The sequence below is a fragment of the Eucyclogobius newberryi genome, unplaced genomic scaffold (assembly GCF_026437365.1).
Source record: "Eucyclogobius newberryi isolate DKJ021-1_F unplaced genomic scaffold, fEucNew1.0.hap1 SCAF_8, whole genome shotgun sequence".
In the NCBI taxonomy this organism is placed as follows: domain Eukaryota; kingdom Metazoa; phylum Chordata; class Actinopteri; order Gobiiformes; family Gobiidae; genus Eucyclogobius; species Eucyclogobius newberryi.
The window spans coordinates 9635169-9923526 of record NW_027316500.1 but is presented as its reverse complement, the minus strand read 5'-3'; the positions used below and the strand labels follow the sequence as shown (position 1 = coordinate 9923526).

The following is a 288358-nucleotide window of genomic DNA, read 5'->3' as shown; positions in this document are numbered from 1 at the left end:
GTTGGGTTATCCGGGTTACGAGTCAAACAAAACCCAAACAGAACCGTGCAATCAGATTTGGTTATTTAACAGCATGTGAAACGAACGAGCTCATTGGCCGTCGATCACTTAGAACAAACTGCTCTTTGTGATTCTGCAGAAATCCACAATGTTTTACCGGCACTGTGATATTTTTTTTCTCGTAAGCAGCCCGTATTTGTTTTGATACAGATTAAAACACGCGTGTCCCTGATTGGCAAATCTGCTTGTCAATCGCCACTCAACTGAACTCGTGGAGAGGAAAACAGCGACCAGACCGATATCGCGTTTTATCAGAGTTACAGGACTGAACTTAGCTTACTTAGCCTACATACTTATAACGCACACGGCTTTGATTGGATCGTAATCCCAGCGTTTTACAATGCACCGACGCACAGTAATACAACTTTTCCCCGCCTGACGTAGACATAAAAGTCACAAGATGCGGCTCATGACTCAATACAGTGTAGGAGCCTGCAGTTGTAAAACATTAAACAATGGCTCTATTCTGAAGCGATGAAGAGAAAGGGTCGCGTCGGGTCAAATCCGTAGAACCGGTAGCAACGCATTAGAGATCAGATGGAAGAGACGCCTGCTACAAATTCTGCCTTGTCGTACTAAATGTGCGCAGCAAGGTCACAAAATACAAAACCACACCGGAAAATTGAAGGGAGCGGGGGGTTTTTGCACAAGAGTGGAACCAGCGGCGATGGAGCAAAAGTGAATCATGCACAAAATATAGTCTTCTTCCAGTCCATGCCAAAAAATGCATCAGTGCTCAGAACTACGAATGATAAATGGAGGAGCGGGAGAAGTAAACACTCTCAGTTTCCACAGCGATAAATCACTGGGTTTGGAGCTGATGCAAAAATATGGCCCCTCCATCATGCAGGCTTTAGCGTGTTGACGTTTATTAGAAATATTCAGGGGGAAAGGGACAAACGAGGTAAACGCTGGCCGTGGTATTCCGGAGATTTAAACCCACTTTTAAACTACGCAAGTATTCTCTAACGGCAACAAACGAGGAAAGGAAAACGCTACAGTCCAGCCGTGTCCAGTCTAGTCGTAAGAAAAGATTTTAAAAAGGTCAAATGTTTTCTGTCTTTTGTCACAGAAAGGACTCTTTGCTGAAGAGTCTTGACATTAGCCATAGTTTAAGTTAGAGTGCACTATGTACCGTATTTTCCGGACTATAAGTCGCTTATAGTTTTTCATAGTTTTTATACTTATATCTATATACTTATACTCCGGAGCGACTCATGTGTGATACTATTGGTTATTTTCACATTGAAACTTACGTTTTTTTGGCTGGTGGGACTTATACTACGGTAACTTTTCTCAGGGTGGTACGTTTGGCTGGAATGTTCCACTGTATGGTATTGAACAGCTCTATTTAATTGGAAAAACAGGTCAGCTCTGGGTAGAGGCGAGCCGACTCACAGTAAGAATGCATGTTTTTCAAGATATTATTAACAGTAACAACACCTTAACTGGATAAATTCTAGACTAATAAGTTTAATATCATACTGTGGAACATTCTAGGCATCTCCATGGAGACAAGCAGGTTGTGTGCCTTTAATGCAAGTTTTAGTATGTCACCGTTTAATAAAGCAATTGTCAATCATACAAATTAAAAGCAAAATATGTGAAAAAGCAGAGAACGTACAGAAGAAGCGAGAAATTCTGAAATGACAGATGATATTGTACAATAGGTTTGGTTGTGCGTTACGGCTGCCTGGGTTAATGGGAGTCAAACAGAGCGGGGAAGCCGGTTAGAGTGAAGTGATGTGTTAAAAGCTTTTGAGTGGATCCAAAATGAAATCTGTGTGAAGTAGAGAAAATTATACTCTTTCAAAAAAAAAAAAAAAAAAGGTTACTCAAGATGAAATGATTCCTAGGTGAAAATAATGCGTCTTGAATAGATTGCTGTACACATTTTACGCTTTGATAAATCATAAAACGAGATGAAAATACATCGGCAATTTTAGTTGAAATGCTGCAATTTGCAAAGTTTGGCAAAGCTTGGACTGAAAATGAACGTGAGAAGAAGCAGCGAGAAGAAAATGAACAAAATGCATAATATACATGATAAAACAAGAAAGAAAAGACAAGAAAATGAAATAAACGTAGACTCAAGTTTCCGAATCCAGACTTGGAATGGCCACGGTTAAACAGTGACTTTGACAGCATCAGAGAGAAAGAGAAAGAGGGAAGGAAAGTGTGCGTTTACGCCTGTTAAATGGACGTGGTGTGGACCTACCCTCTTCCTGGCGGGACATGTCCTCTGGGTTACTCTCGCTGTCTGCGTCGTAGCCCTCCTCCTCCCCGGGGGGCTTCACGCCACAGCTCTGCACCTCATCCACCTCTTCGGACAGATCCCCCGCCGGGACCACCCCTTCTGCCAGCACCTGCAACTTCTGATGCAAAACAACAAACTTAGACACATTAGCTAACCATAAAAAAGGTTTTACAAGATACAGTTTACTCACTCATATCTGGGTTAAACAAAACGAAAAAGACGAGGTCCGACCACTAATACGGCGAAGCAATTGCCGACTAAATGTTTTCAAGTAAGAGGGGGGGGGGGTTTTGATCATAAGACGTTTCTCAGCTGACTCGCGCTCACACGGGCAGTTCCTTGATGTGTGGAGCCGACTCAGCCACTGCTACACGTAAGGAAACAACTTCAGACAAGCTCAAAGTAAACGGTAAAAAAGCCACTAGTGCTACAATACTACACCCTTTTCAAACATTTCGACACTCAACAGAACAGGGTGTAGTTTTAAAGTGCAATACACAGTGAACATCGCACTCTACAGGACTCGTGGAGAAAAGGATAAGCCGCTGGGAAATAGGTAAATCTATTATATAAAAGCTAAATCCTCAGTTGCAAGAACAGGATTAGAAGGACAGGCATTATAAGACTTGAATGGACAACATAATAATGAGAGAGCAGTCACGTCACCAACTAATTTAGTGGAAAATTGAGTGAATACAGCCAATAAGATAATGTATGGAAATAGCTTATCGACTTCTCTCAGAGCAATGTCAATAATCTCCTAATGAATGTACGGCTACATGTATTATTTACATTGTGACGAGTGAGTTTCAGGTCATTTTGAAAAAGGCATACGGCAGGTCGAGGTGCTAAAAGGTTTAAGCACATCTGCGGTAAAGGTTGCAATTGTCCATTTTGTGATCATTCATTTGAAAACTGACACTGAACTAAACTAAATGTTTTCAGGAATGTGCCAAAATGTATCTGTTAAAGTCTTGGCTGAAGTTCAAGTGTTGCATAAAATATGAACGGACCATCAAATCGACCACAAAAGGGCAAAAACGTTATACTCTTTCTAAGGTAATTCTTAATAGTTTTTTGTATCTCGCAAAAAGAACAAATCTAATATTATCGGCTTCTAAATGTGACAACACAGATTACATAACATCAAGCCTGCACTTAAATGTCTAAAAAGAACATCTGACAAATAGAAAAATATCAAAGAAACTGTTACGTTAGAAGAACTAGGCCACAGTAAAAAATGACTTCAACAATAGCTCATAATAAAAGTAGGACAGGTCCAGGGGTCTACTACACCTACAACAAAACTGCTCTTTTCTTTTCATTGTAGTGGGCATCATCAGTCGATACAAAAGCCACAAGACAAAGCAGCTGCAGCCAGCGCTCTGAGTGTGCATGTAGGAGGTGTGCGGGCTCTGGCAGCTCTAAAGAAAGCCTATCATTATTTACCTCTGCTGCTATTCTGTCAGGCAGATAATGGCTCCTTAGCAACCAAGTACGCGCAACTGTAATTGGAAAAAGCGTTCATTTCTTTGTGTTGGTTGTGTCTAGATAAACAGAACTTCTCATTTTGTCAGGCAATAGATATAAAAGGGAAGACTTAACACTGGCAACAATGTCTCTGTAATCAATAAACAAAGGAAGATTGGTGTGAAATGGGGCTATTATGAAGATTATTGATTTAAATATTGATTTGTTGTAAGCCATAGGGATCGCAGAACAGTCCTTGTGTCAACCCCAAACACAGACAATTTGAAAGAGTGGTATATGTGAACGAACAGGTCTTACCTTCTCTGGTTTCTCCTCGGGTGGGTCTGGGCAGGACGAGACCTCGGCTAAAGCGACCCTCAGGAGGGAGTTGAACAGTGGGATGGCGAGGTCAGAGTTGACCACTCCTGAACGGGCCAACTGGTCCCTCACCTCAGACAGAGTTTCTTCAACAGACTGAAGCTGTAGACAGATACAGAAATACATTATTACAGTATAATAATACAAATAATAATAACTGTATGTTTGTGATATAACAAATAATATGGTGTGTATTTAGCCAATGGACAGTAAGTGTTGAAAAATAAATATACTAGATCTACAAATTCTACATTCTAAATGAGGACTTTGGTGGCCACAGACTAAATGTGTGTACAATATTTTCTGTGCCGTGTAAATATGTATATTAATGCAAAACATAATATGAAGAGCCGCAGAACAGTGTAAAAGTGTAAAGCAGGGCAAATTACTTTCAAAATTGCAATCTCGCTTGACCTTAAAACTACTGAATCTGAAATAAAACTCCAACAGAAACAATAGATGGCTATGTTTGGAATGTAAGCCATCACAAAGAAATGGACGTCACTTTCAAGGACTGGACATTCATTATAAACTGAAAAATATTAGATTTACCAGACAGTGGTATAAATGGGATACAAATGACAACATATCCCAGATGGTAATAGTGAAATAATTTAGCTACACTTTTAATCCATAAAATATAAAATAAAAATACTACTTATACATTGAAAACATGTTTAAAGAATAAATGACATGGGCCTACCTGCAGTGACAGCTCAGGCTCAACTCTTTGCAGGGCTGTGTTAGCGCTGTGCAGACAAATGGCTAACAGCGCCTCGAGAAGACGAATGCTCTGAAGTTGCCACTCTTCCTCCAGTTTTTTGGCTGGGTCTTTTGCCTTGGCCTCAGAGTGCAGTGGGCTGGGGACGTCTCCCTCCTCCTGCTGCTGCCCCAGTACAGGATTAGGAGCAGTGGACTCTGGACTACCTTTACTCTTCCCATCCCGCTTCTTTTTGGCTTTCCCATCTTTGGTCTTGCAGGAGAGTTTCTGGATAACCATAGCCATGAGGCGCAGGCAAATGTCCAGCCCTCCTAATCTGAAAAACTGTCTTTGGAACAAGGGACTGGTTAAGTAGATCCATCTGCACACGGACCACACATCGGCAGCCCTTCGAACCTGCTCCTTGGATGGAAGAGCCACACTATCTGGGCTCAGGTAAGGAAGTCTGCCCCCTAGTGGTTCACTAGCAGTACTATCATATCCAGACGTGTCCTCTGAATCATTGGCTGAATCTCTATCTGAATCGGCTTCCTTGCTTACACATAAAAAGGCTAAACAAAGGAACAGGTTGATAACATGAAGGTGTGTCTCTGCACGGCTACGTCCCGGGCCGCGTCCTTGTCCGCTTCGGTTTTTGTGACTGGGGTAAGCTTCTTTTAGACCTTCATAAAATTTACTGAGACTTTGTGGACCCTCGCCAGCCCCGCGGGAGCCCAGCTCTTCGGCCAAAGCGAAAACAGCCTCTCGTTCCTCTGCATCAGCGTTCTCCAGCTCCTGAAGCACTCCCTCGGCCTGTTTGTGCCCGATACCAATAATCAGAGTCTCGAACACTTTCAGAGCCAAAGATCGGGTTTGGTCCAAGTAAACCAACTCAGTCACCTGGTTCAGACCGTTGCAGCTGACGAATAGGTCTCGGATCACCCTGTTTGAAAAAGAATGATGAAATAATTGATATAGCATTTTATGAAATAGAAACAAACCAGAGTAATGCAATTATTTAAATAGGGGATTTGGGCGATTTGGGCGAAAAAACACAAAATGTCTTTTTTACCATTATGTGGTGTGGTGGTATTTATGGTGCTACAATAAACTGGATTATATTATTTAAATCCCAATTATAAATTCTTTATAATTATAAAGATTAACTATAAATGATAGAATATAGTATTTGCTTTTTTACAGGTTGTGATGAGCAAATGTTTAAGAGGATTATGTCGGTGTAATCCCTCATTCGTCCAGGCGTGTTCCATTGTAGAAAAAGCTTCAGATTCATGTGCAGTTACTGTGAAATTCATGTGCAATCTATGTGCTGTCGTGACACATATTCATGTGCAATTACTGTCGGGATCACATGCAATGGTATTTATTTATTTATTTGTCTATGGGAGTTTTTATTTATTTATAGGAGATCTTCTACTGAAAGTGTTTTTCAGACTTCCTATAAGTGATCTGTTCTTCTGTATCTACCTCTGTATCTACCTGCGTTGCACCAATGAAATTTCCCCATGTGGGACAATAAAGGAATATCTTATCTTATCTTATCTTAGATGTAGTCATCTGAAATTAGACATTTCGACTCTCATCCAAGAGTCATTGACAATGACTCTTGGATGAGAGTCGAAATGTCTAATTTTTCTAACTGAGTCCAGATGACTACATCTGAAGCTTTTTCTACAGGTTTAAGAGGATTATATGAAACAGCATTTTCAAAATAAAAAGGACACGTTTAATAATAATAATGAAATCATAAAAATAAAACATGCCAGTAAACTGAACTACACTACACATTGTACAGTGCCTTACAGTCATATCATGTGTATTTTATGAATTTAATATAGCAATACATTTGAAAGGCTAAAGTGAAACAGTTCAAGCAAGTATTTGTTTTAAATAACCTAAAGAAGCAAATATTGACTTTTTCTCTTCTGAAAACATCATTGTAAGATCAGCCGGCAGCAGAGAAAACACTGAACCACTGAATAGAGACCAGACAACCACAGCTCCAAAACAACCATCCTCTTTCTAATGTGATATGATAGGGCCAGTAAGGATTGTGACTTACATAATCAGTTCAGGGGCCCCATTCGCCGTCCTCGGCTGTAATCAATTATTGACTGGCATTAATTAGCAATGAGCTGCAGAGCTCTAATGACAGCGAACCTGTCCAAGGTGAATTTACTGTAAGTAGATATCTACATCACAGAGTTTTAATGAGTTTGGATTTCGCAAGTTTGGGTTATGTAAGAAGGGTGACTCAGGATGGGATTTTTAAAAATGTTTTAATTGAATAGAATTGTAATGATCAGTCTCTCTCAGAGCATTATTGTATTAATAACTCTTTTAGTCATAATGAATAGAGTTGTACTGGCTGTCTCACATTAGACTGCACTAAGCAATTGACATTCAAATCAACATTTTCTCTCTGTTGGACTATGTTGTCAAATTTCTCACCTGGACTTGAGGAGGGTGGGCAGAGTCTGCAGATACACCAGCAGCACCTCGATGGGCAGGCAGTGGGTGTGGTAGGTGCAGACCTGGGTGCAGACCGTGGACACGCCTAGCTGCTGTGCGTGGTGTGCAAGCTCCACTCCTCTCTGCAGCACTGGGTTAAAGATGTGAGTGTACAGCTGCCACTGCACAATGGCGTTGCCACGCAGAGTCAGATGACACACGTGGCCAGCGACCTGCTGGCTGAGTGTCCAGTCCTCTCCAAACACAAGCTCCTGATAGGCCTGTAGTGCGTCCCACTTCCACAGCATGTCTTCTGTGCCTCCACCACTGGGCAGAATCCCCTGAGAGCGGTAACATAGCCCACTGGACACAGTGTGCTCCCCCTGCTGGAGGGTTTCCTCCAGCCCGGGCAGCTGGCTGCTGTCCAGAGTGCAGATGTTACAGGAGGCCAGTTTGGCCTTCTCCGAGGGCTGCCCCCCTCCCAGCTGGTCCAGGATGAGCCGCCCCAGTACGCTCAGGACATGGGACTGGTAATTGTGCAGACCTGGGGTTTTGAAGGCATGGAGCAGGGGTCCGACCACTGACCGAGGGTCCATACAGCAACAGATACCCACTGCCTGGACCCCGGCCAGCACCTGTAGAACAGCCGGCCCACTCGGGGAGAGCCGCTGTAGCAGCCGCAGACACTGATGAGCACAAGCAGCCAAACAGCAGCAGCGCTCTGGGTACCTTCCAGTGTCCACCTCACCGTCTTTCCCCTCCCCGTCCTCCTCAAAGGGGTTACGTCTGGCCCCTTGCTTGAAGGCAGAAACCGGCAGACCCGACAAGTCTCTGTGGTGATGCAGGAAATGGGAATACTCGCAACGGCGGTGGCGTCTCCGGGCACACACGGACTGATGGAGCTGCTCGGACTTGGCCTTCTTCACGGCACTAATGATCTTAAAAACACCGGCGATGAGTCCCCGTAGACGCTCTGCCGCCTCTCCTCCGATCTCAGAATCCCGGGCCCGACACAGGCCCTCCAGACGCAGCACTGTGGCCTCAAACAGCTCCAGGCCGCGGTGCTGCACAAACTCATGGATAAGCTCCAGAGCCTGGCTGAAGAAGAAGGGGTTTGGTGTGGAAGCTTGCAGACAGCCAAGCAGGACCTGCAGGACCCCCTCCAAAAGCTCAGGCAGGAGCAGCGCCCTGTGGCGATACCGGGAGAAGGAGAAGTCATCCTGGACTTCCTGGAGGGTCTTTTTGGGCCGAGGGGCAAACGGGTTGGTCTGTCGATCTAAACAGCTCCTGATTTTAAGTGTGGCTCGCAGCAGGTCGGTGAGGCTGCGGCGCAGGCTGTCGGGGAGTGTCTCGCTCTGACTCACGTCGACAGACATCAGGTGGAGGATGGTGCGCAGGAGCATCCTCTGCACCAGAGCTATGGGCTCCTCTGTCCAGCCTCCGGCCAGCTCCTCTGCCCCCGCTCCCACCATGCCCGCAGGACCACAGCACTCCCCGAACTCAGTCAGGATCTCAGTCAGAGTGGGCACTACGCTGATCGCCAGGCCAGGGTTGTGATTGATGCTCATGTCAAACTTGCACACCTTCTCCAGAAGGGACAACAGCACGTGGCATAGGTCAAACGGCGAGTTCTCCATTCGGTTGAAAATGGAAATGGCCGCTGGGTCTGTGAGCGTTTCGGTGTCCGTCTGGGACCCGGTGGTTCGGGGATGGTGGTATGGGGAGCTCATATTTTCGGTGATGGTGCTTGCGTTGGATGTTGTGGTGTGTGTTTGAGGCTCAGATCTGTGATGCTGACAGCTGACTCTTAAATTGGCTCCATGGGGCCTCCTGCTGCGCACACCTCCTGGTCCTGGGACAGCCCTGTCTTCATTGTTGGCTTCTGAATCGGACGTTGACACCTGGGATTTGCGAGCATCTTTTACAGAGTATCTTTGGGCTGTCCTGCGTGAGCGCCGGGACTTCCATGTGCCACTGGATAGTCGTGGTCTCCTCCCCTGGGTCTGTTCATCCGTCCCAGCCTTCTGTCCCGCTCTGAGAGGTACGGCCTTTACCTCCCAGTTTAGGAACACCTCCAGTAATGACGGCAGGGTGAAATCTGTCAAAAATAAATAAAATGTTTATGCTTACAAAAGGTCAATTAAAATCAATCTTGAATTTTGAAACACTTTTCACAGGAGGAATCTGTGTCAGGTGCACTTCATTGGTTGCTAAGACTTTCTCAGTTCGGAAGAATTAATAAAGTAAAAATGTCTAGGGTCTATGTTAGAAAAGATAACGCTAATGTACTAAATACCAGTGTCATTATGAGGTCACAAGGCTCTGCAACAACCAAAGCTGTCAAATACAGGTTTAGACAGGATTCATCTGGATCCCATTAAGCCAGCATTACTAGTTCTAGACAATGAAATCACTAAAATGCATGCATTTTCCGCACAATTTGCTCCAATTCTTAAAACTTTTTCCATTAAAAAATAAATAAATAAATAACAATTTAATTGTAGAGCTGCAACTAACAACTAACCAACAAAGTGATCATGAAGTGATTAGTTCTTATTAGTCGACTAGTCAACTAATTAACCAGTATTTCTAGGGTATACATGTTTAACCAATGTAAGTTTGATGAAAACCAGAAATAGTTTTATTCTTTTTTGACATTTTTATTTGATAATGCTGCAGTCCTTATTATAAAAGGTACAGTATTTTGGCATGTATTTTAAAGTCTTTACAAACTATTTAACAGTTGTTAATGATTATCAAAATATAATTATTATATTGATTATTCTAATTGTCGAAAGATGTCAAAACAATGCATAACCAAGTCCAAGGCAATAAAAGGACTTATTCACACAAAGACAGAAGTTTTCTTATATAGAGGATTATAAGGACAGGAACATTCCACAATAAAGACAATAAAAGATTGTGATTTGAAATGCTTCATTCACAATTATTGTGAATGAAGCATTTCAAATCACAATCTTTAGTTACAAAGTAGTCACACGGCTCCACACACCTTGAGGTACGACACACATTAGTAATATCTGTAAAAGCACTAACCTGGGGCTTTTTCCTCCTGAACTGGGATCTTCCAGACCAGTGGCAGCAGTGACAGCAGCAGAGTGAGCAGCTCCTCCCGACAGGTCAACTCCTAAGAGAAAGAAGGACAAGTGCAGAGAGTTGGGAAGTTAAAAGGGGGTGAGGAAGTGAGAGAGGAAGGGAGACACAGAGAGAAAGAGAGAGAATGTACAGTACAACCAAGACGTGGTGTGATCACAGCTCGATGCCATTCCAAGTCAATCCCACTAACACAATCCCACTATAACACTACTTTAAACAAGGCATATTATTATTTTTATCTGGTATATATTTATATGCACGAAGAATCCTAAATGATAAAGTTTTGCTCATTTTATACACATTATGGATCTAAAATCAATGTGTAATGCGACGCAATTCCTATGTGTGTAAAGGTTTTCAAAAAAAGAAATACAAGAGTGAAATACTGGATGTGCATCAGAAAAAAGGCTTTGGACTTTTTTTTTTTTTTTTTTTATTCTTTTTGCAGTAATACGCCTCCCTTGATGTATCTTTGGGCTAATAAAGTATTTCCCCTGATGTAAAAATCTTATCTTATCTTAAAAGTGTTTATGTTTTATTTATGTTTAAATTTTGTATATTGGCTCAGAATGCAGACCAAATCTACACAAGGAGTTTCCTAAACCAACGACTAGAAAAAGTTTGCAGCAACCCAAAAGTGCCCTCGACGATGTCCTCTACAGCAAAATAGAATGTTTTGGTCAACAGTCTGGGCAACACAGATTAGAAACAGAAGGGAAAGTTGCACAAAAAGCCGGTTGGAGTTTGAGATGAAACTACTAAAACATGTTCCGAAATGATCCACCAAACTACTTGAGCAGCAGCTTTGAATTAAGTATAATATTTATGCACTGCCCTTCTCTCCCAAGACTTTAATTGACTTTAACAAATCATTTGAAACAGCATAAAACCTAATTGGGAGTACAAGCAAAAGAGAAAAGGCTGAGAAAACAAATGAGAATGCCAAGTCTGATCCACAGTGAGTACAGGGTAGCTTTAGCCTCTGTGTACATTGGTTATGTAAGAAAAGAAAATACTAGGATAAAGTGTTGTTGATGTTTTGATGATGCCATAGTTTTGTTTAAAAATGTCATTAAATATGTCCATGCATTAAAAAAGCCACAATCCAGAAAAATTAACAGTTCGGTTCCATCTTTGGCAATCAAACAATACAAATCGGCAGTTTTATTTGCAAACTTGCCCCGTCATCTACTGAAAATGTCCACATATATCATCCATGTACAGTAAGTCTGCCACTAGCGTCCACTACACATGAGCCACCATTTGGAGCTTACGTCTGAAATGTTTTTCTGTTGGAGTTTCTGATGAAGAGCCAGAACAGTGTCAGTGTGCAATGTGGCGTGTGTTTGACAGCCACACTTCCCAGACTTTGAGGATCTCGAGTCTATTCAGAGCATTCCTCACCACAGAGAGAACCAGCACCTCACCGTGCTAATTAAAAGCAATCAACGTCCAGCAACAAGTGTGAATTAAAACATATTGACTGCAGGAATTAGCAACTGCGATCCAAGTTAGCCCTTTAAAATAGATTGTGTAACGTATAGAGTTGTCACAATAACATGTTGATCCATGCCAACTGCAGAGGGCCACGCACAGAGTCAGTTTTATTCCATTTTGAGACAAATGTGGACATGTTTTTTGTAATCCTTAGTTAGTCCTTATTTAGACTTACCTTATCCATGGTATCTTATTATTTTAGCCCGATTTTGTCTCATTTAAGAGCGATTGTCCGGGTTTAAATCTGGTGATAATCGAAAGCTAAATTTTATCTTATGTGATACTTGGGGTTAAAAATTTGAGAACCACCAATAGATGCCACAACTACCAGAAAATCAATAAACCATCATATATTATGAACATTTGAGACCACGGAATCACTGTAACCCACTGATATTCACAGGTTGGTGGGACATTTACCAAGTTTGCCAACAATTTTTTATTTATTTTTTTAATAAGAAAAAGTCACTGGGATAGGCTCCAGTCACCCGCAACCCCTAACGGGAAAAAGCTGTAGAAAATGAATGAATGAAGATGTTACTTCTGGAAATAGTTTAAGCTTCATACTTTTCTACAACTAGAGAAATAAGTATAGCTATAATCCTTTAGTTAGTCAATTAATGGGTCGATGATGTCTTAGTCGACAAACATTTTTATTAGTAAACTAGATCAAAAGGATTTATATGGGACAACAGCAAAAAGTAAAAGATAAAGAGAGATTTTGGAGTGGATCATGAGTTTAATCTAATTTGTATAATTATTCATTATCTACCTCTTGTTCCCGTTAGGGGGTCGTGGGTGACAGGAGTCTATCCCAGTGACTTTGGGCCTAACTTGTATATTTCTAATTAAAAAAAGACACTGTTGACTAGTACCTTTGTGTATAAACAGTTGTTTCTGCATAAACTCCTGTGCAGTTGTAGCCTTTTGAGTACAGTTTGGGTCAGATACATGAAGATATTTCACTGTTTTGAGAGCTTTTGCCAAACTTTTGCATTTTTTGGTTATTTTTCTACTGGCCTCTGATGAAATTTAGATTTAGAAAATAAAAAAGGTAAGTTACATGTGCATTTATTTTATAATAGGATTTTACTAGGACAAGCTATTGCTTCTGAAGAACCAGAACCATTGAATATTACTTTATTATAGTTCTCAAATTAGAAATTATGAAATTTCTGCAAGTTAATTACACCAGAAATATTCAAATATCAAGAAGCGTGAACATAAAATAAATCATAGGCATTTGATGTGTAAAACAATTGTACAAACAAGCTTCATGTGGTTCAATCTAAAGCTGTGCAAAGCAAATTAGCTTTTATGCAATATCTCCACTTTCTTTCACAAAAGATGACAACTATCTAGTAGGAAATAAATTGGCTGCCGAAAATATACCGCCACAAAAGAAATGAGTGGACCACTGACGCATTATGTATGATAAATTGCAGTAGACGATTAATTGCTCACATTTGAGCAGATTAAACATAATTAATTTTATTCAGTAATTGGTTACTGTAAAAATAGAGACTTAAAAACGGCATAACCACATTAATTATGAGTTTACAGATTATAAACTCCCCATGTGCTTTGTATCTGCGGTGCAGTTTATCCATGACTTGTTCCCACTGTTGCATAATACAAATATAATTTTGCACAACAATAATATTGTTGTGCAAAATTATGGGATCAATACTGAACGTAGCGAGAGGTCTGGACTCTCGGCACGTCGGGGGGGGGAGTGGAGCAGCTGTCAGAGCCTGGTGCCTTTTACACAATACGGCCTCTGTCTGCAGCACGAGCGCACTAACTGTCACGCATGTGTCGCTGTACAAATGTGGAGCTCGACCCGGGTTTACGTTGAGCAAACTGTAAAATAACATAGATGTGTTTTTTTGTAGTGATAAATTAAAAGATAAATGACGTACTTTAACAAACAGCAGCATATCAAGCCCATTTTATTATTGACCTGCTGCTAATTGACAAAGTAGTCAGTGGTAAGAAGTACAGAGGTGTGAATTTTATTGTACTGTATTGTGAAGCATGATGGGTGGCTAAGCTCCGTTAGTCAAGCCCAAAGTCTGGATTTCCTGTCTCACAAAGGTGGCAAACAGCATCATTAGAGCACCATAACCTGGTCCAGAGTTAGAGCTTGGATTAGATCTATCGCTCTTAAACAACTTTTTGATATTGATAGTGCTATATGGTTCTATGCTGCAATAAACTCTTCAAAATAAAATAACTCAAAAAGGCACATGTTTACCAGAGGGGGGCACTGTTATGCACAGCTCCTCAGTCCTTTACATCGCTTTCTTTGGTCTGAGAAAAAGTGATAGTCCCGTTTCAAAAGTTTACATTTCGCCGTAAATAGAGTGGCGGATCACGACATGGGAAAACTCCACTTCCTGGTTTGTTCGCGCACTGGCGGCAGTAACTTTGCCACGGATCCGGAATAAAAACGTCTCCAATACTTTAGAGAGTCAGTCTTATCACCGGTTTAATCTCTCAGAGTTCAGATGGGTGTGAGTGAAGGGTGGGTTAGCAAACAAACACTGTTACGGACTTACGAGGAAACAAAGAAAAGGGGATATGAGGTAAGAGAAGTTTGGTTTTGTTCTAACTGAGGAGCAAAACGTGCTAAAGAGGTTTAAGATAAGATAATAGTCAAATGATGTTACATACAATATGGCTCAATCTACAAAAATCGTTTTTTTGTGTGGTTCTAGTAGTTTTTAAAAGTTACAATTTAACAATCAGCGGTTCAGTAGAAGTGTACGAAACTAGTGAAATGAGCTCTCTTTTCCTGTGAGCGCGCACAGAGGCTGAAGGTCAAACTTTGGCTGTACAAATTCTGCCTCTAACCTCCTTCGTGGCACTTGTTACTTCTGATGTGAGGTTCAGGTTTAGAGAAGCCTGCGCTCTGAATTAAATCGTGGCAGACCCTTCTGAACTGTGGCGTTTGACAATGAGAAACTAGAACACAGTCAGTCTGGGGCCTTTTTAGCGGCTACAAATTAAAGCGCTCACAAAGGATTCAAGGGTGTAACGGAAAGCAAAACAAGCATTCAGCTCAGAGTAAATATCTCCAGTTACGAAACAACAAGGTGCTGGAGACAGAACAACAAAAAGTAAACGGTTACAATGAAGCACTTAAATCGTTAGTCGGTATCTACAGTATTTGAGTAATGGATATGCTAATTATTCTACTCCTTGCTCAAAATGTTCTTGTACTTCAAAAAACTAAAATAAAAAGTTTCCCATCAGGGCAAAGAAAAAGGTACCGACAATAAATATTGAGCCCCAAAAATATTATTCACCCAAAATGTATTGAATAATAAGCCAATATAGTAATTATTGTGACAGACCTCGTTAGGTTTACCATGGATAAATGAACAATGTGAAAAAAGTATATTTGCATTGTTTAGATCCCATATGTCTGAACCGTATTGCCAATATCATGCTTTTGATTAAACCGTGTCCTCTGAGCAAACACTGTGTGCAATTTCCTTTTGATGGCAGAGATTAGGCCCAGCTGAGGTCAGAGAGGCTGATGGGAAACTGTTACAACAGGCTGCACTGAATATATTGAAACGCTATTGTAAACTAGTCAACAGTGAGCGAGTGCGTGCGTAAACATGAACAATATGGTGCTCAGGGCTGTGCAATGGGTGAATGTGTTTGCTAGTGTCATGTGTGAGGAAGCAGACTTGCTTTTTAATTAATACAAGTCATTTTACATCAATTTTGCGATTTAAATTGTCCAAAATATTACTTAATTACTGATGGGCATCGTAGAGCAGACAAAAGCACAATAAGGCTTAACAAAAAGTCCAAGATTCAAAAATAGAAGCTGTCAATACACAGGAATAGAAGTATCTCTGCAGAAATCGTTTGTCAAATAATACTAACATTTGTATGACAGTGCAAGAATAAGGAGAAGCAAAAACATAATTGGTTTGGCCGATTTCATGTCTTGCTTGTGAGATAAATGAACTATTTGTGGGCAACTGCGATCTCGTCGACTAAATTCAAACACTGCGGTCTCTTTACACAGGTAAGTTTTCCGACTGACCTGGTCAATGATGGAGTCCAGAGTGCTGAGCAGCAGGAAGCCCCGCCCTCGGACCAGGTACTCCCCCAGAGCGAACATGTGGCTCTCCTCCTCATCCTCGTCCCGGGCCTCTGCTCTTTGGGCCACGGCGCTGCACAGCTGATGCACATCGGTCAGGAACTCCCTCGCCAGCGTGTTACTGGCCCCACTCATGTCTGAGCTGGAAGAGTTAAAACAGGAGAGGTCAAAAAGTGGAACGCTACTAATTAGATCAGTACAGTATTATGATGACATTATATTTGGAATAAACCTAATTTTCCATCCGGTCATGTGGTTTGGAGGTCAGACTTGGGGAATACGTTTGACCGTTTGTGTCAACTGGCATTGATTAAAAGTCGTGTCTTGTTTACGTTCATGACAGCCATATCTAAATATCTTTTAAAAAGAAACATTTATTCCAAACAAAGGTGTTATTATTTCTTGTCTATACCATCCAATCCTATATCATACTGTACAGGAATATTGTGGAGAGGATTAGACATTTATTTTTTTTGAGATATGCAAAATTAGAATATAGTATATTCTCTTATGAAACATCTAGTGCAATCTTCCAAACAAGTATATAAAGTGAAATTGCTGCACTTTTATGGTTTATTTGATCGTCCATTCACATTCTGCAATACTTGAATCCCAACAACATTAGCAACATTAGCACATTTTAGTACATTCTTGATGCATTCCGAGATAGTGATTCTCAAACAGTGGTCGCCTTTTTTTTTCTTATGGTTTTTACTTCATAAAACATTTAAGGTGCATTTTGTGTATTTAAATTGCCAATACATACTTATACTGAATGCCTAGTGTAGCAGCCGCAAAAACACACAGTAAAGACGTGGTGGAAGAGCATGAACATCTTACAATGTTGAGGAAGTAGTGGAAATAATTATTCTTAAGCAGCAGCAACTAAACAAACATCCCTTTAGCGACTGAACAAAAAAAGTCTTCAATCCAGTTTGTAGTTTGTTAGCAGAAAGTCAACATGCCTTCCCTTCCACGCATGTGTTCATCCTCCAAGAGCTCACGGGAGGACGTAAACTCAAATCTTATACACCTGTGGCATTTAGTCTCATTTTGCAGTAGTAAGAATATTTTAGCCCAAATGTAAACTAAAACTAGCAGATATTATAATCAATTTGGTCAATAAAACCCTCTAACATTGGTAAGAATCTTCCATCCGCATGTCAAATGGTTTGGGACTCAATGAAAGCTAAACTAACTCATTTGTCTCTAGCATAATTCTTACTTCGTCTGCATTTGTCACATTAAAAAACTGCATTGTCAGTCAACTAAAGCATCTTCACAGTATTATAAACTTAGGAAATCCCGAGTAAGCTCAGCAAATCACCAATCGTCCACAGTTCTCTCGCCGTTAAATCACCATCGGCTGACACAATAGCCGTCCACAAGCTGTGGGTTTACAAACACATCTTTAGCTCACCAAACGTCTCTAATCCTGAAGGTTTTGCTCCCGTCATGTCGAGTATATTTTGGGTTAAACTTCAGCTCAGCCGGCTCTGACCGCATACCTCCTTGCACGATGGCTGACTGAATTTTCTGTTCTGCAGCACAAATTCCATTAAATTGGAATTTCAAATGGAAGCCTTCCAGATTTGCAGCAGATCAGCGTATCACATGAAAGCACATGATGTCACATGGTGAAGGGGACAGGCCTCCGAAAGGCGGCCAAACCTAAGAATAAAGTCTAAAGAATAAAGTCTGAAGAAATTGTGGGCTTTGAGCTCCTGTGTTTCTGAAGAATGAAGTATAAAGAATAAAGTCTGGCGGTAATGCAACGCTTGCATACCAGTCTGGCGGTAATGCAACACTCGGATGCCAACCGCCATAAAACAACAACAACAACAACAACAACGGACTACGACAAAGTCTGAGGAATAAAGTCTGGCGGTAATGCAACAATTGGATGCCAACCGCCATAAAACAACAACAACAACAAACCCTCGCTGACCTGTAGAGGACCTTGATGCGCACAGGCTAAATGACCACTGTAATGAAAGATTAGAAAGGAAAGAACAACATATATAAGAAAGAATACAGAGACAAACAAACAGCCATTCAATGCAAATAAGGCATTACAATGAATGTTCAGATCCATTGTTTTGGAGTCCTGTAATACCAATTGGCTCGAGCCATTCCATGGAAAGTCTTTGTTCTTGCCAGGTTTCTTATTATTATTCTTTCATGGTCATTTTGCCACAACTCGGGCATTTTTGACCCCCTGAACATTGATGAATGTCACACATGGGACATAGACTCGATCGGCTCGGCCCGAACTCGAATAAAATGGAGGTTGCGAGAACGCCCGTCACAACAGTGCCAACTAGTTCAAAAAAGAAAAAACATGACACTCTTAATCTTTGGCCTAGGCACATGAAACTTGGGACAGTGATAGAGCTACCTTTGACCTCTGACCTTTGAAGAGTAAAACGCACCTGGCAGCATTGCTCTATGATAAACAGGAAGTCCTGGGTTTTTTGTCCGATCGAGCTCAAAACAACAATTTTTGCGTCTAAAGACATTGAAATTTCATTAAAAAATGTTTTTTAATATATATTCCCTACAGTCTTCGCGTAACACGCCCTCAAAAAAGGCTTAATTTACTGTTTTTTTCAAGGACAAGTCACGCCTATTGGAATTGATCTACGGAGCTCATATTTCACTCACTAATGCGTTTTTATGATCTGAATGGAAATAATACCATGTAACAAATTGACTCTATAGCGCCCCCTACCCATTGTGTGAAAAACTCAACATTGTCTGATTTGTTTTAAACTCATGGATTATATTCTACTCGAGACGCCATGAAAAAAAACACACTGCAGATATTGTGTATTCTCACAATTGGCCAGCAGGAGCGCAATTAATGCCTTCACTTCCTCTTCCTCTTTTATTTTGATGGAACATTTCCTCTCGTGCCGTGGTCTTAGCATTAGAGTTAGCATCAGCATTAGCGGCAGGTGTCTGTATCTAGGTGACGGAGGTACAGGGAGGAGGGGTCTAAAGAATAAAGTCTAAAGAATAAAGTCTAAAGAACAAAGTCTAAAGAATAAAGTATAAGACGATGCAGTGTTGGGGCAATTGTGATCAAAATATGGTCGCGCGGGAAGGCGGTCGAGCGGGTGGCGAGAGCCATCATCGCCGCTACCGCGGCTTTAAGTACATTTGAAGCTCTAAATTAAATCAAAACCAACATAAAGGTGAAGACAATAACAGTGATGATTTTATCCAATCCTTTTCACTTATTATGGATTCACTGGGTTATCTGAGCCTTTGTGAAGGCTATTGTTTAAATTGTGAAGGCTATTGTTAAGATAAGATAAGATAAGATATTCCTTTATTGTCCCACATGGGGAAATTTCATTGATGCAACGCAGGAAGATACAGAGGTAGATACAGAAGAAAATAACAGATCACTTATAGGAAGTCTGAAAAACACTTTCAGTAGAAGATCTCCTATAAACAAAAACTCCCATAGACAAAACCTCCCATTTTCCAACAAGGGATGGAGGGGAAAAATAATAAAGATAAAAATAAATAAATAAATACCATTGCATGTGATCACGACAGTAATTGCACATGAATATGTGTCATGACATGAATTGCACATGAATTGCACTGTAATTACACATGAATCATGACAGTAATTGCACAGTAGGACTAACAGTGTTTGTTATAAAGTCTGACAGCAGCAGGAAGGAAAGACCTGCGAAACCTCTCCTTCACACAGCGAGGGTGGATCAGTCTCTGTTAATGTGGGGAAGATATTTTAAAAGCCCAATAAAATAAGTGTGGAATTTGAAGGGCAAAATATTAAATATAACTAATTACTGTAAATTGATCAATGGAAATAATAAAATATTCTCAACATAACAGAACAGAAATAGTCTAATATGACAATTATATTATTGCATTTAGTTTCAGTCTTGATTCAATTATCTAATATTACAATGTTTGAAGTGAGTTAGAATGAAAAAGATGGCAAAAACAAAAATCAGAAAGAAAATAATACAATCCAATCAAAAAGAAAATAATATGATTATGAGGCTGTTATGTAAGGAAAAGTGTAGTATATAGTCACACTCTGTGGTTAATGTCATGGTCAGTCAAGTGAGGGCAGATTATTCAAGTCACTGTTTGAAGACATTTTCAGATGCTATCCAAGTGCATTCCTGTTCCCATAACAGCACGTGTTCATAAAGCAGTAGAGCCTGTACCTGATGTTGTACCATGAGAGAAGAACGGGTTTCAGAAGGCACTGCAAGCCCCGTCCACTTAGTCTCTTCACTCACTCAGAACCATGACCACTCAGTTCTCATCCCTCACTCAGAACCATGACCACTCAGTTCTCATCCCTCACTCAGAACCATGACCACTCAGTTCTCATCCAACAACGTCTCTGATTGGATACATTTATCGCTCTGACCTTTGCTTCCTCATAACTCACATTCAACGATTGACTGGCATTCAGTCTTTTATTTCAGAAACAGTTCTATTTAGAATGTTGACCTTATTCTAGAGACATTACCACAGACGCCACCGTCATATGATTTGCATAAGGCTACCGATCATGACTACAAAGACATTTTCAAGCCACTCAAAGTGTAACCTTTCAAGCTGTATTGAGTTTTCAAACTCGCAAGAATCCATCTTAAACAACTCCAGTCCACACAACGTTTCGTGCAAACCAGAAAGTGTATATTTTCTGATAAAAAAACATTTTATTAAAAGGCGGTATGGACGATTTTTCGGCGATTTGAGAACGCAGGTGGAAGTGCGCATGCGCACTCCCCCGTGCGGACTGATACAACACACACGTGCGTTTGTTTATTAGCGCAACGGAGCGCATCGCATCGCTCGTCTCCCGTAGATTTCTGTCCACTTCTGCGTCAGCTCGAACTGTCTTTCTCTGTCTTCATTTTGCCCCGTACACTGAGGGAACTATATTATGATAGATCCATGCGCTTAGGCACGCGGAAACGTGGGGACGAGCCTGACGCGGCTGCAGGTGAGCGGTAGGTGCGTTTTATGATTGATACGTGGCAGGACAAATGATTTATCCACGCCACAAGGAAATATGATAAAAAATTTGCTGAAAAAAATCGTCCATACCACCTTTAATAATTGCCAACAACTTAGAAGGGATTTTAAAAAACAGCGTTATACATTAATTTAGCATTTAACTTGGCTGCTGTGATGTGTCCCTTCTCTTTCCGAGCCGTATTCGTGGGAGTCATTCCAGAGTGATATCACACACACATCCATCAAGCCATAATTGTATTTAACCAGGTAAAAACCCATTGAGATCAAAACCTCTTTTTCAAGGGTGACCTGGGTAGACCTCTCATCAATCCTCATTAGTGCTGTAATACACTGCTTGGTCCAAAAAAAAAAAGTCACCACCTGGATTTAACAAAGCAAATACTCCAAGTACAAGCCTCCTATTGGTTAATTACTGCATGAGCAATTATCTCTCTGGAAACACGTTATTTAAAAATAATGAAGTCGGATGACAACCTGAATCTACTCAATGACCAGGTTATTCCATCAACAGATTTTTTCTTCCCAAATGGCACGGGCATATTCCAAGATGACAATGCTAGGATTCATTGGGCTTGAATTGTGGACGTGTGGGTTCAGGAGCGTGAGCATGGAGTCCAGACCTGAACCCCATTGAGAATGTTGGGATGAGCTGGAGAAGGATTTGACTCTCCCATGATCAATGATGAATAGATGGAAAGAAGTCTTGTGACATTGCAGAAGTTCATCGAAACGATGCCACAGCGGATGCGGGCTGTAATCAAAGCTAAAAGGCGGAAATACTAGAGTGTGTGAACTTATATTTTTGGTGGTGACTTTATCAGTTCCAGGTAGTGTAGAATTCATGCTTAAGCTGAAGTGCTAACACAAACGAAATGTGGGTTTGTAGTGGTCAGAGGTAAAAGTGGATGAGTAATAAAAGGTGAATAATGTAGGAGTAAACATTAGTAAAAGAAAGGTTTGGCCCTTAAAATATCGAATTAATAGTTAATCAGATCAGGCGTTGCCGACCATTTTTTCCTTTCAGTCATTAAAAAGGTTGCTCTATAGTAAACTAGTTATATGTATTAAGTTGGATGACCTACCTTAATAAATAGCAATGCACTTCACCAACTAATCCGACCATTATTGAAGAGAGTAAAACCAAAATTCCAGCAAAAATGACAGGAGAGGCCCATTACGTTGTTTTAATACAGAATGCATGTTTTTCTGTTTGGACAAAAGTGTTTTTTCCTTCAAACATTTTTCACTGAAGCCGTCCAAACTTATCAGCACTCAGCCGAAAACAGCCATATTTCATGAATACTAATGTGGCCAAGTCCAGGTGGAGTGTGCATGCATTACTTAAACAGCTCTGGGTACAAACAAGAAGCTCGGGAGGTGCTAATGTCCCTAAACTTTACTTCATCAGTATGGAAATCTATGCAGCCCGGCTTTCCAAACTCTAATGCAGCGAGATTGCATAATATGAGAAAGCTTTTGCTCCAGAAGACCCTTAAAAAGAAAGGAATTACACTGACGAGTAAGTAATGCGGAAAGTAGTTTTGGTCAAAGGTTGCTAATGTGTTTCTCTTTTTTTTTCCCTGAATCAATTAAATCCCTTTTTGGTCACATAAAAGGCCAACAAAAGCACAGAAACACATCGTTTAGATTTTCAAAGTTAGTAGTGTTTTCTAGTGTTTTTATTTCTTTAAAAATCAACTTTTAACCACAATATCCTCGTTCCCCTTCTTGTTGTAAAAAAAAAAAAAGGGATTTGTGCATGAAAACAGGAAATACGCGTGTAGTGTTCAACCCGAAATCAGCCAACTTGTTTCTTTTGTGATTTAAAATGTCCAAAACACAAAATGATGATCCAGAGGTCATAGATTGTACCAATATAGTAGACAAAAGCATAACAACATGGATGTAATTAGGTGTTCAGTGGATTTCTTGTTATGTCCCAAACAAAGACTGATACTAATAAACTGTTTGAAATTAAATCAAACTTCAACGTACCAGAATTTCAGAGCATCTTTGGTGTGGTTGGGGATATGCTGGACATAGTGGAAAAGGCAAAGGAAGTTCTCCAGACTTTGAAGAGTGACCTGAGAGAGAAAGGAGAAAACATTTAGATTACTAATACAAAACCCCTCAAAATGGATTAAAATAAATATCTCCCAAAAAACATCACATGACAAAACATCATCCAAAGGGGAAACAATGTTAGGAATTTCCAGTAAACCTCGGTAATTGTTGGACGCTACAATGATTTAGTTAGTGATGTAACTAACTGCATTAGTTTGTGAAGCCGTTAGTGAGATTTACTGGAACAGAAAAAGTGCTAATTGTGTAGAGTTGCCCGATATGACGACTATACCACATATCTCAGTGATGAAAAAACCTGACTTGTCATCTTATTATGTCTTTAATACAAACTAAATTAAAAATCCAATAATATTCTAATGTTGTTGTTTTTTTGTGTGTTTTTTACAGATATCTAACCTCTATGTTATTGTTAAAATGGCTTACATTTAATTTGAATGAATCATAAAAGTGCAAAAATATCTTTACAGCATAACATAACGATACCTCATTTTGCAGTATTTTTTTTTACTATAAACGATATACCCGTATTTTCCGGACTATAAGTCGCACATTTTTTCATAGTTGTGGCCCGGGTGCGACTGATACTTATGTGATATTATTTGTTATTTTCACACTTGCAACCGCATTTCATACTCAAGTGCAACTTATATGTTTTTTTCTTCTCTATTATGCATTTTTTGGCTGGTGCGACTTATACTTCGGTGAGACTTATAGTCCGGAAAATACGGTACTCCAGATTTAAATATTCCATGCCTTGCCATCCTTTTTAGCCAAAATGTTTTCCCTTCAGTCATTAAAAGGTTGCTCTATAGTAAACTAGTTAAATGTATTAAGTTGGATGCCCTACCTTAATAAATAGTAATGTACTTCTGCAACTAATCCGACCATTATTGAGGTTAGCAACACCAAAATTCCAGCAAAAATGACAAGAGAGGCCGATTACGTTGTTTTAATACAGAATGCATGTTTTTCTGTTGGACAAGTGTTTTTTCCTTCAAAAATTTTTCACTGAAGCCGTCCAAACTTATCAGCACTCAGCCGAAAACAGCCATATTTACTTATAGTCGGTACGGTACTCCGGATTTAAATATTCCACACCTTCAAAACAACAGTCGTGATAATATCTAAATGTTGCTATACAGCCTGTGTTGATTGCAGATTGTATTACTTATCCAATGTGGCCGCACTGCAAAGTCAAATTGTAAGTGTTTAAACCGCAGACGCAGACGACACCTCCTTCACAAACGCCCACCTGACACCTTTAACTGCACAACTGATTCAGGGGAGTGTGTTAAGAACAGACTTGTGCCATCGTAATCCTGCACCATCAAACCACAATCCACCCAGGTCTGAGCCGCCGCTAATCTGACACCACCCCCTCGTTCATTTGGGTCTGATCCCAGAAGGAGGCGACAGCGCTGAATGTCCGGGTCACTCACAATAAAGCCGACCGGAAAAGAACAGAGATGCAGACTATTGATTAAAAGCTATAAGCAACAGTCCAGTTCATCGATCACAAGAACAGCAGGATTTAATTTCTTTCAAATCTAGTAGAACCCCAAAACATCGAGCCACACATTCAAACAATTACATCAAGACAGGTTGTTTAAACATTCAACATTCATCAAATTACATAAGAAGTAGAACATGAAAGATTAGTGGAGAAACATCTAAAAAGCTATTCCAATAAATTAAGTCTTACTGAATGATTTGTACCTTCTCCATCATTAACAAAAGCCAATACCAATAATCTAAAAAAATCTAAATAATAGTAATACTCAGAGTGTAAAATTAAAATCACTGCTTTTGCCATAATACAATATATAGCTTCAAAAGGACCCCAAAATATTAGACTACCGTATTTTCTGGACTATAAGTTTCATAGTTTTGGCCGGGGTGCGACTTATACTTATATTTACACTTGTATAAGTTGCTCTGGAGTATAAGTATATGTGATATTATTTGTTATTTTCACACTTACACATCATTTCATACTCCAGTGCAATTTTCTTTCTTCTCTATTGTGCATTTTATAGTCCAGTGCAACTTCTACTCCAGTGCGACTTCTACTCGCGACTTCTACTCCAGTGCGACTTCTACTCCAGTGCGACTTCTACTCCAGTGCGACTTCTACTCCAGTGCGACTTCTACTCCAGTGCGACTTCTACTCCAGTGCGACTTCTACTCCAGTGCGACTTCTACTCCGGAAAATACGGTATATTAAAAGCTCGCAGCTTCTTTTAATCAGAACGATCACAAGAACTTCCATGTATTATGTGCGCTGCCCTGGAAATGACACAGTAGGGCTGATTCACTCTCAAATGCAGCTGTAGGCTCACTGCCCACTCCTCCTGTTCGTCGGTCGCAGTAATGCCGAGTGAGTGACCGGTAGATTTCACCAAGCAATCTAAAACTATGAAGAGCGCATGAATCATGAAAATAAAAGTTGTTTTTAAAAACATCACGATATGCAAATCATGTAACAGTTATGTGACACAAGTTGTTTATGTTTGTCTAATCTTTCAAGTTTGCCCTGCACCAACTCAACTTCCTTCCTGTGTCACAACAGCAACAATGTCTCGTCTGCACAGCTTTACACAAACTGCTTATTTTATAAACAGGAAAACCAGTGTTTTTGCCATTACAAGCATTGATTATAGATAGTTTTAGTATTTACTGTGTGGCGATTTGACCAGACTCACCGTGGTCAGGAGGAGGGAGCAGAGAGGATCATGAGTAGGTGGGTGGGTGGAGAGGGCAGACAGGGGCGTACACTGGGGGGCTGGACAACAACATCACATAAGAGACAAGGAAAAGGTAGAAAAACAAAAGGAATGAATCATGACAAACACGAGATAGGAAGATATACATAAAAGGAAAAAAGAGAGATGAAAATAAAAGGTAAAGGTATACTACTCTTCTGGAGGAAGGGCCGCCACCTTATTTCAGCAATAAAGATGACTAAATAAAGATCAATAAGGATCACGCTCTACCCGTCTCCTCCTCCCTCTATCCTCCTCCTTCAAGCTTGTTCGTTCCGTGGTTTTACGTTTGGCTTGCGCAGAGCTGCCATTTTGCCCCAACAAGCCGTCATCGGTGGGATCCCTTGCTCTGCCCCGTGTAAACATAAAACAACTGAACTCGCACTAGTGTGGACCCCACACTAGAACGCAGGCGTAAGTACGCATGCGCCCTCCCCCGTGCGGACGGATACAACACACACGTGCGTTTGTTTATTAGCGCAACGGAGCGCATCGCATCTCTCGTCTCCCGTAGATTTCTGTCCACTTCTGCGTCAGCTCGAACTGTCTTTCTCCGTCTTCATTTTGCCCCGTACACTGAGGGAACTATATTATGATAGATCCATGCGGTTAGGCACGCGGAAACGTGGGGACGAGCCTGACGCGGCTGCAGGTGAGCGATAGGTGCGTTTTATGATTGATACGTGGCAGGACAAATGATTTATCCACGCCACGAGGAAATATGATAAAAAATGTGCTGAAAAAAATTGTCCATTCCACCTTTAAGCCCTAAAAAAAAAAACATTCCAGGCAAAGCATCTGGAGACAAACAGGAAGTGGAACCCTGTCAGAAAGGGACAAAGTGCACCTTTAACACAATGAAAACAGTCACAGGTTGTTTTATAAGAAAACAAGTATGAGTGGACAGGAAAGTCAATGCATCATTGTTGATGGAACAGTTTTTAAACTTAATCTTTTTAAGTGACTGGTTTTGAGTGCACCTGTTATGTTTGACGGAGGAAAAAGGCGGCTTCATGATAACACTAATTTCCCGGCAATTCAGATGCATTTTCCCCCTATTCCAGTTTTAATCCAACATTATGATGCACTCAGCACAAAGCGGCCGGGGCGAACACTGCCAATACTGATTAGAGCGACTTGGGAGGCAAATCAATGCTCCACAAAGCAACCAAAAGCCAATTTGTAACTAAATAAAGAGATGGCCTTTCCATCACAGTGATTAAGACGTTTATCCAGTCATTCTGGTTTAACTTGTAGATCAGTGCTTCTCAAAGTTTTCAATCAAAATAACATCTGCCAATTTTGGCTTTCAAAGTTGACCAAGACTGAATCTAGTCTATAATGGAATTAAAATAGGCCTAAACATGGAATGAAATGTAAACAAGGTATAATCTATATACAGTTTCTCAAATAGAATGCAGATGACTCTGGATACCAAAATATAAAAAAATAGTAGTGCAGATACCCCAGCTTTGGAATCACAGGTCAGAAAATGTCAAGAAAAGTAATTTTATGTTAAGAGAAAAATGCAAATTGAGCATTTTGGTACGTTATCTTCATTCCAACAGTGAAATTTAAGCAGCAAGAATCAAAGAGAATTTATAGCATGAAGACTTTGTACTAACTTCATCGAAAGGGTTAAATAAGTCATACTTTTGCAGATACAGGAAGAAAGCAGCTCCATAAAAGGCCCATCTTTGCTATATCGGAACAGAGAAGTTAAAGTGTGATGTTGTGTTTATTTAAATCAGCTTAAAAACAGAGGAAACGTTTGGTTTTGTTCTTTTGACACCCAACACATATTTAAATCGTATCAGTGTTGTGCCCCATGTTGAGATAAGTATCGAAAAATGAGAAAACTATTGTTGCTAGGATGTCACGATAGGAAATTGTAGCGTTACGATTATTGTGAGTAAAAGACATCACAATTTAACGATTATTGAGACTGCGACTAATCAACAGTGAAATCTTTCATTTTCTTTTTCATTCCCCAACATGTTACTGTTCAAGTTTGTGACCGGCTTTACAAAATTGAAAACTTTCTTTAAGATTGTATAAAGTTACAAAACAAAAGTTACATGTGGCAAAAAAATATATTCAGGGTCTATTTCTTGGACGAAAGATAAACTAAAAATACATAATTCTGGTTCTTAAAATAGTCACAATAATTATTTTTTGGTTCTTACGAATGATCTTGACATCCCTAATAGCATTTCTAGTTTTAACTCTGAAAATGTCGTTTCAAGAGGTTTGGATAGCGTGAATGATTGAGTCTGGTCAATAAGAAATACCACCTCAGACCAACAGAACACAACTCTTACACCATTATATTCTACAACATGAACAATCGGTTACTGTTACAAATGCAATACTCATGATATTGTCCCCAAATATGTACTGGAGATCATTGATGTCCCGTTTCTGGCCTAGTTGTCCAATAAATACTAAATATACCACATGGTTTCAGCGTCTGCCTCCATCATGGCTGTCATGAGTTGGCGAGTCATGGGAGTGTGCGAGCCTGAGTTACTCTCGCTGGCTCTTTTGGAGCTCTTTCTGGGCGACTGGGTAAAGCAGGACTTGTGATGCCGTCCTCGTGAGAGAGAAGACTTGGAGAAGTAGTTATGCAATGTTATTTTCCAGTAAGAGTTGCCCACTGATCTAATTTGGCATTTGGGTGATGAGAGTCATGATGTTTCGCATTTCCTCAAAAACTACACAATTTCATTGGAACGACTATCTTGTTACTTCCGTAGTCTTGCACGCTGCTTTGACTTTGAATGTGCGTGTCCCTCTACTACCCGTGAGCCCTGCCCACAGATAAGCAACAGTAACCAAAATATTGTGATCTCTTATCATCACAAGTGTCACAGTAATATCGGGGGCTGTAACAGTATATTGATTGACAAGAAGCTCCTTTGTTTACACGCATACACACACAAAAAAAACCCAAAACACACACAAGGAACTTCATTAAACCATGATCATTTGCAACAATTCAGTGCACTTGTCAAGGTATTTTTTATATAGAAAATAGAAATTCTTCAACTCTTTTTGCAACTCCACAATATTAATTATGAGTATATCGTGAAAATATCATGAATGAGATTTGTATCGTTACATCCCCATCACTGAAAGAAATCCGGCAGTCGTTTGCACGTAGTTCTCATCCAAACATCATCTCTCATTAGATGAGACCATCTGTCCTTGAAGGTTGCTTCCTTTTACGGACATGTTTTCATCCTTTGACACTCATTAATTTATTAACTGAAGTATTGAGAGAAAAAAAATAGAAAAAAAGATCATGGTAAGACGTGTGAATTGTTGCAGCACTGATTGCATTCATTTTCATTCTTTTGTAAGAGCCCATCATCAGCTGATATTTAATTCAACTCCTGTTTGATATCAAATAAATGTGAATTTATTTGATATCACACGCGCACGCGCGCGCGCGCACGCACACGCACGCGCACGCGCACACGCACACGCACACGCACACACACACATCAGGAAACCTTAAAAAAGAAAAGAAATCGATTCAAATTGCATTTATTGTGCATTTTTAATTAGTTGCTGCCAATTTTGATGACAAACCAAATATTTTAGAAACTCTAAACTAACTCCTAATTTAAAAACAAAATTGTCCCACTTTAACTTTTATCTTTAAGTAGGGTGAATTCAGGTAAAGACTTTACAAATTCTGCGTTTGTATAAACAGGTTTGTGTCTGTAAGCTAATGCTAAGTTTTATTAACATGTAAAAATATAAAATAAACAACAAACAAAACAAAAACATTAAAAGAGACTAGGAAACTGTTATTAAATGTAGATATCTTTGTGGACTGTGTAAAAAGGACAAATCTTGACATAATCTCCAAATTCTTGACCAATAAATCAGTATGAAAGTAAAATCATAGTAACGGCTGTAAGTGACTCACTGAACACTGACCTTTGCGGACACAGGATTACACAGCAGGAAGTGAAAATATCTCACTTACAATGACTCTCCTACGTGAAAAACCACATTCTACTGTAGCGATGAGAACAAACACAAGACGACAATATTTGATACGGACGAGACCTTCTACCGTTTGTAGAAAAAGAGCTGGTTTGAGAGCGTGTCAGAAGTGGAAAGGCCAGAGACGGAGCAGCGATGGCAGAGTGAGTCACAGAAATGAATAATTCAACCGTTGAGCCAAGAGTCTGTAACCGCCACAGCAAGGAGCGGCTCGGGCTAAAGATTAGGCAAGGCAAGGCAAGGCAAGTTTATTTGTAGAGCACATTTCATACACAAGGCAATTCAAAGTGCTTCACACGGCAGGAAAAATGCATTCAAATCACAAAGAAATTACAGAAATACAATCAAAATTAACTAAATTAAAAATTATCAATCCAACTGATTTTCTAAACTAATAAAATCACAAACAAAAGAAGAGTGCAAAGAAAAAATCCTTTCCAGTCATATGCGCAGCTAAACAAAACTGTTTTTAGCTTAGATTTGAACATAGTCAGAGTAGAAGCCTGTCTCACATCTTCAGGAAGACTGTTCCAGATTTTAGCTGCATAAAACTGAAACGCAGATTCCCCATGTTTAGTCCCGACTCTGGGCACCAGCAGGAGGCCGGTCCCTGAGGTCCTCAGAGTCCGAGATGGTTCATATGGCACTAACATATCCAAGATGTACTTTGGTGCTAGGCCATGGAGAGACTTGTATACAAGCAGAGCTGCTTTAAAGTCTCTTCTCTGAGCCACAGGGAGCCAGTGCAGAGACCTGAGAACAGGACTAATGTGCTCATACTTCCTGGTTCTGGTCAGGACCCGAGCAGCAGCGTTCTGGATGTACTGCAGCTGTTTTACAGCTCGTTTGGAGAGGCCAGTGAGCAGGCCGTTACAGTAGTCTAATCTACTGGAGACAAACGCGTAGATAAGTCTCTCTAAATCTGGTTTTGACAGTATATTTTTGATTTTGGCAATATTTTTTAGATGGTAAAAAGCTGCTGATGTTATTGATTTGACGTGGCTATTAAAGTTCAAGTCTGAGTCCATTATTACCCCCAGATTTCTAATTTGGTTTGTAGGTTTTAGAGCGAGACTCTGGAGGTGACTGCTAACACTTTCTCTTTGTTTCTGTGGGCCAAAAACGATTATTTCAGTCTTGTCTGAGTTCAGCTGGAGAAAGTTGTTTTGCATCCACAAACTGATCTGTTGGATGCAGTGACAGAGTGAATCTACTGGTCCATAGTCACCTGCCGATAGTGAAACATAGATCTGAGTGTCGTCTGCATAATTGTGATAAACACATTTTCACTGCGTATCAACTGACCCAACGGCAGCATGTAGAGGTTGAACAGAAGGGGACCCAGGACTGACCCTTGGGGCACTCCACAGGTCAGGGTCATGTGGTCTGCGACACAGCTACCAATTTCAACAAAGTACTTCCTGTCTTCCAGATAGGACCTTAACCAGTTTAGGGCAGTGCCAGTGATGCCCACCCAGTCCTCTAGTCTCTGTAAGAGGATCCCATGATCAACAGTGTCACAAGCAGCTCTCAGATCTAACAGAATTAAGACTGAGGCTTTGCCCGTGTCAGTGTTCAGGCGGATGTCATTTGTCACCTTGACAAGAGCAGTCTCAGTGCTGTGATGAGGTCTAAAACCTGACTGAAAAACATCAAATGAGTTGTTTATTAAGAGGAAATCTGTGAGCTGTTGGTAAACAACCTTTTCAAGGACTTTGCCCCAAAATGGTAGATTAGAGATGGGCCGGTAATGACTCAGTCCTGCGGCATCAAGACTGCTCTTCTTTAGGAGAGGCTTTATGACCGCAGTTTTCAAAGACATTGGGAATGTTCCAGATTGAAGCGACATGTTAACTATGTGAGTGAATGGTGCTAACAAACTGTTCAGCACAGATTTTAGAAATTTGGTGGGTAACACATCGAGGCAGCATGTAGATGAACTCAGACTGGTGATGATCTCATGGACAGTTTTGTCAGTTACTGGTGCAAAGTGAGTTAGCTCTAAGTGTCTTGGTGGTTTTAGGGTATTTTTTTGCATTGTGGGATTTATAGCATTTTTAATGCCCTGAACTTTGTCATTAAAGAATAATGCAAACTCATTACACTTGGATGTGGAAATGAGTTCTAACGGCAGCTGAGCTGGAGGGTTTGTTAATCTGTTTACTGTGGCAAACAGGACACGCGAGTTGTTACTGCAGCTTCCAATTATTTCAGAAAAATATCTTTCCCTAGTTCTACATAAGATTAGGTTGTACATGTTCAGCTTTTCTTTGTAAATCTCTTTTTGAACCTGGAGTTTTGACTTGCGCCATTTCCGTTCGGCCCTGCGGCACTCCCTTTTCTGTGCCCTGACCGAATCATCATTTCTCCACGGCGCCTTCTGCTTATTTTTAACCATTTTAGCCTTTATAGGGGCGATGGTGTCCAGAACATTCAAAACACTAGATGTAACAGAGTTCAACATATCATTTACATTAGAACATGAGACATTTTCAAAGTTGATCATTTCCATAAACAGTGCACCTGTGCCATCACTTATGTGTCTCCTCTGAACAACTGCAGGACCAACCGGAGGTTTGGGAGAAACAGACAGGTCAAAGAAGACACAGAAATGATCAGACAGAGCAACATCGATCACATTAACATTTGAAATATTTACCCCCTTTGTAATTATGAGATCTAGAGTGTGTCCTTTGCTGTGGGTGGGGCCTCTCACATGCTGAGTAAGACTGAAGGTTTCAAGGACAGCATCAAGCTCTTTAGCGTTTCTGTCACAAATATTATCAACATGCACATTGAAATCACCTGTAATGACCAAACCATCAAAGTCTGTGCATATGACTGAAAGCATCTCAGTAAAATCATCAATAAAACTTTGGCAGTGCTGGGGAGGCTTGTATAAAACAATGAAGAGAATGGATGGAGACCGTTTTAGCTCCATTTTAAAAGGATACATACTCAAATGATGAAAACACCCCAAAAGACAACCTGCGGGTAATTATTTCATCTCTAAAGACAGCACAGACTCCACCCCCTTTTTTGTTTTCTCGTGTTTCAGATTCAAACTTAAAGTTGGGTGGAGCAGATTCTATCAGAACTACATTTCCTGTGTTTTTGTCAAGCCATGTTTCAGTTAAAAACATAAAATCAAGATTATAAGAAGAAATAAAATTATTAATTAAGAGAGATTTGTTACATAAGGATCTGACATTTAGCACAGCAAGTTTCAGACTAGTTTCAGTGGGACTGGGCTTTATCTTTTCACAGGGAATATGAATCACATGTCTCAGATTGGGCCTGACTCGCATTTTGTTTTTCCATCTCTGTGATGATGTGACTACAGAAATAGCACTAGGGGGGGCTCTTTTTACATAGGGCCCCGGGTTGGTTTGATTTTTAATGTGACAATAAGTCCCGGCAACTCTGAGACCCAGTGCATCCTAGCTATGGGAGATACCAGGTGAAAGGCGAGGTTGGATGGGTGGTGGGGCTTTTGTAGCCAAGGAGAGTTTGGGACCAGGTGAGAGGCGAGGGGGGATGGGTGGTGGGGCTTTTGTTGGTGTAGTCGGTACTGACATAGCCCTTGCTATATTGGGCGTGAGTGGAGCCATCTTAATGCCTGATTTGATCAGACTTTCAAAATGGCTGGGAAGGCCCATGGGTGAGAGTGGAGATGAGAAGGAGAATGATGAATCTTTAGTGGGAGTAGATGTTGCAGGGGGAACCCAGGGCTGGTGTGAAGGCAGGGGCGATGACAGGGATGTTGTTGGGCTTGTCACAGATGGGTCCAAGGCCTTTGAAGATTGTTCCTTTGCTGGAGGCGGTGGAGGTGAATGCGGAGCAGCTGGAGCTGAATCCTTTGCTGGTGGTGGTGGAGCAGCTGCTGATGAATCCTTTGGTGGAGGCCGAGGTTGTGGTGCTTTTGATGTTGAAACATTGGCTCGGTCTCTGGCTGATGGAGCAGGAATTCTTCTCTCATTCCTCTCTTCTCTAACTATCTGCTCAGGACCCTGTCCAGGCCCCGTCCAATGCCTCAGAGCGTGGAGCAGGTTCTCTGTCAGCACCCTCACTCCACCTCTGCATAGGTGTTGGCCATTTCTCTTAAACAGGTCCTCTCGTTTCCAGAATAGATAGAAGTTCTCAATGTAGTGTAGTCCTCTCGGGGAACACTCTTTGGACAGCCATGTGTTCAGCTGAAGAAGCCGGCTAAACTTGTTTATCCTCCTGTCGATGTTTGGAAGAGGTCCACTTATGAATGTTTTGATTTCCATTTTATCAAGCACGTGGAATAACTTCAAGAAGTCTTTTTTCAAAACTTCAGTCTGTTCCCGCCGCATGTCCACTGCACCCACGTGCACAATCAGCTGTTTAGCTCCTCCATGCTTAGCCATAATATTTGGAAGGAGTGACGTTATCTCAGAAACAGTGGCGCTTGGAAAAGAATGTGTGTTTATCTTTTCATGCGTCACGTGACTTATCGCGCCGTCCCCAACTAAAACAATCTTCGTGACCTTGGCTCCTGGCACAGATCCTCCTCGCTGTATTTTGGCCACGTCATCTTTCCTTTTTTCATTTAATTCCATCTCTGAAAGTGGTAAAAATCTGTTGATGAGCTGTATTTTAGGCGACTTCACGTTATCTTTGTATCGTTTAGGCTTTGCTCCAAGTTTGTTCCAAGAAACAGCCTGGTCTTTCTGGTTTTTAGACAGTTTTGGAAACGACACAGAGTCACTGCGGTTTAGGTTGAAAGTAGCAGTTTTTCCTTGTAAAAAGTGTGCTCTTCTTACCGTCGGTTGACACAGGAATGGTATCGTGAAGAACTTTTTCAGATTCCAAAACAAATATCCGTGTTTTCAGCTCATTAATTTCTTGTTGATATTTCCGACAGCGTTCACAGTCTTTCTCCCTTCTTCTCCCGGACATGTCGCTGGCGTCAGATATGTCGTTAAAACTGGAAAAATGTTCTTAAAATCCTTGGTTTACTTGAAAAAGTCTAAATAGCAAGCGGAGCGAGCAAAAAAGCGTGTGCACTCTTCGGAAGCAGAGGAAGACTTGCATTTAATTAAGAGCTCAAACTAAAAACACACACACACACACACAAAAAGAGTGCCATCAAGAAGCAAAAAAAGTCAAATAAGAAGTGAATAAAGCATAAACAGAAGTGAGAAATAAATGATCTCATGGACTGGTGTTTCCAACTATAGTAGACAAAAGTGTCTAAAAGTGATGCAACGATGCTCAAATCCTGTCTTATTCAAGCAAAAATGTAAAACAAGAGTAGAAAGACAAAATATATGCATTCTCTGTTTAAACTTGACATCAGCAAAAACTTTTAAGAGGCTGTGACAATCATTTTGGCAAATAAAAAATGTAAAAAGTGCATCCATCGCGCCATCTTTTTGAGCTATTCCTTACATGCACCTTACTATATTCAGTGGAAAACTAACACCTTAATATGATTACAAGGATTTCCATAATCAGATCTGCATCGTGCAAAACCACTGAAAGAACCGTTTGCATGTGTGTGAGCGGGAAGGAAACCTGACATTTAAAAGGCAAGTGCGAGTAAGTGAAACCACAAGTGCGGTTACATACGAATACTGAAAAGCTAAATCTGAAGCGTTTCACCATCTTTGCCTATAATTACACATTTTGTAGCGAGCAAGTGTAGCAATTCACAGCGACAAAAAAATCAACCAAGCTTTATTTCATTATAGATCCATGCAAACACAAGATATTATTCAGACAGACTATTGTAGAAAAACATAAGTCTTTTAAATTAAATCTATGTTTCAAATAAAGTCAAAAATGCACTTTACATTTAGGTTTTCTGGATGTTGAAATCACGATTGCATGTACTTGAGTGAAAGTGAATTAAGGATTTTGCTTTTGTTTAGTCGTGGTGTGAAAAATCGCGATGCTTCTTATCGCAATAATCGTGACAAAAGAACTCATTAGCAGACGGGGAGCCGTGCAGCAGATTAAAGCCTTCCGCCGCATCGCCCACGTCGCAATAGTCATCGCCGCGACAATCGTTTCCACTGCGCTTCTCTGCGGAATCTGATCCGGACACATTCAATTTAATAGCTGTCAATTAATATAACAGAGTTTATAAAAATGCATTTTTGTTGCTACAATCATAAACATTGCAATTTTGGGCATGAATGTGAGAAAAGATGTTACTAGCCTACTTTAACTTTAGTAAATAATAAAAATGTAATAATATTAGCACGTGTTTACGATATTCTCTCAAAGTTGAACAGATTGCAGATATTTTTACAAAGTTGTCGTTTGTTTTCTAGCGCTGAGTAATTGTTTCAGATTACATTCATTTCACAGATATTCATGCGCCACATTTTCCTTTATCCTCGACAGGTTTAAGGATTCTGGGTTTTACTAAAGAAGGAACTCGTGACACAAACGCATTTCGAGTCCACCCCAAGCCACATAAAACAAACATTTCTCTACTTACAATCGCAGCAAGTACAAGACAAGTTTCCTCAAGCTGTAACAACAGTCAAACGTGAAGTGAGTCCAAACACGACTCGAGCCTTTTGAAACATCCTGTTGGCGCAGAGTGAAACTGAAACACCCACAGACACGGTCACATGTCCATGGCACATTTCCAGGTAAACTTTGTGATAAATGGACCAAGGTAATAACGGCTGGACGGGCTGCAAACGACAAAGTGCACGGGTCAAGACGTGCCAGTGGTTTGGTGAATCATTTAATATGGAAGAATGTGTAACAGAACGCTCGACAACACATTGTGTAATCTCTATGTTGGATTGCAAAAGGCACGCAATCAACTTGAACTTTAATTACAGTGCGATACGCTTTTTATTCAAAATCTGTTTCTTTTCTTGTGTTAAATGTTGCTGTTCTTCTGAAACCCATGGATATTTGACTCGGAAATGAGGAGAGAGACATTCAGCAATTAGTTGGAGCTGTAAATAGAGCTCGTGCAGCGTGCAGAACCCCTGGACCACCTCGCAGCGCTTAAAATCAGTTACCTTGTCCAGCTTGTTCTTTGTGTGTATTTTTATTTTTTCTCATCTGTTGTTGCTGTTGTTTTTTTTTTGTTCTATATGCTAATAAAAAAATAATTTAAAAAAATGAATTAAAAATAAATGTTACGGTCCATTCATATTTTGTTCACATTCCTGCTGCATTGTGAAAATATCGTTTCAACATTATTAAAATTGACATAATACAAAAGAATATAGAGATATTCATTTTTGTCAACATCACTCACCTCCGACTGCTGAATATACAGTTGACCATTTAAGAGTGAAGCATTGTAGCTCAACTTTAAGGAACTTAAGGCCAATTTAAGGAAGCTTTAATATGCAAAAGGTCACCTGAGGTCACCTAACTTCATGTTTCATATCCTTCTCTTCCATGTGCAACTAGCAGAATTATAAATAATCTTTTCACAGTCTCAATAGAAACAGGAAACTTGAAAATACTCAATAACAACACATCTTAACAGCGCCCTACTGACCTGGGCGGCATAAAGCGTTTCCCTGTTGCCCTCATTTGACCCCAAAGAGCCAGAAACACAACAAAAGTGTTCAGTACGACAACAACGCAGAGCAATTCCAGTAAAAAGGGGAAGAAGAAACACACTCGTCTTCTATTACGGATACTCTTGATTACTCCATTGTCAAAACGGCAGGAAAATAACTCTACTGTAGAAGATGGAGTGTGCAGGTGCAAAGAATAAAGCCCGAGTGGTGCAGAGGAGATGGAGGCTGCAGCTCTGCCTTCACACCTTTGCTGTGAAACTTGAAAGATGAGTGCAAAAGGAAGGCGTCTTTTGCCTCCGGCGGCGGCTGGTGTGATCACAGGGAAGGCTCCAGATCTGGCAACATGCAAGAAGACCTAATGAATCCCACCACTTTGGAACGAGCGCGAGGCGTTTAGAGACATCCAAACGCAAACGGATACAGTTTTACACAATTGTTAAAAAGTAGCTTGAAGGAAAGAAATGTTTTTTAAAAAAAGAAAAATCACTCAAAGACCAATTTTTTTTCCCATAGGCTTTTTGCAGCAACCCCCCACTTAAAAAACGCACAATCTGTATTACAAATGTATCTTAAACTATTTGAAATGAGTATGAACACATGTGTAGAGTGAAAAAACAAATGGTTGTAATTCATTAGCAGAAGAAAAAAAAATCACAAGAACAATAACAGGGTGATAACTGTGGAATAGGGATGTCAAAATTAACCGGTTAATCGAGATAATTGCAATTATTTATTCATGTCAAATCACAATTGTAAAGATGTCAAATAACTGTCGACGTTGTAATGGTAAAAATTGTGATATAAATCCAATTTGTACTTCAAATTCAACTTCAAAATTCAACTAAAAACGTGTCCTTATTCATTCAGGTACGTTTTATTCCATAGATCCAAGTCATTATAGAGAAATGGCATATAGTGATAGCATATAATTATAGTGAATGAAAGTAAACAAGCGATTTCTCAATTTTTAGTAACGTGTCAATAGTCGTGAATAAATGTGATGCAATAAACTGGACCAAATTAAATATCATCGATTTATAAGTAAGTACAAGCAAACTGGAAAACAGCTGAATTCCTAGCTACAAAACGAAACCTTGAGAAAAGCTGAAACCCGTTTATTTGAGTGGAGAGAGAGGGGGATTTTTTTTTCTTTCTTATAAGCTCGCAGGCTCTGATCCTAATCCAAGTCTCGTGATCGGGCAGCTGTTATATCAGACGCTGAGGAGGGAGAGGAGATTTCATGAACACCGCCACTTATTTGTTTGGCTACACCCACGGCCTCGCTACAGCTCTGACGCAACCGTTAGAATGACATTTGCGGTAGGTTTAAGGGTGGCGTGAAAGCAAACCGTGCAACGTATTTACTCTCATCGATCCACCGGGTGTGCTCCCGCTGCTGCCGAAATGGATATTTAATTATGTGTTAAGTGTGTATCGATTAATCTGCTCCGGCGCTTTGCAGTGAATTCAAAGCGTCCCGTTTGTGTCATTATAGTCCAAGGTAAACTGGCTGTGGTTGTGTCGGCGTCCCTGTGCTAACAAGTACAAACACGCACTCGATGGCTATTCTGATGCAGTTTATCCGGCCAGACAAACACTGAAGCCAATGCAACAAAGAAAAAGCACTTAACAAACATCATCGACCACTTACAATAGCATGTAACCAATGACATTTTACCATCTGTCGGTGCAACTGAAAGACAAAATGCCATCGTTTTCCCCTCGCTTCACAAATAACATGCAATGGTTTCAATTAGGACTGCAAGATTAGATGTCATGTAATTGAAATCGCTGCAATTATTCAAGTAACATATTTTTCTTCAGCAAACAACTACTGTATTTTCTGGACTATAAGTTGCACTGGAGTATAAGTCGCACCAGCCAAAAAATGCATAATAGAGAAGAAAAAAACATATACATATATAGTCGCACTGGAGTATGAAATGCAGTTGCAAGTGTGAAAATAACAAATAATTTCATATATAAGTCACTCCAGAGTATAAGTATTAATAGAAGTATAAGTTGCACCGCAGCCAAAACTATGAAAAAAGGTGCAACTTATAGTCTGGAAAATACGGTAATTCTCTTGTGTCCTATTATCTGTCAAATCTGTCAGTTCTTTTGTTTAAAGCTCTGCACATAAAAGTTCCTAAATGCATGGAATTCTTGTATTAGTTAATCAGTAACCATTTCAGTTTTCTCTCAATTGTTATCGCTCCTGGACGCGTTTATACTGTGACCTGCGAACTGAATTCAAATCTGATACGTAATTAGATTTTGTTTCCCCCCAAATTGTGCAGCTTTAGTTTAAGACAATCATTCAATGCCAACGTAGAATATTGCGCGTTCTCGGCTCGGAGCTATTCATTTCTTGTCCCGTCTCGTCTCATTTGTCGACATCACATCGTATCGCGTGACAAATCCCCGCAGACAGCTTCATCATACGGCCTCTTCTTCAGCGCGACACCCTTGTAAACAATGAAACATGAGCAGCAGCATCGATATGAGCGGACTGAAGATGCCAGACAAATTCTGTAGCGTTACCTTACCGTTCATTAATATTGTAACGCAATGATTAATAGACAAATACAGAGAACCAGCAACAGCTTTTAAATCCTTTCCCTCTTTGAATCCACATATTAAAACTACTTTCATGTCCTGTCCTGTGGCTGTATTCAACCACCATTGGCACACGGAAAATGTGATTGTCAGCACATGTCTTTTAACAGATTAAAACTCCACAAACAGACTACGGTAATGATGGCCAGTGGGGCTTTGTGGTCCGGTGAAGGTAAAGGACTCACAGCAAGGGGGGGTCATAAAGGTCGTCACGTGCACAGTCAGGCCCACTTGGAGTAATTACATTGTTTTTTTTAATCCAACATTGTGTGCAAAACATTATCTAGCCATTGATTGATTTGACACGTCATATTCTTACAATAAAAAGCCTGCAATAGTTGAACAACAAGCTGGACAATAATTTACTCTTTGTACAATCGTGAACATTTTTATCTGACTAAAAAGGACTGCTTGTAGATTAAGAAGAAGGTTGAACAATCAATTACATTTCTGCTGCTAACGTTATATGAAACTGTCAAAATATGGATCACAAGTGCCGCCAGAAGAAGACGTAGACGTATCTCAATTGTCAGTAATTGCATTGTTGTTTTTGTGTCAGTATTTACCATTTTATATCACTTTTATCATGTCATAGAAACATCTTAACACTGTTTCTTCTTAATGCACCATCTCTTTTACACAACCTTGATAGAGACAGACATATTCAGACACATATATGGCTATTGATGGCTGATGATTGCATTTTTAGGAGATGTTGTGTTTGACAAACACTCGATTGATATAGTGTTTATTTTCATGCATCTATTTATCTAAAATGTTTATTCTAAGTAGTGCGTTTGGTTTTGCTTAGGAACATGTTTTCTATTGCACCTGATCTTTTCTCTTTGAGATCAACCTCATCTGTGCAGGCCCTTGTTTCATATAAATACAAAACAAATCATTGTACAAAGTTTATTCTGCTTGTATCTGTATTTGTGCATCGTTTAATCCGACAAATATCTGGCCATATTGCTACTTTACTTATTTAGCATTGTATAACCACTTGTTTTGTCCTCATTGACATTATTATTTTTTGCAATATGTGAGTGACTGTGTCCAGGTGTCTTGTGGATTAATAAAGTTTGTCCAAGTGTAAATCCAAGTCTGTGCAAATCTGACAAAAAGTATGCTGCTTTATTACTGCTCAATGTTTTATGTTGCACCGAATCACCAAAGCAAGTTCCTATGTTTATGAATTTTGTTCATCATTCCCTGATTCTGATTCTGACCAAAACACAGATTGTCCTCGCATGTTTGGGACTTGATTTCCCAAAGCCCAGAGTTAGAAAACAACTCCATCCCTCCCTCCATCCTACCTGCAGGTCAGCTCCTTGGAGTCTGCAGTCCATGTACTTTTCCCAGGCGTAAGACAGGTCTGTTTGCAGAAGGCTGGCCATGTCCCCCTCTCCGTCTCCCCGGCCACAACACCTCCCGGGCCGCTGAGGAAACCAGAAACGAGGCAATACTTTGTGTCGGTCTTCTCCTCTATCCTCCCAGGGGCCCGAACAGCACCAAACGCGGCCACGTCTGGTCCATAGCAGCTCTCTCCCGACTGTGCGCGCGCGGCGGCTGTAGCACTTTTATTGCGGTTTGTTTAATGTTTTGTCTTTTTACGACTTCTCCCTGCGCAGAAACGACAAAGGATCAATGGTCAGCGAAAGCAGACAAGTTGCGAAACCCGCGGACGCTGTGGTCATCTCGGTCGGAGTTTCATACGAGCCGGAATGTGATCGGAAACTTAACATAGCCGCGGCTGACAGATGCGTGCTGCGTAACAGCACCGAAGCACATCCGGTTTAGACACAAATTAAGAGGTTTTACCGTTTAAACATCGATATAGATTACTCCTTTACTTTGTACTGTCTGTAGACTATAACACGACTTATCGAGCCTGGTATTTGCGTTAAAACATTACATTACTGCAGTTACATTACATTACTACTTCTTGATTGCTGATCCGGATAAGCAAAAGCCACCAGTTTTCTTTACAAAATTCAGTTGTTTCGCTTAAACAATTAGTACATTTGAAAGCTTAATTATGCGTCAGAATCATCACATTAAACCAGTTCGGTTTCGTTGACATGTCCATTTTTACTTTGGAAAAACTGCGGATGTTGTGCTGGCGCGTCTGCGAAGCGACTTAGACGGCGCGATTGTTGCCCGTTGACCGTTTTCATCCAATATGATGAGTGGCAATCTCGTTTTAAAGCGAATATAAGCGTTGTCGTTATTGTCTTTTGAGCAAGATTAAGCCGGCAAAAGAAACGCCGCAAAACTCCGCCACCACGAGCACAAAATAATTATTCCCAAAGCAGATGCAGGGAGAGCATCATCAGGCGGCTGTCAACGTTGGAATACGCCGACAAGAAGAACCCGCATTGTCCACGCAAATGCAAAGGCAATAAAGCGAGCAGTGTCGCCGGAGTAATTTATATTATCTCAACAAAATAAGAGCGCGGAGTAGGCGTAAAACATACCTGTATTTGTCTTGAATTAAAGCGGCTAAAATGTGTTAGCCTTCGCGCAACAGCAGCAGTTTTTTTTTTTTTGTTTTACGTATTTTGCCCTGAACCTTGACTGCCAGGCGCACTTAGCCCCGCCCCTTTCACTGCAAGCGCTAAACAAGTGACCAAAATGAGAACGAGAGTCACGGGACACAATACAGTGCGGCTTTATTCATTTCTCCAGATTTGACATCATATTTTTGTGGCCGATTTTGCACGTAAATCCATCGATCACTGGCAACAATATAGTAATATAGCGTGTGTTTATGTACCGACAAATGGATGGCTGATGGAAACTGGTGATCGTTTGCGTGGTTTTCGATAGCCGCTTATATTTGTGCAGACTATTGCGTATTAAACACACAGTGGGGTGGGTTTACATTACAGGGAGCTCATGAATGCGCCAGTGACGTACTTAGGTGTCTCCCTTTTCCATGCGGCGTTTGCACTGCGCCTGGTCCCGGTAATATGGAAAAACAGAAACGTCATCTACCTGTGATGTTTAAACCATTAGATGACCCAGCACAAGACTAAACAATATATAACTTAAAGGCGGTATGGACGATTTTTCGGCGATTTGAGAACGCAGGCGGAAGTACGCATGCGCCCTCCCCGTGCGGACTGATACGACACACACGTGCGTTTGTTTATTAACGCAACGGATCGCATCGCATCTCTCGTCTCCCGTAGATTTCTGTCCACTTCTGCGTCAGCTCGAACTGTCTTTCTCCGTCTTCATTTTGCCCCGTACACTGAGGGAACTATATTATGATAGATCCATGCGCTTAGGCAAGCGGAAACGTGGGGAAGAGCCTGACGCGGCTGCAGGTGAGCGATAGGTGCGTTTTATGATTGATACGTGGCAGGACAAATGATTTATCCACGCCACGAGGAAATATGATAAAAAATTTGCTGAAAAAAAATCGTCCATTCCACCTTTAAGCCTAAGAAAATATGAAATTGTGAACATGTGTGCCTATGGTAAGCTTGTGCAACCCCTATAGCCTATTAATATGAGCCATAGGATAAAGTCACCACTTGATGTATAACAGACATAATTCATTATCAATAATTTACTCACGTCATGGCCAGTCAGCGTTCTTTAGGCTTCAAAACGGTGGTGGTGCTTTAGCGCCATCTAGTGTTTCCTCACAACCATTTGATGCAGTGTGGTTTGTATACACAAGGGGGCGCACTGGTCTGCGTGGCAAGAGGCAATAAAACACACACACAGGCAAGATATTTGAACAGATCCATGCCTACAACCTACAACGTCATTCATGTATTTCCTCAAAGTCTTCAAAACATATAGTAAAGATAGAGTGTGAAATGTGGTACTGTTTTGTATATGTTCATTTGTAGATAAGATAACCTTTATTTGTCCCACAATGGGGAAATTTCAGTGTTGCAATACAGAGTAGGTACAGGAATATAATAATGAAAAACAGATAACTTATTAAAAAACACTCTTGTAGAAAAACTCTTATACTCTTTATAAAAATAATAACACTCTTATTTACAGCTGTTATATAGACGGATGATTGACATTATGTCACATGATTGCGCAGATGATTTATGAATATCCAGTAATGTAAAGTCATTTTGATTTGCCAGTTAATTATGCATGTCCAGGAAATGTGCTTTGAGTTTCATTTAGAAGAAATGGGATGGGACTCATTTAGTGGTTTTGGTTTGATTGATTGATTGATTGATTAGTTGAAAGTTGTCCATTGACGAAAACAACAAAAAATGTCTAAAAAGATTGTTCTCTATACTTTCAAGTAGTAATAATTTCTGCATAAGACTCAAATTTCTCTATATAACCGAAAAGAGATAAGAGATTTGCCAGGTCATTTAATAAGATAGAATGCATTCTTAACGAAGTATGATGTGCCAAAAACAGACAAACTTGTTAGAAAAATGTTTATTCAGTTGCTGTCCCGCATGTAACCCAACCAACTGGCCTTATCCAGACACATTCATCGCTTCCACAGTATAAACTTTATTTTAATTCGGACATGCCACCCACAGTGTAACACAGATGACACGAGATGATGTCATATACATAGATGTAATAATTTCACATTACTTTACTTATCCCTTGAGCTTTATTCTCAGTTCATGTGCACCAGGAGACAGTAAACATAATAGTGTTTTTATTTACAATACTAAAAATGTGAAGGCAATAATTAAGGAACAGGCACCATAAAAAATACAAGGCACGGTAACTTCCAATTCGTGTTTTCTGTGGTATTTTCAGCAGCTATAGTTTATTAATGCTGAGTGGCTCCTAATTTGTGGTAACACGTCCAAACAGTGTAAATCTCATTTCTTTTAGTAGCCGTCCCTCTCGATGCAGCCCACTCCCACCGCGTTGTCGGGACATTTACAGGAGCGGCCGTTTGGCGTCGCTAAACACAGATGAGTGCAGCCGCCGTTGTTCACGCCGCAGTAGTTTTGCCCTGGAACAGATAGAGTAACGTGTCAAAAAAAATATATAAATAAATAAAAATAATAATAATAGCCCTCTCTACTCTAATATATAATGTAGTCATTGATGGTTTTTCATTCATTTTCTGCCGCTTTTTCCCATTAGGGGTCATAGGTGACTGGAGCCTATCCCAGTGACTTTGGGCTTTAGGCGGGGTTGATGTTGTTGTTGTTTTTTCAGTTCATTGGGAATAGACAAAGAACAAAAGGACTACTTGTTGCTCAAATACAATACACATACAGTACATACATACATACATACATACATACATACATACACACATACATACAACACACACACACACACATACATACATACATACATACATACATACACACATACATACAACACACACACACACACACATACATACATACATACATACATACATACACACATACATACAACACACACACACACACACATACATACATACATACATACATACATACACACATACATACAACACATACATACATACATACATACACACTTACATACAACACACACACACACACACACACACATACATACATACCATTTGAGGGATTTGAGTCCCCCGGCTCCGGCCCCGCCCCCCGGCCGGCGCCGTACCGCGTTTACACAAAGGAGGAACTCATGAAACTGCGGAGAACAGTCGTCTTACCCGGAGATCGTCACGTTATCCCGGCGGACATCCTAAGGAAAAAGCAACGAGGCAGACGGGCTGGACGTAAACTCTGAGAGAAGAGAGGGACAAACAGGAAGTCGGTTCCCGCCGTAGTCATGGGTAACGTGAGGTCCCTTCAAAATAAAATGACGGAAATAGCGAGCCTCATGCGGTCCCAGAGGATTTATAGGGACAGCAGCGTCTTGATTTTCACAGAGACCTGGTTAACAGCAGAAATGCCAGACTCTATTGTTGGACAATTTTCATCTGCTGCGGGCGGACAGAATGAAAGAATGCTTGAAGAAAAGAGGTGGAGGTCTGGCGGTGTATGTGAACACGAGCTGGTCCAAACCCGAACACTGCACAGTGAGGGAGCAGCTATGTAACAAGGATATTGAAATATTGGCTATTGGCATGAGGCCATATTATCTGCCCCGGGAGTTCTCACATGTGATTTTGATCGCAGTCTATGTGGCCCCGTCTGCCAATGCTGAAAATGCTTGTGAAGCACTGCTCTCCTGCACTTGTAGGCTGCAAACACAGCATCCACAGGCTCTCTTCCTCATCTCTGGTGACTTTAACCACGCTTCTCCCTCTTCTGTTCTACCAACATACACCCAGTATGTTACCTGCCCCACCAGGAACAATAGAACATTGGACTTGTTTTTTGCCAACACCAAGGAGGCTTATTCTTCTTCCCCCCTCCCTCCCCTGGGCAGCTCAGACCACAACCTTGTACATCTGAGGCCTGTGTATGAACCCATCGTGCGCAGGCAGCCTGTGGTGTCCCGTGAGGTGAGGATGTGGTCTGCTGAGAGCGAGGAGGCTCTGAGGGACTGCTTCAGCACCACTGTCTGGACTGAGCTTTATGACCCACATGGGGAGGACATCAACACCATCACAGAGTGCATCACGGACTACATCAACTTCTGTTTTGAGAACATTGTTCCCTCCCGGACTGTGCGGTGTTTTCCAAACAACAAGCCATGGATTAACCGTGAACTGAAGGCTCTGCTGAAGGAGAAGAAGAGAGCCTTCAGGTCAGGGAACATGGAGGAGCTGAGGACTGTGCAGAAGGAGCTGAGGAGGAAGATCAGGCAGGCTGAGGCTGGCTACAAGAGGAGGATGGAGGAGCAGCTGCAGCAGAAGAACATTCAGGGAGTGTGGAGGAGCCTGAAAACCATCTCGGGCTTCAAAATCCCCCCTGCCCAGACAGAGGGGGATCTACAGTGGGTGAATGATTTAAATGCTCACTTCTTGAGGTTTGATCGGTCACCCGCCCCTCCCCCTGCACGGCTGCATGCTCCCTCTTCCACAGCTGGACAATGCCCTGCATCTGTTCCTCTTCGCTTATCTGCCCCGGACCATCAGCTCCCCACTTCGCCTGGACTCACCCATCCCCCCAGCACACGGTCCCCCTGCCAACCACTGACTGTCACAGCAGCACAGGTGAGGAGTGAGCTGAAGAGGATTAAAGTGAGGAAGGCAGCAGGACCTGATGGCATCAGCCCCAGGCTCCTTAAGTCCTGCGCAGATGAACTGTGTGGAGTTATGGAGCATGTCTTCAACATGAGCCTGAAGCTGAGGGTGGTACCACAGGTCTGGAAGACCTCCTGTCTGGTACCTGTGCCTAAGACACCGCGCCCCAAAGACCTCAACAGCTTCAGGCCAGTGGCTCTCACGTCCCACCTGATGAAGACACTGGAGCGGCTAGTCCTGGACCACCTCCGCTCCACCGTGAGCTCAGCCATGGACCCGCTGCAGTTTGCATATCGGCCTGGCATCGGAGTGGAGGACGCCGTCATCTCCCTGCTGCACCGCTCTCTCTCTCACCTGGAAAAGCCTGGCAGCTCTGTGAGTATTCTGTTCTTCGATCTTTCCAGCGCCTTCAACACCATCCAGCCGCTGCTCCTGAGGGACAAGCTGGAGACGGCTGGTGTGGAGTATGACCTGGCAGACTGGATCCTGGACTACCTCACAGACCGACCCCAGTTTGTGAGAGCCCGGAACTGTGTGTCTGACACTCGGACCTGCAGTGTGGGGGCGCCCCAGGGCACTGTCCTCGCGCCCTTTCTCTTCACCCTTTACACTGCAGACTTCAGACATGACACGGACAGCTGTGTCCTGCAGAAGTTCTCTGACGACTCTGCCATCATCGGACTCATCACGGACGACGATGACGCGGAGTACAGAGGACTGGCGCAGGACTTTGTGGACTGGTGTCAGCGGAACCACCTCCTCATCAACGCGGGGAAGACCAAGGAGATGGTGGTGGATTTCCGCAGACGCCACCCCACTGCCCCCTCACCAGTGAACATCCAGGGACGGGACATTGAGAGAGTGGACTCATACAAGTACCTGGGTGTTCATCTGAACCACAAACTGGACTGGACTCATAACACAGACGCACTGTACAGGAAGAGCCAGAGTCGGCTCTACCTCCTGAGGAGACTCAGGTCTTTTGGAGTGACAGGGCCACTCCTGAAGACCTTCTACGACTCTGTGGTGGCATCAGCCCTCCTGTATGGTGTGGCCTGCTGGAGCAGCAGCATCACAGAGAGGGAGAGGAAGAAGCTGGACAGAGTCATCAAGAAGTCCAGCTCCGTCCTGGGCTGTGCTCTGGACTCGGTGCAGGAGGTGGGGGACAGGAGGGTCCTGGCTAGATTCACTGTGCTGGACCATGGTCCAGCACAGGGGGTGACACTCATGGTCCACTATGCTGGACCATGAGTGTCACCCCCTGCAGGACACTCTCTCCGCTCTGGAGAGCAGCTTCAGTGAGAGACTGATCCACCCTCGCTGTGTGAAGGAAAGGTTCCGTAGGTCTTTCCTTCCTGCTGCTGTCAGACTTTATAACAAAAACTGTTAGTACTGAACACTCGCAATACTGACCTAACCATGTGCAATTCTGTCATATGTGCAATTGCTGTTGGAATTCATGTGCAATTACTATGAAATTCATGTGCAATCTATGTGCTGTCGTGACACATATTCATGTGCAATTACTGTCGTGATCACATGCAATGGTATTTATTTATTTATTTATTTGTCTATGGGAGTTTTTATTTATTTATAGGAGATCTTCTACTGAAAGTGTTTTTCAGACTTCCTATAAGTGATCTGTTCTTCTGTATCTACCTCTGTATCTACCTGCGTTGCACCAATGAAATTTCCCCATGTGGGACAATAAAGGAATATCTTACATACATACATACATACATACATACAACACACACACACACATACACACATACATACACACACACATACATACAACACACACACACACATACATACATACATACAGTACATACACGTATACATGCATACAATACAGATTACATTATAATTAAGACTTGTATCAGATATTTGCTGCATCCTCCAATAATACTTCAGAGGTTAATTTGGTCTTCTTTGGCCTCCTTAATCCAACATATTTTATGTTTATTGTCGGCCATCACAGTTTGGACAGAGCACAAACGCTGCATGAGGCCATTGAGCTCATAGATTCATTAAAATAGTATCTGGATAAGGGTATTGCTGGCTTAAACAGTTGAGAGTTGGACTAGTGGTTAAAAGAACATTTATTTGATGATCCCTCCCAATACTTCATTATATGGTCATTGCATTTAATACCCAATCTGACTTTGTGTCCAAGTTAGATTTAAACAGCATGAAATCAAGTGTAATGAAGACTATTATTAGAGCTTTAGAGCCAGTTAAGAGCACAGCACAGCGCTACATATTGGCCTGACCACAAGGGAGCAGCAGCAGACTCATTTCAGTTGAAGAGCACAAGGTTAAATGTTGTCACTTGGACTTTAACGTTTTTTTCAATGTTTGAGAAGGATCACAGCAAGAGACAATTAAAAGTAAGAGACTATTAAAAAAAAGAAGCGGAACCTTTCAGCACATAAAAGGTTTCGGTTACTTCTCGATCATTTAAGTGCCATTATGAGAAGCTTAAAGCACCAAGGCATGTAAACTAAGACAACAGATATCTAACTCCAGCTGTTGAGGCTCTCTCCCACCGCCACAAATTCCCACAGTTCAGCCTTATCTAAACGGGAGGCTGACGTCTTGAGGCTGCTGGTAACATCGCTCACATTTTAGAAGTGGAATTCCTCTGGTAAGAAGAATAATAATGTGATTTCTCTGGACGGCCAAACTGCTTCACAGAGGTCACCACACCATGTCTGCTCTTTTACGGCTCGGTGCAGAGGAGTAATAAGAGGATAATAAGTCTAACTCGGAGCGATGGCCTCCAAAGGCACAAGGGTCAAGCTATTTGGAAGGAGAGCTTTCAAGTGAAGCTGTGCAGTATTTCTACACAAACAAGGACATAGAGAGTAGAATATGTCTTTTGTATTCCAATCTTGGGAACAAATCCATGTAAAACTGTGGTGTATTCATATATAGCTTTAATGATAAGTATCTAATAACAATGCTTATAAATCCATAGTCTTGTGGATATTAAGCAGTATTTTGTGGGTGGCCTACCTCATATACAGTGGAAATTGTCTTTTTGGTTATTCTTATAAAATACCATCTTATTGCTGTTGAGAAAAGTGTGTCTGATAATTTCTCAGACTACAATTGGACAACTGTAGTAGTCATGTGATAGTCATGGATTTCAAATATTTCGCCTGCTTCAATAAAGATAGATTCAAAAGGAAAGTGTGTAAATGTAGAGATAGAGACATGTGACACAATATGAGACATGTGACACAATATGAGACATGTGACACAATATGAGACATGTGGTACAATATGAGACATGTGACACAATATGAGACATGTGGTACAATATGAAACATGTGACACAATATGAGACATGTGACACAATATGAGACATGTGACACAATATGAGACATGTGGTACAATATGAAACATGTGACACAATATGAGACATGTGACACAATATGAGACATGTGGTACAATATGAGACATGTGACACAATATGAGACATGTGACACAATATGAGACATGTGGTACAATATGAAACATGTGACACAATATGAGACATGTGACACAATATGAGACATGTGACACAATATGAGACACGTGGCACAATATGAGACATGTGACACAATATGAGACATGTGACACAATATGAGACATGTGGTACAATATGAAACATGTGACACAATATGAAACATGTGACACAATATGAAACATGTGGCACAATATGAGACATGTGACACAATATGAGACATGTGACACAATATGAGACATGTGACACAATATGAGACACGTGACACAATATGAGACACGTGGCACAATATGAGACACGTGGCACAATATGAGACACGTGGCACAATATGAGACACGTGACACAATATGAGACATGTGACACAATATGAGACACGTGACACAATATGAGACATGTGACACAATATGAAACATGTGACACAATATGAGACATGTGACACAATATGAGACATGTGGTACAATATGAGACACGTGACACAATATGAGACACGTGGCACAATATGAGACATGTGGTACAATATGAGACACGTAAAACAATATGAGACATGTGGCACAATATGTAATCGCAGCATCTGGTTAAGGATGAATACATTTGGTGGATTTTAGAAGAAAACGTGTTACTTAATGCTGAATGTGTTCCTGAGCTGTTGTGGGTTTCAAAAGGGCATTTGTGTTTACCTTGTAGACACTGTGAGTAGGCTGCGGCTACACCATACAGCTTGGCCTTTTTCTGAGGCTGGAACTCGTCTGATTCTTTGCCAGAATAACGATCCACAGCCACCAGCGCGTCCCTGTTATAAACAAAGAAAATACGTTGAGAAACCCTGGGACTGTCCCAAGATGGAAATCCGACTTCCTGTTTCTCTGTGAAATGGCTAAACCTTTCAAACGTTTCACACAAACAAACGACTAAATGTTCAGCTTTGTTCAACCCTCAATAACACATGTTTACTGAGAAGATTTGGGTATAAATGAGATGTAAAACAGAACTAAAAGTGGATTAAACCATGTCAGGACTAAACAAGGAATAAATCTAAAGTAAAACAGGATAAAGACCTCAACACTTTAAAAAAAACACAATTAAAAAGACCTGAATCAGGATTTTTTCCCAAACCCAGACTAAATTATGACTAAACCCAGACTAAACAGGACTGTACAAAGACAAAACCATGATTAAACCCAAACTAGACCAAGAATAATTAATTTATTGTTCTTTTACTTGGGGCCAGTCGGAAAATACAAGAACACAGTAAATATACATGTCTCTAAAACTCAGAAATCCCAAAGGCATTTTAAGCTCGAAGAAGAAAGCGTATCCTGCCCTTGTCTTGAATTAAGATATAAATCAAATGCTTTTTAAACTAACATAAACCAAGACTGAACCCAGACTAAACAAGGGCTACACCAAGACTACACCAAGATTAAAAAAGACTAAACCAAGATTAAACCAAGGCAAAATCCGGACAAAAACAAAACTAAACTAAAATGAAACCAAGACTAAACCAGGACTACTGTGCATAAGATGAATCAAGCACTAAACAGATCACTCATCTCTGTCTATAACACGGGTAAAGTGTCTTTAAAAGTTTGTAATGCTTCTGTTTACTTTCAGAAGAATGTGAACAATAAAAGACAGATAGATAGATTTTCAAAAACAGCAACACCAAAATAACACTCAAACTAGACACTAAAAACAAAACACACACAAAGAGAATCAAAATTGACCTTTCTTGAATATTATTTTTAAATATTTAACATTTTTCTTTATCAGAAAGAGTAGTAAAGACTGAAGAAACTACCAAAAAATATACTTAAACTGTATAACAAAAAAGCTGTGTTTTCATTATTATCATTGTGGAATAAAACTATATAGAGTATTATCCTGAGCATCAGAATCATGCTTGATATTTCATTAAACTCTAATCCACACTGGCACATATTGAGTATAGGAGTTAGTGGTAGTTGTTCCTCCCCCACTGCGCTTCCTCTCCAGACCTGGTAAGATCAGAGAGGCCCAGGTCACTGCTGAGAAATTGCAAGCAGCTGCCAGTTTTTAAGATGCTTCCCTCCAACTCTTTGTATACGCTCCTAAATAGACACCACGCCCTTCCCCTACTCGGGGCAGTTGTAAAAAAAAAAAAAAACACACAAATTCAGCTCTACATGAAAGTGCAAGGGATGTCAACGCGTGTCAGAGGTGGAGTGAGCCGCCATATTTAAAATGTCAGTGGCTATTTGACTTTTGGCCTCGCATTGCGTCGTCCCCACTGCGCGAGCCTGACGCGTAAATCCCCAGTAACGTCGTGTACTTGGGTGAAAAGTACTATGGAACATGTTTACTCCAGCCAGCTTTACTGCGTTAAAAGAGTTTTGATTTGCTTGGATTTATGGTAATAGGAATTTCCCTTTGAACATATAAAATGAAACATGAAATTACATTTTTGAGTGTTTTTTGTTTTTTTTCCACCCGTTTTGTTAGTTTTGCTTGTGCTTTTATTTTACTCCCTCTTCTGTTGTTGTTATTTTGTTGTTTAGTGTCTGTTGTTCTATGTTCTGATGAAAAATTAAATAGTAAAAATAAATACAGGAAGTAGAGCTGAGTTCTAAAACAGAATCCCTCTGTGATGTCATCAATATGCGACGTGACACTGACAACATTTTCTGACAGTTTAAACGATTATTCAACACAATAAAGTTGTTGTTTGTCAAAGCTTTAAATAAAAGAAATAACCTTTAAATAACTACACAATGAAACTAGTGATATCTTTGTTGTTGATAGAGTTGTTTTCTCATTTACAAAAGGAGGTGAGGTGCATTTTTCATCCTTATTTGCTGAAGGCAGACAGAGTGGAACCAGGGGCAGTGTTGGCTGATAAAATAACCACCAAACATGACAGACGAGTGACTCAAAGTGCCAATTGTAACGCCAGAAAATCACTACGTATACACAAAATGTCTGGTTGAAATTGCTGCCCCAATTACGCACAAAAATGTGACAAGTCGACCACTAAAATAATTGTTCATCATTATGCGGACTAAAAAGTGCCAAAAGACGTTTTAGAGCAGAGTCTAAAGTTGTCTTCAGGTTGAGGGCCAAATTCTGAAGTATATATAACAGATTGGTGCATTTTTCATGCCTTTGACAGAGAGACTTAAACAAGGTCTGTATCACAAAGCTGTGGAATGTTACTGCGGTTAAGGTGGTAGAAATACTTCAATTTGTAATAAAAATGACAGCAAAGTATATGATAATCTGGGCAAATGAAGCAGGAAAAAATCTGAGGGCCACATTGGGTTCCGCGCCATAATTTGGGAAAAACAATCACTTAATCCAATGGTAAAAAAAAAGAATACAATATTTGTGAAATGTTCAGTTACTCGTGACATTTAGCTGATTGAAAATGCATTCTTAAAACCAATCATCACGACTAGCTGACTACAAATACTTCCAAAAGAAGCGTCAGAACGGTCATACCTCCTCCAGTCAGTATAGTAGACGTTTGTCCCAAAAGACACCATCCCAAACGGGTATTGAACGCCCTCCAGGATCTGTCTGCGGTCGCCTCGTCCAGGATCCATGCACTCCAGTTTGTGCGTGCCTGGAGGGGGAACATCATGTCCGGGTTAGACACTGCAGACATCATCTCACCAGCGACACATCCGTCTGAAACGTCCCGTACCTGCGTCGGCCCAACACAACTGAGCGCTCTGGGAGTCGTACGTGAGGCCGTTGGGTAAACCCAGGTCGTCCTTCACCAGCACGCGCCGGTTTGAGCCGTCCATGTACGAGCTCTCGATTTTCGGCGCGTCTCGGTTCCAGTCGGCCCAATACAGATAACTGGAGGGACGAAACAAGAAACAACTGGATTCATAAAGAGTTTAAGACTTTAAATCATCACTCTACTGCACATAAACGCAGTCATAGTCACTTATTGTTCATAGTTTTGTAGCCTTATGGGTTTTTTACTCTACTAAACTGCATTTTATTGTTTGTTTTTTTACTGTTGTTATTCTAATTTCACTTTCAAATAAATATTTTTTTGCATATTTTACATTTTTATTCTACTTCTATTGTTGGATTTTCCGTTGCAAGACTAAAAAGTACACCATTGTGGGACAAATAAAGGATTCTCTTCTTACTCTGGAGCCTCATTGGAATATTATGTTTAATAATTGTTATTAAATGATTTTGTGTGGTCAATGCCAGTCAAGTGATGAGAGAATTGGGACCATTGTCATTGTAAGTATGTTAAATACGGTAACCATTCAGAAAATAAAATATCTATCTTTTGAATGGCGAAAAGTCCTCAAAATGGGGCCTATAGAATGGGGACGCTTTAAAATTAAGTTCCTTCGTAAAATATACCGTATAAAGCGCCAGTTATTTATCCACGCACTTATTGGGCATTTGTAGATAACTTGTATTACCTTATAAATGTTAATAATTCTGTAACCAAAAACATGTGTTAATAATCAAAATGGAAAGCTGTTTATTAAACTATTTCCATAACCAAGTGATAAGCTTGTAAATCTCTTATAAACGAATAACTAGAGCTTATTAACGCCTAATGAATAATTAACAAAGAAACCTTATTTTTGAAAGCGTTACCAAATATGACAATTAAAATAGTAAAAAAGAAAGAAAACTCTTCACATTTTGCTGGCATCTTGCTCCACAGTGAAAGTGGTTCCTTAAAATGATGAGGTATAAAAGGACGTCCCACATTCAGACATTTGAAGACCACTCTCTCAAAGGGTCTCTTGTCCAGCACTAAAACACTCTCTCGTCTGTTGAGTTAAATTTAGCACACACCCGTTGGGAGGGTCAGCGATGATGGCTCGGGGGTTGACCAGGTCAGTGGCTATGATGACCTTTCGCTGCGCTCCGTCCAGAGACGCCACCTCAATGCGGTCCTTCACAGAGTCTGTCCAAAACATGTTCCGGCCCAAGTGGTCGATGGCGATGCCCTCTGGACTGTCAATGTCTGAGGGGAGACCACACTTTGTTTATTGAACATGCATTGGTGTTTGATCAAGTTTTGTCAAAAAATATTGTCATGTGTCCTTCAAGAAAATACATTTTAATCAATCTATTCCCTTTCTTTCTTCATCAAATCAATTAACTGAACTCATTTAATGTAGTCTACACCCTTTTCCCATTCTCTTTATCTGTATTCATCTCTTTTCTTGTGAAGCACTGTGCGACTTCCTTGTGCTTGGCTTAGTGTTTTTCTACTGTTTCATTTCATTTTTTTTTTTTTTACTAATAATGATTTATACACTATATATATACTAATAATGAAAAGTCGTGTACAAGTTCAAAAAATACATGAAAGTGGTCTAATAAGTCTTAGCTCATCAAAAATACAAAATTATAAAGACATAAAACATGCACAATAAGCAACTATCTCCATCTTATGTAAGTCTTACGAGCTGGGCATTAAAACATGCTTTAGAGAGAGTTATTTCCCATGACTAGAAGAGACTATGGAGGTTTCCCAATGGCTAAAAACAGCCTGGACTATAGACCCTTAAAACACTTGAAACAAAAACATTCTAAATTCCTAAAGTGAAGTGAAACATTGTGATTTCAATGAAGAAACTGTGATTTGTCTCAGAATATCACAAAATATGAACAATCAAGACACAAACCTTGTCTTGGTTGGAGCCTGGTTTAAACACATTTACTATAGTATTTTACATTGTCTGTTTATGATTATTATAGACACTTTGCATGTTTTTAATTTTATCTGCAGATATTTTACATATTTTACCCCACACTATATTTTTTGTGAAGCTCAAACACAATTTTGACTCTGATTGTTTCCAACTCATTGACATTTCTACACTGGGAATTCAAGCTTTTGTTATAAAGACCTAAACCTATATTTGTTTTTTTTATCTGATGTCAGTTGATGGTTGAAAGTGTGCTACGGTTCATTTAATTTTGCCTCCAGTTGCCTTAATTTAATAATTCTGATGACATTTTAAAGGGTCTACTGTACACATTGACAATACAAAATCACACTTTGCTGCTCATTGTATCGTAATAAACATACAAAAGTAACAATGTTGATCAAAAAGTTATGGTTAAAGCTTAAAAAAAAGGCGAACGTGAGATTCACACTAAAGTAATTTAAATAATAACCTCATACGTCCCACTGCAGTCTCGACAACATCCATGGGAATCACTGCATTTGAAAAAACAACTGAATGATCAAAGGGAAATGGTTAATTTACCTGATCTAATGACCAGCGTCGGCTCTCCGCCCTGGATACTGGCCCTGCTGATGGACGGAGACGTGATTTCCGTCCAGTAAACCATTTTGTCCACGCAGTCGTAGGCCACGCCGATGACGACCTTCTCCTGTTCAGAGGGAAACCACAGGCAAACTTTGAAGTCAACTCTGCTCGGGCCAAACAGTGGTCAAGGAGTAAAACAAGAAGCACGTGTGTTTTCCGGGACATTAATCCCAGCGCAGCCTCACACGGAGCGGCGTGACATGCAGATTGTAATTCCTTTTGCGAGCTCGGGACGACTGATGTTGGTAATTAGCATGAATGTCGACTGGAATGAGTCGCAGATGGGGAAAAGGCAAAGAGAGAACCAGCGTCACAACAAACAGACTGGACAAGCCTCAAAGTCCAAGCAGAATGTAGCGACGAGTGATGTGACCTGTGCGACCGGATCTGATCTTGTGCACGGAACGTTAAGAAGAGCAGAGAAGGACATTACTCAAGTGAGAGTACTGATAAAAACACGATGATTCAAGTAGAAGTACAAAGTAGTGAGCCAAGAAATATCCAGGTAAGAGTAAAAATAAGTGTTTTCGGAACCTCAAGTAAGAGTAACTGTAAGAGCAGAGGTGGAAAGAGTACTGAATATTTGTACTCAAGTAAAAGAAGAGTTACATGATTAAACATGAACTCAATTCAATCAAAGTACTGCTTGGATAACTGTAAAAGTATGCAAGAAAAAATGAGCTACTAGATACTTTTTCAAATGGTTCAGAATAATTTTAGATCTGTCTTTTTTGTGCAAAACCTGATTAATAAAATAGTTTAAAGCTGAAATAAGTAGTTTTTAATCAATCTGCTTATTCATTGAGCTCTGACCAATCAGAACAGGCGTGCTTTGGGACGATTGGGACTTGTGCTGTACTCACTGCTTATAGTGATTTTAAATGTTACTAATTACAACTACATGGCTCAAATGTAATTAGTCAACAGCTGATTTATACATTGAAGTTGATCTAAATAGAAGGACAAAACAATTAATAATGCTCATTTTCATTCACAAAAATATATACCACAAAAAAGAGAAAAACAAAATCATCATCTTTTTTATCAACATAAACATTGTCCCTTAACAAAAAACTGTTACACTGGCAAATATTACTCAAGTAGGAGTTAACATATGGGGTCTGACAACAACTCAAGATAGTCAAAAGTTATTCAGGTAAATGTACTAAAGTAAATGTAACAGATGAGTACTACACACCTCTGCTTTTGAATGAAAATGGCTTGAACCAAAAACTTGTGAAATTATATTTTTCTTGGTTTTATATGCAGTCAAACTTTGTACAAAAGTATTAAGCATATAAGCAGTTGTCTGTTTTGATTGTGGCACTACATTTGGTTTAAATTACACATTATGCACAGTCAAAGGGTAAACATTGTCCCAGCTCAAGTTTGGACAAGTTAAATGCAATCTTGGTCTAAGCCTCAGTGATCAGTTCTGTGATAACATGAGATAAACAGCTGACATCTTTTGGACAGCTCTTTGAAACAAACAGATCCAAAAGCATGTCCAAACACTAGTAGCTTTGAATTCCAGATGTTGTTTTCTCCCTGCGTCACAGCCGCATGACTAAACTGATGTTTATTGTGTGTTATGGCTGGGAGCTTCTTTTGTTTACTCCATAAAATACAAATACACTAAAAACTTGGTTGGTGGTATCTGCAGAGCGCCATTCATCTCCATCTCAAAGCCACAATCCATTCATTTGAAGACAGTGAGGTCTTTTAAGCAGGGAGAAGAGGTGATTTGCAGTGAAGGAGATAGAGAACTCTTTAAACAGAAATGGTGGTTTAAGGTTTAATTTCCAGGTTGTTTACTACAGTGTCCTTTCTCGTTGCCACGTGAGACGACACGACAGTCATGTGCTCATCAGGTGCTTCACAGTGGTGAGGGACTGTGATGGCCCATAACAGGGCTGGAAGGTTACAAAACAAGGGTTAGTTTCAGGTGAAACTAAGGCAGGGTAAACAAACAGAGCAATAAAGCAGGTGAGTTTCAGAAAACTCCTCCCTGAAGGCGGGGCTTAGTTGACCTTGCCAGCAAGATGAATCCTCCCGATTTCACAAACTCCATCTTGATCTTGTTAGGCTCCCGCTGATCTGTTTGCGATCCACACTAGTGATTTAACGGGCCAATCACATGGCATCTAGGGCCCGCAGGCAGGACTGGAACCAATCACAGAGCAGCACTGTGGTTTGGGCGGAAGTCAAGGCAACCAAACCAAAACAAACATGGCGACACGAACGGCTGTACTTCTGCCTATTTTGTTTTTCAAAATCGTACACAAAATGGCCCTTTGTACATTTGAGGATGAGAAAAGGCACTGTGCTTTTCTGAACACTGGATTTAACACAATTAAGAATGTTCTGCTTCTTCCGTTATGGTGACACTTTTAGATAATGTCGAGTTTCTCAGACCAGTTCCTCAGATTGATAATGACCTTGGATGGACCCAAAATGAAGCAAAACAAAAAGAACAAAGCGAGACGAGGTTGGAAATATACTGAAATATGGATAATGTTGCAACTTGTTAAAACGATTAAAAATGACCATAAAAAGAGACAGAAACCTCCCAAAGAAGCAATAGTTTGAACCTTTTGTGGTTCATTTTCACCGTGATACTTGAACCTCAACCAAAACATTTGCAGGTACGTTTCAGTACATTTCTGATGCACTTTTATTGAGATCATGTAAAAAAGATTCAGCCCGGACATTTTACACACAACACTCTGCTCTGTCTTGTCACAAGTACTTTACATACTTCACATTTTTAGTCTCTGACATTTATACTGTACATACAATAAGCATGCAGTGCAGAAACATTCCTAGTTCAAATGGATTTCACACTCACAGGCAGATGGAGCAGAGTCTTGGCCTCGTCTTTCTTCATGTTGTATCCGTCCAGTGGGACGTGCTCGATGCGGCCGCTCTGGGCGTACAACAGGTGCGTCCCAGGAGGCAGCGGGTGCACGTCAGGGCGAGGAGTGGGTCCGACAGGGGGGCCATGGTCATTACCTGCCAGGGAAAGAGCATTGTCAAGCAAATTGTACTTTTACAACATTTATGTTTAGATTAGGAAACATTTGCACTCAATAATTAATTATAAAAATAAGCACAAAATATAAAACATATGCACATATAACTACAGTATTTACCTCTAGTCACTATTATGCAGTTAATTAATAAGTACTGAAATAGTATAATGGAAATACTTAGCAAGATGTCTATGATGATGAAGTTGAAGATAGAACTAAGATAAAAACTTATAATTTACCTTAAATACTAAGAGAGTTTGATGACAAATTGATACAGTCATTAAACAAATTGATAACAGATAAATAACAATAATTTTCTGTTGTGATTTTAAAGAGGTATGAGGTGGGCAGTGCCAGAAAAATTGTATACTAATATTTTAGGAAGAAAGGTCAAGTGGTGGATAATGTGGACAAAAACACATTTCACAATTTTCTTAGAACCAAGCTCATGATGTTTAGATTTTCTCACACTCCAAACCAAACGGAGGCCGACCAATAGGCGGAACTGGAACAGAAAAGCACTGTATCGAGCTGCAGTGACGTCTCGGTGCAGATCATCACAGTGAAACACTTGCAGCGGTCGCAGTATACGTTGTACTCACACGTGGGTCTGTCTCCCGGCTCCGTGCGCGTCCCTGGGATCTCGCGGCCGCTCTTGTCCACACACCAGCACTCCCCGACGCTGTGGTGGCACTGCATGGGCGTGTAACCTCCACTCTGATCACAGGTCGGGATGTACTGACCCACCGGAGGGCGCGGACCCCGGGGACTGTGGTGAATGCTGTCTCTGTGGAGCTCGCAAGGCATCTTCTGCCTCTCTGGAAAGGAAAGAACATCATAAAACACGACCTGTGCACTGTGTAATGGCCCTTGAACTATAAAACGTACAAAACCATGGTCGGTGAGAATTCTAATGCCAACTGGAGTGCGTTATTTTTGTATAAGCGCACAGGTACTTAGTTCATCTCTGTTCTATGCTGGTCTGAACTCAAAACAAATACACCTTTTAGGACGTCAATGACTGACCATGTCCTAAAATGTACACCGTATCCCAGAATATTACAGTAACGACAACAATCAAGTGATAAAAGCAATGAGAGGGCTAAAATCAGCCAAAATGCAGGTCTTTTTAAGTTATCGATTTATTAACCTGGCCATTGTTTTTACATTCCCAGTTTATAAAGCAATATTTGGGAGTGAATGTTTGCTTTTTTTTGCATTAGCTCCGTGTAGACGTCTGCAACATGAACAAAACGGTGCATTAATATCTGCTTTGATAGTGCAGGAGCAGCTTTGCACACAGCAGTCGACAGGAGAGAGCACATTGCAGATAATTTCACGACATTCTACAGGCCAGTAGTATTCAACACAGATGGGGGAAACTAAATTGACTATTGTTAAAAGGATTGTGAAGGAAATCATTTGTGTTTTGAATATTTCAAGGCAAAATACAATGGGGAAAAGTGTCTCTTGTGCTCTGTCTCTCTCACTGGGGTCGGACTATGGCATCATCACATTCTAAAATCTAAAAACAAACAAGATGAAATAACACAAGAACTCTCACTGTCGGGTGTTTATCTTTCACCAAACACACCCGGGCTCTGAGTTTTCAAGTAGGAATTCTGTGTTTGATTAGATTAGAGTTCTTTATTGGATCCCAGAGGGAGGTAAAAGGTTGTTCCACTTAAAATTTACAAGTCGGAACTCAGAAGATCCAAGCTCAACATGTCAAAGTAGCCTCAGGTCATCAGTACTAGAGAGAGAAAAACATTTGTTCTTTCTAGCTTTTAACAACTCAACATGGCCCATAAAAAAGTCATAAAAATGTATGCAATGTCGTGTGAACTGTAAATAATCATTATTACCATGTGAATGTAGCCGAGTAGTTCATGCTAACAACAAAGAACTTAGATGTGTTTTTCTGCTTTAAATTAGCCACTCAAAAAGCTTGACACACACACTCAACTCAATATGTGATGGTATATAATATGTGATGGTATATAATATGTGATGGTATATAATATGTGATGGTATATAATATGTGATGGTATATAATATGTGATGGTACATAGGTATATAATATGTGATGGTATATAATATGTGATGGTATATAATATGTGATGGTACATAGGTATATAATATGTGATGGTATATAATATGTGATGGTATATAATATGTGATGGTATATAATATGTGATGGTACATAGGTATATAATATGTGATGGTATATAATATGTGATGGTATATAATGGTATATAATACGTGATGGTGTATAAACGCTTAAGTATCATTCATGTAGTTATTTCCTCAGATCATGTTCACGACAAAACATGCATGTGGTTTCATGTTTTCTGCTTTACATTAGCTCCTCATGAAGGGCGACAAATTCCTGTCGCTTTGGGGAATTAAACGAGGAACAGACTTCAGCTGGAAATACTACAGACTCTACTAAAGGGCTCATTCTCAACACAAATGTGAGGGGGAAACGCACACAAAAAAAAAAGTCACACAAATGCCACGGTTTATATACGAGAAAAACTGTCCTGGCTGACTATTACAGAATATAATAATAATAATGATGACGACAACAAGAGTCAATTTTGACAGTAGCATATTGACATCGTTAAGAAGTGTTCTCTAATACAAAAAATAAATGATGAAGAGGACCTATAAATAAAAATTGGACTATAATCTAAATTATGTCTATATGTTAAATAAACAATTTAAAGCAATAACAGCCAAATCATATGAATCGAATAATAATAATAATACAAATATACAAGTTATCTAAATCAAAATGTGTTGTATACCGTGTTTTTATTGTTTCTTGTTTAAGATAGAAATAATATGATACAATTTATTTATTTTTGCTTATTTTTTGATTGTTTTTTGCTCATTTAAAGTACATGCATAATGTTGTACAATTGAAATGAACGATGAAGAATATAGATCTATTAATAGATCTTTCATCTATAAATATGACAGTTCTATTGTAACCGGGAAAGGAAAATGTTTTCTGTAGAATAAGGTTCACTCTGTGACTTTTCTGGTGGAGGCTCTGCTTGTCCTCATGGAGAAGTTTGCCTGGGATGTTCCATAGTGTGGCATTAATCTTGTCTTTATCCATTAAGACAAGCAGGCGAGGCCACCGGGCCAATTTACAGGTCGGATCTTTGTAAGAGGCGTTCATGGTCAGAATGTATGTATTTTAAGGAATTTTTGAACAACTTGTATTTGAATGAATACAATACGGAGTTGCAAGTTTAATGCCGTACTGTGGAACATTCCAGTCAAAGAAATCTCAAGAAAGACAAGCAGGTGTCTGATCCTCCACCAGAAACATACATCGTACATCTTTAAAACACATTTTCATTTACTTCTTTCAGTTTGGATATGTACAGTGTGTATATTTGTAAATACTAGACCAGGGCAGTGAGGTTGAACACTTCAGACAGTCCAAGATAGTTTCAATGTGAACTTTTATGGATGGATTATGGAGGATTTCCCCGTCTGTGTCGTGAACTTCACCTGGAGAGCACTGGAAGCCGTCTCCGTAGTAACCGGGGTGGCACTCGCAGGAGAAGAAGCCCTGCGTGTTGTAGCAGCCGGCGTCTGAGTGGCACCTGCCGAGCTGACACTCATCCACATCTGCACAGGCCAGAAAAGAGGAGGAATCATCATCTGTTACTTTCAAAACTGCAAACTGTAGATAATCTAGATAAAATATGATTAATTGATGAGCCTAAGGTAGAACATGGATGGATGGATGAGCCTAAGTTATTGAATTAAAAAATAGTTTATCTTGATTTGAGTAGATTTGTGATTGATTGTGTATTTTTTACTCTTCTGAGCGACAGCTATGAACTGAATTGCCCTTTTGGGAAAAATAAAGTTATATGATTCTGATACTGATCTAAATTATGATACTTCGGCGGAGCAATTAATCACATTTTGATCAAGATTGCGATTCATTTATTTTAAGCATTTTGGTTTGAAGTTTGCGGTTCAGACTGTGGAAATTATGGAAGAAAAATGTGAACGTTTTTTGTGTTCAATGGCACTCACCTGTCTTTTTTACCCAGCACTAAGATCTTATAAAGCTCTGATGCATTGAATCATAAGGATTCACAACGTAACAATCATTTGGCATTTGTCTTTGTGAAGAAACAGGTAAAATAATAAAAATGGGACCTAGTATTTTGTAGACAAAGATTTTAATAGGCATTGATCCAGAAAAAAATGTGGTTGTCCTCCAGTCCTCAAACATGACAGGCCCGAAGAACAGATTTAGAACAGGTCTTTTAGATAGAGAGGCAGCATGGGACGTAAACCATGAATGAGTGTAACTGAGCTGCTAAAAGTAAACCCTGGACTTTTACAGACCCACAGCTTCCATCTGCTTTTCATGTTGCCTCTTCCATCTCTGCAGGAGTGTTACGTAACTCACCTCCCCCATCCCAAACACATGCTTTTAACATTAGAGCCATAGGAGTCCATGTTACGGCTTCAAAGTTGAGCATAAATGTGGGCCTGTCTTTGTCATGAATGGCCACATTATGGGAAATTGTTCAAAGGAATTCAAAGGGCTCAGACATGATAATATGTCACTTACAACAGATTTTTACTCTTCAACACTTGAGTCAACACTTGAGCACCATGAGACATATTTGCCCTTACAAATCAATCCCAATATTCTTTAACAACATTGATAATACCTGTGGTTACTGAGGGCTGATAAATTGCACTTCACTTCAGTGTTTCAGTGGATCATACAATGCAACATAAAAATCAAATCCCGCCTCTGACAGTTTTCTACATGTCCTCCCTTCTCTCTCATCACACTTTTCACACTTTTCTCTCCTGACTAATAAAGCCTACAACAACAAAAGGCAACAACATCTAAAAAAAAAAGAAAAAAGAATATGCTCCCCTTATGGTCAGATACTGATAAACATCAACAGAATTCATGCAGCAGACTGATAATGTTTTTGCAGCAGCATATTTTTAACAAAACAGCAGCTGCAGCGAACATTTTGTGACAACTGCTGTTATTGTCCTAAATAACAGACCAGCTGCCTGTCGGTTTCATCAAACAAATCTCTTGAGGCTGTTTACTAAGTTTGTGCTTTAGATACTAATTTTGGAGCAGAGTTCTTTCATTCGCACCCTGCATGAGAAAAGATTTGATTATGCCTCACCTTCGCAGGTTGTACCATCTCCCACAAACCCCTCTCGACAGGAGCAGATGTAGGCGGAGCCTCCGGTGTAGGTGCACTCGGCCCGCTCCGAAATATCACAGGTGCTACTGCCATCTTCACAGGGGTTCACGGGACGAGCCACCTCTGGAAGAAGAGGCACAAGGACATTACTACATGATAACTACTTTAATGATCCCCCTTAGGAGAAATTCAGGTGTAACAAACACAGATGGATTTTATACAGCAGCTATTTCTCCTTTTTATACAATATCATGAAATTGGGGTGAAGAGTAGGGAGGATTCTCAGCCAGAGTGCTAAAGAGAAAGAGAAAAGTGCTACTGCTTAGGTCACTATTGATTGCATAATGTGCACTATGTTTACATCATATAGACGTTTGTGTAGACGCTCAGTTGTCCAGGTAAGTTTCATGACAAAAGAAAATGTCAGTGTGTCAACTGGACAAAAGTTTTAAGAGTGAAGATGTTTCTCCACTCCAATCCAGAGAACTGCTTTATACCAGTCTGAAGGGAGGAGCTAACTACACTGAAACTAACACAACGTTGTTTACAGTAAGGCTACCCCAATTAAATTGTCTGTTTGCTGTAACCCGACCCAAGATTTTTCAAGTGGGTCGGACGGTAGGCAAATTCTCATTTTTTTTACTTTGAAGGCCAAAAAAAAGATCAAATTTTTTTGACTCGGAGTGACCACCAGGGGTCAGGCTTCAACAGTCCAGCGGTCAGGCTTCAACAGTCCAGGGGTCAGGCTTCAACAGTCCAGGGGTCAGGCTTCAACAGTCAATGACGGAAAACGTCTCTATCAACCCGATCAGGAGACTAAATCTCACGATTTTAAGACATTTCAATCGACCTTTTGTACGCCGCTATCCTTTATTTTGGTAGCAAAGGCGAGTGGGGGGAACATGCGGGGGACACGGGCGCCGCCATGTTTGTTGTGATGGTGCTGCTGGGCGTGTTCCAATCCCAGAATGCATTGCGCAAGTCAAATTTAAATCAAGTCACACTGTGATAGAGAGTGACATGTACTATGGCCGATTAGTGGCGCCGACGGAAACCAACCAACTTGTAAAAGGCAATATATTTTCCGTTTTGCGCGTTGTTTGGTTTCAGAAGTATGTGGAGGACCGAAAATGAAATTGCAAATGCGCTGAAGTTTTTTCAACAAAACGCTGATACATTTTTTTCAGTCGGCTAGTTTCATAACGGGTCGGTCGGGTTACGGCAAACAGACATATTATTTTGCTCAGCCTAAGAAGTATCGTTTTGTACATTACGTCTACCGGTACCTAATAAAGCATGAACAAAGAATTAATTCATACTTAACAAATAGTTAATTAAGGATGATTCAGGCTTAGTGACTATTTAACTAATACTCTAATCCTAATTCCTAACCCTAATGTTGATTAAGTAGTTGCTAAGCCTGAATCAAGCGTGATAAACTATATGTTCATTACGATTTAAGTCTTTGTTCATGCTTTGTTGAGGCAAATTAAGATAATATAATATAATATAGTATAATATAGTATAATAAATAAACCACGTGTGAATAAACCAGTGCAGTAAAAAGTCCGCAGTAGCAAAAGAAAACCATGTCTAAGCACTGGTATCTCCCTGGAGACCGATCCCATGACCAGGCTCTTGTTGTGAGCAGAGCCGCTTCAATATCACATGTTTAATTATAAAATCTTGGTCTACTGAGTCCATTTCATCTTTGTAATGTCTGACTTTGAGTGTTGGAGTAACAGATTTAGGCTTCACTCACCCACACATGTTCTCCCGTCGCTGGCAAACTGATATCCATCGTCGCACTCGCAGCGGAAAGTCCCAGGCTGATTGTTGCAGATGGCGTGGGCCCCGCAGACGAGAGGAGACTCCACGCACTCATCGATGTCTGTAAAGCCAGAACAAACACACTTGTCATTTGCAAACAGGTTTCCTAATTGTCAAAGCTGTCGAGGGAAAAACATTCTAACCAAAAATCGTGACATTTGGTAAACTTTTGGTAGAATATACTGATATACGACACTGATCTGATTCAAATTAGAATATTGAGAATATTGTCCATAATAAAACACAATACTTACTTGTACATCAATCAAGACATTAACATTTTAACACAATTTGATGGAAAATATTAACAGATTATCGTTATTGTTACGATTTAAATGTTTGTCGTTATCGCCCATCTTTTATCTAACCAACGATTATACAAAAGTAAGAGCATCGTTTTATCTAAATAATCCCACTCAAATAGTAAATAGTCTGTTGTGAGAGAGGTAAAGGCTGTAAGATACATCAGAAACAAGTCAAAATTGCAATTTGAAAAGTCTCAAGCCACAAAAAAAGCAAAAAAGACACAATTTCCTTCGCAAACAACAAATGATCCGTCTAATCCGATAGTTTAGATCTCTACATTCTTGGATCAGTTTAAAGTTCAGATTTCAGTCTTCTCTCGAACGTTCATACTCCTTGATGAGTTTTAAAATGTCACAACAGAAACCGTAAATGTGATGCTTCTCAGATAAATCGCAATTGGTTATCGAAAATCGTTCAGCCATAATAAAAAGAGGTCCATGAAGTATTAAATGAGACAAACCCCTCTTGAAGTCAGTACGACATAAATCTTCACTATCGGCCGTGCAAAGATCAAAAGAGACTTTGATTAAATTGACTAATTACAAACTGATATGATCTTGTCTTTGAGCCTTTGAGGTTTTCCTGTCTGCTCTGTAACGCAGAAGAGGCTCGACCACACAAATGCACAGGCAGGACTGGGGCATCGTTTGTTTATCATGTGGGACTCCTTTATGCTAATTGCTAAGATTGCCCAGTTCCCGAGGAAGGAAGACTTTAAAGGAATGAGTTAATGAAACCCCAAATAGGCGTGGGAAACTAGAGGAGGTGGAGAGCCCAAAGTGGAATTGCATCTTAGAAAGTTGAGATTGAGGTACAAAAAAAGTTGACATGCAAATAAAAAAATTATGAAAAATGAAAACATACAAACAAGAGGAACTAGCATTTACCATGATTTTGGTGTAATTAGCCAAACAAATCCAAAAATACGACAACAAAATCAGAAATATGTCTTATTTCTGGTGTTTTTAAGCAGTGATTAATAACAAAATGTATAAAAGTTTTACTGTACCATAGGGAAAAAAAGCCAACTTAAAGGAGCACTTTGTAACATTTCTGGTGCAGGATCTGTAATGTCTCACGGTGTTGCTACAAATCATGTTTTCACCGTTAATTGAAGTAATGTAAGATACCGTATTTTCTGGACTATAAGTCCAAAAAAATGCATAATAGAGAAGGAAAAAACATGTATAAGTTGCACTGGAGTATGAAATGCGGTTGCAAGTGTGAAAATAACAAATAATATCACATATAAGTCGCTCCGGAGTATAAGTATAAATATATAAGTATAAATATAAGTATAAGGCGCACCCCGGCCAAAACTATGAAAAAAGGTGCGACTTATAGTCTGGAAAATACAAGGAAAAAACGATTTCATTGTCATTTATCGCGTAACATTTCAGGCAAGGCATTAACATCTCCATGGAGACAAGTAGGTGGCAGACCCTCCACCAGAAACAGTGCACGTTCACGGCAGAACACACACTTCCTGATTTGTTTTCACAGCTGTCTGTCTGTCTTTTCATTCCTACCGTAACACAACCGTCCATCGCCGTTGAATCCAGCCGCACATTCACAGGTGAACTCGTTTCCTGTCCCTGGTCGACACACTGCGTTGTTGTCACAGCGATGTCTCCCGGTGAAGCAGGGATTCTCCTCTGGCTCTCCACCTGAAGCAGAAGTTGAGTATAAATTAACCAAACAGTCAAACTAGAGAATGCTAGTTATACAAATGTAAACGCCTGTAAACTGTGTAAATAGCATTGGTCAGTCATACACTTTTAATAACCTTGATAAAGCATGAGCAAAGTCTTAACACATAATGAACAAATACTTCATTAGGCTAAGGAAAATTAAGGTGTAATTCTTATAAAGTGCTACAAGTTCACACAAAAATGTAACGCAAATAATCCACTGTAAAATGCCAAATAAATACAAATCATGAAAAGAAAAAGATCTATATTTTGAAGGTTCTGGCTCTGTGGGTTATAAGTCTGCAGACTCTGGTGAATGTTGTAGGTGAGTGGTTCTGTGAATGTAAGATGTTGTCGTATTGTTATTGGCCTGTGCTCATTGGGATTAATGTCTTAAAATATAACTAGTTCCTTAATACAAGCTAGACACAAATGTGATCAACGCAATTGCAGCTGGAGCAAGCCGAGAATAAATGTTACAAACGTTAACTTTTAGGTGCCTTGAGGATATATATATATATATATATATATATATATATATATATATATATTTTAATGTCATTGTCTGAAAATAGAGAAAAATCCCTCCAAAATCCAACTTTTGTGAAAGCTGTAGATGCCCTGCCCGCTTTGATTACACAAAAGATACATAGCGTAGAGATAATTGCTTCATAAATATGACCTTTGGCAACATCTTTGTCCTTATAATTTGCCACAGTGATGATGACCTGGCTCTTTTCCCGTCTCCTCTTACTCAGGATGTTACACTGCAGTGATAGACTCTGCGAAGGAAGTGCACTAACCCAAACAGGAAGTCGTATAAATAACCCGCGACCTCACCGTTGACGTCGCCGATCTTGTTGCTCATGGCGAATCTCGTGAGTTTGTTGTTGGTGTCGTACATGACAAAGATCTGCTCCACCCTCAGCATCTGCGTGGATTTGACGTCCTTCATGGGGTCTCCCTGTTGGCAGCTCTGGAAGGTGATGGTCTGACGCCACTGGTACGTCTTGGTCTCCGCCGTCCCATCGGGGTGGGTCACCTTGTAGTCCCGGGTCCTGGAGGATGTAATCACTGAGAGGAAACCAAACAGGGATTTTGGCAGAATTAGCTAAAAATAAATAAAACAGTACTAATTATCCCTACATGCACAGTTTACTTTAGTTAACATGCATTATCTACAATATTAAACGTTGTAAGGGGTTACTAAGTGAATTACATGCACAGTATAGATATTTTGTTTTGGTTTTTTTGCAAATGAAGAAGACAAAAAACAAACTTTGCAAAGATTGTAAGAAATAATTAAATAATCAGCTGTTGTATTTTTTTTTTTTTTTTTACTGTGCGCATGTTTTCTAATATGGTTTTCAAACTACAAATGGCAAATAAACTAAACTAACTAACTGTTATCCTGCCTGTTAGTCTGCAGGTGGGTGAGGGAGCTCTGTTACTGAGCACAGAGCTGCATCAAACAGAGAAACACTAAACTAACACTAAACAACATATTGTCACATGAATGAGAATACAATGCATTTTTTTCACGTCGTCCAGCTTTAGTCCTCAAGCATGATCTAATATGCATGATGACCAGTTTTGTATATTGTAGTACGATGTGTCTTTAACTAATCTTTAACTTAAAGAATCTGTTTTTATTTAGAGGCAAATCTATTAAAGTTTTGTCGTCTATAGGATCGTAATTTCCAAATTACTTTATTCATAGTTTAGTCTCATTTAGACCAGGTTAGCCCTAAATGTTTTGACCTGTTAAAGTCCAGGTTTACAACTGGTGATACTATGAAAGCCAAATATCTTCTTAGTGTTGGAGAACCAGTATAATGCCTGCGTTTTAACCAGATCAGTCTTTAGGTTGTTAACTATATGTTCTGGTAACATCGTTGAGGCTTAATAACCAATGTTTATTAACAAAAGAAAAGACTAATTCTATTGCAATGATTAATAGAATTTGCAGTTCAGTCACACAAAACCCAGAACAACAACCACAGAGCAAAAAAACAAAAACAGGGGAAAAAAGTACATGCAGCACAAAACAACCTATGACCAATGAAATATTATGAAATAAAACTAAGGCACATCTTGTCCAGCAGCGTACAAGTACTGTGCTTTTCCATTTAACCAGATTTGAGGGTGACACTACAAGATATTGTGACTCCATCGGCTTAATTAAGGGGACTTTTTCATTCATTTTCCCTGTGTTTTGCATGTCTGATTCACTTTGGTTTTATATCCTTCCAATCACACAATGCTCTTCATTTCCTCGGCTTAGGACTGGCAGAAAGGCTACAAAAATGTATTGTTTGAATAGAAATGTGTCTTACGGTTGTTGCTGTACTGGTAGATCTCAGAGTAGGGCTCGACCTGCACCGTGGCTCCGGCTGGGATCTCCGGGATGCGCCCGTCTAGATGGGTGCTGACCTCCAGGTGGTCATGCTCGTCGATGCCTTTGAACTCTTGTCGGATGGTCAGGCGCTCGTTCCCGGGGAGAAAGGTCACCTCGGCCTGACGCGTGAACTCCCCACCTACAGCAAACACACAAGGAGAGCGTCAAGAAGACTGACAAAGATCCTCATATCATTCATTTTGTTTTACGGAAATATTCCTCTCTTTTTTACACGATTCATCCAAAAGATAGTAATGATCATCTTTGAGTCAATACTGCAATTGTATTCATATTTTGATCATCCTAATTGTTATCTGGGCCATAAAGACTCTAAAACAGATACCAAAAGACCTTTTCATGACAAAGGTAATGGTATTATTAAATCCAAATGTCAAAAACAATAAACAATTTCTGATTTGTATCTTTATTTAGTTGCATATTATATAAAAAGTATCAATGTACAATAGAAATAACTGTTTGACTGGTCGACTAATCAAAAAATGATCAATGACTAGTCGACTACTAAATTAATTGTCAGCTGCAGCCCAATAAAGTATGAAATATGGCACAAATTAAACTGAGATTTGAATTTTTATTACCGTACACATTAGATCTGTTTCAGTTAATCTACCATAAAACATGTTGTTTATGTTGATGTTTTTATGAGACTTGCTTCATTAATCAATAGGTTTTCCTACACCATTGCTCAGTAAAATATTTCCTTCCAGCCAACATTGTAAAACACAAAGACAATAGAGAAACTGTTAAGACCCCGGCACTGGCTAAACTCTCAGTCCGAGGGGAGTCCAGCTGCAGCTGCTCCACACTTGAGCGGAAAAATGTGCAAAAAATCTCACCAACAATCCCAAAGCCGTTCATGAAGCCAGGCTGCTCCAGAGCGAACGCCCAGCCGATAACCCCTCCTAGGGCGGAGAGAGGCATGAGCGAGGGCCCGATGGATTTTGGGATGTCACTGATGGCGACGTAGGAGCGGCCATCGTTCACCACCACATACGAGTGCAGGTCATTATTGCTGAACTGAACTGGCGTCTGAGATCTGCCCACGTAGACGTTACCGTTCATTTTACCATTCATTCTCTGAGGCTTCCCTGTGGAAAAACAAAACAGTTTACAGAGTCAGATTAAAGGTTAATTGCAAAATTATCCATATATCACGTCTTTGCTTTTACATTCTTTTAAGATTAAAGACAATTTGTATCTTTTTTAATCATTGGTGTTGCTAAGGCATATAGTTTGCATCATTAAATAATTTGCAAATTGGCACGACATGATACTTCTTGTTTGTGCTCCTTTGAGGATAAGTTTGATGACATTAAATATCAAGATTGAAAATTTTTACACAAATGGCACTGGTGAAGAAAAATGCCTTGTTATGTAATAGAAATATGTTGTTAATATGACAACTGTACACACACACACACACCCACACATACAAAAAAACATGTATGTGTATTTGTGCATAATGTTGAGTGCAGCTTTACCTTCTGCCACACATTGAATGCCGTTGCCATAGAATCCGGGTCGACAGTGGCAGCAGTATCCTCCAGCATAGTCTCTACAGTCAGCAAACTGTGAGCATTTATCCCTGTTGTTCGCACATAATCCGAGGTTGTACGAAAACACTACAGAACAAACACAAAGCAAGTTTATCATCAGTATTTTGTTTTATCAAATGTTATTAATCAAATTATAATGAAACGATTTGCATAAATTAGAGTAATAAATTGGTTAAGATGTATTTGTAACAGCACATTAAGAAAATTAAGTAGGTGGAGACAGAAAGAAAGAGCATGCAATCAAAAAGTACACTACATATGTGAAAAAAGAACAAATATTCATAGGACCTACCGCCTTTAGCTTTGACTACAGCACACATTCACAGTGGCATAGTTTCAATAAGCTTCTGCAATATTAAAACATTAATTGTTTGAATTATTTTTCACTATTTGATCTTGTAACAATGGGAGAGAGTGACCACTGCGCAGGCCACAAACCATGACCACGGGATTTGTCTTTCACATGGTTGTTTGAAACCATGTGAAACCACAACTTTTTTTTGGGACAGGAAATATATATCCAGTGTTTCCCTTTTTTCTCTCCCTTTTTTATCCCGTTAGAAGAAAATATGATGACCCCTTGTCTAAGTAAAACAAATTGAACATAATAAAACAAAAACATAACTTTGCTTTTCTAAAAAGGAAAATTATTACATTATTACATTTGCTATCTGTAGATCATATTTCATGCAAAATGTAATGTAAAGTGCTTTACAGAACAAGTAAAGATGCATTAAATAACAACACAAACAAAAACGTTCAAAAAAGTAATCAATATAAATTTTACTTCAGAGTGCAATTTTATCCTTTTTGTCTTGTCCGTCAATCTAAAAAAAAATATTCTAATGACATACCAATATTCTGAAATTGCATACTAATTCAATAGAATAAAATACAATATGTTTTGCCTGTGATTTCTGGAAAATAGTGTTATATAAAGACAAAACCATGTGTACAAATGTATGTGTTACAATCTTACCGTCCACATTGATGTCTGAGTCGTCCACCACCACCACCTCTGGGTTCTCGGGTTGGTATATGACCGGGTTGATTGGGTATTGCGCCCCGTCTGTCTCGTATGGGGGGTACTCCAGCTTCTGCCCGCCCGCTCTGTCGTCCTCTGGGGCCTCTGTGGGCAGCTCAGTCACTTCTCCTGGAGCCACGTTTGTGAAGTAAGGGAAAGTACCAATCTCAAAAACATGCACTCCACGCATGCCAGAGTTGGTTTCCCTGAAAGGAAAGGGAAAAAGTATCAACACAGCATTGGGAAAATAGTATACCATAGCAATTTTATTTCATTGTCTTCCTGGATTCTGGTTTGGTACAAAATAATAAAACATAATCCGTGTAGCAAGCAACTTTATGTTTCATCACCATCAGTTGTAACACCAACAATTGTTTGAAACGGTCTATTATACTGGGTAAACGGTTTAAAGGACAAAGCGAACAAAAGGGGAGACCAAGCACAACCCTGCCTCATGTCTAACAGTGTTTTCAAAAGCCAAATGATAATAATGTGAAGAAAAGAAAAACAACTTTGCGACATATTTTTAAAACTGTAATATGTGTTTTTCAGTCTTTCTTTAAATGTTTTTATAATAATAATTTAATAGTAGAAAAAGCTTCAGTTGTAGTCATCTGGACTCAGTTAGAAAAAATAGACGTTTCGACTCTCATCCAAGAGTCATTGTCAATAAAAGAATTTAGGTCGAGAACTCCGATATTTATACTATTCTGTGGAAAGTCCAGCCCATTGGGAGGAGCCTTCCTGAAGAGGAAAGAGTTGTTTGTTACAACAGAAACTTACCCTCTACTGAGCTAGACTATTCAACCCTTTAATGGGCTATTAGTCTCCCCTTTGTCTTTGTGAGACCCTGGCTCAACCACCCTGAGTACCTGATTAACATCTAAATGTCCTGGTACTGGTCCTCTACCTCTCCAGGGGTTCAGGATCCCATTGTAGACTACAGGAAGATTGAACCTTAGACCTCCGTTTTCTGTTTAAAGAAGGTTTTTCTTTTTTTTAACAAAAATAGCTTCCTTGACTCCTCTTTCAAACCATCTTTTCTCCCTGCTTAAAATCTTCACCTCACCGTCTTCAAACGAGTGATTAGAGGCTTCAAGATGGAGATGCACGGCGCTCTGAGGTCCTGAACTTGTATTTCTTCTGTGCTGATAGAGCCTCTTGTGTAGAGGCTGTTTCGTCTCACCTATGTAACGTTCTTTACAGCTTTCTTCACTGCATTGGATCGAATAAACTACATTGCTCTGTTTTTGAGTCGGCAACTTGTCCTTTGGGTGAACCAGTTTTTGTCTTAAAGTGTTTCCTGGTTTAAAATAAACAGGGACTTCGTGTTGTCTAAAAATTCTCTGCAGTTTTTCCGACAGGCCAGAGACATGAGGCCTGTCGAATATATATCGGAGTTCTCGACCTAAATTCTTTTATTGACAATGACTCTTGGATGAGAGTCGAAACGTCTATTTTTTCTAACTGAGTCCAGATGACTACAACTGAAGCTTTTTCTACTATGGAACACGCCTGGACGAATGAGGGATTACACCGACAATAATAATTTAAGAAAAAAAATAAAAACAAATAGAACAAGACACGGAGTGAAAGACAAAAGGGGACTGACTTCTATGGACATAATATTGATCTTATTCCGCCCCGCCCACTTTTCCCTCTTTTCCCACGTGATCGGTCACTTCCGGTCAAGCAGGAACCCCATTGGTTTGAATGGAGATAGAGGGAAAAGTCTCGCCTCTAAAACATGCTGTAAAGTAGATTGATTTTTGTAAAATGTCGAATGTTCATGTGACCAACAAGTCAACAGTGCACCGATTCCCTGGGCGGGCTGAAAACGGCTTTGTAGTCTTATTTTCTCTGGCGGTCAGTGGCCCTATGTGAACTAATAGAATAGATCCATGATGGCGGCGCCCAGACGAGCTTCTGGAATAAGGTGAATAGCAACTTTCAGAAACTGATAAAGCATCAACTAAAGGAGGGGGAATGAAAGAAAACCAAACTGTCTAAAGAGTTCTTTGTACAAGAAAAGATTGGCAAAAATGTCATGGCCGTTGCTGTAATACAAAGACTCAACAAGCAGCAGATCATACAAAATACCAAGTCTACAGTTAATTGTAGATTGCTAACATAAAGGATGATTATATTGACTATTTTCTATTCTTCAGAGACTTACTCGGCCAGAGCTCTGACAGATTCCTCCTCATCAGTCGTGATGCGGTAGTACGGCCCCTGACTCGAGAACAGGAAACCTCGTACGAGACCCTTGCTGAAGCCCGCATGCATCACCACAGTTCGGTCCTTGGCTGGTGTTGAAGCGAACTGTATCCCATCTCGGGCATAAAGGACGATGGCATAGGTCGCTGTCTCCAGGGAGGCGAGGGCAATCTGAAACGTGTTTCTCTGTCAAGTAAAACAACAAACAACAATCATCAAAATGGGCAAAAATGTGCTGAGATGTTCAAAACATTGCACAAACTTGAAAATACATGAAGAAATACAACATTTGCAAAGTTTGCTTTCTTTGAATCAAATCATCTCTTTGAAACGTTGCGAGTTGTCCTACTAAAGACAAAGTACTGATGAACTAAATATGAACTGAATTATTAGGCAACAAGATCCAAAAAACAATAAGTGATACAAGGGCTGCACAATACATCACAAAAGTATGACATCACACTATATTGGCTAACGCAATATTCAATATCACAACAAAATTGAAATAGCACAATAACACCAAGGCATCTGAGAGACATGTCTAGTTTTCTAAATTAAACTGTGTTTTTTAAATAAAAAGGACAGCTTTTATGTATTATTTACAAATTCTTCAATAACCATGGAGTAAATTTTTATTTTGCCAGTTATTTTTTTCAGTGTCACTGTTTGACAAGTAAATTAAGGCATTTACATTTTATTTTCAATATAACTGAAATTACTATGTCGCAAAGTATGTTTGAACGTCTCAATTATATTTAAACCACAGTATTTAACATATTTTCCAATATTGTGCAGCCATGAGTAATACTAAGGTGGTACTAAAAACAAAACTCTAACAACCACATGGCAACAGCTTCATATGCAAGATTTAGGTAATACTATGTGGATAGTGTTAGATTAAAGGACAAATATGATGCATTATTTGCATCATTATTAACCTTTAAACAGGCTCTTAAGTACCTTTAGTTTAGCATCTCATGTTTTAGATTTGAAAAAAATTCTAAATTCATCTAAATTGCATCTGTATCTCTGCTGTTTCCCACGGGACTAACTGAGTTTTGGCACCATCTACTGCCTGCAGAGTAAATTACACAGGTTAATAATAAAAGAGGGGAGAAATGCACTGTCTGGGGAGGAAACTGAAATAATATTGTGAATGCAAATGTATACAATTTTAATATATAGTGGAAAAATGCTACAAAATAGGCTGATTAACATGAAGATTTTTTTTAGATCAATTTTACAGACATTTCACATAAAACTCAACTAACACATTTGAGATATGTTTAAACACATTTCAGCTGCTTTGACATAATATTGTCTCACCATTGCTATCGGGAAAGTAAAAAATAAATATTGAAAACCCCAAACCCACCCCAAATTTAAAGTTTACCTTCTTGATGCCATCTCCTCTGCTGTGCTGCTCTTGTGTTGCCACGTCGACCCATGTGACCACCACAGTGTGGGTGGGAGTAACTTCATCGTCGTCTGGAAGAGCCCTGTTGATGTGCTCCGCCGCTTGCCTCAGAAGTGCAGGACTGTCATCTTGACGGAAGAAGACTTTGCCCACTCCATCGCTGGTGTCCAGGTCTCCTTGTAGAGCCGCTATCATGCCGAAGCTGGGGGGCATTCTGCCGAGATACGTCGACTCACTGGTGGGCTCTGCTGTGGCCACAAAGCCATTGGTGTTGATCTGGAAATAACACACCAAATAACATAGCATTTAGCTTCTTTTCCATGTCGTCTTGTTTAGTATTAAATCAATTCAACAAAAATCACGCACTGGATAAAACCATTCCAAGAATTATGGGCGCACATTTAACAAATTGCAACAGAACATGTATGCTATGTCACATACAACACAAAAGTACTTATTGTTTATTGACCTTTATTTAACCAGGACTGTTCACACTTCTCACATTCAAATTGGGTCTAAACCTGGACTAGAACAGGATGTTTACGTCAGGATTAAACTGGGCTCAAACTGGGACCAAATGAATAAAAATGTGAGACTCTATTTCTATAGTCTCCACACTAGGCTGCAAGATGAATCGCAATCAAATCGAAATCACTAAATGGAGGCATTTAGTAAATTGCAAAGACTGCAGTTTTTAAAACATCATTTTCTCCACAAACGACAAAATATCCTGTCTTATATAACCGCTAACCCTACAGAATTATTTTAAAAGTTAATTCTCCTGGTTTATAATGTGAACTTTGAACAGAATTATGTTATTGAAATTGCAAATCAGATAGAAATACTCAGTAAATTACAATTTGATGTTTTTTTCCCAAACCATGCAGCCCCTCTCCACACCAGTGTTGTCACAATATAAACATGTCAAACTCAATTTCAATACTAAGGAATAAGCTGGATAAACAATAACAATTTTGAAAACTCGAACATCTCAATGATAATACAAAAACACCCTTTTTTTCAACAATAGAACACAAAATATGTGATTCTTTATGTTGCCATGTATCTCTAATAAAGCTCTAAAACTGTTCAGGAAAAGTTACATTTTGTCTTGTTTAATAGATTTTTTGATGATGCTTTAAAATAAAGTTCCTTGGGAAACTATTTATAATGCGTTAATAAGCACTAGTTATTTTTTATAAGTACTTGTAGGTATTTATAAGCATTTATCACTTGGTTGCGGAAAATAGTTGTAGAATCCTCAAGCTCTTACAAACATTTGGTACATGGTTTAATAACACACGTGTTTTTAATGGCTTTCTAATATTATAAAGGTATTATAAGCCATCTACAAACGCTAGCAAATTACTTGTGAGTGAATAAACTGCTTACAGATGCTACAGAGCACAGAGGAGAAAATGTTGATCAAGAGGGAGAGACATTCAGAAAATTGATGGAGCCTGGAAAGGATCTCACAGTGTCTATCATGAGCTGCAAATAAACCCCTTGGTCACCTTGCAGCACAAACTTACAACAGACAAAAATAATAATTCATTGACAGCCACGTCAAATCAATAACATTAGCAGCTTTTTACCATTTAAATAGCATTGCCAAAATCAAAAGAATAGTGTCTAAACCAGATTTAGAGAGACTTATCCATGCGTTTGTCTCCAGTAGATTAGACTGTAACGGCCTGCTCACTGGCCTCTCCAAACGAGCTGTAAAACAGCTGCAGTACATCCAGAACGCTGCTGCTCGGGTCCTGACCAGAACCAGGAAGTATGAGCACATTAGTCCTGTTCTCAGGTCTCTGCACTGGCTCCTGTGGCTCAGAGAATAGACTTTAAAGCAGCTCTGCTTGTGTACAAGTCTCTCCATGGCCTAGCACCAAAGTACATCTCGCACATGTTAGTGCCATATGAACCATCTCGGACTCTGAGGACCTCAGGGACCGGCCTCCTGCTGGTGCTAGAGTCAGGACTAAACATGGACCGGCCTCCTGCTGGTGCCAGAGTCAGGACTAAACATGGACCGGCCTCCTGCTGGTGCCAGAGTCAGGACTAAACATGGACCGGCCTCCTGCTGGTGCCAGAGTCAGGACTAAACATGGACCGGCCTCCTGCTGGTGCCAGAGTCAGGACTAAACATGGAGCGGCCTCCTGCTGGTGCCAGAGTCAGGACTAAACATGGACTGGCCTCCTGCTGGTGCCAAAGTCAGGACTAAACATGGACCGGCCTCCTGCTGGTGCCAGAGTCAGGACTAAACATGGACCGGCCTCCTGCTGGTGCCAGAGTCAGGACTAAACATGGGGAATCTGAGTTTCAGTTTTATGCAGCTAAAATCTTCGTCTTCCTGAAGATGTGAGACAGGCTTCTACTCTGACAATGTTCAAATCTAAGCTAAAAACAGTTTTGTTGATTTCTGTCATGTCTTTGTGATTTTAATATATTTTTTCCCTGTTGTGTGAAGCACTTTGAATTGCCTTGTGTATGAATTGTGCTCTTGCCTTGCCTTAGTTTATTCTAGGGATCTGCTGGGAGCTTCGTTTGTGTCCACAAGCTCTAAAAATATCTAGTTTTAGGCTCATGACAACAGAGAAAGATAGAACTACTCCAAAGACGATGGCGCCGGTAGATAAGAGGTTTACTGTAGTTTTTTCTCAGACTGATCATTTGTTGCCGCTGTAAACAACTAAAACACACAAATAAGATGTTTTCATGTGAGGTCACACATTCTACAGGTAAATGCGACATGCAGAAAGAATGTGCTGGTTCTGCCTCTAAATCATTTGAAAATATGGATAATGGAGAGTTTTTGTTTTTTTAATCTACAAATTAGAGAAGTATTGATGTCTAATAGATCATATTTCCACAGTGATTTGCATACAATAATTGTCGTTTGGAGCAATTTGACATTTTTGTTTTGATGGCAATTGTTTAGAGTATTGTTTATGTTCATAAAAGGTAAAGACAATTCTACTACTAAACTGTAATAAATATCAATACTGTCCAATATGAATATGAAAAAAATAACTGTGATGCATTTTTTTGTCATATAAAACTCCTTAATTGTTAGGTGTAACTAAAGGTTCATGTCTATATGACTCTATTTCTATTTAATTCCAAACGGGAAAGACCAAAATATGACTGAACAATCTGCAAATGAATGCTACAGATCAATATAATGATGTAGGATCTTGTGACATCAGCAAACCACTGAGATAGGAGCTATCTCTGGTCTGACCCACTCAAGTCCTTGTTCACACTCGTAAGACAAATGAATCAAAGGTCTGTCATGTTCCACAAAACCCTAATAGACATACAAGATGGCAGTTAACACAGCCTACACACTCCTGCTTCACGGTGGACATATGCTGGGCTCATAAAGCAGGAACGTAGTGTGCACGTCAAAAACACACACACCAGGGACTCCCTCACTTCCTGCAAACAAGAACACTATTCCTGGCCTGAACCACTCCATTTCCTGTCCTGTCCATGCAGCCCCGGAGAAATCACTAATCAAAATCACAGAAGCAAATAAAGAACAGAGCTATGAGGGAGATGAAATCCTGGATTATTAATTTTCCTTAGAAGAGGTTTTGAGACCAAGGACGTGCATAATGAATCACAGAGTGGAGGAGGCTGCAGACCTCCTCATGACTCAATGTTTTGTCTCAGCCTTATGTGGGTTGGAAAGCTCTGTTTCCCTGCAGGGCTCAGACAGTTCAGGTGTGGAGTCTGTCTCAGTGAATGTAGCTCAGGGCCAAACTGAAGATGACATCAGTCATTAAAAAACAATGGAAAAGCCCCAAGAGAAATGACAGTGTTGACATTTCTTCCACTGATGTCACTTGTTAATATAAATAATAAGATTTGTTCTGTAGAGACATAAACATTTCATGGTGCAGTCACACGTATTTACTTTAACATAGATCTTTACTACTGTGACCTTTAAATAGACCAAGACATCAGCTTTTAGTGTAAACTAAGTTTTTGAATATAATATTTTCAGATGGGATCATAACAAGATGGAGCTTATGAAAGCAATAGCAAGAGTTTGAATCCATTCAAGATAAGCATCAGCCCACAGACCACAGTGTTATTTTACATAGACCCACCGTGGATGTTCTTGGAAGGATTGCAAAAATAACTTTCCTCAAGAATTTTTCTTTTTGATAATCTCCAGTAAGAATCCCGGACACACCGGCCTGTGATAAGTCCATCAAAACAGTCAAAAACATTCATTTTCAACAGTCAACGGCACCAAAACCACATCTTCTTTCCCACGAGTAGAGAAATGCTGGGAGCTGTTCAACAAGAAACTATTATATTTCCGTTCTGAATTCTGTGCCAGGTTCGCGTGCGCAATTGCGCAAAATCAATGGAAATGAGGCAACTACAAAGTGACGGTTTAAACAGTAGCAAATGACCACTCACTGTTTATTACTTACAAATATGCTGTTGTAGGAGCTATCATAAAACAGCACAGGCTTGTCCAGCTGAAGTCGGTGCGTCTTGTCGGTTCCAGGCTCCAGGACCTGGTCCCCTGCGCTTTGGCCAAAAGGGAAAAAGTCTGCTCGTTTTACGCACTGAACGTTCGCCACAAACCCGACCACAGTGGCACAAAGCAGCAAGCCTCGCTCTTTCCAGCCCATTGTTCCGATAGTTTCCCGTCTCAGGGGCAGCTCAGCGGCCCGTTCTAGCTCCGTCCAGGGCAGAAGAGGCGCGCTCAGGCTGCAACTGAAGTTCAGTCAGAGATGAGGAACTTTGGGCGGAGTTGAGCCTGAGCTTCATAAACTGAAGAGAGAGAGCTGCTTCAACAAGGCTCCAACTCAACCAGCAGTGAAGTGCTGTGTCTCCATATGTCTCTACACTGCCTCAAGGGGAATCTAAAATGAAAACCACGTGTTGTATCTTTCAGCTTATCTAAAAACAAACAAACACTAAACTCCACAAAGAGTTATTTTATCAAAATAATACATTTGACATGAGATAATTTGTTGACACTAGGCTATGATGCAGTGTTGCCCTGCACAGATGGTGGATCATAGGTAAATACAGACAGTTTGGGAAGTCCCACTTCAATGCCCTGTGCCCTGAGCACTGCCCTGTGCACTGCCCTGTGCCCTGAGCATTGCCCTGTGCACTGCCCTGAGCACTGCCCTGTGCCCTGAGCATTGCCCTGTGCACTGCCCTGAGCACTGCCCTGTGCCCTGAGCATTGCCCTGTGCACTGCCCTGTGCACTGCCCTGAGCACTGCCCTGAGCACTGCCCCTGTGCACTGCCCTGTGCACTGCCCCTGTGCACTGCCCTGTGCACTGCCCCTGTGCATTGCCCTGTGCACTGCCCTGTGCACTGCCCTGTGCACTGCCCTGAGCACTGCCCTGTGCACTGCCGCTGTGCACAGCCCTGTGCACTGCCCCTGTGCACTGCCCTGTGCACTGCCCTGTGCACTGCCCCTGAGCACTGCCCCTGAGCACTGCCCTGAGCACTGCCCTGAGCACTGCCCTGAGCACTGCCCTGTGCACTGCCCTGTGCACTGCCCCTGAGCACTGCCCCTGAGCACTGCCCTGTGCACTGCCCTGAGCACTGCCCTGTGCACTGCCCTGTGCACTGCCCTGTGCACTGCCCTGAGCACTGCCCTGAGCACTGCCCCTGAGCACTGCCCTGTGCACTGCCCTGAGCACTGCCCTGTGCACTGCCCTGAGCACTGCCCTGAGCACTGCCCCTGAGCACTGCCCTGTGCACTGCCCTGAGCACTGCCCTGTGCACTGCCCTGAGCACTGCCCTGAGCACTGCCCCTGAGCACTGCCCTGTGCACTGCCCTGAGCACTGCCCTGTGCACTGCCCTGAGCACTGCCCTGAGCACTGCCCTGAGCACTGCCCTGAGCACTGCCCTGTGCACTGCCCTGAGCACTGCCCTGTGCACTGCCCTGTGCACTGCCCTGAGCACTGCCCTGTGCACTGCCCTGAGCACTGCCCCTGAACACTGCCCTGAGCACTGCCCTGTGCACTGCCCTGTGCACTGCCCCTGAGCACTGCCCTGTGCACTGCCCTGTGCACTGCCCTGAGCACTGCCCTGTGCACTGCCCTGTGCACTGCCCTGAGCACTGCCCCTGAACACTGCCCTGTGCACTGCCCTGTGCACTGCCCTGAGCACTGCCCTGGGACACTTGGACATGGTCCAAACAGAGACTCAGCGCGAGGACATCAGCGCACGGGCCACTTACCGGCAACAGAGCCTCGCGGCCCATCTGAAACATTACGTAAAGGACAATATCACTGCGCAGTGGACCATGCACTCATTATTGGAGGTATGCCGCAATGATCAGACCCGCTCCTGCTGGGATAATTAGAGGCACTGGTTTGTGGCGCTTAAAGCGTTTCAACAAACACCCAGTCATCCTCACGCGGGTCAGCTGATGTGGCCAACTTATAATCACCATAATACACAAGAACCACTTAACATTTTCTGCATAGTCTATAGTACTTCAACAACATCCTGGGAAAAGCTCAACATTCAGAAAGCAAGAAAACAACCAAACAGATCGTCCAGATACATAATATAAGCCTGTTTGATTGATGATTTAAATCATCATCTGTGAACCTGCTGTCAGAGTGAACCCCGCTTAACAATTCAACTCAACTATTGTTTGCTATCAAAATCTATCAGACACATAGATTGCAATACTGATCTAAAACAACTTAATAAAATAAACTGGTCTGCTGACTTCCGGTTCAAATCTGATAGCAGAGGGGAAACCATTAAAACATCTTTAAATCATTTTAAAGGTAGTGTCATATTACATTTTCAAACTCGATTTCAATAGGTAGAAAGCTAGTAAAGCTCAAGATCCTTCTTAAACTCTGTCAATGTGATTTAAAAATAATAATAATAACAATCTTAGTATCAATATTGTTCAAATAAGTAACTGTTTTGATGAAGTTTAAATATCTGATTTTCTATACTTTCGACAGCCCTACTTAAAAGTAAATTATGCATAATTAGTCTTAAAAAAAGACAGAGGATTCCCTGCACCAGCGGTCCCCTGTCCAGGGTGCACCCTGCCCAAGGCCCAAAGTCACTGGGTCACGGGAACCCAGTGACTTTGGGAAAATAAAATATTTTCTACATATACATCCAAGATATTTCTGTAGCCACTGCTGCCCTGGGGCAGGCTGACACATTTGTGCCACTCCCATCACCACCATTCACTCACTTGCGCTGGGCGGGTTAAGTGCGTTGCTCAGTTGCACTAGACTAGAGCCAATGCTGCCCCCCTGTGGCCACTGGTGTTCACTGAATTCTCCCATCCAGCGAGATCCACCAGATATATAACTAAAACAGAATTGTGTAAATCTGATTATAAACATCGTTATTCTGTAGGTGCCACTTCCCAGACTATTTCCAGAAAGATTTACCCATTATATAATTCAAAAAATATATAATTTTCCTTACAATAATGTTTTGATGAGGTTCAGAATTTATGTAGCTAATGTTATATATTTGCTTTACCTACAAATATGTGGTGTAAAAGTAAAATATTAGGTGCATTCATGTTTAGTTGCTCCTCGTCTGCAATTTAGGAAGGATTTGAAAACCCTTCTAAAACAGATCTTTTGCTGTTGTTTTGCTGCTGCATGAATAAGTAACATTAGTGAAGCTACAACAGAGTTGATTTTATTTAGAAGAAATCCATATATCTTTATTACACAGTATTTCACACAGTAAGTATTTTTATTATGAATTGAAAGGCACGTTTTGTCATTAAACTAATCTGTTAGGACATTATATACTTTTTCTTTATTTTTAATTTCTGACGGAAAAGTCTTCCAGCTTTGTTCACATACTTAACATTATATTATTTAATATTAACATTATATTATTTTATATATATATATATATATATATATATATATATATATATAAACTCCAAGTTTAAAGTTTTATTCAGAACTATAGTGAAAGTGAAGACACGGGAGGACCTGTGCCCAATGTTAACATAAAGTCATACAATATGTTGTAAAAGTGAGGAAAATCTGCTCACAAAGCAGCTAAAAGGTGATATTATGTGGGCTTTTTGTGCACAATCTTCATCATTATATTGGCTGGCTGAGCAAAATAATGTTGCGATTCAATCATAATGGCTTGAGCTTATAAGCAGACGTCCTATAGTGCATATATTCAGTACGTAGTGTTCCAAGATTTTCTTTCTTCTGTTGTGGTTCAAGGCTGTTTTGTACTCCTTGCCAACCATTTTACTTATTTACATTCAGTTCTGTAGGTAGAGTTTGGATGTACTATAGGCACGAGTGTATGTTGTGCCGATTGGGAATGTCAGGATATCCAATGTTTGTGTTCCGATTACTGTGAGGACAAACATAACACTCTTCAAATGATTTACCTTGTCCATAAAACCATGTCAAATCCATGATCTATGCATTCGTTCCCATTGTCTATTAAATTATCCTTCCTCTAGTGCAAGGTTATTCAACATAAGGCCCGGGGGCCAAATCAGGCCCTCCAAGCAATTTAATCCGGCCCCAAAAAAATCTTCCAAATATCAACTAATAAAAACAAACAAACAACCATCCTGTTTACTTGTTTAAATTTGGGTTGCACAAGATTAGACCTGGTTTGGTCTTGGGTTTAGTCCTTGTCTGATTCTGGGTCAGTCCTAGTCTAGTCTTCAGTTCTGGGTGAGCAGTTTTGCAAATCACTGTTGGTAAAGTATTTTGTATGTTATGTTTAAGTTGAATGGACCTGCTGTAGTGTGTGGCCATCTGAATTAAGTCAAACTTTCTGAAGTATGTAGTAAAAGTAATGTGTCACATATTTAAAAACATGTAGCGCCAATTCAATTAAAATGACTTATGTTGCTTCTAAAAAAAACATTTAACCCCATAATACACAATTATGGACTGACAATCTCGACCACCTTCAGATTTCTCTGCAATGGAAAGCAATAGTTCAGAATCCAGTGTGATTAGTCCTATACATTTAACTGTGGAATGGAAATTAATTAACCCTTTTACAACTTGCAACAGCAATATTTTTGACTGTATATCTCTCTTCCCCAACTCACTGTTGCATTACATTGTTTGTATTTTTTCATGAATAAACTCAAATCTATATTGTGACCTGCTATTGTATGGCTGCTATAGGTAACAGTTGTGAAATTACATCAACGCATAGACATATTTCACATTTGCTGCTCATGTCCAACCAGGAAGTAACATTAGAAACTACTTTTGTTTTATTAAGTTTAAAACATTCAGAAAATAAACAACTTCCTCTCCCAGTGAGATGGAGTTGAAAGGTGTAAAATATGAGGCAAGTTTTACCCCGGTCAAAGTTGGAGCAGCGCATAGTCGTCCTCTGACCCTCGTCCTGAGAACCTGCCCCTGTCCCACCAAACAAAAACAACCCAATGGACCTACTTTTGGATCATGGGGGCGTCTTGAAAGGGCTGAGGGAAAACCTTATGTTGAGCGTAAATTGTCTTTGGGAGCACTTGGATTAATTTACATGGAAAACTATGGAGGGACTAAATATTTAGTTTGGTCTAAATGTATTATTTACTTATTATAGGGGAGTCAGTGTGATGACCTCAGTCACATTCTTAATCTCATCAACTATAACAGGTCTTTATATTCTGTGGGTTTATCTAAATCTAATCAGGGCTGGAGCTGGATTAGACCAACTAAAACACGACTAAACCAAGACAAAACTAAACCTAAACCAGGGGCAGGACAAAAGCAGGACTAACCCAGGACTAAACCAGGGCTAAAACAGGACTGAACCAAGACTAAAACCATGACTAAACCAGGACTAACCCAAGACTAAACCAGGGCTAAATCAGGATTGAACCAAGACTAAAACCAGGACTAAACCAGGACTAAACCAGGACTAAACCGGGACTAAATCAGGACTAAAACAGGACTGAACCAAGACTAAAACCATGACTAAACCAGGACTAACCCAAGACTAAATCAGGACTAAACCAGGAAAGAAACAGGCCTAAAACAGGACGGAATCAAGACTTACCCAGGACTAAACTAGGACTAAAACAAGACTGAACCAGGATTGAACCAGTTAAAAACAACTGTCCCTGTTCAATAAAGCAAATAAATATAAAAAAATAAATAAACCAGAAATAAACCAAGACTGAATCAAGACTAAACCCAGACTGATTCATCCAGGACTAAACCTACAAGTAATCCTAATAAGTAAGTAAAATGCATTTGTATAGCACCGTTCACAGTCAGTGATATGTATATCACTTAATCCTTACAAGGGTTGTAGTATTTATTTATGTATTCATTCTGCATAAGAGTGTGGTCTTTGGAAGTATTTATTGATATCTAACATGTCTTACTTTTATTGGTGTAGTTTGAAGCCACATTTTTGTATCATATTTTGTCACAGTTTTAGACCACACCACACCACACACGTGAAGCCGCTGTGTGGGAACAGCCCCATGCAGGGTTAAAGGTACAGCCGAGTGCGTCAGCTGATGCGTAACGTCACGTAAGGAGCGTGAGGAGATGGGCGGGAGCCGGCTTCGCTCTGCCTCCGTGCGTCTGCGGCACCGGCGCAGCTTCCTGACCGCCGTGGCACTACCTCTCCCGCGGCCTCTGTCCTCCGTCCCGCCACCCGCTCTCCCCTCATCACCACCACCAACAACACCACCACCGCCGATCATGCGCGTCTCCTCTTCCTCCTCCTCCGTCTCTCCGCGGCAGACCGGGCCCGCGCCGAGCCAGGACGTCCGCCGCGACCGCCCCGCGCTCTCCTGACAGCCTCCGCTCATCTTGACACAGCCATATTTTTCCGCTTCCTTTTTTGTTATTTTCCATTCTTTTTTTTTTGGCACAGACAGATCTACGCCCGGTGCGGGGATCTGTCACGCGCAGGCCCCGGCTCTTCTCCACCCGCCGCCGCCGCCGCGCTCTCTCCCCGGCAGAGCTCGCCATGGAGCAGGGCCTGGTGCTGGAGGAGCAGGAGGCGCGCGGCCCGTCGTCACTGATGGGTGATGTGCCGCGCGCGCTGCCCACCCTGAGCCCCGCGGTGCCCCCCTACGTGACTCTGGGCCTCACCGTGGTCTACACCGCCTTCTACTCGCTGCTCTTCGTCTTCGTCTACGCGCAGCTCTGGCTCGTGCTCAGATACAGACACAAGCGGCTGAGTTACCAGACCGTGTTCCTGTTCCTGTGCCTGCTCTGGTCGGCTCTGCGCACCGTCCTCTTCTCATTCTACTTCAGGAACTTTGTGACGGCCAACACTTTGGGGCCCTTCCCCTTCTGGCTGCTCTACTGCTTCCCCGTGTGCCTGCAGTTCTTCACTCTCAGCCTCATGAATCTGTATTTTGCAAAGGTAAGTTACATCATCTCTACTGTACTATATACTATATACTATACTCTATATGTGAGGACACATTAGATCTATAGGGTATTTGTCTTATTATGTCATGGCTGAACCACAGGATGAATGTGAGTCGTTAATATTGGCAGATACAGTTCAAATGAATGGTAAATATAAGAATATATCAGTGATCTGAAGGAGGTAAAGGGAGTTACTATTATTATTAGTTATTATAAGTCGAATAAAAAGATTCTATGGACACGCGGACTTAGAAAACACTCATGTCGGTTGTGGTATATGTTATTTTTTGTGTGTTTTATTGTTTCGGTTTATTTGTAATTTGTACACGTTGTATTTCAGAGTGCTTTTAGAGAACAGGGATATATGCACCAGGGACATTTGTTTAGGTTATGTGTATTTGCAGTGATTATAAGGCATCAAACATATACTTTAGAACATGCGCACACACAAAATTGGACACAGACTAAAGTTAATAGGTCTAACTGCAAATCCTGGCTGTCACACGTTTGGCACAAGATTAATTAATGAGTAATTCAGATACAAAGGGCAAATTTAAGATTAAAAATGAGCTTAATTTAAGTTAATCCAGAAAGCGTGGTTGTTACATAAGCATAATGTCTTCTTGGATTGAACATTTATTGACTCCATGTAGGGATCTCACCATTATCAGGTTTATTGATGAGCATGATTATTGGTATTTAGGTCACAACATAATCGTAAGAACCAAAAAATTATATTTGTGACGATTTTAGAACAAAAATTACATATTTTAAGTTCAATTTAAAGTCCAAAAACAAACCTAAAATGTGAATAACCTTTTTAATCTGGCTGTTTTTCTCACATTTACTTTCAGGAAGTTTAATTTCCTAAAGCAGGTCACAAACTTGAGGAACAGTAACATGTTAGACCAGGGGAATGAAAGAAAATGAAAGATTTCACATTTTGTTGTTTTTACTCACAATAATCGAAACACTAAAATATGATATCGTGACATCCCTAACCGCATGTATGTAGTGTTTCCAAATATATATATACTGCTCCTGACCTGAAGCAAATGGTACTTTATCACATCGAAGTCCAGATTTAATGATATTGTTATAGTTAAATATACTGTATACTGGTGTAATTACCTCGTTACCCCATCGACACAAACCTTACATTAACATTGTGCGATACTGGTGCATGTTATGGCTTATGATGTTAAACTATTCCACGTAGTACAAGTACATTTGCTTTCAATATCAATACATCTGTGGCTCTTCACACGTCACATATGTCAACTTCAACTTTGCAGGAAGATAACGCGGGTTTAGGCTCCAGAAAGTGCAAAAGGCCTTAAAGTGCCTCCTACAGGTCGGACGACTCGTGTTGACCAGTTAAAATGTAGTTAAGATGAGTATATTTAGAATTTTGCTGAAAATTATAAACATGTTATCACAGAATAGCATTTTTTTTAGGTTTATAATTTCACTTCCTGTTTGACATCATGACATCACAAGAGGAAATTACCCAGCAAACACTGGGCAAAAACTCATCTAATGTCACAATTTGTTTTATTGGACTAACAAAAATGTATGAGAGCGACGTTTAGAGAAAAGGTTGTTTCTTTTGTGTCAATTATGCATAAACTTTGGATGAATGAGTCCCGAGTGTGATGTCACTTCCTGTCATTTTCTATGTTTTCTCCACAAATACCTACTTGATTGGTGTGAAACTATAATTTATATGTACAACAGGTATAAATACAGCAAATAAAGTCAAAATTGGAAAATCGTAAAAACCTGTCACACGCACTTTAAAGTACATCAAGAGCCTTTTCTACAGTATCAGTATTAGTCTAATGTTGAAAAAATGCCTGATTTTTTTTCAGTCCAAGTCAAATTGGGAACTTTACTTCTTGGAATCAGCCTCAGCAACATGATACTTATCAGATATATTGTTATTGGCTGAAATAAATCCATATTGGACCATCCGGACCATTAAAAGCACTAATATTTCCATTTGTCTGTGATGGCTGCACTGAAACGCTCAAACGGAGCAAAGGATTATGTGTTCAGAAGTAAGTGAATACATGCACCGGAAATTGTACTGGAAATTGGTGTCGTTTAGGACAGTTACTTTTCTAAAATCAGAGGATACAATTTAGGCTTCAAACGTCACTGAACGAGTAAAAAAAATAGAAAAATACAGCTCTTAAAGTGAGTGCATGTGCAATTCACTCCTCAACGTTGTGATAAAGGGCAGAAATAAACATGCAACAGAAACAATAATCATGTTTTTACTCTATAGTATAAACTCAAAGTATTTTGCGTATTCAGAACACAGTACACACATTTCACTGCAGTATTCTCCCCATCACTGATTATGTAATACCCTCTGCTTTATCCATGAGCTTGTAACGCAATGTATTTAATATTACTGTGATCGTTTTTTAAATAATGCATACAATATTATAGTTTTAGCTCATTCAAAGTACTTTATCTCTACAATAAAACCAAACTGAAGAATATGAAGCCAAAAAGAATAGATTAAAATGATTATGTTGATAGCTAATGTATGAATACACATTGGGCCGTGTCAGTTCTTATTGTTATTTTGCTTTGAATTAACCCGATACATCGAGGTAAAAGTACATTTGCAACATATTCTGTTCTCTCTAAAGTAAATGGTCGAAAAGGGACGTCCGCATCATGAATGAAAAGGTATGAAAATAACAGCGCTTCCAGTCCGTGCTCTGCTTTGACGTGATGATTCATTCTTTCAGAGGCTTGCATAACACAAATATCAAATAATAGCACCGCCGCGCGTTACCTAGGGACTATTTTTAGCCTCTCGTCCTGCACATACGTATATCATTTCATTTCCGCCGTTTGAAAGGCTCACAGTTGAAAAGTGTTTGATGTTTCCGGTGCATTTTTTACAGAAGTGAAAAAGTGAGCACCGAGTTGTGACGGTTTATGTCAAAGCGGTTTGTTTTTGTCTTGCAGGTGGTTTTCAAGGCGAAGTCGAAGTATTCTCCAGAGCTTTTGAGATACAGGTAATGTACTGTGCCTTAGCCGCCTGGGAAGTGTTAAAAAAGTGTTGCAGATTAAGCTTTAACGACAACTATGAGTCGACTTCTTACTGTTTGAAAGTAAAAAATATTACCGTATTGTCCGCACGAAAAGGCACACTGAATTATAAAGAGCACTGATGGTTTTTGAGAAAATTAAAGGATTTTAAATGTGCTTTATAGTATGGAAAGTACGGTAATTAGTGCCCCTCCAGTTTATGTTTATGTATTCTAAGTATTGATTAAGAGATTTATGTTGAAACAGCATTTATATAAATCGATACACAAACCAAAAGAAACCTATACAATAATAATAGAAAATAAATAATGGAGGAGGATTTAATACTTTTGTCCTACAGTTGATGACGATGAGCTTAAGTAATAAAAAAAAAAAAAAGAAAAAAAAAAAAAGTAAATTGCTGGAATTGTTTTTGCTGAAATAATCATGGAAAAATAATTACAAAAAATAAAAAATAGATAGATAAATAAATAAATAAACAAAACAATAAAATTATGAAAAGCTTAATAAGTTAGTTGTATACTGTCTATTATGAGTCAGGGAAGTGACTTATTTGAAAAAATTACGGAAAAAAAAGGAGTTCCTCAATTTCGGGTTTCAGAATGATGAGAGAATTGTTGCCGTAGCAATGAACAATAAACAAAAACAAAATATTGCATCAGATCAAAATGTTGCGTATAATGGAGCGCTGCAACCCATGAACAGTGCAAAGAAAAGGTTTTACACATAAATATGATTCCTTCAAACATTAATCAAAGTTGATATTGTAATTACTGTGACTGGCCAGTTGTGACGTAGAGTTAAAACCAAACTTTACGGGGACCGGACGGGGAGAGAGCGTGGGAAACTTTAGACACATCATCATAGTTTGAAGGTATAAAGAAAAGGACGGAAATGAGTGATGATTGGCTACGTTTACGCTACGTTTACAAGTCCAGTAAAAATCTGATGAATGAAATCAGACGTGAGAATAATCAGATAACCCAATATTAGATCAGATTTGTCATGTTTGTTTTCAGAAATCTGACCTAGTAACAATTAATTTAGAGTAACTGTTGTATTTGAAGGAAAAACACAGTGAATTTTAAGATAATCTTCACAATTTTAACATTTTCTCTTTACCACATTAGTTTAGTTTAGTTTTTTTGCTTCGTTTTCCTTGTCACATAATCGCAGACGCTGATGCACATTGTCTTCCCGCAGGTTGCCTCTGTACCTGACGTTCCTCTTCATCAGTCTGGTGTTTCTGGTGGTGAATTTGGCGTGCGCGCTGCTGGTGAGGATGTCCTCCGCCGACGCGCACACGGTGGTCCTGGTCCGGGTCGCCATCAACGACTCGCTCTTTGTGCTCTGCGCCATTTCCCTCGCCGTGTGTCTTTACAAGATCGCCAAAATGTCCCTGGCCAACATCTACCTGGAATCCAAGGTGGGCCACGGAATAGCAGTTCTTAATGTGGTCAAATAAACTCTGTTAAATGTCATGTTTTTGTGTTTTTGAGCAGGGGACATCAGTGTGTCAGGTGACGGCCATAGGAGCCATTGTCATCCTCTTGTACGCGTCCAGAGCCTGCTATAATCTGGTGGTTTTAGGACTTTCAAACAAGAAAATCAACTCTTTTGACTATGACTGGTACAACGTGTCGGATCAGGTAAAACCCAAACTAAAACCTCAAATGAAAATATTCTACTCAAATGCACCAATTGGGTATAACGTCACTGCCGTGTGGCTTAAGATGCATTATTAAACTACCGGTGTTAATGTTTGTCTTATGTTTGTCTGACAGGCTTTTCCAATTTTCTAATTTTGACTTTACTTGGCTTTAGTTTTACATTAATTTAATAGGCATTTGTGGAGAAAATGTTGAAAAATCTGTAGAAAATGACAGGAAGTAACATCACACTAGAGACACTCATTCCAGTGTATGCATAATTTACACAAAGAAACAACTTATTTGACTCTCTAAACATTAATTCAACAAAATAAAGGTTCACTCGTCTGATTTATTGTCAAAATTTGTCAAATAAACATTTGCCCAGTGTTTGCTGGGTAATTTCCTAGTGTGATGCAATTACAAACAGGAAGTGAAATTATAAGCCTAAAAAAATGTGTTATTCTGTGATAAGATAAATATATTTCAAATTTTGCTAAATATTATACAACTTTTAACTGCATTTTAGTTCAATGAGTGAGTCTGAGGCACTTTAAGTTGAAAAAAGGGCAGAGAACATAGATTCTTTCTGCTCCTTTTCATTCATGTTTTGTACTCTTATTCTGTATGTCACTAATTATGTGTTTTTATACGTTATGGAAGAAAAACATGATCAATTATTGGTCAAAAATAATAATAACCAATTGATCACAAAGGCCTGTAAATATAAAATGTTACTGAATTTGATCCCGTGACTGTATTTACAGACTAAATACGTTTTTCATCAAATACATTCAATTTACACATCATCACTACTTAGTCTGAGTCCTAAAACCTCTTCTCTCAGCACACATGACTTGTTCGGAGTTAAAAATTAATCATTTAACTAGTTTCAGCCTTATTATAATTCCTCCAACTCAAAATATTCACAGCCGGATGTTTCCCACTCACAAACAGACGCCACATTAAAGAGTTTACCCATTCATCAGTCAGTAATAGTAGTGTTATGCCCGATTTCACGTTTATGCTCTACTTATACTCGCATACTGTCTTCTCCACAGGCGGATTTGCAGTCCACACTCGGAGACACCGGATACGTGGTCTTTGGGGTGATCCTGTTTGTTTGGGAGCTGCTGCCCACGTCTCTCGTGGTCTTCTTCTTCAGAGTTCGCAAGCCCACTCTAGACCGGGTGAGCTGGCGTTTGCATCATCACCTCCGGTTGTCAAGCGCGTGTGAAACAGGAATCGACACCGTTAGGAGTGATTAAAATGGCTGGAAAATGTTGGTTGTTTTTAAATCTTACATTTTGTCGGCATTATATAGATATGTAGATTATTATAACTGATTACCAGAATTATTCAACAAGAAAATAGTGGTGTAATGTAGCTTTATTTCATTTATTTGTATTTCATTTGTATTTATTTGTATTTATTTGTATTTATTTTAATATTTTTATTTGTTTTATTTTATTTGCTTTATTTTTATTTATTTATTTTAGCATATAAAATACATTATCACAAAGAAGGAATGAAAAGGATCAGAAAGAAGAGCCATCTTTTCAACACAATAAATAAATAAAAAATACATTGCAAACAGATCGGGTCCTTTAGCTCAACAACCTCATTTTCTTTTTCATACTTGTTTAGTATGAAAAGTTTCCTGTCTTTCTTAAATGCAGTTGATTCTTTGATTTCTTTGTCAAGAAGAACTTTGTTCCTTTTAGATGACTCTGTTCCGTTTAGATGACTCTGTTCCGTTTAGATGACTCTGTTCCGATTAGATGACTCTGTTCCTTTTAGATGACTCTGTTCGTTTAGACGACTCTGTTCCTTTTAGATGACTCTGTTCCGTTTAGATGACTCTGTTCCGTTTAGATGACTCTGTTCCGTTTAGATGACTCTGTTCCTTTTAGATGACTCTGTTCCGTTTAGATGACTCTGTTCCGTTTAGATGACTCTGTTCCGTTTAGATGACTCTGTTCCGTTTAGATGACTCTGTTCCGTTTAGATGACTCTGTTCCGTTTAGATGACTCTGTTCCGTTTAGATGACTCTGTTCCGTTTAGATGACTCTGTTCCTTTTAGATGACTCTGTTCCGTTTAGATGACTCTGTTCCGTTTAGATGACTCTGTTCCTTTTAGATGACTCTGTTCCTTTTAGATGACTCTGTTCCGTTTAGATGACTCTGTTCCTTTTAGATGACTCTGTTCCGTTTAGATGACTCTGTTCCGTTTAGATGACTCTGTTCCTTTTAGATGACTCTGTTCCGTTTAGATGACTCTGTTCCGTTTAGATGACTCTGTTCCGTTTAGATGACTCTGTTCCGTTTAGATGACTCTGTTCCTTTTAGATGACTCTGTTCCGTTTAGATGACTGTTCCTTTTAGATGACTCTGTTCCGTTTAGATGACTCTGTTCCGTTTAGATGACTCTGTTCCGTTTAGATGACTCTGTTCCTTTTAGATGACTCTGTTCCTTTTAGATGACTCTGTTCGTTTAGATGACTCTGTTCCGTTTAGATGACTCTGTTCCGTTTAGATGACTCTGTTCCGTTTAGATGACTCTGTTCGTTTAGATGACTCTGTTCCGTTTAGATGACTCTGTTCCTTTTAGATGACTCTGTTCCGTTTAGATGACTGTTCCTTTTAGATGACTCTGTTCCGTTTAGATGACTCTGTTCCGTTTAGATGACTCTGTTCCGTTTAGATGACTCTGTTCCTTTTAGATGACTCTGTTCCTTTTAGATGACTCTGTTCGTTTAGATGACTCTGTTCCGTTTAGATGACTCTGTTCCGTTTAGATGACTCTGTTCCGTTTAGATGACTCTGTTCCGTTTAGATGACTCTGTTCCGTTTAGATGACTCTGTTCGTTTAGATGACTCTGTTCGTTTAGATGACTCTGTTCCGTTTAGATGACTCTGTTCCGTTTAGATGACTCTGTTCCTTTTAGATGACTCTGTTCCGTTTAGATGACTCTGTTCCGTTTAGATGACTCTGTTCCGTTTAGATGACTCTGTTCCGTTTAGATGACTCTGTTCCGTTTAGATGACTCTGTTCCTTTTAGATGACTCTGTTCCGTTTAGATGACTGTTCCTTACTCTGTTCCGTTTAGATGACTCTGTTCCTTTTAGATGACTCTGTTCCGTTTAGATGACTCTGTTCGTTTAGATGACTCTGTTCCGTTTAGATGACTCTGTTCCGTTTAGATGACTCTGTTCCGTTTAGATGACTCTGTTCCTTTTAGATGACTCTGTTCCGTTTAGATGACTCTGTTCCGTTTAGATGACTCTGTTCCTTTTAGATGACTCTGTTCCGTTTAGATGACTCTGTTCCGTTTAGATGACTCTGTTCGTTTAGATGACTCTGTTCCGTTTAGATGACTCTGTTCCTTTTAGATGACTCTGTTCCGTTTAGATGACTGTTCCTTTTAGATGACTCTGTTCCGTTTAGATGACTCTGTTCCGTTTAGATGACTCTGTTCCGTTTAGATGACTCTGTTCCTTTTAGATGACTCTGTTCCTTTTAGATGACTCTGTTCGTTTAGATGACTCTGTTCCGTTTAGATGACTCTGTTCCGTTTAGATGACTCTGTTCCGTTTAGATGACTCTGTTCCGTTTAGATGACTCTGTTCCGTTTAGATGACTCTGTTCGTTTAGATGACTCTGTTCGTTTAGATGACTCTGTTCCGTTTAGATGACTCTGTTCCGTTTAGATGACTCTGTTCCTTTTAGATGACTCTGTTCCGTTTAGATGACTCTGTTCCGTTTAGATGACTCTGTTCCGTTTAGATGACTCTGTTCCGTTTAGATGACTCTGTTCCGTTTAGATGACTCTGTTCCTTTTAGATGACTCTGTTCCGTTTAGATGACTCTGTTCCGTTTAGATGACTCTGTTCCGTTTAGATGACTCTGTTCCGTTTAGATGACTCTGTTCGTTTAGATGACTCTGTTCCGTTTAGATGACTCTGTTCCGTTTAGATGACTCTGTTCCGTTTAGATGACTCTGTTCCTTTTAGATGACTCTGTTCCGTTTAGATGACTCTGTTCCGTTTAGATGACTCTGTTCCGTTTAGATGACTCTGTTCCTTTTAGATGACTCTGTTCCGTTTAGATGACTCTGTTCCGTTTAGATGACTCTGTTCCGTTTAGATGACTCTGTTCCGTTTAGATGACTCTGTTCCGTTTAGATGACTCTGTTCCTTTTAGATGACTCTGTTCCGTTTAGATGACTCTGTTCCGTTTAGATGACTCTGTTCCGTTTAGATGACTCTGTTCCGTTTAGATGACTCTGTTCGTTTAGATGACTCTGTTCCGTTTAGATGACTCTGTTCCGTTTAGATGACTCTGTTCCGTTTAGATGACTCTGTTCCTTTTAGATGACTCTGTTCCGTTTAGATGACTCTGTTCCGTTTAGATGACTCTGTTCCGTTTAGATGACTCTGTTCCGTTTAGATGACTCTGTTCGTTTAGATGACTCTGTTCCGTTTAGATGACTCTGTTCCGTTTAGATGACTCTGTTCCGTTTAGATGACTCTGTTCCTTTTAGATGACTCTGTTCCGTTTAGATGACTCTGTTCCGTTTAGATGACTCTGTTCCTTTTAGATGACTCTGTTCCGTTTAGATGACTCTGTTCCGTTTAGATGACTCTGTTCCGTTTAGATGACTCTGTTCCGTTTAGATTACAGTGACTTCCTTGAATGTTTACGGGTTCATTTTTGTGATTTGCTTTATACATTACTTTGAGAATACTTTACTTTCATGCATTTTCAGTACTTTAAGTTGAACAAATAATGGGTTTGATGGATCTCTAATTCGGATAGTGATTTATTTTCTGTCAAATAAATAGTGGTTGTATAAAATGTTGAACAAGTGACCCCCAAATGTGCAATAGTATCTTTACAATGCATGTGTTTCTTTTCATTTTCTTCTACAATGAACGGTCTAGTCTTGCGCGTCTGTGTGAAGTTGTTTGTAGTATTGGTCTCGTCACACATCACGCTGTAGATCTTTGGTTGGTTTTAACGGTTTGTGTTTTGCGCTCGTTTTCCAGAGTGGCACAGGGCTTCCGAGTCACGTCTTTTCCACGCGCTCGTATTTCTTCGACAACCCTCGACGCTACGACAGCGACGACGACTTGGCCTGGAGCGTCATGCCTCAGAACATACAGGCCAGGTACAGAACATACACGCAAGAAAACACTTTTCAGACTTCATCTTTACACAGGGGCAGAACTGAAATATCTAAATAAAACAATTACCTTCTTTTCCGGACTATAAGTCATAGTTTTGGCCAGGGTGCGACTTATACTTGTCCTCCGGACTGACTTATTTGTGATATTATTTGTTATTTTCACTCTTGCAACCTTAAATCATACTCCAGATCAATTTATATATGTTTTTTTCTTCTCTATTATGCATTTTTTGGCTGGTGCAACTTATAGTCCGGAAAATATGGTAATCCTTGAGAAAAGCAGCTGTACTAAACAATCTATAAACCAGCACCAATATTAAGGGCGAATAATGTACAAATATTAAAGTTCATAATGTGTTTGTAGCTATAAAGTTTGTGTTTTATGATGGTTTGTGATTAGAAAAATAAAAAAAGCTTCTTTATATAAATTTGAATGTACAATGACAATGTATAATGTAATTTTCAGCTGCTTTGCCTGAAATGTTTCACAGTCGGGCATTTAACATGTCTATTTTAGTTTGATCTATGAAAATACTAGAACATATAGACATAGAAATGAGTGGTTCAAAAATGCCTCAGGGCTTTCAGAAAAGAGGAAGGTGGTGATCTGTGTTCAGAAAGAAGAGAATTAAACAAGTTTTAAGGAAGTTTGTGGGGAAAAAAAGTGTGATTCATGTGTATGTAACCTTTAGTAAGAATTGTGTAGATGTAAAGTTTTATTATAAATGCGACTCCTGAGCTGTGACTTGGTCTAATGGAGTTATCTGCTGGTCTCCCACGGTGACAATAACAAACATTAATGCACATTTAACACAATGTTCAAAGTAAGAATTTGCATATCTAATCTAATGGTCCAGTACAGTGTTTCTCAAACTGTGGTACGTCACAGTTAAAGTATTTGTTTATTTAGAGATTAATCTGAATGCTTTTGTCCTCCTTTGTATTAATCATTATTTGAGACTAACTTATCCATGCTTTTATCTCAAAGACTTTAATTTAGTCTAACTTTAGCCACGTTTAGTGCTAATTTAGCCCTGATAACGTCCGGCTTTTGATCTGGTGGTACTGGAAAAGCCAAATAACATCTTCGGTGGTTCTTTGTGTGAAAAGATTGAAAGAACCACAAGTCTGAAATGATAATCTGTCTGACTGTAACACTTGACTGACAGTTTGTTCCTCCTCAGTCTGGTGTCCGACAGTTACGAGTGGGGGAGCCAGAGCAGTGGGATCGCAGCTTACATCGGGGCGGACGACTCCTACCACCTTCCTCCTTCACTCGAGGAGCTCAGCCATTACTGACAGAACCGCAGGGTGACTTTGCACAGTGGCACTTCCTGATTGGCTCAGACTGAGGCACATGGGCACAACTCGCCCCAAAACTGTTACATTCACAACCGTTTAGAGGACTTTCTTTTGCCAGTATAAAAAGGTCCATGAATAGGACGTTGATTTGCACACTCCTTGTTGTATTTGTGTATGTATATATATATATATATATATAATGATTTTGCTTTTAAACTTGTCATTGTATAGTTCATATTGAATATCTAATATATTTCCTGACCTTTTGAAATATGTACTGTACCATTACAATTTTATGTATAGTCAATGTACACGTGTCTTTGATACAATTGTGTTGTATTATAAAGGAGCTAGTCACATTAAAAAATAATCTGTTAAAATTTTGCCATTAGCACATTTGTTGCTAATCCACCGATTTGACAAGTGACGTTTGATTTGAGATTTAGAAATAATTTCACCCGTGTCGTTATAAAAGTGTATTTTATGGATAGATGCAATACTCAATAGAATGAATGTAAACAACTGATCCACTGAACTGACATTGTGCACTTCAAAAATATTGTTAAAATATTTCTTACTTTCAATAAATAAAGATCTATATTTGGTTGACACCAGGTAAAACTGTCTCCTTAATGTTTCTAAAGCAGAAATATAAACAGTAATGTGTGCTTATGTCCAGCAGGGGGCAGCAGTACATTGTGTTGGTGAAAATACTGTAAAGGAATGGTCGTGTCTACACAAGTTGGCTCAAGATTTTGGAAACATTAAAAACAAGATGAATAAGACTCCGATTGCAAAAAGAATATTTCTACAGGATAAGTTAGTTTTGAATTGATATTTGTATATCTTTGATTAGGAATGGCAATATTACCAGCTGTCCCTCTTTTGCTTGTCATTTTATCTAAATAGTGGGATACATATGGAAAGTAAATATTTCAGTAAAAATTAAAGGGTTTGTAACACGATCTAATGCTATTCCAAACTTAAAGGACAAACATTGAAAATCATATCGTTTTATAGCAATATTTATAAGCCTGAACTTACCATGTCCTTCCCACTTCTACTTCCATCTAATAGTGCTGCCTGGTACATTTTTACACAAATAACAGAACACACCGTTTTATGTCAGAAATTGTGTGGTTTATTTGAGATCATTCCTTGTTATTTCAAACTCAAGCGCATTTTGCCAAACATTAGCTTTAAAACAGCTGATTCCGTGTGAAAAACATAACACTGTAAGCATATGCAGAACACTGTACCTTTAAGGAATAAACTGCAACAAGCAAAGATGCAACAGAAATGAAAATGTGTTTGAGTTTCTTTGACGTCTGATTTTTTTGAAGGTGTTGGCTGTAACGTAAAAGCTGTGTAAAAGACACACAATCCCTTTCAGTAAATTGTTGTCGTGACATTCAAGGTCTGCTGAGAATGAACAGAAATTGTGGCGTTTTTTGTTTTTTGTCCATAAACACCGGCCTGTTCAACCTTTCACTCAACGCAAAAGATCTGTCAAGTGTAAAGAGCACACAGTCACACGCGCACATGCTCTCCAGAGGCCACTTTCTTCACACGGAGCACTTAATGGCTGATTTAAGGAGGATCTGGTCGGGCCTCCTACTAGCTGGCATCTGAGGATTTGTCAAGTTCCACTTTAACACCTTTCTCACCTGCAGCTGCCACAAAAACAAAGGCATTGTTGTTATTGTTAAAATATAAATACAAAATAGCCCATTATATATTTTACATTATAGTACTTTTATATTTGTGATGTTGAATGTCAGATTTCCATTTCAGTTTTTGAATTTGATCATTGATTAGAGCTGAAGTCTATTGTCCAACAGTAAATGACCATTATTTCACAGATAAACATCAGTAAAAATCATAATTTGTGAGGTTTTTGGGGAACAAACTGCAAATGTAAATCAATGAAAAATAAGAAATAATAAAAATGTATGTCATGTTTTCCAAATTGTATTAATTATCTGTTTGTTTTACTTGAATCCAGCCTCATTTAATAAAAAAAAAATGAATGGGAATATATTAATTGTCTTACCAGTTAAATACTTTACTTTAGCTCTGGCTCGCTCGTCTGCATCAAAATACCACACGGTGATGGCATACCTGAAGACGAAACAGAAAGTACATTCATCTGTTAGTGTCATAAAGGACAGATGTCACAGACGAACACAGCAGGACACAGACGGGCACAGATGTCACATGACGTCCCAGTGGGCCACAGACACAGGAGGACACAGACCTGGTGGCGTAGGCGGGTTGGACTTCGTGTGGATTTCGTCGGTCGGACCAGAACAGCAGCAGTCGGTCAAATTTGGGCTCTATGTCAGCAAACTGGGCTTTTCCTTCAGGGAAGATTCGGAGCAGACCGCCGTGTTCCTGTACGAGAAAACAACAGATTCAGGACAGAGCAAAAGCTGAATGAGGAGAAGCAGCTCGATCATGTTTGGAGTTAAAAATCTTACAGAAAAGAAATAATGATGCATTCATCTTGTATTACACTTTTCAGGAGACTCACAAGTCGCTTTACATGTGTTTTTATGCATAATTCATTCACTTCACACTTGCCCTGGGGCAGACTGACAGAAGTGAGGCTGCCAATGGTCTCCCATCCAAGAACTAACCAGGCCCATCCCTGCTTAGCTTCCAGGAGAGAAGCTTGGCATTGACAAGAGAGTATCAATTACCAATAAGAATAAACATGTTGGTATGATATTTGACTGTGACCTTTATTGCATCAGGGACCTGTGAAGAAGTGACACAGGACTAATTAACTGATTATGGACTGAAAGTGTGTCGAGCCTGAGAGACTTGTACATTGTTCATGTAATATGTGTTCTATAAGTATTTGTGTTTTGTTTATGGCACGTCCTCTTCATATGTAAATGCTGCTGACTCTGTTCCAGTCCAAATCTCTACTTGGACAATAAACAAAAACCTGAACCTGAAATCTGATCTAAATTGCGGTACATATTCTTCTTACTGCAGAGTCAGGTATCGATAAACATCCAGTTGTATCATTGGCCTAAACATTCCTCTCAGCGCAGCCTGATGAGGTCTGAAGGATCCCTCTGGACAGCATTTAATTTGGATGAAATATTAATGCTCCTGAAACGTTCCTCCTGCTTTTGTTACGCGTCTCGCTTAAAACAGGCAGACGAGATGAAGCGCTCCAACGGCTTCGATTCCTCCAAATGTACAATCGACTCGAAGCGCGACAGATGTGCGCTGCTTCGCTTTGTTCAATTATTAGCTTCAGAGGGCGACAATGCGGGGAGGAAGAAGGCTTGTCCTGCTGCAGGGGCGGCGAGGGAAGCCTGTGATAGGAAGCCGCAGCGGGGGACGGCCTTCCTGTGCCTGGATAGGAAGAATAACCTACAGGAAAACTGCTGCCGCGGGATAAAGAGGCTGGAGAGTGGAAAAGCAGATTGGCTCAAAGTGTGGCGGGTCAAACTCTAACGCGGCTGATACGGGAGGGCTCGCTTCACACGCAACGGGGCCGCCGTTCACACCCCCTCAGAGTGCTGAAGGACAAGGCCGGGCCAGGCGGAGGGGAATGCCGTGAGATAGGCCACAATAGAGCATTGTTTGGACAGATTACGTTCAGGTGCTAAAGGGCTCAAATGCAGATGTGCCGCTCTGGTTAAGGGCCAATAGTTCTGTAATTACCGGATCTATTCACACGAAACGCAACGTTCAAAGTCTTTTGAGGCGGCCGGACCAGAGACACGGTTTTGACTCGGTTTATGGTTCATATTTCTATCATTACGAGGTCAGCTGACACGACAACATGTTTTAGGTTGAATGTTGATTTTGGTTTTGTTTTGGGCTGGTTTGTTTGTTCGGTGGTAGAACACTAGTTGCCCGGCCAGAATTGACCACACACTTTTATGTAAGGTCTGAATCTAAGATATAAAAGAAAAGTGATAGATTTCTTTCTACGTGTTACAAAGATGGTGCACATCATGGTCTGGTTCAAATCCAAGAACCTCCTGCATTCTTACAACGAGAAAGCTGAAACAGTGCAGCCAAAACACTGAATAACCTTTCAGTTATTGGGTCGATTATATCCTGGAACAAAGATTTAGCCTTAGTATAAAGTTCAATGCACCTAAACACTATTAAAACTAAACATTATTGCTGTTTTGTCGAAAACTGTGAAACAGGAGAGATGAGAAGATTAAAAAAAAAGTATTGTGGACAAATTTAGCATCAGCAACTGTGACATAAAAGAAACCGTGACATTGAACAAACAATAAATATGAATCTTACAATCTTTCTTGGTAAAACAGTAGTAAATAACAGTAAAATAATTCCCCAAATCACCACACACTTCATAATTGACCGTGTCCATGCCGACTTCCGTTTTTGTGAGCAAAAAAAAAAAAAAAACGCCTGACAGAGTGCACACATTTGATCTAAAACATACAGTAAAATCACATAAAAAGATATATTTGTCTTCCATGAATCCCTGCACTCGTGGTACATTTGTTTGCAGAAATGATAACATTACAGATGATGGTTTGAGTGCTTTGGCCGTCAGTGTATGTAGTATTTGTATATTTATCCAAACACCATATCAAAATAAAACCAATATTTCTATGTACAAATTTGAGAAGGAAGGTCACTGTATTTTCTAAAGTGTTTCCAAGGCAACAGCCATCTGTCAAACCAATAAACCGCTCTGTTTAACAAAAGAGACAACCAATTGTTATTTTTAAGAGCTGAAAAGTGTTGTGTTTATCCCCCATCGAGCACATTCAAACTCTTAGGATGGAGTATATAATAGTAATAGTAGTTGTACTTCTTTAACCCGAGCGTGGGACAAACATTGAGCTCTACACGAGACACTAAAGACATAGACTTACGACTGTTAATTACCGTATTTTCTAGACTATAAGTTGCACCGGAGTATAAGTCGCACCAGCCAAAAAAAATGCATAATAGAGAAGAAAAAACATATATAAGTTGCACTGGAGTATGAAATGCGGTTGCAAATGTGAAAATAACAAATAAAATCACATATAAGTCGCTCCGGAGTATAAGTATATAAGTTGCACAAAAACTATGAAAAAAGGTACGACTTATAATCCGGAAAATACGGTACAATGTTATGTTCATTCACAAGTATGCCTGTCACAATCAAAACTAACAACTTGTTCAATAACTACAGGATAAAGAATATTATTTTATAGTCTAATAATGAATATATCGCTGACTCGTTAGTGGATCGCTGTAGCAACTTAAAAATGTGTTATTGACACAGTATGTATGTAATTCTTGCTTTGTACAGTCATAAAACATCTCTCATTTGGCATGTTTTGTGTACTTTTATGAGTAATTAGTTCATCATTATCTCAATTGATTAGCTGTGATTAATCGATTAACTTGTATCAGCTCGAAGTATAGTAGTGATAGAATAAAAATCCATAATTGAGATCTAAATGTAATTGTAGTAGAAATAGTAGTAGAAATAGTAATGTAATAGTAGTAGAAATAGTAGTAGTAATAGTAGTAGTAGCAATAGTAGTAGAAATAGTAGTAGAGATAGTAATGTAATAGTAGTAGAAATAGTAGTAGTAATAGTAGTAGTAGCAATAGTAGTAGAAATAGTAGTAGAGATAGTAGTAGAAATGGTAGTAGTAGTTTGGGTTGGGCCTTGGTAAAGACAATGTTTGTGTTACATTATGTTATTGCCAATGATAATATCTGTTTTATAAACATATGAAGTCTTGGAATCATGAACATAAAAGTTGCAAAACCAGACGCCCACACATTTCCGATGGCACGAGTTTGGTTTAAGGAAAGAAGAGAGCAAGATGAATCAGCAATGTCTTTACTGTGAGAAACTACACTGTAAAGTTACAGGTTGAGTCACAACAAGATCAAGGTTTGATTCAGATTTCCTTCTTTTTTTAGCTTTATATTTTGTTGCCCGTAGGCTTTATTGACAGGAAAGTACAGAGTGAAATGGGGAAGAGAGAAGGGAGGACATGCAGTAAAATGTCAAGGTCGAGATTCAAACTCACGACACTGCGACGGCTCTCGACCACCGGCAGCACTGAATCAGAAACCATTTTCATCCGAATAGATGTTTTTACAATTAAAGTATGTATCTGTAACATGGCACAACAGAATCACGTACTGTCCCTTTAAATATTACCAATATTGAATATTGACTGAAGACAAATCCATGACTACTACTGCATATTGTGATTTTTCTCTACTGCATCATGAACGGGGTCAGGAGTCAAAGAAAACAGACTTAGAAACGGGCTAAAATGTGATGTGCTGGAACCGACACAACAAACTGTCAGACTGAACACAACAAACTGTCAGACTGAACCCAACAGAAATTTCACTTAACGTTCAGCCCTCATTTGTGACAATTACGCAACAGGTTAAGGACCTGTCAGAGCCAATCGAAGTGACTTATGGCCGCGGGATCGAGTTGTACGAGACACAGTTGCATTCAGAGATCCATCATGTCGGCAGCGCCCGAGCCAGACAGGAGCAGATGAAATGACACACGAAGAACCAAGAAACCTCAAAGTGTCATGCCCTGTGCGTGACTGCTCTCTCCTCAAACACATCAACACCAGATGATGATGCAGATAAATACCAAAAAAGTTATGTCAACTGAGCTGTAAAAACTAATAAATTAATCACTGAATCACAACAAAAGAATAAATAAAAATGAGCAGCTCATCACAAGATTAGATCACAATTTGATACTAAGAAGCCAAGATTCACATTACAGTGTTCTCGCTGAGGGCTTTTGGCATGGCGGCCCGCCATGCTGCCGCCGCCGGCACCCGCCATGCTGCCGCCGCCGGCACCCGCCATGCTGCCGCCGCCGGCACCCGCCATGCTGCCGCCGGGTGCCGCCGCCGGCACCCGCCATGCTGCCGCCGCCGGCACCCGCCATGAGGCCGCCGCCGGCACCCGCCATGCTGCCGCCGCCGGCACCCGCCATGAGGCCGCCGCCGGCACCCGCCATGCTGCCGCCGCCGGCACCCGCCATGAGGCCGCCGCCGGCACCCGCCATGAGGCCGCCGCCGGCACCCGCCATGCTGCCGCCGCCGGCACCCGCCATGAGGCCGCCGCCGGCACCCGCCATGAGGCCGCCGCCGGCACCCGCCATGAGGCCGCCGCCGGCACCCGCCATGCTGCCGCCGCCGGCACCCGCCATGAGGCCGCCGCCGGCACCCGCCATGAGGCCGCCGCCGGCACCCGCCATGAGGCCGCCGCCGGCACCCGCCATGAGGCCGCCGCCGGCACCCGCCATGCTGCCGCCACCGCCGGCACCCGCCATGCTGCCGCCACCGCCGGCACCCGCCATGCTGCCGCCACCGCCGGCACCCGCCATGCTGCCGCCACCGCCGGCACCCGCCATGCTGCCGCCACCGCCGGCACCTGCCATGCTGCCGCCACCCGCCATGCTGCCGCCACCACCGGCACCCGCCATGCTGCCGCCACCGCCGGCACCCGCCATGCTGCCGCCACCGCCGGCACCCGCCATGCTGCCGCCACCGCCGGCACCCGCCATGCTGCCGCCACCGCCGGCACCCGCCATGCTGCCGCCGCCGGCACCCGCCATGCTGCCGCCGCCGGCACCCGCCATGCTGCCGCCGCCGGCACCCGCCATGAGGCCGCCGCCGGCACCCGCCATGCTGCCGCCGCCGGCACCCGCCATGCTGCCGCCGGGTGCCGCCGCCGGCACCCGCCATGCTGCCGCCGCCGGCACCCGCCATGAGGCCGCCGCCGGCACCCGCCATGCTGCCGCCGCCGGCACCCGCCATGAGGCCGCCGCCGGCACCCGCCATGCTGCCGCCGCCGGCACCCGCCATGAGGCCGCCGCCGGCACCCGCCATGAGGCCGCCGCCGGCACCCGCCATGAGGCCGCCGCCGGCACCCGCCATGCTGCCGCCGCCGGCACCCGCCATGAGGCCGCCGCCGGCACCCGCCATGAGGCCGCCGCCGGCACCCGCCATGAGGCCGCCGCCGGCACCCGCCATGCTGCCGCCACCGCCGGCACCCGCCATGCTGCCGCCACCGCCGGCACCCGCCATGCTGCCGCCACCGCCGGCACCCGCCATGCTGCCGCCACCGCCGGCACCTGCCATGCTGCCGCCACCCGCCATGCTGCCGCCACCACCGGCACCCGCCATGCTGCCGCCACCGCCGGCACCCGCCATGCTGCCGCCACCGCCGGCACCCGCCATGCTGCCGCCACCGCCGGCACCCGCCATGCTGCCGCCACCGCCGGCACCCGCCATGCTGCCGCCGCCGGCACCCGCCATGCTGCCGCCGCCGGCACCCGCCATGAGGCCGCCGCCGGCACCCGCCATGCTGCCGCCACCGGCACCCGCCATGCTGCCGCCGCCGCCGGCACCCGCATGCCGCCGGCACCCGCCATGCTGCCGCCGCCGCCGGCGCCCGCCATGCTGCTGCCGCCGCCGGCGCCCGCCATGCTGCAGCCGCCGGCACCCGCCATGCTGCCGCTGCCGGCACCCGCCATGCAGCCATCACCGGCACCCGCCATGCAGCCATCACCGGCACCCGCCATGCACCCGCCATGCTGCCGCCATGCTGCCGCCATGCTGCCGCGTGCCGGCGGGCAGCCCCGAGCACCGCGCGGGCAGTGGGCAGCCCCGAGCGGGCAGTGGGCAGCGCCGAGCGGGCAGTGGGAAGCCCCGAGCGCCGCGATACGCCGCTCCTAAGTGGCGGAGTGCGATCATATTGTCTTTCCATATCGAGAGACATTTTTTGGTGTCCTACTGCCATCCTCAAACCTCAGCCCGACGAGAACACTGCATTATTATTCTTATAAAGCTTTTGTTGCATCTGGCATTTTTACATTTCAATCATTAAAGGGGCTTTCAATGGTCAAATTAGGGTTTTCTATGATCAAAAGTATCAAAATTGATACCAAAACTAGCATCGAAACTACATATTCATCGTCAACACTAACATTTCCTAACTTTCCGGGAACAATCTCATGATGACCTTGAGCTTTATCAGAACTAGTATGAGACAACATGGCAACACAAAGACACAAAGTACTTTAAGTTTGTTTTGAAACTGGAAATTCTTGAGTGTTTTTGTCATTATCAAGCCCATTGTTTAGTACTGAAATTGCGACAACTGAAAATCCAAACCAAGTGTAAAGAGTTCAGCCATTTCCGCTAGTCTCACTAAACATGGCCTTGGAAATGAGAGCGTTACGTGCTTGAAGGTGATCCTCTCTATTCCTTTAATTTTCATCACAAGTACACACCCTAAGGCGTGACTGCATCCATAGCTCACGGACTCGGCACAATTTATTCAAAAACTTCCCACAACACATTTTCGGGACGTTTTTCTCACCTCCAAATGACATCTAATTTACCCGGCTGAAATGTAACGCACTGCTGCAAACTCAGCAGATAACTCAATCAATCTGAAAAAAACCCTCTTGCCCCGTGCAGCCCCCGTATCCAGGCAACGGCATTCTGGAATCGTCAAACCGCCGAGGAGCCGCATCGACGACGCAGCCTCAACACGCTTCGTTTAAAAGACTCAAAAGTGGTCACCGTGGACGCCGCGCAGCACGCCAAGGAGGGAAGGACATAACGGACGTGCTGCTTGACGCTGGACAAACTGCTGCGCTGAATAACGGCGATGTGAGGGCGTTGCAGAGTGAATAATGCAGGGGAAAGTTACCTAACTTGCGGATAAAAGGCGAGCAAGTGAAAGTAGGGCACGTAGAGAAGCTGGTGGCGGTAAACGAGGGGCAGTTTGATGAGCGCGTTCCGACGTTGCTGCGGTGATGATGGCGTTGCATAAAACATATCTGCTGCCTGAGCTTGGACTATTTAAGGGATTAAAATAGGCAAATAAAATGAGTTCACGTTTCAAGTGAATTTATCTTGTGATTCTTTGTGGTGGCGCTACACATAAAATGGCAAAAGAAAGACTGTTTTTGCATCAACCTGTTCTGGATGAAGGGAATCATTCCATATATATGTTAAAAACACAAACCACAAACTGAACTAACTTTGCTATTTACAACACTAAGAACAAATGCAGCTTGGTCACTAGGCCACATGCACAGTACGTGATTAGTGTTTTTGGCGTTCTTTGACCTGCTGCAGTGCCCTGTGCCACATGTTGTTAAAACTGTGCATTGAAATACATCCAATTTAATGAAATTAATTACAGAAATATTCAGACTAAAAATAATACAGCTGAGTAGGGGTAAAACAATAGAGTAATTTGATTACAAATGAGCTTCAATTATAATTTTATTGCCTCAATGATCTGTGTAATTTACATATTTCAATCATGTGGATCTGTGGCGCATGGAGCGGCTGTGGCTCTTGTTTCACACAGAGCTCGTTTCCGCGCAGACCTGCAGCAATTAAAGCAGAACAGACTCAGCAGAGAGCGGCTGGTTTTAAACTTACGAGTGTGACTGGGAAGTGGAGTTTTGTTGTGAGAAAGAGGACCACGAGTGTGAAACGTTAAGTCTGCGATGACGAGACAAGACACAGAGGCTAAAGTGAAGGTTTAACGGAGCTAAAGCTGCAGAATGACTCGACCTCAGTGAAGAATCATCACAACAGCTGCAGAGTTACAGCTCAAACACAACACAAGGTGAACCATCTCTGACCTCACGGACCAAAGTCATGTGACAAATGCAAATGTATTCATACTGTAACTGTTTACGACACAGTCTGCTGACAAGTTCATCAGTCATTTATATACTGTATATTCTAACAATTAAATCAATGTTGTTTGTTTCCTTGTTCTTCAGTTCTCTTTCCACGGCTTCAACACTCAATATTAAAGTATCTGAAATGTGGCAGATGCACTAAACCTGAACATTTGAACTTGTGAAGTGAAATGTTGAGACAAACTTAAGTGAAATAAAGAATAAAATGTGTTATTTTAAGCAGAAACTCCTCATTTATTATCAGTTTATTACTGTACCAGTAACAACCGGTATAACGTTTATTAAAAAATGATTTCAATTCCATTTGAAAAAATGGTTTACAGTAGGTAAAAAATTTATAGATTACTTGATTAATCGAAGAAGTCTCTACAGCGGAGTCTTTTATTTCGCACAGGGCAGGAGCAGAGCAGACATGAGGCAGACACAGGTAAATCAGCTCACACAGACATCAGGGGACAGTGGTGACTGCAGAGTCTCATTCTCTGAGTGTTAAGCTGTAAAATGGTGTGTGTTTATTACAATCTGACTCGTATTCAGAGAAATGAGTCAATGCACATGTCTAGCAGAGACTGCAGTCCACCTTTTAGAACACAACCTGTGGGACACCCACAGCTGAAGCACAATAACCGTGCACTCGAGCAGGTGAAGGCCGTTCAATCCAAGCCTGAAAAACACGCCGTCCTCCAGTGCCATTGCTCGTAATGTTTCTCGTTAACAAGCAGACTTCCAAACACACGGAGCATCAATTAAGCTTTTAAGCAAGTTAAGATTGTGCTTTGCCAGAACAGTGTTCCCAGATGAACTGGGGCTCTGCTCTACTGTGAACACCGACAGAGCTGCTGCAAAGCAGCGCAGTGTGATCCGCGGCATCGCGGAATTGTGACGTGGAAAAAAATTTAATATAATTCTGGGAAACATTGAAAAAAACAAAATGATAATATTGTGAAAAATAAAATGCTTTTTAGTTGAATGAATTCAAAAGGAACACAAAAACCAGCATTGATTTAGAACAGAGGACATTCCATGAGAACAACTGCAGTGTTTAGACATGTAACTAAAACTTATTCTCATTCATTCATAATGAACAAATGGTTTATTGAGAATTATTCAGGCTTAGTAACTACTTAAATGATAACAAATGCCTAACCCTAAATAATTCTTAACAATTTGTTCATTACGACTTAAGTTTCATTAGGGCTATTGTAAGTGTAGTTATTTGAAAACATATGACTCCACATACCTTGACATCCCAGTCTTTGTTTAGGTAGTATATGCAGGTGACGCAGCGCCCGTCACCGTTGGGATTGTCCACATGACGAACATATCCTGTGCCGTTTCCCGGGTAACATGCAACCATCGCCTGGAAAAATAAACATATTAAAAAACGATTATTTACACAGCTACAGACACTTAACCTGGCACTGCACACAGAAAAACAATATTCACAATCAGATGCAATTAACATAGCAAAGATACTTCTGAATGTATGTCTTTATGTATTGAATTTGAACAAACTTAGTGTCTTGCTTCTTTGGTTTTGCTTCACACATGGATACCCGAAGCTGGTAAACAAACAAACACAAAAATGCTTATTGCAATAAAAGATAATACATTGATATAGCTGATATTTCTACCATACCTAAATCAATTATTCTGGTAGTTAAACAGAATCATACTGCTGTGTGCTGTCAGCATCTAATTACAGAACGTTTTAACCTCCACAAAGCAGGAAGTGCCCTTCCTAAATATAATCTGGTTCTGCTTTTCACATTTTAAGACCATAAAAATCTGGTGCAGCACTTTTACACAAGAGGCTGTTGATCCTAGAAGGACGATACTGGTCATTATAATGTCCATGGCTTGAAAAAGTGTTCGTGCCCCTGGACCTTTTCCACATTTTGTCATGTCACGACCACATACTTATTTAAATTGTATTGAGCAACACAATGTGGCACACAATTGTGAAGTGGAAAGAAAAGTGTACATGATTTATGATGCTAAATTTAACTTGCAGCATGCAAAAGTATTCAACCTCTTTTCTCTGAGTGCAACCAATTTGAGTCAGAAGTTTCTTGATGATTGCTGAAAGATTGAATGTTGACCTAATGTATAAATAAGAGTCCTTCTCATAAAAAGATTTCCCAAGCTTTGAACATCTCACAAAGCTGTTCAATCCATCATCCGGAACTAGAAAGAGAATGGCACATGTACAAACCTACCAAGACATGGCCGTCCACCAAAACATACATCTGAAGAAGCAGAGCTGTGATCAGAGAGCCGAGAGGCCCATGGTCACTCTGAAGGTGACCACAGCTCAGGTGGACAGGGAATCTGTCCACAGCACAACTATTAAACGTGCACGACACAAATGTGGCCTTTATATAAGAGGGGCAAGAAGAAGCCATTGCTGAAAAACAGCCATAAGAAGTCCTGTTTGCACTTTACCAGAAGCCGTGTGGAGGACAGAGCAAACATGTGGATGAAATTGCTCTGGGGTCTAATCAGACCAACATTAAAAGTTTCGGCATAAAAGCTAAACACTGTGGTGGAAAACTAACATGGCACATGACTCTAAACACCCGGTGAGCAGGGACGGGGAAACTGCTCAGAGTAAAGAGTGAAGAGTGATGGAGCCAAATACAGGGCCATCTTGGAATAAAACCTGTTGGCGTCAGCAAAGACTTAAACATTCAGCAGAACATCAAACCTAAACATAAAGCCAGAGCTACAATGCAATAGTTTCAAACTAAACATATTCATGTGTTGCAAAAGCTCAATCGAAAATCTGTGGCAAGATCTTAAAACTGCTGTTCACAAATGCTCTTGAGCTTGAGCTGTTTTGCAAAGAAGAATGGGCAAAAATGTCTGTAGATGAGCAACGCTGGTAGAAAACATACACCAAAAAGACTGAGCTGTAATTGCAGAGAAAGACCGAATACTTTGGCACGCTGCAGTTTTTTTCAAATCTGTAAATCTTGTATAATTTTCCTTCCACTTCACAATTGTGTAGCACTTTGTGTGTCGAGTTACAGATACAATTGCAAGCCACTGTAAAAAAGATTACTGATAAATTAACAAAATATTTTTACAAAGTGCATTGCACTGCATAGTATGAACCTTGTCTCAAGTCATTGTACAAGTCCCAAGCCTTTATAAAAGACAAGTTTGGGATATCTTAAGTTTAATCACATTAAAAATAGAAATGAAAAATCTGGTTCTTGTGAAAGGAATATTGTTGTTGATATGATCATTACCATGTACTAAAATGTGTCACACAAAAAGTGAATGGGCCATTAAATGAACAAAAAAGTGTACTTTTAAAAACTTAATAAGCACTTCTTCCTATCATTTTTAATAGTTTTATTTATAGATGATATGCTTGATATAATTTTGTATACCAACAAAATCAAATTTAAATATTATACATTTTCCCTCCCGTCTCTGATGGAAAGTAGTGCTTAAAAGGAGCCTGAAACTGTTCTTTCTAGTCCAGAACACATTTGTGTCCAGAACACATTTGTGTCCCCTGATGTTGCTGCAGAAGAGGATTTTGGCACAACCACAGAGCATTGCCTTCCTCTCACCTGCACCGTGAGCGATAAAGCTGCTCACAACACAGCTGCCCCATTATAAACGTTAAACAAGGAAATAAACTATAGATATTGCTCCGCGCAACCACTTCCCATCACCCTTTCTTTAAGACCTGCATGATCCTCCGGTGCGTTGGCACCGACCAGACCCCTATGCGCTCCTGTAAACCTCCTGAGTAAACAGCTCGCCGATCCCCCCGGAGGATGGGAGGCACAAGTGGGGACAAGCACAGCGCCTCCAGGACTCACACAGACACCCGAGACACTGAGAAAATATCACAAGTTGTATCAACTAAACACTTGCATCTGCTTGTGACAAATGAGTTCAAGCCCTCATTTAAGCTGTGATATTGCAAACAAAGAGGCAGCAGCGTCAAGATAATCTAGCAACGTTATTGAAAACTTTACATTGAGAATTGCAACCTGTCCTCAACCCGAACCAAGTACAAATGTGTCGACTGTATTTTTCAGTTGCAGCGATACAGAAAAAATACACATCATGATATCAAATGTGTGTGTCACGATTATTGTAGAGAAAAATAACACAATATAATTTATTATTCAGTTACTGACAAAGTGAATTCCTGACCTATAGTTTTTGAATGATAAAATAAATAATTTTTTAGACTATAGATTTAATTAAAGACTTAATTTTGCTTCATAAATTGTCATAATCATTATAACTATAACGATAAATACTGTGACCTGAATATTCACGATTATTATTTAATCAAAATAATCTTGATTGCTGATTTTATTCTATTTGATTAAAAATCCAATCATTTGATTTTCTTTTTCATTAAGTCAGACTAAAATATGCTTCATTTCATCAGAAATAATCAAAGCCAAAAATGCATTGAAACGTCACACATTTATAATATTATTTTATAGTAAACTATAATTTATAATTTAACATTTTCAAACACAAACACAGTGTAATTTGTAAGTAATCATATGCATCTGTGCATTTTGGTCTGTATAGAAACGTTGATCTTAATTTGACAATATCTGCATTACTCATAATACATGAATGCCTTTGTATTGTATAGTACTTTTCCAGATGCTACTTACTCACTATTAGGGTTGCCACTAACAATTATTTTAACTTAGTTTTAGTCAACAATTATTTTTTCCATCGTACATTGAGATCATTGAGATTTTTGTCAAATATTCTATTAATATTATATGGACCACAACAGAAACGTGCAAGTATGGAGTGGCTTTGTTCATGTCTTGGGAGTGACTGGACAGTTTAATCTCCCTCTTCAGTAAGAAAAAGTTAGAATACTTCTGTAAGCCACTGTCACTAGTCCTGTCACAATAACACTTTTGAGGAGACACATACATGGAAAATAACCTTAAAGCTGGATAATGCCAGTAAACTTTTTCCAAATATATAACATAATACATAAGAATGAAACAATAAATAAGAATGAAACACTAAATAAATAAGAATTAAACACTGGTACTTTAATCAGTAGCTATAATCAATCAAATATGTTACTTATTCAACCCTCTAATGCAAATATCTTATGGTTCTACAAAAGAAAAAGCAAAATCTCCAATAGTGAAGAGAAAAAGAGTACAAAATTGAGCCCTAAAAAAAACTATTCCAGCTTTCATACATTGAACGATGCGTCACTTCAGTAACTATTGTGACAGTTCTTCCATTACCATACGTTCATCGTCATTTCAGCCCTATTATTGCAAACTTAAACCCTGTGGATGACATTTCCATATTCCCTGTCATGTTTTGCCGTTACGTTGGCATCGCGTGCCTGGTTTTTGGTTTGTGCCAACGCCTGCACGAGAATATGACGTCCGAGACTTCTTTTCCTCTATCTGACCGTGGCAGCTTGCGTCAGTCCACATTGTGTTGGCGATGCAGGTTACCACTGGAATGCACTTCAAAGCTGAAAACAACCAATATATGACAAGAGAGGAGCGGGTGGGGAAGAGCCTCCGAGGTGGGAAGTGGCGCTGGGACCGTGACGCACAGTTCGACAAAGGGGGTGTCGCCTAGGAACAGGGCGAAAATAGAAGAAAATCGAAGCAAGTAAAGGAGTCGAAGCTTGTGAGCGGCATGTGCGCTGACAAAGAGCTTCCTGTAGTGTATTTAGAGGGGCAAAAGAGAGAGAGGGAGAGGGAGGGGCGGGGCAGCATGTAGGAGTGAACTGCGGTAAACTTTGACTCCTGGCCTTCCTCCAGAGGGAGCAGTGTTTTAATGGTCGTGCTACGTGCAGAGCGTGAGGGAAGGTCTGATCCTCTGTCCCCCCCACCCTCCTTCCCTCACGCCAACTGCTGCTGCCGAGGCCAAACACAGAGCGTGCAACTACGCTGGTGTAAAGCCTGAACTCATTATAAACAATAATATATGTGTTTGTTCTGAGTATTGTGAGTTATGAGAGTATTCAGGAAGCGAGTAGAGAGCGATTGATATGGGTTTTGTCTCGTTCGATGCGATACAGATCCAGATAAACCCATGGCTAAAAAGATAGTTTTCCATATGGTGTAATTTTTATTCACTACAAAGTCACACATATCCCTGTTTTACCACATACCTAGTAATGTAATCCTGTTTTGTGCAGTACCTACTTTGCAATAAAACATAAACAACATCAACTTCAGTGAGCTTTTTGTTAGTGTTTCCTCACCATTTGGTTTTCTCGATTCCTGCATATTTAAATAATCCTGTCTTGTCCTACATTTGAGACTCGAGTGCTCAGAAAATGCTGATGTCATTTCAATACCAAATACTTTGACACATAATAATAAAACAAAAATAATTATGGACGGTGGACAACATGGTCATATAGATCAAACGTTTCAAAAGTGTGGAAATAATAGAACTATAGCTGCAACAATTCTGCAGGATTTAAATTTGAATATGGTTAAGACTATGAAAACTACGGCTGTTGGATGTCTAAAATAGCTACATTCAAAAAGCCACAGCAGTGTACTGAACGACTGGCATGCAAATGATGGTAATAATATGCTTTGGCATTTCTGAGTCGACAGCGGTGCCATTTGAACCAGAACACATCAGACGAGGTTAGTTACACCATCATATATAGAGTTTAGGTAAACTATCAAATGTTAATGACAAGGTTTAATTCTACACCAACATTAGCAATGAGTAATGTAGCAATCCAAATATGAACAACGAAAACATGAATAGTTTAAACAGGAGTGCATAAAGTGAAAACACCCCAGCACAGACGTTCACAGAGTATCGTGATTTCAATATACTGAGATTCACAATATACTGCAATTCCATATTAATGTGTATTGCCATAATAAAGGATACATTTTTATTCCTCGCTCTTGTATGTATTGTCAATTTACAAAAGGACATGATTGAAATTAGTCATTTTACTTCCACCAGATTTTTCTAAATCTTTTAAAACGCCTGTAATGACAAAACAAAAAAACTCCTTTACCAGCATAAATCAACAATTTGAACATGCAACAATTTGGTCAATCTTTTTCCAATTCTAAAGGCAATAAATTGAAACACCCTGCCCTAGTTTAGTTCTAGTTAAAGAATAACACCTTTTCCACAATCACTATCCTGCACACATAAGTTACGTTCACACTGCTGGTCTTTATGCTCAATTCAGATGTTTTCCCCTTAAATCAAATTTGTTTCACATTGCAAATAAAAAAAACTGTGTGAACCATCAGCCCTGAAGAATCTGATGTGAAGAAGAAAAGGACAAAACCAGGAGTTGTGCTGATCAATGACTATAATGAGGAAGCACAATTTGTCAATACAAGCAATAGTCATCTACATTTTTGTCTTCAATAAGCAAATGTTGATATTTTGTCTTTGTCAAACTTTAAAGAACCAATTCAGCTTAAAACTTAAACTTTTTGTTTGCTCTTTCTAGCTTTGTTCTGGTTGTCTGGCGTTTGAAAGTTGAAGTTAAGGTTACTTTAAAAGATACCCATGTAATTTGACGCAGTAATTTCATCACTTGATCGACCTTTTGCCCTTTGACCTTTGCACTTATGTGAACTGGCTTTTCTGGGCCAACAGTTCTTCCTCATTCCTTTGGCCTTCGTTAGCGGCTGACCGAGTGGCGCTGCCGCTGTGTGTTCGACTGCATTCCTCCAACACGACTTCTGAGGCCATTTACACAGAAGGAGGATCCAGCTATTGTCGAGTCAAGGAGAGGTCAGAGTCAGGAAGTTTTCAGTTTGGCCCCCACCACAGAAGAGCCGGGGGTGGGGCTTCACATTATAAACAACGGAGAGCGAGTGAGGACAACAGTGTTTTGATCTACAGGGAAGTTACCAGGGATTTGACAGTTCTCTGGACAGCGTGGTGTAGTGACATTTTCCAGTGGATGTAAATAGAGCAGCTCAAAAGAATGACAAGAAAAAAACAATGGAGTAAAGGAAATAGAGTGGACTAGGGCTGCAAACAACTATCCTTATCTTATGATATATAAAACCCTGCTAACTCTGTAGTTGTATTAACGATTCATATTTCAGTCTAATCTCAAATGTTAAAGCTCCTTGACGTGAACTTTGAACAGATATAAATGATAATGCTGGTCAATAATGTTTATATATTTTGGCAACATTTTTGAGCCTTCAACTGAAGACGTTTAAAATAAGCTAAATCAATTACTTCTGCCAAAAAATACATATAGCTTTTGTTACAAGGAGACGTGAAGTTACAGAGCTTCCAGTAACTCATTTCAAAAATACAACTGTAACTCGTTTAGAAAGAGGACGCAGCATTACAGTTGTCATCTCTAATCATCAATGATCGTCTTGAGTCTGAAGTCAATCCTCTGCAACTGAAAGCCTGTGGTTTGGAACAGGCTTCATACATTGGAAGATTTATTTTATTTTAAAACAAAGTATTGTTTCGTTTTAAAGGGCACACATTATGCATTATTTGTATTGTTAATGGCCTTTCAACATGCTCTTTACTATCTTTGTTATGCCATTTCATATGTTAGAACATAAAATAATGCATCTACTGAAAGTCCTTCCCTTAGTTGCACTTCCCTCTACATTAGTAAGAGAAGTTCCTTAATTATGAATGGAGTTAGAACTCATCTACTGGCAGCAAAAGGGAGTTACAAAGCTTGCCCCGGCCGGCATGCTAATGCTAATACAGATACACAGTTGTAATCAATTCAATTTCATAGCAGAAATGCTCTGAACAAGTCTGACAATGAATTATGTTATGTTATAACATACACATGCATCATCTGCCTTTATATATAGTATGTGATATGTATATACATATGTATATGATATACTGTGAGAGGCCTGTAGTCCCTCTCCTGTGTTATTGTGTTATGGCGCTGGTACAAAGCAGTTTTGCTGAAATATATTTTCTCCAAATTCTGGTTCATCTGTCAGTCAATCTGCTTTCTCCCTCTCCAAAGCTCCATGTGCTTCAGGTCAAAAACAATGGTACTGAGCATGCGCGGTTCATTCAAATCACACTGTATCAATGTGAAAGGTATGATATGGCCCCGCCCTAGTCCAGATATAGGCTTGGCTTGGTCCTGTTCTAGTCCAGGATTAGTTTCAAACTTAGTCCTTGTTTAATCCCAGTTTTGATGTGGTTTATGGGCAAGTGTGAACGCACCTAAGACTAAGGAATCCTGTTCTTCTACTGCTAAAAAAGTACCACTTTTGCCAGTTGTCTCATTGTTACGGTTTATGTGGGAAAGCCTCCTCCTGCCATTGTGTTGAAGACTGTTATCTCCGTCCCATCAGGCATGTACTATTGTTTATTTTTCTCAGTCTCACAGAAGGCCTCAGACATGTGCAAGTCAAGCTCAAATAAATCAGGCTCAGACTAGATCATGCCTGACAAGAAGCGGCAGCATATCTGATCAAAGTGACACGCGCTCAGCACTTACTGTAAACTATGTTGGATCTCTGAACCCATCTCAAGCAACATTCACACATAAACTTACTACTACAATATCGCACTGTCTCAAAGCCACATCCAGCCACTGCTTTGAATATTACACTAACATGAGGTCAATTTTTGAATGCTCCACTTCATACAGAGAAAAAGAAACAAAGAAAAAGAGCCTCGCACTGTGGGCTGAGAATCACAGTGTTCCTCACGATTCGATATCTCCATTTGTGATACATGCAGAAATCAGTATTGCACATGATATTCTGAGCTATGCCACTATATTCAAAGAATTGAATACATTTTAACAGCAGTATTTCTTAAACCACTGCACAAACGTAACACTTCAATAGTCAAATCGGTGACCATGTCAAATACTAATAATATTGCAGAAACAAATTTCCTTTAAACAAGTAACAAAAGTGAAGTAATTATAGTTATTAGTCTGTCAAAACAAAATACTATATGGAGTAGAATGATTGTCCAGATGAATGCATTTATATAATTTTGATATTATTCCTCTTGAAAGTTCTGGCTTATATGCCTTAAAATATTTAAGAGTTATAAATGGTCATTGCTTTGTTTAATTACTTTGTTATCCAAGTTCTGTATGTTTTGTTATACATTTTCCTTGCTATGAATATATATTTTTTAGACCCAGAAAACATGATCCAATGTGTATGTTTTAGCTGAAACATAAACAAATATAAAAGCATAAATCTACCACAAAGACAATTACAATATGTTCTTTAGATGGGGCAATGGAGTTGGGTCCGATACTCATTGATTCCATGTTAGTCTGAATGTAAGCAGATAGAAAACCTCAAGAATGGATTCCTTCTTGATCGAGAGCGTCCACTCAAAGTGATTCAAAAGTGTGCGTCCTGAAGAGTGTGGACTGTGGGAACCAGTGACCAGGGGCCTCTTCTCGGGCCGGTCCTGTTCAGTCAGCGGGATAGAGCTGTGGCCTCCAGAGGAAATCCCTGTTAGAGCCAATGACCCAGTTATTTCTTTTCTTCTTTACTGTGTCCCGTGAACAATAGGGGGCATATAGGATCCAGCCGCTTCCCTTCACCCTCAATATGCTGCGTGCTTTAGAGGAAATGCAAGCGCTAGATGTAAAATGCAAAGATCTGCAAATGGAGAGTCAGAAGTTTGCTTCCGTCTGCTGTTGGAGAAATGATGAGTCAAGCTGGGGGGACACTACACAACTTTTCTAGTTGCGAGAGATTTAGTTCCCTAGGGCCAAAAGCTGTGCCTCAGGAGCAGCCCAGAGGCAAGGCCGATGAGAGGTGCAGGGCTCTGGGTGAGCATGTGTGTGGCTGGTTTACCCCCAAACCCAGCAGTGAGAGGCAGAGCGTGATCACAGTCTGAGGCTGCTCCTCGCTGGCTCAGCTGGGCTCATAACGGCCCTGACTCGCTGTGAAAAGTGCTGCTTCCCTTTTCACTTGGAGAACTGACTGGTGGACACTGTCACGCTGCTTGGGCAACATTTGCATGTTGTTGTTCATGGGATTTGTGTGGATTATTTTTCTTACAGCATTCACAAGTGCAATATAAATGTGAACATTTAACCATTTAACATGTTAGACGTATGGGAATGAAAGAAAATTAAAAGATGTCACAGTTGACATGTGCGATTCACAATCTCAGTTCATTAATTAATCATTAGAATGGCAGACCAACCAATCTGTGCCATCAGCCCCTCCAACCATCATCACTCACTCCCTCACACACCAGAGCGGGCCATGTGGGTGAAGTGTCTTGCCCAAGTAACCGCAATATTGCAATACACATGCATACTGTCACTTATGCCTGCTGTTATTTTTGGTTGCTATCATTCAAGATTTTATTTATTTTTCCAAAAACATAAAACTTGGCCTTTAGTAACGATTTCATGAACATTTCTTCCTCCAAAGTCGGACCTCTGCTCTAAACCACATGTTTTGACTGACAGAGACACTGACTCGATCTTGATCTGTCGATCTTTTGATTAATTGCTCAGCCCTAGTGCTGAGTCATGCACAGTTACAGTAATGGAAATGGTTTCACCACGGCAGCCCTACTAAGAACACGACAACAGAAGCTCCCATCCGAGTTCTAACCAGGCCCCGTCTTGCCTTTCATGAATAATTTATCCATGAAATCAAATTTATTCAGGGTAATATTTACATTAGCAAGTCTATGCCCTTGGGGAGTGGAGGAGAACAATCTGGACCAGCAGGATCTGGGGATTGACAGACTCCTGATGCAAACGCCTCTAATGATGAAATACATTATTATTTTAATACATGATTTTTAAGTAAATTAACAGAGGTAAGGGCTGGTCGATATGGAAAATACAAACAATCAATTTATTTCTCCGTAGTAATCATCCAAAGAGCTAAAGTCTGGACGTCCAAAACGACCGCTTTACTGAGGATTTACTTTAGACTTCTCCATTAAAAACTCCCAAGCTAATTACTGACAACTTGAAATGATTGGCTCTCAATTCAGTTCAAATGTGATTAAAAGCACAGCCCTTGGAAAGCGTTCCACCTCAGCAGTGCAGAGCGTTTGGTTGCAGTAGTTTCTGGGTCTGACTCAGCGCCTCCACCCACAGCGCCTCCACCCACAGCCACAGTAAATGAGATCAGAGTTTAGAGGATGAGCCGCTGAAACCTCCCGGTGCCAAAGGACTTTCATAACAGCCGCAGCAGCACTGTTCGACTGCACGGGTCGATATGAAAGGCCAGGCAATCGAAATGTATTCTGTAAAGTTTACCGTTTTAAGAATCTTCCCTCACAATAATACTAAACTGCCCAAGCAGATCAGTCTGAACTTTATTATTAAGAGGTCGTTGTTAGACGTCTTTCCATGCCAAACGTTATTGTGTAAATTCAATGTGTGCATTACTGGGGCACATAGATGTAGGTCTGGTTTTCATAGGTTTTTGATCAAATCCAACCAGTTTTGCCTCTGACTTGTATCAGTGTCTCTCAGATTTTAAAAAGTAAACAGCCATGACATACACATCTGTTTATAGCTTAAGAAGGTTTGAGATGCAAATCTTTCATCAAATCCTAACTCAAAACTGTTGACTGTAAATATGCCACAGAACGTGACATAGAATGTTATACAATTAGAATGTGACACAAGTGATGTGAATAAACTAGAGCATCTGGATCGATGATAAACTCTTTCAACAAACACGTACAAGAGGTGACAAATAATCTTAAAACAGATTGTCATTCTTTTTTAGAAATGGAATGTATTTTCCTCTTAATTGTAGAACACAGTTAATCCAGGCTAGAGAGATAGATATAGATACACACAGAGACACAGACAGACAGAGACACAGAGAGACAGAGACACAGAGAGACAGAGACAGACAGACAGAGAGACAGAGAGACAGACAGACAGAGAGACAGACAGACAGAGAGAGAGACAGACAGACAGACAGAGAGACAGAGAGACAGAGAGACAGAGAGACAGAGAGACAGAGAGACAGACAGACAGACAGACAGACAGAGACAGACACACAGACACACAGACACACAGACACACAGACACACAGACACACAGACACACAGACACACAGACACACAGACACTCTTATTTATATTCTATAATAGAATCATTGGATGCAAGAAGAGAACAGCATTGAAATTGTGTTTGTTCATAAGGCTTTTGTTGGCAAGTTTGTTGCACCTCTGATCAAGTTGTCACCACTCAAGGTCTCAGGACAGTTTTTGTCTTACAGACACATCGTTTTAACACAGAGACAAGAAAAAAGGCGTTCACTTTCCTATGGAACAAAACACAGAGTGTTTAAATTGAATCATTTTATAGCACTGGTCAAGGACTACCCGCAGTGCTGGTGCACTTATATAACCATCTCATTGTGTATGTGCAAGTACGTTTTTATGTAGTTCTTAATTTTATGGAATGTTTTATTGGAGTTTCATTTGTATATCCTGTGTTTGTTTGTTTAAAACAGTGTTGTGTTTTAACAGTACCCATGATAAAGAACTTGTCATTGAGTCTTCACTGTATAAATAAATAAAAAGAATGAAAAAGCGAGCCCCTTTCTCAAGGCTCCACTTGGACTTGGGCCAGGAGCTGCTCTGACCGTCACAGCGTAGTAAACACACAGATAAACACAAGCCCTCACACCCAAATGCATGAAGCCTTTTCACTGCTTCAGGTGAACCTTTGGCCACAAAACTCAAATAACTGAATAAATGCAAGATGTTTAATGCCATACTGTGAAACATTCCAGGTAAAGCAATAATACCTTTACATTACCTCCAATCTTGGAACTATATACCAAATTAGGGCTGCAGCTATTGATTATTTTAGTAATCGATTAATCTATCGATTGTTCTTCAATTAATTTTTTGTACAATCCGTAAACTATTTAAAAGCATAATTAAATCGTTTTTTTAAATAAAAGTTATAGTTCATTGTAATAAACAAATAACAAATTGAGTTTCTGCCTAAAAAAACACATTTTATTCTTAATTTCACATAAGTTTGTCCCCAAAACAGCAACATTTCACTTCACCAGTCCAAGTGTTCTGTTTGAACATAAAGAATATATAAAGAAAATATATAAAGCGCTAATAAACTTGTCACCAGACTGTAACAGTATGAATATATTTGCGTTTCTGTCACATAACTTAAAATAAGACATTAGTTTGCAAAACATTGTGTGTGTTCGACAGTGATGCTGGTGTTTGGAGCTGTGGCTCTACATTTTGTCACTTTACGGCGTTGGCTCCGTGTCATCGCAGACTTTTTGTTTCACATCAGATTATTATAACACGGTCGTGCTCCTCCTGCTGTTTCCATAGATGTATTTGCCGTTTCAAGGCGCCGCAGAGGAGCGTGTGGCATGTTTGAAACGTACGAGTGTGACAGGGAAGCAGAGTGTGGAGCAGAGTGTGGAGCGAGTGTGGAGCGAGTGTGGAGCGAGTGTGGAGCGAGTGTGGAGCGAGTGTGGAGCGAGTGTGGAGCGAGTGTGGAGCGAGTGTGGAGCGAGTCTGGAGCGAGTGTGGAGCGAGTCTGGAGCGAGTCTGGAGCGAGTCTGGAGCGAGTCTGGAGCGAGTCTGGAGCGAGTCTGGAGCGAGTCTGGAGCGAGTCTGGAGCGAGTCTGGAGCGAGTGTGGAGCGAGTGTGGAGCGAGTGTGGAGCGAGTGTGGAGCGAGTCTGGAGCGAGTGTGGAGCGAGTCTGGAGCGAGTCTGGAGCGAGTCTGGAGCGAGTCTGGAGCGAGTCTGGAGCGAGTCTGGAGCGAGTCTGGAGCGAGTGTGGAGCGAGTGTGGAGCGAGTGTGGAGCGAGTCTGGAGCGAGTCTGGAGCGAGTGTGGAGCGAGTGTGGAGCGAGTGTGGAGCGAGTGTGGAGCGAGTGTGGAGCAGACTGTGGAGCAGACTGTGGAGCAGACTGTGGAGCAGACTGTGGAGCAGACTGTGGAGCAGACTGTGGAGCGAGTGTGGAGCGAGTGTGGAGCGAGTGTGGAGCGAGTGTGGAGCAGACTGTGGAGCGAGTCTGGAGCGAGTGTGGAGCGAGTGTGGAGCGAGTGTGGAGCGAGTGTGGAGCAGACTGTGAAGCGAGTGTGGAGCGAGTGTGGAGCGAGTGTGGAGCGAGTGTGGAGCGAGTGTGGCGCGAGTGTGGAGCAGACTGTGGAGCAGACTGTGGAGCAGACTGTGGAGCAGACTGTGGAGCAGACTGTGGAGCAGACTGTGGAGCAGAGCAGCAGACTGTGGAGCAGACTGTGGAGCGAGTCTGGAGCGAGTGTGGAGCGAGTGTGGAGCGAGTGTGGAGCAGACTGTGGAGCGAGTCTGGAGCAGAGTGTGGAGCAGAGTGTGGAGCAGAGTGTGGAGCAGAGTGTGGAGCGAGGGTGGAGCGAGTGTGGAGCGAGTGTGGAGCGAGTGTGGAGCGAGTGTGGAGCGAGTGTGGAGCAGAGTGTGGAGCAGAGTGTGGAGCGAGTGTGGAGCGAGTGTGGAGCGAGTGTGGAGCAGAGTGTGGAGCGAGTGTGGAGCGAGTGTGGAGCGAGTGTGGAGCGAGTGTGGAGCGAGTGTGGAGCAGAGAGTGGAGCGAGTGTGGAGCGAGTGTGGAGCGAGTGTGGAGCGAGTGTGGAGCGAGTGTGGAGCGAGTGTGGAGCGAGTGTGGAGCAGAGAGTGGAGCGAGTGTGGAGCGAGTGTGGAGCGAGTGTGGAGCGAGTGTGGAGCGAGTGTGGAGCGAGTGTGGAGCGAGTGTGGAGCGAGTGTGGAGCGAGTGTGGAGCGAGTGTGGAGCAGAGAGTGGAGCGAGTGTGGAGCGAGTGTGGAGCGAGTGTGGAGCAGAGAGTGGAGCGAGTGTGGAGCAGAGAGTGGAGCGAGTGTGGAGCGAGTGTGGAGCGAGTGTGGAGCAGAGTGTGGAGCAAGTGTGGAGCAAGTGTGGAGCAAGTGTGGAGCAGAGTGTGGAGCAGAGTGTGGAGCGAGTGTGGAGCGAGTGTGGAGCGAGTGTGGAACAGAGAGTGGAGCAGAGTGTGGAGCGAGTGTGGAGCGAGTGTGGAGCGAGTGTGGAGCGAGTGTGGAACAGAGAGTGGAGCGAGTGTGGAGCGAGTGTGGAGCAGAGTGTGGAGCGAGTGTGGAACAGAGAGTGGAGCGAGTGTGGAGCAGAGTGTGGAGCAGAGAGTGGAGCAGAGTGTGGAGCGAGTGTGGAGCGAGTGTGGAGCGAGTGTGGAGCGAGTGTGGAGCGAGTGTGGAGCGAGTGTGGAGCGAGTGTGGAGCGAGTGTGGAGCGAGTGTGGAGCGAGTGTGGAGCGGGGGTTCGAGGTGGCGCGGTGAGGACGCGGAGGCTGGAGCGGGCGGCGCGCGGAACCTGCTCTTTTACACAACAAAACTCTTCCCGGTCGCAGCTATAATAGATCCATGAGTCACACTCGTGAGTTTAAAACACGCCGCTCTCTCTGTTGTGCTTCAGCTGCTTCAGGAAGAAGCTCCGTGGGAAACAAAAGCGCCACAAGTCGTTCCGTGTGCTCCGCGCGCCACAGATTCACGTGTTTTTAATAAAATATGTAAATTAAACGAAGCATCGAATCAATAAAATGATAATCGAGGCTTTTTTGTAATCGAATTATTCGATTAGCACGAATAATCGTTGCAGCCCTAAACCAAATCATTAAAACACAAATTGCATTTTCTAGTATAGAAATGCATTAATGCCTCTAAGAAGAACACATTAATTAATTACTAATTTTACTTAACTAAAAACATCAACAACACCCAAATAAATAATTAACTTAATGCCTAATGGATACGTCTCACAAAAAGGTCTTAAAAGGTACACAATGTAATCCATCTGGCTAAAAACATCAATTACTTAATGGCTCATTTCTCATTCAAATACAGCAGAATGTTGCCGTGTATAATTTAGCCTCATGGAGTCGTTACATGAAGAGGATTCTGAGCGAGAGTAAAGTTATATTGGCGAGCTTTAATCCAGTATCTTGGGTCAATTCATAACCACCGTCAGATTTATGACCGACCTCTGACATGTGTTTCCAGAGCAGTAAACAACTGGCCTTATTGTTAAGTGTTTGATGGCAGAACAATATGACGGAAGGAGCTTGGCATGCGAGGTGCAGGCCTCAAACAGTATTGATACTCCGTATCAATACTGAGTCACAGTATCGATATTTTCGAAGAAATGGCCTGTAAGCTTTAAATAAGGTGGAATAGTACCTTTGATCTGCTGTTTGGGCCACGCTCCTCTGGGCCGAGGCAAGAAGCAGCTGTGGACCTGATCAGAAGCTGATCTGTGCAGAAGATGCTGCTGCAGCATGTTCAGACCATGTTAATTGTTTGGCAAGAAACATGCAATACTTTACTAGAATGTGTTCCTTATATTCCTATTTGGATCAGTTGGTTGGATGTATGAAGTTATTAGACCAGAATGGATTTATAAATAAGTGCTTTGTGGATAAACATGATATTTCATACATTTTCTTATTCAGAGTAAAAACATGACCCATTTTTCCAAAATGTATCGGGATACATATCGTAATGAGGGAATTATATCGGAATATACATGTATCGGGATACGTATCGTATCGCGAGGGTCTTGGCAGTACCCAGCACTACCGCCTATAGCTCACCGTCCAATGACCGGCCCCGTCCCGGCATCACATGACCTCCTCCAGCCTGCTGCTTACTCTATAGAGCTTTAGGATTTAGGTCAATGGACAACTTCCTCATAAGCCTCATTCCCTAATTTTGCGATTGACTGCTAATATGTGAGCCCACATGTGAAGTAGGGATGTCAAAATTATTAAGTTAACAGATAATCGTTATTACTCAGGTCACAATATATATATAATCGTAAGAACCCAAAAAACATTTGTGACGAGTTCAGAAGCAAAATTATAATTATTCTTTTTTTCTCCAATCTATTGTCAAAAGAATTTACCTAAATGTAAATACCGTACTTTTCTGACTTTTTCCCACACTCTGAACCTTGCGGTCGTTACAACCGTGCGTCTAATTGATCGATTTTACAGGCCAATGGCCACCGGGGGCAAACTAGCAAAAAGAGCAAGTGTTTGACACACTGTAGAAGAAGACGTCAAGAACAGGCGCTATATTTATGTGTAAATATCTCATGTTACAACGTGGGCACCTGCGGTTTACTGACAATATTATTGGCTGATGGAAATAAGGGTGTCACAATGTCTAATTTCTGCATTATGATTCATGTGAGCAGAAACATCACAATAAAACGATCAATACTGACACATTTGATTTTCTTTCATTCCAATACATTACTGTCCCGATACTATGTGACCAGCTTCATGAACTCAAGCTTTCTGAATGCAAAAGTAGAGTTCTACATTTAGGTGTACTTTTTGGGTCCAGATTGAATAGAAATGACATAACCTTGCTTCTAAAACAGTCATGTTTAATAACGAATAATAGTTTTTAGTTCTTACGATTGTATTGTGCTCTGAATAATCACGATAATCGATTAACCAACTAATCTTAACCAGCATTTTGGTAGGTGTAAATAAAATGTAGTTTAGATGCATCAGTTATTATAATATGAAATGTAAAAAGAAACCGGACAATGACAAACTAGAGCTAGTCTCAAAACTAGAACTCATTTCAACAAGAATGGATACTGAACAGAACATCCCACATGAACTTTCCTAAACTCCATTGGTGTTGCACAGGCATCCGTTGCCCAACACACGGCTCTAACTGGGCTTGACACTTCAATCCCCCGGTGACTACGTCCAAATGTTTGACTTCTATAACAAGCGACGCAATGTCGGCTAAACACTTATCGAGTTACGCGAAAGGACAGCACGACGTTTTGAACAGGACTTATGTAAAGCTCAGGCATGAACGTTTATAAGGCCACATTATGAACGACTGCTGCTGACATGACACACACTGACACTGCACAGACAGGTCAAAGGTCAGAGGTCCACAGAAGGTAGTGTTTCTGAACACGCAGTTCATTTGAAAACAACTACTTTGGGCCAATGGCAGTAACATTTAACCCCCAACAGTGTAAAACAGGAGTGACTAAATGAGAAGAAATCATCATCGAGCTTGAATAAACTGAAGAATCAAAGTCATGTCTAAACCTGAGCCGAACACACATCAAACACAAACTTAACTTCAGATCAAAGGGATCCACAGTTTGTATTTTTAGCATCTTTCGAAATGCATGAAGAATTTACAATAATATCCAATTTAACTGTTATAATTATGACAAGAAACACAGATATTCACAATTATTGTATAACTTAACTAGGAAATACTCTTTTATTCACACTGTTAGGCTCTAGTGATTGATCAACGTTATGAAATTAAACTTTATTTTAAGTTTATAAGACATAAGGCCAGATAGTGTAGATTGAAATGACAATATCATGGTTATTATTTTGTCCTTCATTACGTGAATGTTCCTTCATTACGTACACGCTCCAAACATTTCTTCTACCATGTGTACGATGATAAATAAAAATAAAATTCAGTAAACGATCTAGCAAAAATATGTGATTTTTCTGACAAGAATTGCGATTAGATTTGTGTTCAAAGTTTACATTTAAACGCGAACAACTGAAATAGCCTCATGAATAGACAAAACTATTAAAAGAATCGCATGCATTTCAGAGCATATTTGCTCAGATATGAACTATAGCTGGCAGTTTTTATGCAGAATTAGATATTTTTGTGGAGAAAATGATGGCCCCTCAAAACTGGCATCATTCGCGATTTGCCAAGTGCGTCCGTTCAAATAGCGATTTCGGTTTGATTACGATAGACTACTGTTGGGGCTGTCACACAGGGGTCTAACAGCCGAACGTTATAGTAAATACACGCCTTTATGTAACGCTTCAAAGCCGTCACAAAGCAGAAACAAACACGTGCGGCTGCCTGCGACTTTCCACGATGTTATCAAGTGAAAACGGGGAAACGGAGACAATGACATTAAGTAACTATTTGGGCAAAACGCTTTTCCTCTATCTCTCCCGACGCGGAGCCGCTCTGCATTGTCTCAAGAGCCTTTGAGCTATTGATACTCGGCCGGAAGTCCACTTTTGTACAAGTCACGCTGGCCCGGGCCTGGTCGGCGGCCAGCGTGTTTTGCCAAGCACATGGAGGGCAGTAGGTGAGGAAGTCAAAGTTCTGCAGGAGGGTTTAGCGTAGCACAGTGGGCAGCTGCGTCCACCCAGCACCGGGCTAAAAATAGCGTCACAACTGCTAAGCATGCAAAGTCATTTTGAGCAGCGCTTCACTAGGCCACGCCGCCGGCTTCATTCACAAAACTGCATCGTGCGTTTGGCTAGGGTGAGGTATTTAGGAAACATTTTGACTTGTTTGAGCGTAAGCAAAGTTTTCAGGACACAAAACGAGATAAACGAAGATGAGGAAGTCGCTGAAAAAGAAGAAAATTCCAGAACTACTGCTCAGTATGACTAGATAACTGTTTACTGACGCTTGGAGGATGTTTTCTGTAGAGTTTGAGAGTACTAAATATCATGCAAATTCAAAGGGAATAGCAATTATGTGCTTTAGACAAGATATGAGACTAAATAAATAGCAGAAAAAATCAAATTACAGCAAAATGACCTATGGAGGGAGCGAATAACTGTATTTTACTCAAATAATTCACCATGTACAATGCAAGTACATTATCATTTCTAGTTTTCCATTTGTTGTAGCAGTAGATCTATGCTGTAGGAACAGTTACAGGTCCAATCCGTGCAACTATAGACTAAGACATATCTGTTGACAGTTTTATGAATATAGTTTGCAAATATAAAAAAGGGTTCGCCTGCAGCAAACCAAAATATGCACTTTGTTTGGCAATATTTCAGTTGAAAACACAAGGCCCCTCCCGTCCTGGGTCAGCATCTCAGCATGAGGTCACCGGATCCAGTTAGAAGTTACAGGTCACACGCGACGCTGCAGCCGAAAGAAAGTGCAACTCTGCTCAGCTGGACAATAAATAAAAAGGAACAAGTAATAACTCGCCATCTGTGCCTTAAAATAAATCCACCTTTGCCCTCCACGGAAACCTCAAAGAATGAGAAAACAGCGGCCCACGGTTCCCCCCCCCCCCCCCCCCCCCCCCCCCCAAGTTCACACTCAACCACACGAGTCACGGCAAAATGTCAACTGAAACTTGAATCGATTCAAGTTTCAGTTCAATTTGCTTCTCCATTGTCAAAAAACAAGAGCGACGATAAATTAATTTGAAAATAAATTATGCTTTTTGTATGTCATCATAAAACCTAAAAATGGCTGTTAAAAAAAAAAAAAATCTAAAATAAATAAAAAGGGACATCATACTAAATAAAATGATTTAAATAGGTTTTCCCAGTGCTAAATAACTCTATGTAGCAAAATATATGTGAGATGATGTGTAATAATGGATACTTGGTCTATTTAAAAAAATTACTGGTGATTGAGCTTTTCCATCTTAAACATGTAGTTAACATCTCCACTAAGGTCAAGACATTTTAGATTTAAGTCGATCCACTGTCCATAAAATATGACACTAATTCTGTAATGGAGACCAAGCCCATGTATTCTGGACACCACCTGACAACAACACAAAGTGCATGAATGTTTTAGCGCATTTTTGATGGCTTTACGGCTATGAAAAGTTATTTAGTTTTTGAGAATATCGTAATTTAGTAATGGAATAATGAATATATGGACAATATGTAGCCGCTAAAACATGACATTTGCTGAGAGAGAAGAGGTTTAGGACTTGGACGGAGCAAGAATTACAATAAAATAACGGACATTTGTTTGTTAATGGAGTGTTTTTGATGAGAAAACCATTTTGTCTGTGAATATATGTTAGGCCGTTCTAAAGCAGCATCACTTAAAGGCGTAATGGACAATTTTTCGCTGATTTGAGAACTCAGGCGGAAGTGAGCACTCCCCCGTGCGGACTGACACAACACCCGCATGTGTTTATTAGGGAAGAAAAATGAGACTCAGATTTGGGCCAAAAAATCGTCCATTACGCCTTTAAGCTTCACAGGTCAAAATTTGTTTTAAAAAAAAAGTTATATTCTTGGGCCTGTTACGATTCAAACAACAAATCGATTCATCTAAATAAAAATAAACTGTTTTTTGTAGCTGGAGATAGATTGTAATCAACACATCATCCAACATTGGTAAAATAAAAAAAGAGGTCGTAAAATTTGTCAATATTGCTTGATGTGGAATTAATACTTATTATACTTAAAGTTCTTGTGCGTCTATTGACAATATATGAAAATACACTCGTTGTTAAGATATGAAACCATTCACATTAGGTTTGATCCTATATTGAATATAAGCCGCAAAGACTTCATTCCAGGGTCATTTATCGTGGTAAAGTCTACCTAAAAGAATAAATAACATCGATAATACGATTTATCTGGGCGATTCCTGTCAAGATTAAACCAATCACAGCGTCACGTGTTTGCGGTGGTTAAACCCAAACGACCATGAAACCAGCGACCTTAAACGACCTTCGACCTCTGCCTTGACGCTTAAATAAAGTTACAGATATTTCAGTCTGGTGACAAACTGGTCTTTTAACTTTAGTTTCAGCGGGAGGAATGGGTTGGAAGCAGAAGCGAGTCACGGCTACAGGCGCTGCCATTCGCTACACAACACTAAAGCTGCATTGTTTTGGGTCACAACGTTGTATGCAAATGTGGTTCGGACACAAACTGGAACAAACACTTTAAAGAATTTCACAATTGTTCCGACACATATTTTACGACAGCCCAAATCGGGACTGATCTACAACTAAACCCGGGAAGGAAGGAAGGAGGATCAAACCGGTACGATGAGAAATAATTAAACGCAAAAGAACATGATCAGAGCACCAAAAGACAGGTCTGTACCAGTTTGAGCTCATTAATCACTGAAATCCTCCAACAGTCACTATTTATTGCAGTTTTTATGGCCTCTTTTCGTCAAAATAGAAACTGCATCAACTAAAATCTACAGCAAACTGCAAAATATACAAGTCATGGGTTGCAGAGTTAGTCACCACAAGTGCAAAATGAAAGAACATGATTTCAATTATTGTCTGTTCAGTTGACGTTGTTATTGAAAATATAATAAAATCGACCTGTTTGGAACGATGCGTGTCGACCAAAACAATGATTCTTGTTGTACACTGAGATTTGTCAATATTTCCAACTAAATAAAAGCAATATGTTGACCTATTTATGAAAAAAATCTAATTGTCGACTCTTTTTTTGACATTTTGATTTCATAATGCTGCAGTTTTTGTTCTAAAAGCTTTTTTTCATGTGTTTTACAGTCTGTACTAGTCAAGACGAAAAATATCAATATATGATTATGAATGCTTTAATAGTCAATAAGTCACAATTATTCTGATTAAATTGCAGCCCTAATATGTAGTATATAGAATACATAGATCATTGGCACAACTAGTATCAAGATTAACTTAGTAATTCACCCTAAAAGTAACTAGCAGAGGTAGAAAACCATATCTCTCATGACTCAGTTTGATTATGATTCAGTTGCTCATGCCTCAGATTAAACACAAAGCATTTTACAATATTTACACTCCCTCGTAAATGCATTTTATTATCTGTACAATGTGTATTGAGCGCTCCAATGAAAAGAGAGGTTCTTGATCTTATTTGGGTTCATGTCGGCCAGAAATTACCGACACATGACTGAAAATGTGTTTATCGCTGGGTATTTTTCTAAAAAGTAGGGGTTGTTTGAAGTTCCCCTCTAAATAAAAGCACTGCACAATAAATTGCAAAAGTATTGATATTGCAATATTGGCTGGCGTGAACTTATATGGCAAAAAGCAAAATATTGCAATGACACAAAAGGTCCTCAAGCTGACGAAAATTAACTGTTTTTAATGAAAATGTGTGATTTTAAATGAAAAAGGCTCATTTTAAAAAATATTCATTACCCACCAAAGTCCTGAATAGCTTTGATTTAATCTCTGGTTCGTCAATTAAGAAGGGCTGCATTAACAAATAAATTAGCCAGCAATTCGTTTTTTGATTATTTCTATAGTACACTGAGACTTTTAAAATACATAAACTAAATAAAGATTGAATAACGGTCACTGAAGGCTTCTAGACAACAAATACAATTAAAAGTATTGATTGTTGTTATTCCTCTTAGTCATTATTAAATCAAAATGTCAACGGGATTTATTATGAACTAAACTGCTCTTTAGACGTGCTTCTACAGTCAGCATACACAATTTAGATTATTTTAAGTGTCACAATTATTACGATTAATCACTGCATATCACTAATTGGCATATCTACATTAAAATTAAACTAGTTAATGACCTGGTCGGCGTTAACAAACTGATCCACCCATCCATCCATTCATTCAATCATTCCCTGTCCTTTGCACGCTGCACTCACGCGGGACCCGTTCACCTTTGTTCACCACCGTCGTGTCGAATCAGGCGAACGCGAATACAAGCGGTGTGGTGCGTAAAGTGGTCGCTAGTTAGTTTGGCGTGTCGGACCCTCGCGGGCAGGTGCGCCCGCCAACTACGGAGCCCGCGAGACGATTTCGGCCACACTTTTCGGGGACACAATCGGCCGCGACACTTACTTTCGTCCTTCCGTTTATCTTGTAGTTTCCCAGTTGGCCGTTACAGTGTCTGACGAGTTCGTCCATGCGGCTCATGAGAAAGCGGATCTTCTCGCAGCCGGGTTCCCTCCCCTCAATCCACGTGATTTTATCCCCACGAATATCTTTGGTGGAGTCGCTCTTTTGACTCACCAGCTGGCCGTCCGTGAACTTGCCGGTGTCGTGCAGCGCCTTGACATTGTCCAGGATGCCGTGTCCGGTATCCACGCCTAAAAAGTTGTCCACGACGCACATGCCGTGCTTGTCCATGCACGGGACGATGTAGTCCAGCGCGAGCTTCTTCAGGGACGAGCTGGTCTGACCGTTAGGCGTGCCGGTGCTGTTCTGCCGGTGTTCCGCGCTGTCCGCGTCGGCGGGCAGAGACGCGTTGTCCCCGTCCGCCTGCTCCGTCTCCGTGTCCTCCTCCTCCTGCTGCTGCGTCTTGTTCAGTCCGTTCCCGTCCAGGGTCCTCCCGTCCCCGTCGTCCCCGTCGTCCCCGTCCTCCTCCTCCTCCTCCGCCGCCGCCTGACGCAGCGCCTGCTCGGCTTGCTTCTGCTGCGCCTTGTCCGCCTCCTTGCATTTGAGCTTGTGTTCCTTCCAGTGTTGTTTCTGGTGCTCCTTGCTGCAGTAGAAGGAGTTCCGGCACCTTCCACACTTGAGCAGGTTCTCCATTTTCCCACAAAGTTCACAGTACTGTTTGTCCCGCTCCAGGTCGCTCTGCTGCTGCTGCTGCCGATCCATGTTGCCCGTAATTCCGCCGCGCCGTCACCGACAACTTTGGAGACGTCTGTTGTGTCACGCCGCAGCGAGCGAAACGCAAAAGTCTGACTCAAAGCAAGGCCATTTTAAGAGGCGCTCTCCCGCTTCATATCTTGTACCAGAGAAGGAACTCCCCGACGAGCGGCGTAGACCGAGCATGTTGGGCCGGGCCGAGCTCTTTTGGAGGCATTTTTCGTTGCTAGCTGTTTCTCTGCGCGTGAAGCATGGCGCCTGTAGCACTGAAGTGAGCGGCTCGACTGTGGCCAACCGGCGGCCCGCCCCGAGCTGACGTCACGCACAAGACTCGCCCAGTGCGCCGCGTTCAGGGAACACGCGTACAAAGGAGGACTGAGAGGGCACAGGCGAGCCCTTCAGGAGTGTTCGCGTGTGGGGCTGATGAATCGAATTTAGACAACCACAAAAGTAATGATTTGATTATTATAAATGGACTATACAGACTCAAAGACCCATGCCAAAATACTGTTTATAATAAAAGTCAGCAGTGTTATTAAATCAAACTGAAAAAATAAGCATCTGATTCAGTGGTGGCTGGTGGTACAAATTATAGGGGGGGCTATTTGACATGACCGTGTTTTTGTTTTTTTAAATGTCCAAAATTGAAATTTTTAACATTGACTGTATGGATACATGTCTTAAATACACATTAACAACTGAATTAATTAAGTAAACACGCTTTATTTCCACTCCAAAAGAGCAAATCAAAAATCTCAGTGATACTGTCACTTATAGTGCAGAGTAGCAATTACTACATTAAGAGGAAATAAAACACAAAAAATACAAAAAGTGGCATTAGTTACCCTGACCTACATGTGTAACAGTTTACATTTTTATATTTAATCATCAAATACATTATTGCTTTATGGAAAGTTGTCATTTATGACTTTCTTTCATAGGTTTTCTAATAACAAAAACATATTTTTATCAATAGAAGTTAAGCTATACTTAATGCTTAGCGTTAGCCTTATGCAAGTAATAAACTAAAAAAAAACTGCGTGTTTGTTGTCATGGTAACAGAGCACGGAGTTTGACAGACACATGTGGCTCGGATTGATACGAAATCAGCCACTTTCAACACAAATAAATCCAGCAAACAGTCGAGCAGCTCATTCTGAGTCGTTTTGGACGTACCTTTTGTCACAGACTCTGTAGATGCAGTTTTAAGACGTAAACCAAGCCCCTGGAAGCCAAGATGGCCGCCATTGAAGCCTATGGAGCTGCTCATTGGCGCATGGTTCCAAAAAAGTTTTTTAGTTCCGCATTACTTCCTGAATACTGTCTCATTTACGCCCACTTTTGTGACGTCATCGCCGTAAGGCTTTTGCGTCGGGAGCGCGCACGTCACAGCAGCGTGAAAGACTGAGAACAGTCAACACGGACTTTTGGAATAATTCGCCTTGAAATAGTGTTTACTTAACGTATAATGATGGATTGTTATATCCATCTATAAATATACATGTATCATGTTGTAAAGGTCTGATTTTTAAGAGAATTATAAAGAAGTGTTAGGATAAAAAGTCCGGTTTAATGACAATTTAGAGGTGTAATAACGTCCTCATCATTTTCTGAAGTTTTTGGTTTGGGTATTAATTTTGTTATTAACTTTACAGTTATTAATTTGCATAACATAATTGGGCCAATATGCATTTTTTTTAATCAGATGAGAAGAAATATAAAATATAATCATCGATTCTGTTACATAATTGAGTTAAGCAGTATTTAATTATATTCAGTTTCCTTTTGTGTCGTTTTTGTATCATGTCAATCTTTAATAAATACAAACCACATTTGTTTATTCATGTATTTAATAAGAATAATGAACATGAATGAACTTGTTCAACAAATGCAAATCTGATTATAACTACAAATGATAAATTGATTTTAGCCAGTTTTAGTTGAGTTTTAAAGCTCCAATGAGTTTTAAAGCTACAATGTGGGAGTCCCTTATTAAGGAGTTTGAGTCTGTGCACTGTTCATTATTATCATCATCATTAATAGAATCAGAAAAGGTTTATTGCAATTGTCAAAGAACAGAATTCACAAACAGTGGAACTTGCTTTGGTGATTCAGTGCAACATAAAATATTAACAATGATAAAACAACCTGTATAAGTCAAATAGAACATACTGAATAAGATAAAATATTCCTTTATTGTCCACACATGAGGAAATTTTGTTGTTGCAACACAGTAGATACAGAGGAAAAGGACAGAAAACTTATAGGAAGTTTAAAAAACACTCTTAATAGATCGATCTTAATAGAAGAACTCTTATAAACAAAAACTATAGACAGAACCTCTCATACCTTAATAAGGAATGGAGGGGGAAAATAAAGATAAAGATAAAATAAAAACAGCGTAAGACAAAATAATACTAATAATAATGGTAAACTAAACACTCTTTTTACATCAGTTATATGCACATGAATGTGACGTTATTGCGTTAAATACTGAATATCTCAGTATTTAACAAGACTTTGTTTTCATGGCTACGCAGTCTTCTGTACTTCAGTAACTGCACCGTTCAGCTCCATCGTATGACTGAGACAAACAGAACATGTCACAGTTTTAGATTATACAAGTCACATAACATACACTTCATATGTTTTAGATTATACAAGTCATATAACATACACTTCACATGTTTAGATTATACAAGTCATATAACATACACTTCACATGTTTAGATTATACAAGTCATATAACATACACTTCACATGTTTTAGATTATACAAGTCATATAACATACACTTCACATGTTTAGATTATACAAGTCACATAACATACACTTCATATGTTTTTGATTATAGAAGTCACATAACATACACTTCATATGTTTTAGATTATACAAGTCACATAACATACACTTCATATGTTTTAGATTATACAAGTCACATAACATACACTTCATATGTTTTAGATTATACAAGTTACATAACATACACTTCATATGTTTTAGATTATACAAGTCATATAACATACACTTCATATGTTTTAGATTATACAAGTCACATAGCATACACTTCACATGTTTTAGATTATACAAGTCACATAACATACACTTCATATGTATTAGATTATACAAGTCACATAACATACACTTCATATGTTTTAGATTATACAAGTCACATAACATACACTTCACATGTTTTAGATTATACAAGTCACATAACATACACTTCATATGTTTTAGATTATACAAGTCACATAACATACACTTCATATGTTTTAGATTATACAAGTCACATAACATACACTTCATATGTTTTAGATTATACAAGTCACATAACATACACTTCATATGTTTTAGATTATACAAGTCATATAACATACACTTCATATGTTTTAGATTATACAAGTCACATAGCATACACTTCACATGTTTTAGATTATACAAGTCACATAACATACACTTCATATGTATTAGATTATACAAGTCACATAACATACACTTCATATGTTTTAGATTATACAAGTCACATAACATACACTTCATATGTTTTAGATTATACAAGTCATATAACATACACTTCATATGTTTTAGATTATACAAGTCACATAACATACACTTCACATGTTTAGATTATACAAGTCACATAACATACACTTCATATGTTTTAGATTATACAAGTCACATAACATACACTTCATATGTTTTAGATTATACAAGTCACATAACATACACTTCATATGTATTAGATTTATACAAGTCATAGAACATACACTTCACATGTTTGTCCTGAAGCTGCTTCACATACACATGTGACACAGGAGTGTCGCTTTTGAAGAACAATTATCATTTAGTTTTTTTTGGTCATAACAAAACAGACATTTTATAAATTCAAAGTACTGATTCGAGGCACAAGTTATTATCAAAATACCTTTTGCTTTGGAGTCGTCAGGAGTTTACTTGAGATCACTCTGTGTCTGCAGTGACCTGCAGTGACCTGTAGAGCTCTGGTCAGCACAGACAGACTAAACTCACTGGTCAGCACTCTGAAGATGAGAAAGATACTCATTAGAACATTGATATATTATGCATATTTAACGGAGTTAAATGGAATATGTTATTGACAGATTTACATTTCGCTCTGTAACACAAAAGTTCCTCTTTTCACATTAATTTTTAAAGCTGGAACCAAAAGTAATTTACTTATGCATAAGTTTAAACCTTAAAAGTTAGAACATAACTGACATGTTTGCTAAATCTCTACATATTCCATGGAAGTAAATCCATGACATTCCTATATAAAACAAGCGTGTGCTTTGCTGTTTAAACACAGCACACGTCATTATGAAATGGGTAATAAAACCTTAAATGTAGTCTCAGCCCCTGTAAGTACACCACTGTCACTTTTACATACGTTTACATTTGTATGTGTAAGATATGACACATTTCAGCAGGTTATATTTGAATTATTGGAATTTTTTTATAGCACATAATACAAACATCACTTTATTTCCCTTCTCTCTAGTTTTCCTTGATCTGTGCTTAACCTTTTGTCTCTTAGAACATTTAGTAGGAGAAATAATGAGTTATTTATTTGCAGAAGCGCGAGCCATCACGACGTGTTGTTGCATCTTTGTGTAGCTAAACTTTAGCTTACGTTAGCTCGTGTTAACTTGTGTTAACTTGTGTTAACTGTGTAATTGTTGTTTTACACTTCATATGGAACGATGTGTGAAACGTGAGGAATGACATACAAACACAACTTACGTGTATCGTGCTCTTGTCTCGTGACTTTCTTCTGCTTGTGTTTAGTTTCCGTCACATGTTCTTCTGAGGCTCATTCATGAGGGTCACGTGCGCGCTCGGTGCGCGTACACCGTTCACCGGACGGTTAAAAAAATATTTTTTAAGTATTTTAGAAACAGTAGAAAAAGCTTCAGTTGTAGTCATCTGGACTCAGTTTGAAAAAGTAGACGTTTCGACTCTCATCCAAGAGTCATTGTCAATAACAGAATTTGACTCTTGGATGAGAGTCGAAACGTCTACTTTTTCAAACTGAGTCCAGATGACTACAACTGAAGCTTTTTCTACTATGGAACACGCCTGGACGAATGAGGGATTACACCGACATATTTTAGAAACAGTTAAAGAGTGAAATTCCTTCTATTTTATTTTTAGACTAAAAACAATTTAGCATGTTTGGTAATTTTAGAGGCCGAACTCCTGAAATGGTCCGACAAAAAGGCTGCATTCTACGGAGTGGCCACTACTCAATTTGGAGCTAGAGGCAGAGGGGGCGTACCCTATCCAGATATTATAATAGATCCATGACGTAAACACGGAAAACACGGCGTGTGTGGCACTTCCGCGTAGGCGCGCGCACATGTCCGTGTCTCTAGCGTAAAAAGCGTAGCTCCATGGCGTAAACACTACGTTCAAAAGGGCGCTTTCTGGAGCGCCCCAAAGTCGCTATTTTCCTATGGAGAAAACCATAGTGACGTAGTCACTTTTGATTGTGATTTGATTGGCTAAAAATCCCCATTGATTTTCTATGGGGATCTGGGGCGCTTTTCAAACCGCCCCACGGCTACGTAGAAAAGTGACGCAGACTGCGCCAGGCAGCAGTGCACGGCGCGCAAACAAAGTATTATTTTACACATTTACACGAATAAGAATATAAGATATTTCTGAATATATTATATTGTTTTTAGACACCAAAAAATGTAGTTAGCAGATTGACAGGGGGGGCGGCGCCCCAGCGCCCTTAATGGACCAGCCGCTACAATTTTCACCAAGAAGAGAGCGTTGACAAAATAGGTTGACCACCTCAATTTCTAGCAAACATGGGACAAGTTGTGCAGAGTGGTGGGACACGGTGGGACACGGTGGGACATGGTGGGACACGGTGGGACACGGTGGGACAGATGTCATGAATATAAGCTTAATGCATTTAAGCTGTTAATGCATATGCATATATTATTTTTATTCATCCAAAACAGACATGAGCAATTGCTCATAATAACAATTTTACAACTCAAAACATATTCCTGTGTGGAATATTTATTTGATCGTGTTTAGGATGTACATTTCCCTTTTGAATTCAAATCATGCATCAATGAAAAAGTGGGATAGTCTCTCAATAAGTGTGCCGAGGGACTGGGGCCTACATGACTGAGCAGGACAATCAAAAGATGGAGGTGGTCCAAAGCCTAGCCCTTGTGATTTAAAATATCTAAATGTGCTATTAAATAGGTGACAGACTTTTATTTATCTGACTTGCTGACTACTAGAATAATCATGAGTTGCAGTTGCAGACAGGCAACATACCATAAGATGATAACATCATCCAGTTAAATCACTCAAAACAAAGGTGTAACTATGTGAATGGTCTTTAGTTGATGAAGTCTGCTGCGGGCCCACGTTTTGATTGCCCCGGACAACTATCTCAGTCTGCTTTTAGCTGGTCTGGGAGACACAGGTCAAACAAACAAACACAGGCTTCTGGCAAATGGTAATAAACAAGTCAGTCAACTCAACAGCCCCATAAATAGTAATCTTGAAATAGAGATGTACTGAAATGTCCCTTAGTTTGTCGTGTGAATTGTGAAGAGGTGGAGAGCGTGTGGAATTGTCTTGGCAATTCTTATTTATGGCATGGATACCAGAAGAATCCAAACTACAAACTACTACAAATGGACTTTTGCCATCATTATTACCCATTGACAGCAGATTGCATCAACAAGATTGTTAAATTGTAAATTGTATTGTTCTTGCAGGCTTTGAATAAATACACTACATGCAAAATAAAGACTTGTGTGCATGTTTATAGTTTACAACATCAGTGTAAACCCTGAGCCTCCCCTTGAGTGGATCAGAGCAATTTTCTGTAATTATTGTGGATCTAAGAAATGCTCTTGTGATAAGTGCATTCAGAGGCCGGCACAATTCAGCTGCACCAGGCAAAATGGTGTTCTTTGTTATAGTTACAGTGTGAAAACTATACTTTCTGAGCAATTGTCAGTAATTTTTTTAAATGTTCTTGTGGTTCAGAATGAATTTTGATTACATTCACGTATTCAAAACCAAATACAAAAAGCTATTCTGTGCTTATTTCTTCTAACAATAATATAACTGTATAAAATGATGGACATCTTGCTCAGTGAAGGGGCAAACTTGTGAATTTTAAGCTCATAAATAATAACAGCAATAACATTATTTTTATCAGTCATAATGCACGGACAGAGATTGGAATAGCAATAAATCTTAACATACAACCCTGAAATCCTGAACACCCAAAAAGTCTTGATTTCCTTGCGAGAAAAATAAATAAATAAATACACACAGTTCATGTGATATCAATGAAACAGTGGGTCATTCTCTGAATAAGTGTGACCTAAATGGTTTGGCAGAACAACAAAAAGAGGAATCTACAGCTCCTTTAATTTGTGCAATGTACGTTTTTCTTTTCTTTTTTTCCTTTTTGTTATCAGTTTTCCGAGTTTAATTGGAGTCCGTGAACGCAACCTTCTCCAACACGGTTTGCTCCAATTCCTGACTGACTCGCATTTGTGGAATTCCTCACACACAACAAAAGCATATTTTACTATAATACTTCAAGCACATGTAAGGCCTGGTCAACAGTCAGCCCAATCCGTTCAACGGCACTGACAAGGCGTGTGACATTAAACCCACACGTTTGCACACACAGACTGTCCCGGGCCGCATGATGCAAAAGCAGTGACCCATCGGTGTGAAAATAAACAGTTTGTGACGGACAGAGGTTGAGTGTGCGGCGCAGAGGCAGTGCACAGCGCGAGTTGGCACCAGTTATATGGCACGTACGCACAGTCTGCAGGAGTCCCGTGAGGAGGGGGCCTGGACGCACGCCAGTAATCCGAGAGAGAAAGGCCGCACTGTAACGCGATTTAATAACCACAAATAACACCTGATAAACTCATCTGAGGGGGACTGTTGGCTGACGTGTGCTTAAATTGGAAAAAAAGCAGGAATAATTACAGATTTGTTCAATTCTAGGCGTAAAACAGTTCTGTTTAGCTGTATGAGTGGACGTATTTTTATCTGCACTGTCCTGTATATAATGTATACTGAGTATTTATGTTTTTATTTGTTTGTTTCTATTATGTCTCTTTAATGCATATTTTCTTGGTCTGTTGAGCACTTCGAATTTATAAAACTTGCCTTGCAAGGAAGAACCAGCACCATTGCCATTGAAATGTACAATTGTGACTTCTGGATCAAGGCGGCGCTTAGAGCTGAAGCACCCACACCACTGCTGCAATACGTGGTTTTAAAATCAGCGTTTGACCCACCTCATCCCAAAGAGGAACTCTGGCAACACTACGGGACCAAACCAAACAAAGCTAACAAAGTTAACATGGCTAGCAAATCTAAGGCGGAGAACCGCAGTCCCTCCCTGCCGGAGAAACGGGCTCCCGCCGGCCCAGATGAAGATTCTCACGACTTCTTTGCATCGGAAGGGGGAGAGAAAATAACTAATAATCTGTTATTGCTCAAGATATCCGAAATAAGATGCAAAATGCAGCATGATATGGAGTCTCTCGCCCGGCCGTATCTGCTGCAGTGGCCGCTGAGCTGAAAGCGGCGGGAGTAAGCGGAGCACGCATGGATGAAGTTGAGCAGCGTGTTTCAGATCATGCGGAGGCAGTCACTCCACTGATTACCTTGAGGGTAAATGGGAAAGAGAGGGTCACTTTGTTCTGATTGATGAAGAGTGGGAAAGTTGTGTCTTGTTTCTTTATGGGAAAGAATCAATCTAAAAGCGATGTGCCCACCCCGGAGACACCTGTCACGCTGGCAATGTCAAGTAAATATAGAGAAATTCTTTACAATTCTAAAACTATTATTTAGACACAATTACAACATGAACATGAACATGTAAATAATTCCGCTCGACACAATAGCCCACACGCAGCCACATAGCAAGTGCCTGTGGAGAAGGTCTGAACAAACGCTGGTCAGAGTGTCAGTCGCCATTAAGACCACTGCAAAGTCCAGGAAGAGCCTTGTGCACCTACCCACTGATCAAGAGCCAGTTTTAACACTAAAAGCTTTGGTTGAGTTTTGTCTGTGACAATTAGTTTAGCGAAAGCTAAATCTAGGGAGGGGGCAGATGAGACTGGGTCTATTGTTAAAGATGCAAAAGCACCACACATAAGGCGGAGGCGCCGACGAGAGAATCATCATAAAAGATACATATGCTCAGCACAGACGTGTGCAGAGGCTGAAGGACGGTCAAACATGGGAAAAAAAATCTATCTAAAAGCGATGTGCTCATCCTGGAGAAACCTGTCACACTGGCAATGTCACATAAATATGGGAAAGAGTGTCTGGGGTGTCTGCACAGTTTGGTCCAATAGATTTGGTTCTCCATCTGGCGGATCGCTAAGCACAGACCAAATGTATGATTCATGTCAGCAAAATTGTTAAATTCAATTAATAGAAATTAAGGTTTTGTGATTTCTGCCATGTCTTTATGATTTTAATGTATCTTTTTTCCTATTGCATGAAGCACTTTGTGTACAAATTGTGCTCTTCAAATAAACTTGCCTTGCCTTGAGGGCTGTGCTGAATATATCAATATTGTGATGGACTTCTTGGCAATACGTGTATCAATACAGAGATGCGTATCGTGATACGCTAAAAACAACATAAAGTTATTCGAAATTGCCAACATGAACTGACTTAATTGTAGGACAGTTCTATTCTGATATTGAGGACATTGTGAACATGAAATTCTAATGCATTTTGTTAGTCTACTAAATTAAAACACGATTTTAGTAAACTGTTAACACCAGTTTTAAAGGATATCATGTATCAGGACGTGTATCGTATCAAGTTCGCTGTATTGGGATTCGTATAGTGGACCCTGTGCTGGGATACGTGGTGTATAATGAGGTACTAGGCAATACCCAGCCCTACCTATTTGTCAAAGTGCCCATTACTCACAGGGAAATGCAAACAGTTGGAGAGGATGTGGCAGCAGGAGGCAAATCATTATCATGTGCTTTGGGACTTTCCTGTAAAGCAGATCATTCTAAATATTGGGCTGAGATCAACAATGCCTTACAGACAGTTCACCATTCCAATGGATTTCAGAACTATGTATTTGGGCCTCAGAACGACGACCGAGGACTGGACCAACATTATAACGGACATTCATTAAATGGAAACAAATTACATTTGAACTCAAACTGAAAATGTAGAAATTTGACAGACAAAGTTTTTTCTTTGTGTACTCTAGGCCCTGGTTTTATTTTTTCATTTATTTGTTGGGTGTCTGCTGCTTTTATTTTGTTCTTGTTTCTCTTTCTCTGGGTTAGTTTCTTTAATTTAAAACATAAAAATATAAACACAAAACACACATAAAAAAATAAATATACAATTGTAATATATTTAATGTTTAGTTTAAAATCTTTAATCACTATGGCAACAGATCGAGATTCTCATGATTCTGAATGGATGAACAAAAATACATGAGTAGTCCATTTAGTCTAAACACATTTAGTAAAAAGCCTATAGTTATTGTTCATCGTATCAAAGTGGGAATAAGCCATATTTATTACTCATTGCATTTTAAGATGGTCATAAATAAATAATAATTCAAATATGATATCTAAATTGCGGATTGTTCATTTGGACTACACATCCCAAACGCACTGCGCACAGTTACGCACTAGACATGCGCGAAGGACCCCGAAAGCTGCCCGTGTGATTGCCTGTTAATACTACAACATGAAGGAAACCGAAGCATCCATCCACATGTGTTTTATTTAATCAGTGTGATGAGAAAAGTCAGGTTTTACCACGGTAAATAGCAGAAAAGCAACAGTTTTCACAAGAGGCTCATGTGTTTAGCCTTGACTTTAAGTTTAGTGATTCCATCTGTTCGTGCCGTGGACTCTCAGATTCACTCGGGCTCTTCAGTTCAACTCGACTTTTCGGCATGAATAAACGAGACGGTGGGTCATACATCACATGAGAGAAAGCCTTTTGATTTTATAATACTGTTTCTTTGTAAATAGAAAAGTGCACATTCTGTCTTCAATACATCGCGCCTCATTTGTGTTACCTAAGTGCATGTAATCTCTCGTTCTGTTTATTTCTGTATCTGAACATGCATTCGAATGGAAAACGTACAGATTATGATTCCCTTTAGTCCAGACATTCATTTGTGTTTGTTTTGTCAGGTGAAGGCTGCAGTAAACAGGCTGACGCCAGTGTCAACCTGTCCTCTCCCATCATTGCTGCTTTTAAAGGTAAAAGGGCCTTCTCCATAACAATAGCCTCTTTTGCAATGGACTTCACATTAAACTTATTAATTTGTGTCCAATTCTTAGTTTTCCAGCAGGAACTTGATACCAAACATGACAAATATGAGCGGCTTGTCAAGATCAGTCGAGACGTCACCATTGAGAGCAAAAGGACCATTTTCCTTCTACACAGAGTAACCAGGTATGCTTTATTTTCAACCAATTAAAGGCACTAAAGGAACACTATGTAACTCAAAACAAAGGTCAGCAAAGGTCAAATCCTCCAGCTCAGGCCCAAACCCAGCTCTAGATGATGGGACCCTGACATGCACAGGACACATTTCATGGTGTGGCACAAAACAGAGCCATAAACCTTTCTGGAGGGTCAGCCACCTGCTTTCCATGGAGATGCTGTTGCTTTGCCTGGAATGTGCCACAGTCTGGCATTAGTCCTATTGTCTCCTTTGAGATCAGCAGGTTAAGTTACAGATTGACACTGAAGAGGAAACTATCACTGTAAGAATTGTAGAAAAAGATTCAGTTGTAGTCATCTGGACTCAGTTTTAGAAAAAACTAAACTTTTCGACTCTCATCCAAGAGTCATTGTCAATTTGTGAATTTAGACCGGGCACTCAGAAATTTATTCTATTCTGTGGTAAGCCCTGCTGAAGTTGTTTGGAACACTCCTGGACGAATGAGGGACTACACCGACAGTCCACTCGAAGAATTAGAATTATTATTTTTGGGGATTTTTGTTGTCATTGAATAAATGCTAGACACATTTAAAGCCATACTGTGGAGCACTCCAGGCACAGCAATAATGGAGACAAACAGGTGGCGGACCCTCACCAGAAATGTTACATAGTGCACCTTTAAAATCAACCAGTTGAAGTGCTTTGAGATTAAATATTACAAATATAACTCAATAAAATGACATTCACATTGCTCAAACAAAGTCATTTCCATAATAGTGTGGAGTGGACCTTTTTAATAGTTTCAGCAATTAAACGGTTCCTTGGGTTTGAGATACTCGGACCTGCTCCTTCTGTCCGAGGATGTCATTAGTTTTGTGATTAATGTGCTCATAATACTGCCATTATAATGCATATCCAAACAGACTCGTATCTAAACACCTTGAATGATGCCGTCTATTTTAAACTACAGACCAACATGTCAAAGCTGTTTTAACACTCACGTAATGCTGTTATGTCAGTGTCCCCGATACTGAGGCGATTCTCAATGAAGCTGATGCTAAACTGGACTTGGTGAGGCAGAAGATTGGCCTCATTGCCGACGAGCTGCGAGGAGAGGATATCTACCAGTTCCACCGAGCCATCACGCCCGGTAAGAGGCTCATTCATGCCCTTTTTTGTGTAAACATCAACATGCTCCATTGTCATGACTCATTAGGATATGACTCATGTTTATACAACGGGAGGATCAAATCTAGTCTCCTGCATAGAACTGAAATATTAAGTGAAATCAAATTGAAATTGAGGTTTTATTTGGCACCAAGAGCAAATCGTAAAGGCTTCAGCTCTTTAGATAATACAAGATCCTCTATAGACTTAATAGATATCCACTCTCTATGGCGTTTTATTACGTGTAGACCTAGTTTACCCCTGTAGTTTGGACCTCTACTGACCTACTTTGAAATGCCTGTGATTCTGATTTATTTATGAGTTCCAGCTGTTAATATTTCAGCGTTCTCGTAAATGTTAACACTCCTGGACTTGTTAATATAAACTAGGGTTGCCACTACGATTCAATCATTAAAGTGTTTATCTATCTTCAGCTTCATCAGAGCTATAATAGAGCCACAAAAGGTAACACAAAGATGGTATGTTCTCTGATTTGTGTTGACAATTACAGTTTATTGTCTAAAAAGAAAAATCATGTTTTACAAATTGAAATAAATGACCAATCATTTACTCTCGCTTTCATACTTGGCAATGTGGTTAAGTGTCTTGCCTAAGGACACGACAGAACCTCCAACCTCTGAGTATCAAATATCAAACCTATTTCTTAGTATCAAAATCGAGTTTTAAGTCTTAGTCTCCTGCATAGAATTGAAATATTAAGTGAACTCAAATGGAAATTGAGGTTTTATTTGGCACCAAGAGCAAATCGTAAAGGCTCTTTAGGTAATACAAGATCCTCTATAGACTTATAAATATCTACTCTCTAAAGGGTTTTATTATGTGTGGACCTGGTTTACCCCTGTAGTTTGGACCTCTACTGACCTACTTTGAACTGCCTGTGATTCTGATTTATTTATGAGTTCCAGCTGTTAATATTTCAGCGTTCTCGTAAATGCTAATACTCCTGGACTTGTTAATATGAACTAGAGTTGCTACTACAATTTCCATCGGGGGCAGTAAAGTGTTTATCCATCTGTCTTGAGCTTCATCAGAGCTATAATAGGGCCACAAAAGGTAACAAAAGGATAGTATGTACTCTGGCCCCGCCCTGATGGTAAACTCTAACCTGCCCTTATTGTGATGACTAACGGTAAATTGAATATGACTCATGTTTTACACAAAAGCTCGGTCGGATCTAATTTCCCGAAATAGTTTGCATAAGCCCCTCAATTTCCAAGCGACTCAAAGGCATTTGCATTTTCGTGATCGGACACGCGCTGCTGTAATTTATTATTCGTCCTGTCATTTCTGCGGCGGGTGACTGACGCTGACGTTAGCGGTTTCCATAGTGATACTAATACCTCCATCGGAAAAGAGAATAAGAGCCTCAGTGCGGAGGCTGAAAATGCACATTCTCCACACGGTTGAAACGCTGACGTCGGCCTAAAGGAACAAATCGGTGTTATTGTGTAATAGTTAGTTTTTCAAGTTTATAGATTAATTGTAGTAGATATAGAAGGTCATTTTTCCCAACCAGACCCGAGTAGTCTCTTCTTAAGTAAACATTTTCTTTCTTTCATGCTCTAATATAATCAAGTCTGAAGTGATTCCGAGGGCAAGCGGCGTGTGCAGTTTAGTGAATCTGTTCTCTTATGAAACATTTCCAGCACTTGACATTGTCAGTAAAGGTTTGTATTATTATTCACAACAAACCATGTGGAAGTTGTAAAAGGTAAACAAAAAGCAGAACACACTATCTGTTGTCAAAGTTGGGGACGTCGTGATAAAGCATTTTTGTATTTTGATTTGAGAGAGGAAAAGCTTCACGATGGAACAATTATTCACGATCATTAAGACATAACTAAATAAAAGTGAAATCCTTAGTATTTTAATATTCCAACATTTTAAGATAAGATGAGATAAGCCTTTATTTGTCCCGCAATGGGGAAATTCCAGTGTTGCAACACAAGTAGGTACAGAAGATAATTTATAGAAAACTCTAAAAAACAACACTCTTAATAGAAAAGCTCTTATAAAAACATTCTTCTTTACAGCAGTTATATGGACGGAGAATATGGCACCAATATGATTGACATTATGTCAGAGTATTGCACATTTACTGTTCCAAATTCCAATACAATGTGACCAGCTTTATGAACTCAAACTGTCTGAATGCAAAAGTAAAGTCGGTATAAAAAGCCACATCAAAAACACTTTACATTTAAGTGAACTTTTTTGGAGCACAGATTGAATTTAAATGACTTTGTCAATTAACTGCATAATCTTGACATCTCTAGTCAAAATACTTTTGAACACCATGTTTAGGATTAGCTTGACTGACTATCTAGTTTCCTTGTAAATTTTAACGTTCCAAAAAAATCCCACAAAAAAGAAAAATCCACATCTGCTTTTGTTAGAATAAAAATAACATTTATTTAGAATTGTTTACAAAGGAAGACTTACAGTTATTCATTTAGCAAACAAATATAAAGAAATATTTGTTTTGTTTTAATTCTGGCCAAATAAAAATACAAATTATTTAGATAAGTTTATAAAAGAAGTGGCTACTAAGCTTTGTTTTCTTCCAGAACAGGGCGATTTCCCATAGCTCCACTGGCACCGAGCCGCCACGTTTAGCTCTCGTATGACGTATTATAAGCTGGTGAAAGCCTTCTTCCATTTATCTTGATTCCGTAAAGATCGTACGACACAGCAGTTCTGATATGGCCCGAGCCTCGATAGTCACACCCTCCTGATTACTCTTACTTTCCCACAAGCACCAGCACCAGTTTTTGTCCGCTCAGTCAAAACGTCTGCGAGTTTGGAGGAAAAACACATCACCCCGAGCGAACAGAATGCCGTTATCTACGCGCTCAGGGAAGTCATTTTTAGATTGTGGCCACTTTGGAAATCGGCGCCGCATCCTTGGCGACGTGGCCAGTGGCAGTTCCCACCAATTTAACGTTTCACTTTTTAATCATCTTTATTAGATCGGGGGTTTTTTCTTGTGGATGACGCCGGGACGAGACGTGTCCAGCAGTAAATGGCACTGCGTTTTTTTATGCCAGCTCGGTCATAGGTTTTCCTGTGTTTTTTTTTTATGCCAGCTCGGTCATAGGTTTTCCTGTGTTTTTTTTATGCCAGCTCGGTCATAAGTTTCGTTGGGCTGAATCAGGAGGTACAGTAACTGAGGCTGATAACAGACCTGTAGTGATAAGCTCTTGTAGCGAGGACATGGTAGAGACGACACAAGTGCAGCAGACGCAGAGGGTTCACCTGACCTGCAACTCCATGCACCCGGCAGTGGTCAAATATTAACAGTTTTGCTCCACTTTTGTGCCAGTGATTATCATGAAAGTGACAAAAGTACATATAGGACTGTGAGAGTAATGTATAATGTAAGATTTTAGTATGGTTTTGTGATGATTCAGTCGTTATTCACAGTTCTTGACAGGCATAAGGACCAAACAGTGAAGCAGTGAAGTTCTTGATTTCCTTTTTCCATTCACATTGTTTTTAATAGATTACAATTCCTTGAGTATGTGACCAGGTTTATGATGTCAATTTCCGAATTATAAAGTTAATGTGAGCTAAACAGAGAAATGGCTTTGGTGCACTTTACTTTATTAAAGAGTATGGATTGTATTAAAATGTATTATTAATCTATTATTTTCAGATCTTTAAATAATATGTCAGAAGTTTGCAAACATTGATCAGGCCCAGTGGGATTATTTTCAGGAAAGAAATGAGGTGAAATTGAATAGTATTTGAATAAAATGTTCTCTGAATTCTTTTGGGATAATTTAAGACATCAAAATTATGATAGCAATAATACACTACTGTACAGCAAACATTTACTTACCCAGTACCCGAGACAAGAGTGTGAGACAAAGCTTAGGGGGATTTCAGACAAAAAAGGTCGTGAATGCCAGGAATGAGCAATTACTTTCTTTTGTAGTAGCAATATTTTGTCTAAACTACAACAACCATCCAAATGTAGCGTTGTGCAAGTTGTACTCTGTGGCCATGAGATGCATTTTTACTTTATATCTTTATCTAGAGTCTCATGTAGATACTATTACACAAAGTGTTTTAGAAATGCTTTAACTAGAAGAAATAGTATGAAGCCGTATGATTACAAGGGAAACGTAGTTTATAGGAAGCTTGTCAAATTCCTATCAATACTATCTTGAGCGGGATAAAAAATGTCTCAAAAGTAGTTCATTTTTGGCACGGTTTTGACTGTACAGTTATATAATGCTGAGGTGCTGAGTTGTTACTGCATTGTGTGGAGAAGCATAAGAACGCGTTTACAATGAGCTGTACATCGCAGAGGGCTGAGGTAAGAGCGCTATTGTTACCATGTGGTAAATGATGCACGGAGCCTCTGACAGTAAACCGAGGAACTGGACTCCTCCTGCATCAAAGCCTGCTGGGTAATGTTTATGCGACTTCCTGTCTGTTCAAACTGTCTCCGCCACGTTCATCGCAGACGCTTTGACAAGAAAACAATGTCCATTTCCACTACAAAATATATCAAACTTCTTTTGCTTAAAATGACTGTTTTCTAAAAAGGGGAACTACATAGACCATGATCCTTTGCCCCATTTCAGCGCAGACAACACAACGCTTACACAACTGCACTTTTACATCTCAAGTCTTCGGATTGGGACATTAATGATTCACTCAAGTCTGGTTGAGGCATTTTAAAAGGAAAAGGCATGTTTACATCATCATATCCCTAATATAAAAGTACTTCTACTGTATTTTCCGGACTATAAGTCGCACCTGAGTATAAGTCGCACCAGCCAAAAAATGCATAATAGAGAAGGAAAAAAAAACACAGGAGTCACACTGGAGTATGAAATGCGGTTTCAAGTGTGAAAATAACAAATAATATCACATATAAGTCACTCCGGAGTACAAGTATAGAAGTATAAATATGAGTACAAGTCGCACCCCGGCCAAAACTATGAAAAAAGGTGCGACTAATGGTCCGAAAAATACGGAATATACTTTTTCCGAACGTTTCAGTTAATGTGTGAACAAATATCAAAATGTGTGTTGTTAAAAAAAAGAAGTTTCAAATGTTACGCAGGAAATACTCATACTATTGTTAAAATCTGCAGTTATTCGATGGTGAAAATGGCAATCGGGAAAACCATTTGACCAAAAACAACTCTCCAAAGTTTTCGTTTTGGTGCCGTTTGAGGAGCGTTCACTCCCGCACACATCACAATCAAACCCAGAACTTAACCTGGACTAGACCGGGACTCAAAAAAAAAAAGAACCAAACCAAGTCTCGAGCAGGATTAAGCGTGAGTGCAGCCTCTTCTCTCTCTCTCTCTGCGCTCGCCTGGAGGAGATAGGAGCCGCTTTGAAGCCCCCCCAAAGTAAACTTCAGACACAAAGTCTTCCGTCCTGTGATTATTTGATTGTTGTTTACTCTGGGCCAGCAAACAAGAGCGGGGTCATCCGAGCCCAGCGAACGGAGACCGCGGCAGGAAACGTGTCTGATTTGAACCATTATCTTTATCTGGAATCTATCCTCACCTCAGATACCATGTAGTGCTTTACACATAGTGCGTGCTACGCTCTTTATTTAAGGAAATGTCGTGTGTCTTTCATTGTTTTGCGGGGAAAATGGGGAAAACACGCAGACGGAGAGGCCGCCCGACATTCTTGCTCAGTAACAATGAGCTGTGTGTGATTTTCATTTAACCTGTGAGGGCGCGGTTTGTTTTTGTCGCAGGTGTCCAGGAGTACGTGGAGGCCGTGTCATTCCAGCACTTCATCCGCCATCGCAGCCTCATCAGCCTCGAGGAGATCAACGCCCGGCTGGTCTTCGCCAGGACGGAGAAAGCGGATCCAGCGGTAACAAAACTGTACCAGAGACGTTTATACAGCTGTTCTAATGAAACGTGACCGCTGATATTCATTAAAACTACATCGTATCGTGTAATCCAGCTTAATGTCATGTTTCAAACTTATTCATTTTCCTCTTTTGTTCATTGGAGAGTAGTGCTGTCGTCTTCACATGCTTGAAAACTATCTTCTCGTGTTTATTATGGACATTTTTATTATGTTTTCAAAGATGTAGTACGGAGACGATAGCAACTCAAAATGACCAGATTTATAAGTGTAAATGGTTCAAGTTCTTCTAAGATCGAAACCTCACTTACTCAATATTGTGCAATCCAAATATTTATTAAACAAAAACACTAACGAATAATTACACTTTAAATGGTCTTCAAGCTTAAACAAAGGCTTAACTCATAATAAACACATAAAGAATTATTTGGGCTTACTTATTTCATACCCTGACTCTTTAAGTAGTTACCAAACCTATTTGTTTATTATGAATTAAGTCTTTGTTAACGCTTCATGAAGGCTAATTAAGGTGTAGTTATGATAAAGCAGTCCCCAAATGTGTTATATTTGTGTGGTAGAGGGGAAAAAAACACAATTTTGACAGATTAACTTTTATATTTGTATATAAAATTGCTGTTTAAAACCCATGCAAGAGTTATAAAAGTTCGGATAAAGAAATGTACTGTTATTGTGGATGAATTATACAAAGCGATACAAAACAATCTAACTAAATAATTCTTTACATTGTTTTTTGTCTCTGCTCTGTCTTTTCCGGTGCACCACAAAAGGCTCCGGCTGAAGCCCCGCCCGGCACATACGTCCTGACCTTCCAGGTGACGCCCTCGGATTACCTGCTGGGCGTGGCCGACCTCACGGGCGAGCTCATGCGCCTGTGCATCAGCAGCGTGGGGAACGGGGACATCGACACGCCCTTTCAGCTCAGCCAGTTCCTGCGGCAAATCCACGACGGCTTCTCCTACATCGGCAACACGGGGCCCTACGAAGTGTCCAAGAAGCTGCACACGCTAAGACAGAGCCTGGGCAAAGTGGAGGACGCCTGCTACGCCCTGCGGGTCCGAGGCTCCGAGATCCCCAAACACATGCTGGCAGACGTGTTCACCACCAGAAACGCCATCATGGACCCAGAGGAAGGCGTGGTTTAGCCCCTTTGTGCTCGCTCACGCCCGGTTTTGTCACGGTTTTATTGACGGCGATGGAAGGTGTGATTTTCTGTGGCGTCGATCCTGATTTCTCATCATTCTGAAACTCACGGATCGAGCTCTTCATCATTCGGTGTGAAAAGTCAATTTGTTTCAGTAGTTTTAAGGTGCAGCTTTTTTTGCTTTTGCCTCCGTGAACGTTATATCAGATCACTCCGTCGTTTCTGTGTGGTCAGGTGGCCGTGATTGACAGGTGGAGTAGCCAATCGGAGACCAGCGCGGTCCGTCCATATCAAAACAGATATTACTGCATACGAGGAAAAAGAAAGGCAAAAAACGCACACAGGGACTTAAAAACATCAGAGTTTAATTTTGTTCTAAATGACAGACGACCTATGTGTTTGTTTGTTTCACGGAAATAAAAGCATCTGATTGGACACAGAGTTTGTTCTGGATCCTAGGCAAGCGACGTTCCGAAATACCAATCAAAATATTCCACAACATTTTTTAAAAAGTGATTAAATAAACACTCCAGGAAGAAATGTCGGTAGTTACTGAGTGCAAATGTATTAAATGTGCACCTAACAACTCTAATTCCATAACAGAACCCACAACTGTAGTGGTTTTGAGTATAATATATTGCTACTAAATGGATCTTATCTCTTTAGACAGACATTTCTGTGCAAAGAGTCAATGTTTAAAGTCCTGGTTTAGGCCCGTCACACATATTTTAAATTTCAGATCTCAAATGGTAAGCATAATTATATCTGATTATGTGCTCAAGTCGATACTTTAAACTGCTGAAACATTGACTTCTAACTCATCGTAATGACGCAGGGCTGTTTGCTAATGACCTTTCCCGTGTTTGTATTGTGTTCGGGATGCTGTTTGACCTTCTTACGCCTTGGTGAGTTCTGGTGTTGACTCTCGGACAGACCAGTGTTACTGTAAAGCGCTGTGTTTTTCCTTTTTGATGAATATCTCTGTGACTTCAGTTGTTTTGCATGAATAAAGTTCCCGTGCCAAATCCCCCACGCTCGCCCCGTCTTTGATAAGTGCGTGTGTTTGTTTTGTTTCGCAGCAAAGGCCCCGCCCCCCCGCCTGCCACGTTCCATCACACGCAGAAAATCGTTTGTGCCCATGTGTGGGTGCCCGTTCTCTTGAAATGATGCGGGAAATAATGATGTGGGTTCGCTTCCTGGTCCTGATTGTTTGCTGAATGTCTCTACACTCTCTTTTCCACTGCTGTCCAGTTTAATGCAGCATTCAGGCCAGAAAATAAACTATCACACTACTAAATTATAAACTAAAATACCACTAAGGTACAAATAAAGTGAAGCTCAATCTTGTTCAAAGCAGGACTAAATTGTGACTGAACCAGAGCTAAACATTGTTAACTCGGGCAAAACCAGATGAAAACCTGGACTGAAGTGTGCATTTAAATTTAACCCTCAAAACAAACCAACTATTATGTACAAAATATAAGAACTTTTCATGCATGTCGCGATGTTTAGATCCAGGGAGAAGAGCCTCAGCTGCCGTGGACAGAGAACAGGAACAGTTAATCATGATCTGGGAAAGAAACTGGTCGTGTGAATCATTCTATACTGCCATGGCAACGCTAAATACAAATGACCAAGACAACTTAACATATTATTTTACCTCCGTGCTTTTTAGGGACTATGATTTCTTAAGAATAATATGTTTATTGCATTTCTTTGCTATATTTGTGAAATGATTATGGATTAGCTTTAGCCATGTTATTATTACAATCCCATTTAATACATCAAAATATTTTTATTTTATTCATTTGTTTGACTTTGGATGTAAACTGGTCTAATGATTGTTCCAGTATCTGCTCTTGATTTGTAATATACCTGCATATTATAAGCAGTCAAAATATTTCACTGAATTTCCAGGCTATTTTGTGTGCACACTGACCTCTAGTGGTTAACATGAGCATCACGGGAACAACTAACAGTCTATTTTAGTGTTTTTTAACTGCTGTAGATTAATTGTGGACTTTTACCCCTTAAGACATTGCTGCAGGTCTATTTTCTAAAATGATTAACTGTTTATCTAAGGCACACTACAGATTAAAACAACGTGAGTGGACCTAGCATCATAAACAACACAAGACTGACATCTAGCGGTAGAAATAGTAAACGCATCGTGCCACAATTCTTTTTCAAAAATAAACAAGCTGCATGTGAAAATAATGAAATATAATATAGGAGGACAGACGCACAACATATTTTCTTTTTCACTTGAACAACTTTGAAAACCATAAAACTATACGCTAAACTTCACAATCCATTCCGTATGATTACACATAATTTGAGTTTGTTCATCTGACAAGTATTTTTTAAGGGAGTATATTGACCAAAAATGGACTTGTGTAGACGTACATCATTTCCAGATCCACCATGAGAATAAACAAAACGCATAAACCAAAGAAAAGCCTGTTTTATCACGCTATCTCTGTCTGCACTGCAAACAAACATGCGCAAACAAGTGTGCGCAGTCAGAGATAGTGGTCAAGTCAATCTGATTCCTCTGGATAATAAACACTTCTCATTGCGAGCAGGTGATGGACAAGTCCGTGCTCCACATCTTGTCAGCCTCCAGAGGGCTCCAACTGTAAACTCTCCAAAACTGGGAGGAGAAAAATCAGGCTATTTCATCATCACTGCAAAAAAAAAAAAAAAGTAATGTTTTGTGATTTGAAATGGCATCAACTTTCACACGCAAAGACTAATGTTTTACAGTCGTCCTTTAGTAGCATTTTTGTCTACACTAGTTCTGTTTTGATGGTGAGATTGTCTGTAGGACTCAAATTCCTGAACACGTAGGAGCCTCGGATCTCACGTCGGGGCGCGCGCCACTTACGCACGACGCAGCGGAGAGGCGCACCGGATAACGGACTATGCACGCGGCGGGCGCATCGATCAACAGATTTGAAACAGATTTGAAACAGATTCTTTCACGCGTGGAGAGAGGCCAGCCCTCTGTGCAGCCGTGTGACCGCGCTCTGCTTTTATGACCACCGCGCGTGACTTATTAGTTCTCGTTTGCGCTCCATCGGTCCAGACGCGCGCAACTGGGACAGCGCGGCTCAGGAAATGTTTATGGGAGACAAAGCCGGGTAAACTCAAAAGTACATGAGATAATAGGGAATGAGCTGGATCTTTCTTTTTCTTTTTCTTTTTTTTTAATCCCACGACAGAAATGAGATTTGGGTCCGTTTTCATGTGTAACGTCAGTGGTCCGTGCGCCTTTTTTGACGTTTCGGACTAATCCAGCCGCTCGTGGGAAGATGTTCGCTGGACTTATGGGCTTGGATTGTCACGGTAGCTCCCTCCTTCACCGCTGCGAGGTCAAAGAAGGTAAGAACAGCCAAAAACAACTCATAATAATGTCGTTTAGGCTCGTTACAGTCGGTTAAGTGGTCGTGAGGGATGTTTTGGTGCGTTTTGTGCGTGGCAGGAGCGTCTGTTTTGGCAAGAAGTTGGCCACAAGTCTCTTTTTTTTCTCCACATCTGCACACTATCCAAGCTGTCAGTCCCTCTGTAAGTCTTAAAGAAACAGTGGGTAAAGTCTGAACATCATGCAAACAGCTGTGAACTACTGTAACAGGACATTGTAACTGGCAAAGCTGCTCAAATGTGCACTTTGGGGTTGTGGCTGAAAAGTAAGAAGAACATGGAGTTATTATAATGCCCTTACAGTACTTTTCAAATGTTGTCCAGTTTTGAACATTACTGATAGTCCTTGTAAATAGGCGTACAGAATAAAACACATGCATTTTAACAGTACAATACAATATTACAATGGTTGAAATACGGTCTTGACTTGGCTGAAAACCTTCATGTTGAACCTTAATACTTCATAATGTTCAGTGCTTAACATGACAACACACCGTAACCTCTTTTCTGGCAGGATCAGCTGTCGCACATTTATTCTGCACAAGTGGTGTGGAAAATGGATGAGAATTAAATCGGTCTCTATGGATTTCCAGAGTGCGTCCCTTTCAGACCGTGACCCCCGTGTGATGGGACAGGAAGCTGCTTTTTCAGGCCACATTTTTGAGGCTGATGTCACTGTTTCTAAAAGGTTTTCCACAGGACAATATTGATCTTTTATCGTAATGGGATAACGTGGAAACATCAGGATTAATTGTTTATGATATTACTGGCTAATCCGGCAACTCTTAGTGTTTGCTGACAGTTAAACACACATCACATTAACGTTATAACTAAACCAGGACTAGAAGAGGGCCACACCAAGTCTACATCTGGTCTCAAACTGGGTGATTTCCTGTAAGCGCTGTGGGAATGTGCCATAAAACCACAATAAATGGATATTAACACAATAGAAAAAGGCATTTTGAGATAGAAATTACTCAAGTTAATGCACTGACACTAGATTTTTATCAAGTGTTTTCTCTTCTTTTCTCTTTTATTTTAGCGTTGGGAGTATGCGTGTGTTTGTTGTATGATTTAAGAAGAGAACTGTTAAAGTGAATTGCTTCAACCCTTGTTAATACCACACAATACACAAATTCAAACAATGACAGTAATTAAAACAGTCAGATCTTCATCCTGAAACACAAACACTTCACTCTGCACAAAATGTACCCAGTTTTACATATTAAACGAACATTAAAAGAGACATATTATGTATTTAATCATGTTGTAATGGCTTTCCCTCATCATTATCTTATTGTATTTTGAGTGGTTCATGCGTGTTTGTATCGGGTCTACAAAAGGGTCAAATGCAACCTCATGTAAAATGTTTGCCCCTCATTATTATTAGAAGCAGATTAAATAAAGACATTTAATGAAAAGTATTGTCTTTACACTGCTTTGGAACTCGGATACGCCCTCAGTCAGTCTGGTCCGGCGCTGGTTTTGGGATAAGTTATCGATTTAAGCTTTAATTCCTTTTCCTATTATTGTTAGTGAGTTTTAGTATCTGCAGAGTCTCCACCGTCAATGTTTAAGCTGCTCTTGACATAACAAAGAAAGAAAAATAAATCTACTGAAGGGAATGAGTGTCTAATGTGTCACTTCCTGTGTACAATTGTATCACGATATTCCAAACGTCATATAACAACTCACTGTTCTGTACTGACAATTGCGTATGACAGGTTTTTCCAATTTTCAAATGTTGACTTTATTTGGTGTATTTATACCTGTTGTACATATAAATTATAACTTTACACCAATCAAGTAGGTATTTGTGGAGAAAATGTTTAAACGTCTGTAGAAAAGGACACAGGAAGTGACATCACACTAGGACACTCATTCCAGACACAGTTTGTGCATAATTTACACAAAGAAACAACTTTTTTGACTCTCTAAACAAAATAAAGATACTCTTATACATTATTCACTAGATGTGTTTTTGCCCAGTGTTTGCTGGGTAATTTCCCAATGTGATGTCATCAATTAAAACAGGAAGTGAAATGATAAACTTAAAATATTTGTGTATTCTGTGTTTTAACAAAATCCTAAATACATTTATCTTAACTGCATGAGTAGTCCAACCTGTCATAGGCACTTTAAGTTCTATTATTGGATTGTTTTAGCTCAATCTGGCAGTTTAGACTTAATAAAATGTAAACAAGCTTACAGATAAAGCATGTCTACAACAAAGACAGGAAGCCTTGTTCTAGCACATGCCCTCCTCAAAATATTTAATGACGTTTCCTGTCCGAGAAGCCTATATCGATCCGTCCTTCGCTGTGCAGTTACTTTCCCTTCCTCTTTTGTCACGCTGTGGTCATGAGCAGTGAGTCGCTGGCCGCACATCTGTCCACTGCTGCTGCTGCACTCAGGGCATCGCCGTGTGTGTTTGTGCCCGACGCAGCAGAAAAAAAAAACATGTTCCTCAACTGCAACTGTGTTTTTATGAGATCCTCCACATTCCTCAGCTCTCAGGCTTAAGCACTCCAATCACATCCCACCAATGAGATTCAGTGTTTGACCTACGGGCTCTGTCCAGGGCCTCTTTAATCTCCAAAGGTAAATAATCCAGCCTCCTCGGAGCAAGACGTTACTTTCCTCCCAGACATGTAAAGCTCACGGTCTTTCCTTTGTCTATAGTGCAATGAGAAGGTGTGGGAAAACCAGTGGAACTCTGCTCTGCTGCAGTTGAACGATAACGAGGATCCTGAAACGATAAAGCTAATTATCTTGAGGGGGAAAACAGGGTCTCCACTTTTTACCCTTGTGCAATATTGTTGGTAAAATAATAAAGGTTTTTAAGCAATGATTAATCAACTAACTGTGACTAGTAAACTACATAAAATATAGTCGTATTTGTTATTTGGAGTCTAAAAAACATGTGAAAAGACCATTTTATATCAAAGACAGTGGCAATATTCAATCAAAATGTAAAAAAAGAATAAGGAATTTCTCATTTTCATCAATAATACACTTAATTGCATAAGTATTCTAATCTAGAAGCCTTCAGTCACCATATTTCTAAGCTGTATTTGGTTGATAATGTATTTAAAAAGTCCCAATGTACAATAGAAATAATAATACTTAAATAAATAACTAGATTTGAGTAAGCAAGAAGGCTACAAATTAGATTCAATGTTACAGTATTTATCCTTATAAATCTGTTTCATCTTATTAAGCACTTGTTTTACTTTACTGAAATGAAAATGATAATACTCAATACTGCAAACATAATACACTTAATTCTAACTCCAGATGATTTTTTTTGCTGTGAAATATCATAAGAAGGAATAGATTTGCCTTTCTGTTTATCTACACTTTGCAATTTATCGTGTTTTTTCACTTTACTTATGCCACAGCGCATGTGAATAGCCATTCTTAAAAAAAAACAATCACAAAATACAGAAAATAAAGTGTGTGTTTTATGCCTTTTGTCTCATGCCCTCTCGATATCACAATATATCTACAACTGGGTCTTCTCATGATAGGATTCTGCTCACATTTGTAGAATATCCCTCCATTTAAAAGGCTTGGACTACAAATAAAGAGAAAAGCCACCAAAAAATCCATCATATCTATTACATTCTTGCATAATAAAGTCAAATGCAATAAGACAATTTCCCCCAAAGGACAAAAAAAATCACAAATACACTATAAATATTTGTGTGACATGATTTATTCCCTGTTTCCTGTCAATCTTTTTTAGCTCAGAACCGTGCAGGAAGTAGAACCTTTCACAGCGTTTGGAGTGCTTCAGCCGTGATGTAGATGCCTAAAGTCCACGCAAACACACACACAATGGATCTCGAGGCGTGTCCTTCCCTTTCCCCCCCGCGCAGACCCTCTCGGTGCAGTCGCAGAGATCGAGTGTTGGGCCTTTCTCTTTCACCTCTTTCACTCTCAAGAGCGCTCTATTATGACACGGCCGCGCAGCAGATGGCAAGTGCCGGCGTTGCCCGTAGATGGTGTCTCGCGTTTCTTGAGGTCGCTGCAGCTCGCCGGACACGTCTGCGCAGAGACAAGCTAATGGGAGGAAAGTGTAACACAAGACGGGTGCCGGGGGTCTCGATAGACGTTCACTCGGGGCCGTTCTCGTGCACTCGGATGCTCGGATGTGGACAAATGCTATTAACGAAAGGACGGGAAGATGCAAAAGTGTGCAGAATGTTGATCCACAGCTATAGGAGGCACTGTCAGGAGTTAAAATACCATATTTTGCGGAGTATAAGTCGCACTGGAGTATAAGTCGCACCAGCCAAACATGCATAATAGAGAAGTACAGAGGTATTGGTTGTAAATGGGAGGATAAATGAGGACTTTTTGGAAGTGGCTTGAATTTCTTAGCGTATTTTCACGTTGAAGTAGGTGCATCACAATGTCAAATTTTAGTGTTGATTATTGTGAGAAGACTCGACACAATGACGACAAACCGAAATTTTTAAAAATATATAATTTATATTTATACATTTTTATATCACTGTTCGAATATTGTTTGTAGACCGTTTTGAATGTAAATATAATGTGACTTTATTTAACTTTTGGTTCAACTTTTTTAAGTAGTTGTAGTTGAAATGTTTTTTTTTTTAAAGTAGTTTTTTGCATCCCAAAAACTCACAATTATGATTTTTAAAAAAGTTGTTATATCAAAGTGAGATACATAATCCTGGTGATCAATTAACCAAATGATCGTGACACACCTATTGTCACCGTCACTTGAAAGCATCATAACGACAGCACAAAACACCTATAATACTGTATACAAGTTCCTGAAGGGTGTACAATATGACATTCAAGCATGAACTATAATGATGAATGTGAGACTGAGGTGGTTCCACATTACACTTTATATTGTTCCCAGGTATAACTTATACAACTACTTATATAACTTATACTGTCATTTCTTAGTTTATTAATGTCTTGCACTTTAAAACAACGTGTTTAAGGATTGTGTTTTTCCTGTTTATTTATTCTTGAGAACTGTCTGTCTACTTTTTCTCAGATCAGACAAATCCTCTGTTTAATGTTCTCAATTTACATTCACTACGCAGTCAAATGTTACACAATGATCCCATGAGGCTGGAGCTCTAGACTCTGAAAATGCTCGTAATAAGAGCTGCCGTGGTCTTAATGGGCTTCATCTCCACAGAATTCAATGCTCTTTTAATTGACGTGTGTCTTCCTGTCTCGTCACATGGTCCAGGGAGGTCAAATGGGCGGAGCTAGAGTCTGCAGCAGTAGCTTTGTTTACAGCATATGGTTATAATCACAGCCAAGGCAGAAACAATCCATAAATCAGATGAGATATGATTCAAAACACATTCCTGGTATATTTAGAGACTTGAGTAAATTAAATTAGGTTTAAACTCTTCAATAAACTTTATTAAAGGTGCACTATGTCACTTGTCAGGTGGTAAGTGAATAAATGTATCTTGTATTTATTCAATTATTCAGGTTTTCAATATTTAAAAACAAACTAAAATAAAACATGCCAGATTAGGTTAATTAAAGCCCTACGTAACATACATTCTGTGTTGCTTAGCCTGGTTGCGCCATCTGCTTGTCTCCATGGAGATAGATGAGTTTAATATCGTGCTGTGGAACATTCCAGTCAAAGCAGTCAATCTCTGGAATTTCAGAGGTAAAAACAAAACACACAGAAATAAAAGGCAAATAGAATAGTAGAAAATATCTATTAACAATATTGTTTTATTTTCCTGCTCTCGTTGTGTGTATCTAACACAATTATAGCAGTAGCCAAACTCCTTTTGAAATGAACAGTGTCAGAGTCAGGAAGTAGCGTCCATAGCTCCGGTTTAATGTCTTTCCAAAAACAGAGTAAAACTGTAAAACAGAAAATAAGTACCTTAGCATGAGGTAAAACAGGAAACACAGTGAGGCAGACACCACCATGCAAATTGACAGTCATCGACAAATGTAACGTTTCTGACAATCATCTAACACCAATAACGCATGTAAATGAATCATTATCAAGCATAGAAACTGAACTTACAGACAGTGATGTCAAAGGCATGAACAATATGATGGATGGCAGTGGATAAGCTGTGTTACATGTGTTTGCAATGAGCGAAAACAAAATGGCCGACTTCCGGTGTAAACTTCCGGTCTCAAACTAAGCCTTCAAAATAAAAGACGGAGAAAAGCACTAAAACCAATCTTTAGCAAAACAATTACATAGAACGTAATAAGGGCAAAACACTCCCCGCCTGGTATCTGTATAGATGCCATATAATAAACCAACTAAACATTCAGTCCTTTGATTTTAGAAGAAGAACGACTTCTGTTATGGGCCGAAGGAACGTCTTCGCTAATCCATTTTTTGCTGTCTTGAGCTCGATCTTGCGGACTTTCCCCATCACGTCCAGGAAAGGTTTTTGACACTGGTGCCATCCTTTACAGCCAGTGGTGTCTTTGTTTGCAGACTTGAAAGAATGAGCCACATGAATGAGGGTTGCAACTGCTCTTTGTAGGGACTTCCAGGAAGAGAATCTTTCAAATCTCTTAGGAATGAGTGGCGTCTCACTGTGGCTGGTTATGCAGCTTGTCACCTGTGGTCTGATGTCCACATCTGAGTCGGGCTCGACCAGCTCGAAGGTTTGTTGCGGGTCACTTACTGGTTGTGGCTTGTATAAGAATGCTGGGCCTGTGAACCAGTTAGTTTTGGTGAGGAGAGAGGCTTGGACAGATCTGGATGCGTGGTCGGCCGGGTTATGCTCCGTGGGCACGTACCGCCACTGCTTTGGCTCCGTGGACTGCCGAATTCTCTGGACCCTGTTGTGGACATACACATAGAAACGTTTGGACTGGTTATGTATATATCCCAACACCACTTTACTGTCGCAATAGTAGGTGACTGCATCCAGAGGGAGGTCTATCTCTTCAATGATGCGTTCTGCCATTTCCACGGCCAGCACTGCTGCGCAGAGTTCCAGTCTGGGTATGGTGGGCTCGTTTGCGGGAGCAAGTCTGGCTTTCCCTAAGATAAAACCCACATGAACTTTGCCATCTTCATCTGTGGTTTTGAGATATGCCACCGCACCAATAGCTTTTGTAGAGGCGTCGGAGAAGATGCATATTTCTTTTTGCTTGGCTTTGGATGGAGAGGTAGTGGTGTAAGCACGAGGAATGTGGAGATGTTGGAGTTCCTGTAGCGAATCTCTCCATGTTTGCCACACATTGTGTTTGTCTTGAGGAAGTGGGGCATCCCATTCAGTTCCGTCAATTGTCAGTTCTCTTAACAGAGATTTTCCTTGAATGGTTATAGGGGCAACAAACCCAAGTGGGTCGAAAAGACTGTTTATGGTGGAGAGGACTCCTCGACGTGTAAATGGTTTGTCGCTGATGGAGACTTGAAAAGGTAAAAGTATCCACTTTGACTTCCCAGCTCAAACCAAGGCTTCGCTGTGCAGAGACTGTTTCTCCATCTAGGTAGAGGTCTTTGACGTCTTTGGCGTGATCTCCCGTGGGAAACGCTTGTAAGACTTCAATGCTGTTTGACGTGATCTTGTGAAGTCTCAAGTTTGACTCTGAGAGGGAAGCTTGGGTTTTCTGCAACAGATTGATAGCTTCTTGCTCAGTGGGTGTAGAGACAAGTCCGTCGTCTACGTAGAACTCACGCTCCACAAAGTGCTTGGTGTCCGTCCCGTACTGCTGTTCTCCGTTCTGTGCAGCTCTCCTGAGGCAGTATGTGGCCACTGCAGGAGAGGGACTGTTGCCAAATACATGGACCCTCATCCTATACTCGACAATGTCTTTGCTGGGGTCGTTACCTCGGTACCAGAGGAAACGTAAGTAGTCTCTGTGGTCTTCTCTTACAACAAAACAGTGAAACATCTGTTCGATGTCTGCCATGACAGCTACTCTTTCTCTTCTGAAACGAATGAGGACTCCCAAAAGGCTGTTGTTTAAGTCCGGTCCAGTGAGCAGGACGTTGTTGAGGGAGATACCATTGCATTGCGCGCTGGAGTCAAATACAACTCTAATTTGTTCGGGTTTTCTGGGGTGATAGACTCCGAACGATGGCAGGTACCAGCACTCGCTTCCTTCTGGCAGTGGAGGTGCTGGCTCGGCGTGGTTGTTGTCGAATACCTTTTGCATGAAGGCAACAAACTGTTCTTTCATCTTTGGCTTACGCTCTAGCGTGCGTTGCAGTGAAGAGAGACGCATCACGGCTTGGTCTCGGTTGTTAGGCAATGGCGGTCTGGGAGACTTGAAAGGGAGAGGAGCGACCCAACTGTTGGACTCGTCCTGAAAAACTTGTTCATCCATTACTTTGAGAAACTGTCCGTCTTCTATGGAAAAGGCACGTTTGTAATCATTGACAGTTCTTGCAAAGACGGTGAGGCCAAGAGTGTCACTGTCCATTGTAGTGTTGCAACCGTGTGAGAGTCCATTGGCTAGACTGGGGCTGATTGCTTGTTTGAGATGGACATGGCTCATGCATGGCCGGAAAAGGGTGGGTCTACCATCTTCCATTATATTTGTTTTGTAGTTGTGGACTGTGGGCTTATGGACCTTTCCCAAACACACGTCACCAACTAATACCCATCCAAGATCAAGTCTCTGTGCAAAGGGTGTGTCCCCGGGGCCATTAATCTGCTGTCTCACCTTGTGGGCACGGAGAACGTCGCGGCCAAGGAGAAGAAGGATCTGGGCGTCATTGTCTAGGACTGGTATTTCTTTGGCAAGATCCTTGAGATGAGGGTGGTGGAGAGCAGCCTCAGGTGTGGGTATTTCCTCACGATTGTCTGGCAAGTCATCACATTCGATTAGTTCTGGAAGTGAGAGGCTAATGCCACCTTTAACTGCTTCAATCTGGAACCCAGTAGCTCTTCTGCCAGAGGTCGTAGTGAGACCAGCACACGTTTTTAGGGTGTAAGGGTGCGTGTCCGCTTTGATCTTGAACACATCAAAAAACTGTGACCTGGCTAGACATTTGTTGCTCTGATCATCGAGCATTGCATACATTTTCACGGCCTCTTGTGGATGCTCGTTTTGGTAGACTTTGACGAGACAGATCTTTGAGCAGGATTTTGACTTGAGATGGTCACCACAGACCTTAGTGCAATAGGGGCTGACAACAGGAGTTGCTACAGAATCCTCCTTGTCTTGCTCCCCGCCGTCATCATGTGAGGGATTTGAGCCTTTAGTTGCCCATTTAGGTGGACCGGGATGGAGAGCTGTTATATGACTTTCGCTGTCACATTCATCACAATTCAGTGTAACTTTGCAGTCGCGGGCAAGATGAGAAGTTGATGAACAACATCTGAAACAGATACCTTGTTCCTTTAAGTAAGCTTTTCTTCCTTCAAGAGTCTTTAATCTGAAGCCACGGCACTTTCTTAAGGGGTGAGGCTTATTATGGATAGGGCACTGCTTGGTTACATCACATTTTGATGCTGCTTCGTTTGGATTTGTGTCATTAGTGACCTGGGTCTTATGTGCTGAGATTGTAGTTCTGGGATTTGTATGCTTTGGAATTGTGCGTTCTGTTTGAACGTTGTTTCCTGAATGTGAAAAGCTGGGATCGTTTCTTGTTTTAGCTTGGTAGCAGATGAAAGAGGTGAAATAGGAGAATGGGGGGTAACTGACCTGATAAGCCTCTTTGTACCTTGATCCCTGAGCGAGCCACTTTTCTTGCAGGTTGTATGGCAACTTCTCCACAATAGGTTTTATGCCACGGGCAGTGTCCAAGTATGCCAAGCCTGACAAGTACCCGTCTTCTTTAGCAGAGAGTAGTTCACTTAAAAGATCTCCCAGTTCTCGCAACTTGTGATTGTCCTTATTTGAGATTTTTGGAAAGTTGTCAAGGTTTTTGAAAAGTGCATCTTCTATGACCTCTGGAGCGCCATAACAATCATCAAGTCTCTCCCATGCTGTTTTCAACGCGGCCTCTGGGTTAGCTATGTTGACTGCTCTCCTTCACTTGTTCACTTGCTGTTAGATCCAAGTCTCTGATTGTGTTAGAGAAGGAGGACTTCCATGCTCTGTATGTTTCTGGACGGTCGTCAAAGTGTGAAAGGCCAGTGCTGATGAGCTCTTTGCGTGCCAGGTACTTCGCCATGTCCATTATAACTGAAGACTCTGGAAGAGTTGTTTGAGAAGTGTCAGCATACTTTTGGAAGTTTAACTTGGGCTTAAACTTGTTGTGCCCTGATTCTTCCCTCATTAGAAAAGGACCTTGAGTGTTTAGCGGGACATTAGAGTGAGAGGTGTATGGTATCTGGGGAGCAGGAGTTGAAACTAGCCTCTGTTGAGTTTGTGGCGGAACAGGCCAGGAGTCCTTCAGCACGTACGGTGTTGGAGGTTTGCGGTGAGGCTCAATAGACTGCTCTGACGGGTCTGAAAGGTAGACAAATTCAGTGGGCTTGTCAAGACGAGCATTTTGATCCTTTATGTAGTCGCTGACACGTTCTTGTGTGTTTTGAACAGGAACAGGGGAAACTCTTCTGCTGCGGGCTTCCTCGTCCTCTAGCTCTGCTGCTGCTTCCAATACTTGTGCCTGGGCGTCAGCAGCTGCAGCCTCTCTTTCATAATTTAGAGCTTCAAGGTTGGCTTCGAGTTTAGCCTTTTCAACTTTCATACTTTTCTCTCTCTCTGCGTATACTACACGTGCGCGGGCTGCTTCCGCTATGGCTCTCGCTTTTGCTGCTGCAGCGCTTACAGATGATCTGCCAGAGCTGGAGCTTTTGTGGCTTCTAATTGATCCATCTTGGAAAGACTTTGTTTTAGTGTCTTTGGGCCTAGTATCTTGGGTAGGTTCTTTGGTGCCCCCTTGATGTGCTTCATCCATGCTGCCGTATTGTTGTAAGCCAGCGTAATGTCTTTTTACTTTCCTGCTCTCGTTGTGTGTATCTAACACAATTATAGCAGTAGCCAAACTCCTTTTGAAATGAACAGTGTCAGAGTCAGGAAGTAGCGTCCATAGCTCCGGTTTAATGTCTTTCCAAAAACAGAGTAAAACTGTAAAACAGAAAATAAGTACCTTAGCATGAGGTAAAACAGGAAACACAGCGAGGCAGACACCACCATGCAAATTGACAGTCATCGACAAATGTAACGTTTCTGACAATCATCTAACACCAATAACGCATGTAAATGAATCATTATCAAGCATAGAAACTGAACTTACAGACAGTGATGTCAAAGGCATGAACAATATGATGGATGGCAGTGGATAAGCCGTGTTACATGTGTTTGCAATGAGCGAAAACAAAATGGCCGACTTCCGGTGTAAACTTCCGGTCTCAAACTAAGCCTTCAAAATAAAAGACGGAGAAAAGCACTAAAACCAATCTTTAGCAAAACAATTACATAGAACGTAATAAGGGCAAAACATTTATCATTATTATTAAGCTCCCCAGGTGTAACGTGCATATGACATGTTATAATGTCCTAGTTTGACTTTATTTGGTGGAATGAAACCGTCCGTAAATATAAATGATAGTTTTATAACAATCGAGTGTCGGTTCATTAGCAAGGACCAGGCCACAACAATGGAACATGAGAGAATGTTTATTGATAATAGTGATGATGGAGCGATGATGATTATCAGGTAATCAGCCCGGCGGAATCAGAACACCCCCCTCCATAGATGGTGATGTGTTAAGGTGATAGAGACATGCGGTGGGAGGGTGGGGTCGAGAGAGTAGAGACAACAAGAGATAGGGCTTCTGGGTAATTAGAGGTGTGGTTAAAGAGTGGAGAAGTGGTTCCGGGAGGAGGAGAAGGTTGAGGCGTGCTCCACCTCCAGAACCTCAGTCAATGATGAACAATCATTAACTACATTTTGAGAGAAAAAGGTGAAAAGCATGTGAAAAATGTGATTTTGGGAAACACACACAAGATTTTCTGATCCTTTAAACTTTAACGCTGTTCTCATATATTTGTAGTTGTCTAATAATAATGGTTGCTAGAGAACAGATTTACAACCACTACGTACAATTTTAAACCTAAAAAATTTCCAGACTGGTATAAACCTGTAAAAGTTTTAGCACCCACCACGCTGCCGCCGGCACCCGCCATGCCCAAAATATGCCGCCATGCACCGGCGGGCACCCGCCATGCTGAAAAGATACCGGCAGGTATTAAGATAACCGTGCGGGCGGGCATTTTAGGGTGCAGCTGCGCTCCCTCGGGTGCTGCGGGCGCCGTGGTGCTGTTCGCTTGCGCCGAGCGGGCGGCGATCGTAGAGCGCAATGTGGCTGAGCGAGAGCCACGCGGCCGAGCGGGCGCCGAGCGGCTGAGCAGGCATCAAGTGCAATCCAAGTGTGATCATATTGACTTATATCGAGGGCATATCGGACATTTTTCAAGCACTTTTTGCTAGCGCCTAAGGCCATCCTCAAACCTCAGCCCAGCGAGAACACTGAATGAGCAGTTCAACGTGTCATATCTGTTGAGGAAATATAATAAGTGGACTAAAGTCATGTTTAGTCTTTCTACAGTACCATGCTATACTTTGTTTACTGCTCAGGACTTTGACATTGCCCTGGTAAATGGCCTCACTGTCCCAGTACAAAGGTCGTGGACAGTGGTCCCATTGAGTGTGTGTGCGGTTAGAGCAGCTGGGCACAAAGAGACCCTTGATTCCTCACATTGGAGCCTCCTCCGCCCTCAGGCCTACACTTTATCTGTGCTGAAGGCCTGAAGCTGCAGCAGGTGCACCAGGACGCACACCAGGACGCTCCCAACACACCAGGACGCTCCCAACACACCAGGACGCCCCCAACACACCAGGACGCCCCCACCAACACACCAGGACGCCCCCAACACACCAGGACGCTCCCAACACACCAGGACGCCCCCAACACACCAGGACGCCCCCAACACACCAGGACGCCCCCAACACACCAGGACGCTCCCAACACACCAGGACGCCCCCAACACACCAGGACGCCCCCAACACACCAGGACGCCCCCAACACACCAGGACGCTCCCAACACACCAGGACGCCCCCAACACACCAGGACGCTCCCAACACACCAGGACGCTCCCAACACACCAGGACGCCCCCAACACACCAGGACGCTCCCAACAACACACCAGGACGCTCCCACCAACACACCAGGACGCCCCCAACACACCAGGACGCCCCCAACACAACAGGACGCTCCCACCAACACACCAGGACGCTCCCAACACACCAGGACGCCCCCAACACACCAGGACGCTCCCAACAACACACCAGGACGCTCCCACCAACACACCAGGACGCCCCCAACACACCAGGACGCCCCCAACACAACAGGACGCTCCCACCAACACACCAGGACGCTCCCAACACACCAGGACGCCCCCAACACACCAGGACGCCCCCACCAACACACCAGGACGCCCCCAACACACCAGGACGCTCCCAACACACCAGGACGCCCCCACCAACACACCAGGACGCCCCCAACACACCAGGACGCCCCCAACACACCAGGACGCTCCCACCAACACACCAACACACCAGGACGCTCCCAACACACCAGGACGCCCCCAACACACCAGGACGCTCCCACCAACACACCAGGACGCCCCCACCAACACACCAGGACGCTCCCAACACACCAGGACGCCCCCACCAACACACCAGGACCCCCCCAACACACCGGGACGCCCCCACCAACACACCAGGACGCCCCCAACACACCAGGACGCTCCCACCAACACACCAACACACCAGGACGCTCCCAACACACCAGGACGCTCCCACCAACACACCAGGACGCTCCCAACACACCAGGACGCTCCCAACACACCAGGACGCTCCCACCAACACACCAGGACGCTCCCACCAACACACCAGGACGCCCCCAACACACCAGGACGCTCCCACCAACACACCAACACACCAGGACGCCCCCAACACACCAGGACGCTCCCAACACACCAGGACGCCCCCAACACACCAGGACGCTCCCACCAACACACCAACACACCAGGACGCTCCCAACACACCAGGACGCCCCCACCAACACACCAGGACGCCCCCACCAACACACCAGGACGCTCCCAACACACCAGGACGCCCCCACCAACACACCAGGACGCTCCCACCAACACACCAACACACCAGGACGCTCCCAACACACCAGGACGCCCCCACCAACACACCAGGACGCCCCCACCAACACACCAGGACGCTCCCAACACACCAGGACGCCCCCACCAACACACCAGGACGCTCCCAACACACCAGGACGCCCCCACCAACACACCAGGACGCCCCCAACACACCAGGACGCCCCCAACACACCAGGACGCCCCCACCAACACACCAGGACGCCCCCAACACACCAGGACGCTCCCAACACACCAGGACGCCCCCAACACACCAGGACGCTACCAACACACCAGGACGCCCCCAACACACCAGGACGCCCCCAACACACCAGGACGCCCCCAACACACCAGGACGCTCCCAACACACCAGGACGCCCCCAACACACCAGGACGCTCCCAACACACCAGGACGCTCCCAACACACCAGGACGCCCCCAACACACCAGGACGCCCCCAACACACCAGGACGCTCCCAACGACACACCAGGACGCTCCCACCAACACACCAGGACGCCCCCAACACACCAGGAAGCCCCCAACACACCAGGACGCTCCCACCAACACACCAGGACGCTCCCAACACACCAGGACGCCCCCAACACACCAGGACGCCCCCACCAACACACCAGGACGCCCCCAACACACCAGGACGCTCCCAACACACCAGGACGCCCCCACCAACACACCAGGACGCCCCCAACACACCAGGACGCCCCCACCAACACACCAGGACGCCCCCAACACACCAGGACGCTCCCACCAACACACCAACACACCAGGACGCTCCCAACACACCAGGACGCCCCCACCAACACACCAGGACGCCCCCACCAACACACCAGGACGCTCCCAACACACCAGGACGCCCCCACCAACACACCAGGACCCCCCCAACACACCGGGACGCCCCCACCAACACACCAGGACGCCCCCAACACACCAGGACGCTCCCACCAACACACCAACACACCAGGACGCTCCCAACACACCAGGACGCTCCCACCAACACACCAACACACCAGGACGCTCCCAACACACCAGGACGCTCCCACCAACACACCAACACACCAGGACGCTCCCACCAACACACCAGGACGCTCCCAACACACCAGGACGCTCCCAACACACCAGGACGCTCCCAACACACCAGGACGCTCCCACCAACACACCAGGACGCTCCCACCAACACACCAGGACGCCCCCAACACACCAGGACGCTCCCACCAACACACCAACACACCAGGACGCCCCCAACACACCAGGACGCTCCCAACACACCAGGACGCCCCCAACACACCAGGACGCTCCCACCAACACACCAACACACCAGGACGTTCCCAACACACCAGGACGCCCCCACCAACACACCAGGACGCCCCCAACACACCAGGACGCCCCCAACACACCAGGACGCTCCCACCAACACACCAGGACGCCCCCACCAACACACCAGGACGCCCCCAACACACCAGGACGCCCCCAACACACCAGGACGCCCCCAACACACCAGGACGCCCCCAACACACCAGGACGCCCCCACCAACACACCAGGACGCCCCCACCAACACACCAGGACGCTCCCAACACACCAGGACGCCCCCACCAACACACCAGGACGCCCCCACCAACACACCAGGACGCTCCCAACACACCAGGACGCTCCCAACACACCAGGAAGCCCCCACCAACACACCAGGACGCCCCCAACACACCAGGACGCTCCCAACACACCAGGACGCTCCCAACACACCAGGACGCCCCCAACACACCAGGACGCTCCCAACACACCAGGACGCCCCCAGCACACCAGGACGCCCCCAACACACCAGGACGCTCCCAACACACCAGGACGCTCCCAACACACCAGGACGCTCCCAACACACCAGGACGCCCCCAACACACCAGGACGCCCCCAACACACCAGGACGCCCCCAACACACCAGGACGCTCCCAACACACCAGGACGCTCCCAACACACCAGGACGCTCCCAACACACCAGGACGCCCCCAACACACCAGGACGCCCCCAACACACCAGGACGCCCCCAACACACCAGGACGCTCCCAACACACCAGGACGCTCCCAACACACCAGGACGCCCCCAACACACCAGGACGCTCCCAACACACCGGGCTTTGGCATTCTGTACCTCACATTATCTCACCACGTTGTTTGATTATCGATTACTGGGGGCGATGTGATAAAAACGATAATTGAGATTATGATTATTTTGTCTTCATTGATTGACATTTCAAGCGATTAACATTTCAACAAAATATAACATCCTTTGAAACTCATTATGCTTCATGCAACATCAAATAACAGCCTAGTTTATGAAGCCGTCTCAGTTAAAATATGCACCTTTTCAAACCAACACAACCCAATCTGTTTTTTGTATTTGCCCCTCCTCCGTTTGGGGCGTGTCTTGACTCCACATGACAGCGAGGCTCTGGTATTTCCCACAGCTGGAGCAAACCCATGGGAAAATTCTCAAACCGCTGCTCCAGTTGTTTTTCATTCATTTAGCTTCATGTTAGCTTTAGCCGCAGTCAAACCAATGAAGCGTCGATGAGGAAATCGTGTTTCTTCTTGTATCGTTCTTATGTAAATGGGTTTCCCAGTGTCCACTTGCCTCCAGTCAGTTGTTTAAAACTCATTATTCTTTTTTGTTTTTTAGACAGTTTGCTCTCTCAACATAAAAGCTGAAAACCTAACAACAACAGCATTCTTGCTCAGGAAGAAATACATTTGCAGTTTTGTGAAGTCATTTTCTCCCACAAACATTACACACACCAAACTTCACAAACTTGTCCTCATACGGATCCAAGTAGGGTTTGTTAATATCTAATTCTAAGCCTGATCTATTCAAGTTTAAGATTTTTTTTGGCAAACATTATGAGTAAAATCTAGTTTAGTCAAATACTAAATAAAATATCCAAAATGTTTAAATATTTTTGTACCTAATATGTTGACAAACTGAAGCAAGACATTTAATCCTGCTCTAACAAAAAAAAAGAAGCTTTTTGTGTCCCAGAACTGGTCAATTATTTTTTTATTTAACATTTTTAACAATTTTCTCAAATTAAATGACTTATGAAACCATCACGTGATAGAAGAAGTTTCACGGGGATATCTCTAAATCCTGTTCACCTGCAGTGTCTCTCCTTAAGCTTGTTCTTGGTCGTCCTCCTGGCTTAATGATTAATCCTTTTATCTACAGGCGGCAGGGCATCTGGGTCAATTGGCAGCGCCAGTCGGAAAAGGCATAAGCGACCTGGATACGCGAGAGGAGAGCGACAATCGAACTGCAGCAGCCACGATGAGGAGGACGGTGTGGAGGACGAGGAGGACGAGGAGGAGGAAGGGTGTGGCGCCTTGAGGAACGGGAAGTCCGGACGTCACCCCAGCAACGCCGGCGACGCAGCACATACCAAGAACTCAGTGACTAATCACGACTTGCACAAAAAGACAACAAGTTCCACCATCTCTACACATCCCACTATGAAATGCACCAGCACTTTAGATCACATGAAGTCTTCCGTTTGGAAATCTGATGTTAAGACGATGCAAAAAGCGCCGTCTTTACCGACTTCTTTCAATTCCAGTTTCAGTTTTATCCAGCAGTCACTCAATTGTAGCCAAGATTTTGACACAACACCCGAACCACTAAACGACACCAGCTCTGACCTTGCGTCGTTGTCATTAGACCAATCGTTGGAGAAGGATGAGCATAAGTTTTGGAGCGGGGGTTTGTGGAGCGCCAGGGAGGCGACCGAGCCCGGCCTGCCCGATATGGACGCTCGCTCGGTGGACACGGAGATCACGTCGTCCCTGTCCGTGGATTCGGACACGGCCTCGGCCTCCTCGGTCACCTCCGGGTATGAGAGCGCCACTCCGGCCTCCACGGAGCAGGGCTGGGAGAGGCTGCTGAGGAAGTATGACCCCGTGCTGCAAGAGTGTCTGCAGAACAACCGCACTCACACCAAGGTGGGGTTGAAAGATACGTTTTCCTTTTTAAAAATGTCTTGAACTACCTACCGTATTTTCTGCACCGGAGTATAAGTCGCACCAGCCAAAAAAATGCATAATAGAGAAGAAGAAAACATATATAAGTCGCACTGGAGTATGAAATGCGGTGGCAAGTGTGAAAATAACAAATAATATCACTTATACTTATTCTCCTTATAAGTATAAAGTATAAATATAAATATAAGTCGCACCCCAGCCAAAACTATGAAAAAAGATGCGACTTATAGTCCAGAAAATACGGTATATAAAAGTAATGTCTTGCACTGACTAATGCAAGGGATCATGGTCTATGTAGTTCTGTTTTTTTAAGCTGTTGCTGCAAAACAGTGACTTTAAGCAAAGCAGCTTGTAATTTCATTATTGTGACAACTCACAATATTTTACAGTATTACAACATCTCGGTCATTGTTACATCACTACGGTAACAGAGTCGCCGCGGCTAAATGTACGTTCAATGTTCTTCTTGAGTAGATTCTTTATACACCATTTTCAAGCCTTCTGTAGTGAGAACGTGTCTGAACCAAAAGTACACATTTTTAGTCGTCTTTGCACGCTCGAGTCAAGTTAGAACAAACAAATGGAGATTGGAACATAAAGCACAAAACAAAACATTCCAAAGATATGCTCAAATAATGCATTAGACACAGAGCCACATTATCCACTTGGCCACCGGGCAAAACATTCTATGGCAGTTACTTCCCTCAGAGTTTCAAACCTCTGGGAGTCTTAGTGTTGAGCGAAATGATCAAACTGGCCAGGAGCTGTTCTTCCTGATAAGTCATGATGTTACATTCTAATTTCATGCTAATTTATATGTGGTTTCAAGAACTTTCAGTACAGCACATGATCGCTAATGCTCTTTACGTCTAGTTTCAATAGTTTATCTGTCTAAAATGTTATTCCCTTGTTTGCCGTGTACAGATTTAAACATTTTCCGCACACTTTGCACAGACGTAATGCTGACTGGCTCTCACCTCTGGTCCTTTGCTCTCTGTGCTGTCTGTGGTCAGTGTTTAAACTGCCGTGCCCTCTGGACTCTGCTCTTTTTCTCTGTGTCTGTCTCAGATCGAGTCCATGACGTTGAAGCTGCAGAGGCTGCAGCAGAAGGCCATTCTGGAGGACGACTACGACGCAGGTGAACCTAAACATCCATTATCTTTACACAACGCGTCTTTGGAAAGGTTTTGAGCGAGTGTTTTCTTGCATTGTGTAACTTGTAGCAGCAGGAGGACGCTTGAACTTGCTATATATTGTCTCTCTCTCTAAAATGAGTTGCATTCACACAAAAAAATCTTTCCTGACGCGCAGATGCCGTAAGAATTCAGACAAAGCATCACACTCTCAGGTTTTTTACATTATTGCTCGGGATGTCACGATATAGAGTTTGATTGTTTTACGATTATTGTGAGAAAAAAACATCATGATTTAACGATTATTCACGATTATTGAGACTGTGACTAAACAACAGTGACATTTTTCATATTCTTTCATTCCCGTGGTCTGACATGTTACTGTTCCTCAAGTTTGTGACCAGCTTTTTGAAATGTTACACTCTGAAAGACAAAATAAAGTTAAATTTGACAAAACAGCCAGTTAAAAAAAAAGTTGTTTACATTCAAGTCCAGATAGATTGAACTGAAACGACTTAATTTTGCTTCTAAAATGATTTATCACGATTATTATGTTTTGGTTCTCACGATTATACTGTGACCTGGATAATCACGGTTATCCCTATTGTCAGATCTTTTTCATGACAAAAGCATTAAAATGCAAAAGGTTATTTAAACAATAAAATGTACATCGGCAACCTGAGAGAACGACGCTCTGTTTGAAACCACAGCTGCCAGAGCACCTACTGACAGAAACTGTGGCTGCAAAACTGTGCTCAAGGACACAATGACAGAAGGCATTGGTCATACTTTTGGGGTCAGACCGTCCAGTTGTGTCAGGACCACTCCTCTGCCACGAGACCCCACACACAAAGCAAGTATGTGCCAACTGTAGAGATTTCACCACCAACCTCTGGGTTATTGAGCAAACGTTTTTAGGTCACTGGCCTCGTCGCTGTGGTCAGTCCGGGTTCACTAGTTCGCCCAAACCGCCATCTTTCAATTGTACGTGGAAATGGGAAACGTTTCCAGTTGATTTATCAGATTTTCTTCTTTCTAACGTTAACTGTATTAGCCCCAGATGTTTGATGAAGCACGTGAAGAAACCAGGCCACGGATGCATTAGAAAATGTGAGGCTTTTTGACAGTAAAACATACTATGCAGATTCAAAAGGACATTTTTCATTAGATAAAATGTGAGATTTATTTTGAAAGAGGAAATATTAAAGTGCTTTGACCCATTTTATGCACCTTGTGACTGAAATACAAGGGTGCATCTGCTGTCTCTGTCCAGTCTGGGTCAGAATTCGTCGTACAGTATGTTGGGCTTTCTGTTTTTCTATTGATAATGGGAAAACCAGGGTATTTCCAGTTGTGTCTAACTTCTAGGAAAGCTGCTACACTTAATTCAATCAAAGGTCAATGTTTCTGCCCTGTTGTGAGCTGGTATCTTGATGAAATACATTGACTTAGGCTTATAGCCTGACATGATTTTGCACAGCTGGAATTAAAATGTTGGGCTGAATAGAAAAATAATCACTTGCTTATCATTGACAAGACTTGTTTTGGGATGAAAAAGCATAGTCTAAATGATAATCACTGGATGCATTCATTAAATCTATCATAAAACCCGTGTATTAGTTGTATTACCATGTCTGAATCTTGAGTTTAATGTATTGTTGTTGCAGCGGAGAGGTTTGGGAAGAAGCTGGAGGAGTTGTGCCGGGAGAGAGGCGCCCTGAGGCTGGGTTTACCGTCCCGTCAGCCCGCGGTGGCTCAGTTCCTCCAGCGGCTCAGTTTGGCGGTGAACAGCGCCCTCCAGAGGACAGACGGCGCAGCACAGCACAGGTCAGTTTTACGCCTTTAGGAGCATAATATCCATCTCTTTCAATTCCTGCTTTATTTGAAGTTATTAAACAATATCTATGTGCATTTATTGTTCCCCAAATTATTATTTTTATTATTTTTTTACGTAAAATTATTAATCTCTTTGTACAATTTATTTGATAACGGTACTATATCTAAAAACCTTAAATAAACTGTGAATTTAATCAAATAATAATGACTATAAAAAATAATTGTATTTGTATTTTGATCATCATACTTTTTATCTGGACTATACAAACTCATTTCAACATTCACACAAAGACAGAAGCATTATTAGATAAAAGTAAAAAATAATAATAACGTTTCTGATGTTCCTCAATAATACACTATATCTGTAAATATTCTCTATCTAGAAGCCTTCAGTCATCATATTTGAACATTTATTTGGTTGCTAATGTATTTAAAAGTCTCAGTAAATAATAATTTGACTAGTTGACTTCTAAAATAATTGTTAGTTGAAGCCCTAATGCTGAATACTGCCATTACAGTTGACGCAATCATCTCTTTTATTTGTCACTATGTTTATCTGTTTTCCTCTTGAGAGCGTATATTCAGACCCACAAAGAACATCTTGAACTTAACAACAAGAGCTGCATTCACTTTGAGACGCAGAACATGTCCTACTGTCCTTAATCACATTATGATCCATGAAGGACATTTATTCACATGCTCTCATAATAATAATGTACAATGCATGATAACAACCAGGAGTTTGTATTTGTTTTCAAGCCTTTATGTGAAATGGTTTGTCAAAGTGACTAAATATAACTCTGCTCAGTGCTGAGTCAAACAAAGAAAAACAATGGTTGACCGGGTGATTTGTCTGGGAAAAAAGTCATAAAGTCATTAACAACAGGATCAAAATGTGTGAGTCTCTTGCACACATCGATGGAGTCACAACATTTGCATCATTAATAGTAGAGAATAACCTTGTATTTCTTATCTTGTCTAATATTTGTGCTTATAATCACATTAAAATTAGTGTTTGACAAAGACAGAAACTGTAAATAGAAATGTCCAGGACACTTTGTTGTCACGATACTAAAATTTACACTCAATTTTGATACTTTGGAAACCCTTAATACGGAATTCCAATTTCAATACCACATACAATACAGTAGAATGTTATAATTATAAAAAACTGTAGTAGTTTCTCAAATATTCTCCTAAATTCTAGTTTGAGTTCATCCTTCTCTGATGAAGGACTGTGCCTGAAATGTCACGTGGTGTGCGTTTAATAATGTCTTTTTGGATCCGTTTGTAAATACAAAATTAACTAAAATAAAATAAAAATTAGTAGAAGACATGATGAATTTCACCAGTGAGTGTCTTTTTGGAGCTAAAAAGTTTGTGTGTCATTTTTGATCCTGCAGACTTAATTATCATGGATGTGTCTTTCTTCTAGAACTATTCAGGAAAGGTCCAAATTTACATTAAATATTGTGTTTTTATTCTAGCTTTAGTATTGATTAACTGGTATTGAACCCAACATACCGTATGTTTGTATCAACTAAACATGGTGAACATTCTCAAAGGATTTGTTACACATTTGAACACTAATTGGAGCATAAACCTTTTGGAGAAGAACAAATCATTTACAGCCCTGATAAATATATATTAGAACATTGCAGATTGTTTTTAAATGACTATCTCGAACATTATTTAAAGGGATACAACAAAATCATTCTTTACAGCAGAGTTATACTGTAGATTATCGTGAACTCTTAATAAGTGATTTTATCTGTAATTGTTCCCAGGGAGAATACAGAGTCAGAACGAGCCGAGCAGAGCGACTCGTCCCAGGGTCACGTGCATCGCAGAGATCGGCTAATCCAGGAAAAACGGCTGGTGGAGGTAAACATCATCAGAATCATATGATAAATGCTCAGTACATCATTTAGAGATGCTACATTTATACATGATGATATAGTCCTGCAGCAGCTTCAGTTTTGTACTAAATATTCACAAATAATGTCTCAAATAGTTAAAAAGTGAAGGATTGTGAGAAAAAAATGCATAAAAGTAGAGGGTCCACCGCCTTTTTGTATGTTTTTTAAATCATTTTTGAGATCTAAGAACAATTGATGATAGATATGTTTGATACCATGTAGTGGAACTTTCCAGGCAAAGCAATAGCATCTTATGGGAGTCAAGCTGACCAGAAAAGTTGCGACGTTTTGGTCCTAAATTGAGCCCATTTCAATCCTGATGTGGACTTGGTTTGGTCCTGTTCTAGTCCTGGTCTGGTCAAGGTTTGGTTTTTGGTTTAGTCCTGATTTTGTCCCTCTTTAGATGTGGTGAATTTGCAAGTGTGAACGCATCATTAATCATTCAAACTGATGACAAATCCAAATATAAAAGTATCTCGAGTCCAAACATAACCGGTGATAATCAACTGTTTCTAGGTGGAGATGGCTGAGCTGCAGCAGAGGTTGTCGGAGCTGGACCTGAGGAGGAAGCGTCTGGAGGAGCAGATCCAGGACCAGGACCAGGACCAGGACCGGGAGGATCTGGAGTCTTCAGTCCTAAAGACCTACAGCGCTCCACAGCTCCAAGACCTGAACCAGACCCTGCAGGACCTGCTCTCGTCCCAGGACAGGAGTGTGATCTCTGTGTCTCCTCCGCCCTCAGTGCTCCGGTCAGTCACAGAGGCACAGGTGTTATAACTATGTCGCATTACAGCAGAATTAACGATGTCCCTGAATATATCATGTATATCATCTTTTATTAAAAAAAATATGTGAATAAATTAGATTTAACTGTAATCAAGAATGTAAAATATACAAACATAGGAATTAAAACAAATTATCCTCCACTCACATGGCTTTACCTTTTGCAGTGCAGTCATTGGCCTGATGGAGGTGCTCATGAGCTGTTCCTTTATGCTTCAGGAGCTCTTCTTTGACTGGCAGTGTTGGGAGTTAACTGAATACATGTATTACAAATATGTATTCAGAAACTGTATTTCTGTGCAGTAAAAACAATTTTCCCATCACTGTTGACTGATATTTGAAATGATTGTCAAAGGATCTAAACATGAACAATCTATTTAAACTAAAATAATAATAAATTAAGAAGTCTATTAACAAACACAGACATGAATTGATTTAAAATATAAAAAATGTACAGTACTATCACCGTTCTGCTGTAGTTTCAACAATAAAATCCAGGTGAAACTAAATCGTGATTAATATTTGTTTTGCTACATAAAAAAAAAAGAAATCACACTTACTATTAGGCTTTTGTGCATTGTTGTTATATTTCCAAATCTGACACATGGCAATGGAATCACAACACGTTCAGGTCTGTGTATATTATGAATCCACCTCTCTAATTTAAACCACCTTCCCATCTGCAGCTGCCACATTATTGCTGTTGTAATTACGCTGTGATGATCCATTTGGCTTTTTCTGATTTGGAGAGACGTCCCGCTCCCCTCTGGCTCCGCCGCTCTCGCACCTGCACAAACCCGACCTGAATTTGAATGCCTTTCTCCCCGACGCTCCAGCGATTTACTCTGCATCAGAAGTTAATAGCCCGCGATCGTTAGGAAAAGACGCGTGAATTGTGCCTCATCGCCGCCTCCGTGCCGTGACCCGAGCGCTGCAGGAATGATTTGATACCCGACGCAGGCTCACCTCCGCTGCAAAGGGCTGATTTCTGCTCATTCTGATTGAAGTGTCGACCTCAGAAGAGCAGTTTGTGTTGATTATAGCTCTTGCCATTTCACGCTGATGTTGAGGTCTGACTTCCCTGAACGTGTAGGATGATAAAGAGCAACAGGGACTTGGATTTAAACATGTCTAAGAACAATATAGAGTTCAATATAGATGCTCAAACACTCTCTTCCTATTGGTCAGCATCTGTCCTGCTCAGAGGTTGAAAAATATGTAGAAAAAAATGATAATATGGAACGGTATGGCTGTTTTGGAGATATGAAACGTCGCTAAAAAAGATGCAAAAAGAGCTGGAATAAAAAAAGGACAGAAACTTGCAGTGGAATCTTCCAAACGATGGTATGAAGTGAAATAAATGCACTTTTATTTAACAGTCTGCTCACCTTTTTGTTGTCGTTGCGATGTTTAAACCTCAACCAAGACATTTAGAGGCTTGTTTTAGCTCATTTCTGATAGATTGCCATAATGTTGTCGGAATATTGTCATTGGGATAAGCCTAAAATAATTGCGGTATACATTTCTGTCAGTATCACCCATGTCTAGACTTTTCAAACCGATCAGAGTGAAATCTGACCTGTCAGAAGCAGGCAGCTTTCAGGCACGTTTGGACTGACTCTGGTTCACTATTTGGCACAGTTATTTTTAATGGCGGAGTGCAATTCCAAGCTCTGGACATTGGCAATTTGTAAATAACTAGTTACAGGAACGCTTTTGAGCCGGTGTCACGTTCGGCAGGAGCAAAATGTGTGAAATGTATTCTTTATAAATAACATACAATTGTAACTGATTTATACTTTGTCGTCAAATTGCCAGTCTCAGCATGTCACAAAAAAATAAATAAAGTTTTAGTGCCATAATCCTCATTATAGCAGTATTCCTTGTTCCAAACGTCATTGCTGTTCGACACTCTCTGTTACTAAAGCAATCACAAGTTTCCTTCTGAGCTTTTGTCCAAAAACATGTTTTTTTGCGTCGTGGGGCCAAACAGGGCCAAGTTGAAAAGAACCTTGATAAGAATGGACAAATTTTGACATTGGAACTATTATTTTGAACTTTTTTTGCCTTAATTTTCTTTTTCTTTGGATGCCTTCTCTTCTTTATGTCATATTTAGTTTATTTCTTTGTATTTTGATCTCTCTGGTCTTGTCCTGTTTGTTTTTGTTGTCTTATGTTTTACAAATCGAATAGAAGAATAAGAAAATGTACACATAATTATGGAGGACGACCAGAGTCCAGGTGACACGTCTCTTGAGTTTGAACATCCATCTTCAACAGCGCTGCTCCCTTTGGCTGTTAGAATACTGTGCAGCTCTTGTTTGATTTCCATGAACCATCAGCTTGACTAACGGCCGAAAAGGTCAGACTGATATTTCAGATGTGGAACGATGCGAGCGCCTCAAGGTGACTGTTAATTATGCACCGAGGACAATGGATTTGATGTTTCTTTTTGTCCGTCTGATGATTCATTTGTGTAAACGCTGTGATCTTATTGGCTGGAGCTGTTTGGATGTTGACATGTTGTAATCGGCCTCATTGTGACGATCTGACGTTCACCCTTTGTTTGTCAATTGAGTGACACGGGAAGATGACGTGTCTTTTACAAGCTGGGCATGTTTGTGAAATCCCAGTCGTGGTGTTGTTAGAGTGAACACTAGTATGACCTTTACCTTTCAGTCTGAAATGGCAAAATGACTTCTGAGTTCTCTTTGCTTTACATTAAATACATCTCTAAGCTATGGAAGCCTGTTTTTGCCAGTAAATAAAAATATAAACCACCCAGGAAGTGATGATTTTGAGTCTAAATGAAATTATTTTGAGTTTATATGACAATATTTTGAGTTTAAAAGTTATAATTGCGAGTTTAAAAGTCATAATTGTGAGTTTTAAAGTCATAATTGCGAGTTTTAAAGTCACAATTGAGTTTAAAAGTCATGATTTTGAGTTTAAAAGGTATAATTTCAAGTTTAAAGTCATAATCTTTAGTTGAAAATTCATAATCGTGAGTTTAAAAGAGCTCAGATCAAACAGCTACACTATGGGTCAGTAAATTGGACAACTCTACCAACAATGTTAATGTTGATGATGGGATTTGACCTGCTAATGATTGAAGAATGAGGCACTAATACTATACCTAAACCAAGCTACTGTTTTAACTCATAATTATGATTTTCAAACTTGGAATTATGACTTTTAAACTCAAAATTATGTCGGCCTGTGGGGCTGTTGTTTTTTATTTATTGGCAGAAATGGTCTTCCACACTAAACCCAGTGTAAGAATGACAAATATTTACACAATTTAGCTGCGTTATCCTTTGTTTGCTAGTTCAAATATATTTCCGTACAAACAGCAGCGTAATGTACTGTACTGTAGCCCTGCACGTACCATAAGAAGGCTGAAACTAAATGATTTCTACATTGTATTACACATTTGGGTGCAAAAATAGCAAAGGATTGAATGGATGGATGCTAAAGGCCAACAATCACAGCCTGCTAACTGTAATAAGCATTTTCATCCCACCATAATTTGAATTTCTGCTTCTTTTTAGACTTCAAGAGCAAGAACAGGTGCTGAATCTGTCCATCAAAGAGGCGACAGCAAAAGTAAGTTTCATTGTATTCCATTTCCACTCATGAATCCCCTTTGACATGGGTGGCTGCACATAATATAACGAATATCCAATGACTTCTAAATCTAAATTGTGGCGAGTGCAACATGTGCCAGCTGCGTGTCTGTGTATTAAATATGCATAGAGCCATTAACATCTTTTAATTGCCTCCTTATTGGACTGTAATGATAATGAATGTGTTATTTAGCATTACATATTAAGGTGGATTCCCAGTGTGTGTCCTCTTTGGGCCTTTTGTGTGGGTTTTATATTCTTCCTACGTTAGATCGGTGCTTTTCATACCTCTGTATAGAAACCTTCCCTGAGGTTACGTCTTGCATCTCAAAGTAATCTCTCACACTCTCTTTACATATAAGTATGTGGCTGGAGGCAGGCTGTGTCCCACGTAATCCAAGAAGTTGCACTACAAATATAGTGAAATGCAGAAATGTCCTCTTAAAAGTGGCTTTATTTGAAACATAGTGAGTTATTTTACAAAACGTACAATGCTCTTAACATGACATTAACTCAGTACAAAGAGGACATGACGTGATGACACTCTTTCACTTATGGGTTTACAGTGAAATAGTTTTTCATTCATTTTCTACCGCTTGTTCCTGTTCGGGGTCGCGGGTGACTGGAGCCTATCCCAGTGTCTTTGGGCCTTAGGCGGGGCACATTCTGTACAGTGGCCACCTCTTCACAGAAAATTTGACTCAGAAACTGTATTTCTGTGCAGTAAAATCAATTTTCAAATCACTGTTGACCTGATATTTGAAATGATTGTCAAAGGATCTAAACATGGACAATCTATTTAAACTGAAATAATAATAATGTAAGAAGTCTATTAACAAACACAGACATGAATTGATTTAAAATACAAAAAATGTACAGTACTATCACCGTTCTGCTGTGGTTTCAACAATAAAATCCAGGTGAAACCAAATCGTGATTAATATTTTGTTTTGCTACATAAAAACGAAATCACACTTACTATTAGACTTTTTTAATGACATTCTGCGCATTGTTGTTATATTTCCAAATCTGACACATGGCAATGGAATCACAACACCTTCAGGTCTGTGTATATTATGAATCCACCTCTCTAATTTAAACCACCTTCCCATCTGCAGCTGCCACATTATTGCTGTTGTAATTACGCTGTGATGATCCATTTGGCTTTTTCTGATTTGGAGAGACGTCCCAGTGACTTTGGGCCTTAGGGGGGGCACACTCTGGACAGGAGCCACCTCTTCACAGGGTTAACACAGAAACCTGGACACACAGATAAACATTCACTCTCACATTCACTCACTAGGGCCAATTTAGAGTTGCCATTTTTGTCAGACACATGCATGTCTTTGGACGGTGGGAGGAAGCCACGGTAACACAGGGAGAACATGCAGACTCCACCCATATCAGCCCCAAAATATGTGTTGTATCAGTTGCTCTGGTTTCTGAACAATTGGTATCAACCTTGAAAATAAAACTTGGCAGTCGATCAATAATCAGGAATTATCGTTAAATCGCGATGTTCTTTACAAAACACTAACATTCAGTGACATCCATATGTGAGACACAGTTGTGATTATGCGTAAAAAATATATAATAGATACTACATTTCAAGCCACTTTGAATTTTTGTCACACTTTTTCAATGAAACCTGCAGTTTTCTTGCTGCCACACTCGATGTAGTAATATGCAAGTGAAAAGTCGCTCCCTGGAAAGTCAGACAAAAACTTTCCTTTTGCCTTGAGAGTTGCACTAAACCATGTCATCTTTGAGAGAAAAACGCCTCCACATTTCACCCCCACTCTGAGCTCCTCAATGCAGTGAGGTGGATTATGGGAAATGTATGTTTTAGCTCAAAGTGAGTATCTCTAAAGGGCAGAGCGGGAGACATATTTGACTTTATCTGAACACATCAAATCCACAGAGAGCAGAGAAAGGGCGCAGTGGTTCTTACCCATCAGCCCCACGACATTTAAAGGTTTTTATTTTCACATTCCTGACGTTAAAATGGTGTCCTTCATGGGGACTTTCTCTAAAGGTTGTGGAGCAGAAAGACGCTGATGGGATTTCAGTGAATTCAAGACTTTATGAGCAGTAGATTAAGACTTCTTATTGGGTTTTCAAAAGTCACACCGGTTGCACCTGGATAAAATACAAACGAACAAAGTATAGAAAGAAGGAAATAATGTAAGAAATAAAGAAGTGAAATACAAAGAAGCCGTAAATGTTTTGAAATAATCTAGATCTGCATATCGACGTCTCGCTCTTGACTCTAAAGACTCACAACCGAAGCTAATTCACTAGCAAGAACCACGACCCCAGCTACGATGCAAAGTGTTTATTGGCGTTATTATTACGAGAAACATGAATAACACGAATGTACAGAAATGGAGGCCGTTTTGGGGGTTCTGGCGATGAGGGCTGTAGGCTCCCGGGCCTCAATACCCCCATCCAGGAGATAAATTAGAACAATAAATAGGAGAGAGTCGATGGGAGGGGCACAAAGTCACGAACGCTGATGTGTGTGACCTGGAGGACCTGCAGGAAGGGGCGTGAAAGGGGTGTGGTCCTGCTCCCAAACTTAAGATAACAAACTTATCTTCATTTGTGTAAATCAGGACTAAACCTTGATGGAGGTTAGAGGTAACAGAGTCGAGACGAGAGGATGTGGTCCAAAGAAAAGCCATTTAGAACCGAGAAATGTGTGCAGAGCCTTTAATACTGACCTCCGACCTCATCGCTCTCTCGTTTCACGTCCGTTTTCAGGTGGTGATGAGTCAGAGGTTGGGCAGCAGTCTGAGGAGGAAAGTCAGCGAGACCGAGACACAGCTCCTGGCGCTGCACGAAGCCAAACTGGCCGCTATCTCAGGTTAGCGCGCTCACAACCGCAAACTGCACGGACACGTTCAAGTTTAGGCATAGTTTAAGTCACTGCCACTCGTGATAATGAACTTACTTTGTCAATTTATGTTCTATGTATGCTGCACGTGAGGTACAGTATATAGTTTATTCTCAGGATATTCAGTTGTATTTCACCCATCTGAAGTTCCATTTACTCACATTTTGATATTATAGTGGGGATTAGGGTGGTAAAAAATAAATTGATACACAGATTATCTATATTAAAACTAATGTATTCTATAGATTCATATTCCTTTCAGTATGTGTATTGATACTGGGAAATAAAATACATCAACATGTCAAATAGATTATTGTGTTGTCAGACAACAGAATAATATTCAAGAAGCTATTACTTATTTTGGGTTGAAAATATCATTATTTTCAATTAAAGAAAAGGAGTTTCTCATTGTCACTGTGGTATCAAAATCAGTATCAGAAATAGAAATGGAAATTTTAGTTTTGTGACAACACCAGAACAAAAACAAGTATTTGAGACGGTCACAATATTCAGGTGAAATGGTATCATTGGTATTGTGCTGTCATATTTCAGAAATAAATACAACAGTTGATTTGGCTGTGTGCTATGGGTACTTAGAGTACTACGGGTACTATGGGTACTATAAGTACTATAAGTCAATGCACTTCTTGACAGTCGTGAAACTGCCTCATATTTCAGACTTTATGTTGTGTTTATCAATTACATCCAAACTGTGATTTCTCCTCATTTATTCACCTCATTTTCTGGATACTGTCATTAGCCGGTCTTAATTACTGTGCTAATGATTGAGCGCTCGTTAACGTGTGCTGGGCTCTAATGTGGTCTTGTGGTGATCAGGTAATGACTCAAGCAGTGCCAAATCTCTGAATGTGCCAGGACTATATACCGGGACCAAACTCGGACTAAAACAAATAAAAAACAGGACTTTTAATAATCCAGATATAAACCTAAAGCTGAGCAAAATAAAACAAATCTTACCTTGTTTATAAGTTTAATGTTAGAAAATGGAATTAAATCATAATTTAATGCTGTATATACGGTAATAAACTAGGACTAAATAATTTAAACATTTGGAAATTTGAACCAAATCTTCTCCTAACCAGGACAAAAAACAACTAAACCAGGAGTAACTAAGGTCTAAACTAGATCTAGAACTAAACTAGAACTGTGCCGAGTCTGAACTATAAATAAAGTGGACTTTAACGTCAAACTCCAAATGATATTCAGATTTTGGCAGCATCAGTTTTGTGTTCTGATCCGTACTGCATATTATCTTGTCTTGTTGTCGGTCCAGACTTTTTATTGCTATAATGTGCAGCATTTTGGAAACGTTATAAAATGTGCTGTACAAATAAGTTGGATTGGAACGGGCCAGTAAGTAATCCGGGACTCAATCAGATCCAAGCCAGGGCGGAGCCTGCGCTCGCTGGCCTCATGTGTGCTGTGTATCTTTGTGGTGATTCATGTATTGACCTTGGCAGTACCAACGATCTTAACAGAGACTAAACCAGACTAAACCAGGCCTGTGTGCTGTGGGGGTCTAATGTTTACTTGTGGAGATTGGCTTCAGCAGTGCTAAACAATGAAAAAGGCTCTAAAGTAGGATTAAACTAGGACTAAAGCAGGACTCATGTGTGCTGGGGTCTAATGCAATGGAACCGCCTAAGGAAAGATGTACCACCAGATCTAAATCAAGCCTATTACAGGACTATTATTGGACAATTCCAGGTCTAAAATAGGTCTAAAATAGGACGACGCCAATGCTACAGTATTGTTAACCAAGGACTAACCCAGAAGAGGAAGAAAATGTGGTAAAATAGGCTCTAAATCCACCTTTCACCAAGCGATCAAACCAGTACTTCACCAGGCATCATTTGTGTCATTGTGGCGATCCAGGTAATGACTTCGGCAGTGCTAAAGAGCTGAAGGCGGAGATGAAGGCGGTGAACCAGGAGCGCGAGCGGCTGGAGGTTCTGACCCGCCGCCTGCAGAGCCTGAGCTCCAGCAGCAGTGAAGAGCTGAGCCGCCTGAAGGAGCAGAGAGGGCGGCTGAGGCAGGAGCGGGAGAACCGACAGGCCCAGCACGGTGAGTCACAGGAGACATGAGGCTGGACACACATTTATATGACTACAGGGGAATACAAGGCAAGGAAAATGGGGTGTAGTTATAAAATGTTCATGTTTTGTTCAGTTTGTGTGCTTTTATTCAAGATTTTGTGTCTCTTTTTATCCAACACATGGGTTCCTAATGCTTTTTGCCTTATTTGTAAGCTTTGTCTCACTCTGAGTGCACCACAACTCTGGAACTATACAAATAAGTCTGCTTACTATAGTAGTATTGCTAATTATTACTATTATTTCTTGTTTTACTGATGAGGGCGGGAATGATTAATCGACTAATTGTGTCTAGTTGACTATAAAAAACATTTGTAATTGTATTTTTATTGGGTTATTTGGACTATACTGACTACACAATAGACAGCTACATTATTAAATCATTGTGTGAAGAAATTAATAAACAATTTCTTAATTTACCTCAATAATACACTTTATTTTTTAGTCAATGATCTCTATCTAGAAGCCTAGAAATAATCACCTGTTGACTACTAAAATCATCATTAGTTGCACTGTTTAACAACATTGGTGTCTAAAATCCTCCAAAATGTTCTTAAGGATGTAAAATGTACTACAAAGAACTTGTGGTACTTGGAATGAAGGTAAAACTACTACATTTTATTCCAAGTACCACTGGATCATCTAACAGCACGACATAAAAAGGAGGTAAATAATAATACATAATACAACAAAACGATGGTAGGTGTTGGAGCTAAACTGTGATGTCTGACACAGAGAAGTATTGGAAACAAGTTTGTCATCATAAAGTAAATGTACGTGAGTAAATTAGTGCTATCCAGCTCTAGACGTATACAAGTTCTGTTGTTGCAAGTCAATGTATCTACCAACATTTCTATTTTCTATTATATTCTGTGTTTAATAGAGAGAGAAATGAAACCATTCACTGCATAGATTTTCCTTTAGCTCTGGTGAGATGAAGCAAATCATTATGTCCACTCTTGCCCCCCCATGTAAGATAAGATAAGATATTCCTTTATTGTCCCACATGGGGAAATTTCATTGGTGCAACGCAGGTAGATACAGAGGTAGATACAGAAGAACAGATCACTTATAGGAAGTCTGAAAAACACTTTCAGTAGAAGATCTCCTATAAATAAATAAAAACTCCCATAGACAAATAAATAAATAAATACCATTGCATGTGATCCCGACGGTAATTGCACATGAATATGTGTCATAGATTGCACATGAATTCCAACAGCAATTGCACATACGACAGAATTGCACATCAGTATTAGGTTAGGTCAGTATTGCGACGGGATAACGTGACGATCTCCGGGTAAGACATGTCCCCCATGTCTCTGTGAAATGAATGGACTGATGACACAAAGACGCTTTCAGTAAATGTATTTCATTTTAGATTCATTGATAACCTGTCACCTTAATAACGGCTACAATCCAGATATATCATAATGGCTTTGATTTAGGCTTGTATTGGAATGGGGCGCTGTAGCTGTGGTGATTGGTCAGATTCGAAGTACACATAGTATGAAGAAATACGGCTGTGACAAAACACAATTTTCATACTAAAGAACAAGCTTGATACATATTTCAATACTGCAATGATTTTAAGATAAAACAATGTGTATTTTCTATAAAATGACCGTGACACTAGTTGATTCAGACTAATTTACTGGACATTCACACTTTTCCTGCTTTGGTGCTGGTTTGAGCCCAGTTTACTCCAATTTATTAAGTGTTGTACTGTGTGTGTGAACGTACCTTAAAACTATTCAGTACAGGTCCAAGTCTGTCCTTTGTGATTTGTTTCAGTATCGATACTTGCTCAAATGAGTCTGATCTAGTTTCGACGTTAGTTCTATGCAGATTATTGTCTGGTTATCCATATTTCTGATTAACTCAGTGTTTCCTGCAAATGAAAGAGAGTGGCCCCTAATCCTCTAAAAGCAATGGACATTAACACAACAAAGTCACACATGTCTATTGCCCTAAACTTAAAAAAAGTAATTATATTAAAAAACCTGCTTAATATGGGTATTAATTTACTTTTATACTCCACAAATATATGCGAAGAATGATTCTGAAATGAGTTGCACCAAAGTAATCTGAACAATATGAGAAACACTGCAAACTTATGAAATACCGCATAAGACAAACTAACTACTACTGCTGCCATTACCATTTTGCAACGTGTTTAATCAACTTGCTGATGCATTATTTTGAATACAGTGACGGTTCAGCAGCTCTGAGAATAATTCCCTTTTTCGAAAACCTTCCAAACAAAAACATGAATTCAAATGTGCTACTTCCGTGTGAGCGCAGCATAGTTCCCCTTGAATGCACCTCTAAAACAATAACATCCAAGTGTGACTGCTTAAAAGTCTTTGAATCCTCACTCTGGGACGACACATCAATGGACACCGAGGTTTTTGTGTTTTTTTTACCCCGTGAATGAAAGGGAGATGATCCGCTGTCAGTGGGGAGAGCCTTCAAACGCCACGCCAGCAGGATTGGCACTTGTTAACAGGAGGAGGGGGAAGCGTCTCGGGGAGAGGGTGGGGTGGTGTGTCTGCTCAGGGAGAAATGAGCTTCAGTCTGTGTGAAGTAGCCAATTACCTCCGAGCGCTGACGGCAAACATGATGTCGCCCATCGCACACAACTGACAAGTAAATGGACACATCGTAATGGGAATGTAAAGATGCTTTTCACAGACGATAATGATGATGGAGTCGAATTGATACATCACAATCGCATTTGTTTCGGCCAACTTTGGCTTGAACGTGTTGTAACATGACTATAGTTTTGTGGAAAGTGCCATTTGATTCTTCACGTATGTTGAAGGAGGAAAATGAACAATATTTAATGTGTTTTTTTGTAGCTGTGCACACAAAAAACACCTCCTCACCACCAACATATTCAATATAGACAAATTTACCAATATTTTACAAAATTTTTCACATGTTTTGATTGTGCTGTCCACAGTCTTTGCATTGTCTAGTCTTGTGGCTTGTAAAATAAGTAACACTCATCTTTGTATAGAGAAAACAAACAAAATGTAATGGGAAGTTCAGTTCAAGATAAACGGTGTTTCCCTGGGTTTAAAATTAATTAAGATTTTAATTTAAATTGTACTTTGCAGGACAATTTACATCCTTAAGAATGTATTTGTTGGATGATTTGGACATCGACGTGATAAAAACAAGAAAATATAATAGAAATAATTGATAATATATCCGTAAAAAGATTCAGACTTACTAAAGAATCACTAAGTTTAAGCTCAGGGAGTAAATGTTGTGATCCAAAAACATGCAAACAATAAAACCTGTCCAGCCCAGACTTTCCCTGCACAAATCTCGCTCACAATCTAGAAAAGACATTGCAGTCGCCCACAGTGCCCCCGACAGGCTGTTTACAGGCCAAAGTTCTCCATATTTTCTCCATGATGCTTTTTCATCTCTTATCAGTTCACGCCGGCTGCAGAGGCTTCTAGCACTTGTGCAATTACAGAAAAGGTTTGTAGTTAGACCCCAGGGCTTCCCGTAGTAGAAAATGTCAAAAGCAGCACCACAGTGAATAAGACATAGCTTGGTGTAAGTGGAGACTTTGTATAAAATGTCATTGTTATGTCAAATAGTACCAATAGTGAATGGATGTGAGGGTGAATACATGTCTGTATGTAAAAAAAACACATAGAAAGTAACCGGTACAGGACTATAACCTGCTTTAAATAGACAGATAGACAAAGAATATCACATTAATCTGAATCCCTGCTCTACAAGTAACACTCTGCTGCACACGACACCTTCACTGAAGCAGATCATTAAGCCACGTGCTCATTATTAGTGTCTTCTTTTGTCTTAGTTTCACACGGTACTCTCCATTGCCACTAGAGGGCAGCCTTTCATTACCACAGCCAGGCTTTTTGTTACCACCAGGATACACAGGTTGTAAGGCAATTCTTTCATTGTGTTGTTTATAAGTGGGATAGAAAAAAGACATCTGTGAAAATGCATTCTTTACATTACAGTGAATCATTGTATTGAAATTGTTGATTTATTTTGGGAATAGGTAAACAGTAGAAATACAACGTCCCCTTTTAAATGAAATGTTAATCGAAAGCTAGACAACAGACACTGTGCAGAGACGGTTATGACAAAACTGCTTTGTTTCTATGTCAAGGAAAGGAATTTATGACTAGTGCAATTTGACACAGGATTTATTTTGTAGCGTGGCAGTTGTAAGCAGATGGTTAACACAATCACAACGTGCCAAGTGGATGTTTCTATTCTGTGCATTGTGTCGTGTAAGCTTAATGAGACAGAGCCTAATTGCTTTTGGAAGCTTTTGTTGTATTCTCAAAGTAACTGAGGTGTTTGGAGATTTAGAAAACAATAACATCCGGCATTTCTCCTCAAATATATCCGGACTAGGGGAGTCAAAATGATGTACTAATCAATACGAAAACTACACAGTATCGAAACTAGACACTAATTTGAAGTGTCAATGCTAGAAATTCACACATGATTTTTTGTTGAAAATTGCAGTATTTGTGTGTGTTTTTTCTCCTTTCTGTTGTTGTTATTGCTGCTGTTGTTGTGGTGTTGTTTTTGTTATATTTATGTTGAGAAAATTGCAGTATATTGTCTTAAAGAAGTAGTATTTTTCTTTAAATATATCAATGCTATTCCTTAGTATGGTAGTAATCTCTTCAGTGGTAAAGCAACTTGTTTCACTACTGACCTAACTAACCCAGACCCTATTGCTCCAGAGTAAAAATAAAAGCAATAATTTAAAAAAATCCTCAGAATAGACAGAGTTCCCAATATGTAAAGCCATTTCCTCCAGTACTTTAATCAGCGGACGAAGACATAGCTGCCTTCACTCTGGGAGAACTACAAGCAGGTGGCTAACACGCTAAGATATGCCGTTATATTTGCCAAGTGAATAACGACTTTTACGCTTCGCTCGAACAGTCCAGTGGGCGTGTCCAATATGGCAGCACATTGTGAAGCTGACACCATACTAGGGACTCATTATATTGTCATCCCATTTGGTAATAATGGCCTGGCACACGCTCACTGGAAACCGATAGGCCACAAACACCACATTACCGTTCCTTCAGCCGGAGGGGGTTACAAATTACTGTCTAGTGCAAAGTGAAGTCTCTCATCTTTACGGCTTTTGGGGCTTTTGTAGTATATGATTATGACGCTGTTTGGTGTCGATGTGAAAACCAGAAGAGCAAACGCTTATGCCTTTACAAAGCCCTATTATTTTAACTGCGTATGGTAATTTGCCATCGAAAATCCATTGACATACAACATTGTGCAGCTGCTGGTACTATTATCACAGCGACTGCGTACTTTTACTACCACTTATTCACATATTCGTTCTCCCGCTTCTACGAGCTACTACTGAAGCTCGTAAAAGGATTGGGAATTTTATTTATTAGAAGTCGTAGTAATCTGTCGTTTGTCCAGAAGTGCAGAGAAAAGCTTCAGAGGTCGTCATCTGGACAATGTTTTTAACTATATTTACTTTGAAAATATAATAATTCACCCATTAACAGTGTCAGATGTTGTCTGTCACTAAACGATTATTTAAGACGTTGACTTTTTTTTTTTGATTGGTCGACTAATCAAACGATCATTTCTCTTTTTGTACATTGAGACTTTTTATACTATACATTTACAACCATATAAAGGATAAAATATGGTGACTAAGACCTTTGAGATACAGAATATTCACTAATAAAGTGTTTTCTTGGTGAAAAAACTACATTTTTAATTCTTTTTTGACATTTCCAATTAATAATGCAGATGTATTTGTGTTAAAAAAGGTCTTTAGTCATGTGTTTAAAGTATGATAGTCCAGATAACGATTACGATTATCAAAATAGGGCAACGATATTTCTTTTAAATTGTCAACTACTCACGATTAGTGGAATAACAGCCCTAGTGTCAGATGGATACTTAGACTGCGTTTGCTCTTGAACTCTGAGATATTTAAGTTCAAGTCTTGGTCCGGGCACAGATACAGATACAGTATTTACTCATTGTCTTTCTTTTAGTTCAAGTCCCATACCAAATCCTGCACGTTGAGTTTTTGCAGCACGCGTTGCTTGTTGCGCGTTTCATCCTGGTGCTCTTCCTGGCACAGGGGGGAGTTTTTTGGCCAGGAACCATTAGGCCCCTAATTGCCAGTGGCTTGAGTGCTGATGAATACCACAGCCATTACAACCAGCGCGTTGGTCCCCTGCCGGGAGTATAATTTTGCCCCCAAGAGAGATCTCGAGGATACTAAATATAAATAATTGAAAGGATAGATAAGATGAGTAAATGACCCACGAGCAGCGTGCGCTTTATTCATCTTATATTTCACCGTAATATACACTTAAACACAATGATTGGTATGGTAAGGTAAATAAAGCATGATAAAAGCAGCGTGTGAGATTGGAATGCACAATATTGTTTCTGATATGGGTTTCTTTCGTTTTTAAAAGGCAATTTCCTGTCAATCTTGCCAATAAATCCGAGCCATCGCTTTGGATTTGATGAAATACATATCTGAATGGTTGGAGTATGGCAGATTATTTTAGCAAGAGGTATTTTTAGAAAGCACAAACTACAACCAAGGAAACCATTTTTGCTCTTGACAATTAAGGGTTTATGCAGCTTAAATTGGTATTTTTTGGATTGAAAACGAATCCCGTCCATCTTTTTTCCCCAAGACACAGTTTCTTTTGTTAACAGACGAACCAAACGAACCTTAGCTGAAACTCCTTGGCAGATGTAATTATACCTTTGTGTTCAATTCACATAAGTAAGTCCAAAACTTGTCAGCATCCACGCAGGCTTCAATTTACATAGCTCCACAGCACAACACGCTCAGCTTTGTCTTTTAATGGACCGCCGCTTCCATCTCCGGTCCCATTGCCGGGATTTTCGGGAAGCTGGCCAGGCCACGAAGCCGGAGTGCACATCAAAATGCCTGTCAACGCATCTCATTAAAACCAGTGCAATTCCCTGTTAACGCGGCACCAATAGTGAATACAGTGAACCGGCGGACTCGTATGTTTTATTCATGTTTCTGCCTCTTTTCTTTGGTGCTTTTGTGGAGACTGTGATCGGACGTTTGACAGCTCCTCTTCTGCTCGAGAGTTGAGTGATTGAGAGGCGTGCGGTGGTTAAGTGGACCCGGGAGAGCGCCCCCTCCTGGTTTTCGTCCCGTGAAGTTTTGGCGTGGTGCACACTGTGGCGGTGATTTAACGCGCCGTGTCGGTCTGTTGTCAGTGCCGTGATAGCGCATGTATACCCACGAGGATTGGTCTGAAAACAAAGGGAATTGATCGTGGGTGTGGCACAATCAATCTCATTTGAATCTAGATTGAGATTTGGTCATTTCTAATTGTCAATGATCAGTTTGGTCCATTTTAATTGAGAGGTCCACAGCCAATTCTGTCAGAAAATTGACCATTTTTTGTGTTTTGGTTAAAAGTGTGTTTTTTTATGTTCAGGAAATTAGTTTTGGGGCTGATTTTATTGATTTTTATTTAGACAAATCAAATCAAATAGTGACTGATCAATGTGCTTGTAACAGCCAAAAGTGGACACGGTTTAAAAGTTGATTTCTGATAATTCTGTGATGACAAATACTTTTACTTGTTTCCAAAGAAGTACTCACAGGCGCACTATGTAACCTTTTTGTTGGAGGATCTACCGCCTGCTCGTCTCCACGGAGATGTTTGGCAACGCAATGAACAAAACTGTAGTGAGAGTGTCCATGACTATCTTTGAATGTTTTCTTTTTTCTGAATCTAAAGTAAACTGAAGTACTATTGCGTCTACATTTTCTATACAATCTTCTACTGTTAAAGCTACTGCAACATATGCAATTACTGTTACGGCTATTTCAGTTCGGACAAATACAAAAGGAGAAATGAATGCGTTGTTGGGGCAAATGAATGCTTTAGGAAGATAATAACATTGCTTTGGCACTTAGACCATTGTCATTAGCAGTGCTGAGCTGGATTTGAGATAAAACTCTTCCCCCAGGGCCTAGATACTGGCGGGGCTGAAACCAAAAACGTCTAAAAAAGCAAAAAAATGTCCAATTGTTCTGACTTGGATGACCCCTCACCCCATTCTGGATGAGCCATCGTCTTTTCCTCTGTCTTGAGTGGACTCTTCAGGCTTGAACTCTATCTGCAAACGCTGGACACATCTACAGCCTGCCCGTCCTTTTCTTCACTGTGGGTCTCCTCAAGGTTTCGCCTTTCCCCTGAGTTTTTCCTTGTTGAGAAGAAGAGTCTAATACATCCATTTGCTTATTTCTTGTGAATATTGGTTGATCCACTCGCCTGTTTCATTGTTCGATTTTCTTACTTTCTGTTGGTTTAAATAACAATTCTGTCAATCCCTGTGATGCGACAGTTGTTGATTGATTTTGAGCTCTACGAAATAAATTCAGTCCTGTGCAAAGGTGGCGCTGGGGTGGAGGAGTGAGTGGAGCAGCTGACCGAAGCAGCACGTGCAGAGTTTAAAGCCTGTCGGCAGAGCGCTGATAGGCCGACGCTGAGCCGACAGGGGCGAGGCGGAGCAGCGGCTTGAGCAGGGGGCGATGAGCAATGAGCGAGGATAAGCTGAGCCGACTTCTGAAGCTCGTGAAGGTGAAGTTTGTCTCGAGGTCTGAACTTTCTCTACAGCTCCACTTCTACTCTGATGACTACTACAAATGCTGCTTTTATGCAACTCCATTACCACTGCTGTGACCACAAAAACACTGCTGCTAGACCTTTATTTCACCTACTAATTCTCACAAGACAGATTTCTCGGGCAGACAGTGAAGACCTCTACTTTGAATTAAATTAGGTTACATATCTGGTTATTTCTCGATTCGTCTCTCTTTCAAATGGTTTACTTGCCGGCATTGATGTTCATATGTTTTATGGTGGAAAAACACACTTTTGAGAGAAGCGTGAAGCCTAATGACGTTCTTTCGTAACCCTTTTGCTTTTTGTGATGCCCATTATAAACAGAAAATTGGGTAAAACTAGTCCAGTGTGGTAGAAAAAATGTTAAGAGCTTGTTAAAGAGCTTAAAAAAACCACACACACATTTGGGTTTCTCTTTGTCGGTCCTCACCGCGCTAATAGGACACAACTCAGTGCCTGTGGGCGAAACACGGCTGTTTGCTATTCAGTTTGTTAACACGATGTCGGAATAAGGTGAAGGTAAAAAATAAAGAAAAGAAATGCATGGACCTGGGGTGACCTTAGGTGGCAAATTTGCTAATGGCCAGAGCACATTTGAACAGAACTCCAGTAGAATACATTTTGTTTTGCTTGTTGTCTCTGTGGTGAGTAATAAATGCATTTTTATTACGTATTAAGTTGACAAGCTGATAGATTGCCATAGATACAGTTGCTTGATGCCCACTAGCAGAAGAGCAGGTCTGTCACCCACTGGTCAAGAGCAAATGCCAACATAAGGAGACATGGAGAAGAATAAAGCGGTCCAACGGAACAAATTAGTACAAATAACCAAAGCTGACGAGGCTCGATTGTGATTTAAACCAGTGAGATTGTTGTGGTGGAGTTAGTTGTGCTCTGTGGGGAGATTGAATGGTCCTAGGGCTAAACTGGTCCAGTATGGTCCAGCAGAGACGTACTGTGCTGGACCATGAGCGTCGCCCCCTGCAGGAGGCTCCGTCTGCCCTGGAGAGCAGCTTCAGTGATAGATTGAGCCACCCTCGCCGTGTGAAGCAGAGGTTTCACGGGTTTGTCTCTCCTGCTGCTGTCAGACCGTACAATGAGCACTGTTAGCCCTGAACACGTGTCATTCTTCACCTGTTACAATCATCATGTTGATAATCTCTGGTGTAATCCTTCACCTGTCACATATTCTATCCATATGCTGCACTGTACTCATCCACACTCATGGACACTTGTCCTTTTTGCTCTAGGTGCACATGCTGTTAGATTTAAGTCTATTTTAATGTTATCAATCTTGTTTTTATTGCATGTTTCTATTATGCTGTTCTTGAACTGTGGGTTGCAACACTGGAATTTGCCCATGGTGGAACAAATAAAGGTTGTATTTTATATTTAAAAACACATAATTAACAGGAAATGTCCTAAAAGAGGAAAGAAGTTGGATTGTTTTAACCCACGCCAACGACTCCCACTATGACTCATTGTCAACTTTATCTGGGGCAAACTGACACCAGACATTTACATAGTGTATCTTTAAAGTGTTGATCCATAAATATACATTCATTATACATCATTAACAAGCCTTTGAGCTTTAAGATCTTGCTAATTGAAAGCGAATTAGCTTCATCACCGACTTATTACAGCAAAAAGCAGCTACATCTGTGTGATTGTTTGTACTGTCAAACTAATTGGCGGCGTTGTCATGCTAACACAGCGGTGGTTGCACTTTTGAAAAGATGAAACCCATACGATAAAGGCAGTGAGAAATAGTGTGTCTATGTAAATGAGATAAAGGTTGTGATTAATGCGTTTTAGTCAGCGCGGCAGGTAGCACAAACTCACTGTCAGCACATGCTAAATCCTCTATGCATAACTATATATATGCTTAATGGAAGGAGAGAGAGAGAGAGATGGGCCGCTATCTCCCCTCACTTACCCAGCATGCTTTGAGGCTGGGCGATCGCAGAGCCGAACACGTAGCTGGCACGGCGGAACATATTGTCGAGATACGCACCGGGGATCAACAAAAGAAATAATTTGAGAGAAACCGCTCGAATTGACTAAATGTGCGCATGACTGGCTGCACACGTACAGCTTTTAAGTGCTGAAACGCTCTGACTGAAACGTTACAAAGCTTGACAACTGATTTTAAACCTCAACAGTCCATTTCAGAAGAAATCCAAAGTTTTTAGATGTTGGCAGCAGTGTTTATGGTGGTGTGATGATGATTTAAATTAAGTTTGAGAGATTGATTGTTGACTCTCTAAACAGGTAAAACAACTACGCTTTTAATATCCTCAATAAAGCATGAACAAACACTGAATAAATAGTACATTAAGCATGATTCAGACACAATTAATGCTCTAACTCTAACACTTAACTCACAACCTTAATTAAGTCGTTTTGAAGCCTGAATCATTTTTAGTCCTTTGTTCATGTGGTATAAAATAACTTACTCCTAATTGTACTGACAAAGTGCTGCTGTGACTTTTAGTTCATGCGTAAATGCTCCAGAATCCAATCCCTTTCTCACAATTGTACAAAATATTCAACACTACTGTTGCACATTCACATTTATTATTGTTATTTTTATTATTATTTTATTCTTTGCCCATTAACGACTTCAAACTCAATCCAAATCAAACAGTTTCGTGGTGGGTTCTAAAACTTAAAGGAGCACTATGTAAGCTTTCTGGTGAGTATGCAGCTGGCTTTGGACATACAAATCCAGGTTTTATTTAATATCTGGTGTTTTTATTGCAACATTCTTACTGTCTCCATGGAGATAGATAAGTTAAATGCCACACTATGGAACATGACAGGCAAAAGGTTTATATCCACCAGAAACGTTTCGCAGTGTATTTATTAAACCATGTAAACCATGCAAACTCAGAGGAAAGAGCAGGATTTGTTGTACAGAATATTAAATACATATTTATATTACCTCTTCATCTGTCAAGGCTACACTTAAGTGTCTTACAACCCTTTAATTAGATTTGGCACTGGTTTAACACACTGGTATCAATGTCTTCATGGATCCTATTGTTTTGGTTCTTTTTCCACATCAATTGCTTACCACAGGCTTCACCCCAGCGTGACTCTCCTCCTTATGGCCTTTTTAGTGGTCATTCATGCACTAGGCCAGCTCCAGTCGCCCCCCCCGCCGCAGTGCAGGAAGCAGTAATACCGCCATCTCCGAGTCTGGGCTGCACTCAGGAGGAGGTCCAGGAGCTCGCTGCCTGTCGCTTTGAATAAAACTGAGATTATTTTCATCTGTCACGCCCAGAGCCTCGCGCTTCGTTTTGCCCACAGTTGGCATGGCGACAGCGTGGCAAACAGCATCTCCTCCAATTTCAACATGATTTGACCGAGCTTAGTGCCGTCATAATAACACTGTATCTGGCATATCCTGGTTTAGCCCTGTTTGGACTTGGTTTAGTCCTGGTTTAACCCAGTTTTAGTCCTGGTTTAACCCAGTTTTGGTCCTGGTTTAATCCAGTTTTAGTCCTGGTTTTACCCAGTTTTGGTCCTGGTTTAATCCAGTTTTAGTCCTGGTTTAATCCAGTTTTAGTCCTGGTTTAACCCAGTTTTAGTCCTGGTTTTACCCAGTTTTGGTCCTGGTTTAATCCAGTTTTAGTCCTGGTTTAATCCAGTTTTGGTCCTGGTTTAACCCAGTTTTAGTCCTGGTTTAACCCAGTTTTGGTCCTGGTTTAACCCAGTTTTAGTCCTAGTCTAACCCAGTTTTAGTCCTGGTTTAACCCAGTTTTGGTCCTGGTTTAACCAAGTTTTTGTCCTGGTTTAACCCAGTTTTTGTCCTCGTCTAACCCAGTTTTAGTCCTGGTTTAACCCAGTTTTGGTCCTGGTTTAACCCAGTTTTAGTCCTGGTTTAACCCAGTTTTGGTCCTGGTTTAACCCAGTTTTTGTCCTGGTCTAACCCAGTTTTAGTCCTGGTTTAACACAGTTTTAGTCCTGGTTTAACACATTTTTAGCCCTGGTTTAACACCGTTTTAGTCCTGGTTTAACCCATTTTTAGCCCTGGTTTAACACCGTTTTAGTCCTGATTTAACCCATTTTCAGCCCTGGTTTAACAACGTTTTAGTCCTGGTTCAACACAGTTTTAGTCCTGGTTTAACACAGTTTTAGTCCTGGTTCAACCCATTTTTAGTCCTGGTTTAACACAGTTTTAGTCCTGTTTTTTATATGGTTTTCTTTAGATTATGCTAATCTTTATCAATTACAATTTAGTCCTGATTTTGAATTTGCTCCAGTGAGAAGTGGACCTCTAGTTAGTTTAGAGTTAGATTGGACTTAATTTAGTCTTGGTTTAGTTCTAGACCTGTTTTTGATATGGATTTGTTTAGATCATGAAAAGTATTATATTGATACCGTCTTTGTAAACCGTGCAACAATGATGGGTCAGATCCAGATATCTGTTTACCAGTCATTTTGATCAGTTCGTATAATTAGTTTGGCCCTTTTTAAAACTAGATTTAGTTGGGGTTTATTCATGGTCTGGATGAGTATTAGTTCTGTGTTCACACGTGGATTTAGTTGTCCTTTTCTTGTCATTGTTTAGTCCTAATATAGGCCAGGTTATGTTTTGGGCTTTGTCCTGGTTTAGTCACGTGATGTAGTGAATGTGCAAGTGTGAACGCTTGATTAGAAATTCAGTTCTAGCTTGCTCCAGTTTAGTATTTTAGTCCTGGTTTAGCTCTAAATTAGTTCTAGTTTGCTATGATTTGGCACTATTTGTACATCATTGTCTTCTGCATTGATGGGAATGGGTCGCCCCTCGTTTCAAACAATTAGCAATAGCAATGAAGTCATATTTGAATTGATCATACTTCATAAAGATTCTACAGCCTTTCCCCTTTACAACTGTATATTCTCCTCAATCTGCCTCTTCTTTGTCATCCCACATCTGCAAATACTGCCAAGCCGTAATGCCCCCTATGTATTATTCAATGACTATTCCCAGGCAGGCTGCTTAACATGAATGAACGTTGACAGGGGAGGATCTGTCAGGTAAGAGAGGATCTCACATAGCAATTAGAGACTGTCTGTTTCTTACAGATCCGCGATAGCTTCTTCTGCCTTGTATTCGCTTTCATCGAGCGGATTTAGCGACTTTGAAGCAGAAACGGTTCTCACGAAGGATTTCTCTCTCTCCCACTGACACAAATGCAATCGCCATAAATAACCGTCACCTTGATTCTTCCTCCGTCGAGACAGATAAAAGTGTGAGAGCGAGCGAGCGAGCTATCTTTTACTTCTGTGCCACTGTGTGAGCTGCTGGGGAGTACTGACGATATGGGTCTAGTTGTTGTGACCTCACTCTCGCTGAATATTTGACACTTTCATGCCACGATACCAGATTTACACTTTGCACCATCAAAACTGGGACTAAACCCGGAGATAAACCTGAGCCAGATGAGGACTAAACCAGCGCAGGACCAAAACAAGTGTACATCGGGACTGAACTGGGCTTAAATCACGTCCATCAGCAGGTTAACTGTGTCTAACTCCTTATTGTTCCATATTAAGTTGCTGGGTTAAGTTATAAGATAAGATAAGATAAGATAAGATAATCCTTTATTGTCCACACATGGGGAAATTTTGGTGTTACAACGCAGTAGATACAGAGGGAAAGGACAGATAACTTAAAAAAAAAAAAACACTCTTAATGAAGGCAAGGCAAGGCAAGGCAAGTTTATTTGTAGAGCACATTTCATTCACAAGGCAATTCAAAGTGCTTCACACAGCAGGAAAAATGCATTAAAATCACAAAGAAATTACAGAAACAGAAATACAATAAAATTAACTAAATTAAAAATTATCAATCCAACTGATTTTCTAAACTAATAAAATCACAAACAAAAAAGAAGAGTGCAAAGAAAAAATCCTTTCAGTCATATGCGCAGCTAAACAAAACTGTTTTTAGCTTAGATTTGAACATTGTCAGAGTAGAAGCCTGTCTCACATCTTCAGGAAGACTGTTCCAGATTTTAGCTGCATAAAACTGAAACGCAGATTCCCCATGTTTTGTCCTGACTCTGGCACCAGCAGGAGGCCGGTCCCTGAGGTCCTCAGAGTCTGAGATGGTTCATATGGCACTAACATATCCAAGATGTACTTTGGTGCTAGGCCATGGAGAGACTTGTACACAAGCAGAGCTGCTTTAAAGTCTCTTCTCTGAGCCACAGGGAGCCAGTGCAGAGACCTGAGAACAGGACTAATGTGCTCATACTTCCTGGTTCTGGTCAGGACCCGAGCAGCAGCGTTCTGGATGTACTGCAGCTGTTTTACAGCTCGTTTGGAGAGACCAGTGAGCAGGCCGTTACAGTAGTCTAATCTACTGGAGACAAACGCATGGATAAGTCTCTCTAAATCTGGTTTTGACAGTATATTTTTGATTTTGGCAATGTTTTTTAGATGGTAAAAAGCTGCTGATGTTATTGATTTGACGTGGCTATTAAAGTTCAAGTCTGAGTCCATTATTACCCCCAGATTTCTAATTTGGTTTGTAGGTTTTACAGTGAGACTCTGGAGGTGACCGCTAACACTTTCTCTTTGTTTCTGTGGGCCAAAAACGATTATTTCAGTCTTGTCTGAGTTCAGCAGGAGAAAGTTGTTTTGCATCCACACACTGATCTGTTGGATGCAGTGACAGAGTGAATCTACTGGTCCATAGTCACCTGCCGATAGTGAAACATAGATCTGAGTGTCGTCTGCATAATTGTGATAGGACACATTTTCACTGCGTATCAACTGACCTAACGGCAGCATGTAGAGGTTGAACAGAAGGGGACCCAGGACTGACCCTTGGGGCACTCCACAGGTCATGGTCATGTGGTCTGAAACGCAGCTACCAATTTCAACAAAGTACTTCCTGTCTTCCAGATAGGACCTTAACCAGTTTAGGGCAGTGCCAGTGATGCCCACCCAGTCCTCTAGTCTCTGTAAGAGGATCCCATGATCGACAGTGTCAAAAGCAGCACTCAGATCTAACAGAATTAAGACTGAGGCTTTGCCCGTGTCAGTGTTCAGGCGGATGTCATTTGTCACCTTGACAAGAGCAGTCTCAGTGCTGTGATGAGGTCTAAAACCTGACTGAAAAACATCAAATGAGTTGTTTATTAAGAGGAAATCTGTGAGCTGTTGGTAAACAACCCCAACAGCTCACAACACAACTTTGCCCCAAAATGGCAGATTAGAGATGGGCCGGTAATGACTCAGTACTGCGGCATCAAGACTGCTCTTCTTTAGGAGAGGCTTTATGACCGCAGTTTTCAAAGACATTGGGAATGTTCCAGATTGAAGCAACATGTTAACTATGTGAGTGAATGGTGCTAACAAACTGTTCAGCACAGACTTTAGAAATCTGGTGGGTAACACATCGAGGCAGCATGTAGATGAACTCAGACTGGTGATGATCTCATGGACAGTTTTGTCAGTTACTGGTGCAAAGTGAGTTAGCTCTAAGTGTCTTGGTGGTTTTAGGGTAATTTTTTGCATTGTGGGATTTATAGCATTTTTAATGTCCTGAACTTTGTCATTAAAGAATAATGCAAACTCATTACACTTGGATGTGAAAATGAGTTCTAACAGCAGCTGAGCTGGAGGGTTTGTTAATCTGTTTACTGTGGCAAACAGGACACGCGAGTTGTTACTGCAGCTTCCAATAATTTCAGAGAAATATCTTTCCATAGTTCTACATAAGATTAGGTTGTACATGTTCAGCTTCTCTTTGTAAATCTCTTTTTGAACCTGGAGCTTTGACTTGCGCCATTTCCGTTCGGCCCTGCGGCACTCCCTTTTCTGTGCCCTGACCGAATCATCATTTCTCCACGGCGCCTTCTGCTTATTTTTAACCATTTTAGCCTTTATAGGGGCAATGGTGTCCAGAACGTTCAAAACACTAGATGTAACAGAGTTCAACAAATCATTTACATTAGAACATGAGACATTTTCAAAGTTGATCATTTCCATAAACAGTGCACCTGTGCCATCACTTATGTGTCTTCTCTGAACAACTGCAGGACCAACCGGTGGTTTGGGAGAAACAGACAGGTCAAAGAAGACACAGAAATGATCAGACAGAGCAACATCGATCACATTAACATTTGAAATATTTACCCCTTTTGTAATTATGAGATCTAGAGTGTGTCCTTTGCTGTGGGTGGGGCCTCTCACATGCTGAGTAAGACTGAAGGTTTCAAGGACAGCATCAAGCTCTTTAGCGTTTCTGTCACAAATATTATCAACATGCACATTGAAATCACCTGTAATGACCAAACCATCAAAGTCTGTGCATACGACTGAAAGCATCTCAGTAAAATCATCAATAAAACTTTGGCAGTGCTGGGGAGGCTTGTATAAAACAATGAAGAGAATGGATGGAGACCGTTTTAGCTCCATTTTAAAGGATACATACTCAAATGATGAAAACACCCCAAAAGACAACCTGCGGGTAATTATTTCATCTCTAAAGACAGCACAGACTCCACCCCCTTTTTTGTTTTCTCGTGTTTCAGATTCAAACTTAAAGTTGGGTGGAGCAGATTCTATCAGAACTACATTTCCTGTGTTTTTGTCAAGCCATGTTTCAGTTAAAAACATAAAATCAAGATTATAAGAAGAAATACAATTATTAATTAAGAGAGATTTGTTACATAAGGATCTGACATTTAGCACAGCAAGTTTCAGACTAGTTTCAGTGAGACTGGGCTTTATCTTTTCACAGGGAATATGAATCACATTTCTCAGATTGGGCCTGACTCGCATTTTGTTTTTCCATCTGTGTGATGATGTGACTACAGAAATAGCACTAGGGGGGGCTCTTTTTACATAGGGCCCCGGGTTGGTTTGATTTTTAATGTGACAATAAGACCCGGCAACGCTGAGACCCAGTGCATCCTAGCTATGGGAGATACCAGGTGAAAGGCGAGGTTGGATGGGTGGTGGGGCTTTTGTAGCCAAGGGGAGTTTGGGACCAGGTGAGAAGCGAGGGGGGATGGGTGGTGGGGCTTTTGTTGGTGTAGTCGGCTTGTGCAGGGAAGAGTTGATAAGTATTGACATAGCCCTTGCTATATTGGGTGTGAGTGGAGCCATCTTAATGCCTGATTTGGTCAGACTTTCAAAATGGCTGGGAAGGCCCATGGGTGAGAGTGGAGATGAGAAGGAGAATGATGAATCTTTAGTGGGAGTAGATGTTGCAGGGGGAACCCAGGGCTGGTGTGAAAGCAGGGGCGATGACAGGGATGTTGTTGGGCTTGTCACAGATGGGTCCAAGGCCTTTGAAGATTGTTCCTTTGCTGGAGGCGGTGGAGGTGAATGTGGAGCAGCTGGAGCTGAATCCTTTGCTGGTGGTGGTGGAGCAGCTGCTGATGAATCCTTTGGTGGAGGCTGAGGTTGTGGTGCTTTTGATGTTGAAACATTGGCTCGGTCTCTGGCTGATGGAGCAGGAATTCTTCTCTCATTCCTCTCTTCTATAACCATCTGCTCAGGACCCTGTCCAGGCCCAGTCCAATGCCTCAGAGCGTGGAGCAGGTTCTCTGTCAGCACCCTCACTCCACCTCTGCATAGGTGGGGGCTATTTCTCTTAAACAGGTCCTCTCGTTTCCAGAATAGATAGAAGTTCTCAATGTAGTGTAGTCCTCTCGGGGAACACTCTTTGGACAGCCATGTGTTCAGCTGAAGAAGCCGGCTAAACTTGTTTATCCTCCTGTCGATGTTTGGAAGAGGTCCACTCATGAATGTTTTGATTTCCATTTTGTCAAGCACGTCGAATAACTTCAAGAAGTCTTTTTTCAAAACTTCAGTCTGTTCCCGCCGCATGTCCACTGCACCCACGTGCACAATCAGCTGTTTAGCTCCTCCATGCTTAGCCATAATATTTGGAAGGAGTGACGTTATCTCAGAAACAGTGGCGCTTGGAAAAGAATGTGTGTTTATCTTTTCATGCGTCATGTGACTTATCGCGCCGTCCCCAACCAAAACAATGTTCGTGACCTTGGCTCCTGGTACTGATCCTCCTCGCTGTATTTTGGCCACGTCATCTTTCCTTTTTTCATTTAATTCCATCTCTGAAAGTGGTAAAAATCGAAGAGAAGAACTCTTATTAACAAAACTCCTCTCATATCTTAATAGAGAATGGAGGAAAACATTTTTAAAAATAAAATAAAATGATAAAGATAAAAATAAAACAATAAAATAAAAAATTAAATTAAATTAAATAAAGTAAAGTAAAATAGCTAGCATAAGACTAAATAATACTAATACTAATGGTAAGTAAGTAAACAAAACAAAACACTCTTATTCAGTTGTAGAAAGAGACTTATTCTTACTACTATTTTGAACAACTGCAACTGCTAACAAACCAGTTTAAATAGTGCGTGCTTCCTTGAGTGTTTCTTTTATTCATGGACTCCAGTTTCTTGTTCATGGCTGCCATTTTGAGTATCTTTGAACATTCGAATGATACAATAGTTCAACGGTTTGAAGAGATAACCACAGCACTCTGAATTATACTCTTAATACCAACGTGTCTCGACTCAGGTACGAGTCTTCATCAGGGCTTTTCAAGATATCATATTTTGTTTTGAAATTTTAATTGCTTTGGTAGTGCTGCGCAATTACTTAACCTGGCTCACTCCAGTCTGTGTCTCTCTCTGAAATGAGCTCTACTCGTGAATCTATCTCGCCGAAAGCCGCAGCGATGTTAAAAGAATACTTCACACAGACAAAATAACATTAAAATGAAAATTGTCATTGGTCAATATGAAAAAGAAGAGTAAAGTATCGATGTTTCTGATTATTTGGTGCCATGATCCAACCCTAAATGCAGCACCTAAAATGAGAATGTTTCGTCGTGCAGAGTGAGTTTTGTGCGACTTCCTGTAAAGGTAAGACCCGACAGTGTGTTTGTGTGAGTGTCTTTGTATCTGGCTGCAGAGGAGTGTGGCACAGCAGTACGTGAGGTGACACTATTGCCTGTTGTCACCCGCTCTCACATTTGGAGATATTCATGACATCTTTTGGCTCCTCTCTACACCGGCTCTGACACGTGTTTAGAAACTACTGTTCAACTAGTTTCATGCTGCAGTGAAGCTGGCACGTGATTTTGAAACTTTGAATGTCGTGAAGGGAAAAACCTTGGTGTAATGTAACGAGTGCGATGTCATTAAACAAAAACGTTGTGCAGAAGTGTATTGCATTGAAAGTAAAGTAGATTTAGATTCTGGTCAATATCCAGTGTGGTCTCGTTTAGATTTGGTATGAACAATGCAATTATGAATTATGCTATAATTTTATTTCTGGTTTAGTTGACTCAGTCCTTTTTAGACTTTTGAAATCCTGATAAATGTTTTTTTTTAAATTAAGAACGTATTTTTCAGAAATTTGTGTTTTTTATGGCCTTGATCAGTGGTTTAACCCTGTATTTGTCCTGGTCTAATATTTTTTCTCTCAAAATAAAAATAAAATAAACTGATAAATACTGAATCCTGTGCTTTTAATAGCATATTTGAATAAGACATGCGATATACACTAGGACTGCAATGATAAAGCGACTAATCGTGACTAATCGTCTATAAAAATGAATAGAAGTCGTACTTTGATCATCGTAATCGCTATCTGCACTGTAAAAACTCTAAAACACATACGAAAAGAGCTTTTTATAACAAAGACAGCAACGTTATTATATTTCAACCTTTATTTGGTTGATATATGAGTGATATTTTTTAAAAAAGTCTCAATGTTCAATAGAAATAACTTACTAAACTTCTCAAAAAATATAGATCAGCCCCGATACACACTACAAAACATGAACTTTGAATGTCCAAAAATAAAGCTGCCTTTCTCACCCGAGTATGAGCGAACATATTCAAATAAGTTAACAACAATCATACTTAGTGCTTTTGTTTCTTCCCGACACCATAAATCACTGCTCGCCCTCCGCGCTCCATCTGACCTCTGTGGAGCCCCGCCTGTGGGAAAGTGCTGAGTCCCGTAGCCTCAACACCGCTACAGATGTTAGCGCCCGGTGATTTATGTGTGTGTGAACCGGTGGAAGGAGCACAGTGAAAGTTAGCTTTGAACATGTGCGCGGACTGGGTGATGCAATTTGATATAAGTGCGCCCCATTGTGTTCAACGATGGGACGGCGCGGGGGGCATATTCTCATGTTTCATGCATGAGGCTCATTAACGGTGTTGAGATGGGCGTCCCCGCGGCCCAGACGAGCTCACAGCCTGGGTCCGTCTCCTCTGGCAAAGAAGCGGGCTCTGGATGCAACAGCAGCAAGCAGGCCAACTCTAGTATTGCCCCATGGAAAATTGGCACGGTGTGAGGACCATCGCTATAATCAAATCCTTTTGTATCCTCGGGCGGGATTATTTATTGGACTCCTTAAAGCAAAGATCATTATGCTGTGGGATTGTCTGTCAAACATTATAATTTGGGGCTTGAATTGGTTCCTGACTGGTTTAGGCTCGGTTTAATCCATGTTTGCACCTGGCTTGGATCTGATTTCTTCCTTTTCAAACCTGGTAAAGTCTTGAGTTGTAATAGAATGCTCTAAACTCAGGTTGATCAAACTTTCCCTCCTGTTTTGACCTATATTCAGTCAGAGTTGTACAAAATTAGACCTGTTTTTCTTTGTTTTAGACCTGGTGTAGTCCTGGCTGGCTTATACATGATAACAATGGTATTTCTTTGTTAAACCACAAACTTAATATGAAATACACTCATTTTAATCATCAAAGCAGTAAAATATGTCGAATTAATTTACTAAGTTTATTTTCTCTAAACAAGCAACAAAATTATAGCAGTATCACAACTTAAAAAATAAAACATAACAAAAGATTGTTTTTGATTTGATGTTTTAAGCCTGTTTTAAACCTGGTTCAGTGCTTGTTTGATTATACAAATTTAGACCTATTTTTCTTCAGTTTAGACCTGAGTTAGTGCAGGTCTTGATTAGATCTGCAGCCGGTGTTAATGGACCAACTGTATGCCCCATGGCAAATCTGGCAAGACTTAGAGACCAGCACAATCTAATCCCTCTTGTATCCACAGGCAGGCTTAAATTGGCAGAGGAAAAAATACATATTATATTTCGAATGAATGACTTTGGTCTTGACTTTAGTCCTGGTTTTGTTCTGGTTTCAAACAGGCTTAAGATGCATTCACACCTGTCCTGGTTTGGTCTTGTTATGAGCCACGTTTCATCATAATGTATAATCTTGGTGCAGCTCTGTTTTTGTCCCAAGTCTCAAGTCAGTTAAGGAGCTACTTCCTTGTGCATCACCAGCTCGCTTTCTGTTCTATGTCTACAAAATAATAATAGCACAGGTTTGACTTATGCACGTATGCTCCAAATGCAGTGCTCTGATCGTCTTTGGAGTCTCTAAACGGGTCGCTTTACTTTGTGACAGGAAACATCTGAGCTACTCTTGGCGTTGCAGTCTTGGCGCTTGACTGATCAGAAGAGTTAAGATCTCATACGATTCTCCTCATGTCTGTGGTCTGCACTTTTCCCCTTTACATTTGAGAACTGACTCTAAAAACGCTGCATGTGCCAACCTTTACGTACGAAGACTCTTTAGATTAGAAGAGGTTTAAGAGGTTTAGCGTTGCTTCATTTTCACCTGATGTCTCCCTTTTGTGCTGATTTAGCCGTAACTTAGTCCAGACTAATTTAACCGCCTGCGTTTGTGGCACAATGTAAGAACCATAATCCCATCCCTTCAAGTCCCCCGTCTGGTTCACAATAGACTCTGCATTTATCTGGTGCGGTGAACTTGTCTGTAAATCACTTTTGTGCTTTATAACAGTTCAGATTCACATTTTCATCTCTAGCTGTGGTGACTCCGACCTCTCCCAATCGCCAGTGATTTGTGCGCTTAAAGACCTGTCAGACTTAATAACATTAGCGCTGTGTTGTGTTGCTAGGATACACATAGCGGTAGTTAAAAAGGTTTAGCGTCAATTTATAGTGGAGATTTCTTAATGGAAAAATCGTTAAGTGGCTGCAATAGACGACAAATGCACTTGTATTAAGAAGAACGTTGAAACACTCAAGCTGATGCACCTCATCTAAATGCGTTTTGATTCATATGGTAAATACAGTCATTGTTCAAATTCCTGGTTTCTTAATTCATTATTTAATTCAAAAAGTCTTTAGTTTTCCTTTTGAAATGTCAGAAATGAACAGAAACAGTGAAATATGTTGTGGCACTAAACATGGCATTGTGTCTGAGCTCAACAATATTTACTCTCCACATCTATATACCTTTTAAAATAATAATAATAATGTATTTCCTTTTCTTTTTGTTTGTCTGTTTGTTTGTACAGAAATTCGACTGAAGGACAATGCCACAAAGTACACGGAGCTGCTGGAGGACAGACTGCAGAGGTACGGGCAATGTTTTTCTCTTCATTTTGTTCCAGACGTGAGCCTTGATTCGAAGACCAATTTTTGAAGTCGCAACTGTTTCTTAGGAATAATCTCAGCCTATTTTTATTAACATTATTATGATTGATAGGAGCCACCACTCGATGTTGCCAAAGACTGTCACAAGTACATCGTCTGTGCCAGTTCCAAGTCTGAATAAATGGAGAGCTTTGTAGGGCATCTGGTGATATTTAGCTAGTTTGTACTTTTATGTTTGAAAATCTTTGCGGCCCAGCATAGTCTTGGTTCTGTTTTTATGTAGTTAAAATTTTGGTTCAGATCTTGTAGTCTTGGCGTTATTGAAGGAACATATTTTAGTACCTGTTTAGTACCTGTTTGGACTTAACTTTGACCTCTCTGGTTCAGACCTGGTTTTGTGCTTGCAAATCTTTCTTTTAAAGCTGCATTACGCGATTTCCAAACCACAAAAGCAGGGAATATGTATTTAAATCTCGTTAGAACCACCAAAACTGTCAATTTTAGCAGTTTACAGGTATCCAATAATAAAATACTATAATATTGACAGCGTGTAGCAGTGTGATTTTGACTCAAAGTGCTGCTTTTACAATACAATGCAAAATTCGATCATTTGCAAGAATAAAATTTAGTACTCCAGCTTTAAACCAAGTGCCGTTCTTGTTTATACCTGGTTTAGACCTGCGTTCGTCCTCTTTCGCTCATTTTCAGTGCTATATTACACTTCTTATAGTCTTTATTTAATCCTAATCTGGTTTAGTATATAGCTATTTTTGTCTAATTTCCCCGTTCCTTCAGCATATCCACACAGACTCCACATTCTCATCAGGACAAAGAAACTAGCTGCTCCTCTGAGGTTTCACACTCACCTTCATTGTCCTTTGTCCCTGCACTGGTCTCGTCATAAGTCACCTCCTCCTCCCACACCTCTGTCTCCCTCTGCCCCTTTCGCACTTCTCACTGTCTCCCACCTTCCCACACCCGGACACCAATTTAGGTCCCTGGCTTCGGCGCTAACGCTCCCGGACGTCACTGTATCTTTTTGTCTTTGGAGTTCCCAAATGACTGTGGACTGATCCGTAGTGGCATAGGTGGGCGAGCAGCGGAACAGAAAGCAGAGACAACTCTTGGGTGTGCATTTTTAAGTCCTGGTCTAGTCCCGGTTTTGTAAAGACGTCGCATAGGACTAAACCTGGAACAAACGGGACTAAACCACGTCCAAATCATGTCCACACAAACCGGGACCAAAGAAGTACAAATGTGAACAAACCCTAAGATCTGTTTACATGTTATTTTCTTGGTTTATTTTACATTTTCATGAAAGTTCTGCTCAATTCGATATTGTCCTGTTTTAGTCTTACCTCACATATCTTAGACCTGAGTAAAACCTGTTTTAATCCAAGGTTTATGAAGATTAAGATCCAGTTTAGTCTTTTATCTCTTCTGGTTTTGTATGGTTTTGATTTAGTTTGAAATCATTCAATCCTGTTAAGTCCAAGCTTCACTTTCAATCCAATTTTCTCCTGTTTAAATTGTTAATTTATGAATTCAATGAATTCACTTGGTCTAATCCCAAATTTACGAAGACATAGACCTGGTTTGTCTTTGCTCACTTCATTTAATCTTGGTTTGAAATAAACTAATCCAGTCAAGTCCAGGTTTCTCTTTCACCCTAATGTTCTCCTTGTTTATTGGCTAATTCACGAGTTATTTCCAAGCGAGTCCTGATTTTACACAGTCGCATCCACTTTCAGCCCTAAACCTCTCCACCAACACTCCCAGAAATCGCTGTATATCTTATTTGTCACATTTGCTTGAGTTCTTTGTGTCTCTGAGCTCTCAAATCGCAGTGGACAGGTGTGGGACGGTGTGTGGGGGGTGCAGGTGGTCCGTGCCCGTGCAGCCTGACACAAAGAGAAGTGCTGACCGGTGGACTTCACAGCGGCGAGTGCTCTGGGCTTTTGTCGACACCAGACGGCTGCTTTTCACGCGTCCTTATGGAGCTAGAAGCTGCTGGTTTGTCGACGACCAAGAGGAGCAGCTGTTTTGGAAGACGTTTGTGTTTTACAGATGGTTGAGTCGAGCTGGGGATGTGTCTGTGTTCAGCGTGTGAGAGGAGAGTTACAGTTTGGCGTTATTGTTCTGAAGTGTTCATTAGGAGAAAGCGCAAGGGATGGATTTAAACCAGACTTGGCAAACTGCGTTGAGTAAAGCTGGTGTTGGCGTGCTGCGCATTACCGTCTGGTAGTTTTGGCTGTTTTACTTCAACAAACTAAATGTAAACTGTTTCATGTTATGGATACTACAATTTACGCTGGATAATTCATGGGAAACTTAACATCAAAATGCAAAATGGAACAATGATTTACGGGCAAAAACAGCAAACGTTCCTAATTAAAGCCCTAATTTTAGTATCAATTCTAACATGAAATAGTTGACGTTTTCTTGAAGCGTTGCCCAGTTTAATGGGTCATTTGTCAAAGGTGTCAAAGGTCATTTCTGATTTATTTTTATTTTTTTAACCCATCTAATAAAATGAGTGTCAATATGGTTCTACTTGGTGCTTTCCTTCATAAAATGTCTCTTTACCACATACTTTCTTTTATTTATGTAGTATTTTAAGGTGACGCTAATTTACTTTAGATGTAGATAGAGTTATTAAGGTATATTGTTGTTGTTGTTGTTGTTGGTACCCAGATTCTAAAGGATCAAAATTACACTTATAAAGTATCAAAACGAAATACTCATTTGCAATAGAATCACTACTAAAAAAACTAAAATCACATAAATAGGACCAATCTCAACCTTCTTGAATAGTTTTAAAATAGTCTTCATTTATATCAGAACTGAAATCATATTTTTCTTTCTTTTTCTTTTAACTCAAGATTGAGTGATGTAATGGCAAAAATAAGGCAAGGAGGCGAGTTGCTTTGTCTCAATGTTAAGGTGATTTAATCGGGCGTTTCTCTCTCTCTCTGGTACATTACATGATCAGAATCCCCCTCTTGTCCCATGTCCTACATATTTATACCCGTAGTCACATGACCACACACACAGAAGTTCCTGGTCACTGGTCTCTCAGGTACAAAGGAATCAAGGAGCAAATGGGACATCAAAGAAACAGTGGTTTCAGGAAGGAGACAGTACATAACATTTGCTTTAATTCAATTCACATGTCTTGCCTAGTGTGAAACAGAACGTGGGACTTCCTAGTCACTCCAGGAGGTCCGGACATGTAGATTTCCAGGCCAAGAGGAGTTGTGTCAGGCTGTTGACTGTGTTAGAACTAAATCAAATTAAGATAGAATTTGAAAATTGAAAAGCAAAGGGCCAGATTATATTTTTCCACAACAGTGACAACACAAAATTATGGATCACTTTAACGGCTTATCATCTCTAACGACAATGGTTTCAAAAACAGTTATTAGGACTCCGTTTTAAAGCTGAAGACATTCTGCTTCTCATCCAAGAGTATGAGAGACATGTCTGTCGTTGATACCTCTCCCATTTGTGTAGCTCTGCGCTTCACATGGTCGAAAGTCACGAGAGCACTGGCTTGACCTGTGTCTGTTTGTTTCTGATCCTGGAGTTTATTTTCCTCTCTGTGTGAAGCCGGGGTCACCTCTGAGCCGGAGACTGAGCTGTTTGCTGTCTCTGGATACGCTCGGGTCGGGGGTCTGAGGTATCTGCGGGGTCCAGAGCCCAGCGGGATCTCGGCCCCCCGGGACCCCGCTCTGTGACAGGGCACACGCTGTAGGGTCCTGTTTGCTCGGATCCTCTCTGACCTCGTGTCTGTGCCATATTAGACCACAATGTGCAGAGCGGCTTTTGTTTGAACACATAAAAAAGACACTTGGAAGAGAGAGTATTCAACATTCAATTTATAGTGATTTTTATGCACACAAGATGTTACACAGAACTCTACAAAAGTCAGTATCAATACAACATATCAATAAACAAGGTGAAAATTTTTCTGATCTCCAGCTATTGTGCTTTTGTTTTAGTACTGTGCATCATCATAAAAAGCGTACAGCAAACATTTATTAAAGGTGCACTATGTGACTTTTCTGGGCGAGGTCTCCATGGACATGTTACTGCTTTGTCTTGGATGTCTCACAGTATTAAACATCAATCAAGCATTAATATACAGTCTATCTTTTTAAAAATGATGAACAGATGAACTGTGTGGAGTTATGGAGCATGTCTTCAACATGAGCCTGAAGCTGAGGGTGGTACCACAGGTCTGGAAGACCTCCTGTCTGGTACCTGTGCCTAAGACACCGCGCCCCAAAGACCTCAACAGCTTCAGGCCAGTGGCTCTCACGTCCCACCTGATGAAGACACTGGAGCGGCTGGTCCTGGACCACCTCCGCTCCACCGTGAGCTCAGCCATGGACCCGCTGCAGTTTGCATATCGGCCTGGCATCGGAGTGGAGGACGCCGTCATCTCCCTGCTGCACCGCTCTCTCTCTCACCTGGAAAAGCCTGGCAGCGCTGTGAGGATCCTGTTCTTCGATCTCTCCAGTGCCTTCAACACCATCCAGCCGCTGCTCCTGAGGGACAAACTGGAGACGGCTGGTGTGGAGTATGACCTGGCAGAGTGGATCCTGGACTACATCACAGACCGACCCCAGTTTGTGAGAGCCCGGAACTGTGTGTCTGACACTCGGGCCTGCAGTGTGGGGGCGCCCCAGGGCACTGTCCTCGCGCCCTTTCTCTTCACCCTTTACACTGCAGACCTCAGACACGACACGGACAGCTGTGTCCTGCAGAAGTTCTCTGACGACTCTGCCATCATCGGACTCATCACGGACGACGATGACGCGGAGTACAGAGGACTGGCGCAGGACTTTGTGGACTGGTGTCAGCGGAACCACCTCCTCATCAACGCAGGGAAGACCAAGGAGATGGTGGTGGATTTCCGCAGACGCCACCCCACTGCCCCCTCACCAGTGAACATCCAGGGACGGGACATTGAGAGAGTGGACTCATACAAGTACCTGGGTGTTCATCTGAACCACAAACTGGACTGGACTCATAACACAGACGCACTGTACAGGAAGAGCCAGAGTCGGCTCTACCTCCTGAGGAGACTCAGGTCTTTTGGAGTGACAGGGCCACTCCTGAAGACCTTCTACGACTCTGTGGTGGCATCAGCCCTCCTGTATGGTGTGGCCTGCTGGAGCAGCAGCATCACAGAGAGGGAGAGGAAGAAGCTGGACAGAGTCATCAAGAAGTCCAGCTCCGTCCTGGGCTGTGCTCTGGACTCGGTGCAGGAGGTGGGGGACAGGAGGGTCCTGGCTAAACTCACATCTATGCTGGACCATGAGTCTCATCCTCTGCAGGACACTCTGTCCGCTCTGGAGAGCAGCTTCAGTGAGAGACTGATCCACCCTCGATGTGTGAAGGAAAGGTTTCACAGGTCTTTCCTTCCTGCTGCTGTCAGACTTTATAACAAACACTGTTAGTCCTGAACACTCGCAATACTGACCTAACCTAATACTGATGTGCAATTCTGTCATATGTGCAATTGCTGTTGGAATTCATGTGCAATTACTGTGAAATCCATGTGCCGTCATGACACATATTCATGTGCAATTACTGTCGTGATCACATGCAATGGTATTTATTTATGTATTTATTTATTTTTATCTTTATTATTTTTCCCCTCCATTCCTTGTTGGGTAATGGGAGGTTTTGTCTATGGGAGTTTTTGTTTATAAGAGATCTTCTACTGAGAGTGTTTTTCAAACTTCCTATAAGTGTTCTGTTCTTTTCTTCTGTATCTACCTCTGTATCTTCCTGCGTTGCATCAATGAAATTTCCCCATGTGGGACAATAAAGGAATATCTTATCTTATCTTATCTTAAAAATAACAAAAACAGATGGGTTTGAAATTGCTTTCCCCCCCTCTGTACTTTCAATATAAAACCTAACATTTCCCGCCGCCTACCCTCTGTCAATATCTCCCGTTTAATGTCGCTCATATGCCGTTTGAATGTAATTTATTGCGACACTGGCTCGGACATCTCTAAACACTCTCCCACTCGATCACATTATAGGACACCTTCTTAGCTGTTATTGCAGTAATCAGACATTGTAAGCTCATTTTCCTCCCTCGCATCAGGTCAGGTATATCATTGATTTCCTCCATAACCGGCAGTAAATCACACATCCACCTTTAGCTTCTGCACGTGCTCCCATTTGGCTCAGTGACACAGATTTGGCCGGGTTTGAGTCACAGCGAGCTTGGACACATAGAATCAGAAACAGAAAAGGTTTATTGCTTTGCGAATGAACAAAATTCACAAACATTGGAAGTTGCTTTGGTGATTCGGTGCAACATAAATCAATGAACAGTAATAAAGCAACATATGTTAAATCAAAAAGGGCATGCATTAAAGAAAAAATATTTAAATCTACTATAGGATAAACATAAACACAAGCTTACTATGTACACAAATTTACAGTTACATTTAGAGTATATATACCCCCCATAGAGTCGTCTTAAATATACGTTTGATGCATTGTCAGTGGGATAAGTCTACCGTAATTTCCGCACTATAAGGCGCACTTAAAAGCCTTTAATTTTCTCAAAAATCAACAGTGTGCCTTATAATCCAGTGCGCCTTATAAATGGATTAATTCTAGTTGTGCTTACTGACCTTGAAGCGATTTTGTGTGGTACACGTTTTGTTTGGCTTAATGCGCCGTTTAGTCGGTGCACCTTATTTATGAAAAATTATCAAAAATAGACCATTGACAGCGCGCTTTATAATCTGGTGCGCCTTATAGTGTGGAAATTACGGTACTCTAATGTACAGTGCAGGGCTGTTTTGATGGACCGCAGGGTTGACGACAGGTTGGAGTGGGGGAAGGGAGAAAAAGGAAGGGAGGGCAAAAGAGCGCAAGAGAGATTTGGTGCCATGGAGACCGTTGGTGATGGGGAAAAAAACCCCCACAAACAATTATCTCCTTCTTGCTAAAGATGAGAACAGGATGCTCGAGATGCACAGATGCTCTTACATGTCACCAGAACCAAATATCATGGATATTTGCGGCGGCACAGTTGGCAAATGCATTATTCACGGTGCAAGTGTCAGTGACAAATCCCTTTACATATTTTAACACAATCGTACATTATTATATTTGGAATTGCATGTTGTGTTGTGTTGCCATAGAAATAATCAAAATATGTGTTGAATAGATTACAGCTGGAAAATTCTCTTTTGTCTTGGCAACAGGTTGAAATTGTGTTGGCACCAAACTCAAAAGGAAGAATTACACCATCACAAACTCACGCAATGTAAAGCTAAATGGCAAATTACTCAGTCACAACTTTGGAAATGTAATTGACATTCATTAAAAAATATACCGTATATATAATTAAGAAAAAGTCACATTCAGAATTTGAAAATGGACGGATTTGACTCCATGTGCTTGAATTTAATTTGATGTATTTTGTTGCTTTTTTTTGTTTGTCCTCTCTTGCTGCTGAAAAAGGATCCCGTTACTTAGCGTTCACATTTAATAGTATTTCTTTTCAACCAAAAACTGACAAACCCCAGCATTTTCTTGTTGAGAACAAAAAATAAAATAATAATCGTTCATAATTTCCAGGGGAACATGTCATAAGCCATGTCTATTTGCAAGACTGTGCAATCTTTCATGCACTTAGCAGCAGTCGTCATTTCGAAAATTGGAACGCAAATTTGAAGAAATAATTAGCCAAGCTTAACCAAGAAAGATGTCACGTAGATCCATGTGTCACTGCTGAACACTGAAATAAAATACTAGAGTTACGATTGTTGTGGGAATAAATCAATTGTACAATTATTCTATAATTAATAATTAATTAATTATTAGAACAATGACCAAAAAAATGTGAAATCATTTGTTTCCTTTCGTTCACATTTTCTAACAGAGCGCCATTTTAATGTGACATAAACTGTTAATAATTTGGAATAGGTTGAAATAAATTGACATATTTTTGCATCTAAAATAGTTCCAAAAACACAATAATTTTTATTTCTTACGTCTGACTTTGACCTCAATAACCACACGTGTCCACTTACCAATAGCTCTTTCTTTTTGAGCGCACTAGCGTCTTCAAGCAGATGTAAATATTTAAATTTAGCATGTAAAGGAGAGCGTACGTGTGTCTTCTATTCACTGTGAAATGTCCCCGTGCAGACAGAGATCCACCCACTCCACAGACAGTCCAGTTAATCTCCTCCGTCACACCTCGGCTGCAGGCGCCTCGTTGCATTGTACCATGTCATTAGCACCTTCTCTCCCAGCGGGTGTCAGATGAGACGTAGGTGAAACAAGCCCATTTCCTCTCCGGTTCTGTCCAGACGTGTGAATCCTGTTTAAGACTGTGGACATACAACAAAGAATAAAGCATCGGTTTATTTGCCTATTTCCAGAATCTCGTTTGTTTAAATTTGGCAGCTTAAAGTAGTATATTTAAAACATTGTCCAGATGACTATACCTACCTATGTTTTCTACGATGGGTAATCCTTGGACAAACGAGGTATTTTTAAGGTTCTTGAGGTAACTTAAAGTATGTCTTTGATGGCAGACATGTAATAAAAGGCCTTTATTGCAACATGGCCAATCATTTTTGAGATCGACATTATTCTAAAACAATTCAGGAAAGGTCCAATTTTGTCCTGTTCGTGTACGTTTACTATTTAGTTTGCGTAGCGATACTTTTTGATGATAATCCTGATGATCTGAAATGTGCCTATAAATGTCTAAATTGAAGTAAAAGTAAAAGGCAAATGTGAAAAGACAGTCAAATTACCCACAAAAGTGCAGCAATAGTGTTTGAAAGATGCTTCGTTTTGAAATGGTTTTTATTCCAAATGATAGGCAAACTGATATTACAATAATTAAATTCAATATACGGTAATATTGTTTATATTTCAGTTATCTTTCATATTTATACCTCTCTTTGCCTTTGCTATTCTTAATTAAAAACAGTGCAACACGAGCTTAATGCCTATTATTGCAATTTTGTCCTGTTCGTGTACGTTTACTATTTAGTTTGCGTATCGATACTTTTTAACGATAATGGGCTCACGTATTAAAAACTAAACATTCAAATGGCATAGAGAGACTGCCTTCGCCTTTGAGTGTTCTACAACCTTTAACGGTTCCACAGTCGTGCCATCAAACCAGATGTGTGTCGTTTGAACCCGTTAGTGCAGCGAGGACCGGGCTGGAGTCGAGCGAAAAGGCTGAAATTTCGAACGCTTGTATTAACTTCTGGGAGGTCGAGCCGCTCTCCTCTTCCTGCGGATAATCATTTGTGCGCGTGTGGATCCTGGCCCTGAGCAGAAAGAGCAGCGCTGTCAGTCACGGCTCCTGGTGAGAGGAGGAGGAGGCGGCGGGGTGGCCGAGGAGGCGGGGGGCCAGAGCAGGAGTGTGCCTGTCGGTCTGTGGGTTTTATTACTGAACTGCGAAAGGAGCAGGTGATTCAAAGACTGCCAACTGACTCGGTGTCCAGTAGGGCTGTGCAGGCCTTGAGTTGCGTTTGTGGTCAAATGGTCATTGGTTGATTATTTTATTGCTATTATATGGATTTATTTGGTCCAGAGTACAAAGTGGAAGGCACAGAGTGAGTTAGCTACATGAGTTTATTCTGCTATTCTTTGATTTTTCTTTCACAAATGTGCTGTCTTCAAGTATTTTCTGTCTAAATATATATACTTTTCATTCATTTCTTGAGCTTGTGGATTGCTTTGCCAGCGCGACAAACCATATAGTCGATTAATTGAAGGATCCCCGCTTGTCTGCCTCCGTGGAGATGTTATTGCTTTACCTGAAATGTTCCATGGTATGGCATTAAACTTGTCCGTCTTACCAGTGTTTTCATTGCTCAAAAATAGCTTGAAAAACATGCATTCTTCAGCCTCTCCACAGATCTAACCTGTAACTTGATGAGTGATGCCTGGTGGCATCACTCACTTGTCTATGGATAAATGTAATGCCAGACAGTGGAACATTCTAGGCAAAGCAATAATATCTTCAAGGAGGCAAGTATCAGAAATTCTAAATTTCAATTAACCTTTAATGACCTTGAATATGTAACTTTCTATGCAAATGTCAGCTCACTGGTGACAGATGGTTTGCTTTGGCGAGCGAAAGTGAAAACATGTTTTTAATTTAGCCTACTTCAGTAAAGACTGGTCCAACTAGACTAAATTATTCCTGGCATTGACTGAAATCACTCTGGAGTGATCCACAACTGTTACGGACCAAATATACTATATTATATATATATATATATATATATATATATATATATATATATATATATATATATATATATTATATATAAAACATTTTTGTGACTCATTTGTCAAATTTGAAATGTTTGAAAGAAGGTTCCAGTACCCCTGGTAACAGTACCAGGTACCCACCCCTGGTACCCAACCCCGTGCATTTTTTTTTCAATTTTTCTTTTCTGTTCTTAAATCTGCAATGTTAATCGCAACCAAATCAAAATAACTCTTTTACATCTACTGCCCTTTTAATCTCCTCTAAGATTTTAGCTCCTAAATACATGGAATTCCTGTATTCGTTTTGGAGTTAATATTTCAGTCTTTTCTCGAACTTTATGGCTCCTGGACGTGTTTTAAATTGTGTACTGACTCTAAATCGAATTGCATTGCAGTGCTTTTGTCAGAAAGCAATTGCAATTGGATATCTTTGTCCAGTCTGAGGCTTGTAGTACAAATCCCCGGAGTCGCCCAACTCCACTGCTTACTCATTTCTAATGAATTATGTCTGTCATGAAGGGATGCTTTTGTGATGGATGAGTACGCTTTGGACATTTTTGAGCAACATTGTAAACCGTAAAATCCCTACGGTGAATGATTTATGTTGTGACTTAAAAAAAAAGAAAAAAAAGAAAGAAGAATAAAAAAGAAAAACATCAAAAGCTACGGCTCACTGGGTGCGCAATTTGAAGGAGAAAAAGGGAAAAAATGAAAAGCAGCGGAGTTGAGCACCAAAATTGGCAAGGGCACGGGGGACTGGGAATGGCAATTTTGTGCATTGTCTGTGTTCCAAACTGAGGTTAGCGAGCAGCAGAGAGCGCACATCGGCGGCGTATGGCCTTTTCACTCAGGAGATGGGGCGAGAACAAGTGGCTTTCCATTTTCCACTGGACTCATCATTGGCAATAGAAAAGACAGCGGTGATATTAAACAATATGGCTTGGCTTTGTTTACGTTTTAGTGAGCAATTTTTCAATGGAAGTACGCAGCAGGGACGCCCGCGGTGACAATATGCCATACATAAACTGACGAGCACATTTGCGCTTTGAGCTCAGAGCGATTGTGTTTTCTCATTACATGTGTGAATTAGTGTTAGTGACAGAAAGTGTCCACCGGGAAACACCTAGAATTTGAAGCCGCTCCGATGCAAAAGTACTTGTCATAAAAGCTTTATTTAATTGGAACTGCTAACATTACCGTTCTATGCAGGAGATATATTGAACATGTGATAATATTCTAATTGAAGATTTGGGTGAACATTTTTTACCTTAATATTGAAAACTAATTAGGATGGTGTTCAATATTAATTTCAAAACATACAGTAGTTACATTTATTCTTTCCAAGTCTGAACTCTGCTCCAAATCATTACTTTTACTGACAGTGGATTGGCACAAGCTGCTCATTAACGAATCTCGATCTTGATTAAAATTCGATAAAATTCACATTAGGGCCGGAAGATACAGCAATCAATTGGAAATCTCTGGTCGGATGTTTGCAGTCATCACATTGCAACCACTTCAGTTATATATAAGTAACATAATTTCTTACAAAACAAAAATATCTTGCAAAAAGACCTGCTAACCCTTTACTTTAGACCTCTACCAACTCTTTCTGAAATGTATGTTTTCCTTGTAATGTTTAAGAGTTCAAATATCCGTCTTTTCTCAAATGTCAATACAGGAAATGGAAATGAATCCTACTGCTTAACACAGAAAGTGCTAAATCGTTCACCCATACTGCACAAAGGACAAAGATTAAATAATGGAATATTGCGTCTAATTGGAAAAATATACCTCGACAACGACATTTACAGGCACCTTTAAGCACATTTCTGGTGGACTGCTATAATATAGTTGGTTTATCATCATTGAGATAATAAAGGAAAAATACTGAGATCATATTTAATGTCAATATTTCCCACGCCAACTTACTGGTGCCATCTGTAGCTTTAAAAAGATGCAATGCAGTACATGCTGATGAGAGAATCAATGAAATTGGTTGGTAATATTTCCCTGGATTGCGCAGGAGTAGAAAATAATTTGTGCTTTAAAGGTCACTGCTGGAGGTAGAGGAGAAAAACATGAATATTGTAAAGGTCATTGGTTTGAATATGAGTTTGTGGGATTAAGAGCCGACTTAAATGAGCTGTATTTTCATTCACTCCTGTATCGTCTCTGCAACTGTCCATTTTTAACCAGCCATATCTAAAACCAATTAAAACCAATGCCGTGTTTTATTACATTTAATACATGTTTAATCTACTTAACATTTAACCATGTTTTAATCCAAAACATACCTAGACGGTGATCAATATTGAATACAATAATAATTTTATGTTTTTATTTTGGAGTGTCTTGATAATTATAATATATTTGATCAGAAATGAGCTAAAATGTGCCTATAAATGTCTTAATTGAAGTAAAAGTAAAAGGCAAATGTGAAAAGACAGTAAAATTACCCACAAAAGTGCAGAAATAGTGTTTGAACGATGCTTCGTTTTGAAATAGCTTTTATTCTAAATGATAGGCTAACTGATATTACAATCATCAAATTCAATATAATATTGTTTGTATTTCAGTTATTTTTTATATTTTGTCTCTCTATACCTCTCTTTACCATTGCTATTCTTAATTAAAAACAGTGCAACACGTGCTTAATGCCTATTATTGCAAATTACGACACAATGTTTGCCCAAGGTTGCAATGAGACGCCAGATAATCCTGTTTTATTGTAACTCAATGAGGACGTAAACAAAATGATCGTCCTGTCCTCCATTTGAACTCGTCCCTGACCTCACTGAAACACAGAACAGGATCTCTGTGTCCTCTCTGTAACACTAATAACACATCTTTCACAAAACAAATGGCTCACATTACTATATTTGAATGGCGTGTGCATCTTCTTTTTATTGCAACATCAAGCATTTAGATCAGCGGATACTCTAGATGTCCTCTCTGTTTTGGAACAACAACGACGGGTCTCACACAATATTGCAACTTTTTTGTAATATTGTCTTCCTGTAGGTTTAAATGAGAATAATAAATATAAACTCAAACAGTTTTCACCACGTTTCTGTAGGAGCGGTACGGGGCGGTCCAGTGGTGTTTCCAAATTATTATTAAGTTATCCGTACAGCGCAATTTGAGGGGTCCGAATGGGGCCGTGGCGTGAGAGGTTCAAGTTTCCAGAGGGGCCCCGGAATGCTTTAGTGTGAGATGATTGGCCAAGAAAAAATAATAATACCGTAATTACTCACAAAATCCTTACTTGATATTGTGATAAACCGCTGTATTTCCAGTGATGATAACTTTATTTGTTTTGTTTGCTGACAAGCTAGCGCGTGTTAGCATCAGCTGCTTCCTGTTTATTGTTGCACGACACTTGCATCAAAACCCAAAATATTATAATTACTGTGCAAATTGCATCTAGCTCTATCTACACAATGTGTTACATAAAGAGACATTAAAACGCAGCGTAGCGGTAACCTTACCAGCACGATTATTGTGAATTCACAAAATCATGTTAGGCTCCCGCTGATCTGTTTTGCAGTCCGCACCACTGGTAAACGGGCCAATCCCATGGCCTTTAGGGACTGGAACCAATCACAGAGCAGCACTGTGGTTTGGGCGGAAGTCAAAACAACCAATCCAAAACAAACATGGCAGCGTTTTTCAAGATCGTGCACACTTTGTACATGTGAGGATGAGAAAGAGGACTGTGGTTTCCTGCACACTGGATTTAATACAATTTAGATTGTTCTGCTTCTTTCGCTGTTGTGACACTTCAACCAATCAGCGTGAAGTATTTTTTTTACCATCCCAACGGCTTTTGGAAAGAGCCTTCCCAGATTGATTCATGTGAAGAACTCAATTCCGACTGAGACACAGATCAGTCTGTTGTGAGCCAGCGTAGAGGTGCAGAGAAGTGAAATAAAGGCTGGAAAAGCTAACGATGAACTGGAAGTTGTGTATTGTTCAGCCACGTCTCACAGCACCATGAACTTAGAATTACTAAACACATTTTGTTTTATTGCAGAGATTGTCCAAATAAAGAAAAAGTATAATTCAGGTACAATGGATTAGATTTTAGTCCAAATGTGGCTGTAGCCTAATGCTTATGTCCACTGTTATTTACCTTCAATTCAACTGCAGTATTGAGACTCAAAATAAACCATGGCTGCGTTCATACTCCTGGTTTGAGCTCATTTTTAGTCCTGATGAAGACTTGGTTTGATCCGGTGCTTGTCCAGGTTCAGTCCCAATTTAGTCCCAGTTTTGAGGGGGGTGTGTGCGCAAGTTATTTGGTGAAATTGGAAAAGTGACGGCTGTGCAGCTGCTTCACACTCGGCGGCTTTATTAAACACGTGTTATTGCTTTGTTCGGCTGAAAGAGGAGTGCATTTTGTGACTAGTGTACAGTCTAGTCTGTAGCCAAGTCTCAGACAGTAGCTCTTGACCTTTGCCCCGTGTTTTCCCAGTTTGCCGTCGCCATGGAAACACAGTCGGTTTGGCCGCGGGATACGCTTTGCACTTACGCCCATTTTCTGCTTGGATCTCTGCCAAAATGGATATGACTAATGATGAAATGGATGTTCAGAAAAGGACGGTCCAAGGAATAAAAAGTGTGTTTTTCAGAATATGGAACAATGAACTTGAACCAGGGATCTTCTAGTTCAGGGGGAAATGCTCTTCTGGTAAGGGAAAAGACTATATAAAAGCTGTTTCTTTAGATTTTTTTTCTTATTGTCACTGAAGATGCCAGATGGGAAAAAAACAGAACAAATGTTGGACAATATATGTGCGACATAAAAAATATTGACTAGAACTACTCACTAATTAACTGACCTTGCAGATCTTGTGTGGCAGAATATGGTTTCATTGGCTAATTTCACACAGAATCCTAAATTAGTGCTGGAACAAGATTTGGGTTCATTCCAACAGTGAGAAAATGTAATCAAGTAAAAAATCCAATTATTAGATCTTTGCTTAATTATAATTTTTTTGGGGAGGGACATATTTCATTAGCGCCATAGAAACCGATGCCAAGAGGAAAATAGTGAGATTTCCTCCTTTATTTTGTGATCATAATTATGATCACATTCTTTTATGTATTCGTGTTTTTCTTTCAAACAATCAAATTATTCTTATTTTGTTGCCCTTGCGGCCTTTGTTTTCTGGCATTGTCACTCCAAATGTTGCTTTAATCTTTACACGTGATGACGCTTCTTTTTATAAGCAAAAAGAAAACGTGTGTGTCATAAATGTAAAACAAATAAGATGTCAATATTGGTGGTGTTACTTTTGTTACAATGTTTTTGTTTTTACTTTTTATAAGAGCTTTTCTATTACAAGTGTTTTTTTTTTTTTACGTTTTCTATAAGTTATCTGTTCTTTTACTTCTGTACTGTGTGTTACAACACTGGAATTTTCCCCACTGTGGGACAAATAAAGGTTTATCTTATCTTATCCTATGTCAGAAGTGTAGTATAGGTCATGTTATGCCTTCATGTGATATCATTACCTTGAGGAGAAGTTTGTCAATGTTGTTTCTTTGGTTTGAAGTTTTTTTTTGCCAATGGCTTTTATTAAATAAGAAAGTGTTGAGTGAAATGGGAGTGAGAGCAGGGAGGACAATCAGCAAAAAGTTTCGGCGGCACAGAGCCTGGCATATGTCCTGCTGCTCAGACCACTTAAGACCACTCGACCACCAGGCAGCGTGGAAAACTTCAACTGGACTCTAACCTACTGTGTTTACTGTGTTGTGCTGTTGCAGTGATGGCTGTCCTGGTCTGGAGAGGATTTGGGAGGCCGACCTCGAGGCGTGTCTCCTGTTTTTACGCGGCCTTCAGCTTCGAACGACGAGCATCAGTGGACCCGAAAACCCCCTCCCTTCCGACCTTTCAACTCCAAACTCGCCCGGCACCAAAGAGGACGAGGAAGAGGAGGAGGACTGCGCTATGCTTACCGCCTTAGGGGGGCGCTGGTGTCCCGAAGCCAACCTGCAAAACTCAGAGTTCACCAAGGTAACCGCAGCGTTGTCTAGAACTGTATCAAGTTAAGACTGTTCTGTGAATGTAGTTCTACCTTAGGTCCAGTTTAGTTCACACAACACATCAAAATTCAGACTGAACTAGGACTATAGAACCATGATTCAAAGGGCCAGTACCTGACTTTTATTTCCCAAGGAGAGACATTTTTATCTTCGGTGTTGTTGGATGAAACCATGTGGAAACCACTGCCTGTGACTAACCCGGACAGTAGTTTCTCTGTCATGCTGTCATGGTTCTAAGAAGAAAGGCAGTGGTGGAAAGTAAAAACACTGTACTTTAGATATCTGTACTTGACACATACTTCACTATATTTGAGAACAGGTATCTGTGCTCTCTACTCCACCAAATGTTTTTTTCACTTGCTAAAACGTCTCAGCGATTTATCATCTTGCACATTTAAGTATATGTCTTGCTTTTTTGGGGGTGATCAAGTCTTGGCTTTGAACAAAAATAAAACTCCTGGATTCAGTGGCTCACACAAAATCAGCACATTTCTATGTTAAGATGACCACAATTGACTCCTAAATGGGCAAGGCAAGTTTATTTGTAGAGAACAATTTGTACACAAGGCAATTCAAAGTGCTTCACAAAACAGGAAAAAAATTCATAAAAAGAAAAAGAAAAAAAAAGACATGACAAATCACAAAACCTTCAATTCTATTCATTCAATTGAACAATTTTTCTGACATGAATCATACATTTTGTCCGTGCTTAGTGATCAAATAATATTGGACCACACTAGCAGACACTCCAGACACTCTTTCCTATATTTATTTGACATTGCCAATGTGACAGGCGTCTCCGAGACGAGCACATCACCTTTAGATTGAATCTTTCCCATGTTCAACCGTCCCTAGACGTCAGCGCGCTATCTGCCTAATAACTCACTACATCTGTGAAACACTTTTACCTTTTCACTAAATCCTTAAAGAAAGTTCATTCCTACAGTTCAAAATCAAGTACAAGGCCTTGAACAGAACTAGAACAGCAGGACTAAAATATACCATATACTTTTAGACCTGATTTTGATCTTCTGTGCTCTGGTGTAGAGGACATGTTTGACTTCTGGTTTAATCAAGGTATCGCTAACAAGAAAACTCTGCATTATTGATCCGACGGCCCGACATGCCTCCGCTCCGCACGGCGGTTAATGTGTGTAACCTACATCCAGAACAAGGAAAGATGCTCCACTGAGGTTGCACTGTGCTAAGCTGCTACATGGACGGGAGCTTGTTATGTTCGCTCATGCATTTAAAAGGTCAAATGAGAACAGGCGTTTCTATCTGACCTCAAATCTACTCAGCTTAATGTATTTTGAATAAGTTGTGCTTATAAAAGTCGACTGGAAGATGCATAAGTGATTACTGTGGAAATATGAGGCGCTGTAGAGGGAGACATTGTAATCAAGTGAAAGCATTGGTAAGTAAGTGTGCATTTTTCCAGAAGTAAAAGTACAGTTTTTGAATCAAATTTGTATAATAATGGTGCACATTGCGTATTGCTTAAAGTACATGAGATAGTTTGGACAACAAATTTCACTACAAGGTTTGACCTGAAACGAAGCTGACTGGTAAACGAAGATAGAGAAGTTTCAGGTCATAACTCTTCTCTGAGAGCGGGACTAAGAGGCTGGGAGTTTTCACAAATCTGCAATGTTTTGATATTAGATTAGCATCTTTTTTACGCGACATCGAGCTACGAGTGCATTCAATCCACATTCAGCCTGCGCTCTGCTGAAAACGCTCAAAGAGGTAGTTTAGCTGGGAACTGGAGGCCGTTCAGGGCTAATACATCCTGGCCAAACCGTTTTTTCTTACCGAGGGATGAGAACACAGCCCCGAGCCGTGCTGCGATTGGCTATCAGCAGCTGAACTGCAATCTCAAAACTTTTAGGCCTTATATACTCTTCTTAAGAAACTGGCACCTATTATTACTTACTTTTACTTCAGAGTGCGGCAGGAATGAACAATAAAAGCTCATTGTCTAAACGTTAGGCAATACTACTTCTGCAGTGTAGTGCGGTGCATCAGCAGAGAGCACAGCGCCCTTTGGTGGACAAATGCGTGCACTGCAGCTTTTTACACCGAAAACAGTTTCTCATCACACCTCACCTCAACGTTTACGTCAAAATGCAGATCCAATTAAGCATGAATAGTTCCTTTTCCCTACCACAGCCTAAAGAGCGCTGTATTTAGTTCAGGATATTATACAATTCTAGTATCTCCGATCAGTACATCAGAAAAAATGGAAGAAAATGACTTCCAGATGGCAGTGGTCTTCAAAACCTTTTCTCTTTCGCTGCAGCGACAACAGAAGAGGAAATCTGTTGAAAAAAAGGATTAATTAATGTTGTGCAGCTCAGCAGATGGTAATTTGCCTTAGCAATCTGATTCACATACTGGGGTCTCTAGTAAGGGGGGGGGGGGGGGGGGGGGGATTATTATTCAAAAACACCTACGTTGAAATGGGTTTAATATAGTAGTTTTCTTCCGCTTGAATCCACAATGTTTCCTCTTGGACAGAGATTCTGCATCCTTCTTCTTCCACTGTTGCATCTGTAATATATATCCGGTGTTACATTCTCGGGTCAAATGCGAGCAGTTTTCTTTTACATCCGACCTCCAATGATGCTAACCTCTTTCTCCACTCGACTGAAAACGACATTCTCTGCTAAAACACTCGGCTGGGGTTAGAACACACAAGTCTGTAGCAGCAGTGGAGCGCTATCAGTGCGTTCGCTTGGAGGTGTTTCTAAATGAGGAGAGAAATGTGGGTGTAAGGGCGGGGCGCGGCGGCTCGGAAGACTCCTCTGCCGTCTTTGTTTCATTGTACACAGTTAAACGCGCTCAGTGAGGATGCGTTTGGGTGTCGTGCGCATTCGATTGTACAGTCCGCCGCACAGGGAGACGTAGCCCGCTGCCTTTAGGGTTAAGAGATTAGAGTAGACATAGTTAAACTCCAGGTTAGGAATATTTCCATTTTGAAACTCGCACCACATTGAAACTGGGACTAAACCTGGACCTAAACTGTACTAGATGAGGACCAAACCAACTCTATATCAGGGACTAAACCCCAAAAGGACCAAACCAGGACACGTGTTAATGCAGCTTTAATATAATTCTGGTGGATTTTGGCTTGGTTCTGTCATTTTTGTTTGTTTTAGTCTTGTTTTAGTTCTGGTTTAGTCCTAATTTGGTCCCTGTTTTACTAATGGGCACTCAGTTCTTCTTGGTATTTCTAGTGGAGCAATTGTTTGTTTTAAAATGTTTTTTCTGAGCAGCTTTTTGGGAACGTTTCATCTTATAAAATATGTTAAAAAGTGGATTGGATCAGTTTAATCTAGTCTACAGTATGCCAGACAAAACTTGTCATCAGGCCAAGTTACAGGTCAGGAATTGTATTTATAAAGTGTGCGTACGAGCAAAAATATTGTGTTATGACTTTCCACATGAAGTTAAAACTTAATTCAAGTTTCATCTTTGTTTAGACCACTTTGACCCTAGTTGAGTCGTGTTTTATAGTTCTTGTTTAGTCCTTTATTGGTTTCCTGCTATTTTTGATGTGATTTTTGTATGTAGTTTCAATTAACTGTACATTTTACAATGTTATATTTTAGCGTAGCCCTGAATTTACAACACTTTGTCAGTATGTGTCAATGGGGATTCAGTTTTTTAGGCCTAATTCATCATTGGTCCTGTTCAGTCCATGGAAATCCTTCTGTCGTCCCCAAACGACTCCATCGTACCGACACGGCACAGTCGACGAAGCGAATTTAGCGAGACTGCCTGTGTCTTGCGTGCTCTGTTCATTCATTCATATTGTGTGTAAATGTGTGTGAAAATGTTCAGAGGGCCCATGCGCCGGTCCGTCCCACAGAGAGCTCAGGCCCGCGCCTCAAGGCTCGCTCTCACTTCAGCCTCCGCCCACGCACTCTTCAGTCTCCAGGCTCCGGTCTGAGGAACAAAGCCAACACCGCCACAAGTGGAGAAACAATGCGCTGGAATGGAATTTTGTCTCATTGTTACTATCAACAGTTTGTATTGTCATAGCTCAATTTCATTTGTAGTTGCTCTAAAATGACACATCAAATACGGCTCAGATTTCATAATAGGGACGCAACGGTTCTGTCTTAACATGTTTCTATTATTACGATTAGGAAATTAATGAACCTAATGTAGTGTAACGCATCTTGGGTTCTAGATGTTTTGTTAATGGCAACTTTGTGCCGTTTGACCAAAAACTGCCTCATAGTTTATAATGACCCTTTTTAGATTTAAAAAGCATCATTTTCTGGAACAAAATCTGTTTTAATCTTAATTTTTATCGACATGACTTCCACAAAACTGTATATCTAATCTTTAACCTTCATTTATATTGAACTACTATCATGTACAGTACATTTATTCCATCTTCTTCTCTTTAGCTTTTAAAAGTAATCTTGAAACTCATTTTAACACTTGTTTTAGTAACAAACAAAACATACATTGCAATATAATTGTCTTTCTTTAATTTAACTGATGTTATGCGTCTAGTTGGACTGTTGCTTGTAAAACATATTCCCTGATGTCTCTATGTGTCTAGATTTTTTATTGTTCATTGGTTTAGCGTCTGCCTCAATACACAACGCACAAACATCTCCTTAATTACCTATTGTAGCGACGTATCCTCTTTCCAACTGCTGTTTGTTTTCTCTAATATATAATGTGTCTTTTTTTTTTATTGTCGATTGTTTTATATTTGTTCCCAGTTGTACCTCACCTTTGCATGAAACTCTAACAGCATGCTTAAATCTATATTCTGTTTCCCTTTGTGTCTTCTCTTCCCAAAGCCTGGCTCCTCCTAACAATCCTCCACCAACCAAAAGGTGAGAACGCCCACAATCTGTCTCCTGTGACGGAAGCGCACAAAGAAAGAATGTAGAGGGAAAATGCCGTAGATAAACCTTAGCTTACTAAAATACCCAGCCTTGTGCATTGACTAATATACTGTAGTTGTGGGTTATGTCCCTGTTTAGTCCTGATTTTAGGTCTGACCCAAGCCCTGGTTCAGCCCTGGTTCAGTCCTAATGTTTCTCCTTGTTAGTTTTAACTCTAATTCTGATTGTTCATGTTTAGCTCTGTTTTTTGACAAAGTAGACTACTGATAGATGATAGTGTATAACCAAAACTGCATGTGCTAGAAGCTAGTCATATTGTGGAGTTGTTTGCATACATTTGTGTCGATTTTGCAATTTATCGAGACCATTTGTTTTAATTTCTAATAGAAATAGAGCAATAAAGATAAAGAGGTGGCATCATTTAAAGTATTACCCATTACTGCATCCAAGAAACTGCATTTATTTATTTTAACTCCAAACTACAACGTTACTTTTTATTTTCATTTTGTCTGCCTTTGCATGGATTTGTAGTTATTGATATGGATATTGGCAAAAATCAGTTATCAGCCACAACAGGTTGACAATTATCAGATATTTGTGTCTGCTGGATTAAAAAAAATCCATAGTTTTAACCTTTAGACCTCGCTCTCGAGCAGTTGTAGTCCTTGGTTAGTGTTGTATTTAAGATTTCATCCTTTCATCCTAATCCTGCTTGAAATAATATTATAGTACTGTAGTAATAGTATTTTAATGAGTTTTCTGAACACTATATTGTCTATGGTACACAAGAAGAACTCAAAAGGTGAAATCATTGCTTAGATACAGAGAGGCCATCTGCTTCTTGTGATGTTCGCTGCCTTTCAAATCAATGCTTTTTCCCCACGTACAATCTTGTAATGTTCCATCTTTTGAAGGTCTATTTGCGTCCTGTTCCACTGGTAACCTATATAACATAAGAACTATATGTAAATGTGCTGTTACACCGAGCACTTAATGTATCTGCCTCTTCATTATTCTTCTTATGTGCTTGATGTGGCTCTACACGTTTGTGAATATCCAAGGACTCACATCTCAAGAGTCTTTTAATTAAAGAAGAGTGCAGTTGTTTCTGTCTCAAAGCAATGTTTTTTATCAGTAAGATGCCGGAAAATGTTTTACAATATGGGCAGCGATAGATAATATGTTGATGCTCTCAAATGCAATTATGCACTTGAGTCATTTTGAGTAGCAGTAAGGTTCTTCTTGTGGTGCCCCAGAAAAGCAAACCCATTATATATCACATTATAGTGCACCACAAGACTCACTGGCCACTGAGGTTTGTCTTTTTAAATTATAGTTATTGCAATGTAGCGAAAAGGTGAAAAGCCATCCAGTTTTAAATTATATCAAAACTAAAAAAAATGTTTATTTAAAAGGTTCTTTTATTCGGACCAGAGTTGAACCTGACAGTGTCGACTCGCAGTGTCACGAGCTGTTGTCTTGTCAGCTGATTTACACAGGTTTTGGCTCTGTCTTCCTGCTGATGACAGATGCATTTGCAGTACAATTTATCAGGGCTTATCCCAGGTACGGAAGAGAGCCCCCCCCCGCCCCGTCCCATGGGCACGTTTCCAGAGTCCAATCAGCGACTCTGAAGAAGATTAGGAGTGAGCATTCAAAATCTGTCAAGTATGAAAAAAGGTCTGATAAATGATCCTTTTAAAGAAATTATAAAAGACCAAATGAACTCGAGACAACTCTGTACGGCTCTGGACTAGTGCAGTCAGTCTTCAGGTCTTGACTCTGCTTTTTATCTGCACGTGGAGGAAACAGGAACTAGGGCTATTGTGATCTCATCCTCCTGACAATAATGCTATTTAGATACAATCTCCATATCGTGATTCTAAAAATGTCTTGCGAATGCCACTGTCTGCTCAAACATAGACAGCACAGGTCAACCTCCCCCATACTGAGTGAGTGACAGGCGGATTTAAGTGGGAAAAGGGGAACTTTCTGAAGAAGCAGATGACTCTAGTTTCCTCTTCAATATCGCATGAATCATGATTGAAATTAGAATTGGGACGTGGCTTCAAACATTTTTTGTTATTAATGTCCTGTTGGAGGGCCTTTGTGGATTGAGCCGTAAGGAGGTGGTGATGTCACTACAAGGTCGCCACCCACAGTCACATCTCGTAGATTCACCAACAAAACGTCAACTTTAAAACACCAGCTGCATCTTGTTTTATCCGTTTATTATGTTGTATGTGTTGCAAAATAACTTACACAATTTCCCCAGCTGTAAAATGTTGCTGTATTATTTTGTGTAACTCTACTCTACAAAGCTTATGTTGCCGAGGTTATACTTTTGTGTCCTCATAGGGAAATGTGGCTATTCTTTGTGATTTGAATGCATTTTTCCTGCTGTGTGAAGCACTTGAATACACTGAATTGTGTATGAAATGTGCTCTACAAATAAACTTGCCTTGCCTATGCAGTGTAGACATAAATTGACTGGTTAGACATCCAGAACTTCTTTTGACGGAGGTAAACTAACATGAATATTAACTATACTATTCCACCAAAACAATGAATTAGGAAACCATGAACGTCTGTCATGTGTACTGTTTTACTCATGTCAACGCGTTACAATTGACCCAATAAAAGCCACAAAAACAAACTGTTGTTTTCTTTTCGGAATTGCTCCTGTGGCAACTCTTTGACAGGTTTGACTGTTTTCATTTAAAACAATTACCAAATTCCAATTAGAAGTCGATTCAAAAACAGCCCTCAGCCATAAACAATTGGTCCTTCCACCTGTTATTCCTTATGAAGAATGTTTTGGATTCTAACTCCACGCTGCCGCACAGATGAGACAGTTAATCACGTTTTTTTGTCAGTTTTGGTGCCGAATAATTATCCCCTGGTCTCATTACGGAGGAGACGCCGCGCACGTACAGTACACACGCCACATAATTGCATTCTCAATAATTCATGAGGAAGGTGCAGGACTTAACTGATGTTTTATTTGCTTCTTCTTTTGTTGCAGAAACTGGAGGTGTTTTTGTTTTGCGTGGAGGACAATGCCCCAGAGGTGAGCCCATGTAATAGCGCGCTTTGACTGTCTTTTATCAGAGTAATTAACTGTCATTGTGGCGGTGCAGGACACAAAGGGATCAATTAGCTGACATGAACTTAAACGTGGCCCCTGACACGTGGTCGACTGTTGGATCAATACCAATTTGCATAAGTTACTGCTGTCTCTGCACTGTGGACGGTGCGTTTGACTTAAGTTTTGCTGAGCTGGTGTTTTTGGGGAACTTGCACCTGCGTTTTTTATACACATCACTTATGCCCATTTAAGTTACACAGCTGTAATTTGCTTTTATTTTGGCTTTATCTTATCTAAAAGAAGCAATGGCCTACACAAATAGAAAAGAGCAATCGCTGAGTCTGATTTTGTTTAAGAATTGGGGCAACAAAAACAGCAAAATATTAATCTTGTTGCTGAAAGTCCAGCCAATCATAACACCTGAATGATTAAATAGTATCACAACACTTTATCACTTTAAAGGTGCATTTTGTAGCTTTTCTGGTGGAGGGAATTAAATGAAAGATGTTATTTTATTGGGAAAAACCTGTGAGTGGGATCGCCTCTCCACATATTTGACCTGTAACTTGGTAAAAATTGGAAACTCTAAATTAGCCGTATGGACAGGTGTTGGAAAATTTGCATATTCTGCTATAACACTTAAAACATTGCATCTGGTTCGTCCAATGCTATGTCCATATTAAATAAATGAAATAAAGAAAGAAATAGAACACTTAGTTACATTGACATTCACCATGAACCAGGCCAAAACATCAGCCTCTGCAAACCTAAAAGAATCTAAATGTGAATATGAGACTCACATTTGGAGACTGCATGTTTGCTGTGGCGACCCCAGAAGTGAAACTTCAAAGCGAAAGAGGGTTTTTGATGAAAGGCTTTGTCCGTGTAACAAGGTTAAACAGCTACATCTCCCTCTCATAAATATATTCAGTATCACTTTTCAAACCTTCATGTCTACTTGAAATATTTAATATCCGTGCCAGATAGATTCAAAAGATTACAACTAAAGCCGTTCACTTCACCTTGACTGCAAAATAGATGTTTGCCTCAATGAAATTCGTTTTCAACATGAATTTACTGACTGTTGGTTGATACTAACTGCAGCAGTATTGTAAAGAACATCATGTCAAATCCTCCGGCAGTTCTGACCAAGCCGAGCCACAAATGTTTTAATGCCATAGGCTGATTTACACTGGTGGTTTTAAAGTACATTTCATAGGGATTATTTATGTTGTTGTTGTTTTTTAGCACTTATTTACTCTGTGTACGAATTGGGCTCTACAAATAAACCTGCCTTGCCTTGGTATAGGTAAAGTTTCACTATGTAACTTCTCCGGTGGGGGATTCACCACATGCTCGTCTCCATGGAGATGTGGGATGTTCTACAGTTTGACATTATACTCGTCTTGCTTGTCTGTATTCAATTGGAGGTGGTTTTGTCGTGAAAACAAACACTTTGAATACGCATTTGAATGCATTGTCACCGTGAGCAGGCTCTCAACAGATTTGGTCTCCATGGTGATAGGTCAATGCTATACTCTGGAACATTCAGACAAAGCAATAAAATGTCCTTGGAGACCAGGAGGAGATGATGGGCAGGTCACAATAATAATTATACCAACTTATTTCCATATGTGAAATTGATTGTGTGTACGTAAAACTGTGAGATTTGTGTTGTAGACGTTATCGACACTACTTACTATTAACTAACTACTAAAATTTTAATTGTGCTATTAATTAATGTATTATTGCAGCTCATGTTTTAACGATCCTGCACTTTTTGAGTTGGGTCGTTTGGTATTATCCTGCTGTAGGGTCATTGTGTAAAGTCGTTTCAATATTATCATTTTTGTAACATTTTCTGTAGCAATATATCCTTATCGTGACAGGTTTAGGCGTCAGGTCTTCAAAAGTTATCGTGCACCTTTAGAAAATCAATATAACATACTCAAATACTGCAAAAGAGCGACAGCTAAAGGTTAGAGCGCTTTCCACAGAGACAAACACGTGTCTAAGCGTCTTTTATATATATCGTGGAGGATTATTCATTAAACCGCACACCAAACTGCAGAGACCCATCACCTCACACAACCTGCAGGACAGTATCAGACCATGATGCATTGCGGTAGGTAGGTAGGTAGGTGCCATGCTTAACACCGTCTCTGCCCGTCTGACGCGGTGTGGTGGCGGCGGCGTCTTTGTTTTGCAGTGCATCTGACCGCTTTCTCCTTCCTGTAATGACTTTAAGTAAATGATTTCCACTTAGCTTGTGCCAAGCCAATGCCCCGCTGCCACAATAGAGATTGATTTGGTGTGTGTCCTGGCTTCACTCTATTCTCTCCTAATCTCCGCTAATTGTACTTTTATCCTCTCAAGGTTGTTCGCTCCCGTTCTCATTTGGCCCCCGTGAAAAGTTGTTAATGCTCTTTGATTAGATATGGTAATCAGACAGTTTGATTAACACCTTACAGTGGCCGTTTTATAATCGGTTGAATTGTTATTTTTATGACCTATTTCCAGACATTATGTAACCCAATGTTTGTTTTTTACCCTTGTTTTCGTGTGTTTACGCCGGTGACAAAGCGCTCCCACTCGTGTGTCTCGTATTGTCAATCTGTCAAGAGCCCACTTCAGTCGCAACATTTTGAATAACATTTGTAATAACTCTTGTACTGTTCCCACTTGTACTTATTTTGAAAGTTGTGTATCGTTCTGCTGGAGCGGTTCTTTGAAGTGAAAAGTTGCCTTGACCTCAGAAAAACTGCAGGTGCATACTTCACTTGTTTCTTCTAAATAATGAATGTTCTAAAACGCTCTGTTTCTTCCAAAGCTCTGGTTAAGTGATGCCAATGATTGTAACCATGAAAAAGTAAAACATGATTAAATATTTTAGGTTTGTTATTTCATCTGCATATCAAGGTTGTCAGAATTCAATACTAAAACTATCGAACGTAGAACTGAAAAAAGAAAATAAATCCAGTGTTGTCCAGTAGCAACAGTCTTGATCTTTATTGGAGAACACATGGTTAAAGAATCCATTATTTTGAGTTGACAATTATATTCTATTGTTTAACACATTTAAAAACTATTTTTATATCTAATATCGAGTCTTAATATGGAAATCGAGTTTGACATTTTAGTCTTGTGTCCCAAACATGGGGGAGACCTGGGCGTGCTAAGGGGGTTGCCCAGTAACGAGGCGGTTGGTGGTTCCATCCAAGCTCAAACCAGTGCCTGCTTTTGTTGTGTCCTTTTGCAAGAAGCTTTAATGATAACATATTTCCCCTTCATAATGAAATGATCCATCACAATGTTTAATTCCATATTCATCGTTTATCTTTAAAAGCAAATAAAAATGTCTTTCAATCAGACATTTTATCGTATTTTCTGGAGTATAAGTCGCACTGGAGTGTAAGTCGCACCAGCCCAAAAATGCATAATAGAGAAGAAAAAAACATATATAAGTTGCACTGGAGTATGAAATGTGGTTGCAAGTGTGAAAATAACGAATAATATCACATATAAGTCGCTCCGGAGTACAAGTATACAAGTATAAATATAAGTTTAAGTCGCACCCCGGCCAAAACGGTGAGACTTATAGCCCGGAAAATATGGTATAATTTCTACTAACACAAAAAATGGACAAAAAAAAAAGTCTCAGTCACTTCTACTCACAGAGGATTTCATGTAAACCCGTCGACTAAAGGGACCCAAGCAGATCACTAACGATTAGAAACAAATGAATCTCGATCAAATGTGATAAATTGCACGGGCCTATTACATTTTCTATAATTCATAACCCTACAGTCTTTTCTGCTGTTCAAGAGTGTTCCCCAAAAAGTCCCCGTGCCTCCCATACAACCCCGCTTCCTTTTAACTACTTTACCAGATTAATCAAAAGCTTGTTAACTTTTTTTAGAGTTTGAAATTAAATTAGTTCCTTCATTATCAGGGCGCACGCTAACGACCTTTGGTATAATAATGCAGTGGTGTTATTGCTCAGCTTTGCCCACTCTGAGCCGAGCCGGGCCTAACAGCACCTATGGGACTCGCCGCAATTACATGCTGCCTCTCACTCATTATACTTTAAATAAACACATCCCATACACTTGTACTTACATAGAATTCATGAATAATTATCTGCCGGGTTATGGTTTAGTCATTATGGCAATCCGCAGTCAAAAGATCAACCAACCTGCGTATGTGTAGACGAGTGTACAACAGCAAATAGCCTGACTTTAGGGGAAACTCATGCATTTTACTGTTATTCAAAGCATGGTTTATTTACGTTTTAACTGACAAAGGTTTATTTTTTTATTGCAAATTTTTAGTTTACTCAAATACTATTTAAGAGCTTCGAAATCCTCTATAAATATATCATTTTTGTATCTAATATGTCAGCACAATCAAGCAAGACATTTAAACCTGGCTCTATCAAGTGTTTTGTTTTATATGGGTCAAATATGTGATTTCTTTGTATTTTTTACCCATAAAAAGCCTTATTTATGTATGAAAACATTAGATGATGAAAAGCTTGTGATACATTTTTTCTTACACTCGATATATATCTAAATTTAAGCAGTGTCCAGAACTGAGTAAAGTAGATCTGAACTCGAACACGACTAGATCAATCACGAAAAACAAAATAACCCAAGTCAAACTAAACTTGGACAAAACAAGGACAATATGACATCATTCCAGGACTGAAAGCTCTTGTACAAACACAAACATGTCAACATTGGGGCAAAACTATTGAATTGAACAAAAATTATTGAATGTTGTTAGATACTAATGATCAACACTAAAACTAGTATCGAAACTAGATACTTATTTGAGCTGGTATCAATACTGGGGAAATAAATCACATAAATGGGACAAAATTTGACCTACAAATAGATTTAGAAAGGTGTATAAAATATAATGTAAGATCACGTGGTAAAATAAAGGAAGCACAATTATTTAATTAGTTTGATTACGTTATTTAAATTTCATTGTGGTATTAAAATTGGTATTTAGTATCAAGCTTATTCCTTAGTATCACAATCTAGCATGATATTTGGGACACTGACTAAAACTAGGACTAAACCCGGAACTGAACCTGGGCCAGACCAGGACTAACAGGATAAAACCAAAGCCTACATGGGACTAAAATGGGCTTTAATCAGGTTTTAAGCTCCTGTAATGAAGACACTTGGACTAGAACCACAGTAAATTACTCTAGGAAATCTTGTAAGGAAATGTTTTATTGGAAAAAATCACTTTGTTTTGCTCCCAGCCATCATTACAGCCTAGTTTCTAACAAAGTGCCTTTCTGCCCACTGTGTGCTTCCTTTGTAGCCTGTGGTCCTATTGACTTTACAGAGATGGACTGCAGCCTGTGAAGTGTTGAGTCAATCCAGTTCACAAAGACTCTTATCTGCTGCTAACCCCGGCACTCACACTATAAACACTCAGACCAAATGCTGTGTGCATTTGAAGGTTAGCGCATCCTCTGTGACAAAAACATACAGTATTGTATTTGTTATGCACATTGATCCTTGTATAGTTTGTTTGTCATTTTTGTTCATTTTTCAGATTTCCAAAATATTCCATACCGTTTAGAGATAAAGGACTTTGGACAATTGTTTTTTCTTTCACTGAAGGGGCATGTATAACGAAAATAGATCTTCCTCGCGCTCCTTTTGTTTTGTTCGGATCTGTTTTAACACCGTGAAGATAATGACACATGGAAGAGTGAAATTGAATTGAATATTTAAACTACTTTAGGCCAAACTGACACAATCCTCCTGAATCTGGTTAATCTCTGTAAACCTTTTCTGAATGTACAACGTTGTTAAAAAGCCTAAGATGATTCATATAAATAGCAGACACTTTTGTTTGAATATTAGGAGTCATAGAAGTTACTCATTTGACGCTATTTTAGTGTATTTACAACAAAATAACAACACATTCTATCTAGGGCACAGAAAAAGTACCTACGTCAGCTTACATAGTGTATATAAGTGATATAGTAATGATTGTGATAGACCAGTGATATAGTAATGATTATGATAGGCCAGTGATATAGTAACGATTATGATAGGCCAGTGATATAGTAATGATTATGATAGGCCAGTGATATAGTAATGATTATGATAGGCCAGTGATATAGTAACGATTATGATAGGCCAGTGATATAGTAACGATTATGATAGGCCAGTGATATAGTAACGATTATGATAGGCCAGTGATATAGTAACGATTATGATAGGCCAGTGATATAGTAACGATTATGATAGGCCAGTGATATAGTAATGATTATGATAGGCCAGTGATATAGTAATGATTATGATAGGCCAGTGATATAGTAACGATTATGATAGGCCAGTGATATAGTAACGATTATGATAGGCCAGTGATATAGTAACGATTATGATAGGCCAGTGATATAGTAATGATTATGATAGGCCAGTGATATAGTAACGATTATGATAGGCCAGTGATATAGTAACGATTATGATAGGCCAGTGATATAGTAACGATTATGATAGGCCAGTGATATAGTAATGATTATGATAGGCCAGTGATATAGTAACGATTATGATAGGCCAGTGATATAGTAACGATTATGATAGGCCAGTGATATAGTAATGATTATGATAGGCCAGTGATATAGTAACGATTATGATAGGCCAGTGATATAGTAACGATTATGATATGCCAGTGATATAGTAACGATTATGATAGGCCAGTGATATAGTAATGATTATGATAGGCCAGTGATATAGTAACGATTATGATAGGCCAGTGATATAGTAATGATTATGATAGGCCAGTGATATAGTAATGATTATGATAGGCCAGTGATATAGTAACGATTATGATAGGCCAGTGATATAGTAATGATTATGATAGGCCAGTGATATAGTAACGATTATGATAGGCCAGTGATATAGTAACGATTATGATAGGCCAGTGATATAGTAACGATTATGATAGGCCAGTGATATAGTAACGATTATGATAGGCCAGTGATATAGTAATGATTATGATAGGCCAGTGATATAGTAATGATTATGATAGGCCAGTGATATAGTAACGATTATGATAGGCCAGTGATATAGTAATGATTATGATAGGCCAGTGATATAGTAATGATTATGATAGGCCAGTGATATAGTAACGATTATGATAGGCCAGTGATATAGTAACGATTATGATAGGCCAGTGATATAGTAACGATTATGATAGGCCAGTGATATAGTAACGATTATGATAGGCCAGTGATATAGTAACGATTATGATAGGCCAGTGATATAGTAACGATTATGATAGGCCAGTGATATAGTAACGATTATGATAGGCCAGTGATATAGTAACGATTATGATAGGCCAGTGATATAGTAACGATTATGATAGGCCAGTGATATAGTAATGATTATGATAGGCCAGTGATATAGTAACGATTATGATAGGCCAGTGATATAGTAACGATTATGATAGGCCAGTGATATAGTAACGATTATGATAGGCCAGTGATATAGTAACGATTATGATAGGCCAGTGATATAGTAATGATTATGATAGGCCAGTGATATAGTAACGATTATGATAGGCCAGTGATATAGTAATGATTATAATAGGCCTACTGGGTATTGAATTCTTTGACAATCCTGCTTCTATTGTAGCTGCTGAATGTAGAAGTATATTCGTCGTGGGATATTTCGAGATTCATTTTATCGTTGAAACGCCTCTGAACTAGAAGATCTCTGTCTGGGTAAAACCTTCCCAGTCATAACCCCGCAGTGTCTTCCTTGGTCTTCGAGTCTGATTTTGCACATCTATCTGACTGTATCAGGCACACAGCTTAAATTCTTTTCTAAGTATTGGATTTCACGCGCTTGACTTGTATTGCTTCGTCGCTTTGGGCTCATCGTTGCTTCTTCAGGACGATTACATCATCCCCCCCCAAAAAAACAACAACAACAGAGCTATTCTGGGACGCGCATGAGAGACATGACTTTGCTCTGACACCTTCTGACACCTTTGCGCTGCAGGGACTTCTTCTTATGCACCTGAAGCTATGAGTCAGATTAGACCCGGCCTGTGTGCTGTGTGACTGTTTACTTTTGTGTGTGTTTGTGCGTGAAACTAGGACAGCGAGTCTGCTGAGGGGCTTGTCCTAATTATGGCGGTCTGTATGGCCCTGCTGCACTCTGCCCCTGCACCACCGCCACATGCCCAGTGCTTTACCGCCATCGTGCACTATAACGCTCTGTAACGTACTCTTAAACACACTGCTGCCTCCTCAGGTGAAGCGGCCCGATGAGAGCGCACACGGTTCCCCTGCTGTTCAACTCGTTTTGACCTTGTTGTTTGGTCGAGCACATTTTTGACTCTTTGCGCTGCCTTGGTTTGTTATTGCAGTGGTTCTCGACTTGTGTCTTCTTCTTGCACGCTGAGCCCCCAAACGCGTGCAGGGTTGATACTTTATTAGGAATATATTGATTACCAGTCTATTGTTGAAGAGTACTATTGTATTTTTTTTATTTCAGTGATATTTATGTTCAAAATCATCAATTCAAGCTTAAAGGATGTAAAATGCACCACAAAAACCCTTTTATGTTCAAATCCTATTCAGTTTGACGATTTTAATTCAGAAATCATTCGCAAGTACGCCCTGGTCCCTTTACCCCTGGTTAGGAAACACTACATAATTGTACTATTACTGTTAGTAATACCTGTTACAGTATCTTATATATTTTGTGTATTTTTCAACTGTCAATAATGTGAAGATGTTAAAGGTGCACAATGTATCTTTGTCTAAGATGGACATGTTATTGCTGTACTTGGAATGTTCTACAGTTATATATTAAACCCCCTAGCTAATTACTGGTCAGCTCTGTGGAGAGGCGGCCTGTATGTTTCACAGGTATTTTTCGTTTTTCTAAGCAATGACATTTCCCTGGAGACAAGCAGGTGGTGAACCCCTGACTAGAAAAGTTGCATAGTGTTCCTTTAAATGACTAGTGCAACACTCTGACCTCATGTGGAGCTACACGAAAGAGCTGGAGAGCAAAGTTTGGCTTCACAATAATGTATCTTTTTCCACGTCCACAATAATTAACTTCTGTTCTGTTCAGACTGTCTCTTTGTGCATCTCATTGAGCTCCTTTGAAAAAGTCTTGAAAGATTATAGGACGTTTTGACAAATGTATCTTGTTAAAAGGACTTGTTGTCTTGTCACTTTTGTACTTACATTAGTGTGACTGCTGTTGTACAATGCCACTGTTGTAGTCTAGACAGTGATTGGTCATTACTGCTGTCAATCACCTGCCAGACTCAGACTGGTCTGACATTATTTACGCTAGACAACGGTCTGAGCTTTTGGCGGAATGAGCCCACAACTAATACGTTATAAACAGTAAAAAATATACTTTAGATTTACATAATACAACAGCTTATGATGCTGTACCAATGTGTCAACAAATACCAATGCTGCTACTTTTTAAATTACACATTCGAATTGATAGATTTTACTGGCTAGCAGGAAGCGCAAGCGTTTGACACAGTGTAGAACAGGGGTGGGCAGTTATTTTCCTCTGAGGGCCATATTCGAATCCAGGCCTGTAGCGGAGGGCCGGCCCGCGATCATTGGTGTGAAAAAAAAAATCCCAAAAATTAAATATCAAATAAAATATCACTTTTCTGTCAAATATAGGCTATTGAATATATTATTTAATTCATATCACCTCATATTTATTAAGGATACAAGTGCAGACAGATGCCTGAGGGCAAAAAAGGAAAAAAAAAATAAAATTACTTGGACAAGCATGGCGGGCCGGATTGAAAGGCCCTGCGGGCCGGATGTGGCCCGCGGGCCGTAGTTTGCCCACCCCTGCTGTAGAAGAATCGTCAGGGGACATGTTGTGTTCTCTGTATTTTAAGCTTCAAAACGTGTTTTATTACAATCAGACTCATATTCACAGAGAAATTTGTCTAATGAGGAAGTGAATCAAGACGCTGTGAAACACAAAGACACACGTGGAGAGCGAGCATGTGATATACTGGTCTGCAGTTTAGAACCTGCCGCAGTGAAATGAGACTTTCTTGGCCAGACTTGACCCAATTGTCCAAAGACAATCCGTGCATTACCACCGTGGACCATATTTTTGTGAAAATATCTCACAACGTAACACTCACTCGCTAAGCAACAAGCTCAGGATCAGATGACCCAGATGTGAAGATAAATCAGCTCACACAGGGTCATCAAGGACATAGGGGACAGTAGGGACAGAGGGGACAGTAGGAACAGAGGGGACAGTAGGGACAGCAGTGATGTGTTTACTTTTTGTTAAGCTTCAAAATGCTGTGTTTTTTTTACAATCCAACTCATATCACTTAGAAATTTGTCTAATTAGGTCCGCTGCACCGCGGCGAGACCCCCAGTTCAAAGGACAACCGGCGCATCACTACCGTGTACTAAATGTGTAAATATCTCATGTACAACGTGGGCACCTGCGGTTTATTGACAGGTGCGGCCCGTATATGTACAATTTATTTTTTCTTTGTAAATTTCGTTGGCGCAGCTTTTAGTCAGTAGCACTCTATTGCCCAAAAATTACGCATCAAAAAGTATGATTAAGGTGATTAAGTGATTAAATGATTAAGATACACTTTTGTCCATTTTGAGAAAGTTGACTGGCCAAACTTATCTATTCACAGGATTAAAACGACTCAAAATGCAAATAACTTGAATCGTCTGCCTTTTTTTTTACTTTCCAATCACTTATCTTACCATTTACTCATGTTTCATTGACTACTACTTCTTGCGATTCCAGGACGAGTGCAGCGAGTTGGGTGGAGCGGATCTGACGGAGCAGTGTGAACTCATCAGTGACAGACTCATGACTCTGGAGGAGGAGCTGCAAATGGCCATCCACAGCCAGGACCGAGCTTTAACTCATATCCTTTAAACACTGATGAATTACCTTCCGTTAACTGTTTCTGTGCTTGTTCAACGATGGGACCTACTCACCAAATACACATCCACTCACAAGTCTCCACTCACTGCTTTATCTGACTTCAGTGCTGCTTTGAAAAGGGGAGAATACCTGAGATAAACTGGATCTGAACTCGTCGGTCGTGGAAGATGAAGTTCAGTGGAGGTGATTAGAGGATGAGGATGTATCAGCCGTTCTTTCATTCAGCCAAAAGACAAGGCCAAGGGAGATACACAGGGAGATGTCACTGTAATGAGTCTGTCCTGTCATGGCTTAAGGCGAGAAACACTACATTTAGAAGAGGGATTTTTAACACACAGTGAAATGTGTCAGTGTTGGATTATTTAAACTTTGGTTTCATTAGTTTGATGTTTTTACAATTACAATTCTTATTAAATATTGTTTTGGAATACAGCTAACCTGGCCAAAGCCACATTAATATTATAGTGCTAATAAACTGAGCTCTGTCTGGAATGGCTGCTGTTGAAATGGTTCAGGAAGAGGAGATTTCAGCTGAATTTAAGTCACTCACAGCAGCCAATCGATTTGATTATGCTTTGATAATAAAGCTACTTAGTTTTTGGCTACACAAATGGCTACATTGTTACCAAAGATTATTATTTTTTTGTTCGAAAATATATATACGCTTTATGATCCGCCGGGAGCTGTAAAATGGTTCATCACGACTTTACACACATAGTGACATTTCCGTTTGCTGCTCGAGGTCAGATTACAATCAGATGCCAGAAAAACAGTAATAAGAAATATAAAATGTATAAATATATATTCTGATTCCGTATTCATGAGCAGCTCTTTAGTGGATGGTTAATTAGATGGAGACAATCTGTGTAACTTTTCTGGTGGAGGGCTACTTGTCCCTTTGAAGAGGTTATTGCTTTATCTGGAATATTCCGCACTACGGCATTAAAACTAATCCATCTGGCATTTAGTCAATAACAGGTGTCTTTATTGTACCCCGGAACACAGGCATTCTTACTGCGAGTGCGATGTCCACAGAGCAAACCTGTGACTTGACCTGCTTGTCTCCATGGAGATACGTTTAACCTGCAGAGATGGACAGATGGAGCATAGTGAGTTATGTAAATGCCTTTGAGGTGACACAGAAGATGTAGCTCTTACTGGATTGGCAGGACTTGAAATGAGAAGTGCTGCTTTATTCACTCCTGGTCCAAAGCCAATGGAGGAGCTGAGGGAGACAGAGAAATGTCACTATAATGAGTCCGCTCTGGCCGTATCTTAATGTCCATCCTTCTCCCGACCTGCCCACTGCTCCGGCTCTCATTCTGCTCCATGTGAAATTACAATATCAGTGATAATGACTAAAAGGAAGCTGCTCGGGCTGATTACGGGTCACAATACATCATTTTCAGAGCTAATTAGAAACCTGATTGGAAATAGATTGGTGTGTTCTTCCCTCTGCACCTACTCGAGATAAGACAGTGGTGGACATTTTTTAACATTACAATGGGAAAAATTGCCCACTTAACCTGCTTTGTCGTGCGTCGCCTATGGGCACTGACCAGGCATAACATTATGACCACCAACGGCATTCATTTTGGCTTTGTAAGGGTGGGCACTTCTGAACTTTACACGTAAAAATCCCATACAGATATGTAGGGTTTGTTAGTCTAATGGAGAATAATATGATCGTTTAATTTATTCATTAAAGATTATTAGAGAAATTAATAGGACTTGACTCATACAACCAAAATACCCAATGTTGGCCTTCATCGGGCTGAAAGTAAATATTTTGCCTGAACAGTTGATGTCAGGAAAAATTGGAAGTGGGATGATTCGAGCAAATCTGACAAGCGCCAACTTGTGATGGCTGGATGTCATCTGTCTCCAAACCCGCAGTTTAAGGACAGTCGCCAGCTGTAATATCTGTATTATTAACGTTTCAAAGACAGAACCCGCAGTTTAAGGACAGTTGCCAGCTGTAATATCTGTATTATTAACGTTTCAAAGACAGAACCCGCAGTTTAAGGACAGTTGCCAGCTGTAATATCTGTATTATTAACGTTTCAAAGACAGAACCCGCAGTTTAAGGACAGTCGCCAGCTGTAATATCTGTATTATTAACGTTTCAAAGACAGAACCCGCAGTTTAAGGACAGTCGCCAGCTGTAATATCTGTATTATTAACGTTTCAAAGACAGAACCCGCAGTTTAAGGACAGTTGCCAGCTGTAATATCTGTATTATTAACGTTTCAAAGACAGAACCCGCAGTTTAAGGACAGTTGCCAGCTGTAATATCTGTATTATTAACGTTTCAAAGACAGAACCCGCAGTTTAAGGACAGTTGCCAGCTGTAATATCTGTATTATTAACGTTTCAAAGACAGAACCCGCAGTTTAAGGACAGTTGCCAGCTGTAATATCTGTATTATTAACGTTTCAAAGACAGAACCCGCAGTTTAAGGACAGTTGCCAGCTGTAATATCTGTATTATTAACGTTTCAAAGACAGAACCCGCAGTTTAAGGACAGTTGCCAGCTGTAATATCTGTATTATTAACGTTTCAAAGACAGAACCCGCAGTTTAAGGACAGTTGCCAGCTGTAATATCTGTATTATTAACGTTTCAAAGACAGAACCCGCAGTTTAAGGACAGTTGCCAGCTGTAATATCTGTATTATTAACGTTTCAAAGACAGAACCCGCAGTTTAAGGACAGTTGCCAGCTGTAATATCTGTATTATTAACGTTTCAAAGACAGAACGCTGCTGCTTAGGAACCGGAACCATGCAGTATTGTTGCTTTATCAGTCCCACAATGAAGAAATGGGTTGAAATGCCAAAGTACAAAAGCAGCAATCAAGTAAAACGTTTAATTTAGATTACGATAAATATCAATGCAGAAAATATGCTTAATCTAACTGTTTAAAACATGCTTTGAATGCAGTAAATGTACTAAATGGATCCTAGATAACAATTAGAATAAAATAAAACAGTGTAAAAAGCTATCATGTGCAATACGTAATGAATACTGAAAAAATTAAACGCGCATTATTTTGTAGATTAGAGAACTTCCAAAAAACACATGTGGTCATAATGTTATGCCTCATTATTGTGCAGTGATTAAAGGCAAAAGCAACCAGCTAAACTTAGAAGTATGGACTATTCTGTGCGTCCTCCAGTGCATTTAGTGGGTCTCCTTCACATGTGATTAGAGGCCGGGCCCCCCCTGTGCTGGCAGAGGTCAGCCTTTCCCCTCTGTCCACAGGATCTGGATGCAGCCTGGCAGTCAGAGATGGACACAGATTGGGTCGCTCGTCTGCACCTCTCTGCTCTCATGTCCTCGCACGTCACTCATCTCTGCTTTTTGAAGTCGCTTGTCTGAGGCATGAGGAGACAGACAGAGATATCATTGTTATCATAGGTTTTATGTGGAGGCTGACAGGTAGTCCGTGGTTTAATAATGTAAACAAAAGGTCTATTTACTTTATTTATTTTATTCATTGGTGTGGACATAGCTGTGGCATTGGATGAAACCAGATGAGCTTATTAACACCTCTCCATGGGGGGTTATTACATTATGGGAGTTATTTGAAGGAATATCAATTGTAGACCAGTGTATGGGTTTGCCGATATATCAGGCTTTTATTTAAACACACTATTGGATAAACTGCCAGTTTGTAGTAAATTTTAATTATGAAAAATAATCAACACCGTTCATATCTGAACCAAAATATTTGTTCTGCCTAAAAAACGAAACAAAAAACATATTGGTTGATTTCTAAAATACAAAAACCATCCAAGAAATGATTGTATTGTGAGATTAAATCAATGCTGTTACTACCAGACTACAGACTATGTATACGGCAGTATTTTCATAATCTTGCAAACAATGCAGTGCCAACAAACGTCACTCACGTTTACTTATAAAGTAATACGAGAAAAACAAATTTACATTTTTGACCCAGCTAGAGTGCAGCTCATATATTGATAATATAATAAATACACCATAGACCACCTAGCGTAACTGCATAAGTCTTTTTTCTTTTTCTTTTTTCTACTGTTCAGACCTTTCTGCATCTGAAGGTGTCATTGGCTCGTGCCTCGGTCACATTTTGTTGTTTTCTCATTCTGTTGACTTTAGCAGCTTATTTTTCATTTTCCCGAAAACCTTGAAAAGTGACTCGGGCAACTATGTTGTCAGGCTAAGCCTATGCCACTGAATGCAGTACATACTATAAATAAACTTGTTTTTATTTTATTTACAGTAATAAAGAAATGTTATATGAAGAAGAAATAGGATGTAGATGCGTGACTTTGTGGTCTTTTCAGATGTTTGCCTTTCTGGGATTTTAGCATAACTTTGTCTACATAATTGGACATTCCTGTCTTAAAACCGCCTGATATCGTTCATGAGCAGCTCTTTAGTGGATGGTTAATTATAGATGGAGACAATCTGTGTCCGTTCACAGAGTAAAACGAGCCGCGGGCCCCATCTGCCGCCTCTGCGATGTCCCTCTGATTCACCACTTAAACCGGACACTCGCACCATTAATTTCATTTCGGGGAGCAGGTTAAACAATCCCCCTCCGTTGACGCCCTCTCTCCCGTTTCCCCGACGCCTCATGAATTATGAATCTTCTCTGTTTGGCTCCTGAACGCCCAAAGATGAAATCATGAATACTGAATCACGTGGGGTTAAATTGTCTATGACTTGATGATGCTTCCTGGTAATCTGTTTGAAGGGTTCAAATTGGAGGCTGATGACTTCATCACGGTTTTGGAATGTCCCATATCATTACCATTAACCGCCTGACCACAAGTGTCAAAATCCGCCCTGATTTTTGTCTGCAAGCGCCTCAATCATTTGCTCCTTTTCAATCGCCTTGCTTGTATTTATGTGCATTTTAAAGAGTCACCTCAGAAACCAACTATTCAAAATCAATGCGTGCATCATTTCCTATTGGCGCAGACACAGTTAGCGTTCTGAAACAATCTTCCTGTTTTAAAAGACCCATTTTAGGCAAAACTGAGCTTGTTATATTGTTGTTCCTTGTGTTGTATTTTGCGTTATTCACACTGTTTATCAGATCCTCTTCTCTGAAAGCTACGAAATGCTCCCCACACAAACCACCTCAAACTCGGGACTACAGGATACTAAACCCAAAACTAGACCGGGACTAGACCAGGACTAGACCAGGACTAGCAGAACAGGACCATACAAAGTCTACAACAGGACTTAAACCTGGACCAAAACAAGGGCACGTGTGAATGGACCCATGTACTTTATATTCTACTCCATTTTCCAAGCCATTTTTTGCTCTAATGAATTTTATTTTATGTCTTCCAATAAAAAGGACATTTTTACTGCTACTTTTCAACATTTACCTGGCAACCCTGTTTAATTTCTCCCTGTAATATCTATGAGTGAGGTCCAATTGTAGCTTGAAACACTGATTGGAGCCTGTCCCTTACAGTTACCATTGCTGTCTGTTATTTACATATAAATGCACTTGTTGATTGCCTTGACTCTGAACCGCACAGTCGCTGGAGAAGGAGGTCCAAAATGTGAAAACCACTTTGCAATCGATGCTCGCTCAGCTCCAAAAAGACGAGGAGGAGGAGGAAGACGATGAGATAAACAAGTTGGAGGATGACGACCTGATGGAAAACGGGCTGGACGAGGAGGAGGAGGAGGAGGAGGATGAGGAGGAGGACCAGTACTTTAGTGACAGCTGGGACATTTGAGACAGAGTTGCAGTGTTTTAAGGCCTTCGCTCCGGGACCTCTCTGCAGCGATGTCCATTAACCGCGCCCACATCTGCTCCCGATGCACCAGATTGCTTCCACCACAGCCGGGAAATGTCAATAAGTTCAACTAATTCAATCAATACAGAGAAAGCGTAAAATATTATAGGACTTTGCAGCATAAACGTGTGCGAGGAAGAGATCAAGAGTTAAGCCCTTATCACAAATGCATTTCTAAGTACATTGTGTGCCTTGTATTACTGTATTTTCTATGTCGTAATTACAGTTTTTCACTTTCTTAAATGGCTGATCAATGTTTTGTTGTCAGCGTTACATTTACAGTATTTATGTTCAATCTGTTACACCCTTTGGCACAACTGCAAATATCGATCTGTCATGTTTTTTTACGCAATACAACCAATCGTTTTGTATGCGAATGCAGTATTTTAAGCAAAAACATTTCTAAATGAATGGTCTTTGTGTAGCTTTACTGTGTCTCTGAATGAGTTCATGGAGTGTCATATTTCACTTTTTGTTTCACAGTTTGTTTTGTTGTGATGAAAAAAATCAGATTTTATTATTTATGTTTAAAAGTCTTAAATCCTGAAGCACAAGCTGACGTGTGTGACTTTGCATTGGACCAATCTATTAATAATCGTTTAATGGTGGGTAATTTTGGTGGGTTTTTTGTTTTTTATAACGACTTACCATTGTACAACCTAAACTAAAATCCTCTGCAGCTTGTGTAACGAGTAACTATTGAAATAAACACAATAGATTTGTTTGAAATGTTTGTTTGGGAAACCAGACGTTATCCAGACTGACTGTGGTGCTAATGTGAGCTAACTTGAAAAACTAAACACATTTTAATCCTTTATGAGGGGCAATATTTGGAAAATGTCTGTGTCGTATGTATTTTTGGTTTTCATGAAGGAAATTGAAAGAAGATAAATTATCATTGGATAAACAATCTCCTGTCTGTTTTTATTTCTCCTTTCACTTGTCTGATAACTCCATGCACTATATTAAGATATTTTAAATGTAGTTTTATTTCATTCTGTGGAGAAAAGTGAGAATTACTGGTAGTTATTGCAGTAATTGTATCACAAGAAGCAAAAACAAAAAGAACACAAGCAAAATTGCATGGTAATTATGCTCTTATAAGTGCATGTTAACAGTAATAATACTTTTATTTTATGTTATTACAACTACTATTGCTACTACTACTACTACAACTAGGGAGAAAAAGCTGTGCCTCACAGTTGAGTCTAGCATGTTGTATCCCGTCCTGCTCGCCTGGGCCATGTGGAGTGTGCACAGGTGCGAGCTTCTAGGCAGGTGGGCCAGAAGGAGGGGAGTGACCCAGTCAAGGAGTGACCCAGTCAAGGGGTGACCCAGTCGAGGGGTGACCCAGTCGAGGGGTGACCCAGTCGAGGGGTGACCCAGTCAAAGAGTGACCCAGTCAAGGAGTGACCCAGTCGAGGAGTGACCCAGTCAAGGGGTGACCCAGTCGAGGGGTGACCCAGTCGAGGGGTGACCCAGTCGAGGGGTGACCCAGTCGAGGGGTGACCCAGTCAAGGGGTGACCCAGTCGAGGGGTGACCCAGTCGAGGGGTGACCCAGTCGAGGGGTGACCCAGTCAAAGAGTGACCCAGTCAAGGAGTGACCCAGTCGAGGAGTGACCCAGTCAAGGGGTGACCCAGTCGAGGGGTGACCCAGTCGAGGGGTGACCCAGTCAAGGGGTGACCCAGTCGAGGGGTGACCCAGTCGAGGGGTGACCCAGTCGAGGGGTGACCCAGTCAAAGAGTGACCCAGTCAAGGAGTGACCCAGTCGAGGAGTGACCCAGTCAAGGGGTGACCCAGTCGAGGGGTGACCCAGTCGAGGGGTGACCCAGTCAAGGGGTGACCCAGTCGAGGAGTGACCCAGTCAAAGAGTGACCCAGTCGAGGAGTGACCTAGTCGAGGAGTGACCCAGTCCAAGAGTGACCCAGTCGAGGAGTGACCTAGTCGAGGGGTGACCCAGTCGAGGAGTGACCTAGTCGAGGAGTGACCCAGTCGAGGGGGGACCCAATCGAGGAGTGACCCAGTCAAAGAGTGACCCAGTCAAGGAGTGACCCAGTCAAAGAGTGACCTAGTCGAGGAGTGACCCAGTCAAAGAGTGACCCAGTCGAGGGGTGACCCAGTCGAGGAGTGACCCAGTCGAGGGGTGACCCAATCGAGGAGTGACCCAGTCGAGGAGTGACCCAGTCGGGGAGTGACCCAGTCGAGGGGTGACCCAGTCAAAGAGTGACCCAGTCGAGGAGTGACCCAGTCGAGGAGTGACCCAGTCGAGGGGTGACCCAGTCAAAGAGTGACCCAGTCGAGGGGTGACCCAGTCGAGGAGTGACCCAGTCGAGGAGTAACCTAGTCGAGGAGTGACCCAGTCGAGGGGTGACCCAGTCGAGGAGTGACCTAGTCGAGGAGTGACCCAGTCGAGGAGTGACCTAGTCGAGGAGTGACCTAGTCGAGGAGTGACCCAGTCGAGGAGTGACCTAGTCGAGGAGTGACCCAGTCGAGGGGTGACCCAGTCAAAGAGTGACCCAGTCGAGGAGTGACCTAGTCGAGGAGTGACCTAGTCGAGGAGTGACCCAGTCGAGGAGTGACCTAGTCGAGGAGTGACCCAGTCGAGGGGTGACCCAGTCAAAGAGTGACCCAGTCGAGGAGTGACCTAGTCGAGGGGTGACCCAGTCGAGGAGTGACCTAGTCGAGGAGTGACCCAGTCGAGGAGTGACCTAGTCGAGGAGTGACCCAGTCGAGGAGTGACCTAGTCGAGGAGTGACCCAGTCGAGGAGTGACCCAGTCGAGGAGTGACCCAGTCGAGGAGTGACCTAGTCGAGGAGTGACCCAGTCGAGGGGTGACCCAGTCGAGGAGTGACCCAGTCGAGGAGTGACCCAGTCGAGGAGTGACCTAGTCGACGAGTGACCCAGTCGAGGAGTGACCCAGTCGAGGAGTGACCTAGTCGAGGAGTGACCTAGTCGAGGAGTGACCCAGTCGAGGAGTGACCTAGTCGAGGAGTGACCCAGTCGAGGGGTGACCCAGTCCAAGAGTGACCCAGTCGAGGAGTAACCTAGTCGAGGAGTGACCCAGTCGAGGGGTGACCCAGTCGAGGAGTGACCTAGTCGAGGAGTGACCCAGTCGAGGGGGGACCCAGTCGAGGAGTGACCCAGTCAAAGAGTGACCCAGTCGAGGAGTGACCCAGTCAAAGAGTGACCTAGTCGAGGAGTGACCCAGTCAAAGAGTGACCCAGTCGAGGGGTGACCCAGTCGAGGAGTGACCCAGTCGAGGGGTGACCCAGTCGAGGAGTGACCCAGTCGAGGAGTGACCCAGTCGAGGGGTGACCCAGTCAAAGAGTGACCCAGTCGAGGAGTGACCCAGTCGAGGAGTGACCCAGTCGAGGAGTGACCTAGTCGAGGAGTGACCCAGTCGAGGAGTGACCTAGTCGAGGAGTGACCTAGTCGAGGAGTGACCCAGTCGAGGAGTGACCCAGTCGAGGGGTGACCCAGTCAAAGAGTGACCCAGTCGAGGAGTGACCTAGTCGAGGAGTGACCCAGTCCAAGAGTGACCCAGTCGAGGAGTAACCTAGTTGAGGAGTGACCCAGTCGAGGGGTGACCCAGTCGAGGAGTGACCTAGTCGAGGAGTGACCCAGTCGAGGGGGGACCCAGTCGAGGAGTGACCCAGTCAAAGAGTGACCCAGTTGGGGAGTGACCCAGTCAAAGAGTGACCTAGTCGAGGAGTGATCCAGTCAAAGAGTGACCCAGTCGAGGGGTGACCCAGTCGAGGAGTGACCCAGTCAAAGAGTGACCCAGTCGAGGAGTGACCCAGTCAAGGGGTGACCCAGTCGAGGGGTGACCCAGTCGAGGGGTGACCCAGTCAAGGGGTGACCCAGTTGAGGAGTGACCCAGTCAAAGAGTGACCCAGTCGAGGAGTGACCTAGTCGAGGAGTGACCCAGTCCAAGAGTGACCCAGTCGAGGAGTGACCTAGTCGAGGAGTGACCCAGTCGAGGGGTGACCCAGTCGAGGAGTGACCTATTCGAGGAGTGACCCAGTCGAGGGGGGACCCAGTCGAGGAGTGACCCAGTCAAAGAGTGACCCAGTCGAGGAGTGACCCAGTCAAAGAGTGACCTAGTCGAGGAGTGACCCAGTCAAAGAGTGACCCAGTCGAGGGGTGACCCAGTCGAGGAGTGACCCAGTCGAGGGGTGACCCAGTCGAGGAGTGACCCAGTCGAGGAGTGACCCAGTCGAGGGGTGACCCAGTCAAAGAGTGACCCAGTCGAGGAGTGACCCAGTCGAGGGGTGACCCAGTCAAAGAGTGACCCAGTCGAGGGGTGACCCAGTCGAGGAGTGACCTAGTCGAGGAGTGACCCAGTCGAGGAGTGACCCAGTCGAGGAGTGACCTAGTCGAGGAGTGACCCAGTCGAGGAGTGACCCAGTCGAGGAGTGACCTAGTCGAGGAGTGACCCAGTCGAGGAGTGACCTAGTCGAGGAGTGACCCAGTCGAGGAGTGACCTAGTCGAGGAGTGACCCAGTCGAGGAGTGACCCAGTCGAGGAGTGACCTAGTCGAGGAGTGACCCAGTCGAGGAGTGACCTAGTCGAGGAGTGACCCAGTCGAGGAGTGACCTAGTCGAGGAGTGACCCAGTCGAGGAGTGACCTAGTCGAGGAGTGACCCAGTCGAGGAGCAGGTACTGCAGGACTCGGCCTGGAGACCTCAAAGTGGACTTACCTGGTAAAAAACCTCACTGGGGGCTCTATAGGCTGAGCGCTTCTTGAAATGTGATCCAGTCTTTTTTTGTCAAATTGTTTTTAGTGACATATTTTGGGCTTTGTTTTAGCCATTGCCCACCTTCCTGTTTCTTCTCTCTTCTCTAACTTATTCTTTCCCAATACTTCATTCTCCTTTTGTGACGGTGCTCAGTACACTTGGGCTTTTGCATCTGTTTCTTAATTCTTCAGATGTTGCATGAGCTTTTATGGAAACACCAGTTATTTTTTTTAGCATGTGGTTCCAGCCTGAGCTTTCCCTCTCTCTAAATGATGCATATCTACTACTACTACTATTACTACTACTACTACTACTACTACTACTACTACTACTACTACTACTACTACTACTATTGCTACAACTACTACTTCTACTACTTCTACTACTCCTGCCATTACTACTACTTCTGCTACTACTACAACTGCTATTACTTCCCTTTGACCACCTCCTTGGGCTTTATTGGTTTTCCAAACACAGCAAAAAGATAGCATTAAATACATTAAAACAGTATCTTACTTTGAGCTCTTTAGGGGATACACGCGGCTCTATTGTTATCGGTCGGCTGCAGTCATGTTCTGGTTAATTGGAAGACAGTTTTACACGTGGCGTAATAGTAGAGATATTGTCGTTGGGTTGTTCGGGGCTAAAGCAGTTTCCTCTGGGACGTTTCAGCAGGCAGCAGTCAAAAACAACATGGCTTTTCCACTTTGTGCTGCCAGGACACAACACACAAAACATGAGTCTCCACATCTGTGAGTGGGAAATACAGAACACCGTTGGTTTTTAATTACATCTGTGTGTCAGCTTTGAGCAGAGGGTGGCCACAATCAGAAGCAGATGTTTTGGAATCCTTTTTTCACAGACAAATGGTCAAAAACTGTTGTAAATCAAGGAAATGAGGCGATTTTTCAGACAAAGTGTTTCTTTTTATGGTCAATTTTCTTGTTTCTTTGGCAAATCTCTGTATATCTAGCACATTTATCTGAATATTGATCGGGGCTAATGTTCTATACCAGATGCCCTCCCTGGCCTTATAATCTATGTTGTGATGGACTTCAAACAATAGTTGATTACCTTTCTTGCATCTTAATCTTCATCATAGGCATTGACCATGAAAATATCAATTTCATGTACTGGAATGACGAACGATCTAGTTTAAAAATACATTTAACTTTAGGAGTCTATTTATTTCCATTCAGATGCCAGAATACAGAAGACAGTGATTTCTTTGAGAACATTTAATTCATGCAAATTAACAATAACAAAAAAGTAAAATACAGGATAAAGCTGTTTTTTTCCCCTTTGGTGAATTAATTTATAGTAATGTATAATAACATTGTAATCTCATGCCTACATTCAATTTGCAATTCAATTTAGTCCAATGAGGTCTGATAATTTATTCTAAAATGTTCTTTAGTTTGTTTTTCATGCAGTTTGGACTTCTTCTGAGTTGTTCCGTGATATCGGTCAGCTTTTGTCTTCATAGAGGCAAGACGACAGCGCCATCTGCAGTCCGACTTCTTCAGGACGGTATCACAGGTGTGTGAGAGTGAAAAGGCCCCCTCGTCCTGATTTTATTAATGCACATATAAAAAAACAACCAAACTCTGGTCTGAAAGGGTCATTAAACATTTCTGGACGTGATAAAGTTACCACAATACCAAGTAATATTTCTGCCCCGTGACACATTTTTACCATGAAGGTGTCTAAACCTCAATACATAACTTGAATGTTGTCGGCTTTCACATCTGTTTTGTTTGGCCCACCGAGCGGCCTGACCTGTGATCCATGCGTTATGAGACTTCTCCTTCAGCTCCACTCGGCGGTGCGGCTCTAATGAATGTAAATTGGTCCCTTCCTCTGGCTGTGACTGGGGCCCCCGCTGAGAGAGCTGCTTTCTGAAAATCACACCTGTGTTTTTGCAGCGAGATGAGGTCAGTGATTTTGAAAAGTCTCCATGGAAGTGTGGGTTTAGGTGGAGTTCAAGCATGGTGCAGTGTGACATAGGATGGGTTACACAAATGGTAAAGTCAAAGGATAGCCAGTGTTTCTTAAACGTCTGGTGGCAATTTCTGGTGTTACGCTGTGTTTCATGTTTAGTAATTAATAAGCATTTAATATTGAAATGCATGAATACACCTTTCATTGATACTGGACACATGCACACACACACACACACTCCAAATTCTTGCTCTGTCTGCTTGTGTCTGCTTCTCCCCCAACTTCTCTGGGAGACCATAGGATGTCCTGGAAGGTACAGCCTGGTACGGCTGGTACCAGAGAAGATCCACCTTCTTATGAATATTCATATTCTTTGTCCTGTGTGTGAGAAGCCCCCCAGATGAGGAGCAGACGTCTGAACTTGTGAGGGACAGGACAAGCGTTTTTAATCTGTGAGTTTTGTAATCGTAGGGAATAAATACTTTTATTTTAACGACCGAATCTTGTCTTGTTATTCTCAGCATATTAGAATCCAACACATGTCATTTAGAATACTTTTTAATCACAATTTTTCCTCTCATATTAGTTCTGATCCATAAGTCAGGGCTCTATAACCTATAATTGAAAGCTACAGCCCCATTTACTGTTTCTCGCAAAGGGATTTCCAAAACATGGTACCTACATTTGCATCACAACTGCACATGAAAGCAGTATCAGCCCTTGCCCTGCTAGCCGAGTACATGCGCTTCTTCACTGCTTTACAAAGATGCCTTGCCTGGACACTGGTTTTACCTCCCCAAGTTCAGATGGCTGTGATTGACAGAAGCATTAGCCAATCAGAATAAAGCACGGACCGTCCATATCCCGGCAAACATAGCTGCTGACGAGTAAAAAGGGCACGACAACAACAGAAATATCACAAGGAACTGAAAATCGTTGCAAATTTCTGCCAAACTAATCAACAAACACTTATTACACTGCGATGAGAGACGTTTGATAACAGGCAACCAATCAGCTAGTTCATACACGCATCACTGTAATAGACAAACCTGATTGCACGGCTGTTTGATTCTGGCCTGAGACGCAGCGGAGAAGGTGATTTATGGCAGTTTCCGATTGTATAATGCAATTGCTGCCCATTGCAACCCTTTGTTTCACTTAGACCTCATAAAGTTGATGGAAGACCCTTTCGACTGCATGTGTCTAGTATTATTATACAACATAGTATGACGGATACAAAGCAGAAAGTGCAAAACCCATTGACGTCAGACACCATTTTATCTCATATACGTGCATGCCTTCAAAGCGTTTTTGATCTCAGCCTGGGCCTTTCATCTCGTATAAAACTATTGAAAATGGTGAAAAAGTTTGACCTGATCTGTCTATGGGAAATGACCAATTACTTTGACTTGATATACACTAAACCTTTAATTTAAATGTCATCAAAATGCGACCTTAAGTCATCGAGCAAATGGCAAGTCTTTACGTTCAATACAAGGAAGATGTAAAGATCAAGAACAGAAATAGCCTGGCATATTCCCTGGCATTAGTTTGATGTCGTAAAAAAGAAATAATTATGAACGGCACCAGCAGTGGGAGATGCAGGATTCTCACAATACAAACATTTTCACAGCTTTCACAGCCCTATTTTTCACTGACCCGTTTAAAAAAATCTGTGTGAAAATGTGGATCGACAAGAGAGAGGAGAGAAAGAGCCGTACTTATTGTGCAGCAATCAGAAATAAAATCAATTTGCATATTTAATCATTCAGACTCAAATTGGAATAATAATCTTAGGAGTCGGAGCCGGAGGTAAAACTAACACACCGACGTTTGCTAATAAAGATATTCACATTTCTGCTGTTTGCTCAATCTGATACTCGTTAATTAGACAGCATTGGCGTTGTTTCAGCGCGGCGCCGCACCAAGAACAAATGACAAAAGGTTAGGATTTTTACATATAAATTGAGTGCATTTCCCACATCTTGTGAAAAACGACTCATGGAAATTTTTTGCGTGAATTAAGTTTAAATCTTATTGCTGCTGAGGTGATGGAGCATGAAATAATTTTTGGTTTGATCTCAGCACTGAGCAATTATAATTATCGCCATGGTGTTTATTATTATCTGGAGACCTCGAAAACTTGGGATTACACAGCTTCTATATGCGGTTTTGGTTCAGTTTTCTATTAAAGTTGCATTACCATGACTTTTCTATTGTAAATGGCGCTATCTGCATCTAATCTGCGTCTGCATCTAGCTGCAAATGCGGAATGAAGAGCCAGATTCGTCGCTTTATTACATTTTGGCATGAGATTTTGCCGTTCCATTGTCCTTTACCAAACAAAAAAGTTGTTCTAAAGCTGTGCACACAATCACAAATTCATGCATGAATACTTAATAGCGATATGCCAAAGGGTTTGTGAGAGCATGGAGTTTGTTAGCTTTAAATATTTCATTCTTCCTTTTATGATTTGAAAAAAAAATGATAAAAATCTTCAAGAATGCTTTACAGATTTACACATTTTTAGTATTTCTACCAATCAAAAGATAGATTTTTTATTGCTATTTGCTAAAACAGTGGTCTTAAATGTTCATTTATTTAAAACTCATGGATGCTTAATATATCTAAGTAGAAAATCCACATGAAAAAAGAAGCTAGTCCTTACAAAAGAAAGTAAAGTCATTCCACAAAGACATTAGCACGTATAACTCAAGTGAACATAGAAATTCCCATTGCCTGAAGAACAGCTTGGACAAGTTTGTGAAAGAATGTTGCACTTTAAATTTGGTTGAAAGCTGATGTAATATAAAGGCACATGTTACATCTTCTGGTGGCCTGAACGTGCCCACAGAGATGTGGCAGCTCCAGTAACTCAGACGTTTTTATGTCTGAAAAATATTGAAATTTGAAAACTTTTTAAACATCATACATTAGACTCCTCCATGGATGGAAAGTATGATTATGGGTTTCACCTGATGCAATAATCTACAATATGAGAGATTACTCACCAATTTTAGTATATTTTTTCCCTTTTTCAGACTTCATAATGATGTATATTGTGTATAGTGTAACATTTTAAACCAACAGCGTTAAATATAAGTGGAAAAAGGAGGCATGTTACATAAGATTGCTCTTCTTTCCGCTTCTTTTCATTATTTTTGTTTGTATGCTTATTCTGAATGTCACTGATGATGTCTTTCATATGTTATGAAATACAAATTAAATATAAAAAAAGCCTTAAATGCCACACCAACATTCCTTGGCAAAGCAATAACATCTTTGGAGACAAACCTCTCGTCAGAAAAGTTACATATTGCCCATTACATACGCTTTGTTTGAACAACGCAATTACTTTCTTGAATGACAGCCGTGTGTTTAATCCCTGTCAGATGTTTACATCCCGGATCCAAAATGGCGTCCTCAAAGCCCCAGTTTCTCCACCTCTCACACTATGTTTCTGTGAGTTTCTTTTGTTCGACACAGCAACTATGTTTCTGTGAGTTTCTTTTGTTCGACACAGCACGGGGAAAGTCATCAACGGCCGGGGACTGGTTTTAGACTCTAAATGCCACTGCTGCGTGAACATATTTATCCTGGGTAATTCCTCCAGAGGTACTTTTTTCCATTTAAGCCCCGTCTGTCCCGTTCACCTTGTCCCATCAGCAGAGGACACAAATGTCAGAGGAGAAAGCTGAAATATCACGCCGACGCTGTGATCTGTCCCACTTAGACCCAGACATGGACAGGTACCGCACCAGGGGAAGGAAGGATCGATACCAGTGATTGATTGAGGGCGGAGAAAAAACTGGGGGCAGTTAATAAGCGGGACAGGGGCGCTCGCAGGTCTGGGACAATAGATGAGCTTTAAGACGGCAGTTTGGCCCAATAAAGATGCTGTTTTTCGGAGGAGCAGGTGACAGATTGTTTGGTGAAGGTGTCATTGGCGTTACATCCCGTAAAATACATCCCGCTGTAGTACGTACAAATGCTTTTAAATGTGTCTTTTCTGCTTGAGGCTCCATCATCTGTTTGTTTCTGTGTTATTGCTTTACCTGGAACGCTCCACATGCGATTACATTTACGTAAATGATAAAGATAAAAAATGTACTTTACTGGTCAACATTAAGGTAGACTTGTTTTCACCCGCAAGTAAGTGTGTCCCCCGTATTTGACCCACGCCTCAGTGCCGCTGGGGCAACAGTGCAGGAGACTGTAACTCCAGGGGTGCCAGGGGACCCACAGAATTTGAGGTTAGCGATAGAAAACTGGCGCTACCAAGGGAACAGCCAGCTCAGTGTTCCTTGTCAGAGTTATAATAGTTCTTACAACAGAAGCAGTGCCAGGCTGGACTTGACTCGAGGGTTCATGTCTCCCAGTCCCGCGTCCCGGACAATTTATTTCTACTGAAGAGTTGGGTTCGGTTTGGAGGAGGATTGCCCTTGTTTTGGGTGATTTTAGCCTTAAGTCTTATAAACCAAATGAACCATAAAATAGGTCATTTGAACACACCAGTGACTCTGGTGCCACTGGATTCTTTCATCTTCTTGAGTTGAAGATGTTCTTCTGATTCCATGGTGTATCAGAGGTGAAAGGTTAAAGAAGGTTATTTTTATGGTGGAGGGTCCAACTCCAGCTCATCTTTTTTATAGTCATGACACTAAAGTAGATGTTCTTTTTACTCATTACAATGTACATAGTCATTTTTCACAAAATATAATGAAACTAATGGGTTATCTATTGTAAATATACATTTTTGCTTATACAAACATCTCTCTCGTCTATTTAATTTCCCCCGGTTTGCTTCTGTTCTACAGCGCTCGACTCACATTTGACCAACAACAACACAACACAAACATGACCACGCTGACCCCGCTGCAGTGTTTGGACATTTGATTTGTCTGGCACCTCTTGGATGAACTCCTGCACAGTTCAATCAGAATAATTGGCGAGTGCTCTGACCCCTGGAAGACCTCTGATCTCCCAGATTAACTCAACTGTTTGTGCAAGATAATCAATTTCTCACACTGATTGGACACAACAGTATTAAGAGGATTTGGCAACACAAAACAGGCATAATATATGTATTATACATGTCAGAGAGTGATAACACTAATGTAATGATGTTTCATGTTGACTGTGTGTCTTTCAGAGTACAAATACAAGTACAAGGAAGAAAAAAACATTTATATTTATTCATTTCAGACAGAAGATGGCCCATAATCAAAAGAAGACAAAGTATTTTATTCATAATTGTAAAGTCTCTCTGCCCAATGCTTTCTCACAGTAACTATAAAACCATTATTTTACTGTGACATGTCTATTTTACTGATTTACAGTTTTATCTTTCTGCATTGTTTACTGCTTAATGTTTGACTTAATATTTGTATTATTGTTCTGTAAAGCGACTTTGAGTGTCCTGAAATTGGATCGATAAATAAAATGTATGATTATGATTCATATTATTGCTGAAGTGCTTGTAAATCTAATCATAGAAGTACAGGTTAAGCAAATGTAACTCCCACCTAAAGACTAAAAACACATTTTATGTGTATGAAACAACCAACCCTCAAACTTTTACTACAATGGGATGAAAAGTTTACTTGTGTATATATGTATTTGTATCATTTTTTTTTACTTTTTTGAGCACATTATGAAAATCAAAATGTCATAAGTCACAATCTGTTCCAACAAAAACTGAAAATAATTTTGCCCGGAATCAAGCAGCATTTTTACTAATCTGATGTAAACCTTAGTGAACTCTTCCCAAAGTTTTTCTCCTCTTCTTCGTGCTCTTAAATCCACAAACAGACGACGAGGAGGAGCCCAAGGACATTTGTGCCGTTTGTGATTTGAAAGGAGAGCGGAGGGAGCGATGGTTCCTGACAGGTAAACAGAGCGCTCTCTTCCTGTAGGGAACGAGGTATGTCCGTTTAAAATGCTGAACCGAAGACATTACAGAACATTTCACACCAATAAAGCAAAGTCGAGCTGAAATGTTTCCACTTGAGCGTGTTGTTTTATTAATGGTGTTGAACAGAGACTAAGGCAACAGAGGCAGCTGGCCACATGTGCGTGACAACCAAGGCATGAATTATACAAATGAAATAAAAGTGGGAACTGAGAATCTAAGAGGAGGAAAGCACTCACTCATGCAAAAGATCCAGGAGCGCTCAATGATGGGATTATATTGGTTCTAAAACTGCGGGACGAGTACTGGGTTGAGCAGAAATCGTTTGTAGTTTAGTCAAATTGTCGGAAAGCCGCTTCTGTTCGTCTCAACTGGAACAAAGCACGTGCTGTTTCCAGTCTTTTCGCTTGGTTTTGGCCTAATATAAACACACAGACTGTTTTCCTGGATACACAAAGGGATTCTCAAGTTCACTTTCATCTTTAGGGGAAAACTCGTGCTTTTGGAAACCCCCCCAGGACCCGACACAGCAAAGTGACCCGAGCACAGACCACTGCAGGAAGGATACTGGCTCTCCCGACTGTCCCGGTGCCAGCTGCAAGTGATTCATCTCCCAAATGTGTATTAATAAAGCCAAGAGTATTCATCTCAATGTTTGCTATTTGCTTACTCTGCCCTTGAAACTCCGCTGACCTTAATTTATAATGTGATGTGCTGTTCCGAATGGGACCAGGGCAGAAACATAAATCTTTTAGGGTGACTGCACATTTTTAAAAGGCTTATATTATTTGTTATAAAAAGTGAAATAGTCGGGATGAGATTGTGAGGGAGATGCAAGGTTAGACTGGCCAGAGAAACGGACACGCAACCTTCCACTTGAAATTGTTCATTACTTTAGATTATGATTGAACAAAGCAGCTCCTTCAGATGAATACTTCAGTTGTGTCCTTGAGCAAGACACTTAACCCGCCTTGCCCCTAGTGCAGGGGTGTCCAAACTTTTTTCACGGAGGGCCGCATTTTGAAACTTATCTGGAGCAGACACAAACAAACCGACAATGTCGAATCTGACGAACGACAAAGTGAATCATTCAAATGCCATTGACATAGTTTTGAACCTCCACATAAGACTTGGAACATTAATATTAGGTTGGTATAACATCAAAATGCTTTAATTTATCCAATTTACAGGAAAAATAACTATTACTATTTGAAGCAACTCAACAAAAATTGATCTGAGGGCCGCATTTGGCCCCCGGGCCGTAGTTTGGACATGCCTGCCCTAGTGTCTGTGCAGTGTCTGTGCAGTGTCTGTGCAGTGTCTGTGCAGTGTCTGTGCAGTGTCTGTGTGTGTGAATGGCTGAGTGGTTCCTTGATGCGGCGCTTGGACTTGTAGTGAGGATAGAAAAGCGCAGCGTAGTGATGCCCGGTGGCCGAGTGGTTAAGGCACAGCACACGTATGCCAGGCTCCCGAGTGTAGCTGGCCACGGCGCTTGACCGAACTCTCGATCCTAATGCGTTTCCGTGGCCGTAGTCTGCCCTCCCACACACAGGTGACACTGAGGACAATCCGATCAGTCTCTAATGCTCTGGGGACGTCTCCTCATAATCCTGTATCCACGGAACAGCAGAAAAACAGATGCTTTACACAAGAGCATTTCTCCCTTCAAACGCCTCCCTCATCTGAGTAAAAAGCTTATTTAAATTAAATTACAGGTTTTGTTTGGCATCCATTAGCCTCATGAATAAAGTGCCTTGTCAAAACAATACAAAATGGGAATAAATCCTGCTCATGTTTTAAGCAGCGCCTTTATAACCACACACGAGCCAAACTGTCAATGATCCAATCTCTAACTGTTATGGCTTCATTAGCATGTAATGGTCCATATTATGCTGTTATAATGATGCATCCTTATCAACAGCATACCTAGAGTTGTGGTTTGTTTCATTTACTTAATAGTTTCAGTAAGATCCAGGTTGTAATCCAGTTCATGCCCTTGTCACAGAAGACAGCAGGCATTGCTTTAAACTACAAATTCATTCTCTTTAGTGACTTACTTTTGCAGTGCACGAGGAGTTGCAGTTATTGTGTCCTCTGCTGTATTTCACCTGGACAAACTTGATAATAACCAAGGCTTTGATGCAAGGAACATAGATTATTAGTAAGTAAGTAAGTAAGTAAGTAAGTAAGTAAGTAAGTAAGTAAGTAAGTAATACATCTAACATAAGTTACTGGAAATAACAAGGTTAAGATGTCCAAAGCTTGATTTATGCTCAATTATGAAATGTTTTATACCCTTTTAACCATATTATATCATACCCATTGACTATATTCATGCATGTTTGAGTCAGCTTTCATGGTCCTGCAGTTGAGACTTGAATGCTCAGAAAAACCTTCTCTTCCCATGACCAGACTCTGGATCAAACACTATGTTCAAAAATGTTGCATGATCATTTTAAAATAAAAAGATCCACTGGTTGTAACAGTGAAATGTCGCGGCGAAGAGGTGAGGTCAGCAGCAGGAAATCACCTCTGCAGTTTTAAACAGGAAGTCACAGGTCCTGAACAATACTGCGGTGACAATGAACAAAATGTAACATCATGATCTACATGTGCTACAGTTTGTCACTAAATACCAGAAATAAAGCACATCATCTTTATATAAGAGTACTTACTGTGGTGATTCTGAAAAGTCCAATTGAAAAGCCCATATAAATAAGTATTACATGTACAATATAGGCCTATAAGCATAACATCTGATTAGTGAGTGGTGAGTAAATACACAAACACATGTGGATTAGAGCGACATGCAGCCAGTGCGCAGTGATTACATGTACAGTTATAGACATGTGGGGTTAAACAGAGTGTAATTCAGATTAGCATACACATTATGTATTGTAATATATGTACATCAGGCATAATCCAACTCCGTTTGGAGCTGTTAATATGGTGTGTGCTTGTGTGTGTGTGGATCTGCTTCACAAATCAGGCCTCAATCACTTTTACTGATTACGTTCACACATCATTTTAAGATCTTAAAAGTACCCAATTTTGAACCATGAGTGAAGAACTTGTTTCAGAATTCATTGTTGGCCTTGTTTTCCCTCTGAAGGTGAATGAACCATGAATGTTTGACTGGTCACGAGCAGATATTTTAATATAGTTCTTAACCAGTCTCACATTGTTGAAAACAGATTGTACCTGGGAGACGCTTCTTTACAGTATTTTTCTTATGTTAATTTAGTTGATTTAGTTCAGTCTTTTGACTAAAGATTTAGTCTAGCTTTTGTCAACAAGACTATCATGTTATATGAGTCGATTAGATGCTGTAGCTTAAAGTCTTCCAATTAGATTTGTTCTAATCTTTAATTATGATAACATTTTCATGGGACATTTTAAAATGTGTTCTTTGGACATGGAGTGTGTATGTGGTCTGGTTTAGGGCACAAACTATTTGGATTTTAGTCTTAAGCCTCATGCATGCTACGTTTTTTTCTCAATCACAGCTTTACACAAACTAAAAAAAGATTACTATCTGACAATAGTGTGATCTGATTTGCCGTTTCATCAGCAGAATATAAAGAATGAGCTCTCCAAACTGCATGTTTGCAGCTCACACAGTGCCACATCTGCAGCCTGGACCACAGCAGACCCTTTGGGAGCTTCACAGCACGACTCGGGACAGGTGAGATGCTCTGGTGAAAAATAACACAAAGCCTCCTGCTTTCTGAGCCCTGTAAAGGACAGGAATACACTGTAAAAAGTACATCGGGAAATATGGGAAAGAGTGTCTGGAGTGTCTGCCAGTGTGGTCCAATAGATTTGGTTTTCCATCTGGCGGATCACAAAGCACGGACAAAATGTATGATTCATGTCAGCAAAACTGTTGAATTGAATAAATATAAATGAAGGTTTTGTGATTTCTGTCATGTGTTTGTGATTTAAAGCATTTTTTCCTGTGATGTGAAGCACTTTGAATTGCCTTGTGTACAAATTGTTTGTCTCTAAAGCTGCGTTCATGCTTTGGTCCTAGATTTAGTCACAGTTTAGTCCCAATACTAATGTGGCGCCTGGACCAGTGTGAACGCGCCCTACGCCATAAACACGCTTCACAATTGATTAGGAATTGTTTATACCAATTCTGTCAAGATGTCATATTAAGAATAAAAAAGCTAGATTCAGCAAATTCTACATTGTTAATGAATGTAAGCAAACACATCCATTTGAATGAATAGTTGGATATTGCCACTGTGATTACTGTCAAATATATACATTTCTGTCAATATTTTTTCCAATTAATAATACATTTAATGTATTATTAATTGGAAAAAATATTGACAGAAATCACAGTTTATTGTTTGACTTCTTGGACATTTTGCATCTCATTCTAAAGGATGTGCCAAAATAATGAGTTTAAAATGGATGAATCCTGTAGGTGACGTCGATAAGTGTCAGTTTACATTAGTCTATGAATGACGTTTAATCATATTGGATGCATCGTCTCAAAGTTATTGGCTGAGTGTGAGTTAAAATCCAATAGTTGTAACAGAAAGCGCCAAAATGTGTATAATGGGAACATTTTGAGTAGTTAAAAAAACATCTTATACACATCTCCCAACAGCAAAAAATAGAATTATGTTGTATCGAAATGGACAAAAACAATTATTAACAGGTAATGACAATACTTAATATGTGGACGTCTTAACAGAAATATAAAAATGAATCTGCATCGCTCACAACTTAAGGACATCCTCAACCAGTGGTCCAGTAATTGAGTACATTTTTATATATACACATTTTTCATATAACTCTTTTACTACTTCTACTCGAGTACACATTTTCACTATTCTTTCTGAACCCTTATTTGTCTCTTTTGATCCATACAAAGTGCATTCTATGTACGACAATCAGTGCAAAAGCCGTCACAGCACGCAACCATCCTCTCTCTTTAAATGCATCTGTCTCCCCCTCTCCTCTCCTCTCTCTCTCCTCTTTCTCTCCTCTCTCTTCTCTCTCTCTCCAAAAATAGTCCTGTCTTCTCCTCTATCCATCAGCCCTGTGGTTGACTACTCTGCTATAAGCAATTACCGCTCCAATTGGGCTTAATGAGGCAGATCTGCAGCTCGGGGAACGGCACGCCACTATTTATAACCCTTTTGAAAAGACACCTGACTGATACATACTAGGATACAGTTTCACCAGGACGCTGAACCCGAGCTGATTGGTTGGCATGTCCATCATATCGCCATGTGGTATAGTCACATATATACAGTATATACAGTATATAGCTCCAGATCATTATTCAGCCCTGGAATCTTGGTTTAATCCCTCTCTCAGTCCTATGTTAGTCCCACTTTAGTCCTAGCCTAGTTTAAAAGTGCACTATATATACATTTGTTTGTAGTTTCCACCAGAAAAGTGGCAAAAAATAGTGCACATTTAATATTGGATTAGTCCCAAGACCTTAAAGATCAAGTACAGCACAATGAACACATGACTGTACCATTATATGTAAATGCACTGCTCTGTGTATCTCTGCAGCACACGCTTCCGCCTGCTAATCACCATTTCTCCAGTATATGCAGATTTGTGACATCCGTCTTGGACCGTCTCAGCTCGGAGTTGCACCGCGGCACTCGACAGCTTGTGCACACGGACCCACCCTCTGATTGATATGTCCATTGGCACCCTCAGCCAGCCAGCGCTAATGGAAATGAATGACAGCGCACACAGCTCCCTTAGCCTCTTCGTGCTACATTAGCTGCCTCCTGTAGGGACACTGTTTTTACCCATGCTCCTTTGCAGCCGTCATCTCTCAAGAGGCGGTTTGGCAGTTGCTGTATCTCAGGCAAGACCACACTGGCTGTAGATGTGTAGAGAGGCTGCCATGACGAATCACACAACTGGGATAAACAGTGAGAGCGCAGTGTTTTGTATTTAAGGTAAATGTTTAGGCGGCGTGTTCCTGGTGGCAATGTGTTTAATAAATTGTATTGTCTTCAAATGTACGTTCATAGAATGCAGAATACAATGCATTTGAATGAGGCATTGCTTCTCAACCGGTCTTTTTGGGATACTATCTGATTTTATCACAAATTAGTGACGCACTTTTAGTTTTATGTCAACTAAACGGAGTGTAGAATTTGAATACACTATGCAATAACAATAAAATCATTCTTGGATCTTGACCTAACCTGAACCACATGTGTGATTCAGGGGTTTGTTTTCATTGTACATATCTTTATTGTTCAAAAATGCAATGATGAGGTCAAAACATTGTTCCAACATAATCAAGATGAACAATGGTTTGTTTTTGGCAAGTAGGACTCACCAGAAATCTAATTGTAGAAACATTACAATTAGTTTATCTTCCAGCTTGGCACTCCTGACCCAAATTTCCATTCTCCGACTGCGTTAAACAACCACATTTTGTCTCGTATTTCTGGGCAAAGAACTGAAAAGCTGCATCTAGTAACTTAGTATTTGCACTAAAACTATACTGCTATAAATGCTATTAAAAAGGTAATAAATCACACATTTACACAGATGGATTAACAACTCGCATGTTATTTTCAGTTCAGTTCTTTTCTCTCAGCAGCGCAAATAAACACCCCCAAAGCTCTGGTAGCTTCTATTTTCACTTTGACCAAAACAACATGTAGTTATTATTATTATAATTCCCGGCATACATGTAAACGTAGGCTCTGAAGAATTGGTCAAATGCACATTTTGCTAGAAGATCAATAAAGTCTTCCACTGTTAATACTAGAAATGTGCATAAACTATTAAAGATATTGAGCCTTCCTAAAGCAGAAAGTAGAAATTACAATTTTGCTTAGTCTGCCTTAATTTACAAACACTTGATTTGTATTAAAAGTAATGAATGTGTCTACAGTTATAACCGATAATCATATTCTTTAAAATGCAAATGTCCCGTCGCGTTGCCATAGCCTGATATGAGTAATCTGCTTTGTTGATATGAGAAAGTGCAGCGGAAAAGGCCTGTAATTATGAGCCATAAAAACAACAATACCCGCAGCATATGGCTCTGTAATTCAGTCCAATGAGCAAATGTTTCTTGTGTATTCAAAGCCACTGATCAGAAAAACAGGGTAAATTTAATTTTGTTCGACCGAGGACTGAACAGTTTCCAATATGCTCCACAAGGCTTCCTCACACCTCGAGTTCGCACACTTGAATTTTCTCAGCCAATTAAACACGGCCCACTCCCACACATTGTCAGGACGACACAGACAGACAGTTTTCACAGTCGGCAGCGGTCTCCAACGTCAGGCCGGGTACTGCACTGTCGCTACATGGGATTATGGGAAGATTTTCAAGCCGTCCCAGTGTCTATGTGCACTGTTTAATTCCCAGTTTGTCATTAGAAAGCGGAGGTGGGTGGTGCCTTTACTTGAGTAACTTTTTGAAAGAATTGTACTTGTAAATAGAGCATAGATTTTTGATACCAATTGTACTCCTTCTTGAGTAATATTTTGTTACAATACTCCTTTTTGTGAGTCTAGTGACATAGAACACATTTTGGCTGCTTTACCCAACTCTGCAAGAGAGTACAAATATAAATGGAAGATAAATGAAATTAAGAGGTGAGTTCATTTAAACAACCATACAACTAATTATATTACTGTATATTTCAGATAAATACATAAGTGAGAAATTCTCCGTCTAATGTGATGGTACTTCATGGTTCTAGTCAGGACCCGAGCAGCAGCGTTCTGGATGTACTGCAGCTGTTTTACAACTCGTTTGGAGAGGCCAGTGAGCAGGCGGATGTCATTTGTCACCTTGACAAGAGCAGTCTCAGTGCTGTGATCAGGTCTAAAACCTGACTGAAAAACATCAAATGAATTGTTTATTAGGAGGAAATCTGGGAGCTGTTGTAAATAACCTTTTCAAGGACCAAAATGGCAGATTAGAGATGGGCCGGTAATGACTCAGTATTGCGGCATCAAGATAACATGTTAACTATGTGAGTGTTCAGCAGAGACTGGGTCACACATGGAGGCAGCATGTAGATGAACTCAGATGATCTCATGGACAGTTTTGTCAGTTACTGGTGCAAAGTGAGTGAGCTCTAAGTGTCTTGGTGGTTTTAGGGTAATTTTTTGCATTGTGGGATTTGCAGCATTTTTAATGCCCTGAACTTTGTCATTAAAGAATAATGAAAACTCATTACACTTGGATGTGGAAATGAGTTCTAACGGCAGCTGAGCTGGAGGGTTTGTTAATCTGTTTACTGTGGCAAACAGGACACGAGAGCTGTTACTGCAGCTTCCAATTATTTCAGAACCAGGGAATATCCTTCCCTGGTTCTACATAAAATGAGGTTGTACATTTACAACTTCTCTAAAGTTTCTTCCATAAAAAACTGTTTGTGGTTTCATTATTTATCATAAACTAGTCCCAAGTCACTATGATTTAGAGAGCAGACCAGATTAAGGGTAAACACTATAAACAAAAATGAACATATCTGCATTTATTACTATCCCAATGACAGTATTTACTTTAATGAAGGCGTAGTAAGTATAAAGTGGTACCGGAACATCTACCACTCACATCAAATTCACAAAATCCCAGACACATTTCCCTTGCTTCTAAAACATCAACTTAGACGGCAAAATGTGGATTCGCTGCCGTTTCCCACCCACACCTGTCATCACGTTGAAATGAAAGGTTTGAAAATGGTGACTGGTCTATTTTTATCGGTTAATGTCACCTAAATAAAATTTCATTCATGTGTCACGTTGCAATATTCCACTCAGAGCGTCTCTTTAAACACCAACGTGATCGCTTGATGCCATTTAACCATAGAAACATCACTACAGTTGCTAGCCTTCAAGCATTCAAAGTCAAGCTGGTCCTGACACACTTGTATTTGATAGGATTACAGAGCAGGAGCAACACACATCTCCTGGGATATAATAGAAGGTGACTTTTTTCGAATGTGAAGAGATGGCCTTTTCACAAGGTATTTCATCAAACGCGGCGTACTATGGCTGATTACCCAAGCCACTACAGTAGTCGAAGCATTTCTTTACCTGTATATATGCCATAATGTCATATAATCAATGAACCATTATGGATGGAGTCTCAAAATGTTATAATGAGCGGAAAATACAATCTAAAAAGGTCACGATCAACAAAATAAAAGAGATCTTCTTTTTCCTTCGGTCAATTAGCTGGCGCATTCTCAAGTGGCACTTGTTCTGGGCCAGGGCAATGGAGGTTATTCATGTGGGTCAGGTAATATAAAAGCCATTTTAATTTCGCTCAGACTAAAGGAGGCTTCAGCATTTGACTTACAAACAAGGAATAGAATCTGTCTGTTTGGAGAACGGCTTTCATCTTTAAGTTGGCGAGATCAGGACAACAAAGCACTTGTCTCTCTCTCTCTGAACATACAAGGTGCAGCTATAGAAAACCTTTGAATGGATGTGCTGTCTTAAAGAGAAGTTCATTTTAAAAAGCTGATTTATTTTGGTTATGGTCATCATGAAAAGCTAAGAAATTCTTTATGCCAGATTTCAGTAAGGAGCAGGAGACAATACTGTAATTGGCCCTTTCACGATGGCGCCCGGCTAGTGCTTCACTTACTGCTCCAGTCATTCTTTATGGGGAATTAGCCGAGTCTTGCACAAATGAATCAAAATGTAAAAATCATACAACGCAGAGACCTTTACGTATGATGGAAATACTTCAGCAGGAGAAACCTATTAGTGTGTTTGTCTCAAAGTCTAACGTAAATGTATTCAATTTCATTTAGCATTAACTTTGAGACAAAAACACCACCTTTTATAAACACACAAACACACTTTTTGGGCAACCGGAACTAGCCAGGCGGGATAGTAAAAAATCAATTGTGGCCCACCATTGTGTTTTGGGACTGTTTGGTCAGAGCTCAATGAAGCACCGCAAATAGTTTTGGGCATTGACATCTCAGTTGACTTTGGAACTATGTAGGAGGCTCAAAACTCCTCCCATGACCTCAGTAAATGGATACCTTTGGATGGAAGGATGACACAAATCAAATAAATAAATAACGTCTGCCTTTATTTCCTTTATTCTAGCTCTCTTTTAAAAAAATTGTGATATACATTTCAAACGAGAAAAAAAGTTGAGGCAGTAAAAACTTTCTCTACAGGGCTTTGTATTTATTTTATTTTTTATAATATTATGGATACAAGTGGTAATCATCCCCTATATGACTGTTTTATGCTATCTTCCTTTGCAGACCAGACTGACAGAGGCCACTAATGCACTGACCCCCAACTGGCTGTGTTTATAGAGCCTCTGGTAAAAATGGCAGATGGAGGAACATGCACCGAGTTAGACAAAAGAAAAATAGTACGCTTTTTTCTTTGAATTGCATGACCAGACACATAAGAGAGAGAGAGCATGAATCACTGCATATATCCTCTGAGAGTCTCTGGGTGTGCATACGATGTGCACAAAACAGCGTTGATGTTGTTTGAAGGGTGAGTTGGCAGGTGCTAAATACTACAGGAAGTATTTGATTGACACACATGCTTGGTATGTTGCATGTTCCTCCCTTCAGCCGGATTAGCCCCGAGGCGGCTCGTCACCTCACCGCGACCCGCTAACGTCGTGGAAGGTCATTGCTCGACTGGTGGCCGTGCGGTTGCAGCGTTTTCTTTTTTTGCCGACTTCTTTCCCCAGGGCAGGTAAAAGTGGTCTGTATGATATTCCTTGTGTGTTGACAGCTACAGATGCATGCAATGTTTTCTACTCCGTGTCTTGTGTGTACGTCTGCAGGCTGTGTGTCAAATGCTGACTCTAACAAGAAATCAACTGTGGCTTTATTTGGCATTTTAACCTACATTCACAATTTACATTTATCGGGGCACCTAGGATCAATAACTAATGTGCTCTAATCGTTAACTGATGGAATAATTGGGTTCTGGACTATGCATGGATTTCAAAACATGTCTTATGGGAAACTTGTTTTATACTAATCATGATGTACTTAAGTTGCGTTACTTTAGCTCTATCTGAGTCAAATTCAGGACAAAACTCTTTATCCACAGGCCTTTAGCGGTCCGAACAACCAAATTGAATTGATTAATCATTTCAAGAATTACATGAATTTCAAAAATAATTGTTAGTTGCTGCCCTAGATCTACCTACAACAACAGACTAAACCTTCCTCTAGGAATTCCTGATCAAAGCTACAGATCAAGATCAAGAGATGAAGGATGGGTCAGATGCAGATGACGAAGCTAGAGTAAAATGAAAGTAAACCATGATACGCTTTAACCAAATAGTAGAAAATATTGTATTCAAGCCCAGAGTCGTACTGAAGTTCTCACTTTGGTTGTCTATTCAAGGGATTTCACAATTATATTTTACGATTATTGTGAGAAAAAAACATTACACTTTAAGAATTATTCACAATTACTGAGAACATGACCAAACAACACTCCAACATTCCCATTGTCTAACTATGACTTATTCCTCAATTTTAGTAAAAATGTAGAATGAAAATGAAATAATTCACTGATATTTGGTCATGGTTTCAATAGTTGTGATTAATTGTTGAATTGTGGCGTTTCTTCTTGCAACAACATCACATCTTTTCTCACGGCATCACAACAGTTACTTCAGTACTTCAGTTACTACTTTTGACTGACCACCGCAGGAACACGGCACAAGATCAGCAGTTTTTAAAATAATCTGATCCGTCTAAATCACAGTCACGGTCCCTGTCATAAGACGTGTCAATCCGAGCCCTTCTCTTCACCTGTCAGCTGACATAATGTTGCTTAATTGGTGTACAAACACATCATGGTGGTTTGTTCTCAGCATTGCGTCCGATTTGACAAAATAAGATGTAGTTGACAGATGACACCACGGGCGAAAAGGTAATTAAAATGACAGGCAGCTCAAATGAACCACGAAACATCAAGACATTTCTACTCAGCCTGAAGATTTCAGCAGCTGCTCTCTTCATGCTTCCTGTCCCCGCAACTTGGCCAAAATATCCGCTAATTTTGCCCCGACCAAGATCTGGCACAGTTTCATTTTATCACAGGGAAACAAATTATGTCTGGTTGAAGTTATCGGTGTAGCTCCAGGTTACTATCGGTCCAGCCTCAATTTCATACTACAAAGGTTCGGGAGATTACCCTCAAGGTTTGGGAGGTAAATACATTCATTTTTGGTATCTCAAGCTGTCGACTTTTTCTGTGGACAACATTTATGACATGTTACACGGTAGAATATGGAATTTGTTGTATCAAACTGGTTGAGAACAAGCTTAACTTTAAAGCTTTACAAACTTTAGAAGTACACAAAACACATCCGCCACATCAAAACTGGGATTAAACCTGAAATTAAACCCAGACTAGACCTGTTATAAGCAAGGACTAGAACAGGACCAACTCAAGTCAGCATCAGACCTAAAATGGGCTTAATTTATGTCCAAATAACAAGTGTGAAGTTACGGTATCAAATAATGAACATAAAAATAACTCAACAATACAAAAACAATACACAAAGAGACAACGTAGCCTTAAGTAGTCTGACATAGTCGTCCCATCTTGTCCAAACTCTATTAAATTTGTCCATTTGCAAACTTAGTCCGACTGTAATTTTCTCCATATTTCAAATGCCAATTACGATGTCTGTCCAATCCTTGCTCGTCGCTTCATCCAGGAGGAAATAAAGCACCTGAAATTAATATTCACTGCAATAAAATCATGGTGTCCTTTTATACACCTTTTTACAAAGCTTTAAGCCTTACACCAGTTCTGTATGTAACGTTCATATTTCCAATATGCGTTTATGTTGTATTGTTATCTACAGAAAAGGACAAATCAAATACCGTATTGATAGACTGGAGAGAGCAAAAATGCATTTATTTCCCTTGCAAACTTCGAATACATCTCCAAAACCTATGTAAGATGACCTTGAGGTTAGATTGAGTGCCACTTGTAGCTAGAAAAGTTACACAGTGTACCTTTAAATCCAGTCCATAGGGTCAGCAGCCAGTGGATTCACATTAGGATGAACCAATAGTACTACAAATCTGTTCACACTATACATAATGCTACAATACACAGGCGTTTTTCCAAAGGTTATACTCCTGGCTTTGCATTAAGTGGTGGAATAGCGTTTTTCCTTGGGGGACGTGTTGGTTACAGACGTGGTTGCTAATGCCTGGCCTCTCTGGGGAGCTGTCGGGGGCACGTCCCACTGGGAGAAGCCCGGGGCAAACACACAGGAGGCTGTTTCTGAACTGGACTGAGACAACTCCCTCTCTGGATGTGCTTACTGCAAGTGTTATTTGTTTCTTTGATAAACTGAAAATATATGTGGGTGTACTGTTTGTAAATGTGGTTAGTTTGGTCATTGTTTTGTTTATTTCATACTTTTTCGGTCAATGCCTATGGGTCAACCTGCGGACTGGAGCATTGGACACGGCACAAAAACTCCCAGGAAACCGTCTTCCAATCTTGGCCGAGCTCTTGGTTAGAGGATTAGTCTAAAACTGTGAATGTTTTGGGTTGATTGGGAAAAGGACAATCCAGACATAGGGAGACGACGCAAAGAGGAGTTTGAACTAACCACTCTGCCACTGTGCAGCACTACTCTGAGACATCCACATCCATGATTTAGGAGTTTATCTACTTTCATTCACTGCTACATTTAACAATAAAAGACGAGTGAATTAGTCGCTTCACAAATGGACTGGAGGTGCACTTTAACCATGAATTATTTTAATCAGGAGTGACATCCATTTTAAAGTATGTTTATTCTGCCTGGGGCCAAACACAGGTCAGGCACTTATTTAGGTGACTTTGATGTCAACACGGTGTGAATTTGGGAACAAGGCCTTGCAGAAACAGTCTGTAAGGGGCCAATTATAAGTACTTTAACTGCACCATCTTATTGATATGTCTGAAATATTGTAAGTAATCAAAAACTGAAGAAGATACTTGGTTGAACAGCGAAACGTCTTCACTCTTAAAACCTTTATCCAGTTGATAGAATTACATTTCTTTCATAATAATATTTTACGAGAACAGATGTCATGTAATTCAATAAACAGTCTGTTATATAAGAGTTAAACTACACAATTGTACAACAGCTGTTAACCTTTATTCACACATTGTACTGTGTAAACATTTGTAGATTTTACATTGATCCCGATCCAACCACAGGATTTCTAGGACTTCCGTATCTTAATTAGCACCGGTTCTGAAAAGCCTTTTGTGTTGCATCGTTGTAAAACAGAAAGGATTAGACAGTAGTGAGAAATCGTGTCAGTATAAATGTAAAAGCTGGACAGTGGGTTGCATTAGGATCTAAAATGAGCATGAGGTCATCGGTCAGGATACAGAGGACATTTGTCTGCACTTCCTGCCTTTCATGCACTCAGACCAGAGGACTCCAGCGGGACTGTCCAGGACCAGACAGGCCTGGCACTGTTCCAGTCTGTGTCACCGCTGGTCAACTGAATAAAAGCTGCAGGAGGACTGGCACTCACTTCAGAGCAGCGGCGTGGGTGAGGGGCAACCTTGAATTAAATACAAGTGCGTGTGTTTTGGCCAAGTGCAGTTTTGGGAGATGTTCAGAGGCATTTTAAGTGTTTATTGGTGGGAATTTCCCATAACAGCAACAATGGACAGTGGATACAAGGAGTCAAATGTGTCCCTTAAATATACATTTCATTAAAACATAGTGCATGATTATATTAAGATTTGACTATAAACTGTCAATTTTGATGATGTTTATAATGTTACTTCCTGGTTGGACATGAGCAGCAGATGTGACATGGTTCCTTGCAACTTTACTGTTAACAAGGGCCAAAACTGATTTAAATGGCAGAATAGTTATGATTTAACAAATAATAATACCTTATAGACTTTATTTTTGTTAAATTATTGCATAAACTGTCATATAAATTGTGTCCATTGTGTGTAAATTGTCTGCATTTTGGTTGCCATGTTGCTTTTTGATGACATACATAACATACAGTTTTAGAGCTCTAACAAACTAAAGCTCAACTGACTGTAATTTTTAACTTTTATCTTTACAGTTTTCTTCACAAAATGCCACTGACTTATTTAAACTATGATCAATATTTACCACAGGGTCCATCCCACCTAATAAATAATAAACATGAAAACCTTTTTTTGCACTTTAACTTTCCTTAAACTTAAAGGTGCACTATATAACTTTTATGATGGGGAGTACGCCACCTGCTTGTCTCCATGGAGATGTTACTGCTTTGCATATTCCTGCTGAGACATGAATTAAAGGTCATATCGAATTAAAGGTCATATCTGTGGAGAGGCAAGCCCAGTAAGAATGCATATTTTTCGAGCGTTTATTTTAGCAATAAAATAACATGTATATATCTTTATAAATCTATAATATTGTCATACTGTGGAATAAGCACACAATAAATAAAGAAAAGTTACATAGTGCACCTTTTACCTTGAACACATACCATAAAAGTCACAGCTATAATTTGTACGTTAACAGTTGCTCTGTGGATATGAACCAAGTCACACTGTTATTATGTCCTCGGGCAAGACACTTTTCTTCTGTGAACTTGGTGAGTGAATGAGTAATTGATGGATGAAGATGGCTGTCCTCGTAAACCACCATGTTTTATACACGTTTTATCAAAGTGCATTTAAACTCGTCCTCGCAGTTAATCAAATCATCAATGAATCATAACCTAACACGTGCGCACGGCAACATATTAAACAGGTACTGAATGCTCTGATTTTGAAGTATAGTTTAACATTTGCCTTTACAGTTTTATTTACCAACTGCATTTGCCAGTCGCTGTCACTGCCAGATCTCACTCAGCAGCAGTAAAGATTTTTCCCAGTGATTCACTCGAGCTGTCTCCGGATGACTGCGCATCTGACTAACGTTATTGGCAAGAATGCCGCACTAAACAGCTCAAGGTCCGGATGTCAAGAAGATGTTTGAAAATAAAGAGGAGAGGCAGTTGTTACCAAACCGTGCCAACTGGAAGAGCAGGTAGTGTCTGGCAGTGGTACATTCACTTACCTCAGTCCCCATCTGGTTTTAACGTTGAGTGAATTTCTGCTCCGTTAGCCACAGGACAACACTTAACAGCTGCTTGTCTCGACTCAACACTTTTCTGTGGAGCGGTTTTCTCTGGAAACACTGACACTAAAAGCAAAGAGATGAAGTGAAAAGTTATACAATACTGCTAATGCTTGAGGGGCTGGTAAACTTCATTTCAACTTCAACAACTTGAAAGTACGGATGATATTCCTTCAAACGCTATTGGCCACAGTTCTTTGCACTTCTTGTAGTTATATCATGTGTTGCAATGGATATATATACTAGTTTTTCAATACGTTACTCTACTTGTTACCACTGGAATTTGCAAAAAAACATTATAAATAGTAGATGTAACTTCATATCTATATTTTACATTCTTCCTTTACCCTTTGAACTATAACATACACTGTAAGTAGATCATCATTTTACATTTAGTTCATTGTAAACTGCAATAGTGATCTAAAATGGCTAAATGATAGAAACCGTTCCATTGACTTCCTGTTCGAACTTAATAAGCCCCGCCTCTTCATAGTGTTGTCAAATTGTAATTTACATGTTTTTATATTTGAAAAGTAGCTACGCGATATTTTAGAACCCTACATGTGTCACTCAGAGTCGTAATTTTTCAAATATTCACAATCAAGTACAATATGTGGGCGGGGATAGGGGGTAGGTGAAAGCAGGAATTTTCTGACCGCTCGAGCCTCAGTTGCAGGACAAAACAGGACTAACTCAAACATGCTGGAATGAATAAAAATACAACTGTGAGTAAACTAATGACGAGGAAACACTGCTGTAAGATAAACCGCTCATTAAAGTTGATTTTACGTAATGGCCCCTTTAAAACCTGCTCAAAGTGTATTGTTTGTGGCCACTCTGCAGTATTTATTCCCGTGGGCTCCAGTGCGTTCAACTACTATAACTCTGAAGACCCACACAGCTTGGTTTGCAGGTGCAGATGCCTAAAAAGAACAGACGCTCAAAGACAAAATAGCTGAGTAGGTTTATTCACATCTGCGGCGCTACATCAGGGCTTTGTGCCTTGTAGGAAGTCCACGTTTCGGGGTGTTTTCCCCTGGCTGCTGCTGGTCGGAGGCAGATGGAGGATTAGGAGTGGTCTAATTGCCTCTGCCCTGTTCACACACCCCCATCTGCGCTGAGGGTCCTCCTGGTTGCAGGAGGAGCAGGGCCGCTACAGTAAAACTATTGTCCAAAAAAAGATGATTGATGCTTGAAACTAGTCTACCCCAGTGCTGCCATTGTTGTGTTATGATTGATGGATGGACTTGTGAACTTCCACTCCAACACGTAAAATCGTCCTGGCTCGCTAGTCTATAATATATCTCAAAAAGTCGAGGATAAAGCAAGCTATAGATTTTTTTCCCCATAGAAATTTGGTCACATTTGGGTTTATTTTACATTTCACCCTGTAAGGACCTGTGGAAACCTGTGGGCGTAAATTGTATTTACATGTTTGAGAAGGTTATCACATTGTCCTTAAAGAGACTGTTTCATTTAATAAACTGTCTTTGTTTTTGTGTTTCATTTGTGTCTAATTAGACTTTTATTGTTCAAGAACCAGGAAGTGCTTTATTTACTTTCTTTTTTTTTTTTTTTCAATAGACAAGTCTTACAGAACTTAAATTTTCCGGACAAAAAATCGCACCAGCCAAAAAAATGCATAATAGAGAAGAAAAAAACATACATAAGTTGCACTGGAGTATGAAATGCGGTTGCAAGTGTGAAAATAACAAATAATATCACATATAAGTTGCTCCAGAGTATTAGTATATTATTGTAAATATAAGTATAAGTCGCACCCCGGCCAAAACTATGAAAAAAGGTGCGACTTATAGTCCAGATAATACTGTATATATATTGTTGTAGGATATTTCCTAGATACAATGGCCAGAAAAGTCAGGAATATCAAGTTTAAAGTGTTTACTGACTCGATCACAAGAAAACAGTAATAACAAATAAAAAAGGATATAACAAAAATAAAAAAAGATAAATGCAAGGGCTTATTATCCAACAAAAAATAAATACCTGATGTTATCTAACTAAATTGCATGTTATACGATTAGGACTGACAAGGTTTGTGTTGAGGAGTTTGATATTGTTTCAATGTGTTGTTTAGGCTCTGGGAGAAGTGATTCCAGTTTAGTTTTTTTAAATTAATGAAAAACACAGATCAATCAAAACCTATGTATAAATAGAGATGTGATAACATAACACACACAGCAATGACAGAAAAAATAAAAAAAGTACAGAGAGCCAGAGAAAAGAGATTACTGTTTTAAGAATAATACATCCAGATGAAAGTAAAGAGCAAGGTTAAAGCATACCATGTCCAAGATTTAAGTCCCATTCAGTTGGGTTTTCATTCAGATTATTTGGCGAGTAGCTGTAGGAATCTAGCTAGTGTGCTGTACCATGTTAGCTGTTGTTAGCTTTATTGCAGGGTGCAGAGTTATTAAAGTAAGGAACAAGTTTGGAAACAGTGTTAAACAAACTACGGGGGTCAGATTAAGGATTTTCACTTGTATAGCGGCGCTGCTAAACAATCCATTCATTTTTCGAAATTTATGTAGCAATTTCATAATTGCATAGCAAAACACGAAAGTGACTAACAATCAATATTTTCCATTGATATAACACGATCATTTATTTAAATGTATTTGTAAACATTCTATTAGAGAAAACTCTTAACAAATTAACTTTTTAAACATTTTTAAAAAAAATAAAACTTGCAAATAAAATTAATTGTTGAACAAATTAATCAACACAAAGTCAGATGGCCTTATTTACAACTTTCTTCCATATCATCATCAATCAGATGACTATTTGCAGGAGTCTCATTTACATATTAATTGTCAATACACTCGGAAAAAAATAAAGGTTGCTGTGGCGTCCATCATGGTGTATTTTATGTGTTATTCAAATTGTACCGCTCTATTTGACGTTCCATTCCATTTTTCGTTTTTCTACTTGATGACGGTCCCTAAGTACTCTCGTCACCGCTCCGGCTGCACATTCGGATCCATGTAATTCGCGGCGCCCAAAATACGCATCTGATTGTTAAAACGAGGTTGTAGTAAATATGAATATTTTGGCATGTGAATGATCTGCAAAGACTTTTGCGTTTAGGAGCTATTGACCTCGGAAGTCTGAATCTGACGCAAACTTTACCGCACGTGACTCCTCCCACTTCCAGACTCGCTCTGAGCAGCAGCGGGACTCGTCATGTCAACACAGTGTCCACATGTGTCATGCCGTTATTGACGATCGATTGACGAGTGATCAGTACTTTTTAGGCGCTTTGTTTACACAATTGAACACACATTTTTGTATCGCAAAAGCTGCGATACAAAAGCACTTTTTTCTGACGAATGCATCGCATTTGAGAGAAATTGCGTTGCATTTTGCGATGCGATACCGCTTATTCTGAACCCTGAACTATCTCATTCTATCGCATTTTCAAGACAGT

General features: G+C 40.7%; 6 protein-coding genes across 11 annotated transcripts in view; 3 read left to right on the top strand and 3 right to left on the bottom strand.

The window, feature by feature from the left end:
* lyst (lysosomal trafficking regulator) overlaps positions 1–41681 on the bottom strand; it is a 98306-nt gene extending 56625 nt beyond the window's left edge. For both annotated transcript variants that reach the window (XM_072436987.1, XM_072436988.1), the window contains exons 1-8: positions 41443–41681; positions 23110–23198; positions 16018–16216; positions 10395–10485; positions 7338–9435; positions 4869–5808; positions 4106–4267; positions 2279–2435 (exon numbers count right to left, since the gene is read on the bottom strand). In XM_072436987.1, the coding sequence (XP_072293088.1) occupies positions 2279–2435; positions 4106–4267; positions 4869–5808; positions 7338–9435; positions 10395–10485; positions 16018–16216; positions 23110–23198; positions 41443–41523 (3817 nt within the window). In that variant the 5' untranslated portion in view covers positions 41524–41681. The remainder of the gene's footprint in view (positions 1–2278; positions 2436–4105; positions 4268–4868; positions 5809–7337; positions 9436–10394; positions 10486–16017; positions 16217–23109; positions 23199–41442) is intronic.
* A 2858-nt stretch (positions 41682–44539) lies between these two features.
* nid1a (nidogen 1a) lies at positions 44540–82514 on the bottom strand. The gene is made up of 20 exons (XM_072436257.1): positions 82229–82514; positions 77753–78052; positions 76319–76545; positions 74098–74348; positions 73044–73184; positions 72399–72650; positions 71480–71680; positions 69984–70217; positions 68982–69119; positions 67079–67207; positions 65296–65439; positions 63626–63745; positions 60700–60915; positions 59914–60077; positions 57003–57129; positions 55576–55747; positions 54443–54600; positions 54238–54361; positions 51441–51553; positions 44540–45092 (listed from the first exon to the last, which is right to left on the bottom strand). The coding sequence occupies exons 1-20, from the start codon at positions 82430–82432 to the stop codon at positions 44965–44967; spliced, it is 3543 nt and encodes a 1180-aa protein (XP_072292358.1). The 5' UTR covers positions 82433–82514; the 3' UTR covers positions 44540–44964.
* Positions 82515–88721: 6207 nt separating this feature from the next.
* On the top strand, positions 88722–100725 carry gpr137ba (G protein-coupled receptor 137Ba). Its single transcript, XM_072437101.1, has 7 exons — positions 88722–89154; positions 92151–92200; positions 93438–93660; positions 93737–93883; positions 94945–95073; positions 98934–99055; positions 100258–100725. Exons 1-7 carry the CDS (start codon positions 88753–88755, stop codon positions 100370–100372), a joined length of 1188 nt encoding a protein of 395 aa, XP_072293202.1. The 5' UTR covers positions 88722–88752; the 3' UTR covers positions 100373–100725.
* A 780-nt stretch (positions 100726–101505) lies between these two features.
* Positions 101506–136756, bottom strand: egln1a (egl-9 family hypoxia-inducible factor 1a). 4 transcript variants are annotated; one of them, XR_011925334.1, is made up of 6 exons: positions 135697–136747; positions 112348–112467; positions 102633–102769; positions 102429–102496; positions 101904–102048; positions 101506–101794 (listed from the first exon to the last, which is right to left on the bottom strand). XR_011925334.1 is itself a non-coding variant. In XM_072436576.1 (5 exons), exons 1-5 carry the CDS (start codon positions 136453–136455, stop codon positions 101993–101995), a joined length of 969 nt encoding a protein of 322 aa, XP_072292677.1. In that variant the 5' UTR covers positions 136456–136753; the 3' UTR covers positions 101890–101992. The 4 variants fall into 4 exon arrangements, 3 of the variants coding, with proteins under 3 accessions (XP_072292677.1, XP_072292674.1, XP_072292676.1); XM_072436576.1 differs by lacking the exon at positions 101506–101794 and having other exon boundaries at positions 101890–102048; positions 135868–136753; XM_072436573.1 differs by lacking the exon at positions 101506–101794 and having other exon boundaries at positions 101890–102048.
* Positions 136757–147172: 10416 nt separating this feature from the next.
* On the top strand, positions 147173–157152 carry tsnax (translin-associated factor X). The gene is made up of 6 exons (XM_072437388.1): positions 147173–147439; positions 147668–147736; positions 147818–147932; positions 148944–149074; positions 154844–154965; positions 155751–157152. The coding sequence occupies exons 1-6, from the start codon at positions 147424–147426 to the stop codon at positions 156123–156125; spliced, it is 828 nt and encodes a 275-aa protein (XP_072293489.1). The 5' UTR covers positions 147173–147423; the 3' UTR covers positions 156126–157152.
* Positions 157153–159376: 2224 nt separating this feature from the next.
* Positions 159377–256276, top strand: disc1 (DISC1 scaffold protein). Of its 2 annotated transcripts, XM_072436989.1 has the most exons (14): positions 159377–159508; positions 176882–177648; positions 178756–178825; positions 180488–180647; positions 182444–182540; positions 183092–183324; positions 186910–186964; positions 189748–189850; positions 191777–191965; positions 215046–215106; positions 231184–231433; positions 239362–239406; positions 250245–250369; positions 255925–256276. In XM_072436989.1, the coding sequence occupies exons 1-14, from the start codon at positions 159439–159441 to the stop codon at positions 256127–256129; spliced, it is 2430 nt and encodes an 809-aa protein (XP_072293090.1). In that variant the 5' UTR covers positions 159377–159438; the 3' UTR covers positions 256130–256276. The 2 variants fall into 2 exon arrangements, with proteins under 2 accessions (XP_072293090.1, XP_072293091.1); XM_072436990.1 differs by lacking the exons at positions 239362–239406; positions 250245–250369; positions 255925–256276 and adding an exon at positions 236289–236329.
* The last annotated feature ends 32082 nt before the right edge of the window (positions 256277–288358 follow it).

Coding starts and splice junctions, on each gene's coding strand:
- nid1a (XM_072436257.1), bottom strand. CDS start 82,432: ATGGGCTGGAAAGAGCGAGGCTTGCTGCTTTGTGCCACTGTGGTCGGG. Junction 69,120..69,983: donor CAAGATCGGCGACGTCAACG/GTGAGGTCGCGG, acceptor CTTCTGCTTCAG/GTGGAGAGCCAGAGGAGAAT. Junction 60,916..63,625: donor CGGCTTCCAGTGCTCTCCAG/GTGAAGTTCACG, acceptor TTTCCTTTCCAG/AGAGGCAGAAGATGCCTTGC.
- gpr137ba (XM_072437101.1), top strand. CDS start 88,753: ATGGAGCAGGGCCTGGTGCTGGAGGAGCAGGAGGCGCGCGGCCCGTCG. Junction 92,201..93,437: donor CCAGAGCTTTTGAGATACAG/GTAATGTACTGT, acceptor GTCTTCCCGCAG/GTTGCCTCTGTACCTGACGT. Junction 93,884..94,944: donor GGTACAACGTGTCGGATCAG/GTAAAACCCAAA, acceptor TCTTCTCCACAG/GCGGATTTGCAGTCCACACT.
- egln1a (XM_072436573.1), bottom strand. CDS start 136,455: ATGGATCGGCAGCAGCAGCAGCAGAGCGACCTGGAGCGGGACAAACAG. Junction 102,770..112,347: donor ACAAAGACTGGGATGTCAAG/GTATGTGGAGTC, acceptor TTTCTCGTACAG/GAACACGGCGGTCTGCTCCG. Junction 102,497..102,632: donor CAACCCGCCTACGCCACCAG/GTCTGTGTCCTC, acceptor TTTCGTCTTCAG/GTATGCCATCACCGTGTGGT.
- tsnax (XM_072437388.1), top strand. Junction 147,737..147,817: donor CATCATTGCTGCTTTTAAAG/GTAAAAGGGCCT, acceptor TCCAATTCTTAG/TTTTCCAGCAGGAACTTGAT. Junction 154,966..155,750: donor CGGAGAAAGCGGATCCAGCG/GTAACAAAACTG, acceptor GCACCACAAAAG/GCTCCGGCTGAAGCCCCGCC.
- disc1 (XM_072436989.1), top strand. CDS start 159,439: ATGTTCGCTGGACTTATGGGCTTGGATTGTCACGGTAGCTCCCTCCTT. Junction 180,648..182,443: donor GACGGCGCAGCACAGCACAG/GTCAGTTTTACG, acceptor AATTGTTCCCAG/GGAGAATACAGAGTCAGAAC. Junction 239,407..250,244: donor TGGAGGACAATGCCCCAGAG/GTGAGCCCATGT, acceptor TTGCGATTCCAG/GACGAGTGCAGCGAGTTGGG.